The 288,358-nt window shown below is 47.2% G+C and overlaps 2 protein-coding genes across 2 annotated transcripts; one reads left to right on the forward strand and one right to left on the reverse strand.

Annotated features, from left to right (window-relative positions):
- Positions 1-9,342: 9,342 nt before the first annotated feature.
- Positions 9,343-226,978, forward strand: pi4kaa (phosphatidylinositol 4-kinase, catalytic, alpha a). The gene is made up of 54 exons (XM_038811028.1): positions 9,343-9,455; positions 12,016-12,109; positions 23,790-23,878; positions 24,499-24,571; positions 25,519-25,781; positions 26,198-26,264; positions 28,118-28,266; positions 30,122-30,187; positions 31,891-31,987; positions 36,787-36,978; positions 40,147-40,247; positions 44,472-44,601; positions 47,064-47,187; positions 48,966-49,061; positions 55,669-55,852; positions 61,765-61,868; positions 63,245-63,413; positions 77,736-77,786; positions 98,635-98,743; positions 101,616-101,752; positions 103,650-103,783; positions 103,876-103,958; positions 105,300-105,370; positions 105,486-105,610; positions 106,534-106,615; positions 106,704-106,787; positions 118,442-118,531; positions 119,925-120,044; positions 130,094-130,186; positions 131,849-132,005; positions 132,930-133,057; positions 135,565-135,723; positions 136,797-136,948; positions 137,363-137,470; positions 137,564-137,691; positions 148,403-148,561; positions 149,043-149,122; positions 155,261-155,454; positions 159,925-160,015; positions 177,940-178,107; positions 179,813-179,866; positions 187,539-187,659; positions 191,696-191,825; positions 202,443-202,513; positions 202,753-202,825; positions 203,078-203,148; positions 207,714-207,820; positions 210,410-210,514; positions 212,082-212,207; positions 215,866-215,986; positions 218,008-218,167; positions 223,236-223,325; positions 223,638-223,721; positions 226,539-226,978. Exons 1-54 carry the CDS (start codon positions 9,357-9,359, stop codon positions 226,588-226,590), a joined length of 6,165 nt encoding a protein of 2,054 aa, XP_038666956.1. The 5' UTR covers positions 9,343-9,356; the 3' UTR covers positions 226,591-226,978.
- serpind1 (serpin peptidase inhibitor, clade D (heparin cofactor), member 1) lies at positions 79,659-91,539 on the reverse strand. Its single transcript, XM_038811169.1, has 5 exons — positions 91,334-91,539; positions 86,390-87,316; positions 85,056-85,329; positions 82,956-83,103; positions 79,659-79,908 (listed from the first exon to the last, which is right to left on the reverse strand). The coding sequence occupies exons 2-5, from the start codon at positions 87,297-87,299 to the stop codon at positions 79,717-79,719; spliced, it is 1,524 nt and encodes a 507-aa protein (XP_038667097.1). The 5' UTR covers positions 87,300-87,316; positions 91,334-91,539; the 3' UTR covers positions 79,659-79,716.
- Positions 226,979-288,358: the final 61,380 nt, after the last annotated feature.

Consider the following 288,358-nt stretch of genomic DNA (forward strand, 5'->3'; position numbering starts at 1 on the left):
CCAGCACCTCCCTGTGCCCCAGGGGCTCCTCCAACACCTGCCTCTTTGCTTCCTTCACCTGGGGAAATTCCAGCTCGTTCAGAAACCACCCCATGTCCCCCTCCTTGCCTCCTGGGTCTGCCTCATTAAATCCCTGGTAATACTCTACATGCCTCATTTATCTTCCCTGGCTCTGACACCACATCCCCAGACCGGATCTTCAATATTTCCCCGGACGCAGTCTGCCTCCGCAGCTGGTGTACCAGCATGCGGCTCGCCTTCCTCCCCATACGCGTATTGCACCCCTCTTGCCCTACGCAGTTGCCCTACCGCCCTCCCTGTTGTCAGCTTGTCAATTGGCCCCTGCAACTTTTTCCCTCCTCGCCATCCTCTCCACGTTGGGCCCCTCGAATATTCCCTGTCCACCTCCACTATCTCGCTCACTAGACGGTCATGTTCTGCTCTCCCTTCCTTGATTCGCATGAACCGTAAATGAGATAATTTCTCCATGGACCACTGCCTTCAGTGCTTCCCAAAAAATGCCCTCTGACACCTCCCCATTCTGACTGAACTCCACATAATCCCTTATCGCCAACCACACCTTATCACAAAAACCACCATCCACCAACAACCCCGAGTCAAACCTCCACCCCGGCCTCTGCTCTCGTCCCGTGCTAAACAATATCCAGCCCAGTGGGGTGAATGGTCCGAGATAACTCTCCCCACATACTCGGCCCCCTCCACCTCAACCAAATCTCCCGACTGACTACAAAGTAATCAATCCTCGAATACACCTTATAAGACGGTGAAAAGAAGGAATACTCCCTTCCCACTGGGTTTCTGAAACCACCATAAACCCAGCTCTTCTCCATAAACCTCCAGCTCCCTTGCCATTCGTACCCTACCCTATGACCTGGGCTCGATCTATCCACCCTCGCTCTCACGAGCGCGTCAAATCTACTCCTCCCGTGATCAACTGGGTACGTGGCCAAATCCGGGATTGCCTGCCAGCAACCTCCTCATAAACTCACATCATCCCAATTTGGGGCATACACATTTACCAACACACCGTGCCCCCTTCCAATACCCCACTCACAATCAATATCCCCAACCCGATCCCTCACGCCTTTGCACTCACAAATCCCATTTTTTTTTCTCTTTAAATTCGCCATAGCCCACAATTTCAAAACAAACCCCGTGTGAAGAACCTGCCCGACCCACCCCTTCCTTAACCTAACCTGGTCCTTCACACGGAGGTGTGTCTCCTGCAAAAAGACAACCCCGCTTTCAAGCTCCTGAGGTGCACGAACACCCGCGACCTTTTAACCGGCCCATTCAGTCCCCATTCAGTTGCCAACCTTACCGGAGGCTTGCGCCTCCAATCCCCTCGCGCCTCCAATCCCCTCTACCGTCCGTCATTTTCCCCACTTAACTCCTGCCCCATTAATTCCACTTTGTACCTCGCCCATCCCCAGATGGCCCCTTTCTTCGCCCTTGACCATGTATGTCATCTCTCACCCCCTGCTGCGTCGCAGAACTCCCCCCCCCCCCCTTTCCTCTTCTTCGCCCCCCCCCACTTCCCTTTTTCCCCCGGCCACCCCTCTTGGCCTTCTCCGGCACCACCTCACTTCCGTTCACCAGCATAACCTGCTAGCGCGGCTGCCCCTGCCCAAAAGCACATCCTAATGACACCCCCCCCAACTCCTCAGCTCAAAGAAGAAGGCTTCCTGCTGGCCTTACCTTCCCCCACCCTAACAAGGACTTCTGAACTCCAGGTAGCCTTTTCCAAAAGCAAACAAACAGATGTTAAACACAAACAGTCCCATAAAACAGGAGGGGGAATTGGAACATCCATCCCCACATCAACTTTCACCCCTACAAGCTCCTTACAATCTCAACATTGAACAGAAACCCTCCCTGCAAAAAAAAAGGTGTAAATCCCCAATCTCTACACCCACTTCCAGACATGCTCCTGCCCATTAGTAAGTGCCAGCACCCTGGTTCCCAGCATTGTCCAACTCAGTTCATCCCTTGGTTTATGCTCCTATAATGAAGTCTTCGGCCGCTTCTGGGGTCTCGAAATAATACTCCTGGCCTCCGAACCTCACCCATAATTTCACCGGGGAAAGCACCCCATACCTGGGGCGAAATTCTCTGACCCCCAGTAGGGGGCCGCCAAAAATACCGCCCCCGCCGTGGCAGAGATTCTCCGCCACCCGGGAAGGGGCGGGAATCACGACACGCCGATCGGCGAGGCCCCTGCGGCGATTCTCCGGCCCGCGATGGGCCGAAGTCCCGCTGCTGGGAGGCCTCTCCCACCGCCGAGGTTTGAACCACCTCTGGTGGCGGCGGGATCGGCGGTGTGACCGGGCCCCTGAGGTCCTGGGGGGGACGCGGGGCGATCGGACCCCGGGGGGGGTGCCCCCACGGTGGCCAGGCCCGCGATCGGGGTCCTCCGATCAGGGTGCGGGCTAGTGCCCTGGGGGCACTCTTTCTCCTCCGACGCCGCCACGGCCTCCGCCATGGCGGAAGCGGAAGAGAAACCCACAGCGCGCATGTGCCGGTGGTGATGTCAGCGACAGCTGGCCGCTGACGTCACCTCCGGCGCATGCGCGAACTGGCGAAAACCTTTCGGCCAGCCCCACTGCTGGGCAGCAGGCCTGAAAGGCCGCTGGCGCCGGATTTTGCGCCAGTCGTCGTGGTGCCAACCGCTCCGGCGCGGGGCTAGCCCCCAAAGGTGCGGAGAATACCTTGTCCGGAGAAGAATTGTCCCGACCCCGGAGTGGTTGGCGCCACTCCCCTACGCCGGGACCCCCCCGTCCTGCCGGGTAGGGGAGAATCCCGCCCCAGATCTGCCGCCGGTACAGCACCAGCCTTGGCCTTGTTGAAACCTTCACGCCATTTTGCCAACTCGGCTCCAATGTCCTGATAAATCCGGATGTTTACTTCCCTCCCAGTCACAGCTACACTTCTTTTTTTAAAAATGTATTTATTCAAAGTTTTTCAAAAAGTTTTACAGAAGAAATCAGCACCCCGCCCCCAGTTGCTGCTGCTGTTGACCTCCACCTAACGTTCTGCAAAAAGTCAAGGAACGTTTACCACCGCCTGGAGAACCCCTGCAAGGACCCTCGCAAGGCAAACTTTATCTTCTCCAACCTGAGAAACCCAGCCATGTCATTGATCCAAGCCTCCACGCTTGGGGGCTTCGCGTCCCTCCACAATAACAAGAGCCTTCTCCGGGCTACCAAGGAGGCAAAGGCCAGAACTCCGTCCTCTTTCGACTTCTGCGTTCCCGGATCCTCCGATACCCCAAATAACGCTATCCCCCAACTCGGTTTTACCCGAGTGTCCAAGACCTTAGACATAACCTTTGCAAAGCCCTTCCAGAACTCCGCAAGCGCCGGGCACGCCCAGAACATATGGGCGTGGTTTGCTGGGCTCCCCGAACACCTTGCACATCTGTCCTCCACCCCAAAAAATGTACTCATCCTCGCCCCTGTCATATGCGCCCTGTGTACCACTTCAACTGGATTGACCCTGCCCAGGGCGTCAGCCCACAGGCCCTCATCCAGCTCCTCACCCAGCTCCTCCTCCCATTTGCCCTTCAGCTCCTCCATCGAGCCTTCCTCCGCCTCCTGCAGCTCCTGGTATCTCTCCGAGATCTTACCCTCTCCGACCCTCACACCCAAAATCACCCTGTCCTGTATCCTTCAGACAGGCAGCAACGGGAATTCTCCTACCTGCTTCCTAACAAACGCTCCAACCTGCATGTACCTGAAGGCATTTCCCGGGGGTAACCCGAATTTCTCCTCCAGTGCCTTTAAGCTGGCAAAAGTCTCGTCAATGAATAGATCCCCCAGTCTTCTAATTCCCATGATACTCTTGCTCACACGCTTGAAAACCACAAACAAAAACCGAAGGAGGACTGTCATCTTGACAGACTGCACCCTACCCGCTAGGGAGAGCGGAAGCATGTTCCACCTCTTAAAGTCCTCCTCCATCTGGTCCACCAGCCGCGCCAGATTGAGCCTATGCAAGACCCCCCAACTCTTGACCACCTGAATACCCAAATACCGAAAACTCCTCTCCACCATCTTGAGCCTCCTGGCCCCGTGCGTGTGCCACAAAGAGCTCGCTCTTCCCAACATTAAGCTTATACCCCGAGAAGTCTCCAAACTCCCCGAGGGTCTGCATAACTTTCCCCATCCCCTCCACTGGGTCTGTAATATATAAAAGCAAATCGAGGTCATAATGATCACATTCAGAAGCCTCCGCACATTTGCATTCAACTGCCTGCCCTTCACAAATCCCGTCTGATCCTCGTATCACTCCCGGGACATAATCCTCAATCCTAGTGGCCAGGGACCTTCGCCAACAACTTGGCATCCACATTAAGGAGTGAAATCGGCCTATACGAGCCACACTGCAGCGGGTCTTTGTCCCGCTTGAGAATAAGCGAGATCAGAGCTCTCGACATCGTCGGGGGAAGACTTCCTTTTTCCCTCGCCTCGTTAAATGTTCTCAACAGCAACGGAGCCAACAGTTCCGAAAACTTCCTATCAAATTCAAGTTGGAACCCATCCGGTCCTGGGGAGTTGCCCGTCTGCATACTCCGCAACCCCTTAACCAGCTCCTCCATCCCAATCGGGGCCCCCAAGCCCTCTACCTGCTCCTCCTCCACCCTCGGAAACCTCAATTGGTCCAGGAACCGCCGCATATCACCCCCCCCCCCCCCCCCCCCCCCCCCCCGCCTCCTCCAGGGGCTCCGATTTGTACAAGTTCTCACAATAGTCCCTAAAGACCTCATTTATTCTGGCTGGACTCCGCACCGTATTCCCTCCCTTGTCCCTGATTCCCTAGCCGCCTCCTTCTTCCGCAGCTGATGCGTCAGCATCCGACTCGCCTTCTCCCCATATTCATACACTGTTCCTTGTACCTTCCTCCACTGGACCTCAGCTTTCCCCGTCGTCAACAAGTCAAACTCCGTTTGGAGGCTCTGCCGCTCTTTCAACAGCCCCTCCTCGGGGGATTCCGCATACCTCCTATCCACCCTAAGTATCTCTCCTACCAATCTATCCTTCTCCCTCCTCTCCCTCTTCTCTCTCCTCTCCCTCTTCTCTCTGTGAGCCCTGATGGAGATCAGCTCCCCTCTAACCACCGCCTTCAGCGCCTCCCAGACCACACTCACTGAGACCTCCCCATTGTCAGTGGCCTCTATAAACCTCTGTATACACCCCCGGATCCGCCCACAGACCTCCTTATCCACCAATAATCCCACGTCCAAGCACCACAATGGGCGCTGGCCCCTCTCTTCTCCCAACTCCAGCTCCACCCAATGCAGGGCGTGATCCGAAATCGCGACGGCCGAGTACTCCATCCCCTCTACTCTCGGGACCAATGCCCTGCTCACCACGAAAAAGTCTATCCGTGAATAGGCCTTGTGCACGTGGGAAAAGAAGGAGAACTCCTTCGCCCTTGGCTGAGCAAACCTCCACGGATTCACTCCCCCCATCTGATCCATAAACCCCCTCAGGACCTTGGCAGCAGCCGGCCTCTTACCCGACCTAGACCTAGACCGATCCGTTTCCGGGTCCAGTGCCGTGTTGAAATCCCCCCCCCCATAATCAGATCCGGGATCCGGCTTAGCATCCGCTTCATGAACCCTGCATCGTCCCAATTTGGGGCATATACATTCACCAGCACCACCCGGGCCCCCTGCAGCCTACCACTCACCATCACATACCTAGCCATCCTCTTTTTTGGGCCAGCCACGTGCACACGTCTCCCGCTCCTCCCAGCCCCCCAGGCGGAGGCTCCCCGCCCCGACTCATCCTATTATCTCCATTTTGATATTCCCCATTCCCCCTTTGCACTCCCGTAAGTCAGCTGACTCCTGCTGACCCCCGCCGCTCCCACCGATCCCCGCAGAATTCCCTCTTAAAACCCAAGTCCCCCCCCCTCCACACCCCCTGCAAACCAATGTGGACTGTAATCCAATACCGCCTCCCTGCATCCGGCCCCGCCTCCTCTCTTTCCGCGGGAAAGGAAAACCCACGCTCCCAGTCCGGGCTGACCCCGCCCTCTATGGCGCAGCTCCATTCTCCTACAACCTCACCCCCATCCCCAGAGGCCCAGAGTTCCCGGCCCCTTCTCCCCCCACTGATAACGGGGAGCAACCCCTCCCAGATCAGCGCCCGCACAGACAAAAAAGAAACACAAATATCACCCTCTCCCACTCCACAGCATTCCCCAAAACATGCTACAGACCAGTAATATGAGTCCAACTTCTCATTTTTGATAAAGGTCCACGCCTCGTCCGGCGTATCAAAATAGTGGTGACGGTCCTGATATGTGACCCACAGTCGCGCGGGCTGCAACAGCCCAAACTGCACCCCCTTTCCGTGGAGAACCGCCTTGGCCTGATTGAATCCTGCCCTCCTCTTGGCCAGCTCTGCACTCCAGTCCTGGTAAATGTGAATTTCAGCATTCTCCCACCTGCTGCTCCGCTCCTTCTTCGCCCATCTCAAGACGCACTCCCTGTCGGTGTAACCTGACCACCACAGCTCTCGGCGGCTCATTCGCCCTCGGTCTCCTCGCCAGGACTCTGTGCGGCCCATCCAGCTCCAAGGGCCTCAGGAAGGCTCCCGCGCCCATCAGCGTGCTCAGCATTGTGGCCACATAAGCCCCAGCATCCTACCCCTCCGCACCTTCAGGGAGACCCAGAATCCGCAAATTCTTCCTTCTCGACCTGTTCTCCAGATCCTCAAATTTCTCCTGCCACATTTTATGGGGCGCCTCGTGCGCCTCCACCTTCACTGCCAGGCCCAGGATCTCGTCCGCGTTATCAGAGGCCTTCTGCTGCACCTCTTTAATCGCTGTCCCCTGCATCCTCTGGGTCTCTCCCAGCCTTTCTATCGATGCCTTCATAGGGGCCAACATCTCTGCCTTCAATTCTGCAAAGCAGCTTCTCAGAAACTCTTGCTGCTCCCGCGACCACTGAGCCCACGCTGCATGGTCCCCGCCCGCCGCCATCTTGCTTTTTCGCACCCGTTCTCCTCTCTTCTCGAATGCCCGTTTTTTAACCGCGCCGCTCCTGGTCCACTCCATATAGTGCTGGGGGGACCTTACTGCCGTCTTCCCACACCGGGAATCGTCAACCAAGTGCCGCTGGGCTCCTCAAAAAGGCCCAAAAGTCTGTTTTCGGCGGGAGCTGCCGAACGTGCGACCTACCCAGGCATAGCTGCAACCGGAAATCCGCAGCTACGCTTCTCCCTGGCCCACCGTAGAATTTTCTCTTTCTCCACAAATTTATGGAGTCTCACGATCACCGCCCGCGGCGGCTCCCCAGCTCTAGGCTTTTGCCTCAGAGGCCTATGCGCTCAGTCCACTTAAGGTGCCTTATCTAGCACCCCTTCTGCCATCAGTCCCGCCAGCATCCTCGAGGCTTCACACCTTTCACGCCTTCAGGCAGGCCCACTATTTGCAGGTTCTGTCTTCTCGAGGCATTCTCCTGCTCCTCAACCTTTGCTATCAGCGTTTTACAAAGGTCTCCGAGGGTCCCCACCTCCGCCTCCAGAGCCACCACATGATCGCTGTGCAGCCAAACCTCAAACTGTTTTCTGCCGGGTCCGGTAATCAGAAGACATACCATTCCAGGGGTAAACTATTCCTCTAACTGGGCAGCACGGTGGCACAGTGGCTAGCACTGCTGCCTACATCGCTGAGGACCCGGGTTCAAATCCTGGCCCTGGGTCACTGTCCGTGTGGAGTTTGCACGTTCTCCCCGTGTCTCAGCACCCCCACAACCCAAAGATGTGCAGGACAGATGGATTGGCTCCGCTACTTTGCCCCTTAATTGGAAAAGTAATTGGGTACTCTAAATTTAAAAAAAACGAAGTGATTTGTTTGTGTCATAATAAACAAAAAGGCGATAGAATGCAAAAGCTGTATTGATATATAAATAATCCAAAGCTATAGGGTGGCACGGTAGTACAGTGGTTCACAGCGCCAGGGACCCGGGTTCGATTCCTGGCTTGGGTCACTGTGCAGAGTCTGCACGTTCTCCCCGTGTCTGTGTGGGTTTCCTCCGGGTGCTCCGATTTTCCTCCCGTGTGTCCCGAAAGACGTGCTTGACAGGTGAATTGAGTATTCGGAATTCTCCCTCAGTGTACCGGAACAGGTGCCGGACTCTGACGACTAGGGGCTTTTCACGGTAACTTCATTGCAGTGTTTATGTCAGCCTACTTGTGACACTAATAAATTAAACAATTATCGTAGGATTAATATGTTGTTAAAAAGCTTGTGGCAGAATATGGGGTGTGAATTGGAAAAGAAATAAAACCATGAAAATCGTGACTTTGTACTCGAGATTTACACATCACGTTCAGTAATTTCACTTATCTTAGTGCCTCATTAGGTAGTTTCCCAGTTTATTTTCATAGAATTTACAGTGCAGAAGGAGGCCATTCGGCCCATCGAGTCTGCACCGGCTCTTGGAAAGAGCACCCTACACAAGCCCACACCTCCACCCTATCCCCATAAACCCAGTAACCCCACCCAACCCTGGGCAATTTTTGTCACTAAGGGCAATTTATCATGGCCAATGCACCTAACCTGCACATCTTTGGACTGTGGGAGGAAATCGGAGCACCCGGAGGAAACCCACACAGACAGGGGGAGAACGTGCAGACTCCGCACAGACAGTGACTCAGCAGGGAATTGAACCTGGGACCCTGGAGCTGTGATGCTAACCACTGTGCTACCGTGCCATCCCCTTGATGGAATAATTATAACTGATGACGCATCTTATACATGCATCATAAACATATAGAATCTTACAGTACAGAAAGAGACTTTTTATTTCTTTCATTGAGTCTATGCTGGGTCTTTGACAGACCCATCCGGCCCTGAAAAAAAGTTTATTTTTTTCCCCTCCAGTATTTATCCAATCCCTTCAGAAAGATCCTGGGTGGGATTCTTTGGTCCCCCAACTGCCTGTTTCCCGGTGACGCCGCTGATCGTTGGTGACGGGACTCTCTACTCCCGCCGCTTGTCAATGGGATTTCCCATTGCACCCACCCCACGCCGTTGGGAAACCTGCAGGCGGGGTTGTGCTGCCGGTGGGAGCAGCCACAGCTGGGGAATTCCAGCCACTATTGCAGTTGCCTCCACCACTCTTCCTGCCAGTGCATTTCGGCATGCTGCATGAAAAATGTCACCTCACCTCCCAGATTTTTGTTTCAGATTTGAGAAAAATGCAGGGATATCTTGGACATGAGATTGTTCGGTATTTTTTGTTGTTGCTTGATGCTCCTCGTTGAGACAGGTGAACTTGAATTAGTGTTTTTTGTTTCTTGCAGGTAGAGAAGTTATTATGTATGTCTCCCGTGGATTTTCATGGCATTTTTCAGCTGGATGAACGGCGCAGAGATGCAGTAATTGCTCTGGGAGTTTTTCTGACGGAGTCAAATCTGCAGGTAAGAAATTTTTGTACCGTAAGTAAGAGGGCGGCACGGTGGCGCAGTGCTTAGCACTACTGCCTACGGCACCGAGGACCCGGGTTCGATCTCGGCCCTGGGTCACTGCCCGTGTAGCGTTTGCACATTCTCCCCGTGTCTGCGTGGGTGTCACCCCCACAAACCAAAGAAGTGCAGGCTAGGTGGATTGGCCTCACTACATGGCCCCTTAATTGGAAAAAAAATTGGGTACTTTAAATTTATATTTTAAAAAAAGTAAGGATCTTGGTTGGCTGGAATCTCCTCGAGTTTGTATGTTGATATCTGGGATGATGTGTGCTGAAGGAGTTGCAGCAGTTTGTAGGATTGATTTGACCAAAGTCTTGAATATGTCTTTTTCCCAGAATTTGTTTCATTATTGTTGTCTCTTGTCTTGGCTTCGCTACCTGAAAAGCCCTTGAGACATGGCACCTCCTGCCACTGTTGAACTGGCGCTTACTTCTGTCAATCAACAAGGAATTAAAAAATATATATTTTTCTAATGCGTTCTGTAGAAGTGTCTGTGTTATTTTTTAAAAATAAATCTAAGCACCCAATTAATTTTTTCCAATAAAGGGGCAATTTAGCGAGGCCAATCCATCTACCCTGCACGTCTTTTTGGGTTGTGTGGCGAAACCCATGCAAACACGCAAAGAATGTGCAAACTCCACAAGGACAGTGACCCAGAGCCGGGATCGAGACTGGGTCCTCGGCGGCGCGAGGCAGCAGTGCTAACCACTGTGCCGCCGTACTTCCCACGTGCCTCTGTTATGCACAAGCTGGGTTCCTCCCAGAAAAACATTCCAAAAGAAATTTAAAAGTAGTTGAGAAGTGACCCATTGATGAATAGAACAAGTTGATGGAATACACCATAGGGGCAAGAATTGGACAGGCTTTGTGATGGCTGACACAGGAAAACTGAATGCAATACTGAAAACTGCTTCAGAAAGGTTGACGTAGCAGTTTCGTAATGGTAAATACTAACTGGAACAAGTGACCACACCGTCAGTAAGAACAGAAAGTTGTGTGCTGAGCAATGCTCAATCTTGTATTTGAGTGTGTGCCATTTTTTTTGTGAACCTTGCGACTGTCACATTATAATATTTTTGCTTGTACAAGCCATTTTTGTATCTGATCCTTTCAGATTAATTTTGTACAATGGCAGCAGGGTATGCATGATATATGTTGCCAGTCGTACTTTATTGACTTGGCTAACCCCCTGGAACTATAGGCAATTCTCTGATGCACCCTGACCCTCTATTGTTTTTGTCTGAAGCTGAAGTTTTTCATCCCTCATGCATATTGCACGATCTCAAACGACACTCAGCTCATCCCTTGGCTCCCAAGCTAATTGAGTCTAGAATTCCAACTTTGATCCTGCTGGAGAGAGAAAAGAAATGCCAAAATTGTACATCTTTTTCAGGAAGTCTTTGGCACGTGTACACTTTTTGGCTGGACACTTTTCCATGAACTGCCAGCTATTTTGTTGCCTGTAAGTTATATTTCCACATTAGAACCGTACAACGCAGAAAGAAGCCAATTGACCCAACTATATCTTTGTTGGAACAAAGTAAAAGTCATCTGCTCCCACTTTATTGCCATGTGTCTTCCTTTGATATAAATATTGACCCAGTTTTCTCCTTGGAAGGTGCAACACTGACTGCCTCAGCCCCTCTGGGAAACCATTCCACATCCCAGCAACCGTCTGCATAAACAAATGTTCACTGATGTTTTTCCTCACTCTGTTAGTGACCATTTCCATGTTGTAACCTCATGTAACCTGACTCCAAAACTAACAGCCTTTTTCCTTCCATCAAAACCTTTCAAAAAGAAAAAGACTATTCGGTGTTTACTCTTCGCCTTCTCTGACTCAGTGGAAATCGCCTCATTGCTGCAATTCTCCTCATAACTATTGTTTCTCACCCCTGGCATCATTCAGTTGAATCCTTCCGTGGCTTTAATGCCCTTTCAATAACGGGGTGCCAAAAACTGTTGGGCCACACCCGTCAATGTGTTCCTCATGAGTGCTTAGTTGCATTATACTCCCAAAATATGATCTCACCTGTGCCCATATTAAATTGCCTCCCCATTTCACTGAGCCAGTCTTAACGGGTGGCACACGGCGGCACAGTGGTTAGCACTACTACCTCACAGCTCCAAGGTCGCGGGTTCAATTCCGGCCTCGGTTGACTGTCTGTGTGGAGTTTGCACTTTCTCCCCGTGTCTGCGTGAGTTTCCTCCGGGTTCCTTTCACAGTCCAAAGATGTGCAGGTTAGGTGGATTGGCCATGATAAATTATGTGTCCAAAAGGTTGGTGGGGTTACTCAGTTACGGGAATAGGGTGGAGGCGTGGGCTTAAGTAGGATGCTCTTTCCAAGGGCCAGTGCAGACCTGATGGGCTAAATGGCCTCCTTCTGCACTGTAGATTCTATGACTCTTTCACTGTTGCTTTTAGGCCTTGCTAGATATTCAGCTTTGGTACTGTCAACTCATAAACTGATTGGATTTAGACAAATGTAACCAATTTGTTAATTTTTCATAGCATAAAGAAACAGTGGTCCCTTACCTGCTCCGGCTTCTTAAGGGATTACCCAAAGTCCAATGGATTGAAGACAGCTCAGGGAAAAAAAGTCGAGGTAATGTCATCTCATTTGTGTTCTCTGTTCTTCTTGATTTGCTTCCTGCAGATGGAGATGCAGTTGAAGCATATGCTTAAATGTCTGTTTCCGTGGCTAGTTTTGTCTGAAAGGGGTTGCTAGTTATCAGGCGAGGCTGTAGGTTGAATGGCACCACCCACGTCAAGCATTGTTGACCAGGATACACTGCCATCCTTACTGCCAGCCATAGGTGTTGTGGAAGGATTTACAGGCGGATTGATATAAACTTGTTTTGCCATGTTATGAATGCACCTTCAATGGCTATCACGTCCCAGAGTAGGACTTGAAGCTGGAAATTCTGGTTCAGACGCAGGGATGCTACCCACTGTGCCACAAGACCATGTGTTGTCTGTTGCAATTGACAAAATTCAGTGACACCTTCCATGTTTTACTTATTATGTATTGTCAGTCCTGCCCTGAATTTGTATTCACAGCGATCTTGAAGTAGGGCTAACTCACCTTCCTCTTTTCAATTGTTTGCTCAATGGTATTGTTGAAATGTTGTAGGTAATGAGGTGAAGATTTCAGAATGGTTCTAAATATTGGCAATACTTCAAATTAAGTACAAATTAACCTGCATGGAGCTGTACATGACTGTATCAAGCTGCATCAAGACTTTAGTCAAAATAGGGTTAGCGAGGGCAGTACGGTGGCGCAGTGGTTAGCACTATTGCCTCGTGGCACCGAGGTCCCAGGTTCAATCCTGGCCCTGGGTCACTGTCCATGTGGAGTTTGCACATTCTCTCCGCGTTTGCGTGGGTTTCGCCCCCACAACCCAAAGATGTGCAGGGTAGGTGGATTGAACACGCTAAATTGCCATAATTGGAAAAAATGAATTGGGTACTCTAAAATTATTTTGAAAAAAATATAGGGTTAATGATCATGAGAAATTGAGCCATGGTGTGTGCATGTAATTGGATACCCAATCTAAGGTCATAGAGTTTTTGTGTTTGTATTTCCATTCATTATAAATAACTCCTACACAATGGAAAATGCTTCTCTAAATTTGTAATTGTATCTTCTCCACCTACAGTGAAGGTGCTGCAGTGCTTATGGGTTTCCCCTGACTATCTTGGTCACTGGTATCAGCCCACAAATTACAGGGCTTATTGAATTGTCTTTCACAATTTGCCATGCGAGCGCGTGAACGTGTTCTCCGGGCTGATACTCGTAACCATAGGGTTACCAAATCCTTCTGGAATGTATGATGAAAACGGTTGAGAAAATGCGTGTGCAGGTGCCAGATATTTAAAAATGCTGTAATGTTCTTGTCTGCACACTTTCCACGGATGTAGATATTCTCGTTGATGTTAAAAACAGACAGACGGAAAATCTGCCTGGTGGTGCTCCGCTTCAATGGAAGAACAGCACTGGCCCTGGTGTTGCTCTGTGAGGCCTACAGAGTTGCTGGTGGCTATGCTTGAGGTTTCAGTCCTATTCTCGGGGGTGTGGAACCCTGTGGCACTTGCTGTTCCACTGGAAATAGGCGGCCCTGGCTGGTGAAAGCTGTGTGCTGGTGTTGTAATGGAATGGAGGTTGCAGAAGATGTGGCGAGATACAGGGTGGAGTTTCAGCCAGCTCAATAATGGGTATCAAGTGCAAGAGGCGAATCCTTTGCTTTAACAAGCTGGTGTTTGTTGTTACTTGTATAAATCAAGTTGCGGATGGGGAACTCATTGAACGATGACTTGAGCATTAAACAAAACGAAGGAGATTGTCATCGACTTTAGGAGGCATAGAGGAGACGATGCCCCTGTCTACATCAATGGGAACGAAGTAGAAAAGGTCGAGAGCTTCAAGTTTTTAGGTATACACATCACCAGCAGCCTGTCCTGGTCCCCCCAGGCCGACACTATAGTTAAGAAAGCCCACCAACGACTCTACTTTCTCAGAAGACTAAGGAAATTTGGCATGTCAGCTACGACCCTCACCAACTTCTACAGATGCACCATAGAAAGCATTCTTTCTGGTTGTATCACAGCTTGGTATGGAGCCTGCTCTGCCCAAGACCGCAGGAAATTACAAAAGGTCGTGAATGTAGCCCAGTCCATCACGCAAACCAGCTTCCCATCCATTAACTCAGTCTACAATTCCCGCTGCCTCAGAAAGGCAGCCAGCATAATTAAGGACCCCACGCACCCCGGACATACTCTCTTCCACCTTCTTCCGTCAGGAAAAAGATACCAAAGTTTGAGGTCACGTACCAACCGACTCAAGAACAGCTTCTTCCCTGCTGCCATCAGACTATTGAATGGACCCACCTCGTATTAAGTTGATCTTTTCTCTACACCTTGCGATAACTAACATTATATTTTGCAGTCTCTCCTTCCTTCCCTATGTACGGTATGCATTTTTTGTACAGCATGCAAGAAACAATACTTTTCACTGTATACTAATGCATGTGACAATAATAAATCAAATCAAATTAAAGACACTTATTGACACTGGTGGCTTGTCGAATTAAAAGTTAGATATTTGTAGTGTCTCGTTGCGAACAAAATTTTTTTTTTAACCAATTAACGGACAATTTAGCATGGCCAAATCCCCCTACTCTGCACATCTTTGGGTTATGCAAACTCCACACGGGCTGTGACCCGGGGCCGGGATCAAACCCGGCCCCTCTTGTCATGAGGCAGCAATGCTAACCACTGTGCCACCGTGCTGCTGATACTTTGTGAATAAATCTAAAGCTGACTAAAGCTTGACTTCTGGTCTCCACCTTCATACACTGGCAAAAAGAAGCTAAACATTGCTCCTTAACCCTTTAATTCCTGTCGAATGCTTCTGATTTCTGCATTTTGCTGGTGCATTTCATACTAGGTTGTGCGAAATGTTGGATTGTGGACATTTGGCATTTTAAGGGTTGAAAGCCTGGGTTAGTGTGTTTGACTGCAGTGGTCATGTTTTTTAAAATAATCTTGTTTTGTAAGACCAGAAAGCTTTTGGAAACCAGAGATGAAATCGATCAGAGTAAAAAGCTAATGCACTGTTTTATGATTGGGGGGAGTCAATGGGGAGTTGACGTGTTTTCAGCCTGAGGGAGTTCATAGATCATGGAATTTATGGTGCAGAAAGAGGCCATTCGGCCCATCGTGTTTACATTGGCCCTTGAAAGAGTTGATGTGTTTTCAGCATTGGGAGTTAATGTTGTAGTTGCGTGGAGCTAAGGTGTTCAGATATTTTGAGAAAGCTTCTGATTTGTGTTCGGCTCTGGCTACCCTTTTGACCAGTGTTCTTCAAAGCCGGGGGCGCGACCCATGGGTGGGTCGCGGGAGGGTCGTGGAGCCTTTGTCAGCGGCGCTCCCGATCGCGCAAATCCCCGCAGAGCAGCCGGCTGTTAATAACGCTGCTGCAAGGGGCCGTGAACATGTTTTTAAAAAAAAAGTCGGCCGCATTGCGCATGCACGCCGATCATCATGCACGCATGCGCAGTAAGGCTGCTATTTTTTTTAAACGGTTGCAACTTTTTGGTTTGCAAGTTCTGTAGTGGTTTTTATTCATTTATTTTATTCATTTTATTTTTTTTACAAGTTCAGGGTGGGTTTTATTCATTTTTTCCCCATTTATTTTACTCATTTTCTTTTCTTTTTTTTTACAAGTTCGGGGTGGGGGTTTATTTGATAAAATTTGCAGGAAAAATATGCAGAACTTTGGACAGATGAGACTCCATGCTTTGCAACACCGGAACACTTCACCTTCATCCAACAGGTTCCATTAGAGGAGCGTGTACGAGGGCCAAAGGGACCTAAAACCATTTCCTCCATTTTTGTCAGCAGCAAACATGGTGAGAGAAGATGGTGGGTCGCGCAGGTCGGCTGGCGTGGGTCGCGAAGGTCGGCCAGTTGGGTCCCGAAGGTTGGCGGGTTGGCAAAAATGGGTCCCCGGAAAAAAAGTTTGAGAACACTGCTTTAGACCACAAGTCAAGTCTTTTGCTCTCACAATAAGATAGTTAAAAAAGATTAATAGTATTTAAAGCAGTACATACTTGTCTGAGGACCAAAAAAGGAGCTGAAACAAACAAGTTGAAACCGCTTTTTGAAGACATCCAGCCAGAGTCTGCAGGGGTTCTAACAGGAGCCAAATATATTCTATAAAGCAAGTATTACTCTGTGTCATTGGGATTGAGCTGTTTTTTTTTCTTTTCCTTGTTGTTTAATTGGGAATAGAGATAGTAATTAAGGGTATTATTGTGTTTACTGTATTTAGTATTAGTTAAGTTATTTGTGAGATATTTCCGGGCTTGATGTTAAAGAGTTTAATATTGTGTTAATAATCAATGTTTTGTTTCAAAATACCAAATCCTTATTTCTTCGCGTAATCACTCCTGGGGCAAAATATTTCTGTTGGGGGTCTGGTCTGGGATCGAAGTAGTCTAAATACATTTATGAGCATCTGCGGTTACTTGTGCATGGGTAGTTCTGCTTCCATTGCATTGTCAACCTGGCTCAGTGAAGCTTCTGAGGCAGATGGTTAAGGGCCTGAATCCAATTTATGAGCTGTGGATGGGGTCAAATGTCATACATACATACAGATCAGGAGGAGTAGACTACTCGGCCCTTCGAGACTGCAACGCCATTCAGTAAGATCATGGCTGACCTGGTTGTAACCTCAACTCCACATTCCTGCTGACCTCCGACAACCTGCCACGCCCTTGTTGTTCAAGAATCTATCTAGCTCTGCCTTAAAAATATTTGCTTCCACTGGGCCTGATAGGATATCGGAGGTCGGCAGGAATGTGGGGTTGAGGTTACAACTGCTTCCACTGCCTTTTGAGCACAGTAAGAAGTCTTACAACACCAGGTTAAAGTCCAACAGGTTTGATTCAAACCGTGCTCCGAAAGCTCGTGTTTGAATCAAACCTGTTGGACTTTAACCTGGTGTTGTAAGACTTCTTACTGTGCTGACCCCAGTCCAACGCCGGCATCTCCACATCATGACTGCCTTTTGAGGGAGAGAGTTGCAAAATGTCACTACCCTCGCAGAGAAAAGATTTCTCATCATCCTTGACTTTGTGGGCAGCCACTTGTATTTAAACAGTGACCCCTAGTTCTTTTTTTTTTAAACGTATGTTATTCAAACTTGTATCAAAGTAGGTTTCAGCAAACATATACCTTGGGAAACATTCTTCCCAACGATCCACTATGCAGTTTGTACAGATTCTTCCTCCTCCCCCCCTCGCGCGATGAACAGCTCCTCAAACACTATCACAAACATCCCCCACCTTTTCTCAAACTCCTCTGCTGAGCCCCTTAGCTCATATACTTCTCTAACCGCAGGAAGTCATACAGGTGACCCAACCATGCTGCTACACCGGTGGCGATGCCGACAGCCATTCCAGCAAAATTGCATCGCCGTGCAATCGGAGAGGCGAAGGCCACGACATCGGCCTTCCTCCTCTCCATGAGCTCCAGCTTCTCTGAAACCCCAAATATCGCCACCAAAGGGTCCGGGTCCACTCCCTCCTCCACTATCCTGGCTAAGCCGCGAACACTCCCGTCCAGAATCTTCCCAATTTTTCACAACCCCAAAACATGTGTGCATGATTCGCTGGCCCCCGCCCACACCTCTCACATCTGCTACCCCCTGAAAGAACCCACTCATTCTCGCCCGAGTCGTATGCACTCTGTGCACCACCTTAAACTGTATCAGGTTCATCCTTGCACAAGAGGAGGTCCAGTTTACCCTTCGCAGTGCCTAACTCCATACTCCCTAATAGATCTCCATTCCCAAATCTGCTTCCTATTTTTCCTTGATCTTCACCACCCGCTTGCCTCCCTGCTCCCCCAGCCACTTATATATATCCCCAATTCTTCCCTCTCCTACATCTGGAAACAGCAGTTGCTCCAGAAGGGTGTATCCCAGCAATCTAGGGAACACATTCCAGATTGGGTTATGGAAAGTCCCTAACCTGTAGATACTGAACTCACGAGCCCTCGACAACTCTACCCTCTCCCTTAGCTCCTCCAGACTGGCGAACCCTTCCGCCAAATACAAATCCCTCACATTGACCAGCCCCACTTCCCTCCACCTCCTGTATTTACTATCCATCTCCCCCGGCTCAAACCCATGATTCTCACACAGCATGTTTAGCACTGACATCCCTTCCACCCTAAAATGCCTCCTCAGCTGATTCCATATCTTCACCGTGGACTGCACCACTGGGCTCCCTGAATGCCTATTCGGAGCAATCGGCAATGCTGCTGTCACCATAGTCCTCAAACTAGACCCCTTACAAGATTCCTCCTCCATCCTAACCCACTCTACCCCTTCTGCTGCCCACCACCACCGCAGCTTGTCCACATTCGCCGCCCAATAATAATGAAGCAAGTTTGGCAACGCCAACCCCTGCTGCTGCCTCTGCCTCTGGAGCAGGGTCCTCCCCACCCTCGGCACCTTCCCCGCCCATACAAAGTCAGAGATGATTGTGCCCACTTTCCGAAAAAAGGCCTTTGGTATAAAGACCGGGAGAGCCTGAAAGATAAACAAGAACCCCGGTAGAGTATTCATTTTCACCACTTGGATCCTCCCCGCCAATGTTAAGTGCAGTGTATCTCACCTCTTAAGATCTTTCCTGACCTCCTCCACCAGCTTCGTTAAGGTCTACTTATGGAGCCCCGTGCATTCCCTCGCTACCTGAATCCCCAAGTACCTAAACCTATCCCTTGCTGCCGTAAATGGCATCCCCCCTAAATTAGCCCGCTGTGCCAGCTCACTCACCAGGAATACCTCGCTTTTCCCTACATTTAACTAGTATCCCGAGAATCCTTCAAAGCTCCCCAATAGGCCCATAATCCTTCCCATACTCTCCAACGGATCCGAAACATAATCGGCATAGAGTGACACCTGATGCTCCCTCATTATCCCCTGCCACTCTGCTGACCCCCTGAGAGCCATCGCCAATGGCTCTATGGCCAGCGCAATTAGCAGCGGCGACAGCGGGCACCCCTGCCTCGTACCCCTGTGTAAGTCAAAGCTTCGCGAGCTCATATCATTCGTCCTCACCCTCGCACTTGGCGCCACATACAGCAACCGCACCCATGCCACAAATCCCGGCCCAAACCCAAACCTTCCCAAAACTTCGAACAAGTAGCGCCACTACCCGATCAAATGCTTTCTCCGTGTCCATGGACACCACCACCTCCGATATCAGAGCCCCTGACGGATTCATCACCACATTCAACAGTCGCCTTATATTACTCGCGAGCTGCCTGCCCTTCACGAAGCCTGTTTGATCTTCTGCAACCATCCCCGGGACACAATGCTCCATCTTCCCCGCCAACAACTTAGCCAAAACTTTCACATCTGTTTTCAATAGTGATATGGGTCTCTAAGACCCACATTCCACCGGATCCTTCCATTTTTTTGGAATTAGTGTGATTACTGCCTGCTTCATCGTCTCCGGTAACTCCCCCTTCTCCAGTGCTTCATTAAACGCCCCCAACAGATGTGCCAGGTCCGCCGCAAATTCCTTACAAAATCCTGCCAGGTACCCATCCGGCCCAGGGGCCTTCCCTGACTTCATACCCCTGATACTATCCAGCACCTCCCTCAGCCCCAGGGACTCCTCCAACACCTGCTTCTTTGTTTCCTCCACCTGGGGAAATTCCAGCTCGTCCAGAAACCACCCCATGACCCCCTCCTCTCCTCCTGGGTCTGCCTCAAAGTCCCTGGTCCCTCTCTAAATGCCTCATTTATCTTCCCTGGCTCTGACACCACGTCCCCAGCCCCAGTCCGGATCTTCAATATTTCCCTGGACGCAGCCTGCCTCAGCAGCTGGTGCGCCAGCATCCTGCTCGCCTTCTCCCCATAAGTGACCCCTAGTTCTGTATCCAACTGTTTCTTGAAACCATACAATGTATTGGACTCAACTGCTCCCTGTGGTAATGAATTCCACAGGCTCACCACTCTCTGGGTGTCTGCGTGGGTTTCCTCCACGTGCTCCGGTTTCCTCCCTCAGGTCCCGTACAGAACACACACGTAACTTCCCAACTTTTGTATTCAATTCCCCTCGCCATAAATGGTAACATTCCATTAGCTTTCCTAATGACTTGCTGTACCTGCATATTAACCTTTTGCTGTTTTGAAGAGCGCTTCACTTTGCACCACTCCCCGTGCTCCCTGTAACCCTGCAATTTCTTTCCCCATTAGGTATTTTTCCCATTCTCTTTTGAAGGCTATTAGTGAATTTGCATCTACCACCCTATCAGGCAGTGCATTCTAAACCCTAACCATTCGTTCTGTGAAAAGGTTTCCTCGTCACCTCCTGCCCGTCACCTTAAACCTTGCCCTCTGGCTATCGGCACTTCAGCCATTGGAATCAGTTTTTATTTGCTCTTTCGTGATTTTAACCAGTTCTATCAAATCTCTCAACCATTTGTGCTCATAGTAGAACACCCCCAGCTTCTGCTGTCTAACTGGAACCGTTTGAGTAAGTTTTTCTGGACCGTGTCCAAAGCTTTCATGTCCTTATTATAAAGTGCCGTGCCCAGAATTATGAACAATTCTCGCACTGGAGCTGAACTATTTTTATAGTTTTGAGCAGAATTTCCTGACTTTTACATCCACTGAGATGATTTTTTTCCCCCTCAGTCCCGTAGGCAGGCTTGGAGGCTGAGCAGGACAGGAAAACAAGTTCAGGATAGCTCCCTAAGATATTTCCGCTGGGATGGATGGGAGGTGTACCATTCCACAGAGGCGGGCAGCATGTGGCTCGCCTTCTCCCCATACTCGTATTGCACCCCTCTTGCCCTACGCAGTTGCCCTACTGCCCTCCCCGTTGTCAGCCTGCCAAATTGCCCCTTCAACTTTTTCCTCCTCGCCAATCCCGCCACGGTGGGCACCCTCGAATATTCCCTGTCCACCTCCACTATCTCGCTCACTAGACGGTCATGTTCTGCTCTCCCTTCCTTATTCGCATGAACCGTAAATGAGATAATTTCTCCATGGACCACTGCCTTCAGTGCTTCCCAAAAAATGCCCTCTGACACCTCCCCATTCTGACTGAACTCCACATAATCCCTAATCGTCAACTGCATCTTATCACAAAAACCTCCATCCGCAAACAACCCCGAGTGAAACCATTCCACAGAGGCGGGCAGCTTATTCCGTTTTGTTGAGACCCCATTTGGGATTGATTTCTGCAGCCGTTCCATCGTTTTGGTGTTGGAAGGGCACCCCCCCACATTGTTTGCGGAGACTGCCAACTCAATGCTTCCATCCTCCAAGTAGCAGGCTGGTGGACCCTTGGAGGCAAATGCTTTACCTCTCAAAGAGGGGGGGCTGCAACCGTGGCCGGAACTGACTCAGCGGAAGGTGGGGGTTTCCCCCTCCATTCACCCTGATTGACCCACCTTTCTACATCCCAGCTGTTCTGTTACTGATGAGCGGACCAGTACGGGAGCCTGTGTTCCCCGATTTGCACCACCAGCAGCCACCTCTCCCAGTGGGGCTGCTGAGACTCCAGGGCTGCTAGTCACTGATCGGCTGGCAGCATTGAGAGCTGAGCTTGGAGGCAGTCGATTAGGAGGCACCCTTCCTGGCGGTTTGACGTTGGCCTCGCTGCTGACAGGCATGAGCCCCGTCGGGACCCCTATTTGATCCCAACATTGGGGTCCCAAAGTCCACAGGATAATTCTACTTCAAAGCCCATTTATGTATGTTTTTGTAAAAGCTTTACTATAGTCCTGACATAAAGCTCACAGTAATGCTTTATTAGATCTGTCCTCAACTGGATTAGTAATTTGCTACAAATGACAGAGGAATTGTGCATTTCTCTTGTTTTATATTGCTCAATTTTACTCTTCCCCGCTGGAGAAATGGACAGCTTAATTGGTGTTTATTTCTGGACTGTCATACAGTGGAGGGATTCTGCAACTTAGCTACGACTGAATAACTTGATACTTTGTAATTCTCAGGTATTAACTGCATCTATCATCCCTAATTACGAGAGAGAGCTCTTATTCTGAAGTAGTTACTTTGTACATATGAGAGAGGCGATGGACCCCACTAACATTCACTAATTTTCTTTTTGTGCTGTATGATCCATTTTAAAGCATTTATTTTGTTAGTCGGGATGCTTGGATTGAACCCTCTCTGACTAAAATAAACTTTAGTCACTTGTAAACATTTCAGCAGTAGGCCTCGATGTGAGCAAGAGGAGCAGAGATATCAGTGAATTGTAGCTACAGCCTCGGGAGGAAATAAAGAGCAAAAGAAGTTGTATTCCTACAAATTGGAAAATATGATTGAGTGATCCTTCTTGGATCAGCACTTTTGGACTGAATGTCTAACACCATCCAGCTTACAAACATCTGGGAAACGTGAATCATAGAATCCCGACAGTGCAGGGGAAAGTCGTTTGGCCCATCGAGCCTGCACCGCCCCTCTGAAAGTGCACCCGACCCAGGCACACAACCATGCCCTATCCCCGTAACCCCACCCAACCTTTGGGGCACTAAGGGCAATTTAGCATGGCCAATCCACCTAACTTGCACATCTTTGGATTGTGGGAGTAAACTGGAGCACCCAGAGGATATACTTGTAAACCTATTTTGCAGTCCATCAGCAAACTAATGTTAATCATAGAATAAAATAACAGAATCCCGACAGTGCAGAAGGAGGCCTTATGGCCCCTTGGGTCCGCACCGACCCTCCGAACGAGGAGCCTACCAAGGCTCACACCCCTGCCCTAACCTCGTAACCATACTTAACCGGCAACATACTTAAGGGCTGTTTAGCACAGGGCTAAATCGCTGGCTTTGAAAGCAGACCAAGCAGGCCAGCAGCATGGTTCAATTCCCGTAACAGCCTCCCCGAACAGGCGCCGGAATGTGGCGACTAGGGGCTTTTCACAGTAACTTAATTTGAAGCCTACTCGTGACAATAAGTGATTTTCATTTTTCATTTCATCTGTGGACTGTGGAAGGAAACCCACGCAGACATGGGGAGAAAGGTCAAACTCCACACTGACAGTCACCTGAGGCCAGAACTGAACCCGGGTCGCTGGTGCTGTGAAGCAACAGTGCTAACCATCCTGCCACTGTGCCGCCTGTAGTAAATTGTAGCAAAGCAACATTGTAAGTAACAATGGAGTACCATACATGTAATCTTCAGTGCAATGCCATGATCTATGCATTTGGTAGTTATTTTGCACAGGAAACCTTTATGATTTTCATGGTTGAGCTGTATTAGACTTCACAGGAGGGGAAGAATGATATTTTTAACCTGGACACGTGTGGAGCATAAATACCAGCATGGGTTTGTTGGTCCAAGTGGCCTGTTTATGTGCTGTAAATATGTGATTTATATTGGAAGTGAAGGTGTTCTCGTGTTACTATTTCAGATTTCACTTTGTATGTGCTGAATGTCACAGAATTTTTGGGCTCGATTGTGTTACTGTTATGAAGCTAGAAACCAGCATGAACTGTGCTTCTGTAACTTGTAACAGCACGGCACTGATTGAACTAAAGTTCACCGTTGGCCGTTGTAACCCCGGTGAAGGATTTTTCACATTGTTCCCGTCTGGAGTAGCAGTGCCTCAGATTGACGGCTTCGGAATAGAAAGTTGCTGAAGACACAGCTTGGATGTTGCAGTTAGGTTGACTGTGTGGACAGAGGTGTGCAAGAGTACTTGCAATTTGTTAATTTTTCTATCTTGCAGGAAAGCTTCCAGTTGCCGAAAACTTCAGCTTCTGTTTGGTGACTCTACTTTTCGATGTAGCCCAAAGGGAACCTACGTTAAGGGTACAGGTGAGGCTCCTGTAATACTCCTCTGATAACTTGGATGGAAATGTCTAAAACATTGGTAATCGGCAGTCAATTAGATTGTGTGATTGTACGCATTTTGCAAGAGTTCCAATTTGAAACTGATAGTCATTACTGTTTTTTTTTTAATTTAGAGTACCCAATTCATTTTTTTCAATTAAGGGGCAATTTAGCGTGACCAATTCACCTACCGTGCACATCTTTGGGTTGTGGGGGCAAGACCCACGCAAACACGGGGAGAATGTGCAAACTCCACACAGACGGTGACCCAGAGCCGGGATCGAACCTGGGATCTCGGTGCCGTGAGGCAGTAGGGCGAATCCACTACGCCACCGTGATGCCCATGGTCATTACTGTTAAACAGTTCAATTGAAACGCACTCCTTTGACTTGATGCCAGAAAAAGACTAATATATATATATATATATATCGGCTATTACCTTAATAGGTGGGAGCAGCACTTCACATTCCTCGTCGCATTTGTATGTCTGCCTGTCGGGAGTGCCTCAGTGTAGCCTGCTTGCATTTGCAACTCATTTTCAAATGAAAGAATTGAGAGAGTTTGGTGAACATTTAGATTTGTCATTTAAAAAATTTATTTTACAGGTTCTCGAGGCGATACTGGATGTCATGGAAGTGCTGCTGGGAATGTGTCTGGCACCACAGACTCAGGATAAAGGTATTGATAGACTTCTCTGAAACATCGGAATTGTAACACTCTGATTCAGACCCTTATGAAGAAATTACTGAGCGCAATTATCATGAATAGTTACTGACTGTTAATGAAAGCCTGGGCTCAGGAAAGATAGAAGTCTTACAACACCAGGTTAAAGTCCAACAGGTTTGTTTTGAATCACTAGCTTACGGAGCGCAGCTCCTTCCTCAGGTGAAGGACACTCACCTGATGAAGAAGCTGCGCTCTGAAAGCTAGTGATTCAAAACAAACCTGTTGGACTTTAACCTGGTGTTGTAAGACTTCTTACTGTGCCCACCCCAGTCCAACGCCGGCATCTCCACTTCAGGAAAGGTGCCAGATGCAGGATTCAGTGACAAAGTTAAGGCTGTAAGAAACTACATTTGGATATCATTTGTAATAAGTGTGTAATGGAATATCAAACATCGCCATTAGTGCATCAAAAAGCCAGGGCGGACTTTCTTTGTAAAATATCAGATGAATTTCTATTGAAAAGAGGATGCAGGTGTATTTAGTCCCAGAATCTTGGTAAGGGAAGTAAGTGGTTTGAAATGGTAGACTAGAGGAAAGAGTTACTGACCAACTGTAAAATGTTTCAGTCCTGCGATCATTGGTATTGCTTGTGGGTCACGGGTATCTCCATTAAAAGGTCAAAAGCTGCTGTTTGATTCCTGCACCATTTTGCTGCATATTAGCTGTGAGCATATTTACAGAAGGTCAGTATTTCAGAGGCTAAAATCATAAGTTCTAAGTTTGCATCAGGCGTACAAGCTTCATTTTCCACATGCTAAAAGATAATATGGCTGGGTTTTACTAAAATATCAATTTTCTTTTATTGAGCTATTGTTAAAACATTAATTGTAAATATTGAGTTCAACATCGGTATTCTGTTGGTTTGCTCTGGACTAACGGCAGGTTTTGCCTCTTTGCAGAAAACCTGTGCAGATACGCGGTGCCCTGCTTGATTGGAATTGGCAGAGCATTTGGACGTTACAGTAACACGGACGAATCCCTCCTTTCAAAGCTGTTTCCCAAAATAACACCACAATCACTCAAAGCTCCGCATGAGATGGATGGACTGAGGCGGCGCTCCTTCAATGATTTTCGATCGATCCTGCCGAGCTCCCTTCTAACGGCCTGCCAATCATGTGACAGCCTACGACACAAAACCAATAGTGTGACCAACGTCTCCCAGGTTAAAAAAAAACAAAATTCAATTTTTGTGTTTGCTATGAGTGTTAAGTTTGTGAAAGATGTGTCTCTTTCGTCACTCTTAAATTTGAGGATTGGCCGTGTCGCAAACGTCTAAAATTTGGGAAGTGCTTTTTAGTTGCAAAAGCAAAGTTTTCTGCAAAAGGAACTTTTGTACTTTAGAAGAAAATAAAAAACTGATAAGCTAGAGTTTATATTGGGAAATTATAAGAGATAGTTTTTTTGCCGACTCCATTCATTAGTGCACTGTTTAGTCCTAAAGCATTCACTTTTTCTCTAAGTGTAATACCCTGTATGTGCTGAATCAGCTGCTATTACCACGTCTTTTGAAACAGTTGTTTCACTTCAGTTCGCAGTTTTTTGCATGTAATTGTTCTTTTCAAAAAAAAAATTCTGCAGGCAAGCCCTGAGCGCGCTGCTGCTGGTCCGAGTTCACCTGGACGGTCCAATTTGCATTATTTTGAAGGTAAGGTGCTGCATCTTTTAATGTCACAAAGGTTGCATCAGCGTTTTTTAAAAAACTGGAGCTGTTTAAAATGCGCTGACATATGTTGTGAAAGTGCGGTGTCAATGAATGATTAATTCAATTTGATTTATTGTCACATGTACCAAAGTAGAGTGAAAAGTATTTTTCTGCGGCCAAGGGAACATACACAGTACATACATAGTAGACAAAAAAAGAATAATCAAAAGAGTACATTGACAAATGGTATCGATAAACAGTGATTGGTTACAGTGTGGAATAAGGGGCCAAACAAAGCAAATACATGAGCAAGAGCAGCATATTGCGTCGTGAATAGTGTTCTTGCAGGGAACAGATCAGTCCGAGGGGGAGTGGTTGAGGAGTCTTGTAGCTGTGGGGAAGAAGCTGTTCCTATGTTTGGATGTGCGGGTCTTCAGACTTCTTTACCTTCTGCTGGTGGAAGGGTCTGGAAAAGGGCAAAGCCTGGGTGGGAGGGGTCTCTGACAATGTTGTCTGCCTTCCTGAGGCAGCGGGATGTGTAGACAGAATCAATGGGAGGGTGGCAAGCTTGTGTGATGCGTTGGGCTGAGTTCACCACACTCTGCAGTCAGTAAATATCAAAATAGAATATTTCAAAAACACAAATTTGTTAAAGGCAAGTCATGTTCGACAAATAGCTGAGTAAAGTGACCAGTTGAATAGAGAAACAGAGTGCCATATAACACATTCATGTATAGACTGTGAGAAGGCATTAATCATGTCTTACTGCGACTGTAGCCATTAAAGCTGAACATGCCCGATCTCAGATTGCAATCCTTCTCAGCTGATCATAATTTTTTTTTGTACTGTCAAAACATGGAGGGAAAGCTACTGAACACAGAAGCACAGTACTCCAGTAATAGCTATTAAAATGTGAAGAATTAAAATGTTGATTAAAAGAAAAGATAAACTTAAACGCACAAGATAAAAGATACACAGTTAGGGGTGCACAATAAAACTGTCCTTTTGGCAAAAGCGCTTATAGATTCTTAACCATAATGTAGGAAATGTTACCCAAACTGAGGAATTGCTTTCAGTTCAAGCAGAAGTACAATCCACTAGTTCCCAGAACCCATCCATGCCGATGTGGTTTTCCAAAGGGAGGTCCAAGGGTGGAATTTCCCCCAAATCTGGCAGTGGCTTGTTCAGACTGGAAACCGGCGTGAGATAGGCAGCTAAGTGTTCACTTCGGACTTTCTGGCCGATTATTGGGGTAAGACTTCCGCCTGCGAACAAAAACAACAACAACCCCCCAGTCGCCACCACCACCACCCGGTAAAATGCAAATGTTCTCTGCCACCTTTGATGCTCTTTTGAAATGCAATGATTACCAGCCAGTTTCAAAACCTAAATCCTTTCCCCAATGCAAATTTTAGATCTACTTTAGACCCATCATTTTAAAAATAAATTTAGAGTATCCAATTCATTTTTCCAATTGGGGGGAAATTTAGCGTGGCCAATCCGCCTACCCTGCACATCTTTAGGTTGTGGGGGCGAAACCCACGCGGACACGGAGAGAATGTATAAAACTCCACACAGACAGTGACCCAGAGCTGGGATGGAACCTGGGACCTCTGCGCCGTGAGGCAGCAATACTAACCACTGCGCCACCGGCCCTATTAATACCCATCATAAGGCCTCGTTATAAAAGGGTAACTTGGACTTGAAACGTTAGCTCTTTTCTCTCCCTACAGATGCTGCCAGACCTGCTGAGATTTTCCAGCATTTTCCCCCTGTATTTTTAATTGCTCTTGGAAGAAGTTGGGTTAGATTCTAATCTCCTGAGTAATCAAGAATCTTGACTTTCTGTGCTGTAGGTTCGTACCTCCCCGACGGCAGTGCTGTGGATCCTCATTATTACTTCACCACCATTAGCTCGAGTTTCTCTGTCTCTCCGCTGTTTACTGGCTGCAGTACAAAAGAATTTCATATTCCGCTAGAGTACCTCCGCCAGCTACTTCAAATGGTATGTACTGTCTTGAAATCCATCTTTTTGATGACGCTTTCATATATCTCTCACTTAGTGTGCTACCCTGCACCCTTATCACAGAATTGTTACAGTGGAGAATGAGGCCATTTGGCCCATCGTATTTGCACTAGCACTCTGTGCGATGATGTGCATAACGTAAGATTGCACATAATGTTATGCACGATCTCCGACCATTAGGTGCCATTGTAAACTCATCATGTGATCGGGGGTTGGGAGTTGGTCGTGCTGGGAGATAACACGTTTTTGCAGTAGTTCTACGAGAGTTGTTTAGTGTTATTTGATTGTCAGTTAATTTATGCTAGTTATCTTACCGCACAGTTTGTTCTATAATAAATTATTTTAACCTACATGTTCTGTAGTTCAGCGTTCACTTCGGCCAGTCTACATAACATGACACTCCGAATAAGCAATTCACTTAGTGCCACTCTCACACATTCTCCGTGTAACCCGGCGCATAATTCCTTTTCAGATAACAGTCCAATTCCCTTTTGAATGCTGCTTCCACCACACACTCAGGCTGTGCATTCCAGACCTAACTTCTCACTGCGTGAAATTGTTTTTTTCTAATATCACTTTTGTATATGTGCATTCTTGAAGCCCAGCTTTTGATAAAGCTTTCATCCATCCCTCCCACTTACATTGTGCTGACTGCTTCCCTATCTTTTTCAGTTTGTGAAACATAAAAATATTATTTTTGTGAAAGGAATAATAACTAGTGTTTTTGAGCTGCACGACTGCACACGCCCAGCGATGTTTATTAGAATATATTATAAAACCTTACCCTCTGTGTACATCTCCTGTTAACAGTTCCATTCTAAATTCCTGAATCAATGGGGCTGGTTTAGCACACTGGGCTAAATAGCTGACCTTTAAAGCAGACCAAGGCAGGCCAGCAGCACGGTTCAATTCCTGTACCAGCCTCCCCGAACAGGCGCCGGAATGTGGCGACTAGGGGCTTTTCACAGTAACTTCATTTGAAGCCAACTTGTGACAATAAGCGATTTTCATTTTTTTTCAATGTGTGTAATACCGACAGACACTTGTCGTGCACACAGGTAGCTGGAGCGTCAGCGCTCGTAATTGCAACATGACGATTTTCTAGTAGGAATATGAGCGTGAGAATTTATAAATGCAAGTGCAGAATTTATGACTTTAGAATGGGGTTGAATTATGTCGATACAATCGTTTGTTTCTAACACTGCCTCACCTGAATAGTACTTTTTGTCCAATCTCTCCATTTGCGAGAGCTATTCACTTCGAGCACTAGAAAACAAGGGTGTGGATATCTTTAAGCCTATCTTCTCATTTTTGTTTTGTTTTTATTGAAGGGCAAGACTAAAATGAGCTTGTCCTGGACCCTGAATGCTGGATTTCAGTTTTTCTAATGGGGGCAGCACGGTAGCACAGTGGTTAGCACTGTTGTTTCACCGCGCCAGGGTCCCAGGTTCGATTACTCGCTTGGGTCGCTGTCTGTGCAGAGTCCGCATATTTTCGCCGTGTCTGCGTGGGTTTTTGTCTGGGTGCTCTGGTTACCTCCCACAGTCCAAAGATGTGCTGGCTAGCTGGATTCACCACGCTAAATTGCCCTTAGTGTCCAAAAATGGTTGGGTGGGATTACTGGGTTACGGGATGGGGTGGAGTGTGGGCTCAAGTGGGGTGCTTTTTCCAAGGGCCAGGCACACTTGACGGGCCAAATGGCCTCCTTCTGCACTGTAAATTCTATGAAAAATCTTGTGTCCCCCACAGGTAACCCCTGCTTGTTCGAGTTCTGTTCTTTGGGATGGCCGATTCATTCTATGACTTAATTTTCTTTCCATATTTCTTCCCCTAGGTGAAGCGGATCGTAGCTGAGGCCGTTCTGAAAACACTGGATGCAACATTGGCAGAGGTTACCGAGGTGAAAAATCACTCATTGCGTTGGAATTGTACTGTTGTGCTTATGAATCCAGATTTAAATGGTTGAAAGTGAAATGATTGGGACTGGGCCCAGACAACATAGTGTATTGCCCACTGCCATCTCAGTTCTAGGATCTGGGTTCAAATCCTAACCGGAATAAAGGGACAAAATCCAGTTTGATGTTCAAGTCATCACCTAACTTCCTAATTGGCACTAAGGACTAGTTTTCCGGCTGCCCAGGATCTGTGGCTCAATATCCATCTTGAAGTCAGCCACCTCTGAAGGAGCTCACAGGATGGGTGGAATGAAAATAAACAACCGTGCTGGTGCATCTCTTAGAGCTGATCTGAAAAGGGGATTGAGACACAATGCTGGAGCAGAGTTACACACTTAACACCTTGATGTCAATTTCTGTCGTCCGTAAGCTCATGTGAATTCTGCTCCTGGCTGCCAGGGGTGCAGAGGGTGCCTCTGTCTGGATGCCCCCTTTATGCATGTTATCGGTCCAGAGAGTCCCATCAAGTGCTCAATACCTGCACACATTGTGCGCTGGATACTGATCCCCAGTTTTCAGCATCTGCCTCACGATTTGTCACCTGATCAAGATGGTGGCGGTTCAGTTTGTTCAGTGTTTTGTGCAATTAGCGTTGTTGCTGCCATTTTACTCTGTGCTGGCCTCGTGTTCATTACCTTTGCTGCCTGTTCCAATTGCAGTTATAGGTAAATAATAATTATAAACTGTTTATTGTCACAAGTAGGCTTACATTAACACTGCAATGAAGTTACTGTGAAAATCCCCTAGTCGCCACATTCCGCCATCTGTTCGGGTACACAGAGGGAGAATTCAGAATTCTCAGCTGGTACGGGAACTGAATTCGTGCTGCTGGTCTTGTTCTGCATCACAGACCTGCTGACTCGCCCACTGAGCTAAACCAGCCCCAGTGAGCCACCGACAATATCGCACCCGCAGCGTCTGAACTGCCAACAGCAAGGAGTCAAAATATGCAGGAGGAAGAAAACCATTGTGCTTTTTTAAGAATTGCACAGTATTAAGGTTGTGGTTGTATCAGGGCTGGAGTGGGTGCTCAAATTGGAAGTCCTCTGTTTTCCAGCAATGATTGATGTTTCCATGAGGAGTGCAAAGTTCACCCTGAGAGAACTTTCCTCTTTGCGAAGAAGAAAATTCCGTTTGTGCCTATTAACCATTGGGCAGCCACGGAGTACACTCGCACCTGATGTGAAAGTTGAAAGCAAATGCACCAGAAGCTGTTGTGTAGAATTAATGAGATGCGTTGTGTGATCTGGCGTGCATTGTCTGAAAGGGTAGTGGAAGGGGGCCCCACAATGACATTCAAAAGGAAATCCAGCCTGTACTTGAAAAGCAAAGGTTTGCAAGGCTGTAGAGAAACTGCAGAATTGGGATTGATTAGATAGCTTTTTCAAAGAGTCAACATGATGGACATATGACCTCCATCTGTGCTGTAAAGACTCTTAAGCGTAAAAATGTCACACATCCCTTGGCCGGATAACACACAATATCTACAGTCCATCTGAGGATGTGAGCTGTGCATGGTGGTTATTTTGCCAAAAGAATCCGAGCTGGAAACATTGATTTCCAAGGGTTTTTATCTGAACAGCGTCAAAACATGCTTTACGTTCTTAAATGGCATCACAATAATTGTTAGATCTATTTTGACATTTAGGAAAATGCTAATTTGGATCTGTACTATCGAAACTTCAGTGATCCTCTTTACGTGGTGGTGTTTAAAATGTTGAGAGACACTTTGTATCACATGAAAGGTAAGCTTCTTTTAGTAATGGTATTTATTGGATTGATTAAAGTCCTGGAATTGAACGTCTTTGGAATACTGACATGAATTAATGTACGGGCATCTTCCTGGAGTTTCTGGTCACAATTACCCTAGTTGGGCAGCACGGTAGCACAGTGGTTAGCACTGTGGCTTCACAGATCCAGGGTCCCAGGTTTGTTTCCCTGCTGGGTCACTGTATGCGGAGTCTGCACGTTCTCTCCGTGTCTGCATGGGTTCCGCCGGGTCCTCCGGTTTCCTCCCACAGTCCAACGACGTGTAGGTCAGGTGGATTGGCCATGATAAATTGCCCTTCGTGTCCAAAAAGAATAGGAGGGGTTATTGGGTTAGGGGGTGGAGGTGAAGGCTTTTGTGGGTCGGTGCAGACTAGATGGTCCAAATGGCCTCCTTCTGCACTGTATGTTCTTTGTTGTTCTATGCTATGGTATCTTCTGACAACGCAGGGGGGAATTTGTATCTCTCCAATGAATGGGGGGATTTGGTCCCACCTGAGGTTAAGGAGAGGCAAAGGTAAAGGGTGTGGACCAGGAAGCAGGTCACCATTTCCATGCAGCACTAAAGGAATGCCAGCAAAAAATGTTTCTTCCACAGTTACCCAATCCGATAGCAAGTAGAGTTCTCCCTCGTCCACCAGAGAAGGTGTGGCCTGGATTCTGAGACATGCTATACATTACAATTCTCTCTGCCATTTTTTGAATTCCATAGGAGGTGTTAAAATAATGTTGCACGTTTTACTTGAGTGTTACGTGTTTTATTGGAGTGTATTAACACGCCTCCGTTTAAAGGCCGTGTGCTTAACACTACTACAGCTATGTGTATGTAATGCTGCTCAGGAGTCGCCAGGTGCCGTATTTAGACACCTCACAAGTACATCAAGGTCAGGTTCAAAGTAATAAATCTGTACACCGATTAGTAAGTTCAAACGATTGATATTTATTATAACAAATATAATAAATACACATGCATACGCTAAAGAGACTAAGTTACTTCTAAACTAAACGACTAAGATACTTATCTAAACAGGAACAGGCAAGGTCAGGGAGCGAGGCCTTCGTCCCGTTCTTGGTCTGCAACTCTCAGAGTGTTAAAGGTCGTCAGGGTCTAGCAAGTCTGGATCACGTAGCGATCGTCGTGGTGACACTTACAGTTCGATGGCTGGTGGCTCAACGGCTGGTGATGGAACTGGAGTCAGGATGCGATGTATCAGCAAGCGATGAAGACAGCAGAGAGCCGGAGCCAAAACAACAGACCGGACCATGTGCGGGGTTTACTTTTATAGGTCCCCCCCCAAAGTCCGTGCCTCTTCGGGGCGGTCTCTACCTGCTGTATATCGATTGGGCCTTCTCCCAATCGATATTTTCCAAACACCCCAATCTGAGGGTCGCTTCTCGATGGGTGGGGCGGTCTCTATGGTGCTTTGTGATGGATACTTATGGTGCCGTTTCGTCTGGGCGTCTACTCAAAGTACTCACGGTAGCATGGTGGTTAGCATCAATGCTTCACAGCTCCAGGGTCCCAGGTTCGATTCCCAGCTGGGTCACTGTCTGTGTGGAGTCTGCACGTCCTCCCTGTGTGCGTGGGTTTCCTCCGGGTGCTCCGGTTTCCTCCCACAGTCCAAAGATGTGCGGGTTAGGTGGATTGGCCATGCTAAATTGCCCGTAGTGCAAGGTTAATGGGGGGGATTGTTGGGTTACGGGTATACGGGTTACGTGGGTTTAAGTAGGGTGATCATTGCTCGGCACAACATTGAGGGCCGAAGGGCCTGTTCTGTGCTGTACTGTTCTATGTTCTATACCTAAATGTTTCTATTGTGTGGGCCTGGCTCTGGATCACCTCATTACTATGTAAATCGTTGTTGCCATTTACACCTTTAGCTGAGATTCTGCACCTGGCCATAAACTGGTTTCTGTACGTGCAGAATGCTAATTAGCCTTCTGCAAACTGCTTGTCCTTGCTAAGACTGTTTTCTCCCTGCAGCCTTAGCAGTTCTCCATTTTGTAGCCCAGTGTCCATCTTAGGTGGCTACAATAAGATGTACTTTTTATTTTGTATTGGCTGATTTCCATTGAATCCATAGAATCCCTACATTGCAGACGGTGGCCATTTAGCCCATCGAGTCTGCACCGACCCTCTGAAAGAGCACCCTACCTAGACCCACTCCCCCACCCTACACCTGTAACCTCAGCTAACCTGAGCATCTTTGGACACAAAAGGTACAATTTAACATGGCCAATCCACCTCACCTGCAGATCTTTGGGCTGTAGGAGCAAAACGGTGCACCCAGAAGAAACTGCCGCAGACACTGGGAGAACGTGCAAACTCAACGCATGCTAACCAATGTGCCACCATACCGTCCATAACATAGCATTGTTTGTGGTGAATCACAGAATGGCTGTTTCATATTGTGGGTATTCGAACTATGACAGTACTCTTCCCATCTAGCCATTGCAAAGCAATACACCTGTTATTAACTTCAAGGTGTAATGATTTACAGGAATTACACTTCCATCCATCCAAAGTGAAATAGGTTATCTAGTCATTAATACAAAACTTGGGCAGCATGGTGGCACAGTGGTTAGCATTGCTGCCTACGGCGCTGAGGACCCGGGTTTGAATCCCGGCCCTGGGTCACTGTTCGTGTGGAGTTTGCACATTCTCCCCGTGTCTGCGTGGGTTTCGCCCCCACAACCCAAAGATGTGCGGGTTAGGTGAATTGGCCACGCTAAATTGCCCCTTAATTGGAAAAAATAATTGGGTACTCTAAATTTATTTAAAAAAAATTAATACAAAACTTAAATACTGTGGAAAAAGGAAATCTGAATAACTTGGGTCAGACAGCATCTGTGGAAAGATAAACAGAGTTAATGTTCGGGATGATGTCTTTTCATCAGAACTTGAAGAAGGTTGAGGTTTAACAGGTTTTAAGTAAGTACAGAGGTTTTATTAACAGTGCTTTTGAGTACAAGAGAAAGAGATCATGTTAAACTTGTACAAGACATTAGTTCGGCCTCATCTGGAGTCTGCATCCAATTTTGGCACCATACTTGAGAAAGGAGCAGTGCTCCGAAAGCTAGTGTTTGAAACAAACCTGTTGGACTTTAACCTGGTGTTGTAAGACTTCTTACTGTGCTCACCCCAGTCCAACGCCGGCATCTCCACATCATACTTGAGGAAGGATGGTAAGGCGTTGGAAAGAGTACAGAGGAGATTCACAAGAAGGATTCCAGGGATAAAGATATCTATGGCGATAGATAGGAGAAATTGGGACAGTTTTCCTTTGAGAAAAGATGGCCGAGATGAGACTTGATAAAATATTCAAGATCATGAGGGGCAGGGTCAATAATAAGAAGCTGTTCCCGAGAGAGAGAGAGAGTGTCAAGAACGAGAGGGCACAGATTCAAAATGGTGGGCAATAGGAGCAGAAGTGATGTGAGGAAAAAATCTTTTCACCCAGAGGGTGGCTGGAGTCCGGAACAAACTGCCTGAGAGGGTGCAATTGAAAATCCAATTTTCAAATTGGATGTTCTGTGTTCAAATTGGAACCCCGACTATATTTTGATGGTGCTGGATTGGCTGCAGGATGGCCTGAGATTGTGAAACATGCCGTATAAATGCAGGTGCTATCCTCCCTTCCCTCTCCATATTACACGTAACTACCGCAGCAACATAATACTTTTGAGTTACATGAATTATAGAATCAAGTGTAGTGCAGACTTTCTAACCACAAGCCGTGCATGTGAGATCCACTGGCTATAAAGAATAATGAATATTGCAGCATCTTTCAAAGGATTGATGTTTCTTTGGAATCAAGTGACTGCTAAAATCATTCAAACTTTTGTGCACAATTTAGAATAGCTTACAGAAGTTCTGCGTTGTAACGCCAGCGGGCCTACCTCATTTATCGTAAAAGTAATCACTGAATGTTGCAATATTAAACAGGAATTTGCACAGTGATCAGCCAGAATTTCTGATATGAGTGCAATGCCACATCCTCCTTATTTGCCAGAACCAAATTTGAAACTAATATTTTTGAGCTGCAACAAAGGATCGTGTTGGGTTTACTTAATAATGATCTTTATTATTGACACAAGTAGGCTTACATTAACACTGCAAGGAAGTTGCTGTGAAAAGCCGCTAGTCGCCACATTCCGGCGCCTGTTCAGGTACACTGAGGGAGAATTCAGAATGTCCAAATTACCTTACAGCGCGTCTTTTGGGACTTGTGGGAGGAAACTGGAGCACCCGGAGGAAACCCACGCAGATACGGGGAGAGCATGCAGACTCCACACAGACAGTCACCCAAGCCAGGAATTGAACCTGGGACCCTGGTGTTGTGAAGCAACAGTGCTAACCACTGTGCTACCGGGCTGCCCCACTGTGCTACCGGGCTGCCCCACTGTGCTACCGGGCTGCCCCACTGTGCTACCGGGCTGCCCCACTGTGCTACCGGGCTGCCCCACTGTGCTACCGGGCTGCCCCACTGTGCTACTGTACCGCCCTTGTGTTAAGATATAGTTTGTTTATAATGTGCGAATAGGTGAATGGAATTAACAAAAATGTTTATATGGCTGAGTCAAAGAGGGAGAAATGTAGGTCAGTCACTCAGCATATAACCCACATGGGGTATCAGTACCGTTTGTATACTGCTGCCTGACAACAGAGTGATGCTTTCCACCGATGAATCTGTGTTTTTGAGAGCTCAGTTAAATTCGGTTGTCGAAATCCATTTCTTTGCTGTGCTTTCATCATTCCTCACTTTTTCCCTCGCAGATCTCCAGACTGCATTTGTGAAGGAGGTTCATGACTTTGTGCTCGAGCAGTTTAACAGTAGCCAGTCGGAACTGCAGAGGATCCTGCATGATACGGAATATATCCATCATGACTTTAACCCTCTGAAACTCAGGTGTCAAGCAAATGCGGCATGTGTGGATTTAATGGTGTGGGCCGTTAAGGATGAGCAAGGTAAAGATTATTTCAAGTTCAGAAATCCCATAGTTTCTCTTTTGCTGTATGCACGGGTCCTTCTTGTTTATTCCCTTATTGCACCTTTCTTTATTTTACTGTTATTAATTTTTATCGATGATGAAATGGACATGTGTCTTTAAGGCAAGCAACAGAATTCAGAAGTTGCAGGAGAGAACGCAGACTCGATGGCCGAATGGCCGCCTGCACTGTAGAATATTCTACTCTATGATTCAATATTTTGTTTTATTGGGTCAACCATTTTAATTGGACATGTTGAATTCCACTTCCTTATGAATCGACTTACTGAGAGTTATTTTATATGTTAAGATCTTCCTGTGTGTTCCTGTTTATTCCCTTATTTCCCCTTTATTTTTACTGTCACATTTTTGGTCCACAGATGATTAATAGATCTGTGACTTTAAGGCAAAGCAGCCCACATGTGGCCTGTGCCTTTAATTCAAGCAGACCATTGCAGCAGCAGGAGAGCTCAGTGTTACCTTGGTTTGATTGGTGCCCAATGAATTGGTCCAAAAGGCTGTGCTCTGCCCGGTAACGGGTGGTGATTGGATCTGATTCTACTGAAATAGTTCAGAGACGTAAGGAGCTTTCAGGTTCGAGAGAAGACCTACTCTCTTTCCATTCGGTTTTTCTCCGCAAAAACACTTTCTGAACTGGCAAAAGTCTGCATGAATCTGGTTTACAGGAGAACCATTACAGGCTGGGCAGAGAAGGTCCAGAATCTGATCACTCACACTCCAGGAAAGGCAGAGGCCTGGAGGCAAAATTTAATGCGAAGCAAGATGCTTCTCCAGGAGAAGCTGTGAGCAATATTGCTTAACTGCAAGGTAGGTCATTGCAGGCTGTAAACCAGAGACTTTAATCTACAAGAATACTGTGGAGAAAGCTGCAAACCACCATTTGAAGCAAAGATGTTTCTCTTTCATTTATGTTTCTCACCCCCCCCCCCAAACTCCTGTCTGCGTGTGTGTGTGTAAATTATGATACAAGGTAGGTACTTGTTAACACTTAACCAACTATATCTGTTGCGTATTTCATCATTAATCTTGTTAGAAATAAACAGTAATGGTGTTTCAACTTACAAACCTGGTGACTATAATTGTTGGCCAGCCACCGCCAAAGATTTCAGGAATTTTTCTAAGAATTATTGGTTAATTCACTTGTGTTGTGACTCCGGGGCACATGGGGCTGGAATTGACCGCACACTAGCCCAGGGTATCGTAACAATATGTATATCTTAAAATTAGTATATTTTATTTGTATACCTTATATTTTGGATACATTTAGATTTGCTGAACAATTTACTGATATCCATAGTTTTAATAGGAATATATGATTATATAGAATTATTTGTTTACTTGGTGATTTTTAAAGATACAAAGAAAATTACAGCACAGGAACAGTCCCTTCGGCCCTCCCAGCCTGCGCCGATCCAGATCCTTTATCTAAACCTGTCTCCTATTTTCCAAGGTCTACTTCCCTCTGTTCCTGCCCGTTCATATACCTGTCCAGATGCATCTTAAATGATGCTATCGTGCCCGCCTCTACCACCTCCGCAGGTAAAGCGTTCCAGGCACCCTACCACCCTCTGCGTAAAAAAACTTTCCATGCACATCTCCCTTAAACTTTCCCCCTCTCACCTTGAAATCGTTACCCCTTGTAACTGACACCCCCACTCTTGGGAAAAGCTTGTTGCTATCCACCCTGTCCATACCTCTCATAATTTTGTAGACCTCAATCAGGTCCCCCCTCAACCTCCGTCTTTCCAACGAAAACAACCCTAATCTACTCAACCTTTCTTCATAGCTGGCACCCTCCATGCCAGGCAACATCCTGGTGAACCTCCTCTGCACCCTCACTAAAGCATCCACAGCCTTCTGGCAATGTGGCGACCAGAACTGCACGCAGTATTCCAAATGTGGCCTAACCAAAGTCCTATACAACCGTAACATGACCTGCCGACTCTTGTACTCAATACCCCGTCCGATGAAGGCAAGCATGCTGTATGCCACCTTGACCACTCTATCCACCTGCGTTGTCACCTTCAGGGTACAATGGACCTGAACTCCCAGATCTCTCTACATCTATTTTCCCCAAGACCCTTCCATTGACCATATAGTCTGCTCTTGAATTCGATCTTCCAAAATGCATCACCTCGCATTTGCCTGGATTGAACTCCATCTGCCATTTCTCTGCCCAACTCTCCAATCTATCTATATTTTGTTGTATTCTCTGACAGTCCTCCTCGCTATCTGCAACTCCACCAATCTTAGTATCATCTGCAAACTTGCTAATCAGACCACCTATACCTTCCTCCAGGTCATTTATGTAGATCACAAACAACAGTGGTCTGAGCACGGATCCCTGTGGAACACCACTAGTCACCCTTCTCCAGTTTGAGACACTCCCTTCCACCACTTTTAATAGATTGTGGTATGGGGCGCACACGGCCCACTCTACAGGCGTGGTACAGCAGAAATGGAAAAGTATTTTTTAAAAGCAAAACAATGTTTATTCTATGAAGACAGGTTTAGGAGACGGGTTTAGATAAAGGATCTGGATCGGCGCAGGCTGGGAGGGCCGAAGGGCCTGTTCCTGTGCTGTAATTTTCTTTGTTCTTTGTATCTTTAAAATATCAACAAGTAAACAAATAATTCTATATGATCATATATTCTTATTAAAACTATGGATAACAGTAAATTGTCTCCTGTTACCCAGCCAGTTCTTTATCCATCTAGCCAGTACACCCTGAACCCCATACAACTTCACTTTTTCCATCAACCTGCCAGGGGAAACCTTATCAAACGCCTGACTAATGTCCATGTATATGACATCTACAGCCCTTCCCTCATCAATTAACTTTGTCACTTCCTCAAAGAATTCTATTAGGTTTGTAAGGCAAGACCTTCCCTGCACAAAACCATGCTGCCTATCACTGATAAGTCTATTTTCTTCCAGATGTGAATAAATCCTATCCCTCAGTATCTTCTCCAACAGTTTGGAGATTTTTCAGTGTAATGTATGGATGCAGTGGTACTTGAGTAATGAGTACATAAAGTATGACAGTAACATAGCCCAGGTTTATGGTTACAGCAGAATAAATCCTATTTTGTCAGAGGTTTAACTTGTAGAATTCCTTCAATATAGGTGCAGAAAATCTTTGCTCAAAGCTTTCAGAGAAGCTGCAGTCAAAGACTTCGAGTAAAATAATTCTGTCGCACATGCCCTTGCTGATTTGTTGTTTGCAGGTATGTTGTCATTTTAAAAATTAAGATAAAGGAATGATATGTTCTATTAAGTGTCAGACTCATTTGGTGGCGCTCTTGCATTGGCACCAAAAGGTGATGGGTTCAAGACCTCCGCGAAGGATTTGGCTACCTAATCTTGGCTGACACTTCATTCCGTTGGAGAAGTCGTCTTTTGGAGGAAATGTTAAACCACTTCCCTGTTTTCATGGATGTAAAAGATCCTACAGCACTCTCCCAAGAAAAAGGTGTTCTTCTGGTATCCTGACCAACATTCAAACCTCAATGTTAGGAAAACCGATAACTAGTCACTCACCAGTGCTGTTTATGGGAACCAGCTGTGCCAATGGACTGGTACCGTTCCCAACACAAACAGAAATTGCATTTCCAAAGTAAACGCGAGCGTGGCACACTTTGGGAAGTTCTGAAGACCTGCCTTTCTATTGCTAGTCTGTCGTCCTAGTTCCAACCGACGATAGCAGAAAGGGTGTTTTTCTATACAATGCGATGCTCTAAATCGGTCATCACTACTGACTAACAGGAGGTTTGTTGTGCGTATTGCTTTTCTTAAATTTATTCAAGAGATGAAGGTTTTCGCTGTCTAGGCCAGCATTTATTGCCAGTCCCTTAATGCCCTTGGGAAGGAGGTGGTGAGCTGCTTTCTTGAACGAATGCCGTCCATGTGGTGTCGATACATCTGCAATGCTGTTAGGAAGGGAGTGTGAAATTGACAATTACTTTACTATTCCGATCGACAATGGAAACGCTAGCTATTGTTTCTCCTCTTTAGCCCAGAGACCAGTTCTGCCTTCTGCACTGTGTCATGTGAGAGTACCTTTAAGAAATGGGTGTTTATCAGTGATGTCAGAGTGTGGGTGGAGCTGGGCTGTCTGTTAGCTTTTTACTTTCATTTTAGATTGTTTGCTGCAGGGTGTGTTTTAGTTTTGTTTTCAGTGTTGGAGCTGAAACCAGAACAAGCAGGTGTTCTGCTGTTCTCTGCCATCAAAAGACTATCTCTTGATCATTTGGTGAATGTAAACCTAATGTGCTTCTGTTGAAAGGTGTTTTAAGTCTTATGGATGTTAAAAGGACAGCTTAAGGATTACTTAGTGTTGTATTCTTTGGGGTTGTATTTGAATTAATGGTTGCTAAGATGCTCACTATGTTTTAAAAAGGTTAACTTGAGTTCATAGAATAAACATTGTTTTGCTTTAAAAAAATACTTTTCCATTTCTGCTGTACCACACCTGTAGAGTGGGCCGTGTGCTCCCCATACCACAATCTATTGAAAGCTGTGGATAAGGTGAAATCCATGATACGCTTTGGGGTTCTCTAAATCCTGGCCCATTACACCTGACTGAGATCAGTGAATTGACCATCTGAAGGTTTCTTTGGGTTAGTGTTGTATAATGGGAAATATGGATCTGCAAGTAAGTACAGCAACATGACAGTTGGAAGTAAATTTCTGTGGACAGGAAGCTGCAAGACCTTTACTAGAGGAGGTAAGGGTGGCAAGGTGGCACAGTGGTTAGCACTGCTGCCTCACAGGGCCAGGATCCCGGGTTCGATTCCTGCCTTGGGTGACTGTCTGTGTAGAATTTGCACATTCTCCCCGTGTCTGCGTGGGTTTCCTCCGGGTGCTCCGGTTTCCTTCCACAGTCCAAGGCTGTGCAGGTTAGGTGGATTGGCCATGGTCAGTACGCGGGGATGGGATGGAGGAGTGGGTCGAGGTAGAGTGCTCTTTCCGAGGGTTGGTGCAGACTCAGTGGGCCATATGGCCTCCTTCTGCACTGTATGGATTCTATTGATATTAGTTAGTACACCCAGGAATCGGTAAAATGATCGCACAAAAAAACCTTTATACTGTTTTAACATGCTTCATGAATTGGCACAAAAACAGAAAATACTGGGCAATCTCCGCCGACCTGACAGCATCTGTGGGGAGAAAAGGGAGCTAACGTTTCAAGTCTGGGCAACTTTGCCAAAGCTGGAGAGTTATAAAAATGCGATCAGATTTATACTGTTGTGGGGTAGGGTGTGTGAGCACTGGAAGAGGCGAGAGGGTCAGCGATAGGCGGAGATTGACAAAGATGTTGTGGCCAGAAAGACAAGGGGAATGGAAATGGTGGCGATAAAGACTAAGGAGGGTGTTCCAATTAAGGGACAATTTAGCATGGCCAATTCACCTACCAGATCCAAGATAGCCGTTTCCCTGGTTGTCTCCATGACTTGTTGCTCTGGGAAACTGTCCCTAATGCATTCTATGAATTTGTTGCCATTGCTACCCATTCCAACTTGATAAACCCAGTCAGCATGAAGATTAAAGTCATCCATGTTTATTGCTCTTTGTTTTTGTGCAGGCTTCGATTAGTTGTTGATTTATATCCTTTACTGCAATGTTTGTGGGGGTCTGTACACTACTCCTACCAATGTCTTATTTCCCTTGCTGTTTTTTTTACCTCCACCCAAATTTTTCATAGCATTTACAGTGCAGAACGAGGCCATTCGGCCCATCAAGTGTGCACTGTCTCTTGGAAAGAGTACCCTACCCAAGCCCACACCTTCACCTTATCCCCATAACCCAGCAACCCCACCCAACACTAAAGGCAATTTTGGACACTGATGCCGATTTAGCATGCCCAATCCACCTAACCTGCACATCTTTGGACTGTGGGAGGAAACCGGAGCACCCGGAGGGAACCCACGCAGACACAGGGAGAACGTGCAGACTCCATACAGACAGTGACCCAAGCCGGAAATCGAACCTGTGACGCTGGAGCTGTGAAGCAATTGTGCTAACCACTATGCTACCGTTCTGCCCTACCTGGACTGTACATCATACTAGTCTTGATCATCTCTCACAACTGTTCTCATTTATCTCTTATTAACAGTGCTACCCCACCACCTTTTCTTTCCCTTCTGTCCTTCTGAAAGGTAAAATATTCCTGAATATAAAGTTCTCTATTTTGATCTCCTTGTAACCATGATTCCATAATTGCTATGAGATTATATCCATTTACCTTGATTTGTGCCGTCAGTTCATCTATCTTACTCCTAATGCTTTGTGCACGAAGATACAATGCCGTTAGGCTTGTCTTTAATCATCCTAATCATCCTATCTTTGTACTGTGGCTCTATTTGCTTCTTGTCCTTGATTACCCTGTCTACCATTTTAGCATTTGACTGTCCTTGTTTTTACTCTCCTTGTTTCTCTTTCCCTTGTCACCCTGCTTAGGTTCTCGCCCCCCTACCATTCCAGTTTAAACCCTCCCTAACCACATTAGCAAATACCCATGCTAGGACATCAGCCCTGGTCCTTCCCAGGTCTAACCCGTCCAGTTTGTACTGGTGCCGATGGTCCCCGGAATCTGAACCGTCCCTCTTGCACCATCTTTCCGGCCACCTGTTCACATTATATATTGTGCTATTTCTAGCATGTGGCGCTGGCAGTAATCCTGAGATCACTACCTTTTGAGGTCCTACTTTTCAACTTGCTTCCTAACTCCCTATGTTCGGCTTTTAGGACCTCACCCCCTTTTTTGTTTAACCTATATCATTGGCACCGATGTGTACCACGACCACTGGCCGTTCACTCTTATCCCTCCAGAATGTCATGTAGCCGCTCTGAGACATCTTTGCGCATAGCACCAGGGAGGCAACATGCCATCCGGGAGCCTTGTTTGTGGCTACAGAATCGAATACTTATTCCCCTTACAATTGAATCTCCCAACAAATATTTATATCATAGAATCATAGAGAAATACAGCACAGAACAGGCCCTTCGGCCCACGATGTTGTGCCGAACTTTTGTCCTAGGTTAATCATAGATCATAGAATTTTGGACACTAAGGGCAATTTATCATGGCCAATCCACCCAACCTGCACATCTTTGGACATGTATCCATATGATTTACTCTTCCCCTCTGCAGCAGAGCCAACATGGTGTACGAAATTGGCAGTCGCCGCTTTCCCCTGAGAAACCATTCCCTTCAACGGTATCCAAAGCTGCATATCTGTTTTACAAGGGAATAGCTACAGGAGGTTACTGCACTGCCTGTCTGGCCCTCTTGCTTTTCCTAGTGATTCTAAATGCAAAAGCTTTATTATCAAATCAGTTTTTTTTTGTGGGTTTTCATTCTCTTCGCAGTTATTTTGCTTGCTTGTGCCAATCGCCTAGTTTTGGGCGTCATTGCTTGCAATTCAAAATATTTTCTTTTATCCAACCAGGGCCTGGGACATTTGTGCGAGCGATTCCCTGTTGCAGTTCATTCCGTCACAACATCGCTCAGAGATTTTTTGGTGATCCCTTCACCAGTGCTTGTCAAGGTGTACAAATATCACAGTCAGTACAATTCAGGTAACTGGATGCTTAACTCGTGTGCAGCTATAATCAGCTGCAAATTTGTGAAATGTTGTAATGGTCTTCGTTTGGTGAAAGAAACATTGTGAGCAAAAATGGAGAAATTATTTTTATCGGCAGGTGCTTTGGAGGAAGACCTGCCTAGCATGTCCTAAGCAACATATTTTAAACATAAATTTAGAATACCCAATTCCTTTTTTACCCAATTGAGGGGCAATTCAGCGTGGCCAATCCACCTTCGCAGCACATCTTTTTGGGTTTTGGGGGTGAGACCCACGCAAACATGGGAAGAATGTGAAACTCCACACGGACAGTGACCCAGGGCCGGGATTGAACCCGGGTCCTCAGTGCTGTGAGGCAGCAGTGCTAACCACCGCGCCACCCATATGTCCTAATCAACATAATAATAATCTTTGTTGGTGTCACGAGTAGGTTTACTGTAACACTGCAATGATGTTACTGGGAAAATCCCCTTGTCGCCACACTCCAGCACCTGTCTGTGTACACTGAAGGAGAATTTAGAACCTCCAATTCACTAACAAGCACGTCGTTCGGGACTTGTGGGATGGTGCTACAGCGGTTAGCACTGTTGCCTCCCAGCGCCAGGAACCCGGGTTCAATTTCGGCCTCGGAACACTGTCTGTGCGGAGTTTGCACTTTCTCCCCGTGTTTGAGTGGGTTTCTTCCGGGCGCTCCGGTTTCCTCCAACAGTCCAAAGATGTGCAGGTTAGGTGAATTGGCCATGATAAATTGCCCCCTCGTGCTCAAAAGGTTAGGTGGGGTTACGGGGATAGGGTGGAGGAGTGGGCTTTAGAAAGGTGCTCTTTCCAAGTGCTGGTGCAGACACGATGGGCCGAATAGCCTCCTTGTGCTTTGTAAATTCGATGAAACTGGAGGAAATCGTGCAACAGCTTCCTCATTTTGTTATATTCTGTATAATTTAAGCTGTTTTAAGTTGACAGTGTAAGTAAGTTTCAAGTAAATGTCTGTTGCAGGAATACAGAATTACTGCAAATAAAGCAGTCACTCAATTGAGCACACAGGCTATTGTGCAGTGTTAATTCAACAATTATACAGCTCTTCTTTGAGGATTTTCCCTGCCTGGTTGATCTGTAACTCCTCCATTTACCAGGCACTAAGAGGGCATTAGTGACCATGGACTTCCATTGGTCCATTGGGTTGGTACATGATTTAGCTTGGCAAAGTACTGCGTTGGTTTGCCATTGCGCTCTGCGATCTGGCTGACCAGGAAACTCTTGCTGCCTGCCATCCGGTATATTGAGAAGATTTACAGGCTGAAGCAGGACTTGAACCCAGAATTTCTGGCCCAGCGGTAGGGCCCTACCACTGCGCCTCGACCTGTGTGCTGTAACTATGAAGCTGAGAATTTGGTTTTTTTTTTTTAACGAGCTTCCATCTGACTGATTCACATCCCAGAACCTGCTCTGAAAACTCCACTCTTCATTTTTGATAGCTGTGCCAAATTCCACCATTGCAGCTGAGATAGTCCACAACATTGTAAAACTATGAGCAACATTCAAAATCAAACAACCCACAACATGGTTAAAAACTAGTCAAATCGTCCTATTTCTCAATGTTAATGGATCGTTTCAGAAATACAGGATCCAGATCCGCTTTAATTAGGTCACGACTCCTCTAAGATGAATTACAAAGAACGCATCTGCATCTTTGTGGATGTTAGTTGTTTCTTAGGCCATACTCTGGGCTGGGCTGGATTCTATGTCCCCCACGCCAGCCTAAAAACGCGGGGGTTTCACTCTCTACTTTCCTTAAGAAAGTCAAGAGTGATTCTCCTACCTGCAGGAGGCTAGCAGGGCCCCGGAGTGCTTCTTGCAGCTCTGGCTGCAGATATGGGGCCCCGCACTTCTGGTCAGGAGTCCGCGCATGAGCACGGTGGCAGCGGTTTGCAATGGCCGTGCTGTGCGCGATGGCGGATTCGGACCGGGGACCATCATCCAAAATGTAGACACCTCCGAGATCGCGCGCGCCTGCAGATCTGTACCGCCCGATCGCTCCCCTGGCCGTCCATGAGGACCCCCGGTGATCATTCTCTCCGCCCCCCCCCCCCCCCCCCCAACCACGGGGGAGGGAGCTCTGTCAATAGCCCCCTAGCCGCGCTGCGTAGGTTGCGCGTGAGCGATTCTCTGGCGACCATTCTCCATCCCCGCGCCGAACACGATTTTGGCGTAGGGCTGTGGAGAATCCAGCCCACTATCTGTCAACCAAATTTTGTTGATGTCGTCCATTAGTTTTTGAAATAGTCTGCTTGTCTATAAACAATATAGCAAACGGTGAGCAAAAACATTACCTTTGCCCACCTTTTGGTGGCGGAATTAATAGCAGGAACAAAAGCTTTGCTGAACCATGTACATGGCCTCATTTGTAGTTTCCTTGGAGACTTTTGTATTTCCCATAACTGCAATTTTGTTCCTATAAAGGTGGTGCCGACATTAAAATAAGTGTAACAAATGAGCATTTGGAGGCAACTGTGCTATCCCCGAAGAAAAACCAGCCATCTATGTATGAACAGCTGAGGGACATTGCTATAGACAACATTTGTAGGTAAGAAAAATCCAATCCATCTATGCAGGAGCATTGCTGTATCAAGGGGTGACCTGATCGATGTGTACAAGCATATATGGACAGGGAGCAGCTATTCCCCTTGGTTGAAGGGTCAGTCACGAGGGGACACAAGTTCAAGGTGAGGTGCCAAAGGTTTAGCGGGAGGTGATGCAAGGAAAAACTTTCTTACCCAGAGGGTGGTGAAGGTCTGGAATGCACTGCCTGGGAGGGTGGTAGAGGTGGGTTGCCTCACACTCTTTAAAAAGTAAAGTTACCATTGTCCCAGATGACAGTAGGCTGTTTTCCCCTTTGAGGGGGAGAGATGACTGGGAGTGATTTAACCTGGGGATCACCACACCTCCGACGAGGGGCAAGGTTGAGAAGGAGGGGCCTTCATGAATAACCTCCGCCAGTACGGGAACTGAACAGACGCTGTTGGCCTCATTCTACATCTCGAACCAGCTGTCCAGCCAGCTAAACCACCCCCCCAAAAAGTACTTGGATGAGAACCTGGCACGTCATAATATTCAAGGCTATGGGCCAAGTGCTGGTAAATGAGATTAGGGAGGCAGGCGAGGTGTTTTTCACATGTCAGTGCAGACTCAATGGGCCGAAGGGCCTTTTCTGCACTGTGTGATTCTGTGATGAATAAATAACTTGCAGTTATATAATCACATGTTCCATTCATTGGACATCCCAGCGTGCATTAAAATTAGAGATTTACATATGAAACATAGTCACTGTTATATTGGCAAGCACAGCAGCTATTATCCTGGCATTTGTCAGCTACGACTCTCACCAACTTCTACTGATGCACCATAGAAAGCATTCTTTCTGGTTGTATCACAGCTTGGTATGGAGCCTGCTCTGCCCAAGACCGCAGGAAACTACAAAAGGCCGTGAATGTAGCACAATCCATCACGCAAACCAGCCTCCCATCCATCGACTCTATCTATAATTCCCACTGCCTCGGAAAGGCAACCAGCATAATTAAGGACCCCACGCACCCCGGACATACTCTCTTCCACCTTCTTCCGTCAGGAAAAAGATATCAAAGTTTGAGGTCACGTACCAACCGACTCAAGAACAGCTTCTTCCCTACTGCCATCAAACTTTGGAATAGACCCACCTCGAATTAAGTTGATCTTTTCTCTACACCTTGCTATAACTAACATTATATTCTGCAGTCTCTCCTTCCTTCCCTATGTACGGTATGCATTGTTTGTACAGCATGCAAGAAACAACACTTTTCACTGTACACTAATATATGTGACAATAAATCAAATCAAACTTGTATCGTGCATATGTAGCCTCAAAAATAATCCAAAGTGTTTCATAGTCAGCAAGATACCTTTTGATGTGTTAATCAACATTCAAAAGGAAGGTTTCTCAGCCGCTAATTTTCGCACAAGGCCACCTAATTGAGTGAACTGGAAAGGAAACCTTCCTTTTTCTTTTAGTTATGTTGGTTGCTAGCTAAACCTTTTTGGTCGCTAACAAGGCAAGTCCCACTGCTCTGCATCAAATGTGCAGTGGGATGAGAAGGCAAACATATGTTGGCGTCTTACCCGCAAGACAACACCTCCAACAGTGTGGCACTCCCTAAGTGCCCAGTAACAGCACTTGCACTTCTGATGGACGTGGTGATTATCTTGATAATAAATTCACTGTTCTTCGCACCTGTGAGATTAGCTGTGTGGTGGGGTTAAGTTTGGTGGCCAGATTTTTAAAAATGTAGGGATGCTGAAGCGGTATTTTTATTTATTTTTGCTGCATAGGTGCCTTAAGGCGGGATCAGTTGCAGACCCAGTGATTGTGGAAGCGTTCTTGGCCAGTCTATCCAATCGTCTGTACATATCCCAAGAGAATGATAAGTGAGTAACAACAACAATGTTCTAAACTGTTGTTCCAGTTATGGGCTAGTCTATTAGATACGCCTTTTTCCATGTACATCTCGTTCACAATCTGCACAGGGGGTTCAGATTTAATCTGCTTTTTAACAATGCTATGCTTTTTTTGTTTGAATGATAAAAGTCCATTTTATGAATACTATCTGATAATGAATGTACTTGGTGAAAAAATATGTCCAGTGAAGCAAATCTCTAAATGTTTTTCTTTCACTTGGGGAGATTAATCAAGAGTTTGAAGTGTTTGTTATGAAACTGCACCCATGTAGTTTTAAAATAGCTCATGCCAGCTTCGTACGAAATCAAGAATGTTGCGTTCGGGAATGTTCCAGTATTGATGCGTAAAATCCGACATTTTACTCTAAGTTTTCATTCTCGCTGAGAATTTCTGGCGTCAGCGGCAAGACTGACTTTTATTTATTTTTTCGCTTTGTGCCCATGGGTCAACAGGATAACCATGAATATCATGTTATAACGGAGAGAACCTCTCCAGGCCGGTGGATTCATTTAAATTGGCAGATAATCGAGATGCCAGCCATCCTTGTCAATGGGTTTTGTGAATACCCCATAGGGTCAGGAGTAGGCCATTGGACCCCTTGCACCCCATGCAGCAGGGTAGCACAGTAGTTAGCACAGTTGCTTCACAGCTCCAGGGTCCCAGGTTCGATTCCCGGCTTGGGTCACTGTCTGTGCGGAGTCTGTATGTTCTCCTCTGGGTGCTCCGGTTTCCTCCCAAAGACCAAAGATGCGCAGGTTAGGTGGATTGCCCATGGTGAATTGCCTTTAGTGTCCAAAACGATTTGTGGGGTTACTAAGTTACGGGGATAGGTTGTCGGGCATGGGCTTAAGTGGGGGGCTCTTTCCAAGAGCCGGTGCAGACTCGATGGACCGAATGGCCTCCTTCTGCACTGTAAATCCTATGAAAAATCTGCTCCAGCTTTCGATTAAAATAACGGCTGACCTGATCTTGACCTTCCGCTCCTCGTCTTTGCCTCATGACTCTTGACTCCCCTCCTCTCCTCAATCTGTAGCTGTACTGACTAAGAGCGAAACAGTTGAGCCAAAGCCCCCAGCTGACCAGAAGTTGCTGTTTGCGCATGCGTTGAAATGAGCTGTACCTCAAAAAGTGGCAACCAACAGCTAAAGGATCTGATCCCTTCAGAGCTGAATTCCTCCACCCAGCCAACCTGAACAGTCTCTTGCAACCCAACAATTAAAAGATTTGATCTGACCTCAAACTCTGACTTGCTAGTTTGAATTATGAATTCAAAATCATTTGGTGGGGAGGGCAACGAATAATTATTTTCCAATTGCTCACTGATTGTGGAAAGCGCTGACAAGCAGCCAGACCTGCTGAGATTTTCCAGCATTTTCTTTTTGGTTTAAGATTCCAGCATCCGCAGTAATTTGCTTTCATTAAGATTGCTTTTGTTGCCCTTCTCGCTTGACTTTGTGAAGCTGCCTTGAAACAGCAGGGTAGCACAGTGGTTAGCACTGTTGCTTCACAGCTCCAGGGTTTTGGGTTCGATTCCCAGCTTGGGTCACTGACTGTGTGGAGTCTGCACGTTCTCCCCATGTCTGCGTGGGTTTCCTCCGGGTGCTCTGGTTTCCTCCCACAGTCCAAAGATGTGCAGGTTAGGTGGATTGGCCATTCTAAATTGCCCTTAGTGTCCAAAAAATGTTAGCTGGGGTTACTGGGTGTAAGGGTGCAGGTGTGGGCTTAAATAGGGTGTTCTATCCAAGAGCCGATGGATTGGGTGGAGGTGTAGGCTTAAGTAGGGTGCTCTTTCCAAGGGCCGGTGCAGACTTGATGGGCCGAATGAAAAATGAAAAAATGAAAATCGCTTATTGTCACGAGTAGGCTTCAATGAAGTTACTGTGAAAAGCCCCTAGTCGCCACATTCCGGCGCCTGTCCGGGGAGGCTGGTACGGGAATCGAACCGTGCTGCTGGTCTGCTTGGTCTGCTTTAAAAGCCAGCGATTTAGCCTTGTGAGCTAAACCAGCCCCTGAATGGACTCCTGCTGTAAATTCTATGATTCTATGAATTCAAATATTGTACAGTGACCTTTTCATTTCGCTTCCTTTGTACACTGTGGAACTTCACAACAAATAGCAGTTGGTTATTTTATTGGTAGACTTGAAGTGAATGCTGATTTTTAAGCTTGTGATCCAACAGTTAAATTACATTCTGCAATCCTATCTGCTTCCTTAGTTAGTTTGTTTGATCTACAATTGTAAACAGTTGTATGGTTCTGTTTAGAATAGATTTATATCTTGTGACCCCCCCCCCCCCCCCCCCCCCCCCCCCCCCGCCCTTGAGTATACCGTATTTTTTGGTGTGGAAGTTGGTGTGATGTGTAAGTTGAATTGATTAGATTACTGATTTTTCCAAACTCCATTCGTATATTAGTCAAGCGGTGTATAAAACCAGACCAAAAAACCTGGCTAATTCAAGTCTATTTTATTAGTCCATTTATCAATGAAAAAGAAACCCTTGTTAAGAAAATCCACATCTGGTTTGCTGACTCCGTGTTTAAGGTGAGCAGCTGTGTTCCTGCCATTTTCTTCATATTTCACGACTTCCAGCATGACAGCTACTGGACAGGATTGACGTGATTTGACTGCAAGCAGTTTGTATGAGGCACGGGGTTTGTTTGGATTTATTTATAAGGCATCAGCGTCTAAAATCCACTGAAATGGTAGATAAGTCGAAGGGTTGTATCATACCAGCCCTGAGCTTCTGGAGAAAAAAGGTATTATACACAGAAAAATATGGTAATTAAAGTGAATCAGTGCATATACATGTTACCTTGTGGCAATCGTGTTTTTTTATGTTAAAGGCATTTGCTGCCAAAAACAAATCCAACTCTGACTCCCGTCCTTCAGGAAAGGAAATTCACAATCCCTACAGTGCAGGGGGAGGCCATTTGGTCCATCAAGTCTGCACCAACCCTCTGAAAGAGCACCCTACCTAGGCCGATTCCCCCGCCCTATCCCCGTGACCCTGTCTACCCTTCGGACACTAAGGGGCAAATTATCATGACCAATCCACCTAACCACTTTTTTTGTGTGTGTGTACGTGTGTGTGTGTACGTGTGTGTGTGTACGTGTGTGTGTGTACGTGTGTGTACGTGTGTGTGTGTGTACGTGTGTGTGTGTGTACGTGTGTGTGTGTGTACGTGTGTGTGTGTGTACGTGTGTGTGTGTGTACGTGTGTGTGTGTGTACGTGTGTGTGTGTGTACGTGTGTGTGTGTACGTGTGTGTGTGTACGTGTGTGTGTGTACGTGTGTACGTGTGTGTGTGTGTGTGTACGTGTGTGTGTGTGTATGTGTACGTGTGTGTGTACGTGTGTGTGTACGTGTACGTGTGTGTGTACGTGTGCGTGTGTGTACGTGTGTGTGTGTGTGTGTGTACGTGTGTGTGTGTGTACGTGTGTGTGTGTGTGTGTGTGTACGTGTGTGTGTGTGTGTGTGTGTGTGTGTGTGTGTGTGTACGTACGTACGTACGTACGTACGTACGTCTGGAGGAAGCCCAGGCAGACACGGGGATAACATGCAAACTCCACACAGACTCTCACCCAAGGGCGCAATTGATCCCGGTTCCTTGGCTCTGTGGGGCAGCAGGGCTAACCACTGTTCCACCATGCCACCCTGATCTGATGCTTTTAACGAGACTGATCCACACCTATGCGGTTCAGTTTTATCTGCCCTCTGAAATGACCAGGCAAACCACTCCATTATATTTAATAAGACATCTCATCGCCAATGGACAACTCTCAAGGATAATAGGAATGGGCAATTAATGCCGTCTTTGCCAACGCCAAAATATACAAAGAAGTAGGCCCAATGGCCCGTTAAGTGTCGATGCTGTTGCACAGGCTTTGGTGAGAAAGTTTTGATCTCTGTAAGAATGGATATGCTTACCTTAAAGTTGGTGCAATAAAGATTTGTGAAGTTAATTCCTGGGATGCGATGTTTGTGTTATGAATAGAATGGATCTGTACTCTGGTGTTTAGAAGAATGAGAGATAATCTCATCAAAATGGAGAACATTTTCCCTGGCTGGAGAGTCTAGAACTAGTCTGAGTACACAGAGGGTTATAATCTCAGGATACGGAGGGTTACAGTCTCGGGATACGGAGGGTTACAATCTCGGGATACGGAGGGTTACAGTCTCGGGATACGGAGCGTTACAGTCTCGGGATACGGAGGGTTACAGTCTCGGGATACGGAGGGTTACAGTCTCGGGATACGGAGGGTTACAATCTCGGGATACGGAGGGTTACAGTCTCGGGATACGGAGCGTTACAGTCTCGGGATACGGAGGGTTACAGTCTCGGGATACGGAGGGTTACAGTCTCGGGATACGGAGGGTTACAGTCTCGGGATACGGAGGGTTACAGTCTCGGGATACGGAGGGTTGCAGTCTCGGGATACGGAGGGTTACAGTCTCGGGATACGGAGGGTTACAGTCTCGGGATACGGAGGGTTACAGTCTCGGGATACGGAGGGTTACAGTCTCGGGATACGGAGGGTTACAGTCTCGGGATACGGAGGGTTACAGTCTCGGGATACGGAGGGTTACAGTCTCGGGATACGGAGGGTTACAGTCTCGGGAAACGGAGGGTTACAGTCTCGGGACGCGGAGGGTTACAGTCTCGGGATACGGAGGGTTACAGTCTCGGGATACGGAGGGTTACAGTCTCGGGATACGGAGGGTTACAATCTCGGGATACGGAGGGTTACAGTCTCGGGATACGGAGGGTTACAGTCTCGGGACACGGAGGGTTACAGTCTCGGGACGCGGAGGGTTACAGTCTCGGGACGCGGAGGGTTACAGTCTCGGGACACGGAGGGTTACAGTCTCGGGACGCGGAGGGTTACAGTCTCGGGACGCGGAGGGTTACAGTCTCGGGACGCGGAGGGTTACAGTCTCGGGATACGGAGCGTTACAGTCTCGGGATACGGAGGGTTACAATCTCGGGATACGGAAGGTTACAGTCTCGGGATACGGAGCGTTACAGTCTCGGGATACGGAGGGTTACAATCTCGGGATACGGAGGGTTACAGTCTCGGGATACGGAGGGTTACAGTCTCGGGATACGGAGGGTTACAGTCTCGGGATACGGAGGGTTACAGTCTCGGGATACGGAGGGTTACAGTCTCGGGATACGGAGGGGTACAGTCTCGGGACGCGGAGGGTTACAGTCTCGGGATACGGAGCGTTACAGTCTAGGGATACGGAGGGTTACAGTCTCGGGACACGGAGGGTTACAGTCTCGGGACACGGAGGGTTACAGTCTCGGGACACGGAGGGTTACAGTCTCGGGATACGGAGGGTTACAGTCTCGGGATACGGAGGGTTACAGTCTCGGGATACGGAGGGTTACAATCTCGGGATACGGACGGTTACAGTCTCGGGATACGGAGGGTTACAGTCTCGGGATACGGAGGGTTACAGTCTCGGGATACGGAGGGTTACAGCCTCGGGATACGGAGGGTTACAGTCTCGGGATACGGAGGGGTACAGTCTCGGGATACGGAGGGTTACAGTCTCGGGATACGGAGGGTTTCAGTCTCGGGATACGGAGGGTTACAGTCTCGGGATACGGAGGGTTACAGTCTCGGGATACGGAGGGTTACAGTCTCGGGATACGGAGGGTTACAGTCTCGGGATACGGAGGGTTACAGTCTCGGGATACGGAGGGTTACAGTCTCGGGATACGGAGGGTTACAGTCTCGGGATACGGAGGGTTACAGTCTCGGGATACGGAGGGTTACAGTCTCGGGATACGGAGGGTTACAGTCTCGGGATACGGAGGGTTACAGTCTCGGGATACGGAGGGTTACAGTCTCGGGATACGGAGGGTTACAGTCTCGGGATACGGAGGGTTACAGCCTCGGGATACGGAGGGTTGCAGTCTCGGGATACGGAGGGTTACAGTCTCGGGATACGGAGGGTTACAGTCTCGGGATACGGAGGGTTACAGTCTCGGGATACGGAGGGTTACAGTCTCGGGACACGGAGGGTTACAGTCTCGGGACACGGAGGGTTGCAGTCTCGGGATACGGAGGGTTGCAGTCTCGGGATACGGAGGGTTGCAGTCTCGGGATACGGAGGGTTGCAGTCTCGGGATACGGAGGGTTACAGTCTCGGGATACGGAGGGTTACAGTCTCGGGATACGGAGGGTTACAGTCTCGGGATACGGAGGGTTACAGTCTCGGGATACGGAGGGTTACAGTCTCGGGATACGGAGGGTTACAGTCTCGGGATACGGAGGGTTACAGTCTCGGGATACGGAGGGTTACAGTCTCGGGATACGGAGGGTTACAGTCTCGGGACACGGAGGGTTACAGTCTCGGGACACGGAGGGTTACAGTCTCGGGATACGGAGGGTTACAGTCTCGGGATACGGAGGGTTACAGTCTCGGGATACGGAGGGTTACAGTCTCGGGATACGGAGGGTTACAGTCTCTGGATACGGGGGGGGGGGGGGGGTTACAGTCTCGGGATAAGGAGTCAGTCATGCTAAGTTTATTCTTGTTGGATTTATTTTGTTTTTCTCCATCCAGGGATGCCCATCTGATTCCTGATCACACGATCCGCTCACTGGGCCACATCGCTGTGGCATTGAGGGACACGCCAAAGGTGATGGAACCGATTCTGCAAATCCTGCAGCAGAAGTTCTGCCAGCCTCCATCCCAGCTGGATGTTCTCATTATCGATCAGCTGGGCTGCATGGTCATCACGGGGAATGTAAGTGAGATGGAGAGATTGTTCCACTAATTTGTACTGTAGCAAAGTAACCAGGGCAGGTAGTTATTAAAATAGTTATGGCACTAACTGACGCCTCTTGGCATTCTGCGCTGTGGACACCACTGGGTAATTACAACTTCGCCACCATCGCAGTAACCTGGCAGAGTGAATGAATGGAAATGAAGCTTCTGCAACAAGTGGGCAATCCACTCTACTATTGTCCAGGTAGTGAAGTTGGAAATTAAGCCCCTAATGTCACGTTCTCGCTTTTAAAAACAAAATAGATGGCTTTCTCTTACTTTGTTCCAAAAAATCATTCCAGCCTGAGACTGCTGCACATCATTGTCCTCAGTTAGGCTGTAATGATGGGAAGAACTAAAATCTATGAGCAAAAAAAATTATATCCATTCCACTGGCACTTTCCATCCATCTGACTAGAGATTTTTGCGAAAGGCCAACTCTTTTGTGATCGATTTGGCCCGTTATTTGAAAGAAGGATGAAAGCATTTTGACTTCTTCAAAAGCAAGATACTGCGGATATTGGAAAGCTGAAATCGGGACAGTAAATGCTGCAAATGTTCTGCTCGTCAGGCAGCATCTGGGGAGAGAGGAGCAGAGTTCTGAGTTTTTTTTAAATAAATTTAGATTAGCCAATTATTTTTTCCAATTAAGGGGCAATTTAGCGCGGCCAATCCACCTACTCTGCACATTTTTGGGTTGTGGGGGCGAAACCCACGCAGACACGGGGAGAACGTGCAAACTCCACACGGACAGTGACCCAGAGCCGGGATCGAACCTGGGACCTCAGCGCCGTGAGGCGGTTATGCTAACCACTAGGCCACCGTGCTGCCCTGAGGAGCAGAGTTAGCAGATAAAGTTTTAGCTCGGTGACCTTTCATCAGAACGGTTCTGCTCAACCTATTTGAGTATTTCCAGTGTGCTGCGTTTATATTTCGGATTTCTATGGCAGCTTTCACATCCTTCAAGTCCGAACGCAATTCACAAGGTATTAATTACTGCTGGAAATTGTGTCACTTTTTCAAATTCCATCCCAGCAGCTGAAGATCACAACGTTAGCTTGACTTCTGTGTTCTACTTGGTCTGTTGGCATCGTGTGATGGTGCCATTTTTACTCTCCGTAACTAAGGAATGAATTATTAAAGGACTGTTCCAAAAATGTTTTGAATAGCAAATAAATTTTCATTTTCCTGTTGTTTCACCAATATTTAATTTCCTCAGCTCCCACAAAGGTCTTGTAGTGATTTCATCAGGTGAGATGATGGCTATAGAGACTACTGGCTTCTCAGCTGTGCAATCGTAAACCTACTGAGTGATAGTATCTGGTATCCTCTTTGGCGAGCAATATTCCCGTACCAGCCTCCCCGGACAGGCGCCAGAATGTGGCGACTAGGGGCTTTTCACAGTAACTTCATTGAAGCCTACTCGTGACAATAAGCGATTTTCATTTACTGTGGTTAGAAGAGGCAGTTTTCCTCAGCCGTTGGCCATCGCATTAAGAAGTTTGGGGGAAACAGTTCCGAGACAGACTGGAACTGCCTGTGGTGGGGGAAGACAGACGGGGAGAGCTGGAAGCACCAATAGACCTGGGAGAAATCATGGAGAGCATCAGCTCCATGCAGGCGGGGAAGGCAACAGGACCCGAAGGGTTCCCGGCGGACTTCTACAAAAACACCAATCCTGGCCCCACACCTAAGGGACATGTTCGCGGACTCACTGGCAGGGGGCACCCAGCCCCCAACGCTAGTGCAGGCCACAATCTCGCTAATACCCAAAAAGATAAAGACCAGACGGAATGTGGACCATACAGACCCATTTCACTGCTGAATGTGGATGCGAAAATACTCGCAAATGTCCTGGCCAGAAGGCCGGAGGGCTGTGTACCAGAGGTGGTCGCAGAGGATCAAACGGGCTTTGTCAAGGGTAGGCAGCTCACAGCGAACATCAGGCGGCTGCTGAATGTGATAATGACCTCCCCCGCCCCCGGGAGATAACACCAAAGGTGATCGTCTGCCTGGACACAGAAAAGGCCTTTGACAGAGTCGAATGGAGCTACCTCCTCGAGGTACATAAGAACTAGGAGCAGGAGTAGGCCATCTGGCCCCTCTGCCATTCAATGAGATCATGGCTGATCTTTTGTGGACTCAGCTCCACTTTCCGGCCCGAACACCATAACCCTTAATCCCTTTATTCTTCAAAAAACTATCTATCTCTATCTTAAAAACATTTAATGAAGGAGCCTCAACTGGTACTGAAACAGTTTGGGCTAGAAGCGGTATTCACAGCCTGGGTGTGGCTCCTGTACAACGCTCCAAAAGGGAGCGTCCGAACTAACACCGCCAGTTCTGAATACTTCCAGCTCCAGAGAGGAACAAGACAGGCTGCCCCTGTTCCCACTCTTGTTCGCGCTAGTGATCAAACCCCTGGCGATAGCCCTGCAGGTCGCAAAAAGCTGGAAGGGAATCCAGAGCGGAGACAGCACAGAGTCGTACTCTATGCAGGTGACCTGCTCCTCTGTGTCTCGAAGCCACAGGAGGGACTGAAGGCAGTACTGCAAATACTGAAAGTTTGGAACCTTCTCGAGCGACAAACTTAACCTGGGCAAAAACGAGGCATTCCCAGTGAGCCCAAAAGGGGGAGAGACAGAGCTGAAGGGGCTCCCGTTCAAAACGGTCCAGAACAGATTCCGTTACCTGGGGATCCAGATAGCCAGAGACTGGACACAGATCCACAAGTGGAACCTGACCAGCCTGGTGGAGGAAGTAAGAAAAGACCTTCAACTGTGGGGCTCACTCCCACTCTCCCTGGCGGGAAGAGTGCAGACGATCAAGATGAACGTATTGCCATGGTTTCTCTTCCTGTTTAGATACATCCCGATCTTCATCCCCAAGGCCTTTTTCCAAAACATAAACAGGCTAATCATGGCGTTTGTGTGGGGGGCAAGAACCCGAGAATTCCCAAACCGACACTGCAAAGAGGGAAAGTCAGAGGGGGCTTGGCTCTACTGAACCTACAATACCACCACTGGGCAGCAACGGCAGAAAAAGTGAGGGAATGGGAACAAGAACCCGACACAGATTGGGTACAAATGGAGGAGGCATCCTGTAAAGGAACAACCCTCCAGGCCCTGGCTACAGCAGCACTCCCATCCTCCTCAGCAAGGTACACAACGAGCCCAATGGTAGCGGCCACGCTGAAAACGTTGAGTCAGCACTTCGGGATAACCAAAATGTCCCTTATGGCCCCCACCTGCGGCAAACACAGATTCCCCCAGCCACGCCAGATAGCACCTTCAAAAGGTGGAGGCGGGATGGGGGCACACTGACGGCTGGGGCCTTCTATGTAGGGCACAGACTGGCGACACTGGACTAACTGGCGAGGAAGTGGAAACTATCACGAGGACAGGAATTGACACACATCAAAATAAAACACTTCCTCCGCAAAGAGACAGTAGGGTACCCCAGGGCCCCAGAAAGCACACTAGTAGAGGACCTGATAGGCACAAGCAGCGAGAAGGGGGGGGCTATGTGGGAGAATATACAGACAGCTACTGGACAGAGCCCGAACACCACTGGACGGGACCAGACAAAAATGGGAGGATGAACTGGGGACAGAGATAGGATGGGGACTCTGGGATGAACTGGGGACAGAGGTGGGGTGGGGACTCTGGAGCGAAGCACTGAGCAGGGTGAGCTCCACCTCCTCCTGCGCAAGGCTAAGCCTAATGCAGCTCAAAGTGCTGCACAGAGCGCACCTGACCAGAACCCGAATGAGCAGGTTCGTCCCGGGGGTGGAGGAGAAATGTGAGCGGTGCCAGAGGGGCCCAGCCAACCACACCCACATGTTTTGGGCTTGCCCCAAGCTTGCTGGGTTCTGTACAGCCGAGGCAATGTCGAAGGCTGTGGGGGTGAGGGTGAAGCCATGCCCAATAGTGACAATCTTCGGGGTATCGGAGCAGCCAGAGCTACACATGGGGAAGGGGGCCAACGCCCTCGCTTTCGCTTCCCGAATCGCACGCCGGAGAATCTGGCTCAGCTGGCGATCGGCAGCACCGGCCAAAGCTGCAGACTGGCTCGCTGACCTCTCGGAATTCTCCACCTGGAGAAGATTAAGTACGCCATCCGAGGGTCAGAGGAAGGCTTCCTGGATACTTGGGGCAGTTCGTCGGGCTGTTCCAAAACCTGTTCGAGGCCAGCAACGAGGAGTAAGCCAGGGGAAAAAAAACTGAAGAACCAAAGGAGAAAAATGGGGAAACCACAAGAGAGAGTAAGGGTGCTGAAACCAATGTGGGGGGAGGGGGGGGGGGGGGGGGGGGGGGGGGGGGGGGAGAGATATATCATAGACCGATCCAGAAGGCAGAAAAATGTACATACAGTTAGTCAAATGAAGGACAAAACAAACCTCTCTGTAAAATAAAGCAAATTAGCGCGGGCAAGAAAAATGTAATGTATATAAGTAACAACTGTTTATAAATATGAGAAAAGCCAATACAAAGATTTTCACAAAAAAAGAAGTTCGGGGGGTATGGAAAGGAATAGTGCGGGGGGGGGGGGGGGGGGGGGGGGGGGGGGAGATAGAACAGAGGGTGTCCTTGTATGCCGACGACTTGCTGCTGTATGTGTCGGAACCGAGTGTGTCGATTGGGGGAATATTGGAGCTTCTTCGGGTGTTTGGGTCTTTCTCGGGGTACAAACTAAATCTAGACGAGTATTTTGTGGTGTCTCGGCCGGGGGTGGGGGCAGGGGTGGGGGGCTGCCATTCCGCAGGTCAGGGACTCGCTTTAGTTGTGAAGGCAGATGTTGAAACCTTTGCCTCATTGATTGCCCGAAGGCAGATCCTGATAGGTTGGGAAGCAACCTCTCCCCCCTGTGCCCAGGCGTGGTGGGGGGACCTGTTGGAATTCTTGACTCTTTGAGAAGGTTAAGTTTGAACTGAGGGGAAGGAGGGGGTTCAACAATGCATGGGCATTATTCATTATGCACTTTCAAGAACTGGATAACATCGAACATTAGTTGGGGTGGGTGGGTGGGAGGGTTAGGGAAGGCAGGGCTGTGTGTGTTAATGGCAACTATGGGTGATTCCTTTTTGTCATTTGTCTATGTGAACATGCGGGCTAATGTTTGGGGTTTGGTGGGAGGATGGGATCGTTGTTATTGATATGGGGATTGATATATTTGTTACTGATTATTGTTTATTGTTGGTGGGTGTGAATTTGGGAGAAAATGTGAAATAGGAGAATAAAAATATTAAAAAAAAGAAGAGGCAGTTTTCAATGCTGTCTAGTGCGGCAGGGTGACAGTGGTTAGCACTGCTGCCTCACCGCTCCAGGGTCTCCGGTTCGATTCCAGCCTCAGGTGACTGTCTGTGTCGGGTTTGCACATTCTCCCCGTGTCTGTGTGGGCTTCCTCCGGGTGCTCCGGTTTCCTCCCACAGTCCAAAGATGTGCAGGTTAGATGGATTGGCCATGATAAATTGCCCCTCAGTGTCAAAAAGATTAGATGGGCTTGCTGAGTAACGGGTATATAGGGTGGAGGTGTGGGCTTAAATCGGGTGCTCTTTTCACGGGCCAGTGCAGACTCGATGGGCCAAATGGCCTCTTTTTGCACTGTAGGGATTCTGTGATCAATGCTGATTTTGTTTCGTATGTATCAAGGCGTTAAGATCATTTGTTGGTTGTTCATTATTCCTTACCCTAATTTTGCTTGTATGTGTTGACTTTTGATCAGAAAATAAGTTGGGGAGAATCCCCGAGCTGTGTGAGTTGCGGTTAGAAAGGAGAAATTCATGTTTACTTGTCCTGTTCTTAAATTGAGAATCTTCGGTACTGTACCTGAAGTTCCCAAGCTAGACCATATTTTAGTTCAGGGCTGACGGATTCTTGTTTTTTTTAACAGCAATATATTTACCAAGAAGTGTGGAACCTCTTTCAACAAATCAGCGTGAAAGCCAGTTCAGTAGTTTACTCAGCAACTAAAGACCACAAGGATCACGGCTACAGGTAGGGTTTGAAGTATTGCTGCATACAAAGTGTATACTTTCATTTCATTTCATTCATCTTGTCTCATTAAGATTTACAGAAAAAAATGTCGAAATACATTTAAACTTAAGACTCTCCATTTTTAGCCACTTTAGCCTGTTGTTTGGCCATTGATTTCTCCTCTCTTTAAAGTCATAGAATACAGAAGAGGCTATTTGATCCGCCACATATAAGCTGGCTCTGAGAGAGCTATCCAACTCGTCCTCTTCAGCTTCTTCCCCATTGCCCTTCAGCGTTCCCCCATCAAAATATTTATCCAATTCCTTTTTTTCAAATTAATATTGAATCTGCCTCCACTGTCCTTTCAGATGGCGTATTTCAGATCATCAAAGCTGACAGCGTAAAAACAATTCTGCTGTGCATGGTGGGATGGTGGTTAGCACTGCTGCCTCACAGCACCAAGGACCTGGGTTCAGTCCAGCCTTGGATGGAGCTTACACGCTCTCCCCGTGTCCGCGTGGGTTTCCTCCTGGTGATGCGATTTCCTCCCACAGTCCCAAGATGTGCAGGTTAGGTGATTGGCCATGTTAAATTGCCCCTTAGTGTCCTACAATGTGCAGGTGAGGTGGGGTTACGGGGATACGGTGGGGTGCTTTTTTGGAGGGTCTGTGTAGACTCGATGGGCCGAATGGCCCCCTTCTTCCCTGTCGGGCTTCTATCGATCTCGGGATGTGGATGACCCTGGCAAGGCCACATTTATCACCTGCCCTGGTTGCCCGGTGAAGGTGGCGGTGGACCTTTTCCTTGAACTGCTGTAGCCTTTGTGATGCTAATGCTACATTAACGATGTCTTACTAGAGAATTTTAAGATATTAACCCAGCGATGATGAAGGAGCCAAGAGAGCATTGAGCTCCCACAACATTGCTGTTCTTACTGTCTGGATTATAGAATGAGTTTAGAAGACCAAAGCAGCAGTGTGTGAACTGGAACACAGCATAGATATTAACATTTACCTGAAACCTAAAACGGTGATAAAACATATAAAGCAGTAATAAAGAATTTTACTTATCCAAATACCGTATTTCATGTTTCCGACCGTGAAGTACTGTACTAAAATGATCACAGTGATCTCGAGGGAATGTTTGGAATTTGCTCAAAAAAATTCCGGATGAAGGTTTCCGAACGATACATTTCTGTATTGCACCTGACTGTCAAACAGGATTGTAGTGATTTCAGCACGGAGCAGGGTTGTTTAGCCTCCATCTCTCCAGACGTCAATGTATAACTTGCTATGAGAAGCAAATTATTTTTAAAAAGCACTTTAGAAAATGGATTAATTTATTGGGCTAATGGACGTGATGTTTTTATGTAAACCCATCCCGGTTCTCCGTTTCAGGCATTGTTCCTTGGCAGTTATCAATGCCCTTGCTAATATAGCAGCTAACCTGCAGGGGGAGCAGCTGGTGGATGAACTTCTCGTCAATTTGCTGGAGCTTTTTGTACAGCTGGGTTTGGAAGGGAAACGAGCCAGTGAAAGAGCGAGCGAGAAAGGTCCTGCTTTAAAGGTAAGGAAGAGGCTGAATCATTCTCGGGTGAGGCTCCATTTAGGTTAGTCATGGAAAATATCCACACATGAGCTTTTAAGGGTCTGCTGCCTGTTTCTGAACTCGAACCAAGTCTCGTTCGTCCATCACCTCTGTGCTCACTGGCCTGCTTTGGCGGCTGGTCGGGTAACATCTTGATTTTGAAAAATCCTCTTCCTTGTTTCAAATCCCTCCATGGCCTCATCCCTCCCTATCTCTGTAACCTCCTCCAGCCTCACAGCCCTCTGAGATATCTGCGCTCCCCTAATTCTGGCCTCTTGAACATTCCCAGTTTTAATTGTTCCACCATTGGTGGCTATGCATTCAGTTGCAAAGGCCTCTGGCCAATATCACTCAGACCACCCCTGACTCTCTACCTCTCTTTCCTCCTTTAAGACACTCCTTGAACCTAACTCTTGACCAACATGGAAGCACAGACATAGAACATAAGAGTAAGCCATTCAAGCCCGCTTCGCCACTCATTATGATCATGGCTGGTCATCCAACTCAGTAACCTGTTCCCGCTTCCCTCCCCATGTCTTTTGATCCCTTTAGCCCCAAGAGCTACATCTAACTCCTTCAAAACATACAGGGCGGAATTCTCCCAAAAGCTGACAAAGTGACATTTTGGGCGGGAAAAAAAGGTGAGAATCCTGCTGGCAGTTCCGGAGTGATGGCCTTCCCATCGCAATTCTCCCACTCGTAGTCATTTGTTTGGAGCTTGGGGAGATTCCTGCCAGGATAGAGAGGCGCAGGACCTAAAGATGCTGGTGAGGCTAGCTCCTTTGAGATGGGGGTGCCCTTTTTAAAGGGTGCTCTGATCTCCAGACATCCCTGGAGCCCCTCCTCACCAGCAGAGAGCCCCCTCCCCACACAGGCTTCAGGCCCCCCTACTTAAGGATTCTTCCCTCATCCTCCCCTTTTAAGGATTCGCCCCCCCCTCCTTTCAGGCACTTCAGGGACCACCTAGGGGCACCAGTGGCCTCCAAGCCCCCCAGCATGGTCATCACATCTTATCTCCATTAATGGTGATCTGTTATTATGGGCCAGAGTTTAGAGGACCCCAAAGTATATCATGGAGTTCACCTAACCCACAACTTTTAATAGATTTTGGTTATGGGGAGCACTTTACACGTGTGATGCCACAGAGAGCTAAAAGTATTTTAAAACAAAAACAATGTTTATTCTATGAATCCAGTTAACATTTTATAAATACGCAGTAAACAGTTTATCAACTATCAACCCTGATAACTCTCCAAAAGATACAGTACTCTATAGATAACCCTTAATAACTTTCCAAACACCATCCATAAGCCAAATAAACCTTTTTAACAAAAACAGTAGGTTGCATTCCTTACAGAAACAGGTATTACTTTGGAATCGTCAAGTGATCTGGAGACATTCTTTAGACTGCAGAGAGAGAGATCAATACACGTCTGCTTGGTTTGAATGCAGCTCTCCAACCGAAAGCAAAACTAAACACCGAGCCAAAAGCAGCTCCCTGCTCAAAGCGGAAGTAAAAAGCAGAGCAGAGCTCAGCTCCACCCACACAATGACATCACTGCAGCCACTTACGAAGACAAACGTTTCTTAAAGTGACATTGACCTGACACTGTAGTGATTCCCGCCAGCCTCCTGCTGCACCAGCGGGCGTAGATTCCCGTGAGCCAGGACGCTCCAGCTAGAAGCCGGAAATGCATATGTAAATGAGTTTGTGAAAGCCTGAACCAGAGTGCCTCCGGTGCTACGGGCCGGGAGCATCGTGCTCCATTCAGCGTCCGGCGCAAACCCCGTTTAGGGATTGCCCGCTATTCTAGGGAAATAATGGGAGGTGGGCTGGGCACAACGCAGGGAGAGAATCTCCCCCCTACAATCTTTTGGCCTCAACTGCTTTCTGTGGTAGAGAATTCTGCAGGCTCACCGCTCTGGGTGAAGAAAATTCTCCTAATCTCAGCTTACCCTGTATCCTCAGAGTATGACCCCTGGGTCTGGGCTACCTCGCCACCTGGAATATCCGTCTAGCATCAACCTGTCTATTCCTGTTTGAATTTCATAGAATTCCATGAGATCCACCCCCCCCCCCCCTCATTCTTTTAACTCCAGCATATATAATCCTATCAATAACTCAATATATATAACTCAGTCTCTCCTCACAACGTCAGTCCCGCTGTCCGAAGAAGCAGTCTGGTAAACCTTTGCTGCACACCCTCCAGAGCAAGAAACATTCTTCCTCAGATAAGGTCTCACCAAGGTCCTGTATAACTGCAGCAAGACATCCCTGCTCCTGTACTCCAATCCTCTCGCTGTGAAGGCCAACATACCATTCACCAGGCTGCTGTACCTGCACGCTTACTTTCCGTGACTGGTGCACAAGGGCACCCAGGTCCACATTCCCCTCTCTCGATCTATAGACGTTCAGTTAATCTGCCTTCCTGTTTTTGCTGCCAAAGTGGATAACCTCACATTTATCCCCATTAGACTGAATCTGCCATGCTGCCCACTCACTCGAGCATCTTTGCATCCTCCTCACAGCTCACCCTCCCAACCACCGTTGAATCATAAAACTTTGGGTCATGTGATGGAATAACTGCTTTGACTCTCTGTCTCGTTTTGTTTTCTAATGCTCCTGTGAAGCTTCTTGGCACTTGTCATTATAATTAAAGTTGCCATGCACATAAAAGTAGCTGTTTTTGTGGTAAAACAGCTACCTGTGTCAGAACCCATTTTGAAAGTCAGTTGAGAGCTTGACCTTTACTTTTAAAGGCAGGACCAAAATGGTCTCTTGGATTGGCTTTTGGAGTAACCCTAACAATTACTATTATATTGAAAACTTTATGATGCCTCTTGTAGTCATCGATGCCTATATACCCCCAATCCTGTGATGTGACGTAATGATGCTCAGCAGAGTGTGGGCTTTAATAAAAACCTTGTGAAATGCCTCGAGTTCTTTCTTGAAATAGTTGGAATTAATAATCATTGATGGCTGGGAAGACATGGAGACGTAAGCTAACTTTGCCAATACAACACTACAGATTGCGACATCAGTCCCATGAGAACTGTACCCACTCTCCTTTGTACAACTTTATGCTGCAATGGGGGGTGGTGGGTGGGTTGGGGGAGGGGGGGGGAGAACATGGAGAAGGTCTGGACATGTGGGTGGATCGAGACAGGTCAGGGAGGTGGGGGCGGAGGGGTGCAGTGTTGCCTGGTTTGGGGGGAGTGTGGGGGATCCCTTGGTGGGTGGGTCAGAGGTGTTGCGTTGTCTTGTGCCTGTGCGAGGCTTGGTCTGGGTGTTTACGAAGTTAGAGGATAAAACTAGCAGAACCATCTGAAGTACCCCTCCACCCAATCCCACAGCGGTGAACCGAATATTATGAATGTGTCCTGTTATACAGTGGTAATCCTGGCTGCCCATATCACTATATTAACATAAATTGGAATGCCACACAGCCCTTGTTGGTCATATTAAGTCGACGGCAAGTTACGTTGTTTATGTCACAATCAAAGTAAATATTAGCAGGCTTCTCTTTAAACAGTGAATTAAATAACTGCATTTGTTCAAAGTTTAAACATGCAGGTTAATAATTAGCATCAAAGCACAAAGTTCACCTGTAGTGAGTTGTTTTATTTTAGTTTCCACCCATTTCTGCTCAATTTCACCAGAATTCCTTTATTCTTTTTACCCAAAAGAATTTGAAAGCTGAGTTCTCAGAACAATTAGTGTGCAAAATCTGAAATGAAATGAAATGCTGGGGAGTCGTGGTTGGACTGTCCGTATCTAAAATGGTGAAGATTACAGGGTAATATTTTGGGCTTTGACACTTCAGGGTATTTGGAAAACCTTTTACCTCCCTTTTTTGAAGTGTTGCATTTAAACTTTGGAAATTCTAAGGACCAAAGTGGGTAGGCGTCTGCATGTATTTTTTTTTAAATTTAGAGTACCCAATTATTTTTTTTTCCAATTAAGGGGCAGTTTAGCGTGGCCAATCCACCTAACCTGCGCATCTTTGGGTTGTGGGGGTGAAACCCACGCAGACAAGGGGAGAATGTGCAAACTCCACACGGACAGTGACCCAGGGCCGGGATTCGAACCCGGGTCCTCAGCGCCGTAGGCAGCAGTGCTAATCATTGTGCCGCATGCCGCCCCTTGCATGTATTTTTAATGAAGGGTATCATTCACCTTCCACATCTCACTAAAATGAATCCAAACAGGGAATCGATGGGCTTGGCATGATTTCCTTTTACTTGTTTTGCCCCAGGTAGAGCTGCCTTGTTTTTGAAATGCAAGTCCAGAAAATAAAGCTCTTTCTTCTGTCTCAAGTGCCAAGTAAATTAGCTGGTTATGAACATTTGCTTGCAGTTAGCTTGAAGAACTAAAGTTTCGACAACCGCAGCCTAAACTGATTGGTAACTCTTCCAATCAGAGAACCACAGCAATGCATGATGGACTAACTGTTGCTCTCCAAACATCTGGCTTGCGTGACTTTGTCTTTCCTCAGTGCATGCAAATTAATCCTTAAATATTGTTTTTTTTTTCATCATTTGCACCGATTTACTATCCAAAGGAATCCAGGCATTACCCCATTTGTCCATTTTTGGCATTTACCTACGTAAATCTGTCCTGAGAACACCCTAAAACATTTACTGTGTCAACTATTAATGCTCAGTGTTAGCAGTTTGTACCATCTACAAGATGCACTGCTACAATTCACCAACGCTGCTTGAACAGCGTGTTCCAAACCAGTAACCTGGTCCACCGAGAAGGACACTGGTAGGAACCCCACCACATACAAGTTCCCCTTCAGATCACACAGCATCCTGGCTTGGAAATCTATCGTTTTGTCACTGTGGCAAAACCCTGGAATTCTCTCCCTAACAGCACTGTGGGTGTAGCTACACCACGTGGACTGCAGCCGTTCAAGAAGACAGCTCACCATCACCTCCTTTAGGGTAATTAAGAGAGTGAAATAAGCTGGTGGCAGCTATGAAGGTTGCACATTTGGTGGCTCCCGCTCGGGTCGGAACTTTGGACCCTTTCCCCCGATTTATTTATTTTTTATCGGATCTGAAGTGGGAACTTGATGTTGGATACAACTGTGACGAGGAATCCTACATCAGTGCATGGAGGAGCGGACCAGAAGTGTTCACAAAGGAAGAAATAGGCGAACGGAGAAGGCTTGGACTGAGGCTGCAACGGGAGAAAGCATGGCAGAGGACCGGAGTTCTGGCTAGACGGCCCAGCGATCGACGGAGCAGTTGATGCAGTTTAAACAGGAGGGCTTCGCCAAGCAGAAACAGGATTGCTTGGACCCGATTAAGGAGTCAATTGCGTGACTGGAACTGAGACTGGATGCTCAAGATTGGGCGATCCAGAAAGTGGAGAAGGCACTGACTGAGCAGGAGGAGCACCAAGCTGCAGTGGAGTTGGAGACCAACAGAAAAGGCTCCAGGAGAAGGTGGAGGATCTAGAGAACAGGTCCCGCCGGCAGAACCTGAGAATCGAGGGTCTCCCGGAGGGATCCGAAGGAACGGACGCAGGGGCATACATAGCGACTATGTTTGAGACGCTACTGGGGGACGGGTCGGAGGTGGACAGGGTGCACAGAGCGCTAGCGAGGAAGCCGCGTGTAGGTGACCCCTCCCCATCCCCCGAGAGCAATGGTGGTGAGATTCCACAGATACCTTGACAAGTAGTTCATTCTATGGTGGGCCAGGCAGCCGCGGAGCTGCAAATGGGTGAACTGCGTCCTGCGTATATATCCGGATCTGAGCGCGGACATGGCCAGGGGAAGAGCAGGGTTCAACCAGATAAAATGGACCCTTTTTAAGAAGAATGTAAAGTTTGGACTAATGTACCCAGCCCGTCTTTGGGTTATGCACGAAGAGCAACACTTCTACTTCGAGTTGCCCGAGGAAGCGATGGACTTTGCGAGAAGTAAAGGGCTGTTCGCGGACTGAGGTGTTTGGACTGAACTTTGCTGCAGTGCTCATATGTTTTTTTTTCTCTTCTCTTCAGTTATTCGTGCGTTTGAGGTGACTGTAGGCGGACGTTGAAAATGTTGCAGGAGATGCACCTTAGAGCAACTGACCAGATTAGATTAAGGATGGGATGGGTTGGACAGGTTTTCCACTCGGGGCCGGACTCGAGGGGCTTTGATCCTGATTTAATAAGCGAGTGTCATTCGCAGCGGGAAGAATAGATGCGGATGTGGGGGGTCGGTACGTAATGGTCAGTGGAAAGCTGGAGGGGCTGCCGGTGGTACTCGTGAACGTGTATGTGGCGAATTGGGATGATGTGGAGTTCATAAGGTGGATGTTGGGGAAGATCCTAGACCTGGATTCGCATAAGTTGGTTCTGGGGGGGATCTTCAACACCGTCATTAACCCAGGGCTCGACCGATCTAGCTCAAGGACAGGCAGGGGGCCAGCAATGGGAAAGGAGCTAAAGGGGTTTATGGAGCAGAGGGAGTGGGTGGATCCATTGAGATTTGGGCGGCCGAGAGTGAAGGAGTCTTTCTCTCGCACGTGCATAAAGTGTACTCCCGGGTTGACTTTTTTTATCCTGAACAGGGCTTTACTGATGGGGGTAGTGAACACTTGAGTACTCCGCGATCGCGATCTCTGATCATGTCCCGCATGGGTTGACCTACAGGTTAGCAAGGAGAGTAGCCAGCGCCCGCACTGGAGGCTGGACGTGGGACTTTTAGCCATTGAGGTGTGTGGGCGGCTGACAAAATGTATCCAGAACTATCTGGAAGTCAACGACACGGGGGGAGTTTCGGCTGCGGTGGTCTGGGAGGCGCTGAAGGTAGTGGTTAGAGGGGAGCTGATCTCGATAAGGGCCCATAGGGAGAAGCCAGACAGAGCAGAGACGGAACGACTGATAAAGGAAATACTACAGGTCGACAGGAGATATACGGAGACCCCAGAGGCTGGGCTTCTTAGGGAACGACGGAGGCTACAGGTGGAGTTTGGCTTGTTAACTACAGGGAAGGCGGTAGAGCAGCTGAGGAAGGCGAGGGGGGGGGGGGGGGGGTGATCTCTGAATATGGGGAGAAGGCCAGTAGAATGCTTGCGCAGCAGCTTAGAAAGCGGGGGGTGGCCAGGGAGATTGGGAAAGTAAGGGACAGAGATGGGAACCTGGTTGGAGATTCAGCTGGGGTCAATAAGGTGTTCGAGGAATTCTGCAGCAGGCTGTATGAGTCGGAACCCCCAGCTGGGCCGGAGGGGATGAGGCAATTCTTAGGGGGGGCTGAAGTTACCGACGGTTGATGGGCTGAAGGCCATGCAGTCTGGTAAAGCCCCAGGACCGGATGGATACCCCGTGGAGTTTTACAAAAAGGGATGCTGGGATCACCGTTGATGCCATTTAATGAGGCAAGGGAGCGAGGGGGGCTGCCCCCGATGATGCCACAGGCCACTATCTCATTGATTCTGAAGCGCGATAAGGACTCTGAGTTATAGAATGTAGGACATACAGCGCAGAAGGAGGCCATTCGGCCCATCGAGCCTGCACCAACCCACTTAAGCCCTCACTTCCACCCTATCCCTGTAACGCAATAACCCATCCTAACCTTTTTTGGTCACTAAGGGCAATTTATCATGGCCAATCCACCTAACCTGCACGTCATTGGACTGTGGGAGGGAACTGGAGCACCCGGAGGAAACCCATGCAGACACTGGGAGAATGTGCAGACTCCGCACAGACAGTGACTCAGCCGGGAATCAAACCTGGGACCCTGGCTCTGTGAAGCCATAGTGCTAATCACTTGTGCTACCGTGCTGCCCAATGCGGGTCCTACAGACCGATTTCCCTCCTAAATGTAGACGCCAAATTGTTGGCTAAGATCTTGTCCTCAAGGATTGAAGACTGCGTCCCGGACATGATTGGGGAGGACCAGACAGGACTTCTTAAGGGGAGCACAGTAAGAAGTCTTACAACACCAGGTTAAAGTCCAACAGGTTTGTTTCAAACACGAGCTTTCGGAGCACGGCTCCTTCTTCAGGTGAACCTGAAGAAGGAGCCGTGCTCCGAAAGCTCGTGTTTGAAACAAACCTGTTGGACTTTAACCTGGTGTTGTAAGACTTCTTACTGTGCTCACCCCAGTCCAACGCCGGCATCTCCACATCATTCTTAAGGGGAGGCAGTTGGCGGCCAACGTAAGAAGGCTGTTGAATGTTATCATGATGCCCCCAGAGGGTAGGGACGTAGAGGTAGTGGTCGCAATGGACGCAGAGAAGGCATTTCACTGGGTGGAATGGGATTATCTGTGGGAGGTACTGGGGCGGTTTGAATTTGGGGGGGGGGGGGGCTTCATTGACTGGGTCAGGCTGCTATATCAGGTGCCTCTGGCAAGTGTTCGAATGAACAGGCTGACATCGGACTATTTTAGTCTGCACCGGGGACTAGGCAGGGTGCCCCCTCTCCCCATTGTTGTTAGCACTGGCCATAGAACTGCTGGCAATTGCGTTAAGAGCCTCAAAGTGCTGGAAGGGACTGGTCCTGTGGGGGCTGGAACACAGAGTCTCGCTATACGCGGGCGATCTGCTCTTGTATGTTTCAGACACATTTGAAGGGATGGAAGAAATTATGGCGATTCTGCGGGATTTTGGCCGGTTTTCGGGTTATAAATTGAACATGGGGAAAGCGAGATGTTCGCGATCCAGGCAAGGGGGCAGGAGCAGCAATTGGGGGAGCTGCCGTATAGAGTAGTCGAGGGAAGCTTTCGGTACCTAGGCATCCAGGTGGCGTGGGAATGGGAACGGCTGCACAAGCTTCATCTGGCCCGACTAGTAGACCAAATGAAGGAGGATTTTCGGAGGTGGGACGTGCTCCCACTATCGTTGGCTGGGACGGTACAGACAGTGAAAATGGCGGTTCTCCCGAGATTCCTGTTTGTCTTTCAGTGTCTCCCCATCTTTATTCCTCGGTCCGTTTTTAAACGGATCAACAAGGTGATCTCGGGCTTTGGATGGATGGGGAAGACCCTGCGAGTTAAAAAAGGGCATGTTGAGGGGATGTCAGGAGGGTGGGCTGGCACTCCCAAACTTTAGTAATTATTTCTGGGCAGCAAATATAGCCATTATTAGGAAGTGGATGGTGGGGTTGGTGTGGGAGCGAGTAGAGGCGGCATCTTGTAAGGGCACTAGTTTGGGGGCGTTGGTAACGGCGCCTCTGCCATTCCCGCCGGCACGGTACTTCACCAGCCCCATGGTGGTTGCAGCCCTGAGAGTCTGGGGCAATGGAGGAGACATGTGGGAACAGAGGGAGCATCGGTCTGGTCTCCAATTTGCAATAATCACCCGTTAGCCACGGGGAGGTTAGATGGAGGGTTCCAGAGGTGGCAGAGAGCAGGGATCGAGAGGATGGGTGATATGTTTGTAGAGGGGAGCAGGGATCGAGAGGATGGGTGATATGTTTGTAGAGAGGAGCAGGGATCGAGAGGATGGGTGATATATTTGTAGAGGGGAGCAGGGATCGAGAGGATGGGCGATATGTTTGTAGAGAGGAGCAGGGATCGAGAGGATGGGCGATATGTTTGTAGAGGGGAGCAGGGATCGAGAGGATGGGCGATATGTTTGTAGAGGGGAGCAGGGATCGAGAGGATGGGCGATATGTTTGTAGAGGGGAGCAGGGATCGAGAGGATGGGTGATATGTTTATAGAAGGGAGTTTTTCCAGCTTGAGGGAACTGGAGGTGAAATTTGAACTGATGGGAGGGAATTAATTTAGGTACCTCAGGCGCGAGACTTCCTATGCAGGCAGGTCTCAACCTTCCTGTTCCTACCACCAAGGGTGATACAGGATAGGGTAGTTTCCGGAGTGTGGGTGGGAGAAGGGAGGGTTTCGGACATTTATAAGGAGCTTACAAGGGGTCAGAGGAGACGCAGACCGAGGAGCTGAAGCGCAAGTGGGCGGAGGAGCTGGGAGGAGAGATAGAGGATGGTCTCTGGGCGGATGCGTTGAGTAGGGTCGACGCGTCCACAACATGTGCCAGGCTCAGCCTGATACAGTTCAAGGTCGTTCACCGGGCTCACGTGACAGTGGCCCGGAAGAGCAGGTTCTTTGGGGTGGAAGAAAGGTGTGCGGGAGGACCAGCGAACCATGTCCATATGTTCTGGGCATGGCTGAAACATAGGGGATTTTGGCAGGGGTTTGGGGATGTCATGTCCAAAGTATTGAAAACAAGGGTGGCGCCGAGTCCAGAGGTGGCAATTTCCGGAGTGTCGGAAGATCCAAGAATCCAGGAGGAGAAAGAGGCAGACGTTCTGGCCTTTGCTTCCCTGATAGCCCGGAGACGGATACTATTAGCTTGGAGCGACTCAAAGCCCCTGAAGTCGGAGACCTGAAAGCTATAATCTTCTATCATATTAGCCCTAAGGCCATAAGCAAAGTACAGGAATAACATTGTCCTTTCACAATCCCGGGCCATCCCAGAGACCTTCACAACAAAGAGAACAAACAATAATATAGCACAGGAACAGGTCTTTCAGCCCTCCCAAGCCTGCGCCGATCACGTGCCCTATCCAGACCAACCACCTGTATCCTTCTATACCCCGTCTGTTCATATGCCTATCCAGATAAGTCTTAAAGGTCGCTAATGTATCTGCCTCAACCACCTCACTTGGCAGTGCATTCCAGGCCAGTGCACCATCCTCTGTGTAAAAAAAAAACCTTCCCCCGCACATCTCCACTGAACCATTTCCCCCTTCACCTTGATCTTGTGCCCCCTTGTAATTGTCATTTCCGCCCTGGGAAAAAGCCTCCAACTGTTCACCCTATCTGTACCCCTAATAATTTTATAAACTTCTATCAGGTCATCAGCCTCCGTCTCTCTGGGGAGAACAATGACAGTTTGATCAATCTCTCCTCATGGCTAATACCCTCCATATCAGTCAACATCCTGGTAAACCTTTTCTGTACTCTCTCCAAAGTCTCCATGTCCTTCTGGCAGTGCGGTGACCAGAATTGGACACAGTATTCCAAATGTGGCCTAACCAATGTTCGATACAACTAACATCATTTTTGAGCTTTTATACTCGATGCCCCGCCCTATGAAGGCAAGCATGCCATATTCTTTCTTTACCACCATTTCCACCTGTGCTGCCACTTTTAAGGATCTGTGGACCTGCACACCCAGATCTCTGTGTCTCTATGCTCCTGATGGTTCTGCCATTTATTTTCTAGCTCCATCAAGTACTTTTTGGAAATAGCTACTCCTCACAACCTAGGGAAATGCAGCAGCCAACGCTGATTCCCACAAACAGCGGTTTGATACATGAACAAATAATCTGTTTTTACTAATATAGCAATGTTGGTCCGAGCACTGGGAGAACACTCCAACTTGCCTTTGAATGCTGTCACTTGAGTGGGCCAGGATGAAAGGTAGTGCACCCACCTGTACATGCACTGATGTGTCAGCCTGGATTACGTGACCAAGTCTGCAGCATGGAGCCTGAGCTCTCAACCTGCTAACTCCGAGGCAAGGCAGACACCTCAATAACAGGACCTCTCCATGTTACTCCAATCCTCTGCTACAGTTCTTGTACTTCCACAAAAGCCTCCTTGCATGGATGCAGAAGAGATTTACCAGGATGTTGCCTGGTATGGAGGGCATTAGCTATGAGGAGAGGTTGAATAAACTCGGTTTGTTCTCACTGGAATGACGGAGGTTGAGGGGTGACCTGATAGAGGTCTACAAAAGTATGAGGAGCATTGACAGAATGGATAGTCAGAAACTTTTTCCCAGGGTGTAGGGGTCAATTACTAGGAGGCATAGGTTTAAAGTGCGAGGGGCAAGGTTTAGAGGAGATGTACGAGGCAAGTGTTTTTACACAGATGGTAGTGGATGCCTGGAACTCGCTGCCGGAGGAGGTGGTGGAAGCAGGGACGATAGTGACATTTAAGGGGCATCTTGACAAATACATGAATAGGATGGGAATAGAGGGATACGGACCCCGGAAGTGTAGAAGATTTTAGTTTAGTCGGGCAGCATGGTTGCTGCAGGCTTGGAGGGCCGAAGGGCCTGTTCCTGTGCTGTACTTTTCTTTGCTTTTGAGTTACTGAGATTTAGGCCGGGATTTTCCGGCCCTGCCCACCGCTGGGATTGTCCGGTGAAAGTCGATGGATTTTGGGCTGGGCCACCGAATCTCCCGCGACACGTCCGCCGCAACAGGGCGGGAAAACCCCAACCTTGCCTCATGGTGCCGAGGTCCCGGGTTCGATCCTGGCCCTGGGTCACTAACTGTGTGGAGTTTGCACATTCTCCCCATGTTTACGTGGGTTTTGCCTCCACAACCCAAAGATGTGCAGGATAGGTGGATTGGCCACTCTAAATTGCCCCTTATTTGGACAAAAAATGAATTGGGTACTCTAAATTTAAAACGACAAACAAAAAATGGAAATTCCTGGTCTTAGTCATTATGAGAAACCATTCCTACTGGCTGACTAGCTATTCTCATAAATGTTCATTAGAAGAGCACCAGTTTACCAATTTAAGGGCTCTGTTTTCTTTCACACAAATTCATGTTTTCAATCATCTGTCTGCTCCACACTTTCCTCTCGCTCCACAAAATTACCTCGGTTACTTACACTTGCATCCGTTAATCAGCTCACAAAACAAGTGTTTTCCTTACAACAATCAATATTGTCAGTGCAATGCAAAAGTAGTCCAAATACAATTGACATAATGAGCTGCAGTATGAAGCAATTTATTAAGGTGCAGTCATCCACCTTGTATAGCGTAATGATTAAAAATATTGCGATTGAATTGTGATTCCACCTGTAGGCATCCTGAAACCCATGAGATTTGGGGATGTTATGACATTGCTTTATGGAACTGCACAGCTCAGTATCTCGAGCATTCGAACTGACTTTAGAGTGGCCTTTCATGGGATGGAATAATGTGGAGGATTAAGTGGCAGATGTTCTGGCTAGGCTAAGGGCATGCTGTGAAAGCCATCGTTGAGTTGTTTTCAAAGTTTAACGTAATGCTATAACTGCAGATGACCCAACTTTAACCCTTTTCTCTACACCAGGGGTGGGCAAACTACGGCCCGCGGGCCGCATGCGGCCCGCCAAAGGAATTTCTGCGGCCCTCCAAGTCATTAAAAAAAAAAAAAAAAAATTTTTTTTTTAAATTTTTTTTTTTTTTTTTTTAAATTTTTTTTAAGGTTAATGGGGGGGCTGTTGGGTTACTTACTAGTATAGGGTGGATACGTTGACTTGAGTAGGATGATCATTGCTCGGCACAACGTCGAGGGCCGAAGGGCCTGTTCTGTGCTGTACTGTTCTATGTTCTATATGAGGCGCCCAGAATCATAACCGGGTGAAGTAATTATTTTACTTAATATACTATGCGGCCCTTTGTGAATTGTGAATTTCTGAATGTGGCCCTTGCACGGAAAAGTTTGCCCACCCCTGCTCTACACGGTCTGAGTGCCCACGACCTCTAAAACAATGCTACTAGTGCAGTTGTTTACCGCATTTACGTCGCTGCCATATAGTCTTAAATAAAGCTCCATTAGATATCGGGCTCGATCTTCTGGCTGATCACGCCAGCGGGATCTCCCGGTCCCACCAGTGATGCATGCCCACGGTGGGATTCCCGGAGGCGTGGGATGGATTCAATGGGAAATCCCATTGACAGCAGTGGGACCAGAAGATCACGCCAATGGCGGGCCACTTCCTGCCGCTGAAAAACACGCTGTGGGGAGGCCAGAGAATCTTGCCCTATATCTCTGCAAAGCTAATGTTTATTTTTTAAAAAAAACTTAGAGTACCCAATTTCCTTTTCCAATTAAGGGGCAATTTAGCGTGGCCAACCGTACCTACCCTGCACATCTTTGGGTTGTGGGGGCGAGACGCACGCAGACACGGGGAGAATGTGCAAACTCCACACGAACAGTGACCCGGGGCCAGAATCGAACCCGGGTCCTCGGCGCCGTGAGGCAGCAGTGCTAACCACTGGGCCGCCGTGCCACCCTAAGTTAATGTTTATGATCAACCGACGCTATAAATAAATTTGTGGCCAAGTCTGCCACTTGTTAAAGCCGCAAACCACTGTATATTTTCCAGGTTGGCTAAATTAATTACAATTGGAGAGTATTATTTTCTTTGGTACATATGCAAACTTGGTGAGACTTCTGTCCCATATTCAAAATGCATGGAGATTTTCCAAGTTAACTGTTACCAGAGGCTAATTTTTGATGTTTTCCTGAAACTTTAATGGAGCCTCAACAAGCTCGAGGCAGTATATTTATCGGAACATGTACTGACAGTAATACATTTATTCCTTTGTTTCAGGCTTCAAGTAGTGCGGGTAATTTGGGGGTTCTTATTCCTGTCATTGCAGTGGTGAGTACCCTTCCTTTTCATGTCCTCATCGAAAACCGCGCAGTATTGTTTTGTAGGAGGCATAGACTTGATAGAAACAGCGTACCAATGAATAGGGGCAAGGTTTGGACTCTATATACGAAAGGTATATTCATTTTTAATTACTACATAATTTAGAGTACATTAAATAACCATGTCCAGAACAAAAATTCCCCATGGTATTGGACTTGAGTAATTGAAAAACAAAGACCGACGCAAATTTGTACAGGAAAGCAGTATCATAGTTATCACAGAAGTGCTGTTGAAATAGGAAATTGCCTTCAGGCTTTGGGTTTGAGATGTCTTGCTGGAGCACAGTCTCAGCACCACGACTGATTTACGCAGTGTGATCTGATCAAGAAATGCTTGGGAGCGGCAGTAAAGCAGCATCGCTAAGTGTGCACCAGTCAACATGGTTTGCTTTTGTATCAGGATGAACACTGAGCGCAGTGGATGCTGCATGCAGCTGCAGAATGTGTGTTTCACCATTTTTAGAATTGGAGAATGGTTACAGCACAGGAGGCAACCGTTCAGCCGATGTTGACCCCTTGAAGGAGCAGTTCACCTCGTGCCGCTTCCCTGCCTTTACCCTAATGTAGCCCAGCAATTGTTTCCTTTGCAGATGATGATCCAATTTTTAAAAAACAAAATGCGTTCGACGTGAACAGTTGCATTAATGTTTCTCTATCCTGTAAATTCTGCCTGGACTTTTTAGCTATTTGCAGAGTTGATGGGTTAGAGTTAACTTTGAAAGTAAATGTCTAATTTTGCAATACAAGCAAATAGTGTGAGTTACCATTTCTTTGTTGCAATTTTGCCAGCCATTGAGTAGCCCCAGGATAGGATGAAGATCAAAGAGTTTCTAATCATGCTTCTGGTGATATAAGCCTGTTCATTGAGGAAGACTTCCAACATTAAAAAGAATTGAATGAACCAGAATTCGCATCACTTGCAAATGGTTCATTTTTGTTTCAAGTTTAATGTCCGTGCAATGCTGATTGAGCTTTGCACTGATGCTAAAACAAGTGTAGTTTAAATCCGTTGTTAAAGCCTAAACTGATGCCAACATGAAACCGGTGTTGGGTTGGGCCCTGACTTGAGTTTCAGGTTGCATTTATGGATGCCAATGTAGCAGCCATGTTACAGGCAACAATTCTGTGGTTGTCACATTAATCTGTTTCTGATTGTGTCAACTGGGGTAGAAATGTTACATCCTTTAAAAAAAAATGTTTAAATTAAATTTAGAGGACTTAATTATTTTTTCCAATTAAGGGGCAATTTAGAGTGGCCAATCTACCTATCGTGCACATCTTTGGGTTGAGGGGGTGAAACCCACGCAGACATGGGGAGAATGTGCAAACTCCACACGGACAGTGACCCAGGGCCGGGATTCGAACCCGGGTCCTCAGCGCCGTAGGCAGCAATGCTAACCACTGTGTCACCGTGCTGCCCCTAGAAATGTTACATCAGCTACTTGGAGAATCCGTAGTAGGACTCTGGGATCTTTTGCATCCACCCAAACAGCCAGAAGAATTTCCCTATTCAAAGGACAACACATGCAAAAATCCAGATCTCCCTCGCGGGTTTGTCGACCCAGGTGTTTCCACTGAAATCCCAGTACTGGGGTTAAAACCTAAAAAAATGTTAGGGAGAGACGATAGTTCAAGCTGCTGGATTCAAGCCACGTGCATAGTCGTCGAACGGATCAGGTGTAAATTTAACTTTGTGCGGAAAACGTTGACGGACTGGATTTGTTCCCAAAATTTTGTTCACCAGCTTTTTCTGTGACGCCATACTCATTTGCTTACAGTTGCCGTCTCATACATTGCGATACAAAACTTCATTTTGAAATAATTTGTCTGAACAACTTAGGTTATTTATTGGCAGTTGTAGAATTTCTTTCCACCGGCCGTTAATTATTCTGCGGGTTTGTCACCCGCCCCACGTACAGCAGACATTCGGTGCGGTGCTCGTATATGAGAAATAAAAAGGGTCTTTTGACGGAAAATTCATTCTGCGAGGAAAGGGGCATAAAGCCGACCGTTGTCACGGACGCCGCTGTTGTCCCTTCTTCATTCACCATTATCGACCCTTGGTGCTTGAACTGAAAGAATTGAGACATAAGTGATCAGTCACTCTTATAGGTTGGTTAGCCCTGATCAGGACAAACTTGTATTCTCAGACTAAAGGGACGATCCTTCAGAACACAGATGAGGAGGAATTTCTTGAGCCAGAGGGTGGTGAATCTGTGGAACTCTTTGCCGCAGAAGGCTGTGGAGGCCAAATCACTGAGTGTCTTTAAGACCGAGATAGATAGGTTCTTGATGAATAAGGGGGTCAGGGGTTATGGGGAGAAGGCAGGAGAATGGGGATGAGAAAAATATCAGCCATGATTGAATGGCGGAGCAGGCTCAATGGGCGAGTGGCCTAATTTTACATAGAATTTACAGTGCAGAAGGAGGCCATTCAGCCCATCGAGTCTGCACCAGCTCCAGGAAAGAGCACCCTACCCAAGGTCAACATCTCCACCCTATCCCCACAACCCAGCAACCCCACCCAATACTGAGGACAATTTTGGACACTAGGGGAAATTTATCATGGCCAATCCACCTAACCTGCACATCTTTGGACTGTGGGAGGAAACCAGAGCACCCGGAGGAAACCCACGCACACACGGGGAGGATGTGCAGACTCCGCACAGACAGTGACCCAAGCCAGGAATCGAACCTGGGACCCTGGAGCTGTGAAGCCACTGTGCTACCGTGCTGATCCTATGTCTCATGGTCTTATGGTATTCAAACCGCAAGCAGGCTGCATCCTGCTGTCATTGTTAGAACTGGGAAAGGGCATTCTAAACTTTGATTACCTTAAGTGACAAATTTTGCAAATGGTATTGACGGACTGGAAAGGACGTTGCCGTATTGAGTGGGAAAATCTGTAACTAGCAGACAAAAGCTGTGTATGCCGTCAGCAAAGCTGGGCATTGTTGCACACCATTTGGCCACGTCAAATTCATTCATATGTTCTTCATCTCTGAGGGGGGGGGGGAGAGGAATAGAATGGTTTCTCAGATGAAAATATACACACTTTGTTATAGTTCTTGAAAATAATTTAATCTATTATTAGCCCCATTTCTTTCAAGATAATTAAAAACTTACTTTGGAAATTCAGGTACATATATTTCCGGAACAGTGACCTGTCAACTTAAGATCCGACCTATTTCGATTGTTGCCTGTTTTTAATTGCCTTGTTAAATGTACAAATCGTCCGTCACACTTAGAACATAGAACAGTACAGCACAGAACAGGCCCTTCGGCCCTCGATGTTGTGCCGAGCAATGATCACCCTACTCAAACCCACGTATCCACCCTATACCCGTAACCCAACAACCCCCCCCTTAACCTTACTTTTTAGGACACTACGGGCAATTTAGCATGGCCAATCCACCTAACCCGCACATCTTTGGACTGTGGGAGGAAACCGGAGCACCCGGAGGAAACCCACGCACACACGGGGAGGACGTGCAGACTCCGCACAGACAGTGACCCAGCCGGGAATCGAACCTGGGACCCTGGAGCTGTGAAGCATTTATGCTAACCACCATGCTACCGTGGGAAAACATAATTTAAGTGCTTTGTCGTTCTACCAAGTGAACCGTTGCATTGGTAGAGGTAACGTCAATTTTCTGCGCCAGTAATTGCATTCCTAGTTGGCGGGGCAATGCTGTTCTGGAGTGGTGAACATTTTACATCAGTAGATTGGATAGTTGGACAGTAAGGCAGAATGAAAACCAGCAGGGCATTTAAATGGGCGAAAAGCTTGTGTTGTTCAGGTAACCAAGTGGCTCTGAGGTTGAAGCTGATAAAATCTGTTGGCCGCAAGAAAAAGCTCTATCTTATGAATGGTTTGGACAGGTTAGATGTGGAGAGAATGTTTCCACTTGTGGGAGAATCTGAGACTGGGGGTGGGGGGGGCACAATAAATACAAGATGGTCACTAACGAATCCAACAGGGAAATGGGAAATTTATTTACTCAGAATGTGGAATTCTCTTTGTCACAGGAAATGGTTGGGGCAAACAATCTGGCTACTTTCGAAAGGAAGCTGGATGAATACGTGAGGGGAAAAAGCCAATAGAAAGGTCTGCTGAAAGGCTGTGATGATTTGGAAAGGAATGGGGCGGCTGAGGGGAAACTCGTGGAGTGTAAATTCAGCATAGATTAGTTGGCTGAATGACCTGTTTCTGTGCTGCATATTCAATGTAATTAATGTAAACAAACATCCTAAGGTGTTTCATGAGTGTCATCAAACATAATTTGCCATGAACTGCACAGAAAGCTATTGTGACGGATGAGTTAGTTATAGAAGAATCTTGGGGGAGGAGAGAGAAGCAGAGGGGTTTGGGTTAGTTGGTTTCACTAATAGGAAGTAGAAGAAAAAAAAGAGGGCTTTGTTGGAATGGTTTTAGTTTCTAGTGTTTAGCACTTTGAAAACTAGATGCAATTTTCCCATTTCAATAATGATGTGGAGATGTCGGCGTTGGACTGGTGTGAGCACAGTAAGAAGTCTTACAACACCAGGTTAAAGTCCAACATGTTCTGGAACATACCTCTTCATTCACCTGAGGAAGGAGCAGTGCTCCGAAAGCTAGTGTTTGAAACAAACCTGTTGGACTTTAACCTGGTGTTGCAAGACTTCTTACCATTTCAATAATGTCGGTGACTTCAATTAGGCGTCCAAATAATTGATGGCAAAAATGTACTTTAGTCCTTCCAATTGTGGACTTTGGGGTCATGTGAATAGGAGCTGGTGACTTTCAACTCAAGCAATTTAAAATTGTAAATCTCTCTTCACCTATTTAAAACTTAGCTGCCTTTCAGCTAGGTGCATAACCTGTACTGAACTGGAAATGGCACAAAAGCAAACCACTTCCTTCATCCACATGGCTCATTCCTGCCCTCGGGGAGCTGGTGGAGATTTATCGGAGGCCCTCGCAAGATGGCAACCAGCGTCCAAGTGAATTTCCCTTCCCAGAGTGAGATGAGCCAAATTTGATAAACGATTCCTCCGACAGACTTACTGCTGTTCTACGCCCATTTCCTTTTATCTATACATTTGTCTTTGTGGTATACGTGCACAAGGGAACTCCTACCAGGTTAATGCCCAGACTGTCCTGAGTTGATATTCCAGTAAAGTCTGCTTCTGCCTGGAAAGGTAATGCCAGTCCCAAAGTCTTCAAGTATGGCACCAGGTCGTAGTGCTTCACCAGGTTGAATCTGGGCAGCAAGACTTTCCTTGTCCTTTTTTTAAAAAAAAAGCTCAGAGTTAATTTTAAATAAAATTGTAAACACCACACAGCTTGTACAGAGAGTTTCTTTCCTCTGATTTTTATAGTGCTTTAATTGCTAAAATGTTAATTCATGTCACCTTGAAGGCTGCACTTTGATGAATAAAACCGTTGTTTCCAAAGCATATAGAATCATCGACTGGTACAGCATAGGGGAGGCCATTCTGGCCCAGCATGGCTGTGCTAGCTTTTTGGCAGAGCTGTCTAAATATTCCCACTCTCTTGCTTTTCCCCCTCAAAGCTCTGCAATTTCTTTTTTTTGAGCATTTGTCCAATTCCTCAATGAAAGTTATTATTGATCCATTTGTGGAAGCATTTCCCCCCCCAAGTAGTCCTTTTGCCAATTATCACAGAACTGTTACGGCGTGGAAGGTGGCCATCCGGCCCATCGTGCCTGCGTCTGCACTCCACACGAACATCGTGACTCAGTGACATTCCCCGGCCTTTCCCCCGCACCCCTGCACATTGTTTCTATTCAAGTCATCATCTGATTCCCTCTTGAATGACTCGATTGAACCTGCCCCCACCACACTTCCAGGCCGTGCATTCCAGCCCCCAACGACTCGCTGTGTGAAAAAGATTATTCCTGCATCATATTTTCAAAAAGCTGTTTCTCCCATCACGTTTGCTTCTTTTGTTAAATTACTTCAAATTTGTGCCTCCTCGTTCTAGATTCTTTGACGAGCAGAAACAGTTTCTCCTTATCCACTCTTAGTCCCCTCAATATTGAACATCTCTATTAAATCTTCTCTCAATCTTCTTTGAGAACTTTCCCAACCTCTCCAATCTAGCCTCATAACTGAAGTTTCTCATCCCTGGAACCATTCTTGTGAACCTCTTCTACACTCTCTCCAATGCGTTCACATCCTTCCGAAAGTGTGGCGCCCAGAACGGTACACAATACAAGGTCTAACTATAGGCTTGTCTATAAGTTCAGCAGGACCTCCTTGCTCTTGTACTCTGTTCCCCTATAATAAAGCCCAGAATACTGTATGCTTTATTAACTGCTCACTCCCCCTATCCTGTCACCTCCACTGACCTATGCACACAGACACTCAGGTCTTTCAGCCCCTGCACCCCCTTAAGAATTGTACTCCTTATTTTACATTTTCTGTGCTCTTCCTTGTATCTGTCTCCTCAAGTGACTGGTACTCTGGCAAATGGAAACAATTGCTCCCTAGCAACTCTTATCCAACAACTCTTGAGCCTTGCTGTTACTTGCATTGCTCCACAGAAAGCAATCCCAGCTTCTCTAGCCTCTTCCCTCCATTGGTGTCCCACAAAAAAAAAGTTGTCCTTCTGGTAAATCTCCTTTTACATCTCTACAATAAATGTGCACGTTTATTAAAAAGAGCCCTTGATGTTCCAACAGTACAAGCCAGTGAGTAGGAGATACACAGGCAAAATCCCCCAGGATCAATGTTCTCTCTGAGCAAAACAACCTAAAGGTTCCGCTGCACAACTCTGAGGCTTATACAAATGGTCCGTGCACTCCAAATGAAAAAGGAGGGTACATTGCCAGGGTGCTTGGGCTCTGTGGGCAATACTGCCAGGACTTTGGGGGGGGGGGGGGGGGGGGGGGGCACAGGTGGCCTGTAGTTTTGATGCCCCTCTTTGTGTTTCACAGAATTGTGAGCTAGATTTAAATCACTGAAATTGACAGAACTGTCTCCAATTCATTATAGTTTCTGTAAACTTGAGAAGAAATTTTACAAGCTTTTGGACGCTTATAATCACTTCATAAAAGGAGGTCTTTGAAGTGGGCAATGTGATGCAGATCACTGTTAAAACCATACCGATTTTCATCCAGCCTTGTGTGCCAGTGCACAACGTATTTTATTTCTCTGAGGACTCTTGGACTTTGAAACAGTATGCTGTATCACTGTTCGAGCGTGCAGAATGTACCTGTTAGTCATGCTGTTTAACCACTTCACCACCAATTCCGACATCAGCTGCTTTTCAATGACTCTCATGCCAGAGAACTTGTGGGGCACCACGATCAGCATACTGATGTTTCCCACGTACGGCAGCCGGAGCACGTCGCATTCCAGCTCGCGATCTGCTGCTGCCAGGAAGTTTCCCTTTGTCTGCATCATCGGCACTCTCACCGTGCTCTTTTCATTCAACCAGAACGAGCCCATGTACGTCTTTTCAATTGGAAATACAGTTTCCCAAGTTCCTGTTTAACCAGAGGGAAAGAAATGTCACATAGCATATTTTGATTTGAGCTCAGGATTGCAGATTTTAGAATTCCATTGGCACTTTCCATATTGGTCGAGAGAAACGAGATCTCTCAAGTTGAATATTATATATTAGAAGTTTTTCATATATTTTCTCCATAGAGATGCCTGAGAGGGGCCATGATTCACATTTTATGGGCAATTAAATGCTTAAATAATAGAAAAAAGATAATTAGAAGCAGCACACTTAAGTGTTTAAAATGATCCTTTAATACAATTCAATCTGTAGCTTCTCAACCTCAGAACCTTTTTTCCCTCTGAAATCTGGCGGTCATGGGAGTTGAAGGAGGCCATTCAGCCCCTTGAACCCTTTACATTTGAAGTGCCCATTTCACTGTGCATAAATTGTACCATGTGGCCATGATAAATTGCCCTTAATGTCCAAAATTGCCCTTAGTGTTGGGTGGTTACTGGGTTCTGGGGATAGGGTGGAGGTGTTAACCTTGGGTAGGGTGCTCTTTCCAGGAGCTGGTGCAGACTCGATGGGCCGAATGGTCTCCTTCTGCACTGTAAATTCTATGTATGCGATTCCTTTGTCTGATGCATATTACTGCCACCATTGGAGGGCAAAGGGAACTTCCATGACACTAATAATGCTACATACATTTTCTGTCATCTTTTCAGGCGCACTGTAATTTGACACTGCAGATAATAAAGTAGCGATGCCAATGACTCCTCTACTTCCACCCTCTCTCTTGTGCTGGATTCCAAGAAAATTATTTTTGTGAAAGTAAAATTTGGATTTGGATGTATTTTTTATGGATGGAGTGGTATGCATACATAATTATGCCTTAAATGTAATTTGAGTTTAGCATCTTGAATTTCAACCAGTCAAAATTTGATGAGATTATTGTCCTGATCAATGGAAAAGCTGGATTTAGTAGTTACACTCTTATGATAAATTAAATCTATTGTACAACCAAGCATGGTGATGTGATGAAGCAATTATGCTTTGAGCTGAGAAACGTGGTACTCGTTGAATTTGAGGCTAAAACTTACCTTTCAAGTATAAGCAATTCAGAATCATGATTAGAGTTTGTGGATCTACTGTTTTTAAGGGTTCCTTAATCAGTCCTTTGGTGAGCTTCAAAATACGGTCATTTATTTTACTGATCAAAATGGGGTCGGAAAAGTTGGCTGACTGAGGCTCAGCAAAGTAATACGTCTTCATGTTTTGTGTGAAGTTGCTCAGAATCTGTGTGTCCTGTCGTACAAACAGACTATTAACAACGCGGAGAGTGTAACCAAAGTTATGGCGAAAGAGGCGATGGGTAAGCCTGCGGAAGAGGTTGTGAACGGTCATTGTGTCGTATTTTACACTTGCATTTACAAAATCTGCAAAGCCAAGTGCCTGGAATAGCTGCCGATGGGTTTCATGCTTTGCACCTAAAGAAACCATGCCCAGGGTTATTGAAATGCCGACCGGAGCTAGCAGAATGTTATCGGACTGAGCAACAACATTCCTGATGCTTCTGTAAAGATCAAAAGCAAAGTTGGCATTGACGGTGTTGAGGCGTTGAATCCTAGTTTTGCCGTGGAATAGCCGAAGTAATCTGGCTCTTTTGGCCGCTGGATCTGCAGGTTCAAGCTCCATGTCCGTTTCGTCCACCTCATCTATCTCGTCAATTGTATCGATGTAATCGTCATCCTCCTCTGCCAACAGTTTATCAAAATCCAGGTAGTCGTCCTCCTCCTCTCCTTCTGGAAGGAGCTCTTGTGTTAAGGTATTATCTTTGTGGAATTGCATTTGGGCACTTTCAATGGCAAGATCCTCACTGTCCAAACTGGCTTGAGGATATGGTGGCCTGTTGGTTGCCTCCGTGTTGAAATGTTCATATAACGGTTTAACTCCACACAGTGTAGGGACAGGAACCAGGTAGGCACTCAGAATGAAGAGTAGGAACCTCATTTTGAAGAGATTTGCTTCTGTTGGTGGCAAATGGAAGAAATGAGACTTTCAGTAAAATAATGAAAATGACTGCAAACAATAAATTGTCGGTTGGCTGACTAGAATATCGTCTTCAGCGCAAGTGCTTCACCTGTTACTGAAAGCATCAATTCACCTACAATGTGAAGTTTATCAACATTTCTGAAATGAATTTGATGCCGTTGGATATTATACTATCTAATAGTACTCAGATCTTGTCCATCTGGCTATGTTTGAAGTGTGAATGATCATCAGGGTTTTTATTTATTCTCTTGTGCGAACTGAGCACATGACGGGCACCTAGTTTCATTACCAATGTGTGAACCAAACTAACGGGATATTCATTCAAAGCAGGAAGGCTATATTTGTAACAAAGTCCACCATACCTGAGTGGTTGTAAATTGGGAGAGGGGAGTGTGCAGCGGGACCTGGGTGTTCTTGTGCACCAGTCGCTGAAGGTAAGCATGTGGGTGCAGAAGGCGGCAAAGAAGGTTAATGGTATGTTGGCCTTCATTGCGAGAGGTTTCGAGTATAGAAGCAGGGATGTTTTGCAGCAATTATGCAGGGCCTTGGTGAGGCCACACCTGGAGTATTGTGTGCAGTTTTGGTCTCCTTCTCCAAGGAAGGATGTTCTTGCTGTCGAGGGAGTGCAATGAAGGTTTACCAGACTGATTCCAGGGATGGCGGGACTGACGTATGAGGAGAGACTGACCAGGTTGGGATTGTTCTCGCTGGAGCTCAGAAGAATGAGGGGGGAATCTCATAAGAGACTTATAAAATTCTAACAGGACTAGTCAGGGTAGATGCAGGGAAGATGTTACCAATGATGGGTGTGTCCAGAACCAGGGGTCACAGTTTGAGGATTCAGGGTAAACCATTTTTGGACAGATATAAGGAGACATTTCTTCACACGAGTTGTGAGCCTGTGTAATTCATTACCACAGGAAGTAGTTGATACTAAAACTTTGAATATATTCAAGAGGCGGCTGGATATAGCACTTGGGGAGAATGGGATCAAAGGCTATGGGGAGAAAGCAGATTAGGCTGTTGAGTTGGATTATGAGGCATGATCGTGATAAGTAGCGGAGCAGACTCGAAGGTCCAAAAGGCCTCCTCCTGTTCCTATCTATTTATCTATGTATCTATATATACTGCCTTCCTCGATTGAATCAACAGTTCTTCACCTGAATTGAGCCAAGTGCAGGCTGGGGTTCCCATACCTTCAACAGTGAAATAGAACCTAATTTGAGACACCCGTTGCAGTACCACACATGATTGGTTCAGGGCTAGCACCACTGTAACAGAACCCGTCATTGAAGCCAGGCAACCTGCTGCCACTAATTACAAATGGGAGCTGGCAAGAACACTCTGAATGCATGAAGAATGAGGAAGTGACGTCCAACGGACTACTAAACTTTGCCATTGCGGTTAGGTCGCACAGTGGTTAGTACTGTTGCTTCACAGCGCCAGGGACCCGGGGCTTACGATTAACACTGCAATGAAGTTACTGTGAAAATCGCCATACTCCAGCGCCTGTTCGGGTGCACGGAGGGACAATTCAGAATGCCCAATTCACTCCTTTCGGGAATTTGTGGAGGGGAAAAAAAGCTGCAGATTCCTCTGGTATCCCAGTCATCCCTCAGCCAACATTGCAAAGAGCAGCTAAGTAGATGTTTATTTTCTGCTGCTTACGCAACAACGGTCACCACACACTCAAGGTAAATGCTCTTTAGTGCTTTGGCCTGTTCCTGAGGAAGTGAAAGGCACTTTATAAAAGCAAATTTGGTGTCTTTCCCTCTTGGCCTTTTTCATTTTTTTCCCACTTTTCTCTCATTCATTGTCTATCTAATAGTTATACATACAATACAATATTGTCTATCGTATACTTGTACATACAATAGGCGTAAGTATGCAGCTTATACAGTAAAATGGGGTGGCACATGGCGCAGAGATTAGCACTGGGACTACGGTGCTGAGGACCCGGGTCACTGTCCGTGTGGAGTTTACACATTCTCCCGTGTCTGTGTGGGTTTCACCTCCACAGCCCAAATAGTGCCTTTCACAGCTACAGGACATGCTAAAATGCCTTTACAATCAATGAAGTACTTTTGAAGTGTAGTCACTATTGTAATGTAGAAAATGCGATTGTCAATTTGCACACGGCAAGCTCTCACAAACCTCAATGTGTTAATGACCACATAATCTGTTTGAGATGTGGATTGAGGAATGAGCATTGGTCAGGACACGGGGGGGATAACGCCCCTGCTTTGCTTCAACATAGTGCCAGTGAAACTTAAATATCCACCCAGGGGGAACAGGCCGGACCTCGGTCTAACATCTGATCCAAATAATAGTATCTGCCACAATCCCTTGGCTGGGATGTTGGCCTTGATCTTTGTGCTGAAGCTCTGCAGTGGGGGGGGGACAACTTTCTGACTCAGACTTGAGACTGCTACAACTCAGTCGACACCTGATGTGTGTCATGCTTTTTATCCGATTGCCCTTCATATATTTGTAAACCAGTAACTAATTGAAACTGGACAAGTAAGAAGCCATAAATAAATCCGTATTCCCTACAGAATCCTTACAGTGCAGAAAGAGGCCATTTGGCCCATCGCATCTGCACCAACCCCCTGAAGGAGAACCCTACCCTGGTCACTATGGGGAAATTTAGCACGGCCAGTTCACCTAACCTGCACATCTTTGGACTGTGGGAGGAAACCGGAGCACCCGGAGGAAACCCAGGTACACACTGGGAGAAGGTGCAAACGTCACACAGACAGCTACCCAAGGTCGGAATTGAAACCGGGACCCTGGCACTGTGAGGCAGCAGTGCTAACCACTGTCATCTTTTACATATTCCAAACTGTATTAAAGAGAAACAAAAAACTATTAATTTACTTCTGATCTCTTCTGACGTTGCTTCTCTCAAAGGGAAGAGCTGGTGGTTTTCACGTGATTGTTAGTTTAGAGACAAAATTTGTTTTGGAAGCTTTTGTCCTCCAAGCAAGCATATCCTTAAAAACGCAGCCTAGTTGAATATAGTTTGGCAGTGTTGCAAGGTGGCAGTGCATTGGGATGCATTGTTTGGCTGCTACCTAGTGTGTGCTATATGTAGTGAAAAATAAATATTTTCAAAGCAATTTCAAAAATCGTTTTATTCTTGTTCACTTGTGAGTTGAATCACTTTAAAAAGAAAATCCCACAGATGGGTATTGGTGGATGATCAGTCAACAACCCTGAGGACTGTAGTTACATATAACTTGCTGCCTAGAAACAGACCACTTCTGATCCACACCTCCCAAAATAAAATGGATCGCGTTCGGATTCTTTTAAAAGTCTTATCGTCCAGGGGCTGGTTTAGCTCACAGGGCTAATCGCTGGCTTTTAAAGCAGGCCAGCAGCACGGTTTGATTCCCGTACCAGCCTCCCCGGACAGGCGCCGGAATGTGGCGACTAGGTGCTTTTCACAGTAACTTCATTGAAGCCTACTCGTGACAATAAGCAATTTTCATTTCATTTCATTTCATTTCCAGAGCTTCTCTTAATTCTTTACTGATAAAACATGAGAGCTTGAGAATCTAATTCTGCTCACAAATGTTAAACAGTGGGCAGCACGGTCGCACAGTGGGTTAGCACTGCTGCCTACGGCGCTGAGGACCCGGGTTCGAATCCCGGCCCTGGGTCACTGTCCGTGTGGAGTTTGCACATTCTCCCCGTGTCTGCGTGGGTTTCACCCCCACAACCTAAAGATGTGCAGGGTAGGTGGATTGGCCACGCTAAACTGCCCCTTAATTGGAAAAAATAATTGGGTACTCTAAATTTATAAAAAAAAAACAAATGTTAAATGGGTTTGAAATCCCTATCGTGCGCTTTTCAGAATCCGCCCTTGCTGTGAAATGCGGACACTGTCAAATAAAGTGCACAGACCCCTCGATTCAGTATTGCCACTGTTTACATTTTTATTTGTCACTTTAAATAAATTGGTCTTGATTTAAAAGCTTCAATGGGCTTACCTTCAGGCACTATGTAGAAAAACAATCTTGCACTGATGAAATCAACTGGCTGTGTGTTTTTCAAAAACTTTGCTCTTAAAGATCTGACCCAGTGCCCTGTGCCATTGATTCACGCAAAGTAAACAAGCTGAAATCAAACACTTCAGGACATGTAATCCCATCATTGGGTCAGACTATTCCAATCAATCATTTCACGTTGGTGTGGAGGTGTCCTAGTGTACATTTTTTTTACTTGAGCACAATAGTGCAGAGTGACTCGACTGGGTGTTGGCCAGCACGGTTCCTACTCCTGCTCTGGTTCAGCCACTCCTGCCAGATGGTTCTGCATTGGGGTATTGGGTGAGGACAGGATTGAGCTCTGTTGTGCCCTGCAGCCTACCCCCGACCACTGCGCTTGGATAAACAACCAGCGGACAAATGGCATCAGGAAAGATGACAAGGTGGTTGTTCTGATATTAAAAAAAAAAATTAAGACATGTAACCTCACAATGGTGTTTTAATTCAGTGACAGGGCTAATTGCTCAGCACTGGTTTCAAGGCTACCGTTTATCAAATGTTTTTCATTATCATGGAGTGCGCCCAGACAAAAATGTTTATAATGTCTGCTTTAAGCCACGGTATTAAGTTGGCAGAAGTAAACTACGTGAAGTAGCTACATCTATTGTAACATTCCACTTCTGTGATGCATGCACTTCAAACACTGCAACAAAATCTTTCCACATTAGCCTAACACAGTGAAATCCAATTGGAAGAGTAGCATATTGTTCATGTTACAAGACCGGCACTGCCTAGCTTGCGGCGTGGAGACACCGTTAGATTGAAAGCAGAAGTGATTCAGAAATGGCCGCAACAGGAAGATTGAATCCCTACAGGGCAGAAGGAGGCCATTCGGCCCATCAAGTATGCACCCCCTCCAACCATTCCACCTAGGTCCACTCACCCGTGTGTGGGTATTGTCCAGATGCTTCACTTTCCTTCCACAGCCCAAAGATGTGCAGGTTAGGTGGACTGGCCATGCTAAATTGCCCCTTAGTGTCCAGAAAGGTTAGGTGGGGTTACTGGGTTTTGGGGATATGGTGGAAGTGAGGGCTTAATTAGGGTGCTCTTTCCAAGGGCCAGTACAGACTCGATGGGCCGAATGGCCTCCTTCTGCACTGTAAGACAATTGAACTGGTCTTTCGTAACTAGTCTTTTCAGGTGTGTGTGTGTGTGTGTTTCAAATAATGTACAGCAATGGTTTTAAAACTCCAAACTCCTTTCTTCGCGCCTAAAGAGATAATTAATTATAATAAAAACAGGAAATACTCAGCATTTGTGGAACGAGAAACAGTTCTTCCATCCAGACGAGAATAATTGGTGATTTAACAGGTTTTAATCCAGTACGGAGGCAGGGCGAGGAGAGGAGAATAATTTAATGGAAGTCTGCGATAAGTGGAAGACATGAAAGATTAAACGACAAGAGGATTAATAGTGCAAAGTAACTAGAGATGGCAGTGGGGACATGTGAAGAACCAAATGATGTGTCTGGGGGAGGGATAGCAGAAATTGTGCAAGGATTGGTGGATGCAGGATCAAACAGGAGAAGAAAACAGGGAGCAGCAAAGATAAGCAAACAACGTCAGAGAGACGGACGAAAATCCGCTTGAAGAGGAGAGCAGACTTTCTTCAAGATTAATGTTCATCGAGGAGAAATGGCAGTGAATTAAACACAAAGGCAACTCATTCTGCCAGTCACTGCAAGGCGGCTGAACTGGCACATAGATAAGTGGGCTGATTGATAGAGAAGATGGTTGTGTCAAAGGTCACAGAAATAACCCTGTGTTTAGCCAGCTTTGTTCTCAGTACGTCCGAGGGGAAGACATGATAAATCAAACTCTGATCACTGCCCTCTGGACAGTACTACTGGCACAGATTTGTTCCTGTTGCCACAGATCCCACAGGAGAAGCCCTTATAGAATTGTAGAATTTACAGTGCAGAAGGAGGCCATTCGGCCCATTGAGTCTGCACCGGCCCTTGGAACACAGGATATATATATATATATACACACATATATAGAAGAGAAGGGCACACCCAAACATACCAAAGAAAATAGTAAATAGTTTAAAAAAAAAAAAATACAATAAAAAATAAGATCGAATAACTGGTAGGGTATTGTGCACCAGCTCAACAGCAGCAACTCTGTACACCTGGCAAAATTATTTACAACACATAAGTAGGCGACTGTTTGCTGGGGGGGAAGGGGGGGGGGGGGGGGTGGAGACTGGGGAGGTAAATATACATTTGGGTGCAGGAGAAACAATTAGAGTTGGCAATACTCGAATGGGTTTGGTGTTGTTGTCGCTTTCTTCTCCCGGACGGATCTCGCTGCTGTCTTGCGCTCACCTCCGCTTCTGCCATTTCTCCTGTCTTCCATCTTCATTCTCCTCCTTCCCAGCTCCTGGAGGTGCCATGTTCGTTATTGTATCCTGTGCCTTCCTTCCGGCTCTCATTTCCCTGCCTCCACCCACCTCCTTGGTTCTCATCCCTGGTTCTCATCTCTTGTTCCCTCTCTCTCTCTCTCTCTCTCTCTCTCTCTCTCTCTCTCCCTTTCATGCTTTGGCTACTTTCCCCTGATTCTTGTCTACCTGGCTATTCTTCCTCTTGTTCCTTTCTCCACAAACAGGTCCTGGATCAATTGCGTGAATGGCTCCCAGGTTCTGTGGAAGCCGTCGTCTGACCCTCGGATGGAGAATTTGATTTTCTCCATTTGGAGAGATTCCGAGAGGTCGGACAGCCAGTCTGCAGCTTTGGGTGGTGCTGCTGACCGCCAGCCAAACAGGATTCTACGGCGGGCGATCAGGGAGGCAAAGGCAAGGGCGTCCGCCCTCCTCCCCAGGAATAGATCTGGCTGGTCTGAAACCCCAATGACCGCCACTATCGGGCATGGCTCCACCCTCACCCCCACCACTTTGGACATAGCCTCGATGAAGGCTGTCCAGTACCCCGAACGTCTGGGGCAAGACCAGAACAAGTGGGCGTAGTTGGCCGGGTCTACTTGGCACCGTTGACATCTATCCTCCACCTCCGGGAAGAACCTACTCATACGGGTTCTTGTTAAGTAAGGCTCCATGTACCACTTTTAGCTGCGTCAGACAGAGCCTTGCGCACGTGGCGGTGGAGTTGACCCTATGCAGTGCTTCGCTCCAGAGTCCCAATCCTATCTCAATCCCCAGGTCTTCCTCCCATTTCTTTCTTGTTGCGTCCAGTACGGTGTCGGCCCTTCCTATCGGTCGGTCATACATGTCACTACAGTTTCCTTTGTCTAGTATGCTTGCGTCCAGTAGGTCTTCCAGTAGTGTCTGTCGTGGCGGTTGTGGGTACCTCCTTGTCTCCTTGCGTAGGAAGTTTTTGAGTTGTAGATACCTTAGCTCGTTCCCTCGGGCTAGCTGAAATTTCTCGGTCAGTCCGTCCAGTGTTGCGATCCTGTCGTCCGTGTATAGGTCCCTGACTGTCTGTGTCCCTCCGTCCTGCCCCCACCTTTTGAAGGTGGCGTCAGTCAGTGCTGGTGTGAACCTATGGCCCCGGATTTTGTTTTTTGTCGGACCTTCTTTGTGATCCTAGCATTCCCCCCCCCCCCAATCAAACGCCATGATTAGTTTGCCTAGTGCTTTGAGAAAGGCCTTGGGGATGTAGATCGGAATGGATCCAAGTAGGAAGAGGTACCTGGGCAGTACGTTAATTTTGATCGCCTGGACTCTCCCCGCGAGGGAGAGTGAGTGTGTTCCATCTTTGCAGGTCCTTTTTTACTTCCTCCGTCAGACTGGTGAGGTTCCATTTGTGGATCCCTTTCCAGTCATGGGATAGTTGGATCCCCAGGTAGTGGAATTTGTGTCGGGCTTGTTTAAATGGCAGTCCCGTTAGTGTTTCCCCCCTACTTTTGGGTGTACTGGGAAGATCTCGCTTTTGCTCATGTTGAGTTTGTAGCCCAAGAAGGTGCCAAACTCCATGCTGCTTTGTGGGTCCGAAATGTAGAGGAGCAGGTCATCTGTTCTCTCCCCGGAGGGGGTCATTATCACGTTCAGCAGGTGCCTGATGTTCAAGATAAGCTGTCTACCTTTGACAAAGCCCGTCTGGTACTCTGTGACCACCTCGGGTACACAGTCTTCTTGCCTTTTGGCAAGGTTTTGGCCAGTATTTTGGTGTCTGCGTTCAGCAGTGAGATGGGCCTGTATGACCCACATTCTGTTGGGTCTTTGTCTTTCTTCGGTATCAGCGAGATTGAGGCCTGTGCTAACGTGGGTGGCAGTGTACCCCTGGCTAGCGAGTCTGTGAAAATCTCCCGCAGGTGCGGGGCCAGTGCTGTCTCAAATTTTTTGTAGAAGTCCGCCGGGAACCCATCTTGTCCCGGCGCCTTCCCCGTCTGCATGGAGCTAATGCTGTCCATGATCTCTCCCAGTGCTAGTTGTGCTTCCAAGCCCCGATTTCTGCCCTCCCCCACGACTGGTATGTCCAGTCCATCAAGGAACCATTTCATCCCGGACTCCCCCATTGGGAGCTCTGAGGTGTACAGCCCTTGGTAGAAGGCCTTGAAGGTTTTGTTAATCTTTTCTGATTCTGTTTCTAACTTGCCTCTGGTATCCCTGATTTGTGAAATTTGTCTGGTGGCTGCCTGCTTTCTCAGCTGGTGTGCCAACAGGTGGCTGGCTTTGTCTCTGTGTTCGTACAGGGTCCCACGTGCCTGGTGGAGTTGGTGCACAGCTTTCCTGGTGGAGAGCAGGTCCCTTTGTAGCTCTTTCCCCTCCGCCAGGAGCTCTACGGTCGTGGCCTCGGTGTATTTACGGTCTACCAGCAGTATGGAGTCGACCAGTGCTGCCTAGCCGCCCTTTCCTCCCTATCTCTTCGCGCTTTGAAAGCGATGATTTCCCCTCTTAGTATGGCCTTTATTGCTTCCTAGAACGTGGAGGGTGAGACCTCCCTGTTCTGATTGTTCTCTGTGTACTCTGCTATGGCCCGCGATAGGGGCTGTTTAGGGGCTGCCCAAACAGGGGCTGTTTAGCACAGGGCTAAATCGCTGGCTTTGAAAGCAGACCAAGCAGGCCAGCAGCACGGTTTGATTCCTGTAACAGCCTCCCCGAACAGGCGCCGGAATGTGGCGACTAGGGGCTTTTCACAGTAACTTCATTGAAGCCTACTCGTGACAATAAGCAATTTTCATTTTCATTTCATATCCTTTGGTTGAAGGCCTTGTCAGCTAGTAAGGCACCGCCCAACCACCATGTCGGGCGTTGGGCCATGCCCGTCTCTAGCCGCACGTCCATGTAATGTGGAGCGTGGTCTGATATCACAATTGCGGAGTATTCCACTTTGTCTATCCCTGGAAGCACCGTTTTCCCCACCACAAAGAAGTCAATTCTGGTGTACACATTGTGTACTGGGGAGAAGAAAGAGAATTCTTTCTCCCCCGGGTGGGCGAATCTCCAGGGGTCCACAGCTCCCATCTGCTCCATAAAGTGACTGAGTTCCCTTGCCATGTTTGAGGTATTCCCCGTTTTGGGGTCTGATCTGTCTGTCTTTGGATCCTGTACACAGTTGTAGTCCCCCCTCCCCCCCCGGCCATGATTAGTCGGTGCGTCGCTATGTCTGGGATTTCTGCCATGGTCTTCTTGATGAAGCTCATGTGTCGTCTGTCCTGATTGATTTGGGGGATTGGGACCTCGCGGGATATACCCCTGAGCCTGCTCCCTGGCGAGAGGTGGAAGACTATTTCCCGGTTGAGTTCAAGAATAGGCTGCCATGCTTTGGGAGTCTGGATTGAGAGGTTGGCTGAATCAGATCGATGGAGCACAGCGTATCCTGTCTTTGAGCCTGCCGGCTAGGTTCTCCGCCCACTCCCCCACCCTGGGGTCTAGACTGTGGACCTGATGTTCGGTGAGATGTCACAGTGAAAGTGATCGTGCCCTGCGCTTCAATCATTGATCCTGCGTTTTTTACTTTGCCTTCACGTGCAACATGGAAGATGTCTCTATCCTGCAGTTCGCACTGCGATTTTTCTGTTATCCTGGACATTGCTCCATGTTGATCAATTGGGGGGGGGGGGGGGGGGGGGGGGGGGTCTGTGTGTGTCTGTTTTTTCTCCTGATTGCCTGCGTTAGTTGCACCTCCCTCTAGTTTTGTCTAATGATTATATCAAGACAGTTGTGACTCCTGTTCCATTCTGTACTCATGTAGGTTAAGCCAGTTTCTTCTTCTTGCTCATGGTGATTTTTGTAACTTTGTTATTCTGACGCATTATTCTCTAAAATGTAAAACCTCAATAAATATATTTGTAAAAAAGAAGTTCCCAACAAATCCAATAAGGAGTTTGGGAGAAACGTCTGTACCCAGAAAGTGGATAGAATATGGGATATGAAAATAGTACAGATGCATTTAAGGTGGCTTTTTATTTAGCTGGCTTTTAAAGCAGACCAAGGCAGGCTAGCAGCGCGGGTTCAATTCCCGTACCAGCCTCCCTGAACAGGCGCCGGAATGTGGCGACGAGGGGCTTTTCACAGTAACTTCATTTGAAGCCTATTTGTGACAATAAGTGATTTTCATTTGGAAGCTGGATCATTAAACAGGCACAAAGGAAAATAAAACAAATGGTTTGTTCTTATGCCAGACTTAACTTCATTTTGTGATGATGGATGTGACCCCACCCCTCACGAAAACACCTTTTTCTTTTAAATTGGGATTTTACCTTTTTCCGAATTTGAGATGAGGCACGAGGCGGGGGATAATGTTGGAATCACGGCTTGAACTTTGATCTCTACTTGCTTGCCAGTGGATGTTAATTGAAGGCCATCAAAATTGATACCCCTGATCTGCATCCAAGGACTCTGAGCAAAGCAAGTAGGGCAAAATTGACTTGCACTTCCTTTTTTAAACAAAAAATCTGCTTTACCATTTGGCCGTTGGCCCACTCTCCAGACTAGTTTCAGACCTCCTGAATGAAGACTTTCAAAATGACCTACGTGGGGGCGGCATGTGGCACAGTGGGTAGCACTGGGACTGTGGAGCTGAGGACCCGGGTTCGAATCACGGCCCTGGGTCACTGTCCGTGCGGTGTTTGCACATTTTCCCCGTGTCTGCGTGGGTTTCGCCCCCACAACCCAAAGATGTGCAGGGAAGGTGGATTGGCCACACTAAATTGCTCCTTAATTGGGGGGGAAAAAAATAATTGGGTACTCTAAATGTATATTTTTAAAAAATAAAAGAAAACAAAATGACATGCGTGTTGAAATGTTTCATGGAGCTGCTAATTATGTGACCTCTGTTTTTACAGCTGACAAGACGATTGCCTCCAATCAAAGATGCTAAGCCCAGGCTGCAGAAGCTGTTCCGCGACTTCTGGCTCTATTCCGTGGTGATGGGATTTGCCGTGGAAGGTTCAGGTACGTGAGAGAATGCTGGAGTAACTGGGCTGTGCCATGGCTGTTAATGAGGTCTCTGGTTAGGTAATATGTCAAAACCGGTCATCTGGAATTTGGTTGCCACTGAACATTGAACAAATCTCGGCGTAGCGATCCCAGTAGCGCGAATTTCAACTGCCTGGAGGGAGGATTCCTCCCAAAGCTTAAACTCTCCGCGCCACAAATAGCGAGAGTTAAAAGGCTGCTGCAGTAAAAAGCCGTTGGCAAACCTTATTTTAGTGGAAATAGTTAATTTGACAACAGTTAGAATGATTGTGATCAGAAATCCTTTCAAAACATCATATTTGGAAAATCTGCTAGATCATGCTGAGAAATCAGAGATTTTGTGAGATCTATCAAAATTTTAGAAGGTTTTCTGTTAAATGTTAAAATCAGACTGTCTTGACTCCTAAAATGGTGCAGGCCTCCTCCTGGGGTATTCACAAATCATCAGGAGGCTTCCCAAGCCCTAAAGTACTGGCCGTAAAATTTTCCAGCGTCATTATTTGAAATTAGTTGCCAATTAACTCAAATTTTCACATGTTCCTTACCTGGCACTGAAGTGGCAAAGACTTGGGAGTAGTGTTATTTGGCCCACCCCCACTTTTGTATCAGCTTTAAAAGAAAAACACTTGTAGATGCTGGAGATTGAAAATGAAAAACAGGAAGGGCTGGCAGCATCTGTTGGTGGTGGTGGTGGGGGACTGAGTTTATGTCTTGGATCCAATATGATTGTTCTTCAGAACTGAGAATTTCAGGTCGAGGGCGAGGTATAAAGAGGTGTCTGAGAGAAGTGACGTTTTGTCAAAGCTTTCATCTTGCATTCATAGGCCAATTTGCAAGAATACCAGTGATGGGGAAACAACAATTTTATAATGTAGGATTGGTTAGCGAATGGACTGGTGTTGCCATAGCAATTACACCAGTTGATGGTGACTGACAGTTAACTGCGAAGCATTGTTTGCAATTTCAAATAGGCAGCTTGACTCTGGTTAAAACATTGTCATGAGGAGTGAACCAGCGATTGGACGTCACTTATTTTGTTTCGCTGAAATAGGCGCAATGTGTCTACATGTTCTTTTTGTCTGCAAACAACAGGATCCTGTAAATTAATATACGTAGCTTCCTGTACATGCACCGCGTTGTGAGCCCAACCGGCAATCTTGAATTGATTGTCAGTGTAATTCTTCGCACACTGAGGATTGTTTAGCAAATGTTGCCCAATCACCAAAGCACATCTAATGTGTTGAGTTTCGTAAGCACCGGCTGGTCGGGTATGATCTGAACCTTCCCGTTGTGAACAGCGGAAGGGATATGCCGTTGGGACATGCAGCCTACATACTGAGCATCACGCCGGCACTGAAATCACTCAGTCAGAACTCCCTTCTCGTACAGTATAAATGTGTTGTTTTCCCTTACGTTGGTTTTGTTGTGAATTGTTCTGATCAATGCAAGATGAAAAGCTTCGACAAAGTGTCCCTTTTTTTCAGCAATACTCAAGTTCTATACTACCAAATGATTGGAGTGTCTGAGAGTTGATGCTCAGCCTCTGCAAGGTAAAGGTCAGTGTGCCAGACAACAACACCACCCTTGTCAACAGATTAGTGCCATGTACTGCATGTGCTTCAGAATTTGCAGGGGCCCTTCCGATATCCAACAGTGATGAGAAATCACTGCTAGTGGCACTGGAAAACATAGCCCATTCTTCTTCCGAACTAAGAGTTAGGAATTTGACATTTCTGCTATGGGCAATCTAGCTATGAAATTCTAAGGGACTTGAGCAATGATGAATCCCTTGCTTTCGCTGTTATTGTGAGATTGTGAAAATAGTATATCTAAAATTAAATTGTGAAACCTAAAGATGAGAATCTAAATCCCTTATTAATTTAGTGGTTTCATTGTCTTTCCATTCATGCCCTTTTCTCTAATTTTTTTTCCTTTCTTCCTCCTTTCTCCCTCTTTCCCTCCCTTGAACTGGTTAAGTCATGAAATGCACTTCCTTACAGCAATGAATGGAACGCTAAATTATTCAGTCTGCAAGAGGGTCTTGATAAACATCAGAAAGCACATTCTCGTAAATGGTTTGAGAAACATCTTCACACTATTTGGGGACCACAGTCTATTTTTCATGGCAGTTCCCAAAAATAACTTGGGATATATAGGAACATAGGAATTAGGAGCAGAAGTAGACAATTCAGCCCTTCGAGCCTACTCCGCCATTCAATTAGATCATGGCTGATCCCTTCCTGGTCTCAAATCCATCTCCTCACCTGTTCTCCATGTCCCTTTAACCCCCTTTTTAAGAAGAAATATATCTATCTCCTTCTTGAAACCATTTAATGATCCAGACTCCACCGCACTATGGGGCACGTGTTCCACAAGTTCACCACCCTCTGCGAGAAGTAGTTCCTCCTCATCTCAGTTCTAAGCTCCTCATTGCAGTTTTAATTGCTGTACTTATAATACACCTTTTCATTTACCTGGTTTTGTTCTGACGTATCAAAGCTGCACTCTTCCTTTTGCAATTTATTGAAACTTTCTGAAATATGTGTGAACAAACTTCACCCAGTGATCGGTTAATTTTCTGCATACATGCAAAATCCTGCTCACATAGGCTTAGGATCGACAGGAGTGCAGGTGAATTTAATGAGGGAAGAAGTAAGTTATTCTTTTCAAAAGCATAAGCTGTAATTATAAATGATTAATTATTAGAGCTTTTATCTGTTGGCCAGTTTCATTATGCGCAGCATTGACAGTTATCACTTCTTCATGTTGTTGTCTTTTGTTGGAAACTTGCATTTGACATGTGACACTACCATCAGCTATTTTCTAGTAATGTGTCTCATTTCTGCAGGCCTGTGGCCAGAGGAGTGGTATGAGGGAGTGTGCGAAATCGCCACCAAGTCTCCACTGCTAACCTTTCCTGGAGGAGAGCCCTTGCGTTCGGAACTGCAGTACAACTCCGCCCTGAAGAATGACACCGTTTCTGCAGTAAGAACATCCACTTTATTTCAGAGATCAGAACAATCCAGCCAAGTGTACTGGTGCACTTGATGGCAGTGGGGAGGCAGTGAGGTTGTGGTATTGCCACTGGGCTAGTAATCCAGAGACCCATGTAAAATGTACTAGATGCTGTGGTATGAAGAGGCAAGAGTTCAGCTCCTTTTCCACCAACACACCTTTTAATGGTTCAAACTCACTCTGCACAGAACTCTACAGATCATCACAAGCTCCAGAGTCCACCTGAAGCCCCTTTACATATCAGTGTCAATCATTGTCTCATTTATGTTAAGTGGTCAATCATTGAACACTTAACATAAATGAGACAACTAATTGCAATGTCTCTTAACCCATTACTTAACAACCCAGGGTGATGTTCTGGGGCCCTGGGTTCGAATCCCACCAGGAAAGATGGAGAAATTTGAATTCAATAAAAATCTGGAATTAAAAGTCTAATGATGACCATTGTTGATTATCGTAAAAACCCATCTGGTTCACTAATGTCCTTTAGGGAAGGAATTCTGCCGGCATTACCTGGTCTGGCCTACACGTGGCTCCAGACCCACAGAAATGTGGGTTGATTCTGAAATGCCCTCCGGGATGGGCATTGAATGCTGGCCCAACCACCGATGCCCACATCCCATGGTCAAATAATTTCTTAAAAATGTAGGATGAAGATTCACTCTCCCTAACTATTCATTCTTGGCTGGGCTGCAGAACAAAGAGTCAAATTAATCCTACCTGTTATCCCACAAGAGGAGCATTTGGCAGACATGTAGCCGTGCCTGCTCGTGACCGCATATCAGGGCCTTAGTGAAGGGGACCAGCCAATCTGAGACGGCGCGCGATATGTGGTAGGGCAGAAGAAGTTTAAAGGAGAGAACGTTAGGTCTTAGTTTAATGTTCTGCGTGGAAAACTGATGTTTATCTGTGACAAACATCTGAAGAAAATGCGGCAAAAATAGCAGAAACACATTTATAAAAAAATTAAGTCTTGTGTTTTGATGGTGCCTTTTCATGTCCCCAGGGTGTCCCAAAAAGCTCTGTGGTCAAACCACGTACTTTTAAGGTGTGGTCACAGTTTTAAAGCAGGAAGCGCACAGCCAGTTTGTGCACAGCAAGCTCTACCTGGGAGAGCAGGCAAGGTCTCAGTCTGAAGTCTCATCTGAACGGTGACGCTTTTGCCAGTGCAGCACTCCCCTCAATACTGCACTGGCATGTCATCCTAGACTTTTGTAATAATAATAATCTTTATTGTCACAAGTAGGCTTACATTACTACTACAATGAAGTTACTGTGAAAAACTCTGGTCGCCACTTTACGGCGTCTGTTCAGGTACACGGAGGGAGATTTCACAATGTCCGATTCACCGAACAGCACATCTTTCGGGACCTGTGGGAGGAAACCGGAGCACCCGGAGGAAATCCACGCAGACACGGGGAGAATGTGCAGACTCCACAGAGACAGTGACCCAAGCCGGGAATCAAACCTGACACCCTGGCGCAAACCACTGCTACCGTGTTAATCACTGTGCTACTGTGCTGAAGAAACGGAAGGAGATGACTGTAGAATCGAGCAGTGCCCGTCATGAGAGTAGAGTTTTAAAAAAACAGCTAAATGCGTGAATGCTACAATCTTTAAAACTCCTCAAACTTTTCTCTTTGGGCTCCTTATAGTGAGGAATATAAGTCTTGGGAGATGGAATGCTTTAACATTGAGTGTCAGCATTGAGTATATCCAGGTATTGTACAGCAGGGGGATTTAGTAAGTTGGTACTCTGCTGTCTTATTTGACTGCAATCTTCTGGCATCTCTTCAAATTACTTATTTAATTAGTATTAGGAAATGTAAGGTAACTAATTTTTTTTGTTATTATGTATCACCATTAGGCTGAACTGAACGAGTTGAGAAGCACCATCATAAACCTCCTGGATCCCCCTCCAGAAGTCTCTGCCCTTATTAACAAGTTGGATTTTGCGATGTCTACCTATCTACTGTCTGTGTATCGTCTGGAATATATGAGGTCTGAGAAACTTTATAACTTAAAATGCAAGCGTCCCTTTCTGTAGTTAGACTGTACAGTATAGCCGCTAATAAACTACATGCTGTTTACAGAGTATCGCGCTCGACAGACCAGGACCGTTTTCAAGTTATGTTTCGATATTTGGAGGACAAGGCTATTCAGAAAGATAAAGCGGGTAAGCATTTGGAGAGCAGTCGGTAATTCCAAATTCGGGTCTACCGCACACTTCTGCTCAAGTTCACTGTCGCCAGTCAGTCCTTTAGCTTTTGGCCCTTACAGAAGTGAACTCCCACTGTCCCGTGTCGACAGGGATGATACTGGCACCTGAGAGTGCAGCAGTGAAAGTCCCTTGTAACCTGGTTCAGATCAGTGTGTTTTCCTTACTCTGTCAGTCTCTAGGCAGACTGAGTTAACGATGGGATTTGCAGCTTTATTCCACAATCGACAAAACTGTAATTTGCGTGACTAGAATGTGAGGTAAATACATCCATTAAATGTTTGATTGCATACTGTTGCAAAACTAAAGAAAGAATAGACGTACAGAGACCCACTTTAGTGGGCACTTGAAGCATACAGCCTCTTGATCAGAGTTTGCCATTTACAACTGACTTCTGCCTCCCATTTTGATGCCTGATTTCTAAAAGCCTCTCTCCCTGGCCTATAGAGTTCAAGCAGCAAGATGCTAGTTGTCTTACTGTACAATGATGTCAATGAATTCCCTATGATTTGGTCTCTGATAGAAAGCATTCCCCACCTCGTATATTAATGACTGTTTGTCTGATAAGAGAATCCAAGCTCATCACGAGACTGGCAAAGCTAACTTTTTTCAGGCAGCTTTCCCTTTGGCAGGATTCAATTGCTGCCAATCGAGCAGTCTAATAGATCACTGCTAAAGGCCTTTCCTACGTTATAGTAGCGGCTACACTTTTATAATAATAATAGCCTTTATTGTTGTCACAAGTAGGCTTGCATTAACACTGCAATGAAGTTACTGTGAAAATCCCTTAGTCGCCACATTCAGGCCCCTGTTCGGGTACACAGAGGGAGAATTCAGAATGTCCAATTGACCTAATAAGCACGTCTTTCGGGTCATGTGGGACGAAACAGGAGCACCCGGAGGAAACCCACGCAAACACATGGAGAGCCTGCAGACGCCACACAGACAGTGACCACCAGGCTGGGAATCGAACCTGGGACCCTGGCGCTGTGAAGCAACAGTGCTAACCACTGTGCTCCTGTGTCGCCCTGAAAATACGTCAGTGGACAAAAAGTGCTTTGTGATGCCCTGAGGTCATGAAAGTCGCTATATAAATGCAAGGCCATTTGTTTCATGGAATCGTAGACACTTGCAGCGAAGAAGGAGGTCAATTTGACCTTGTGCACTGGCTGTGCTGGTTCTTTGAAAGAGATGTTCAATTTAGTCCCGCACTTCAACATTTTCTTCTCAACCCTGCAAAGTGGTCCTCTTCAAGTCTCTTGTAGAGATTGAAATATGTTTGTACTCTATTTTTTACAGGTATGATGCAGTGTGTGATTGCAGTAGCCGATAAAGTGTTTGATGTTTTCTTGTCCGTCATGGCAGACAAGGTACCACATACTTTAACTTGGCCGCTAGTCTTCAGTTAACTCTTGTCTGAAGCATTTTTCAAGATTTCTATATTTATAAATCTTTGTAAATAAATACCTTGGTTTTACCCACCAGCCCAAAACAAAGGAAAACGAGGAGGAGCTGGAGAAACACGCCCAATTCCTGTTGGTGAATTTCAACCATATTCACAAGAGGATTCGAAGGGTCGCTGACAAGTTCTTGTCAGGCCTGGTAGACAAGTAAGATCTTTGAAATTAATTTTTGTTGCATTTAAATTTTGGAACGGGACGCACTGCAGTTTTGCAAAGGCAGATTTGGTGGGTGAGATCAGAACCAGGGGTCTCAAATAAAGGAAGGACACTGATAAATCCAGTGGCAGAACATCTTTATCCAGAGGGTGGTCAGAAAGTGAAATTCATTACCACCAGGAGTGGTTCAGGCGAATGGATTAGATGCATTTAAGGGTTAACCCGCTAAATACATCAGGGAGAAAGAAGTCGAAGAATTTGCAAATAGGGTAAGGTGAAGAGGGAAGGGCAGAGACTCTTCTGCTGCCATGCACCACGTTGGCCTGAATGGCTTGTACCTGCGCTGTACATTGTGCAATTCCATAAAGTAGGCAAGACTTTAAAAAAAAAAAATGTGTCAAACAATGCACCGTTTTGAAGTAATAATTGTGTTGTTACTCAAGATTTGTGAACAGCTGATGACTACAGCGGTAGATCTCCCCCGGTGTCGTGAAGGACAGGGGTTGAGGAGCAACATTTACCCAGGTTGCCGTGAAAACATGGCAGGTTCGGAAGTGTGAAGCTAGGAACTGAGTGGCGGCTATTCAACCCCTTGAACCTGTTCTTCTACTGCAAATGTATTAGATCCGCCATTCAGGGTCCTGCTGCTATGTCTGCTACTTTCCCCTAGCTTGCGTTGGATGTGAGCCAGATACAGGCAATGGTAGGAATAGATTTGACAAGAGCAGCTTTTAATTTGTAGAGGCTCGTTATCCCAAAAATCGGAGCCAGTGGTACATTCTGTCCAAAAGCAATAATCTTTGCTCCTGGCGGTCGTTAAGTAACTTCAGGGTGCAAAGGGAGAGCCCGAGTTCTGCAGTTACCTCTTTGCACAGTTACAGGTTGCATTTGTTTCTTGTTGTTTGTGATTTCAGATTCCCGCATTTGTTATGGAGCGGAACTGTCCTAAAGACTATGCTGGATATTCTTCAGACTCTTTCTCTTTCTCTCAGTGCGGTAAGACCCACAGCCGAAAAAGCTCACCTTGATGGAAGAATGTTCTCACAAGCAGTGATAATGAGATTAGATATATTTTCCTTTGCAGGATATCCACAAGGATCAGCCTTATTATGACATACTGGATACTCCTTACAGAATTACTGTTCCAGATACCTATGAAGCCAGGGAGGTAATGTTGTGTTTCATTTTCAAAACATAAATGTTCATCTGAGGTCAGAATGAAAGGTCAGAATGAAAATGATGCACCATTTTAAAACTTTTTTTTTTTTGTTGCCCTGCTTAATGATTTGCTTTGCCCTGCTGGGCAGCTCGTCACCTGGTCTAATAATTCCTTTGCCAGACAGTAAATGGCTGCTCAAGGGCAGCAAGTATAGCTGCATAAACCTTTGTTCTTTCCTTTCCCCTCTCCTGTCGACCTTCCCACTATTAGAGAAGCCTTAGAACAAAGAACAAAGAAGAGTACAGCACAGGAACAGGCCCTTCGGCCCTCCAAGCCTGTGCCGACCATGCTGCCCGTCTAAACTAAAATCTTCTACACTTCCTGGGTCCGTATTCCTCTATTCCCATCCTATTCATGTATTTGTCAAGATGCCCCTTAAATATCACTATCGTCCCTGCTTCCACCACCTCCTCCGGCAGCGAGTTCCAGGCACCCACTATATCCTCTGTGTAAAAAATAAACTTGCCTCGTACATCTCCTCTAAACCTTGCCCCTCGCACCTTAAACCTATGCCCCCTAGTAATTGACCCGTCTACCCTGGGAAAAAGCCTCGGACTATCCACTCTGTCTGTGCACCTCATAATTTTGTAGACCTCAATCAGGTAACCCCTCAACCTCTGTCGTTCCAGTGAGAACAAGCCGAGTTTATTCAACCTCTCCTCATAGCTAATGCCCTCCATAGCAGGCAACATTCTGGTAAATCTCTTCTGCATCCTCTCTAAAGCCTCCACATCCTTCTGGTAGTGTGGCGACCAGAATTGAACACTATACTCCAAAGTGTGACCTAACTAAGGTTCTATACAGCTGCAACATGACTTGCCAATTCTTATACTCAATGCCCAGACCAATGAAGGCAAGCATGCCGTATGCCTTCTTGACAACTTTCTTACCTGTGTTGCCCCTTTCAGTGACCTCTGGACCTGTACACCAAGATCTCTCTGACTATCAATACTCTTCAGGGTTCTACCATTCACTGTCTTGACCTTGGTTTAGAGCTAGCCTGAAGCCTTGTCAAAAGTTATGGACTGGCCAACAGCAGGTAGTCTTTACGTAGCTGCTTCAACACTAAAACATAAAAATAATCTTTATTAGTGTCACAAGTAGACTTACATTAACACTGCAATTAAGTTACTGTGAAAAGCCCATAGTCGCCACATTCCGGCGCCTGCTTGGGTACACGGTGGGAGAATTCAGAAGCCCAAATTACCTAACAGCACATCTTTCGGGACTCGTGGGAGGAAACCAGAGCACCCGGAGGAAACGCACGCAGACACGGGGAGAATGTGCAGACTCCACACAATCAGTGACCCAAGCCGGGAATCGAACCTGGGACCTTGGCGCTGTGAAGCCCGAGACACTGCACAAAAGCAGAATCAGACAAAATTTGATACCAAAGTGCATAAAGAGATACTAGGATGTGACCAAAAGCACATGAGACGTTAAAAAAATAAGTAAACTTGAAGGAAAGTCTTGAAGAAGGAGAGAGGTTTGGAGGTTTAGACAGGGAATTCCAGAGATTCAGGCCGAGACAACTGAAGACCGTGATGAAGGGAAGGAAATTAGGAATGCGCAAGACCCCAGAATTGGAGGAAGACTGATTTCTTGGAGGTTTTTCTGGCTGGAGGAGATTACAGAGATGGGGAAGGGCAAGGCCAGGGGAGGGATTTGAACGCACAAGGGTGAAAATTTTTGTGTTCTTACTGGACCAGGAGTCACTGTAGTTTACCAAATGTCAAACTCAAGTCGCTTAGCTTGCAAACTACTGACGGTGAAGTAAACACTGCCCACCAGTGCTGACAGCCTGAGTGACAATGCCCGTGCAGCTTGATTCTATTGGTCGTCGTATTTCATTTTTCCCCGTTTTTCTTTGGTTGGATATTGTGGGCAAATCCTAACTCCCAAAACTGAGCTGCATTGTGTACACAATGTGAAATGTATGCATTGTGCAAGATAATTGAAACAGCGACTTAAATTTTACTGAAGATCCACGAGGTTGCAATTCTGTGCACGCTAACAACCTGCAAGAACGAAACCTTCACTGCTGTTGTCCTAATCCACCAGATGGCTCCTCTCACACAGTGTGCGCTCCAGGCAGCCCACTTTGTCTTCCTCAAATTAATTAATTCGTATGCAACCTGCTGAAGCTACTGTATAATTATCTCAACCAATCGATGATATATTTGCTCCCTATGCCAAACACTCCTTATTTGGGCAGTCACGATTCAGCTATGCCGCTAGGGCAGTATTTTTCAAACTTTTTTTCCCGGGGACCCATTTTTACCAACTGGCGACCTTCGCGGCCCACGCCGGCCGACCTTCGCGGCCCACGCCGGCCGACCTTCGCGGCCCACGCCGGCCGACCTTCGCGGCCCACGCCGGCCGACCTTCGCGGCCCACGCCGGCCGACCTTCGCGGCCCACGCCGGCCGACCTTCGCAGCCCACACCGGCCGACCTTCGCGACCCACCATTTTCTCTTACCTTGTTTGTTGCTGACAGAAATGGAGGAAATGGTTTTGGGTCCTTTTGGCCCCAATGGTCCCTTTGGCTGCCCGAACTTGGAAAAAAAAAGGCTGCGACCATATGAACAAAATGCGGCCGCACTGCACATGTGTGCCCGATCATCAGTGCGCATTCGCATAGTTTTGCGCTTGCCCACCGATGATCGGGTACGCATGTGCAGTGCAGCTGAATTTTTTTTATCTGATCCCGGTCATTTTGAAGGCCGCTCACAGCCGGCATTATTAAAAGCCAGCTGTTGCGCGCGGATTTGCGCGATCGGGAGCGCCGCGACGGACGGCTCCACGACCCCCCCCACGCCACCCGCCCGCGACCCATCCGCGGGTCACGCCCCCGAGTTTGACAGTGCCTGCTCTAGGGGGTTTGTCAATAGGATTTTCTTACTGTAAAGTGGCCTAACACAGTAACACATGCAGCTGTGCACTTTGTCCACTGGGTGGCGAAATCAGAAGGTCCCGAAGCTACAGATCCGCCTGTCTATATGAGAAAACCAAGTAAAACTGGTTTTGCCCATGTTATGGGCCTGGGTTTAGAGAACCCCAAAGTGTATCATGGAGTTCACCTGACCCACAACCTTTACTAGATTCTGGTATGGGGAGCACACGGCCCACTCTACAGGTGTTGTACAGCAGAAATGGAAACGTTTTTTAAAGCAAAACAATGTTTATTCTATGAACTCAAGTTAACCTTTTTAAAACATAGTGAACATCTTAGCAACCATTAATTCAAATACAACCCCCAAAGAATACAACACTAAGTAATCCTTAAGCTGTCCTTTTAACATCCATAAGACTTAAAAAAAAGAACCTTTAGGACTTCAGGTGGCAGCGATGAGTGAGTAAGCTGCGCATTCGGTGGCTCTCACTCCGGCGGGAGTTGTGGACCTGGTTTCCCGGTTTTTTCGGGTCTGCGGAGCGCTGGAAAGACGGCCACGGAGGGGCTGAGTAATGGACAGAGCTGCATGGAACCGCTGGAGAGCAGGAAGCAGCGAAAACGGGAGAGAAAAGGACAAAGGCAACGTGCAGTGGAAGCTGACCCGGGAGCAAAGATGGCGAACCTACGGACCTCGGACCCGGCGATCCAGCTAGCGCTGGAAAACATGCTGCAGGTGATTAAGAGCAGTTTTGAAGAGCTGAAGCTGGATAACTTGGACCCAGTTCAGAAGGCAGTGGATCAATTGAGCCAGAGATTGGATGCCCAGGACAAAAAAGTTAAGGAGCTGGGGGAAGCGGTGGAGGAGCAGGTGGACACGCAGACGGTTGCGGCGCTAGAAGTCGATGGGTTGAAGGAGAGGCAGAGGAGGCTGCTGGACAGAGTAGAGGAGCTGGAAAATATAGCCCCCCCCCCCCCCCCCCCCCCCCCCCCCCCCCCCCCCCCGGATGCTGATCAGGTTCTACAGGTTCACGGATAAGGAGCGGGTGTTGCAGTGGGCAAAGAACGCAAGGAGCAGCACGTGGAATAACAGTGTTCTTCGCATCTATCAGGACCTAAGCCAGCAGGTGGCCAGGCGTTGAGCAGCCTTTAAGCAAGTTAAGGAGGTTTTGTTTAAAAAGAATGTGAAGTTTGGTCTGCTCTTCCCGGCCCGTCTTTGGGTCACACATCAGGGCCAACACCACTACTTCTCCGGTCCCGAAGAAGTGATGGTCTTCGCGAGGGATCAGGGGCTGGTCCTGCAAAAAGGACCCACCGGCTCAAGCTAGAATCCGAAAGTTATTGTCTGGGGGGATGCCTACTGTGCCTGGACTGACGGTCGACTGTTTACTGCTTTAAAGGTGCCTTGTGTTGTATTTTTGGCAGCTTTTCCTTCAGGGTGTGCGGGGGGTGGGGGGCTAGAGTACCCCCTCTCGCTTTTTTTTTTACCTTCTGTCGTGTTCTTTGTTTGTTGGAGCCTTTACTGTAACATAAAGGTGGCCAGTAAGCAATGGGGATTAAAGTTTTTGGTTGTAGGTTTTTATGTTTGTTTTGGGTGGGTGTTATACAGGTACTGTGTAACACCCGTTGTTACTTTATTAACGCTCAGAAAGGGACGTGGATTAACACTTATCTGTTTACGCAGCTGGAACTGTATTACACCTAGAACAGCTTCATTTTGCTGTTTGATGTCCCCATCTCGTTTGATCTTTCCCATTTTAGTGTGACTGCTCCAGTAGGTCTGATCGGGGGGGGGGGGGGGGGGGGGGGGGGGTGTTGATGAGTTGGGGGGGGGGGTGGGTGAGGTCGGGGAAACAATGGGAGTGAGACAAGTGGGTGCCGGAGGGATGAATCATCGGGCTAGCAGATTGGCTAGTCAAGGGAGTCAGGTGGGGGGGGGGGGGGGGTGTATACAGCGAGTAGATGGCAGGGGTGGGGTTATAGGGAGATGTTGCTTGGGGGGCAAGAGGGGAAGTTATTCTGCTGACGTGGGAGGCGTCTGAAGTAGGTAATGGAGAGGAGGTCAGGGGTGGAAACTGGCAAGAGTCGAACCAAGAGAGGTGCGGCACATGGGCCAGGGGCGGGCCCAAGAAGGGTTATGATTGACGGGGACGGGGGGGGTGCCGTGTGCGCCCCCCCCCCAAACCAGGCTGATCACCTGGAATGTCAGAGGACTAAATGTGCCAGTCACTCACGGGCTCTAAAGGCGGACGTTATTATGCTGCAGGAGACGAATTTGAAAGTGTCTGATCAGATTAGACTAAGGAAGAGCTGAATCAGCCAGGTCTTCTACTCGGGCTTGGACTGTAAGTCCAGGGGGGGTAGCAATTATGATCAATAAGCGGGTTCAATTTGAGGCAGAGAGCGTAATCGCAGACGGCGGGGCCAGATTCCTTATGGTAAGGGGCAAGCTGGAGGGAGGAGAGTGGTGCTGGTGCATATATATGCTCCGAATTGGGACGACGCTGATTTTATTAAAAGAGTGCTGGGGAATATCTCGGACGTAGACTCGTGTAGGCTGATAATGGGGGGAGACTTAATTACAGTCCTCGACCCGGGTCTAGACCAATCATGTCCCAGAACGGGTAGGCTCCCAGCAATGGCAAGGGAGCTGAAAAGGTTCATGGAGCAAATGGGGGCAGTGGACCCCTGGAGAGCCAGACAGCCGACGGGAAGGGGCTACTCGTCATTATCACTATTTCGGACCATGCCCTGCACGCGGTGGACCTGCAGGTCTGCGGGGAGAATTATCAACACCCGCAATGGAGGTTAGACGTAGGATTGTTGTCAGAGGAGGGGATATGTGAGAGACTTCGGAAGTGTATGCAAAATTATCTGCAGGTGAATGATACGGGGAGGTTTCAGCAGCGACCCTGTGGGAGGTACTGAAGGCAGTAGTGAGGTGGGGAGCTGATCTCAATTCGGGCTCACAGGGTCAGGGCGGACAGAGCAGAAATGGATAGATTGGTTAAGTAGATCCACCGGATAGACGAGGAGCGTGCGGGGTCCTTGGGGAGGACCTACTCTGGGAGATACGGAGACTGTAGGCGGAACTGGGAGTGCTATCCATGAGTAGAGCTGTGGAACAACTTAGGAAGGCAAGGGAAGTGGTGTATGAGCATGGGGAGAAGGCTAGCAGATTGCTGGCGCAGCAACTCTGGAGGAGGGAGGTGGCCAGGGAAATAAGTAGGGTGGTGAGCGGGAAGGGGAGCAGAGTGGAGGACCCGCCAAGACTGAATAAGGTGTTTCAGGACTTTTATAGTCAGCTCTACACTTCAGAACCCCCGGAGAAGGTGAAACGGTTCCTGGACGGACTAACCTTCCCAAAAGTGGGCAGGGGATGAGTGGACGGGCTGGGGGCCCCGATTAGAGCGGAGAAAGCACTGTGGGGCCTAAATGCCATGCAGGCGGGTAAAGCCCCGGGACCGGATGGATACCCGGTAGAATTGTACAAAAAGTTCTCGGAGATAGTGGGGCCAGTGCTGACCAGGGTTTTTAATGAGGCGAGGGACAGAGGGACCCTACCTCCGACGATGTCGCAGGCCACCATCTCACTGATATTAAAGCGGGACAAGGACCCGGAAGCCTGCAGGTCATCCAGGCCAATCCCCTGATTAATGTGGACACCAAGCTCCTGGCCAAGGTCCTGGCGATTAGAATTGAGGCCTGTGTACCGGAGGTGATTGGGAACGACCAAACAGGGTTTGTCAAAGGCAGACAGCTGGCAGCCAACTTGAGAAGATTGCTTAATGTGATTATGATGTCCCCGACGGGCAAGGAAGTGGAGGTAGCGGTGGCAATGGACGCTGAGAAGGCCTTTGACCGGGTGGAGTAGGACTATCTGTGGGAGGTACTCGGATGGTTTAGGTTCGGGGAGGGACTGGTTAATTGGGTCAGACTATTGTACCAGGCCCCAAAAGCTAGCGTAAGGATGAACAGGACGACGTCAGATTATTTCAGACTACATCGCGGGACCAGACAGGAATGTCCACTCTCCCCGTTACTGTTCGCGCTGGCCATAGAACCGTTGGCGATTGCTCTGAGAGCTGCAAAGGGGTGGAAGTGAATGTCTAGGGGGGGTGGAGCACAAGATCTCTCTCTATGGGGACAACCTGCTCCTGTAGGTATCGGACCCACTGGCCAGGATGGACAATATACTGGAAATAGAGAAAGTTTGGCCAGTTCTCAGGGTACAAATTAAATATGACCAAGAGTGAGATGTTTGTAGTGCAGGTAAAGGGCCAGGAGAATAGGCTAAAGGAGCTGCCATTTAGGCTGGTTGGGGAAAGTTTCCGGTACTTGGGTGGCACGAGACTGGGGCAGGTTACATAAGTTAAATTTGACTAGAGTGGTGGAACAAATGAAGAGGAAGTTTCGGAGCTGGGATGCACTCTCGCTATCACTTGCGGGGAGGGTGCAGACGGTAAAGATGGCAATCCTCCCAAGATTCCTGTTCATTTTTCAGTGCCTCCCGATCTTTATCCCGCAGTCCTCCTTCAAAAGGACCAGCAAAATTATTGAGCTTTGTCTGGTGGGGAAAATCCCCGCGGGTGAGGAAGGCGATGCTGGAAAGGATCCACAGCGAGGGGGGACTGACGTTGCCGAATCTGATCAACTACTACTGGGCGGCTAACATAGCCATGATAAGGAAATGGATGGTGGGTACGGGGTCTATTTGGGAGCAGGTGGAGTCAGCTTTGTGCAGGGGCACCAGCTTGGCAGCCCTGGTCACAGCTCCCCTACCGCTTTTGCTGGCCAGGTACTCCACCAGCCCGGTAGTGGGGGCGGCCCTGTGGATATGGGGCCAGTAGCGGAGGCATGTAGGGGAGGTGGGTCTGTCTGGGCTCCAATATGTGATAACCATCGATTTGCCCCCGGGAACATGGATGGTGGGTTTCGAACATGGCGGCGGGCGGGGGTGAGGAGGGTGGGCGATATGTTCCTGGAGGGGAGCTTTGCAAGCTTGAGGGCGTTGGAAGAGAAATTTGGGCTGGTAAGGGGAAATGACTTTCGGTACTTACAGATACTTCCCACGCCTCCCGCTAATAGGGAACCAGGACAGAATAGTCTCGAGAGGAGAAGGAGGAGAGGGTAGAGTCTCGGATATCTACAACGTGCTCATGATTGGGGCAGAATCCCAGATGGAGAAAGTGAAACTCAAATGGGAGGAGGAACTCAGCGGGGAAATGGGGTATGGACGGAAGGCCTGAGTAGGGTAAACTCAACCGCAACATATGCCAGGCTCAGCCTGATTCAGTTTAAGGTCGTTCACCGGGCCCACATGACAGTGGCTCAGATGAGCAAATTCTTTGGGGTAGAGGACAAGTGCGCTAGATGCACGGGAGGACCAGCGAACCACGTTCACATGTTTTGGGCAATCACTAAGCTTAGGGGGTACTGGGAGGGATTTGCGGGGGTCATGTCCCAGGTACTGAAAACAAGGGTGGTGATGAGTCCAGAGGTGTCAATTTTCGGGGTTTCGGAAGACCCGGAAGTCCAGGAGGAGAATGAGGCCGATGGTCTGGCCTTTGCTTCCCTAATAGCCCGGCGACGAATACTGCTGGCATGGAGGGACTCAAAACCCCCGAAGACCAAACTATGGCTTTCGGACATGTCGAGTTTTCTGGGTATGGAAAAAAAATCAAGTTTGCCTTGAGGGGATCTGTACTGGAGCTCGCCTGAAGGTGGCAACCATTCATCGACTTCTCTGTGGGAGATTGAATGTCATTGGGGTGGGGGGGGGGGGGGGGGGGGGGGGGGGGGGGGGGGAGGACGGGACACACACGTTAGAGTAGAGTAGGAGAGATAAGTAGGCAGGTAGTGTTTATGGGAGAGGAGCGGTTATGTGCACTATGGTTTTGGTTGAAGTGTCAGTTTTCCGTTGTTATTTGCATATTTCTGTAATCTTTAACTGTTTACAATGCCAAAAAGTACCTCAATAAAATTGTTTGTTTAAAAAAAAAGAACTTTTAACAGAAGTACATCAGGTTTAAAGTCACTACTGAGAGCAGTTATTAGTTTTAAATCACCAAAGGATCGATTTACAGTCTTTCGATTACAGAGAGAGACTCTAATACACCTTCTGGCTGTGACTGCAGCTATCCAGCTCGCAAAACGAAACTAAAACACACCCTGCAGCAAACAGCCTAACTCGAAAGTAAAAAGCCGACAGAAGCCCAGCTCCACCCACTCTCTGACATCACTGCAGTAATAAACACACATTTCTTAGAGATGCGCTCACTACAGATATTTATATGCACATACATTTCTTAAAGGTACATTTCTTAAACACCGATTTATAAACGCACATTTCTTAAAGGTACTCACATGACACCCAGGCTTCTCGGGAAATTCACTCGTTATTTTGGTGCTGTTTGTATGTTTTCTGTTGGAACACACTACAAATGACAACCATAGAATTTCTACAGTGCTGAAGGAGGCCATTCGGCCTATCTACTCTGCACTGATCCTCTGAAAGAGCACCCTTCCGACGCCCACTTTCCCGCCCAATCCCCATAATTGCGCCTAACCTGCACATCCTTGGACTGTGGGAGCAACCCGGAGGAAACCCACGCACACACGGGGAGAAAGTGCTCCAAAGCTCCACATACACCCAATGCCGAATTGAACCCGGGTCCCTGGTGCTGCGAGGCAGCAGTGCTAGCCACTGTGCCGCCTGTGAAATGTCTTTGTTCCAGAGCATTTGAAAACTACAAGTCCAAAACCGCAAACAAGAACTTGTGAGAACATACGGAACAGGAGTAGGAGCAAGCAATACGGCCACACGACCCTGTTCTGCCATTCAATATGGTCATGGCTGATCTTAGATGCCAATTTGACTTTCCTACCTTATCTCCATTTCCCTTGACTTAGTGCCCAAAATCTATTGGTGTCAATCTTAGGTATTGTGGTGGCCTGAGCACGGCAACGTGCTTAAATGTGCTCCCTGCGGTTAACATAGAACATAGAACAGTACAGCACAGAACAGGCCCTTCGGCCCTCAATGTTGTGCCGAGCCAGGTTGTATCAGAAACATACAAACTCCTGAACATGATCTCCTGGGGATGGTCTCCCTGCCATGCCTCATCTTTTTCCTGGTTCTTTGACTCCGGTCCGATGGGCTGCGTCCGTATCTCTGTTGTTCTTGTTGGCCCTGTCGTGCATCTCGATTCCATACCACCCCTTACTTGGTTGACTTCCCATTCAGCCGTGCGTTGGAGTTCAGTTGTCTTTTTTTGGCGCCCTCAGTCTATCTCGATTGATTTTTCTAACGTTACAGTGGTTTCACCCAGGAACTTCTGGATATTAAGGTTGTGGGTCGCGCAGCACGGTCCCGAAATCTCAGTGTTCGGCAAGCTGACGAAGCCTGGCAATGAGAACTATTCCTGGTCTCTCAGTGCAAATTTATAACGTTGGAGGATAATCGAGGGCCTTGGGTTGAAATATTGCTTGACCAAACTCGTTATCTAGACAAAGGTTCGGGCCGGGTGCCTCCGAGGATGTCAGGTTTCTAATTAAATTATACATTGGGGGTCCGTAAGCTGTTACAACTATCACCTTCTGCCTCGCCTGTGGTCTTGTTTGCAGTAAACAGAATGGCAGTCCATTTGATGTGATTGGGTCCAATCCTCCGCCCCGTGGCCGAACGGGCCTAATTTACAGGTGTTCAGCATTTCCACTCCGGGTTTAATGATTCCTGACTCTTGCTGGAGCTTCTTTACTTTTCATTGGTTCCTTCCTTCATCTCCCCCCTTCTCCATTCACAATGTCTGTCCGTTGTGATCAAAACTTTTACCTTGTCGCCAATGTGGTGGCTCAAGACATTCACTCGAGACTTTCAGTAGTTAACAAAGGGGTTTATCAATGAAAGGCAAAGGCAGTTAAGTAACCGACACCGAACACAATGTAACAGGTCTGTAACAGGCTCTGGGGCCATCTTGCCCAGGGAACTGCTCCCAGAGCCCCGTGCAAACTCAATGGAAGTTGCCAATTTTGTGTCTTGTATTACTTTGTGGTTTTTGCCACTTTTAATGAGTAATTTTAAGAAATATGAAGAAGAGTGACTTGTATTTATGTTTCATAGGACACTCAACAATTGACTTGCACTCGTGAGGAATAATCTACAAAGAAATATTTTGTTTGCATAGGCTTTTCCAAATGCATGTCTTTTGCAGAAGATATTTGAACCCTATTAAGTGCATTGATTCACTAACTTTCGGAGCACTGCTCCTTCCTCGGGTGAACATTCACTTGAAGAAGTAGCAGCGCTCTGAAAGCTAGTGTTTGAAACAAACCTGTTGGGTTTTAACCTGGTGTTTTAAGATTTCTTACTGTGCTCACCCCAGTCCAACGCCGGCATCTCCACATCATAGTGCATTAATAACAGTTTTTAGAAATTGCGTGAGAGTGTCGTAGAATCAGCACAAGAAGAGGCCATTTGGCCTGTGCTAGCCCATTGAAAGAGAAGTCTTGCTTAGCCGCGCACTCCTACCTTTTTGCTCGTGACTCTGTGCGTTCCTGCCCCATTCCTTTTTAAAATTATTTATAAAATCAGCCTCCACCACCTTTTACAGGTATTACATGTTGCAGATACCAAGTAGTTGCGAAATAATTTCTCTTGGTGAAGCCTAATAAATCATTAACTTTTTCTCCATACCCACCCCCCTTCCCTTAGAGTATTGTCCGAGATTTTGCTGCTCGCTGTGGTGGGATCCTGCAGGAGGCAATGAAATGGGCTCCGTCTGTCACCAAATCCCATCTTCAGGTAAACCACCAGCTCACGACTTTAAAAAAAAAAGATGAAAGCACATGGAATTGGAGGCAACAATTGGATGGAAATTGGCTGGTAGATAGATGACGGCTTGCATCTATATAGTACCTTTAACGTGGTACAATGTGCCAGGGCACTTCACAGACACGTTATCAAACACAATTTGGCATCGAGCCTCGAGAAAGTATTTGGGCAGGTAACCAAAATCCTGGCTCAAAGAGATTCTAATTGGAAGGATGTGACTAATGGTGTCCCCAGGGAATCAGTGGGGCCTTAGCTTTTCACTCTATTTATCAATGACTTGAATGAAGGGATGCAGACCATTTTCTATCCAATTTTGCTGACCACAGGTTAGAAGTGGTGTAGAAGGGAGCAGAAAGTTATAAAAGGACATAGACAGATTTTTAAAATGGGCAGGACTGTAGCAAGTGGAGTTTAGAATTAAGAAACATGAGAGCACCTATCATGGAGCCAAGACAAAGTGAAGTAGTCTCTAAATAGTGAGAAACTCAAAACTGGAGCAGGGGGGGTTTGAGAGCCCATGTACACAATAGAGAAAGCTAATAGAATATAGACTGTTGTCACAAGAAGACTGGAATGTGAAGGAGAGGAAATTATACTTCAGTTGTATGGACATCCTCAGGAGTACTACATTCAGCTGGACATTGCACCACAGAAATGATATATAGCCTTGGTAGGGGTGCTGTGCAGATTTACCACAATGATACTTGTAAAAGGGTTAAATTAGGAGGACAAGTTGCATAGTTTGTCTTTTCCATGAAGTATAAAGAATTGAGAGGTGAACGAGGTGCTGAAAACGACAAAAGAGGAGAATCTATTTCCACTGGTGGGAAAATCTAGAACAAGAGGATTAGAGCGAGACCATTCTGGAATTAAATTGGGAAGCACTTCTTCATCCAATGGGCAATGGCAATCCAAAACTCTCCTCCCCTTAAGCAACTGGGCACCGAGGGTCAAATGAAGCTTTCAAGATTTGAGATTGTCAGATGTTGCTCAGTTGAGAGAGTTGATGAATGTGGATCAAAGGTGAGTAAGTGCAATTCAGGTACAGTTCAACCTCAATCTAATCAAATGGCTGAACAGGTTTGAGGGACTGAATGTGCCCCATCTTGATGGAGGATATGTTGCTGCCTCATGGAATAAAGAGGAACTTTTTCAACTTTTTCGAATTAAGATTCCAAATATTGGAGAATTTGGGGATACTTCTAAAAGTTTACAGACTAGAATTTTAGGCTGTTTATTATCCATGTGATTGTTTCTGGTATGGTGCTACGCGGCTAAAGTTGACCTTCCCATCTTTTAATTTTACAAACAGTTTGAGTGCCGAGTTGCGCGAAGAATGGTCTCTTCTACTTTTGTTTTTCAGGAATACTTGAATAAGCATCAGAACTGGGTATCGGGTCTGTCTCAGCACACTGGCCTCGCTATGGCGACCGAGAGCATCTTGAACTTTGCGAGTTACAACAGACAGAACACGACTCTGGGGGTATGTACAGCGGGGACAGAATTGGTACCGAATAACATTGAATTGCTCCTGATGGGGATGAGCAGTGCTATAATATCGCATTTGTTTCCTGTTCTAAATCACCCCCGCCTCCCATTCCTGATTTGTCACTTGTTTCTCAGTTTTCCGTTAACTATTGGGGTGACCCTCTGGACCAAGAGGCCGACTGCCAAATAATGGAGACGCAGGTTACTTGGGACACCCATCCTGCTTGGAGGTGAATTTAAGCCAAGCAAGACATTGAAGGCCCTCAGAAATTACAATCTAACAAATGTCTCCTTAACCTTCGGTCCCTGTTTTTCTCATCTCTCTCTCTAGTTGAATTCTTTATTTCAGCAATGGTCCATTTGATTTAACTTTCTCAATATCTCTTAAATCTTACTTTCCTCTCCAATATCTGTGCCAAATTGAAGTTTGGATTTACGCTGCAAAGGTGCAGCAATTGTCTATTTTGACTTGCGTTTGGAATTTAATGTCATGAAGGTGAGGTGCAAATCCGAATTCTGCTGTAGCCATTCTGGGCTACAAAACTTAAACTGTTTCTAATCAAAGAGCAACAACTGCCCCAGCAAAAACCAACAATTCAGCCACTGCAAACTTATTGAGTATTTTCTGCTGACAAATATCTGGGCCTAGTTTGTCGTCTTGCGTGGCATTTGAGAACGTGCCCAAAATAAAACCCCAACCGGTTTAAAGTTGAAAGCAGAATACTGCAGGTACTGGAAATTTGATATATAAACAGAAAACACTTGTCCAAGCTAAAATATACATGGGCTTGGAAGATTGTCCTGCATTCTGTTGGACAGTATGGATGAATGGAAACCAATATTGAACAGGGCTGTAATGTGATACCTTGGGATCAATGCCTCCCAACATATTGCTGTCATGAGCTCAAATGAATGATGTCATTTGAGTGAGGGAGAATTGTAACCCAGCAACCATTAAACACCTTTAGAGAGTGGCTGAGAAAATGTAATTAAAGACACATCACTTCACTGTCAGAGTATTCGGCCCCCCTCCAATTGCCATCACAGATTGAGCTCTTCCACTGAAATGTGAAACACCTAAAATAGAATCATAGAATGGTTACCGCACAGAAGGAGGCTAATTCGGCCCATCATGCCAAGACAAACTCGCTCTGATCAAAGGTGTACACAATTGGACCAGCCTGCCACTGTCATCTCCACAGTGAAGTCCTGCTGTTTTATTTCAATATTTCAGTGGAATATGATTTTTTGGTTTAGAAACATAGAAAAAATAGGAGCAGGAGGAGGCCATTTGGCTCTTCAAGCCCACTCCGCCATTCATTATAATCATGGCTGAACGTCCAACTCAATAGCCGAATCCTGCTTTCCCCCCCATATCCTTTGATCCCCTTCGCCCTAAATGCTATATCTAACTGCTTCTTCAAACCATACAATGTTTTGGCCTCAACTACTTCCTGCGATAACGAATTCCACAAGCCCACCACACTCTGGGTGAAGACATTTTTCCTCATCTCTGTCCTCAATGGTCCACTCTGCATCCTCAGACTGTGTTCCCCCTGGACACACCCACCATTGGGGACATCCTTCCTGCATCTACCCTGTCCAGTGCGAGTTTTATAGGTTTCTATGAGATCCCTCCTTCATTCTGCTGAACTCCAGCGAATACAATCCTAATCGAATCAATCTCTCCTTGTACATCAGTCGTGTCATCCCAGGAATCAGTCTGGTAAACCCTTGTTGCACTCCCTCTAGAGCCAGAACATCCTTCCTCAGATAAGGAGACCAAAACTGCCCACAATATTCCAGGTGTGGCCTCACCAAGGCCCTGTATATTATGATTTCTCTTGTATGCTTTATTTCCCCTGTGAATTAGTCTTGTGATATGGTGATTCCTGTTTTTCACATTCACTGATTATCCTGCACTGTGCGTACCCTCCACAGCTGCCATTTTTCCATGTTACTCAGGTTTGTTAAAGCAATAACCAACACCTTAGACTTGTTTTGTGGCAGCTTTAGCTTCTCATTTCTTTCATTAAAGCAAATTACCTACCGGTAAAATCTATGCGAATTGGGCGCAATTGTAAGTAAAAATTCCAAGTGTTCAAATTCTACAAATTAATACTGCCTTAAAGCAGTTATCATGTCTAAAATGAATATCTGCCTCATGCAAAACTAAATTCCTAATTGTAATTGATTCAGAAAGGGGATCATGCCGTATAAAGTTAGCACAGCATGTGTCATTTTTTTAGCTAATGTCATGACTCAAATGGAAGCTAAAGCATGGATTTTGGAAGTTGGAACATTAGTGAGTGCAATCTCGGTAGATCAGCGTGGATTTCCGATTGTTTTGTAGATCTTTACTGTTTAACTGTGATCTCGGGGTGAAATGCAATGCTTGTTCATGACTTAATGGCCGGTACATGCAAATCACCACGAATAACATTTCTTGATTGTGTTTGACAAATTTTGAATGATTTCTGCTCATTCTCCGAGTTAAATTAAGATCCTCACGAAGCCTTTTGTAACACATGTTTAGGGTAATCTATGAAGAATATAGTAGCATTGCTATTCGCAAAATTTAATTTATTTCAAAAATAAAGAACAATGAGACCAAAGTGACGAGAAGAGCAAGTTCATGCACTGGTCAGACCGCTTGCTGTAAAAATTCTCCTTTCTGAATTTAAAATACGCGGAAAGACTTGTATGTTGGGAACAGACAGAAAGGACACACCCGAATGATTGATGATGGTCCTGTGCCTTGGCCACAGTGTGTGGTGAGTTAACTGATCTCGGCTGATGGTGAGGGCACAGCTTTTGGCATTAGTAATCCCCTAAACTAAGGAGAAATAAAATTGCTGCTGAAAAGAGTGTGCAAATAGTCATTACAACTTTTGGATCAAGTACACAATCGGGTGCAGCCTTGATTCATCTCTCCCACCCCACCCCCACCACACACACACACACACACACACACACACACACACACACACTGTTGTATATCATGCTGTCACACCCGGTTTAAACACACTTCAGGGACTGGCCACTTGAATGATAAAAAAACAGAAGACGTATCTTAGCAAGAGTGAATGTAGCCACTAGATGGGGGTGGCGGGTAAGAGAAAAGAATGTATGCTTTCGTTTACCAAAGAAAAAATGCTGGAAAATCTCAGCAGATCTGGCAGCATCTGTAGGGAGAGAAAAGAGCGAACGTTTCGAGTCCAGCTGACCCTTTGTCAAAGCTGTATGCTTTTGTTTGCTTTCCAACATTCTCCTCTACAAACTTGAATCCAAATGGAAAGACGTGCTTAGTGAGGCCTTATTAAACTACCAGCACAAGAAAAATATGGTAGAGAGAATAAATTGGCATGCACTAAATTAGAAAGCAGGGAATTATCCATCACTATAGCTGACTGGTTTTATTCAATAGATATTGGAGCCAGGCTGTTGAATAACCGATACAGTACAGTACCCCTTAAAAGTGATTGCTGTTTCATTTCTTTTCTGTCCTTTGCCGAATGAGGTGTGTTATAAACTGCTTATTGTGTTTTCTCAAAGTGCCTGCCGTTTAAACAGATGGTGGAATGGAATGTGGTTTGAAACATTTTTGTTCTGTTGTCACTGTTACCTTCTGAAGACCAGCATTGCCAAAATGGTAGAGAATTGCCTGTAAAGATGGGACATGCAATAGGAGACAATCTGGTCTTGGATTCCATGTCGCAGCCCAACTGCATTTTACATTGTTCACCGTAAGGAACTAAGCCAGATATCAGTACTGGAGATGATTATGAAGTCTCAATAATATAGGTGTTCGAAACATATCAATTCCACGGCATTTGCAAAATATTTATAAGACGTCAATACGGCAGATTTACAAACAAATACTCTATAGAACATAGAACAGCACAGTACAGGCCCTTCGGCCCATCATGTTGTGCCAACCATTTATCCTAATCTTAGATCAACCTATGCTACACCCGTTCAATTTACAGCTGTCGATGTGCCTGTCCAAGAGTCGCTTAAATGTTCCTAATGACTGACTCCACCACTTCTGCTGGCAGTGCATTACACGCACCGACCAGTCTCTATGTAAAGAACCTACCTCTGACATCTCCCCTGTACCTTCCTCCAATCACCTTAAAATGATCTCCCCTCGTGACAGTCATTTCCACCCTGTCCATGCCGCTCATCACCTTGTACACCTCTATCAAGTCACCTCTCTTTCTTCTTCGCTCCAGTGAGAAAAGCCCCAGCTCCCTCAACCTTTCTTCATAAGGCATGCTCTCCAGTCCAGGCAGCATCCTGGTAAATCTCCTCTGCAACCTTTCCAAAGCATCCACATTCTTCCGATAATGAGGCGACCAGAACTGGACACAATATTCCAAATGTGATCTAACCAGGATTTTATAAAGCTGCAGCAAAACTTCACGGCTCTTAAACTCAATCCCCCGGAATAGTTTCTATCCACTACCACTCACTGTCTTTCGGCCAGCCAATTCTGTATCCAGAGAGCCAAATTTCCCTGTATTCCATGCCCCCTAATTTTCTGAATGAGCCTACCATGGGGGACCTTATCAAATGCTTTATTGAAATCCATATACACCACATCTACTGCCCGACCTTCATCAATGTGTCTCGTCACAACCTCAGAGAATTCAATAAGGCTTATGAGGCATGACCTGCCCCTCACAAAGGCATGCTGACTATCTTTAATCAGACTATGTTTTTCTAAATAATCATAAATCATATCTCTTGGGATCCTTTCCAGTATTTCGCTCACCACAGACGCAAGACTGACTGGTCTGTAATTCCCAAGGATTTCTCTATTCCCTTTCTTGAACAGGGGAACAACATTTGCCTTCCTCCAATCATCCGGTACTACTCCAGTGGAGAGTGGGGACGCAAAGATCATGCCAAAAGCGCAGCAATCTCCTTCCTCGCTTCCCATAGTAACCCTGGGTGTATACCGTCTGGCCCAGGGGACTTGTCTATCCTGATGCTTTTCAGAATTTCAGAATTAACATCAACCTGTTCGAGCCTATTAACCTGGTTCACGCTGTTCTCACAGGCAACAAGGTCCCTCTCTCTCATTAATACTGAAGCAAAATGTTCATTTAGGGCCTCCCCAACCTCCTCAGACTCTAGGCACAAGTTCCCTCCACTATCCTTGATCGGTCCTACTCTCATTCCGATCATCCTCTTATTTCTCACAAAAGTGTAGAACGCCTTGGGGTTTTCCCTAATCCTTCCCGCCAGGGCTTTTTCACGCCCCCTGCTAGCTCTCCTAAGTCCATTTTTGAGTTCCTTCCTGGCTACCGTATAACCCTCTAGAGGTGTGCCAGAACCTTGCTTCCTCAATCTTAAGCTTCCTTCTTCCTCTTGGCTAGAAGCTCCGCTTCTCTTGTCATCCAGGGATCCTTCATCTTACCATTCCTTCTTCGTCTCAGTGGGACAAAACTATCCAGCACTCACAGCAAGTGCTCCTTAAACAACCCCCACATTACTGCTGTGCATTTCCCTGAGAACAACTGTTCCCACTTTATGCTCCTTAGCTCCTGTCTAATAGCAGTATAATTTCCCCTCCCCCAATTAAATACTTGCCTTTACTGTCTGTTCCTGTCCCTCTCCATGACTATGGTAAAGGTCAAGGAGTTGTGGTCACTGTCACTGAAGTACTCTCCCACTGAGACATCTGACTGGTTCGTTGCCAAGCACCAAATCCAATATGGCCTCCCCCCTAGTCTGCCTGTCTACATATTGAGTCAAGAATCCTTCCTGGATACACCTGACAAAATCTGTTCGATCCAAACCATTTGCACTAAGGAAGTTCCAGTCAATATTAGGGAAGTTGAAGTCACCCATGACAAAAACTCTGTTACTTCTGCACCTTTCCAAGATCTGACACCCAACCTGTTCCTCCACCTCGCTGCTGATATTGGGAGGCCTATAGAAAACTCCCAATAAAGTGACTGCTCCTTTCTTGTTTCTCACTTCCACCCATACTGACTCAGTAGACAAATCCTCCACGACTACCTCCTTTTCTGCAGCTGTGGTGCACTCCCGGATTAACAGTGCCACTCCCCCTCCTCTTTTACCTTCCTCCCTATTCTTCTTAAGGCATTTAAACCCCGGACATCCAACAAACATTCCTGCCCCTGTGAAATCCATGTCTCCGTAATGGCCGCAACATCGTAGTTCCAAGTACTGATCCATGCTCTAAGTTCATCTCCCTTATTCCTGACACTCCTTGCATTGAAACAGACACACTTTAACCCATTCCACTGAGTGCAACTTTGCCCTATCAATTGTCTATCCTTCCTTACAGACTCGCTGCCTACTATTTCTGCCTGTTCAACAGCTACCCTATCCTCCGATCCATAGCCCTGGTTCTCATCCACCTGCTAAACTAGTTTAAACTCTCCCGAAGAGCTCTCGCAAACCTCCCGCCCAGGATATTGTTGCCCCTCCAGTTTAGGTGCAATCCGTCCTTCATGTACAGGTCCCACCTTCCCCAGAAGGTATCCCAATGATCTACATATCTGAAGCCTTTCCTCTTACACGCCAGCCCTGCAGCCACGTGTTCAGCTGCACTAGCGCTCTGTTCTGTCTCACTCTGTTCTGTCTCACTCTGTTCCGTGCCTCACTAGCATGTGACACTGGTAGCAATCCTGAGATTACTACTCTGCTTGTCCTGCTCTTGAACTTCCAACCTAACTCCCTAAAATCACTTTTAGATCCTCATTCCCTTTTTTAGCTATGGCGTTGGTGCCTATGTGCACCACGACTTCTGGTTGCTCACCCTCACCTTAAGAATCCTGTCGACTCGATCCGAGACATCCCTAATCCTGGCACCCGGGAGGCAGTATACCTTCCGGGAGTCTCGTTCGTGACCACAGAATCTCCTATCCGTTCCCTTAACCATTGAGTCTCCCATCACTATCGCTTTTCAATTCTTCCCACCTTCCCTTCTGAGTTACAGAGCAAGGCTCAGTGCCAGAGACCTGACCGCTATAGGTCATAGCCCTGGTAGGTCCCCCCCAAACAGTATCCAAAACTGTATACTTGTTTTGAAGGTGAACGGCCACGGGGGATCCCTGCACTGTCTGCCCGTTTCCTTTTCTTCCCCTGACTGTAACCAGCTACTCTTGTCCTGAACCTTGGGTGTGGCTACCTCCCTGTAACTCCTCTCTATCACCCCCTCTGCCTCCCGGATGATCCAAAGTGCATCCAGCTCCAGTTCCCTAACACCCCAGTAGTCAGTGGGGGCACTAGTGGTGTCCCTTATCACCCACATCCTACAGGAGGAGCATGCAACTGCCCCAACTTCCATCCCCATTGATCTGAATTCCTAAAGAGATTTAAAAGGAAAACAAATTAAAGATTAAACAGCCGTTAGGCCCTTAATATGTATACTGCTGCTACTCTCAAGTGAACCCTCTAAAATTGGTGATTGTGCTGAATGATACAAATATAGCTTGCTGCCCCCTTAAAAAAAGACAAAATTTAAAAAAAAAACAACTCTTACGTTACAGAATGTAGCTGAGATTCTGCCCCGTGAATCAGCTGAAAATCCGCCCTCCGACTCAGCTCCCAGTCAGCTGCACTCTTTGTAAACTCCCGGCTCCCCTCACGAAATGTAGGAAATTAAAGGAGCACCTTGCTCCCTCCTCACCAAACTTCCTCAGTCACCGAACTCCCACTTTAGCACTCTAATGCACCCCAAAGTCAGCACTCCAGTGCAAACGATGTAAAAGCTTAGAAAATAACTATACCGTAAACACTTCTAAACTGCCAATATTAGAGTTTTATAAAATGTTGATGCTGCAGATGTTTTATAAATTATCTGGGCCACTGATTCATAAAACAGTGATACTGTATTGAAACTACGTTAATATTGCAGGTTTGTATAATACTGATACCGCAAGCTTTTTATGTAATTGTAGGTTATTTGTAAAATGTAAATGGAGGGAACTTGAACTTGTATAGAGTCCTTCATGCCTGGCTTGGCTCCAAGCCTTATGAGTGACTTGGAGCAGAATTCCATATGAGCCTGTGACTGTACGGGTCCATTGCACATGTCCTGTGCTTCCTGCTGGTGTGAATGGGCTCTTTGGGGGACCCCACCATGTAGCAGGCTTTTACATGAAGAGTGGGCAATTGGGAACAGATATTGAATTGCAAGGGGAATGCTGTCAGTATGAAGTGAACATCGCAGCTCTTTGTAGTACCCACAGCTGGATGGGTTTGCATTAGATGGTTTTAGCTCTTCTCATACCTTGTCACATTGTATAACTATTATTTATTGATGAGCTTGAAGATATTAACTGGGTTTAACGCCACTATTTACTTTTTCAACCAGTTATAAATTCTAACTTTTAATCCTGCGAAATAGTTTCCTTTAATCATTTTTTTGGATAAATGCATTGATTGTTATTTTAAATTAGTTCACCTGTTAATCTGTTTAATTTTGTAACAATGGGCTATATTGCACTTTGGCCCTGCCTAGCTGGGGATTTGATTGAAATTGTTAAACAAACGAGAATCACTGATCGTTTTAAAGCCAATCATAAGTAGAATCTGTCATCTCCTTGGGTTGGATTTGCTCCTGGAGTCCGCTGGTAATGCCACGCTGTAGCACTCGTTCACGAGATTATGATGTTGGGTATCTGTCATGGACCTATTGGGCCAAGAAGCCTGTTTGTGTGCTGTAAATACTGCGAAATATCTGCTCGTTGTTGATCCAGAAAAAATTGGTTATAAATCTGTGGAAGATACACGGCTATAATCACAACATAGTCAAACTTAGCGAGCGTTGATTAAGACCATTTGGTATGAGCTGTTGCCTCCCAACCAGATTCACCTGTTACTTCAATTTGCTCAGCTTAGTTGAATTATTTCAAGCATCTAGTGGCTGTTTTTTCACGCTGGGGACTATAATCGCTGTATTCAAAGGTAGTTAACGTCTGGCTCAGCCCCCTCCCTATTAGCTGTGGTTTCTGTTACCTGGTCACAAAATAACATTAATTTCAGTTATAATCACAGAATAATATTAATTTCAGTTCTGATTAACAGCAGACATGGAAGCTGCAATCCCCGAAACTGTGATTTAAATACCAGAATTCTTGCATAGTTGTCACAGTGACAGGAACAAAAGAAATGGCTATTTTCTTTGAACAAAATTCCTGTTCTGTGAGGGTTGACACATTTTTTACCACAGATTGCCCTGAACTGATTGGATAATGATCTGGTATTATTATCATGAAATGGCTTTGAGTATCGTCTCATTCAAAATACCGATGTTGCAAGAGAGTCAGATATTTTCGTTCTGCGGGAGAGGTATATGCAGATTTTTCAAGTATTCCTTGACTTTTTTTCTGTCCGTTCTGAGTCCTCCGGAATCCAGAGCGAAGGTGCACTCGGTGTTTCCTGCTCTCTGCCGATGTAGCACTGAAACCTGTGTGTGAAGAGCCCAGGGCAGCACAGTAGCATGGTGGTTAGCACAATTGCTTCACAGCTCCAGGGTCCCAGGTTCGATTCCTGCCTTGGTTCACTGTCTGTGCGGAGTCTGCACGTTCTCCCAGTGTGTGCGTGCGTTTCCTCCGGGTGCTCCGGTTTCCTCCCACAGTCCAAAGATGTGCAGGTTAGGTGGATTGGTCATGCAAAATTGCCCTTAGCGTCCAAAATTGCCCTTCGTGTTGGGTGGGGTTACTGGGTTATGGGGATAGGGTGGAGGTGTGGGCTTGGGTAGGGTGCTCTTTCAAAAGAGCCGGTGCAGACTCGATGGGCCGAATGGCCTCCTGCACTGTAAATTCTATGACTATTTTGATTAAACCTATCGCGATTTATAGTTTTAACAGCAGATATGCTATCTACAATTTTATAATTGGATTAAATAATCAGAATTATGTTTGCCTTATAAAATTGTCACAGGAGGATAAAACTTAAATAAAAACTCATATTTTCTGTCTCTAATGGCTTACATTCTCATCTCCTGATTGAAATGTTTTACACGAAAAATGTTTTACATGTACATGCATTATTCTGCAGGCCACTCAGCTAACTGAAAGGCCTGCTTGCGTGAAGAAGGACTATTCCAACTTTATGTCTTCCCTCAATCTACGCAATCGTTCTGCGGGAGAGGTAAATGCAGATTTTTCAAGTATTCCTTGACTTTTTTTCTGTCTGTTCTGAGTCCTCTGGAATCCAGAGCGAAGGTGCACTCGGTGTTTCCTGCTCTCTGCCGATGTAGCACTGAAACCTGTGTGTGAAGAGCCCAGGAAACAAAATAAAATAAAAAGAAGGGTCAGACTTTTTATAGTATTTTACCCTGCTTTCGGGAGGCCTAAAGGGATTGCATCCAATTGAATGCATTTTGAAGTTAGGTCATTGTTGTTATGTGGACAAACAAGGGAACCAGTTGGCCCGGGCGCAGATCACATCGGTATAAAAGGTAGATAAAAGATCAGGGCCGGTTATCTCTGGCTGTTCGATGGTGGCGGGACTCTCTAGTCCCGCCGGCAGTGCCCCCCCGCGGGTTTCCCAGCAGCATGGAATGGCTTCAATGGGAAATCCCACTGACAGAGAATCCCGCCGCCAGCGCACGGCATGCCGCCAACAAACACGCAGCTGGGAACCGGCGAGTCCCGTCCCAGGTAACGTCAACGTGAGCAGTGGGATTTCCTGGGCTAGTTTTATACCGCCAAATGAAAATGAAATGAAATGAAAAATGAAATGAAAATCGCTTATTGTCACAAGTAGGCTTCAAATGAAGTTACTGTGAAAAGCCCCTAGTCGCCACATTCCAGCGCCTGTTCGGGGAGGCTGGTACGGGAATTGAACTGTGTTGCTGGCCTGCCGTGCTCTGCTTTCAGAGTCAGCGTTTTAGCCCAGTGTGCTAAACCAGCCCCTTAAAATGGGATTGGAGAAGAGTTTTCCAGATTTTGCCCCCTCATTGGCATTGAGTTTTAAACCTCTGCTTTTTTGGCCCAGAGTTATGTTGATTCTGGGTGGGATTCTGCATCATGATCATGTGTAGGGCGGCACGGTAGCACAGTGGTTAGCACTGTTGATTCACAGCGCCAGGGATCCGGGTTCAATTCCCGTTTGGGTCACTGTCTGTGCGGAGTCTGCACGTTCTCCCCGTGTCTGCGTGGGTTTCCTCCGGGTGCTCCGGTTTCCTCCCACAAGTCCCGAAAGACGTGCTGTTCGGTGAATTGGACATTCTGAATTCTCCCTCTGTGCACCCGAACAGGTGCCGGAATGTGGTGGTGGTGGTTGGGGGGCAGTGGGGGTACAGGGACGACTTGAATGACCAGATGGTCTTTTCTTGCAAATCTTTCTTTGCATGTTCCTATTCGTGCCCAAGGAGTGAGATAATTGGGAAGTTGCTCGTGCGCTGAATATTGGCTGCGGTAACGGCTGAATTTCCTGCTTTGCTTTTAAAATGCCAGGGAATTGTATGCATCCACCTGAGCAGCCAGATGGGCTCTCCACGTTGAACTTGCCACTGGAAAAACGGCATCTCTGACAGTGTGGGACTGCCATCGGTACTGCACTGTTGGTACTCAGGGTTATGTGTTCAAGACCTGGAGTGTAACTTCAATCCTACAGCATTCTGATTGTGTGTGGCAGAAAATAATTAGTTTTTTTTTAAAAAAAGGAAAGAAAATTGTGATTTAGTATCACAGTGGTACAGGATTATTCTGCAGAACCTGAGCAGTGATTCACATCCATGTCAGAAGGAATGTACATCTGCCACCTGTGCAATATTTTGGGGTATCTCAGTATATTTTCTCTCTGCAGGTTGCAGGGATGATTAACTTCTCTGAAGCAACTGGTCGGCAATCTGATCTGAACAAAGTCATGATTAAAAAGCTTAACGATGCGCTGGAATCTGCTCAGAGTGAGGCTTACACGCAGTCCATGTTCAATCTTACCGCTTTGCTTATCAGCAGCAAAGGTAAGGGGGTACAGATGCTACAATCTCTAATTGAAATACTTTAGAAATTGCACAAGATGAAACCCCGAAGAACTACGGAAGACTAATTTACACTTTTGTATGTGATTATTGGGTGTGACTTATGCATTGATAAGACGCGGGTGCTACATTTTTGAATCGCAAATAAATCAATAGAGTGAACTTTATTGAAGGCTTAGAAACACTCAACCAAAGTGCTGATGTTTTCTACCGCCACAGCTGACATCAACAGATTTACAGATTTGTTTAAATCGAGCTGTTCCTTGGAGTGTCTTGTGGCACCTGAAAATAAAACCCAACAGCATAAAGCTTCATTATAAAGCACTTTATAATCAAATGTGCTCACCTTTCTATCTCAACTGTTGTGCTACAGAGTACAGAAAGTACCTGTTATTGTTCTCAGCCAGTAACTTCTGACACTTGGAAAATACAGGGTTTAACTTGGGGAGTTAAAAACAAGCTTTAAAATCTGATATTTTTATTTGTGCACAAGAGGAAATGAGGGTGGTTATATTTTACCACGCCGAATACGTTCCAATAAACAGGAATGCTTACTTTTCCCATGTGTAAATCAGCAGGACGTTTCGAGCTAGCTACTTTCGCTATTTAATAGTGAATCAGTACAACAGATGAGGTTGCAGTAGTCATATACTGAAGTCTCCGAGGTTCGGTTTGAGCAAATGCTAACACTTAATCGGGCTTGTTATTACCTGTGTAGTTGTTTCATTGAGAAAGTAAGTCTGGACGAAGGTTTTTAATCAGTAGTTGCACCTGAATGTGGCTCATTGACTATAAAACTATTATTTGTCACTAACACTTCCTGATCATTTAACTCTTCAAATTGGAATGAATAATTGGATTGCGCATTTGTGTAAAAGGTTCTTTTTTTTTTCTGTCACACTACAGTTTGTGATCCTCAACTCCTTCACAATTTGTGCTGGGCGCCTTTGCGCATGTTTACAGCACTGGGCATGGAAACTGCTGTAGCTTGTTGGGAATGGCTGCTGGCTGCAAAGAATGGCATAGAGGTTCCAGTAAGTACTAGGCCTTCAATTCTTGCCTTTTATAAAAACATGTTACAAAAATTAACGCCTCATTAGGTTAATGCCACTCCCCAATCTTCTTGGCAGTGAGCATGCATGTCTTATTTAAATAATTTTGTTTTTAAAAATTTGCAGAAGGAAGTAACTCATTATTAGATGAATAACTACGCGTTTATTGGGCAACTGGAAACCCTGAGATGATCCAGAAGTGCATAGAAAATAACCTAATAGATGTTAGCTTGCTGTGCACTGATGGTGTAGCTAATACACAAAGCAGAGAGGAGGATTCAGTCAGCTGCCTTTGGTCATTTAATATTTCTTATATGACCTTTCAAACACCTCCATTTAAATTAACTTTTAACCCATTTATCTTTGTCTATCTTTATACATATAATATAACTATATGTAGAATTTATAAAATGCCAGCAATAAGAATCATAACACCATTTTGTTTGTCACAAAAGTTACACTAATCCTGGTTTTAAAAAAATCTTATTTAATCTATAACCAAAATTTTTTTTTTCTGTTTGGTAGTTGTAATGAAAATTTGCTAAAGGAAGACTTGGGATTAATATAAAGATCAAAGAACAATGCAGCACAGGAACAGGCCCTTCGGCCCTCCAAGCCTGTACCGGTCATGATACCCACCTTCGCCAAAACCCTAGCACTTCTTTGTGCCGTATCCCTCTATACTCACCCTTTCCATGTGTTTGTCGCGATTTCTTTTGAATGCTGTTAATGTGTCTGCTTCCACAACCTCCCCTGGCAATCCGTTCCAGGCACTCACCACCCTCTATAAAAAAAACCTGCCTCGCAACATCTCCTCTAAACCTTTCCCCTCGGGCATTAAACCTATGCCGCCTGGTGACTAACCATCCATTGCATCCATGCCCAACTTAATCTTATTGACCTCTGTCAGGTCACCCCTCAACCTCCGTCTTTCTAATGAAAACAGTCCGAGTCAATTCAGCCTCTCCACATGGCTAACCCCCTCCAGACCAGGCTATATCCTGGTAAACCCCCTCTGCACCTTCACCAAAGCCCCCACATCCTTCTAGTAGTGTGGCGACCAGGATTGTGCGCAATATTCCAAGTGCGGCCTACTTAGCTCACCAGGCTAAATTGCTGGCTTACCAAGCAGGCCAGGGCAGGCCAGAAGCATGGTTTGATTCCCATACCAGCCCCCCCGGACAGGCGTCAGAATGTGGCAACTAGGGGCTTTTCACAGTAACTTCTTTGAAGCCTACTCGTGACAATAAGCGATTTTCATTTTCATTTCATTTCATTTTTTTTCACCAAGGTTCTGTACAACTGTAGCATGACTTGCCAGTTAACATAGAACATAGAACAGTACAGCACAGAACAGGCCCTTCGGCCCTCGATGTTCATAGATCATAGAATTTACAGTGCAGAAGGAGGCCATTCGGCCCATCGAGTCTGCACCGGCTCTTGGAAAGAGCACTGTTGTGCCGAGCAATGATCACCCTGCTCAAACCCACGTATCCACCCTATACCTGTAACCCAACAACCCCCCCCCCCCCCCCCTTAACCTTACTTTTTAGGACACTACGGGCAATTTAGCATGGCCAATCCACCTAACCCGCACATCTTTGGACTGTGGGAGGAAACCGGAGCACCCGGAGAAAACCCACGCACACACGGGGAGGACGTGCAGACTCCGCACAGACAGTGACCCAGCCGGGAATCGAACCTGGGACCCTGGAGCTGTGAAGCATTTATGCTAACCACTATGCCACCGTGCTGCCCCACGGTTAACTTTGATAATTTATTTAAAAATTGTTGTGCTGGTTCTGATGATTTGGCTGATGACTGTGCCTTTTTTACCATTATAAACCAGAACGTTTCAGGTTTGAATGAAGTTGGGAATGTTGCCGTTGAACTTGGTAGCCCGGGTTAGTGAGGGGGAAAGCTAACTTTTTCATGGTGCTGGTTTAGCACAGTGGGCTAAACAGCTGGCTTGTAATGCAGAACAATGCCAGCAGCGCGGGCTCAATTCCCGTACCAGCCTCCCCGAACAGGTGCTGGAATGTGGCGACTAGAGGCTTTTCACAGTAACTTAATTGAAGCCTACTTGTGACAATAAGCGATTATTATTATTAATCATCCAGGGGTTGCTACTGCTGATTCCTCAATCAACTGTGATGCCCTGCCTGCTCACATCAGCATGAATCAACAACTTTGGAGATGGGGGGAAAGGGGGTGCATTCTGTTTCTTTTCATCCTTGCGATCCATCTCTCCTACAGTGCTTTGTAAGTTCCTGTTCCAGAGGTCGGTGTGCAGCAGGTATGGCAACAGGGGCATTCTCTTCAGTGCAGCTGATCCGCAGATTGCAAAAGACGACCGTAATTTCCTTTACAGCAAAGTGAAAAGTTTGATCTTATCTTAAATGCAATGACCTTCTGCTCGATTCTTGCGTGTGATCCATTTACTGACGGCGCGCAGAAGCATTATCTACTCCACTCCTTGCCTTTTGCAGTTTATGCGGGAAATGGTTGGAGCCTGGCAGATGACGGTACAGCAGAAGTTTGGCCTTTTCTCAGAAGAGAAAAAAGAAGCTGATCCTTTGGCAGCTTCAGAGGAGAGCCAGCCCGAGCCTTGCCCACCAGAGGTTACGCCCCACCACATCTGGATAGAGGCAAGTACAAGGCAACCTCTGACCTTCTGCACATGCAAGATTAGACTTGTCAATCATTTTGGCAAATAAGCTGACGTTGGTGCAACAGCCCATTCTAATTCTCCAGTGTTTAGTTACTAGAATGTTTCAAAATGTGCTTAAACTGCTTCCAGAATAATATAAAGGCTTTGCGATTTGCTCCCCCCCCCCCCATGCAGTTAGCCCATTTTCTATGATATCTAAAAATGATAATGTAAAGCTGTATTTATGCAACGACTTATCACGCTGAAACATTTCACTATGGCTTCCCCATGTGACTTACCTTTGAGGTACGTCTTATAAGCAAACTGAGGAGAGCAGTGGCTACCTTGAGCTTCCTTGGTCAGCTATTCAATCTGTTAAGATTGCCCTCGAGGGAAAAATCAAGCCAATAATCAGACTAAAATTAAATAATGGGTACGTTTAACAGATGGTCCACCTCAGTTTAGTTGTCTTACAACACCAGGTTAAAGTCCAACCTGTTTGTTTCAAACATGAGCTTTCGGAGCACTGCTCCTTCCTCAGGTGAATGAGCAGGGAAGGAACAGTGCTCCGAAAGCTAGTGTTTGAAACAAACAGGTTGGACATTAACCTGGTGTTGTCAGACTTCTTACTGTGCTCACCCCAGTCCAACGCCGGCATCTCCACATCAGTTTAGCTGGCAAGACACTACAAAACCGCAGGCACACCCCAGGTTTTGAAAATCTAGCAGTGTTACGGCAGGGCTTGATGAGCTGAATGGGTCTCCATCCAGGCTACAAATTCCCATAGTTCTATGGAAGCAGGAACTTCTAAGCATTTGCTATTTGTCACTGCTGAGCGAGTTCAATATATACATTTTTAATGTCAATCCCGCTGCATCCTTTTGAACAGCACAGATTTTTCCACAGAAGTCCACTTTTTTACCCCCCCCCCCCCCCCCCCCCCCCCCATCTGAAAAGGAAAACCGTGGCAAATAAATGTGTATAATGTACTGTATCCAGTTAATTGATCCTGGCTTTTATTGTCTAATTACTGAAAATGTAGTTGTTAAATGTTTATTTTTCACCTTTTAGTTCCTGGTGCAAAGGTTTGAGATTGCCAAGTACTGCAGTGCAGACCAGGTGGAGATCTTTGGCAATCTTCTGCAACGCTCTCTCTCCCTAAATGTTGGAGCCTCAAAGGGAAGTTTGAACAGACACGTAGCTGCCATTGGACCAAGATTCAAGTACGTGCAACGTGACTACGGCAGAAGTTGCATTAACAGTAACGCATTCATCATAATGCCGTCATGTGTGGTATTTCAGATTTGTTCTGGAGCATGAGGAAAGATCTTTTCATTGAAATTCATAGATATGTTCCCAGGATTCTGCTAATGAGCCTTGCTTCTAGGTGGCAGGTGATTACAGCATTGGGTTGACCGCATTGTTTCATTTCGCTCCTTCCCTTCAGCCGTTGGTGAAGGAGCTACCAGCCTCTCTGCTTGGTACTTTCTATGGCAGCTTTTTCACCCAGGACTGGTCTTTCGATAGACTGAGGGGATAGGAAGTACTGTAAATTCACATTAACGTTAATGCACTTTGGATCATCGTCATGCTGCATGTTCTGGCAGATCTAACTACTTTTGCTTTTGTCTGTCTAGGATATTGACACTTGGCCTTGCGTTGTTGCATGCTGACGTCATTTCCAATGCCACAATTCGGAATGTGTTGAGAGAGAAGGTCTATTCCACAGCCTTTGACTATTTCAGGTAAATATTATATTGCTACCTTTGCAAAAGCACATTTACGTTCTGCGTAGCCACATAAAAGCATCTCAATTTCAACTTTTCTAATTATACCAGCGTTGCACCCAAGTATCCAACGCAAGAGGAGAAGAGACTGCGGGAAGATATCAGCATTATGATCAAGTTTTGGACAGCCATGTTCTCTGATAAGAAATACCTCAATGCCAACCAACTTGTTCCTCCTGGTAAAGTTGTTGCTCCTCCCTTGCTAAAGCTTTGTTTAAGTGAATGAAAAGAGCGTGTGTCAATTTATTTTGGAATATGGAAAAAGGGACAAATCTGGCGTAAATTGTTAAATTTGCCGAGGAGGTTTGGAGTGGGGTTAAGGAATGGAGGGCTGAGCATGCGGCTAACTGGCTTGCTGTATGGGACGTGGGGAAATTAGTAACAGCAGTGAAAGGGTGGAGAAAAGTTCAGAGATTTCAGGGCGCTGACATGTGTATATAAATATGTCTTTATATGCAAAATGTAGGTTACCCTATTTTCTAGTGCTGAGAATAAAGTGTTGCGGAAGATTATGTTGAGGTTAATTGAACTGTATGGATTAAACCCATTGAGCAGTAATAAATAGCCTGCAGCGCTGAGCAAGACCCCACTATTCAACAGCACTTTGCCATTTCTTTTGGCCTTGGTGAAGAACTCCCCGTCGAGGCCACTCTTTAGGTAATTTCTGATCGTGGATCGGGGTGCCAATTTTAAAGGCAACCCCCCGATCTTTTGACCCCCCCCCACCCTGACTTCAGCCCCCACTTTGCCCAACTTGCCTCTTCCGGAGTCCTCAAGCCCTCTCCCCCCTCACCTCGCCTCTTATGCCCGGTGAGAGCAAGATACAGATTGCGACGCACCGAGCATCGCGATGCTCGATGAAGGCCTCTCGTGAGGTTCAGCTGCCTCGTCCCAGCAGCAGGTCGGGTGTGACTAGGCGGCTGACACGCGCCCATAATCTTTCCTTTATGCTTCTCTGAGGCAAAGACTACGTCGGAATTTTAGCCATTTAGGGAAATTCCTGTCAGCGGCAGTGGCTTTTCAAAATTATGCAGTTAACGCTTTACATTTACTGATTGAACGTAGCACTGAAATATTGCAATGCAAGGGCATGGCGAAGGTTTAGCTTAATTTACAGGATCGCCGAAAACAGGAACTTGGAAGGGTTGTTGGACGTGTCGAGCCCATTCCTTCTACAGATCATGTGCAATCCTGCCTATCAAAGGATGTACCCAGAAGAGAGAAGTTTTATAAATTTCTCCATACCCTCAACATTTAAGCTGCAGAATTCCATCTTGCATTATTCACCCGTGACCGTTTCTTTGCATATTTGCATAATGTCTTTTGCCTACAATATTTGATCATCTCCATCCGATTTATAACACTTGATCCTGTTCTAATCCCATAAGACATAGGAGCAGGATTAGGCCACTCGGCCCATCGAGTCTGCTCCGTTATTCAATCATGGCTGATATTTTTCTCATCCCCATTCTCCTGCCTTCTCCCTATAACCCCTGATCCCCTTATTAATCAAGAACCTATCTATCTCTGTCTAAAAGACGCTCAGTGATTTGGCCTCCACAGCCTTCTGTGGCAAAGAGTTCCACAGATTCACCACCCTCTGGCTGAAGAAATTCCTCCTCATCTCTGTTTTAAAGGATCATCCTTTTAGTCTGAGATGGTGTCCTCTGGTTCTAGTTTTTCCTACAAGTGGAAATATCCTCTCCACGTCCACTCTATCCAGGCCTCGCAGTATCTTGTAAGTTTCAATAAGATCTCCCCTCATCCTTCTAAACTCCAACGAGCACAGACCCAGAGTCCTCAACCGTTCCTCATACGACAAGTTCTTAATTCCAGGGATCATTCTTGTGCCCTCCTCTGGACCCTTTCCAAGGCCAGCACATCCTTGGATACGGGGCCCAAAACCGCTCACAATACTCCAAATGGGGTCTGACCAGAGCCTTATACAGCCTCAGAAGTACATTCCTGATCTTGTATTCTAGCCCTCTTGACATGAATGCTAACATTGCATTTCCCTTCTTAACTGCCGACTGAACCTGCACGTTAACCTGAAGAGAATCATGAACAAGGACTCCCAGGTCCCTTTTTGCTTATGATTTCCTAAGCATTTCCCCATTTACAAAATAGTCCTCCTTCGAAAGTGCTTAACCTCACACTTTTTCACATTATATTTCATTTGCCAGTTTATTGCCCCACTCTCCAAATCCTTCTGCAGCCCCCTTGCTTCCTCAATACTACCTGTCCCTCTACAGATCTTTGTATCATCTGCAAACTTGGCAACCATGCCTTCTCTCTCGCCTCACATCCCCCACCCCTCCTGACTTTCTTCCATTCTCCCCATCTATGTCGAATTTAATTTTAATTACATTTCATCATTTATTATTCCTCTTCAATTTCATTAAAGCAGCATAATGTTGAAATGTGCCTATAGGTTTGCTTCCTTTGGTACAGATTCCTGCATTCCACTCTGAGGTAAGACTATTTGTGTGTTGCTTTCTTCTGGCACATGGATCAGAGATGAGGAGCATAGTAATTAGGGGCAGAAGCAGGCAATTCAGCCCTTCGGGCATGCTCCGCCATTCAGTCAGATCATGGCTGATCTCTTCCTGGCCTCAAATCCACTTCCCTGCCTCTCCCCATATCCCTTTAACCTTTGGTTTAAAAATCAGAAATAAACTATCTCCTTCTTGAAATCATTTAATGAGGCTAGACAATGAGTAAACAGAATCTGAAAGCTCAGAAGAAATGAGAAGGCTAATTTAGGAGATGTGCAAAGAAAGCTAAGAGGAGGAAGGAAGGAACAGAAGGCAGAGAAATCGAGGCTGGGTTTCTCCATTGTTGTGCATCACAGTTGGTTTTACCCTCTTCTGTTCAAACTAAACAAGGTGGGCATTTAATCAGCATAACAGCCTTTCGTAAAGAAACTGCTTTTTAATTTCTCCTCTTCCCCAAATAGTATAATACTGTAGGTGGAGGCACTTGGAACAGCCTCCGAAAAGAAAAAAGCCCCCACCCCGGGGTGAAATCTCTATTTTTCATCAAATAGCAAATGGACATCTCCTCTCCATTTTGCTACTACTTTTATACACACTTTTTTTCTCCAAAAAATGGGGCCCGGAATTTTCCGGCCGTTCACTGGTGGCGGGATTCTCTGCTCCCACTGGCAACGCACCCCGGCAAGCGGGTTTCCCGCTTCAATGGGAATTCACATTTACAGGGTGGGAACAGAGAATCCCGGCAGCAGCGAATGCCGCACCCGCCTCCCACCAGCCAGAAACACGTGGCTCGGAGGCCGGAGGATCCCGTCTGGTAACACCGCAGTTTGATTATGTAATTCTCCCCTTGGCAAGGTCTGATCTGCAGAGGTTGAATGGGAGATGTAGCAGAAGAAGCTGAAGAGCCCGTTTCAATCCAAAATAGCTGAGTGCAGGTTGCCATGGCAGTACCGTGGTGCTTACTGATTGCGATTCACCCCAAGCGGTGCTTGAGGAAAGTGCCAACGCCACCAGATGTGAACTTCAAACCCTACCCCCCTCCATCCCCCTGCTCCCACACAACTTCTGGTGGTATAATCTTTGAATTCTACTCAGGATTAGCCCAGTAAATTGAGTTGCATGAAATCTTGGTGAACATGTTATTTGAGGTATCACAATGATCCATGTACTCGAAATCCTGGTGTACATGTGAGATGGTCGAGGAAGATTCCAGTGTCCTCTCATTCCCCTTGGTTAAGTGCGAGCAGAATTTTCGTAGATTGATAATGTTTCGTATCATCGTTTCTTCAGAATGCTTTCTCAACCCAGGTCTGTTCTCGATGCTGTCTCAGTTTGGTTCTGTGGGCATTACTGTCCGCCTGCAATGTCCACATTTGCAATAATTGCTTATCTGTTGCTGTGTATGTTTCCGATATGTAGAGCCCCAGTAATGTGGCGGTTATGGTAGTAGATTGGCAACCTGACGTTGCGTTCAAGACCTGCCAAAAATACTGTGGATGCTGGGAATCTGAAATAAAAACAGGAAATGCTGGGAAAAGGCAGTAGATCTGGCAGCATCTGTGGAGAGAGAAACAAGTTCATGTTTCGAGTCCACATGACTCTTCAGAGTTGAAGAGGAGGAAAAATGTGCTGGATTTTATACTGTTTAAGAGGGGGTTGAGCAGATGGAGCAAAAGTGGAAGGTCAGGGCTGGGTAAGAGCGAGGAGAGATTGGATGAAGATGTTTTGGACACAAGACAAAGAACATGTTAATGGTAATGTTACATTGATAGTGGCATTAAGGTAAGATAGCAAAATGAGTTGACAGCAAAACAGAGGTCAGCACTTTGTGAAAGCAAAACTTTGGAACAGGTGATATTGGCCCTGCATTTGGACAGAAGATTTGGATTTTTAAAAAATTGTTTTTATTAAAGCTTTTTTCAACCGTAGTTTTTACATAACAGAAAAATAAACAAAAAATATTTAACAAAACTAGGTGGCTGTTATCATTATACAAAACTCAAATATACATTAAGTAGACAATTCCCCCCAGCTGGACGACCCCCCCCCCCCCCCTCCCCCCCCAAAGCTGCTGCTGTTGACACTTTACTGCTCCCCTAGAAAGTCAAGGAAAGGCTGCCACCGCCTGCAGAACCCCAGCAAGGACCCTCTCAGGGCGAACTTTATTCGCTCCAGGCTGAGGAACCCAGCCATATCACTAACCTAGGTCTCCACGCTCGGGCGTTTCGAGTCCCTCCGCATTATCAAGATCCGTCTCCGGGCTACCAGGGAGGCAAAGGCCAACACTTTGTCCTCTTTCGCTTCCTGCACTCCCGAATCCTCCAACACCCCAAAGATCGCTATTGTTGGACTCAGCTTCACCCGCGTGTCCAAAATCCTGGACACAGCCCTCGCAAAGCCCTGCCAGAGTTCTTTAAGCGCCGGGCATGCCCAAAACATATGGGCATGGTCCGTCGGACTCCCTGCACATCTCGCGCACCTGTCTTCCACCCCAAACAACTTGCTCATTCACGCCGTCGTCATGTGAGCCCGGTGCACCACCTTAAACTGAATTAAACTGAGCCTGGCACATGATGTGGACGAATTCACCCTGCCCAGGGCGTCAGTCCACAGGCCCTCATCTAGCACCTTGCCTAGCTCCTCCTCCCACTTGCCCTTCAACTCCTCCACTAAGGCTTCCTCTGCCTCCTGCAGCTCCTGGTATATGTCCGACACCTTCCCCTCTCCTACCCAGATGCCAGACACTACTCTGTCCTGTATCCTTCGAGGGGGTAGCCGCGGAAGTGTCTCCATCTGTTTTTTGAGAAAGTCCCGGACCTGGAGGTATCTGAAAGCATTTCCCGGGGGCAGGCCGAACCTCTCCTTCAGCGCCTTCAAACTAGGGAAAGTTCCATCTAAAACGGGTCCCCCATCCTTCTAATGCCTGCCCTATACCAGCCTTGGAACCCCCATCTATCCTGCCTGGAGCAAATCTATGATTGTTCCCTATCGGGGTCGAAACTGAAGCCCCCTCCTCCTTCCTGTGCCTCCTCCACTGACCCCAAACCCTCAGTGCCGCCGTCACCACCAGGCTTGTGGTGTATCGTGCCGGCGAGATCGGCAGCGGTGCTGTTAATAATGCCCCCAGGCTGGTGCCTTTGCATGACGCCGCCTCTAGCCGCTCCCACGCCGACCCCTCCTCCATTACCCATTTCCTAATCATGGCCACATTAGCCGCCCAATAGTAGCTACAGAAGTTCAGCAGTTTGGCCCGCGGGGTCTTGTTTGCCCACACAGATCCCGTGATAATCCTGTTCACCTGCTTGAAGAAGGATTTGGGGATGAAAATGGGAAGGCACTGAAAGACGAACCGGAATCTGGGAAGAACAGAAATCTTCACCGTCTGGACTCTTCCCGCCAGGGAAAGCGGGAGCATGTCCCACCTTTTAAAGTCTCCCTCCATCTGCTCTACAAGCTGAGATAAGTTGAGCCTGTGTAGGGCATCCCAGTTCCTAGCCACCTGTATACCTAAATATCGAAAGCTCCTCTCCACCATCTGGAGCGGGTGCTCCCCCAGTCTCTCCTCCTGACCCCGCGCGTGGATTACAAACAGCTCACTTTTCCCCACGTTCAACTTGTGCCCCGAGAAGCTCCCAAAGTCCCCTAGGATCCGCATGACCTCCCCCATCCCCTCTAGCAGGTCCGAAATATACAATAGCTACGGGGGCCTGATATAGCGACACACTCGCTACGGGGGCCTGATATAGTAGCTTGGCCCACCCTATGAATCCCTCCCCGCATCCAAACCGACTTAACACTTCCCACAGGTACTCCCACTCCACCCTGTCAAAGGCCTTCTCTGCATCCATTGCAGCCACTACTTCTGTGTCCCCCCCCCCCCCCCCCCCCCCCCCCCCCTCCGAGGGCATCATAATAATATTCAGGAGCCTCCTCACATTTGTATTCAGTTGCCTGCCCTTAACGAAACCCGTCTGGTCCTCCTCGAACACTCCCGGGATGCAGTCCTCTATTCTGGTAGCCAAAATGTTTGCCAACAATTTGGCATCTACATACAGGAGCGATATCGGCCTGTAAGACCCACAATGAAGTGGATCCTTCTCTCTCTTCAAGATGAGCAACATCATCAGGGGGCGGGTTCCTCTCTCCTTTGCCTCGTTAAAGGTTCTTGGCAGGAGCGGCTCAATAGCTCCGAGAACTACTTATAAAATTCTACAGGAAAGCCGCCTGGATCCGGGGCCTTGCCCGACTGCATACTTGCCAGTCCCTTAACTATCCCTTTCAACTCAATCGGAGCCCCCAAGTCCCTCCATCCACTCCTCGTTCATCCTTGGGAACCTCAATCGATCCAAAATTTACTTCATTACTTCCCCTCCTCTCGGGGGTTCTGACTCGTATAGCTTCCCATAAAACTCCTTGAAGACTTCATTGATCCTCTCTGGGTCAACACCGTGTTACCTTCCTTGTCCCTTACTCCCTGATCTCCCTGGCCACCTCTCTCCTGCGAAGTTGGTGCACCAGCATCCTACTTGCTTTCTCCCCATACTCATAGACTGCCCCTTTCACTTTCCTCAACTGTGCCTCCGCCTTCCCTGTGGTCAGCAAATCGAACTCTGCCTGTAATCTCCGGCGCTCCTTTAGCAGCACCCCCCCACGGGGGCCGCCGTGTACTTCCTGTCTACCCTAAGCATCTCTCCCACCAGCCTCTCCCTCTTCTCTCTGTGGGACCTAATCGAGATTAATTCCCCCCTGATGACCACCTTCATAGCCTCCCAAACCACTGCCGCTGTTACCTCCCCTGTGTCATTCGTTGTCACATAGTTCTGAATGCTCCTCCTTATCCGCCCACACATCTCTTCATCCGCCAGCAGCCCCACATCCAGTCTCCAGAGAGGGCACTGCCCTAGCTCCGCCCCCAGTTACTTGACTCCAAGTCCGGGATTTTTCCCAACGTGCGCTTCATGAATTCCGCATCACCCCAGTTTGGGGCATATACGTTCACCAACACCACCCAGGCCCCCTGCAGCTTGCCACTCACCATTATGTACCTGCCCCCCTTGTCCGCCACGATGCTCCCTGCCTCAAACGCCACCCCTTTACTAACCAGAATTGCCACCCCTCTGGTCTTTGAGTCTAGCCCCGAGTGGAACACCTGGCCCAGCCATCCCGTCCTTAACCTCGTTTGGTCACCGAGTTTTAAGTGCATCTCCTGTAGCATGGCCACGTCTGCCATTAATCCCTTTAAGTGCGTGAACACGTGGGACCTCTTGACCAGCCTGTGCAGGCCCCTCATCGCCCTTTTTCGGCCAGCCACATGCCCACAACCCCCCCCCCCCCCCCTCGGACCTATGCTGACCCCGGCCACTCCCGCCTCCATCTCTATCCTTACTATTGTCTCCTCCTTTGGGCCCTTAACCCCCCCCCCCCACAGGGTAAGACGGCAAGTGCCATCCGGATCCTTTCCATGCACCGGACAACACAATCCGGCTGAACCCCACCTCCTGAAACAAAAAAAAACAGGAAAAGCAAACAAACTTAAATTCTACTAACAATCTTACACCTGGTTACACATCTCCGCCAGCGTGTTTCACCCACGTGCAGCTGCCGCTTAGTTCAAGTCCAGCTTTTTGTGCTTAATGAATGCTCACGCCTCGTCTGGCGTATCAAAATAATGGTGCCTGTCCTTGTACGTTACCAAAGTCTCGCCGGAGCCCGAACTTCACCCCTTTGCTGTGGAGGACCGCCTTAGCCCGGTTGAAACCCGCACGCCTCCTCGCCAGTTCAGCTCCCAAGTCCTGGTATATATGAATCTCGCCGTTCTCCCCCTTACTGCTCCGCTCCTTCTTTGCCCAACGCAGGACACGATCCCTGTCTTTAAAGCGGTGGAACCTTATCACCATCGCCCTCGAGGTTCATTTGCCCTTGGTTTACTTGCAAGGACTCTATGCTCCCCGTCCAGTTCCAGAGGCCGCGGGAAGGCCCCCGTGCCCATCAGCGTCCCCATCATTGCAGTCACATACGTGCTCGCGTGCGCCCCCTCCACACCTTCAGGGAGGCCCAGGATCTGCGCCTCCACCCTGACCGCCAGGCCCAGGATCTCGTCCTCATTCTCGGATACCTTCCTCTCCATTTCTTCAATCGCCTTCTCCTGTACCTTCTGAACCTCCACCATCTTTTCCATGGAGGCCTTCATAGAGGCCAGCATGCCCGTCTTCAGCTCCGCGAAGCAGCTCCTCAAAACCTCTTGCTACTCTCTCGACCACTGGGCCCACGCTTCGTGGTCCGCGCCGGCCGCCATTTTGTCCTCCCTGACCTGCTCTGCGCTCTCCCCTGCAATCGCTCGTTTCACGGCCCCGCTCCTGGTTCCTTCCATACAGCAGTGGGAGGAACCTCTCCAGCGTCCTTTCCCATGCCGGTATTTGCCTTTGAAGTGCCGATGCCGCCCCGTTTAAAGGTCCGAAATTCCGATCCCGGCGGGAGCTGCCGTGTATGCGACCTAGTCGGACATGGCCTCTACCAGAAGTCCGAAGATTTGGATTTTAAAAAGGGGCTCAAGATGGAGGAGGGAGTTTGCAGTTTGAAGTGGTTGGACTTCATGTTGAGTCCAGAAGGCTGTCAAATGTCCAATCGCAGGCTGTTCCTCCAGTTGGGTTTGTCTTCACTGGAGTATTGTAGCAGGACCAGGATGGTCATGTGAGCAGGAGAACAAAGTGGTGAGTTGAAATGGCAAGTGTCTTGGGGTCAAAGATTAAATGAAATGAAAATCGCTTATTGTCACAAGTAGGCTTCAATGAAGTTACTGTGAAAAGCCCCTAGTCGCCACATTCCGGCGCCTGTCCAGGGAGGCTGGTATGGGAATCGAACCGTGCTGCTGGCCTGCTTGGTCTGCTTTAAAAGCCAGTGATTTAGCCCAGTGAGCTAAGCCAGCCCCTAAAGTCGCCCAGTCTTCATTTAATCTCCCCAATGTAGAGACCGGATTGGGCGCAGTGGATCAAATTGAAGGAGGCGCAAGTGAAATGCTGCTGAACCTGAGAGGAGTGTTTTGGGCATTGGGACGTTGAGGAAGGGGGGGGGGGGGTGTTGCACCTTCTGTGGACTGGTCATGGAGAGAGAAGTCCCTACAGAATGCTGACAGGTGGTTGAAGGGATGTTTGCGTATGGCACCATGCAGAAATGGCAGAAAATTATCCTTTGAATGTGGAGGCTGGTGGGGTGAAAAGTAAAGACAATGTGGAGGCTGGTGGGGTGGAAAGTTAGGACAAGGGGGACCCTATCATGATTCTGGGAGGGAGGGGAAGGTGCGGGGGATGGGTCGGACACGGTTGAGGGCCTCGTCGTCCAGAATGGTGAGGGGGACCCTGCGATTCAGGAAAAAGGAAGACTGGTCACGAGTGCCATTTTGGAAGCTGCCGGAGAAACTGGGAGAATGGGATCAAGTCCTGATGGGAAACAGGGTGTGAGGCGAGGTAGCTGTGGGAGTCGGTGGGCTTATAATGAATATTGGTGGTCAGTCTATCCACAGAGATGGAGAGATCAAAGAAGGGAAGTGTCTGAGGTGGACCATGTGAAGGTGAGAAAGGGGTGGAAATTAGAAGCAAAATCAATCATTCTTTCCAGGCCCAGATGAGCAAGAAGCAGCATTGATACAGTCACCGATGTAATGGGAAAAAGGTTTGGGAGGGACCCAAGTAGGACGGTGCAAGGAATTTTCCACAACCCCACAAAACGTTGGGCATAACTGGGGGCCATGTGGTGCCCATAGTCACACCTTTTATTTTCAGGAAGTGAGACAAGTTAAAGGAGAAATTGTTGAGTGAGAGAAGTGGGCAGAGGAGAGTGATGGGTGATGGGGATTGTTCGGGCCCCTGCTCTGGGAAGAAGCAGAGAGCCCTCAGACCGTTCTGGTGGGGGATGGAGGTGTAGAGAGATTGAGTGTCCACAAAGAAGAGGAGGCCTATACAGTGCAGGAAAGCACACGTATGTGTGGAAGTCGGGCGAGGACGGGTGCTGTCTATGTTGCCTTCATAAACTATATGTTATTGACACTTGCTGTTTGGGGACATGTATAAAGAACAGCAATTTGGGCACAGTAGCGGGATGTGTCCAACAACCGAGAAATTCTTCCCCACTAAATCTGTGTCATCAGAAGAGAAGGAAGCAGAAGTTAGCATTGTCTTTTGCCGCACATCAGGTTACACTTGTGCAACCCCCCCCCCAGAAAACAATTGTACAGTGAAGGCCTCAAGAAAGTTCTGTTTAACAGCTAGTGCCCGACTGCCATAGAAATAATGCTTTTCAACTGCTTGTGATCTCGCGTGCAATTTTGTTTGAACATTTTTATTGTGGTACAAAGAAAACTATTGGGCATAAAGCTTACAAATGGAAAACTATTCTTCAGACAACCAGGATCCCTCTGTGAATAACCTGTCTGTTATAACTGTGGCTGATTCGCGGAACAATCTTGATGTTGCCGTTGGGACAAGGCAGCAGTCCGCACAAGGCTGGATCAATACCTACCCACTGTCCAGTGGAATGTCAACCATCTCCAAAAAATCAGGTGATGTTTGCGATGGAAACCTTATGAACTACATTGGAACTGCATGCCGCCTAGTTATTTTTCAGAGTGTGAAAGGGCTTCCTGTGCTGTTGCTGTGGTGCTTTTTTGTTTCTTGGTGCCTGCTGTTTGATTATTCTATCACTGTTCCTTTTGCATTCTAATCATAAAACGGGTGCAATGGTCTTCTACATCTTCTGTGATGACCCTTGCACGTACACAGGTCACTTCAATTCATTTCATTGTGTGATTGGTAACTTGCTCCGCATCTATGTTTTAAAATTAGGCAAAGGATTAATTTTGTATCAACTTTAGCGCATGGCAAGGCATCCTGTGGTATCTTAAAAGAAGCAAAATACATGCAGTAAATCTCGGTATGCAACAGATAGGCATTCATACACCTTTGGTAGTCTGAAATTGTTGGTATCCAGGGTTGTACATCTTCAACACAATCTAATTTAAATGTTTTATTGTTTCCAAACAGGCATGTCAAAGAAGACTAACCGAGGTACACAGTTGCACAAGTACTACATGAAACGCCGCACGCTTCTATTATCTTTAATGGTGAGTTAGCTATCAGCAGTTGAGAGAAAGCTCTACTTCGCGCATTCTGCTTCATTAAGCCATTTCCTTTAATGACCAGTTGAAGTTTTACAAATAATAATGATGCGGGACAATAAGATATCATTAGCGCAACATCTAAAACATTTCTACCATCCCGTTACCTGTTTACACAGGTAGCTACGGATGAAGAAGGCCAAGTGACCTGCTTATTGAGAGTGGCTGCAAAGGTCCCCTCATTGCAATCTTCAATTGGTTCTTCAAGCATTTGTGGATGATTACCTCCATTATTTCATTCAGGAATCTTCTCCGTCTACTCCCCGTCTTGATCACTCTTTGCTTCTCTGATGTTGGTCCCAAATTTCTTATTTTACTAGTTTCAACCTTTTGGCTCTTGTGAACAATCTAGTGAGTGGACTTCAATAATGTTGCTTCTCTGACACCCGACATTGATTCGACAGATTTTACTTTGCCGTTCTTACTGTGCAAAAACTGAAACCAAGGATAGAATTGGTGAAGAAGCGATATTGGACCTCATTCTTACACACTTACAGAAATGGCAGAAATGAGATGCACTATATTTGTGGACTTGACATAATTATTGGTGTACTCCTCGCTTGGGCCATTGGTTTATTTTTTGCGAGAAGGGTATTGCCTCAAAGCATACCACTGTGTACTGCATCATTAACATTCGATTTCCACTATCATTCCTCTCTTTACAGGACTCAAAGATCAGTTAGTAGGCTTATGGGGGAAATAGCACATGGTTGAGAGTGTGCTGCAAAGCAGTCAACCAGGTGCTGACACACAAAAGCTACAAATTGTATTTGTACAGCACCTTTGATGTAGTAAATGACCCATGGCGTCTCAGAAGAGAAATAGACGGATTGGTCAGATGGGCAGATCAGTGGCAGATGGAATTTAACCCTGAAAAGTGTGTGAGATGACGCACTTTGGCAGGAGTAACACGACAAGGGAGTATTTGATAAATGGATCTTTGGGTGCTTTTCCACAAATCCCTGAAGGTGGCAGGACAGATTAATAGGGTCGTTAAGAAGGCATACGGGACATTTGCTTTCATCGGTTGCATAGATTACAAGAGCAGGGAAGTTATGTTGGAACTACACAGGACTTTGATTAGATCACAGCTGGAGTACTGTGCTCGGTTCTGGTCACTGCACGATAGGAAGGATGTGATTGCACCGGAGAGGCTGCAGAGGAGATTCACCAGAATGTTGCCTGGGATGGAACACTTTAGCTACGAAGAAAGGCGGATAAACTTGGGTTGTTTTCTTTGGAGCAGAGATGGCTGAGAAGGGACCTGCTTTTGAGGTGCATAAGATTGAGGGGTAGGGGCGGTGGATAAAAAGCAGCGGTTCCCCTTAGTTGAAGGGTCAATAATAGGTGGGGGGGGGGGATAATTTTAAGACGAAAGGCAGGAGGTTTAGAGAGGATTTGAGGGGAAAAAACTTTCACCCAGAGGGTGGTGGGAATGTATTGCCTGGGACGGTAGTTGAGGCAGGAAACCTCACAATCTTTAAAAAGCACTTGGGATGGGCACTTGAAATATCATAACATTCAAGGCTATTGGCCAACTGCTGGGATGTGGGGTTAGAATAGAGTAGTTTTTTTTGTTGGTGCAGACGTGAAGGACCATAGGGCCTCTTCTGCCCTGTATAATTCTAAAAGCATCTGCTTGAACTTCACTTGTAAGGCTCATAAATATCAGCAAAAACTTTTATATTTTAATAAGATACAATACATATCATAGAATTCCTTTTGAAAGAGCACCCTACCTCGGCCAAATCCCACGCCCCATCCCTGTAACTCCACCCGAAGGGACAATTTAGCATGGCCAATCCACCTAACCTGCACATCTTTGGACCGTGGGAGGAAACCGGAGCACCCGGAGGAAACCCACACACACACGGGGAGGACGTGCAGACTCCGCACAGTCACCTGAGAGCGGGACTGAACCCGGGTCCCTGGCACTGTGAGGCAGCAGTGCTAGCCCCCGTGCCACCTTATGAGCAGTTCATTGATCATATGAGACAAGCCATTGTCCAGTCAGTTAGATAGTGTGACACCAATATGATTTGAATGACAATATGATGTCAAGTCTATCTGACTTTCCACGTTGAATTATGGAGGAGGAGGATTTTCTTATCAAGTCGATTATATAAAATTGGACTTCACTTACCCATACACATGCAAACACATCAATTTTATGTCATACGGTCTCCTCTCAAATCCCTACTGCTTAATTCCAGCTGTTGGATGGTTCAATTTATTTTGGGATTAAAAATGGCTAAATTATCGGGATGATATATTTTGTGTCGGCTAGGCTTCATAAGTAACTGAGGAAATAAGGAAAAGTCTTCTAGCGGCAGAATGGTTGAAAATTAAAGGATCTGGTTTCAAGGTGATTTAAACAATGGCAACAGGAGGGAACATTTTTTGAATTGTTGCGACGGGTGATGGAAGCAGGTTCCATTGTAGCATTCTAAAGAGAATTGAATAAATACTTGAATGGAAAAAGCTTCAAGGCTGTGGGGAAAGATTCGAGGAATATATGGGATTAATTGAATTGGCCTAACATTGAACTGGTGCAATGGACTGAAAGTGCTCTTACAATCTTTTATTCAGTGCTACAATAGCGTGCCGGCTGAACTTTAAACAAATATTCTTTTATTCAGAAAAAAATTTCAGTTATATTGTACAGAATTGTCAGCATATTTGTCCAATTTTTATAAAACTATCTCCCCGAACACAGCCCCACCTATCCCAGAATAACCCAGAACACCCCTGCTCCCCCAACCCCCTTAATTGATGATGACAACCAGCTCCTCAAAGAAGGTAATGAACGGCATCCACCACAAGTGGAACCCCTCCTTTGATCCCCTAATGGCGTGCATAATTTTTTCAACAAAGCCCTCCTCCAGCCATGCCAACGTCTTCGATGGTGCTGGTGGCCTCCATCTGAGCAAGACTCTCCTCCGGGCTATTAGAGAGGCAAAGGCCAAGGCGTCAGCCGTCCTCCCCTCCTCCAGCCCCGGCAAGTCCAACAGCCCAAAGATCGCCACTGATTGGCACGGCTCCACTCCAACTCCCCAAATCTCTCATGTTGTTTCAAAGAAGGAAACCCAGAACTTAACCAGCTTAGGTTAACCAGCTTAAGACGAGACTAAAACATGTGTGAGTGGTTCGCCGGTTGTCTTAAACAATGCTCATATCTATCCTCTACATTCTGGAAGATCCCGCTCGAGTGGTCGAGTGAGGCCATAACGTATTAAACTTAATCTCACTGCCCGAGGAGGTGTAGTTCACCCTGTGCAGAGCCTCACTCCACATCTCCTCTTTTCCCCCCCCCCCGCACAACCAAAACCAAACCTAACTCTTTCTCCCATTTCCCTGTTACTTCCTCCATCACCGCCAACTGTCCATAAATGTCTGATATCTTCCCTTCCCTTACCTCATTGAGAGGCAATACTTTGTCCATAAGTGAAGGTACCAGTAAACCAGGAATTGAAGAAAGCTCCTCACGCACAAAGTTGCACACTTGCAAATACCTAAAATCATTCCATCCCAGCTGGTACAAAACTATGGTTCCCACAGATAATAATAATCATTTTGTTGTCATAAGTAGGTTTGCATTAACATTGCAATGAAGTTACTGTGAAAAGCCCCTAGTCGCCACATTTCAGCACCTGTTCGGGCACACAGAGGGAGAATTCAGAATGTCCAATTCACCTAACAGCACATCTTTTGGGACTTGTGTGAGGAAACCGGAGCACCCGGAGGAAACCCACTCAGACACCGGGAGAACGTGCAGACCCCGCACAGACAGTGACCCAAGCCGGGAATCGAACCTGGGACCCTGGAGCTGTGAGGCAACAGCGTTACCCGCTGTGCTACCGTGCTGCCCCATTCGCGCCAGTAGCAACATCGACTCTAGTTTAAAGTGCTGTCTGAATTGGCTCCATATTCTCAGAGAAGTTGTTGTCACTGGGTTCGCCAAGTACCTGGCCGGAGAGAATGGAAAGGGAGGAATAACAAGTGCCTCAAGCTTGAACTTACACAAGAAGCCTTCTCCATCCGACTCAGAATCCCTAAAGCACCACTGCACTTTCTCAATGTTTGCCACTCAGTAATAGTGCATCATATTAGGTAGCACCAACTCCCCTACTGTCTATCCTCTGCAAGAAAGCCTTCCTGGGGAGCAGGCTTCACCAGTACAAAGAAATCAGCACTGGAGTAGACCCAATACACATACGAAAAGAAAGAAAACTCCTTCTCCCTCTAGTATCTAAATCTCTTTCTCCCCCCCCCCCCCCCCCCCCCCTCAAAAAACATCTGTTCCATGAACACTTGCAACTCCTTAGCCACCCCCAATGTTGTAAAGGATTTGGGGCGTAACCTACCTCGCCTGGGATCTAACACGCAATTAAAGTCCCCGCCGATGCTTGACTGATGCCAGTCAAGGTATGGCCACCAGCACCCTTTAGATTAAGTCCTTGTCGTCGCAGGTTGGCACGCATACTTTCACCAAGATCACCAGAGCATCCGTCAACATCCCAATCACTGTCGCATATCACCCCTGAGTCCATCAAAGTATTAACCATCGAAAAGGTCACTCTCCTATTCATCAGCACTACCCCCCCCCCCCCCCCCCCCCTCTCATCCTCGCGTCAAAACTCAAGTGGAAAACTTGCCCCACCCACCCTTTCCGCAGCCTTGTCTGATCCTGAATTTTCAGGTGTGTCTCCTGCAAGAAAGCAACATCTGCCTTCAGTCTCTTTGGATGTGGCGGCACGGTGGCACAGTGGTTAGCACTGCTGCCTCACAGCGCCATGGACTCGGGTTCAAGTCTGGTCTTGGGTGTCTGTGCGGAGTCTGCACATTCTCTCCATGTGTGCGTGGGTTTCCTCTGGGTGCTCCGGTTTCCCCCCACAGTCCAAAGCTATGCAGTTAGGTGGATTGGCCATGATAAATTGCTCCCGAGTGTCCAAAGATGGATATGTTAGATGGGGTTATGGCGGGGGAGTAAGCGTAGGTAGGGAGCTCTTTCAGAGGACCAGTGCAGACTCAGTGGGCTGAATGGCCTCCTTCTGCACTGTAGGATTTCTATGGTTTTATGGGCAAACACTCAGGACTTTTTAACTGGCCTATTTAACCCCCGTGCATTCCATGTAACCAGACTGATTGGAAACCTCTGGGGCCCCCCTACCCTCCATATCCCACCCACAAGGCAGTCCGAAAGGGCTCCACTTCGGATCGGCTCCAGGCCCACCCAAGATGGACCAACGCTCTCCCCCCCTCCTTGTACAGAGCCGTTTTGGCCTTATTGAACCCCGCACCCCTTTTTGCCAGTTCTGCCTCAACGTCCTGATAGATTCTGAATGGATGACCATTCCATCTACATTCTTGAGTGCCCTTCATCCACCTCAGGATCTTTTCCATATCCAAAGACCTGTGGAGTAGGACTATGATCGCTCCTTGCCGACTCCCCATACCTGGGCATCTGTCACACTGACCGGTGGGCGCGGTCTACTTGGGGAGAGTTCGCAAAGACTCCCCTCTCCCACCAGCTTCTCAAACATTTGTGCCACATAGTCCATGATACTCGTACCGAAAGTCATTCTGGGTGAACTTTTAAAATGTGAGATATTATAGAAAGAAAGACTCACCTTAATAGGGTGCCTTTCATGACCTCAGGACATCTCTCAAAGCATTTTACAGCCAATGAGATTTATTTTGAAGTGTAGCCATTGTTATAATGAAGGATAGATACACAGCAGTGATATTGAACACAGCAGCTCTCACAAACATCAGGTAGCAACCTGATAATCTGCTTTTCGTGAATTTGATTGTGGGATAAATATTGGCCTTGGACACTGGAAATAACTCCTCTGTTTTGAGATGGCGACATGGGGTCTTTTCCCTCCACCTGAGAGCAGACAGGATTTGGGGTTAACATCTCCTCTGACAGTACAGCACTCCCTTGGCACTAGACTCTCGGGTCAGCCTAGAATCTACAGTGAGACTTGAACCCCCAGTGTTCTGACTCTGCGGCGAGGGTTGTACCGACTGAAACACTGCTGGCATACGGAAGAATGTTTACTTTTGTTTTTGAATATTTAGGCAAGCGAAATTGAACGCCTCACCACATGGTATAACCCTCTCTCGTCCCCTGAGTTGGCAATGGACCAGGCAGGGGAACTCAGTGTAGCGAATTGGCGGTCAAAGTACATCAGCCTGAATGAGAAGCAATGGAAGGACAATGTAAATCTGGCTTGGAGCATCTCACCGTACCTGGCAATAGAGCTACCTACCAGGTAATGGAGTCAGAACGGTTGAAACTTTGCATTAGCGTTTTACATTGTGGGTGTTAATTGGAAGCAGACGTATTGCTGATCCAAAACTGCTGCTTAATAATTCATATCAGGAGTTAACCAGATAATACATAAAATAGTCGTGTTTGTCATGTATATTTTCTGCATTACTACAAAATATGTTTCTTTATTTTGTTCGTCTTCACACTATGGGTATTGATTTAATGCTGGTGGAATCCAAACAGTTCCTTTTAAATGCATGTACATAAGCCCGTTGTGAAGCTTTTTGTTTGCATGGATCTATGTTTGCTTGGTGCAAAAAAATAGAAAAATTAAATTAAAACTCTTTCCACAGTGGACAGGCAATGGGAAGCTGGGCCTTGCAGGGGAGAACAGTCCATTCATTGTTGGTGCAGTGTTCACTGATCTCTCGTCGGTAGGCATGTTGCAATTGTCCTCAATGTCACGTGGTTAACGAGGGGAGAGATTGGCCATTGCTCCCATTCTTTAACACTGTTGAGCAACCCCTTGCTGTAAAGGTATTGGATGGAGCCAAAACTGGATTCAGCTGGTAACATTCCCACCCAGCCCCATTCAAACAGATAGCTGCCAACAGTTGTTGCCGAGGCATGCGTGTGAGGTATAGCAACTTGAGTGAGATACAAGAGAGAAACTGACACCTACAGAATCGTACCTTAGATTGGATTGGATTGGATTTGTTTATTGTCACGTGTACCGAGGTACAGTGAAAAGTATTTTTCTGCATGCAGCTCAACAGATCATTCAGTACATGGGAAGAAAAGGGAATTAAACAGAATTCAAGAAAATACATGAGAATACATAATAGGGCAACACAATATATACAATGTAACTACATAAGCATTGGCATCGGATGAAGCAGACAGGGTGTAGTGTTAATGAGGTCAGTCCATAAGAGGGTCATTTAGGAGTCTGGTGACAGTAGGGAAGAAGCTGTTTTTGAGTCTGTTCGTGCGTGTTCTCAGACTTCTGAATCTCCTGCCCGATGGAAGAAGTTGGAAGAGTGAGTAAGCCGGGTGGGAGGGATCCTTGATTATGCTGCCCGCTTTCCCCCGGCAGCGGGAGGTGTAGATGGAATCAATGGATGGGAGGCAGGTTCATGTGATGGACTGGGCGGTATTCACGACTCTCTGAAGTTCCTTGCGGTCCTGGGCCGAGCAGTTGCCATACCAGGCTGTGATGTAGCCCGATAGGATGCTCTCTATAGTGCATCTGTAAAAGTTGGTGAGGGTTAATGTAGCAAGGAGTGAGTGCCTTTATTAAGAGCAATTGGAAGGAGAAGAAATTAAATATATTACCACACGACTGGCAGTGAATTTAAAACCAATATAATACATTTGATAGGTTTGGGCAGCAATTGTAGCACAAGTGGATAGCACTGTGGTTCATAGTGCCAAGGTCCCAGGTTCAATTCCCTGCTGGGTCACTGTCTGTGCGGAGTCTGCACGTTCTCCCCGTGTCTGCGTGGGTTTCCTCCGGGTGCTCCGGTTTCCTCCCACGGTCCAAAGACGTGCAGGTTAGGTGGATTGGCCATGATAAATTGCCCTTAGTGTCCAAAAAAAAGGTTAGGAGTTGCTACTGTGTTACTGGGATAGGTTTGAAGTGAGGGCTTAAGTGGGTCGGTGCAGACTCAATGATCCGAATGGCCTCCTTCTGCACTATATGTTCTGCGTTTTTCTTCCCAATTCAAAAATAGCCTTTCCTACTCTAATTCCTTGTTGCAATGTTCTTTTCATTCTGGGTTGAACACAACTCGTTGTAGATTATGTAAGGAATAACGATTTGGAGAATCATATACGCTAGGATGGAAATCTGCTCGGCAGATGTTCAATTGTCCTCGAGATGTGGCTGGTATAGTCAAGGCCGTTATTTATTGTTCGCCACAAATTACCCTTGGGAGTTACGTCCTGTATCTTCTCCTCAAAGCACTGCAGCCCCTCTGGTGTTTGTGCTGCCAAACTATACTGGGGAGTCGCAGAGCATTCATCCAATGATGAAGGAAGGCCTGTCAATACAAATTGAAGCCAGAGTGATGAATGACTTGGAGGTGATGGCCTTTCCATAATATCGCTGCCTTTGCCCTTGCCATGGGCGATGTCTCGGGGGAGAGGTATTTTTGTAACCTTGTTGAGATGCTGCAGTGCATTCAGTAAGTGGGACACACTGCAGCCTCTCTCCCTAACCTCAAACCCTCCTGCCGAAGTTAGAAGCAAGAAGGGAACCATAGATGTGGTGCACTTAGATTTCCAAAAGACATTTGACAAGGTGCCAAATCAAAGGTTACTACACAAAAGAAGAGTTCATGGTGTTTGGAGTAGCATAGTAGCATGTAAAAAGGATTGGTTAGTTAACAGGTAACTAAGTTAACAGGTAACGGTGTGTTAGCTTTTAATGGTAGAGGGATTGAGTTTCGGAGCCATGAGGTCATGTTGCAGCTGTACAAAACTCTGGTGCGGCCGCATTTGGAGTATTGCATGCAGTTCTGGTCACCGTATTATAGGAAGAATGTGGAAGCATTGGATGCAGAGGAGAGTTATCAGGATGTTGCCTGGTATGGAGGGAAGATCTTATGAGGAAAGGCTGAGGAGCTTGAGGTTGTTTTCATCAGAGAGAAGAAGGTTAAGAGGTGACTTAATTGAGGCATACAAGATGATCAGAGGATTAGATAGGGTGGACAGTGAGAGCCTTTTTCCTCAGATGGTGATGGCTAGCATAAGGGGACATAGCTTTAAATTGAGGGGAGATAGATATAGGACAGATGTCAGAGGTAGGTTCTTTACTCAGAGAGTAGTAAGGGCGTGGAATGCCCTGCCTGCAACAGTAGTGGACTCGCCAACATTAAGGGCATTTAAATGGTCATTGGATAAACATATGGATGATAAGAGAATAGTGTAGATGGGCTTGAGAGTGGTTTCACAGGTCAGCGCAACATCGAGGGCCGAAGGGCCTGTATTGCGCTGTAATGTTCTTTGCCGAAGACCCTGGACATGCCTGTCCATGGGGATCTAAGGACTTTGAGGTCCTTTCTTCACCAGCAGTCCCAGCCAGTCAGATTGGTGGGTAGCTACAGAGGGCAGGACTCCCACTGAGGGGTGGAAGTCCCACTCTGCCCCCATTCGTCCTCCCTGCAGCGTTTTATGGCTGCTGGGTAGGCCATCGTGGAGTGATTCAACTCCACTCCGACGTGGTTCCTGAGCCGTCTCATCGCCGCCCCTGTAGTATTAAATCCCTAGAATGCATTATCCATTTTTGGCCAATCAAAAGAAAATTCTGAGAGGGCAGTGTTATTTGGATGGGAATTTGTTTTGGTCTGCGGTTCATGGCATTGCCAGAGGGAGATGACCTCTGAAAGTGGCCAGAGCCAAGAGGTCAGTACGCAGCGCCTGGACCAAAGGCAAATGACACAGGTTCTTCTAGTGGAGACTCAACTTCTTTGTGCAGTATTACCCATAAATTCACGAGGAACTGAAAATACATATTTCATAATCATCTTCAGAACTAAAACATTTAGGGAAGGGTGAAATGTGCAAATAAAGAAAATAAATGGGGTGGAGAGCAAAAGGCCAAATATTTTTCATAGAATTTAGAATTTACAGTGCAGAAGGAGGCCATTAGGCCCATCGAACCTGCACCGGCCCTTGGAAAGAGCACCTCACTTAAGCCCATGCCCGACACCCTATCCCCATAACTCAGTAACCCCACGTAACGTTTTGGACACGAAAGGCAATTCATCATGGCCAATCCACCTAACCTGCGCACCTTTGGACTGTGGGAGGAAACCAGAGCACCCGGAGGAGAACATACAGACTCCGCACAGACAGTGACCCAAGCCGGGAATCGAACCTGGGACCCTGGAGCTGTGAAGCAACTGTGCTAACCAATGGGCTACCGTGTTGCCCTGGGTGCAAGGGGTCCAATGGCCTACTCCTGACCCTATGCGGTATTCACGAAACCCATTGACAAGGATGGCAGGCAACTCGATTATCCGCCAATTTAAATGAATCCCACTGGCCTGGAGAGGTTCTCTCCGTTATAACATGATATTCATGATTGTCAATAAAAATGGAAAATAGCTTTTGAGGGGTGGAGGAAAAATACATATACTTGCATCATAAGCATGTTTTGCAAAGAAATATAGAAATAGCATTGTTAATACTATATCCATGCGACGCATGTAATATTGTTAGGTTGAGACATTCACATATTTCTATTGCTTCAGTAGTATTGGTGTTTTGCAAAAACACACACTGCTTTTGAGTTTAGCAAGACCACAAACACATCACCGTGGACATGCTTCAGACCTCTCAATGCCTGTGATCAGTGCCACCAGAGATGTTTAAAGGATGAGGACTATTGCACCGATAACTGAATTGGACAGTACATTTGATATCTTGCTAACTCAAGCCCATTTGTTTAACGTTTTGCATCTGCCAGATTTAAAAACACTGAAGCCATTGGAGCAGAAGTAACTCGTTTGGTGAGGCTGGATCCTGGAGCCGTTAGTGATGTCCCAGAAGCCATCCGGGTGAGTTTATGGACAGTAAATAAATGTCCCATAAATAACCGTACTTGTGTGTTACCAGCCCCTGGGCGAGTGTGCGGTGAATTCCAGCCCCGCTTGACTCGGAGTCGCAACACAATTGGAATTAACAATTAATTCTTCAAAAAATACCCAAATTCTCTGGTGTTTGACTGTCGAATAATTACAGTCACTAGGTTTGTAGATTTAAACCAAAGTATTTGTTATTAATAATAATAACTGAGTAAATAGGCAGCAAATAAACTAGTTAGCTATTATCTAGCTCCTGACCCCCATGCCCCCTTTACCTCGCCCCCCGCCTCCCCCACCCTCATATATAATACACACAAGACAGACAAACACAGAGGGGAAAGAGGGGTGTGAATAAAAATGAAAAGGATAAAAAGTATTTGTCTCCGATACACTTTTTTCTAGTCCACCTTTCTTCTGTCTTAGCCTTCAGTTGGAGATTTTTGCTTCCAGACTGTAATGGTTTTCACTGTGGACTCATCCATGTCTCAGGAACCTTTTAGTAGGTTCAGAAAATAACAGCTAGACAGCATTTCTGGAGAGAGAGAAAGAGCGAGAGAGAGAGAGACAGGCAGCAGCTCACAGCTTCTCCTCTCAGCATCGAGGATCCGACTGACCCTTCCTGGGCTCTCTGAAAACCATCCCACACGGGTAGGACCCAATCACCGCCTGTCGTCGGGCAGAATACGGCCTTTGGCCAATTCATTGGCCACCAGCCAACCAATCGAATCAAATCCCTTCGATCTCTCGAGCGCCGGAAAGTCTGAGTTCTGTCCAAAAGCTAAATCTTCAATAGCAGTGTACTATTTTGCAACTTTTGAGTTCCTCACTTCCTCTGCTCGACTTGGCGGTGTATGTCTATTAAACATCCAAGGATCAAAATGATAACCACAAAGTAAAAGAAATGGGAAATAAGGGAATCCACAGGAAGCGCCCTTTTTGCTTTTGTACACTAACTGTGACATTTAGGAGATTTTAGGAAAATTTAATTCTAAATGGAGTGGGCAGTTTACGGGTTAAAAGCCTGGTGTTAGCGTGTGTTTGACTGCAGTTGTCATTTTTTAAACAAAAGCATTCTGTTTGCAGAGCCTGGGTGTTTATAGCAACCAGAAGATGAAATTGATGAAGGAATGTGTTTTTCAGTCTGGGCTAATGGTTTGACTGGGGAGGTTCGTGGGAGTCTGTGGATGCGCATGCGTATGGCAGCGACCTGCAGCTGTCGCGACATACAACGTGGCACCGGCTGCACGTGGACCCGGCCTGCCAGATAGTGCCCCCTTGTAACTCCTCTCGCCACCCCCTGACCGCCCCTCACCAGTTCCCCGAGCCCCCGCCAAAGCTTCATCGGCCAGCAGAACGCGTGCCCCCCCCCCCCCCCCCCCCCGACTGTGGCGGCGCTGGACACGGTCCATGGACACGGGGGCGGGCCTTCAGATTATGTCCTGAGGCCGTCCCAACGGCGTGCAGCGTACTCACCAATGATGTTGTTTTGCAGGGGATGGAGCATCCAAAAACAGGCGACGCCCCCGATTTTGGCATCAAAAGGGCTTCTTTGCCAAATGTGATTTTGGCGGAGAACCTCGCCCCAATGTGTTTTTCAGTTTGGGGAGATGAGGTAATTGCTGGGTGGTGCTCAGAGAGGCAGGGAGTTTCGAGAAGCTTTGAGAGAGAGCGAAAGGAGCTGAGTTCTGATCTGCCTGATTCCGAGTCCACAATTATCCTTCTAAGTAGGATAGTTAAGAAAAAGAGTAATACTATTTTAAAGCAGAGCAGTCTTGTCTGATGACAAGAGGCCGGAACAACCCGGTTGAAGCAGCTATTTAAAGGCATTCAGACAGAGTCTGAAGGGGTCCAACTGGAGCCAGATCTGTTTTATAAAGCAAGTATTACTCTATGTCCTACTAATTTTAAGCTGAATTAAGAGCTGTATATTCTCGTGTTTAATGGGGAATTGGATAGTTGTGTTAAGGGGTAATTGTAAGCTGTCCTTTTTGGGTGTGAATTTAAAAGTTTAATGTTATATTCATAATAATGTATCATTTTGGAAATAACAAAGCCCCATTTTTTCATGCACTCCCTCCTGGAGCAAGTAATTCTTTCCACACAGTCCAAAACTAAAATATGAAATGAAATGAAAATCGCTTATTGTCACAAGTAGGCTTCAAATGAAGTTACTGTGAAAAGCACATATTGGAGTTTTGGTCCAGTATTCCCGCCACTGTTGGGGTCTGGTCTGGGATCGTAACAACATTTTTAAAAAAGTGAGCAATAGAAAATGGGAAATGTTTAATTTGAAAATGAAATGAATTCTTAGTGATTGTCTCACGGCAAAAGTTGCAACAAAATTTATAAATGCTCATTTCCAGACGTCTTTAAATATCAAATGTGTCATTTTACTTGCCTTTTGACATATTTCTGTAAATACAAAACTTTTTTTGCATTTTTTTGTACTCTTGATTGTAACCCAGTATCTCTTGGTTGTGTCAGCACGGTAGCATTGTGGATAGCACAATCGCTTCACAGCTCCAGGGTCCCAGGTTCGATTCCGGCTTGGGTCACTGTCTGTGCGGAGTCTGCACATCCTCCCCGTGTCTGCGTGGGTTTCCTTCGGGTGCTCCGGTTTCCTCCCACAGTCCAAAGATGTGCAGGTTAGGTGGATTGGCCATGATAAATTCCCCTTAGTGTCCAAAATTGCCCTTAGTGTGGGTGGAGTTGCTGGGTTATGGGGATAGGTTGGAGATGTTAACCTTGGGTAGGGTGTTCTTTCCGGGAGCTGGTGCAGACTCGATGGGCCGAATGGCATCCTTCTGCATTGTAAATTCTATATGTGTCCCGTTACGACACCTGAGATACAATGACCGGTCTAACGGGATATTGTGTGTGAAGCACATTTGCGTGTCCAGCCCGTTTCGGCAGTTCTTGTCGATAAGTCTGACCAATCTTTTCATTCGACCTTGCGGGAACGCCAAGAGGAATTTAGCAGCTGGCTGAATGTATTCACCCACTTATGTTTTATCTGACAAACGGACGTGTTAAGAAAAATGTGGATTTCGGTGATGGAGGTGAGGCGCAAACGCTGCAGGTGCTACCCAAGAGCATAAGCCCTTTGAAGATTATGTTTGGGTTCATTCCTTTCAGTCGATGAAGTAGAGGACGTTGTATTTGATTTTGTTAGTTACCCTCCAAGCCGTTGGGATTCGGTTTCAATCTTGGGAGTGGCTAAGAAACTGTCAGGAAAGGTAGAAAAGAACAGGCGGTAGAATTTCGAGCAAAACAGAAAATGCCAGGCAGCATCTATGGAGAGAGGCGGAGTTAACACCTCGGGTAATCAGAAGGGTGGTCATTGACCTGAACATTAACTGTTTCCCCCTGCACGGGTGCTGCCTGACCGGCTGAGTATTGCCAGCATTTTCTGCTTTTTTTATTTCCAATTTCCACCAGCTGCAGTATTTTGCTTTGTGTTGTTGCAGGGGTAGAATTTCCTGGGGCTCCTACCTTGACTCAGGCTGGAGATTGACAGAAAATCCAGTGGTTAAGCTGTTTTGTCGAGGGTTTTCCAGTGATATCCCACCAACGTTACATAGAACATAGAACAGTACAGCACAGAACAGGCCCTTCGGCCCTCGATGTTGTGCCGAGCAATGATCACCCTACTTAAACCCACGTAACCCGTATACCCGTAACCCAACAATCCCCCCATTAACCTTACACTCGGGCAATTTAGCATGGCCAATCCACCTAACCCGCACATCTTTGGACTGTGGGAGGAAACCGGAGCACCCGGAGGAAACCCACGCACACACTGGGAGGATGTGCAGACTCCACACAGACAGTGACCCAGCCGGGAAACGAACCTGGGACCCTGGAGAGGGAGATTAGGAGGAACCCCCTTGGACCTTGCTGGCAAAGGTTGGGAGGAATTGTGAGTGAGGTACCAATGCCGTGTTGGGCATATTAATGCCTCTAAATTTACATTGGTGACCTAGAATCAGAAAGTCAACACAAGTTACTTAAATTGGCAGAGATACCATACTAGGAGGGGGGGCTGTGCAATGCAAGAAGGCAGCTCAGGAATTGCAAATGTTGTACAATGTGGGCAGATTAATTGCAGTCAAAATGTCCTTGACTTCTATGTTTTACTTGCATTTCCTCATTGGTTTCATCTTCTAAGACTGTCTCAATGTACCTGACAGCCCATTCAGTACTTTTGAAATGCAGTCACTATGGTAATATCAGGAAATCCAGTCATTAAAGCTGCCTCACAGAAAAACTTCAGTCTTTTTATAAATAATGTTGATTAAGGGATAAACATTGACCAGAGCATCAGGAATACTCCATGTCTCTTCAAATTGCGCCAGAAGATACTTGCATCAACTTCAGGGGAGATACCACTTTTAGTTTAATATCTCGAATAAAAGATGGGATCTCCAGTAACACTGAGTCAGCCAGTAATGCAGAGCTGGAGCTTGAACTCTCGAATTTGACTGTGCTTCAGCTGGACCACACTTTGAGGCTTATGTACAGTTCTGGTTGCCAAGAAACAAAAAAGACTTTAATATGCTGAAAGCAGTGTCGAGAAAAGTTAGACAATTGAATTGTGGTGAAAATCTGGAGTAACTTTCAGCCCAGGAAGGAAGGGTCTGAAAGTTGTTCTTATCAAGATGTGCAAGATAGCTAATGGGATAGAAAGGAAAAATCTGGAATATTATTTCCTATATATAGTAAACCGCTTGCAAGTAATAATGATCTTTATTAGTGTCACAAGTAGGCTTACATTAACACTGCAATGACGTTACAGTGAAAAACCCTTAGTCACCGCACTCCGGCACCTGTTCAGGTACACTGAGAATGTCCAATTCACCTAACAAGCACGTCTTTCGGGACTTGTGGGAGGAAACCGGAGCACCCGGAGGAAACCCACGCAGACATGGGGAGAACGTGCAGACTCTGCACAGACAGTGACCCAAGCCGGGAATCAAACCCAGGTCCCTGGCTCTGTGAAACACTGTGCTACCGTGCGCCCCATTTTCTTTCACTCAACTGTAAAATTGGTAACTCATGAAGCTCATGAATTACCGGCGGATGTCTTCCTGGTTCCCCAGCATCGCATTTATGGGATAACTAAAGATGCACTGGGGAATCCCTCTAGGGGTTTCCCACGTATGCGTTAATCCAGCAATTGTCCAGAGCGCTAACTTCCCCTGGACAAGTGTGCTGGGAAACATCCGACAGAAGCGATCTAAATCACTACCTTTGGATGATTTTGCCAGTTTTACCCAGCTAGTTACTCTGAAAAGAGTTAGAAGAAAAAAAGCACCTCTAACTCCAGAATAACTATTTAAAACACCAGAGCAATGGGCTCCGCACATCTTCTCTGCTGAGTATTACTGCACTCTGTATGTTTCACCTGATGTCTGTGTCTATGTATTTACATTTTGTATTGATCATATGTCCTATGTTTCTCATGTATGGAACGACCTGCCTGGATAGTACACAGAACGATACTTTTCACTGTACCACGGGACAATAAATCTAAATCGAATTAAAGGGGACGTTCCTTTCTTCCCTGCGCCCCAGTTAATCCACGTCGAACAGTTCCCAGCTCCTGTCTCTCCCAGCCTGAGTGAGGAAGGTTGGGCAAGACGGGCTTTGAAATTAGTGAGGGTAAATTGGTACAGATGTGATGAAAATGGCAAAAGGGGAGAAAGAATGCATCGCACAGTGCACCATTTACAAACCTTTACTTCTGGATATCTGAGGGTAAGGTCATTAATAAGGTCTGTAATCTTGGCTTGGCATTTCGAAAGTTAAAAGGAAACTTGTTCCTTTTTTTTGCTCACTGGCTTGAAATTCAACGAAATGATCAGTCGACAAACTCTGTTACACATTTAACATTCTGGTAGATATTAATTAAAAGTACATGTTTTATGCTGAGAAAAATGACAGATTTATTACTCAGAATAAACGGCAGTAAATTAGGGGTGACGGTTCTGCAGATATGGGCTTTTGTAAAGTGCCTTGAGCTAAACGACAATTGGCAAAGTTAACCCATTTTTCCGCGCATATATTTTGCTCTGCAGTATATTCACAGTTTTTACATATCTAACAAGTATTCTGGAAAGAAAATCATTAAACAGTTCATCTGTTAGAACTTGTATTCAATTCATTTGGTTCTGGGAACTTTTCACGGTATTGGTATGACGATGAAGGAAAGAGTGATATTTGGTGAAAAACATAGAACATAGAACCTACAGTGCAGAAGGAGGCCATTCGGCCTGTCAAGTCTGCATCTACCCACTTAAGCCCTCACTTCCACCCTATCACCTAACCCAATAACCCCATCTAACCTTTTTGATCACTAAGGGCAATTTTATCATGGCCAATCCACCTAACCTGCATGTCTTTGGAATATGGGAGGACACCGGAGCACCCGGTGGAAACCCACGCAGACACGGGGAGAGCGTGCAGACTCCACACAGATAGTGACCCAGTGGGGAATCGAACCTGGGACCCTGGCGCTGTGAAGCCACAGTGCTATCTACTTGTGCTACGTGCTGCCCAAAGGATTGGTTTGGTTGCTTCCTCTCTGAACAGTTGCTGGTAATCTTTTGGTACCTCACCCAAGTGGCCATTGTTCATATGTTAATCTAAATGAGTTTAGATGGAATTTTAAAAAAAAATTTAGAGTACCGTATTTTTTTTTCCAATTAAGGGGCAATTTAGCGTGGCCAATTGACCTACCAGGCACATAATAATCTTTATTATCACAAGTCGGCTTACATTAACGCTGCAATAAAGTTACTGTGAAAAGCCCCGGGCCGGCACTTTTTCGGGTACACGGAGGGAGAATTCAGAATGTCCAATTCACCTAACAGCACATGTTTTGGGACTTGTGGGAGGAAACCGGAGCACCTGGAGGAAGCCCACGCAGACACTGGGAGAAAGTGCAGATTCCGCACAGTGAGCCAAGCTTTGAATCGAACCTGGGATCCTGGCGCTGTGAAGCAACAGTGCTAACCACTCTGATGCAGTACTGCCCTTTAGGTCGTGGGGATGAGACCCACGCAGACACAGAGAATGTGCAAACTCCACACGGACTGTGACCCGGGGCCGGGTTCGAACCCGGGTCCTTGGTGCCGTGAGGCAGCAGTGCTAACCACTGTACCACCGTGCAGCCCCCGGGGTTTGATGGGCTAACCGATCATGTCCCGCTCGGTGTGAATGCGCACATTTTCTGGAAAAGTCTCTTGTTAAGCTGGCTGATTTTTTTTTTTTTACCTCTCTCCCCAGCCAAAGACAGTCATGAACAACTGGTGCATTTTCAATGACACCTCATAGTAACCTAACTCTATTTTCTCACCTGCCTCATAGGTTGAAATATTCAAAGAATGAAATGAAATGAAAATCGCTTATTGTCACAAGTAGGCTTCAAATGAAGTTACTGTGAAAAGCCCCTAGTCGCCACATTCCGGCGCCTGCTCGGGGAGGCTGGTACGGGAATCGAACCGTGTTGCTGGCCTGCTTCGTCTGCTTTCAATGCCAGCGATTTAGCCCTATGCTAAACAGCCCCAGCCATCCAGGTGAAGGAGCTTAAACAAGACCTCTGTCCAGTAATTCAGCTCATTTCCTAAATCTTACGCAATCCCTATGCTGTGGCCATGCTCACTGGCCATCATTTCGAAACAAATACCTGCCTTTTTGATGGTGCTTTGAGAATCTATTCAGACCCTGTGAATTAGCCAAAAGTGTTGAATGCCATAAGTCGCCTCCCTGATGGTCTTTTGCCAGCTGCTGCTCTTATTGTACTGATCCTTACCTAGTATTTCAGGCTTCAAGTTAATTGCACAGCCCCTTATGTTGTTCGGACCTCAGCACTCTAACCTTCATTGTTTCCATTTCCTTTCCTTCCGACAACCATCAAACTTTTGCAATTCAAGTTAGGTACCGCCTCATTGGTAGTTTCCAGTGTATCTTTCCACTTCTTTTATTATTATTTGCGGTCTTGCTGATGTTCTGCCTTGTGGATTTAACTTTGCTTCTCCATTTATTGGCTGCAATAGGCTTAAAAAGGAAACATTAAAGCTTAAGCTTTGTCATGATGCATATTTTTGATTCAGTGGGACACATCCTTGGGGATGTGAACATAAATCGTAGGCGATATCGGGACGAGTTGCGAAAGCTGTTTAAAAATGCAAATTGAACCCTTGAGTTTATCAGTAAAGCAATTGGATACAAAAGCAAAGAAATTGTGCCAGCTTGTAATTGAAAATAAATGGTTAGCCCGCGCTGGAGTTTTAGTCCAGTTTTGGACATCAGAGTTTGTAGAAGTTGTCAAGGCCTTGGAGAAGGTGCAAAAGAGATTTACGGGAATGGTTCCGGTGATGAGCAACTTCGGTTAATGCAGAGAGAATGGAGAAAGCAGGCTTTTCCCCTTAAGAGCGGAGAAGGTTAAGAGGAGATTTGATAGAGGTACTCAAAATCATAAATGGTTTTGATGTAGCAGTTAAGGAAAAATTTGTTTCCAGTGACAGAGGGTGGAGAAACCATCCTTTACACAGCAAATTACTGTGATCTGGAATGCACTGCCTGAGAGGGTGGTTCCAAAAGACCATTGGCCAAATATTTGAAAAGAAACCAATTTGCAAGGCAAGGGGGAAAGAGCCGGCGAGTGAGATTAATTGGATAACTCCACCATTGAGCTAGCACGGGCATGGTGGGCTGAGTGGCCTCCTTCTGGGCTCTATTATGCAATGAGTTAATGATTCTAGATCAGCCTTGGAAAATATTTTGTGGTTTAGTCACTACTTGTTCGTTAGTACTGTCCTGTCATTCACAATAATGTCAGATCATTGAGCACCATCATTAGAATTTCCCAAGTGATTTACTACTGTTTCTGCTGATAATAATGGTGTTTGTTTGCAAGGGATCCTGTAGATGTATTCAGCCTATGGGACGTAAGCATCCCTGTGGTGCAATAGCTGAACTTCGTTTCCAGTTAGACCACATTAATGTGATTGCACATGTAGGAATTCATAGCAGGAATGAAGTAAATAAGAACGTGACCACCTTCCCTGTTATTAAACCTTCTGTGTATCTTAAAAGTTAAAGTTTTACCTCGTGTCCAGGCCAATATTTATTCTCCAACAACACCACTTAAAACAAGTTATCCGGTCATATTTACATTGCTAATTGTGAGAGCGTGTGTGCAAATTGGTGGCTGCTTTTCCTACAGTGACGACACTTCAAAACAGTATGGACTTCATTAGTTCTAACGCACCTCCCGAGGTCCTCAAAAGTTCCAGATCAATGCAAAGCAGAATACTAACATCTACTGGTATCTGCAATTTTGAGGAGCAATCAATGAATGGAATCTGAGAAACAGACTTTATAAATGGTTCCCCCAAAGCTCAGGGGTGGAAATAGAGCTATTAATGGATGGATGGGCAGGGTCATACAACAGGTGAGGATAGACATTAAATAATGATTTCACAATGAGTCTAGAGGTGGCGATTTTTGGGGTGTCAGAAGACCCGGGAATCCAGGAGGAGAAAGAGGCAGATGCTCTGGCCTTTGCTCTCCTGATAGCCCGGAGACACACACTGCTAGCTTGGAGGGGCTCGAAGCCCCCGAATTCGGAGACTTGGCTAACTGACACAAGCTTTCTCGGTCTAGAGACGATTAAGTTGGTCTAGAGACGATTAAGTTTGCCTTGAGACGGTCACTGTTCGGGTTCGCCCGGAGGTGGCAACCATTCATTGACTTCTTCGCGGATAATTAATCATTAATCGCAGCAGGGGGTGAGGGCGGTTAAGGTAGTGTAGACTGGGGGGGGTGGTCAATGGTCAATTAGGAGGGTCTTGGCGGGATGGAAGTCGGTGATTGCACTGTTTCTTGTTCTTTGTACATTGTTTTTATACTGTTGTTGTTTGTAATGCCAAAAATACCTCATTAAAATTGTTTATTAAAAAAACAAAATAAAATAATGATTTCACTTCAGTATTTACCAAGGAGGTAGACATGATGGTGGATAGTCAGATGAGTCGCAGGATTAGTGCAATTAAAATGAAAAAGGGGCGCATTGAATAAACTATAGATTTTAAAAGAATCGGAGGAAAAAATCGCAGGGCCATATTTAATACTTGATTGGAAAAAGGTACCGTGGGAAATTGTAGATCAGCCTAACATTGGTGATGGGAAAAATAATGGGATCTGTACGAAAGGGAGAGAATAGAATGCAATATGATTTTCAAAAAGTTAAATTTTACTTCAATAACTTTATTGAGAGAATAGATAGCCCCCCCCCCCCCACCCCCATCCATCCCGCCGATATTTACGGTGTTTTGTGTGGCACGCCATTCGCTGTGTGGGGGGGGGGGTCATCTTCAGCGGGTCTGGAACATTCCACCGGCAGGAAGGGCTGGAAAATCCTGCCCAATTTAATACAGTCGATGTGATTTGCCTGGATTTTCAAATGGCCGTGGATAAGGTACCCTGTAACAAACTATGGAATAAGGTCAGAGAATACGGAATTAGGGGGACAATTGACAGAATGGATTGCTTGTCAGCTTCAAGACACAAAGCTGAGAAGTGGGAGTTGAGGGTAATTGATCACAGTCATGGAGGGCGGATAGTAGTGGTCCACAAGGGCCAGTGCTGTGCCCACTGCTATTCACAATTCGGGGGGGGTGGGGGGGGGGGGGGGGGGGCGTGGAGGGTGCTGTGGGGTGAAAATGGAATCGCCAAGTATTGAGGAGAACTGTAACAAATTACAAGAGAGTAATAATAAACTTGAGTCATAAGAGTTTTACACCACATAAAAAGGCCTTTGGCCCATCCTGTTTGTGCCAACTATCAAATGTCAATCTATTCTAATCCCATTTTCCAGCACTTGATCCGTAGGGTTATATGCTGTGGCCTTTCAGGTGCCCATATAAATGTTGAAGTTCCCTCCCCCTCCACCCTTTCAGGCAGTGAGTTCCAGATTCCCGCCACCCTCCGGGTGAAAAGGTTTTTCCTCATCTCCTCTAAGGCTCCTGCCCCTCACCTTAAATCTATTCCCCCTGGTTATTGACCCCTCTGCTCAGGGGAACAGTTCCTCCTTATTGACCCAATCTATGTCCGTCATAATTCTGTACACCTCAGTCAAGTCAAGTTACCCGAACAGGTGCCGGAATGTGGCAACTAGGGGCTTTTCACAGTAACTTCATACTTGTGACAATAAAAGATTAATAATAATAATAAAGTCCCCCCCCGGGCCCGGCCTTCTCTGTTCTAAGGAAAACAACCCCAGCTAAGCAGACTCGCTTCATAGCTTCCAACCCAGGCAGCATCCCGGTGAATCTCCTCTGCACCTTTCCTAATGCAATCACTTCCTCCTTGTCGTGTATGACCAGAACTGCACACAGTACTCTCGCTGTGGCCTAATCAGCGTTTTATACTGCTCCTTCATAACCTTCCCACTCTTGCATTCTATGTCTCGGCTAATGAAAGCAAGTATCCTAATTGCCTTCTTAACCACCTTATGTACCTGTCCTGTTGCCTTCAGGGATCTACAGCCATACACTGCATAGCTCCTCTGGTCCTCCCAGCTTTCTGGCGCCCTTTTGTATAATCCTTTGCCTTGTCAAACCCCCTAGGATGCACTATCTCACACTTGTTTCAGGGTTAATTTCCATTTGCCATTGTTCTGCCCATCTGACCAGCCCGTCTATAATCATTCTGTAAGCCTTTCCTCCTCCACTATTTACCCCAGCGCCAATTTTTGTGTTATCATAGAATTTACAGTGCAGGAGGCCATTCGGCCCATCAAGTCTGCACCGGCTCTTGGAAAGAGCACCCTACCCAAGGTCAACACCTCCACCCTATCCCCATAACCCAGTAACCCCACCCAACACTAAGGGCAATTTTGGACACTATGGGCAATTTAGCATGGCCAATCCACCTAACCTGCACATCTTTGGACTGTGGGAGGAAACCGGAGCACCCGGAGGAAACCCACGCACACACGGGAAGGATGTGCAGACTCCGCACAGACAGTGACCCAAGCTGGAATCGAACCTGGGACCCTGGAGCTGGACCCCAATGCTACCGTGCTGCCCAACTTTCTGATCAAACCTCCTTCTTTCACAAGCACATCATTAATGTGCACTCCAAACAGTAAGAGACGCAGCACCAAACCCTGCGGAACACCACTGAACCCAGGCTTCTAGTCACAAAGCAATCTGTGACCATCACCCTCTTGACCTTAAGCCAATTGAGAATTCATTTATTTCTTGGAAGTTGCAAGTCATGGGGTGACTGACCAAAGAGATCTTGGAGCACGATTACACCAGTCTCTTAAAAGTTGTGTCACAGGTTAGCAAAGCCATACAAATACGACCCAAGCACTCGGCTTTATTTCTAGAGGGGGGTGGGGAATTGAAATGTTGGGAGCTTATGCTAAACCTGTGCTGAACATTGGTTAGACACACTTCGAGCAAAATGTGCAATTTTGTTTCCCACATTTTGGGTGGAACCGTCACACAAATTGGACATTGCCGATTTCGGGTGGGGCAAGCAACGTTTGACTCACCAACGCTAATGGAACGCTTGTTTCTGTACTGTACATCATATGTATTCCTATGGAAAGCTACATACATCACATCAATGCACCAAAGATAACAAAGCTGGGACATGTTTTGCCTTTGGCAAAATGTACAACCTCTCGCATGAGTAATCTCCTTCAGACACCTGCACAATTAAAGGTTGGCGATCAAAATGAGGTAGAGCTGCCACAGGGATGATCAAACCCACCCTTGTAACGGCATGTGTGAAAGTAATGTAATAAAGGAAGGTTATATATTGCTGGGGGTGGGAGGGGTGCGTCTTGTTATTATTCCCCTTCAAAGCTGTCATCCAAATGAACTTTGATACATCAAATGCTGATGCCGGGAAAGCTTTGGAGCAGAGCAAGTAAAAGAGGAGATTTAACAGCATTTTTAAAAGCATATGAAAGTATTTGATTTATCGGGTACGGCTGTTTTGCAAGGTGAGACAGTGATGATAAATGACGGTGACAGGAACATTGTGATCTATCCAGCCGTACTGATATTAGGAAGCCAATGTAAAACTGTGACTGAAGAAATTGAGGAAGGAGAGGTTTGAGGAGATTTTTTTTCAATGCTGCACGGAACATTTTCCCACGGCGAGTGATGATTTAGAGATTGTTCTACTGTTTGGCAAAATTGGACAAACATTTGAAGCTTTGGAAGCATACAGGGTATGGGGAGAGAACCGGTAGTTAAAGCTATCAACCACTGGGTGAAAGAACTTAATGAAATAGCTGTTTGTTGGCATTGGCCTAATTTACTTCACCATGACTTTGATAGAAAACAGTGCTCAACATTTTTCAACTTAAATGGTACAGCAACTTCAGGAAACTGCGACGGCATGATTAAGCTCAAATAGCCACAAGTTTCTGCTAAAAGTTATCAAAATAAAGTAGAGCTGCCACAGGGATGATCAAACCCATCCTTGTAACAGCATGTGTGAAAATAATGTAATAAAGAAAGGTTACATATTGCTGGGGTTGGGAGGGGGGGTTGGAGGGGTAGCACACGTGGCTAGCACTGTGGCTTCACAGTGCCAGGGTCCCAGGTTCGATTCCCCGCTGGATCACTGGTCTGTGCGGAGTCTGCACGTTCTCCCTGTGTCTGCGTGGGTTTCCTCCCGGGTGCTCCGGTTTCCTCCCACAAGTCCCGAAAGACGTGCAGGTGAGGTGGATTGGCCATAATAAATTACTCTTTAGTGTCCAAAAAGGTTAGGAGGGGTTATTGGGTTGTGGAGATACGGTGGAAGTGAGGGCTTAATTGGGTCAGTGCAGACTCGATGGGTCGCATGGCCTCCTGCACCATATGTTTTACGTGAAATTCTAGGGGGCGATTTTCCGGCCACGTTGCCCCCCCGGTGAGCCCCTTAACGGGGTTTCCACCAGACACCGACCTGCTAGGTGTGAACCAGTCTCGCATTAAACTCATTTCAGTATGCTCAGCCCGTACATGACCGGAGTCTCCCGACTCCTGGGATTCATCAGCCCCACCGGCGCCGGCGTGAGTCTGTACTGGTTTCCAAAAACGGAAACCAACCAGATCGGATGACCATGTCTGGGTCCCGGAGGCCATTGGGCCCCAAAGGTGGTCGGGGACAGGGCAGGGCAGGGCACTGCAAGAGGCGGGGCCTGAGGGGGCCATGGCCATGATGGGGGATGGACAGACGACCTAACCTGGTTCTTGGGGGGGGGGGGGGGGGTCAGTGGTGCATAGAAACAGAAAATAGGAAGAACTGCTTATTGGAAACATAGTGTTTTGGCCTTCCTATGATATCGAAATCCACAGGCTCACCACTCTCTGGGTGAAGAAATCCCCCCTCACCTCTGTCCTAAACAGTCTACCCTGTATTCTCAGACTGTGACCCCTGGTTCTGGACACCCCCACAATTGGGAACATCCTTCCTGCATCTCGTCCTGTTAGAATTTTCTAGGTTTCTATGAAATCCTCACTCATTCTTCTGAACTCCAATGAATGCAATCCTAACTGACTCAATCTCTCCTCCTACATTTGTCCATCTATCCCAGGAAACAGCCTGCTAAACCTTCGCTGCACTCCCTCCAGAGCAAAAATATCCTTCCTCAAGTAACAAGACCAAATGTAAAGGTCCAGGTGTGGCCTCATCAAGGCCCTGTAAAATTACAGCAAGGCATCCCTATTCCTGCACTGTAATCCACTCGCAATAAAGGCCAACACACCATTTGCTGCATTTACCGCCTGCTGCATCTGTCTGCTTACCTTCAGTGACTGGTGTACGAGGGCACCTAGGTCTCGTTGCACATACTCCTCTCCTAATTTATGGCCATTCAAATAATAGTCTGCCTTCCCGCTTTGCTACCAAAATGGATAACCTAGCATTTGGGCTGTTTAGCACACTGGGCTAAATCGCTGGCTTTGAAAGCAGACCAAGGCAGGCCAGCAGCATGGTTCGATTCCTGTAACAGCCTCCCCGAACAGGCGCCGGAATGTGGCGACTAGGGGCTTTCCACAGTAACTTCATTGAAGCCCACAATAAGTGATTTTCATTTCATTTAATTTCTCCAAATTATATTGTATCTGCCATTCATTTACCCACTTGCTCAACTTGTCTAAATCACACTGCAGGATCTCGGCATCCTCCTCACAGTTCACCCTCCCACATAACTTTGTGTCATCTGCAAATTTGGAGATATTACATTTTGTTCCCTCATCTAAATCATTAGTATATATTGTGAATAGCTGGGGTCCAAGCGCTGATCCCTGCTGTACCCCAGTAGTCGCAGCCTGCAATTTGGAAAAAGACCCGTTAATTCCTCGTCTTTGTTTCCTGTCTGCCAACCAGTTTTCTTTCCGTCTCAATACTCGACCCCTAATTCCATGCACTTTAATTACACACACTAATCTCTCATGTGGGACTTGGTCAAGAACTCCAAGTAAACCACATCCACTGGTTCCCCCTCATCAACTCTACTAGTTACATCCTTGAAGAATTCCAGTAGATTTGTCAGGCATGATTTCCCCTTTTTAAATCCATGCTGATTCTGCCTGACCCTGCCACTATTTTCTAAGTGCTCTGCTATAAAATCTTTGATAATGGATTCTAGAATTTTCCCCACTACTGACGTCAGCCTTTCTGGTCTTTAATTTCCTGTCTTCCCTTTTTAAATGGTGGGGCTACATTAGCTGTCTTCCAACCTGTAGGAACTGTTCCCGAGTCTGTAGAATCTTGGAAGATGATCACTAATGCAGTCACTATTTCCAGAACCACTTCCTTAAGTACTCTAGGATGTAGATTATCAGGCCCTGGGGATTTATCAGCCTTCAATCCCATCAATTTCCCCAACACCATTTCTCTACTAATATTGATCTCCTCGGTTCCTTCCTCTCGCCCTCCATCTCACTAAACTCAGCATTCCCCAACATTTCTGGTATCGCGTTTGTGCCCTCATCTGTGAAGGCAGAACCGAAGTATGTATTTAGTTGCTCAGCCATTTTTTTTTGTCCCCCATTAAAAATGCCACTGTTTCTGACTCTATGGGACCCACATTTGTCTTCACCAATCTTTATCTCTTCACATACCTATAGAAACTTTTATACAGTCAATTTTTATGTTCCTTGCAAGCTTACACACTTACTCTGTTTTTCACTTCTTGATCAATCCCTTTTATCGTCCTTTGCTGAATTCTAAACTGCTCCCAATCCTCAGGTTCCCGCCGTTTTTTCGCCAAAACTGACAGTCAAGTTTTGGGGGAAATTTTGCCAGCTATGTCTGCGCAGCAGATACAAATTAAACTCACCACAGAAAGTTAAGTGTTTTCTATTTAAGTTTGTATCCTTTTAATGATGTGGTAGTGTTAATTACTGTCCGCCACTTTCCTGGCACTAAAAATTAACTATATTACAAATAAGGGGCCGAATTCTCCGCCACCGGAAGTAGAGTTCCTTATGCGGTGGCAAAAAAACCAATATCGAGCCCCGCACCAGAGGGAGAATGAAAGTGGATCAGATTGACCCTTTTGCATCCTACTAATGGGCTGAGCACCAGACTCTCCAAGCCTGCGTGATTCTCGAGGCTTCTGGGTCGGGATTCATGGGGGCGAGAATTGGTGTAGGTATTTCTGAGCATGGCCCTATCACGGTGGAACTTGCAGTAGGCCAAGGGGGTGGTAACTCTTTATGGGAGTTGTCCGCAAAGTCCATCGGAGGGCCCCCTCCTCTCTCGCAATGCAAATCCTGCCGAGACCAACTCCCACCAGCATCCATTGCAGAGACCGCCGCCAGAGACTCACCCATAAGAGAGCCCCCTCTTCTCCCTGCCAACCTCAGACCTTTCATCTGCAAGGTTTTCATTCACATCAATGGGAATTGGCTTTACCCGGCTGTGGTTGACAGCTAGCACACAGCCAGCTGTCTGGGTTGTTTAATTTCATTTCCCTCCGTGCTTGAATGGATCTCAAGTATCCAGCTGAGAAACTAACTGCAATGTTTATGAGCATCTAGCTATGATTGACAGCTCTTGGACCACACCAAACGCAGTTACGTGCTCACAGAAAGGGGGGTGTGTGGTGGGCTTCTCTCTTAGGGGAGGTTTCTGTTGGGGGTCTCTGCCAGCGGGGGGGGGGGTTTCTGGTGGGGTCTCTTATTGGGGGGGGGGGGGGCTTCATCCTGTGGTTATATAGCAGGATTCGCATGGGAATTCCGCACAATCCCCGCCATGTATAAATTTACATGGAAAGGGACAGGGTATCATCTATGGATTCCCACTCCCAGTGTGAGCACAAATCAGAGGCTATTTCTCCCCAGTGGGAGAACATCGGCTCCCAAAGGGAAAGTTCAGCCCAAGGAATCTTACTACTTTAGGTTTTAATTATTGGAGCATTTTATTTATTTTTTTGTTTTTTTTTAAATTTAAATTTAAATTTTTTTTCTTAAAAATTTAGAATACCCAATTAATGTGTCCTACTTTTAAATTGTCGAGACTAAAGAATTGAGATAAATAATGGAACTGTTAGGCCTGTGACTTATTCCGGTTATTAACCCATCGTAATGCACAATTATTGGTATCCGGTCTTGGGTTGGGATTTCCCCCCCCAAGGAACGTTTTCCCGTGGTGGAGGCAACTTGCCATTAGCTACCAATGGGATCTTCCAGCCCCGACAAAAAGCACGGCGTCTCGCCTGGCTCGCCTGCCCGCTGCCGGGGAACCCTCCGGGGGGGGGGGTGGGTCGTCGCCTTCAATGGGACCAGAAGATCCCATCGATGGAAACGACCGGACAATCCGTCCTCTGATTCCGGTTTGTCGGTTAAACTAATTTTTCTCTGCTTTTTGTTTTGTAGCATCTGGTCACTTGGCACACGATTGACGCTGATGCCCCAGAGCTGAGCCATATTCTGTGTTGGGCACCCATTGATCCGCCAACTGCTCTCTCTTACTTCTCGAGTTTGTACCCGCCACATCCACTGACTGCACAGTATGCTGTAAAAGTGCTGCGTTCCTTTCCTCCGGTAAGGAGCAATATAATGGTGGGGGGAAGGGGGGGGGGTGGAATGCTTCATAAATGAATTGCTCCACAAATGTATTAAAAGTCTTGCATGTCCCACAGACTCCCAGGAAGTACCACTGTTTTGTCCGGTAATACTTTTTCCTGTCAGACTTTCCACGTGGCATTTTACTGGTAACATTCCAATTGTTGTAAAACTGTGTTCTCCTGCTTACTTTACCCCATGGGAGGTAAACCCATCGTATTTTAGGCAATTGGCATTTGCTTTATTGGCAGAAATTTCCTGTTGGTTGATACTTTTTCATGAATGAATGAATGAAAGTGTGACATTTTGAAGTATGATGAACACAAAATGTAAATACCTGGGTTTTTATTTTTTATGTATTGCATCTGAAATGTTGGTTTTAGCTCTATTCTCTTCATATAATAATAAATCTGCCCCTGGCCCACAAGTATCTATTTCTAATTGATAGTTGTCTGTGAGGACACCGAGCCAACTGGGTAGTCTTAAGAATTTTTAAAATAAATTTAAAGAATCCAAATTTTTTTCCCAATTAAGGGACAATTTAGCGTGGTCAATCCACCTACCCTGCACATCTTTGGGTTCTGGGGATGAGACCCACGTAGACACGTGGGGGAATGGGCAAACTCCACACGGACAGTGACCCAGGGCCAGGATCGAACCTGGGACCTCAGTGCCGTGAAGCAGCAGTGCTAACCACTGCACCCACCATGGCTGCCTAGTCTTAAGAGATATACAGTGTTCCTGAACCTCTCTCTTTATGGGTGCTGTCTGATCCTGCTGTGTATTTTAAGCACCCTGCTTTTCTTTTTACGTGGCTGGAATGATGTGATGTGGGCAGGTGTTTGTGCAGTGCTATTGTCACTGGACTAGTAACCCAGGGTAATGCTCTGGGCACCCGGGTTTGAATCCCACCAGGGCAGATGGTAAAATTGGACTTCAGCAAAAATCTGGAATTAAAAGTCTAAAGATAGCCATGAAACCATTGTTGACTGTTGTAAAAACCCATCTGGTTCACTTGATGTCCCTTTAGGAAAGAAAATCTGCCGTTCTTACCTGGTCCAGACCCACAGCAATTTGGCTGACCTTTAAGTACCATCTGAAATGGCGTAGCAAGCCACTCCAAGGGCAATGCGTCGTCCACATCCCATGAATGAGCTATAAGACAAGAGAAACAAAGTAATGGGTGTCATGATATGCAGCCACACACACACAATGATATACAGACAAGCAGCTAATGGGCACAGAGAACAGGTCCAATAAGCAGGCAGGACATTCAGGGCTGAGATCTGACTATAAAAGACTCGAGGAACTCACACTCCACCTCTTTCCACTGATGAACATCTAGAGAGCCAGTCAAGGGTGTTGTTACAATCTCACACCTCCACCACGTGGCTAAGAGCTAGTCTGGTTCAGTCAGACAGAGTAACCACACTTAAGTTAGCAGAGAGTTGAACTCACGGAGAACTGTGCTCTCAGTTCAATGATTGAACTAACTTCAAGGTCTGGAGTACCTTTCTGATCTAAGCTGCATCTAGTTGCAGCCAGTGTTAGACCAGTGTACCTAACATGACAATGGGGTTATTAAATGGTGCAATCTTCTGTTTGGAAAGTTTGACCAAAACTGTATCTTTGAGTATTTTGGCTGACCTGCTGATCACTAGCCCATATTTTTTTCCTCAAACAGGATGCAATTCTGTTCTACATTCCGCAAATTGTTCAAGCTCTCAGATACGACAAGGTAAGGGATACATTGGTTTTTTTTGATATTTTATTGAGGTATAATATTATAACAGTAACATAAACAATGACATCAACATCCACCCCCCCCCCCCCCCCCCCCCCCAGCCCAAACTTCACGCACCTCAACCGTACAACAACAATCTGCCCGCGCCCCCCACCCCGGAATTCTGCATCTGCTGACAATTTAATTTTCCCCGAGGAAAGTCGACGAGCGGCTGCCACCTCCGGCTGAACCCTAACATTGACCCTCTTAAGGCAAACTTTATTTTCTCGAGACTGAGAAACCCAGCCAGTTCACTAACCCAGGTCTCTACACTCGGGGGGGCTTCCAGATCGTCCGACACTCCAAAGATCGCCACCTCCGGATTCGGAACCACCCATGTTTTTAGCACCGGGGACATTGCCTGAGCAAAACCCTCTAAACTTCGGGCATGCCCAAAACATGTGGACATGATTTGCTGGGCTTCCCGCACACCTGTCCTCTACCCCGAAGAACGTACTTATCCTAGCTGCTGTCATGTGTGCCCGATGGACTACCTTAAATTGTATCAGGCTCAGCCTGGCACATGATGAGGATGTATAAACCCTGCTGAGGGTATCCGCCTATAGACTCGCCTCTATCCTTCCACCTAGCTCGTCCTCCCACTTGCCCTTAAACTCCTCCACCAGGGTTTCCTCCGCCTCCGAAAGCTCTTGGTAAACATCCGATACCTTCCCCTCTCCCACCCAGGTACTGGAGACTACTCTATCCTGTATCTCCCGTGGCGGCAGCAACAGAAAGGCCGGCACCTGTTTTCTCAGGAAGCCTCGCATCTGCAAATACCTAAAACCAAATACCTAAGGCCTTTGGGATGAAGATGGGGAGGCACCGAAAGACAAACAGAAATCTGGGGATGACCGTCATTTTCACGGTCTGTACCCTCCCCGCTAGTGATAGCGGGAGCATGTCCCATCTCTTAAAGTCCCCTTTCATTTGTTCTACCAACCGGGATAGGTTTGACTTGTGCAGTATCTCCCGTTCCCGGGCCACCTTGATTCCCAGATACCGAAAGCACTTTCCTACCATTCTAAACGGTAACTCTCCCAGTCTCATCCCCTGGCCTCTTGCCTGGATCGCAAACATCGAACCAGTCCTTTCCAGTTCCACGAGGCTCTTAACACCATGGCTCTATGGCCAGAGCAAACGGTAGTCGGGTGAGGGGGCACCCTTGCCTCATCCCTCGGTGTAGTTTAAAATACTCTGACTTCAGCCGGTTCATACGCACACTCGCTACTGGTGCCTGATAGAGCAACCGTACCAAGTCAATCAATCCCTCACCAAACCCAAACCTTCCCAACACCTCCCACAAGTAATTCCACTCCACCCGATCTCCGCATCCATCGCTATCACCACCTCCGCCTCCTCTCCTTCTGAGGGCATCATAATAACATTGAGCAGCCTTCGAACATTGACCTTGAGTTGCCTGCCCTTAACAAATCCGTCTGGTCTTCCCCTATCACCCCCGGGACACAATCCTCTATCCTTGTTGCCAGTATCTTAGCCAGCAGTTTGGCATCCACATTCAGTAGAGAAATCAGCCTGTATGACCCGCATTGCTCCGGATCCTTCTCCCGTTTCCGGATCAGTGAAATTGAGGCCTGCGATATTGTTGCGGGAGGAATCTCTTCTCTCTTGCTTTGTTAAATGTCCTCACCATCAGTGGGCTCAATATCTCTGAAAACTCCTTATAGAATTCCACCGGGTAGCCGTCAGGCCCTGGGGCCTTGCCCGACTAGATGCCATCCAGCCCCTTGATTAATTCCTCAATCTCAATTGGGGCTCCCAGCCCCTCCACCAGATCCTCATCTACCCTTGGGAACCTCAACTGATCCAGAAACTGCCTCATCCCCTCCACCTCAGCCGTGGGTTCCGACTCATATAATTTACCATAGAAGTCCTTAAACACCTTGTTCACCCCCGCTGGGTCCAGGACAATATTACCATCTCTACTCTTTACCTATCTCCCAGGCCGCCTCTCTTTTCCTGAGCTGGTGCGCCAACATTCTGCTTGCCTTTTCCCCGTACTCGTAGATTCCCCCCCCCCCCCCCCCGCCTTCCTCCACTGCTTTCCCTGTGAACAACCCCCCCCCCCGCCTTCCTCCACTGCTTTCCCTGTGAACAACAGCCCAAACTCCACCTGTAACCTCCGCCGCTCCCTCAGTAGCCCTGCGTCCGGGGCCTCCGTGTATCTCCTGTCCATCTGGAGTATTTCCTAAACTAACCTGTCCCTCTCTGCTCGTTCCACCTTTTCTCTGTGGGCCTGTATCGAGATTAATTCCCCTCTGACTACTTCCTTCAAAGCTTCCCAGACCGTCGCTGCCGACACCTCCCCCCTATCATTTGTTTCCAGGTAGTTCTGGATGGACTTGTTCACCCGCTCACAGACCGCCTCGTCCGCTAGCAACCCCTCATCCAGTCTCCACAGCGGGCGTTGCCCTCTCTCCACACTAACCCGTAGATCCACCCAGTGTGGGGCATGATCCAACACTGCACTTGCCGTGTACTCCGTATCCACCACCTTCGGTATTAGCACCCTGCTCAGAACAGAAAAGTCGATGCGGGAGTATACCTTGTGGACAAGTGATGAAAAGGAAAACTCCTTCGTCCTCAGCTGTGCAAACCTCCATGGGTCTACTCCCCCTATCTGTTCCATAAAACCCTTCAATTCCTTTGCCGCAGCCAACCGCCTCCCTGTCCTGGATTTTGACCGGGGACAGCACGGTAGAATTGTGGTTAGCTCAATTGCTTCACAGCTCCAGGGTCCCAGGTTCGATTCCGGCTTGGGTCACTGTCTGTGCAGAGTCTGTACGTCCTCCCCGTGTGTGCGTGGGTTTCCTCCGGGTGCTCCAGTTTCCTCCCACAGTCCAAAGATGTGCAGGTTAGGTGGATTGGCCATGCTAAATTGCCCTTAGTGTCCAAAATTGCTCTTCGTGTTGGGTGGGATTACTGAGTTATGGGGATAGGGTGGAGGTGTTGACCTCGGGTAGGGTGCTCTTTCCAAGAGCCGGTGCAGACTCGATGGGCCGAGTGGCCTCCTTCTGCACTGTAAATTCTATGATAATCTATGATAATTCCAGATCAGTGACTGTATTGAACTCCCCTCCCATGATCAGGTTATGTGACTCTTAATTCTGTGATCTTACCTAACACCTGCCTCAAATTCCACGTCGTCCCAATTCGGAGCATATATGTTCACAAGTACCACTCGCACCCCCTCCAGCTTCCCACTCACCATTATGTACCAACCCCCCTTGTCTGACATGATTCTCCCTGCCTCGAATGCCACTCGTTTGCTGATCAAGATCGCTACCCCCCTGGTCTTTGAGTCCCTTCCTGAGTGGAACACTTGGCTGACCCACCCCTTCCTCAATCTCGTCTTGTCTGTAACCTTTAGATGTGTCTCTTGTAGCATTGCCACATCCGCCTTCAGCTCCCTCAAATGCGCGAACATGCGAGCCCTCTTGACCGGCCCATTCAGTCCTCTCGCGTTCCATGTGATCAGCCTGGGCGTGGGCTTCCAGCCGCCCCCCTGCCGACTAGCCATCACCCTTTTTAGGCCAGCCTCGAGCTCGCGGACCCTGCTTCCTCGAGTCCCCACTCGGGCTGTCACCGTTACCGACCTCCCATTTGTCCCCTAGTAACAGTTCCTCCCCTGTCAGCAAAGCAGCTTCCCCCCCACCCCCAGCAACCACACTAGATACCCAATCCCCCAAGTCAAGCTCCAGCTTAACACCTGCTCACCCCCCACTGCGCTTCCGAGAGTCAGCTGACCCGTGCTGACTCGATACTTCCCGCCCCTGGCACCAAGCAGTCTGTCTCCCTATTGTTCTCTCCTCTTTCCCCCCCCCACATGAATAAGCATTTTAAAAGCATCACATTCCCCAGTAAACAAACGTCAGAAAAAACAGTGAAGAAACAGTCACTTTAGAAAAATAGTCACCCAAAAAACAGAACCAAATTCAAAGCCCATCTGCCCCTCTAACAAGGCCCCTGCAAGACAGATCAACCTTCAACCATCCACAGAGCCAATTATTTCACATAGAGCTACTTAAACTTATACAATCCAGCACCACAAATCGCCGCCACAGTACTTCTCCAAGGCTTCAGTGTCTTTTAATTCGCCTCCAGCTTAATTTCTTTAATAAAGGTCCATACTTCATCTGGCGTTTCAAAGTAAAAGTCCCGTTCCTGATGTGTGACGCACAGATGGGCTGGGTACAGCATCCCAAACTTCACCCCTTTCTTAAAGAGGGTCGTCTTTTCCCAATTGAACCCAGCTCGCCTCTTGGCCAAATCCGCTCCCAGGTCCTGATAGATGCGCAACTCACAGTTCTCCCACTTGCTGCTCCGTTCTTTCTTGGCCCACCGCAAAACGTGTTCCTTGTCCATGAAGGGTTGCAAACGTCCCACCATGGCCCTCGGCGGCTTGTTCGCTCTGGGCTTCCTCACGAGGGCTCTGTGCGTTCTGTCCAATTCCAGGGGCCGAGGGAACGCCCCAGCCTCCATCAACTTCTCCAACATGTCTCACATAATCTCTCGCATCAGATCCCTCACTGTGTTCAAGGAGGCCCATAGTTCTGTGATTCTGCCTCCTGGACCTATTCTCCAGGTCCTCCAGCTTCTCCTGCATTCTTTTCTGGCGGTTGTTCAGCATCCTCACCTTGGTCTCCAGCACGGTTATATACTCCTCGTGCTCGGACAACTTTTGTTCCACCTCCTGGATCGTTCTCCCGTGGGTTCCTGATTCTGAACCACTTGATCAATCGAAGCCTCAATCGGGTCCAGTGTGTCCTCCTTCAGCTTGGTGAAGCAATCCTCGAAAAACTTCACCAGCTGCTCCGTCGACCACTGTGCCATCTTCCCATGGCCTTGCTGCCCTGCCATGCTTTCCCGCATTAACAGCTCTGCCCGCATCTTCCTTATAGGATTTTGTCGTCTCACACGGCCACTTCTGGTCCAATTCGCCATACGCTGGAGGGGGATTTCTCCTTACTGTCTCACTCTTCAACGAATTCCGTTCAATTTCATCCTTGGGTCACTGTCTGTGTGGCGTCTGCACGTTCTCCCTGTGTCTGCGTGGGTTTCCTCCGGGTGCTTCGGTTACCTCCCACAGTCTAAAGGTGTGCAGGTTAGGTGGATTGGACGTGATAAATTGCCCCCATATTGTCCAGGGATATGTGGGGTTCTGGGGATAGGGTAGGAAGTGGGCCAAGGCGGTGTGCTCTTTCAGACGGTTGGTGCAGACTTATTGGGCCAAATGGCCTCATTCAGCACTGTAAGGTCTCTATGGATTCTGGACAGTGGCGGGAGCAGGGAATCCCGCCACCGAGAAACACCCACTGGAAGACAGGAGAGTCTGACCCAGAGTGTTCATTTTGCCTTCAGCAAGACCCCACCAGTAGCAATTGAATGAAATTTGTGTTTTGGAAACTACAAAATTGATGTCACCTGACATAATTAAGTGTCATCCTGCTGGTTTTGATGCACATTTGGTAGGCTGCCTGTAGCTTAAAAGAGGTTTATAGTGCATAAAGAGGGAAGGCACAGTGGCTCTGTGGTAAGCACTGCTGCCCATGGCGCTGAGGTCCCAGGTTCGATCCCCGCCCTGGTCACTGTCTGTGTGGAGTTTGCACATTCTCCCCTTGTCTGCGTGGGTTTCACCCCCACAACCCAAAGATGTGCATGTTAGGTGGACTGGCCACGCTAAATTGGAAAAAATAATTGGGTGCTCTAAATTTCTAAAGAATAATATAGTGCATAAGGAGGTCATTTGGTTCATCTTGTTGCTGGAGCAGTTGAAAACTAAGCCAATTGTGACCTGTCTCTCCATGGTTTTGCATCTTCACCTTTGAATCTTTGCCTGCTTTGCCTATAAAAGACGCAATTCCTCGAGTTCTATGGTTCTGCTGCTTCAACCACTCCCTGAAGCAAAAGGGTCTGTGCTCCAGCAACTCTCCTCATTCTCTTACTGTTTTAAATGTGTGACTTCTGTCGCCGACCTCCCAATTATTCACTCTATCCAAACCCTTGATAATTTTAAAAACCTCCCTGGACTCTCCTCTTAGACTAGTCTGCTCCAGTTAAAGTAACCCCGGTACCTCATGATTTGTAGTTTGCTATATCTTGCTGTATTGATACGCTATGGTTTCTGTGGCTATACTATGTTTTGTACAATGGGACACTTAGCTGATGCTTAACAAGATGTATAGTTAGGCAAGGTGGCTTCCTCCGAACTGGTTAATGTCGATGGAAACAGCTCTGACACAGTAAACTGCCTGAAACACCTGTATTTTTCTCCTCAAATATTTAATACTTCTATCCAGCACTTAAGAAATGATTAAATCACGCTGTCCCCCAAATACTGAGAGGACCTGAACACAGAAGGTGCATTCTTGTTTGTACAGGCTGCAGAAATTGGCCTGTGGGAGTTGGAGAATTCTTGGGAGCCCTGCCAGAAGAGAGAGGGAATTCCAGCTGTAGCTACTTTTTAAATCACAGACATATTTAAAATATTGCCAGAAACCGCCAGCCCTTCAAACTATTTTTTAAAATGAGCATTGATCTTCAGTTTTTTAAATTTAAATCCCTTATCCTAAAGGCTTGGGGCCGAGTGTGTATCGGATTTTGGAATTTTTCGGATTTTGGAATATACTGCGCATGTGCAGAGTGCTCAAGAAAGGGGTTTTCGGAATTTAGGATAAGGGATGCTGAACCTGTGTGTGTGTGTGTGTGTGTGTGTGTGTGTGTGTGTGTGTGTGTATATAATATAGATCACAGAATTTACAGTGCAGAAGGAGGCTATTCGGCCCATCAAGTCTGCACCGGCTTTTGGAAAGAGCACCCTACCCAAGCCCACATCTCCACCCTATATCCGCATAACCCAGTAACCTCACCCAACACTAAGGGCAATTTTGATCACTATGGGCAATTTATCAAGGCCAGTCCACCTAACCTGCACATCTTTGGACTGTGGGAGAAAACCGGAGCACCCGGAGGAAACCCACGCACACACGGGGAGAACATGCAGACTACGCACAGACAGTGACCCAGCGGGGAATCGAACCTGGGACCCTGGAGCTGTGAAGCAATTGTGCTAACCACTGTGCTGCCCTATATATATGTGATTTATTTATATATATATTTTTTAAATCGCTGACTATCAGCTGGTTGAACCATGTTGAACACTTGTTCTGTGGCCAACAAGTCCTGCCGTTGGACTCTAACCCGGAGCTTCAGGCCAGTGGTAGGGACACTACCCACTTCACCACAAAGGCCTCGTTTGCAGAACTATCATAGATCACAGAATTTACAATGCAGAAGGAGGCCATTCGCCCCACTTAACCTTTTTTGACACTAAGGGCAATTTAGCATGGCCAATCCACCTAACCTGCACATCTTTGGACTGTGGGAGGAAACCGGAGCACCCGGAGAAAACCCACACACACACGGGGAGAATGTGCAGACTCCGCACAGACAGTGACCCAAGCCGGGAATCGGTGCTGTGAGGCAACTGTGCTAACCACTATGCTGCCGGGCTGCCTGTTAACTATGAATAGCAATTACCCCAATGGTATTTCTTTTTTGTTTGTGAGCTCTGTTAACCTGCAGTTTGTTTTTCAATATATTCTAGATGGGATATGTAAGAGAGTACATCTTGTGTGCAGCAGCCAAGTCACAGCTTTTAGGTCACCAATTTATTTGGAACATGAAAACCAATATTTACACAGATGAAGAAGGCAACCATAAAGATCGTAAGTATTAGGCTGTCGTACCGCACAAAGGACAAAGTCATTCACTCATTGCCCTGTTCCTCGTCCGGCTATGACATTCTTCAATTTCTTCTTCTGTACTTGTTTTTTGACAAAAATATTCTGGAGTTGTGCACGCCAGTAACCTGGCCTGTATTTATTGTCCATCCCTAGTTTCCGTTGAGACGGTGTTAATTAGGTTCTTTGATTGAACTGTTGCCAAGACGTGGAATGTTTAAAAGCAAGACTGCTGAAATGTTCGCTTGCTAAATGACGAGTTTTATTTTCCTATCGGAGACTAGCAAAGACCAATAGCTTTGGTCCGTAAAGACCAATAGCTTTGGTTTATTTTTTAAAAACTCAAACTTCCAGTGACTGACTGAAAGGATCACACGCAAGATTCAACTTTTATGACTTTTACTGTAACAAATGAACTAAAAGAAAGTCACAGCTAAGCACTGTTTCAGCCTTTCAGTAGGTAATTCATACTTTAGAAAGATGTCCTATTAACTTCTCAGACAACCAAAAATCACCCTGCACAATTATACTGTACCCTGAAGTGGATACCTTGGGCGGGATTCTCTGACCCCCCCCCCCCCCCCGCCGAATTCTCCAGCGCCGGGGATTTGGCGGGGGCCGATGGCAGCGGCCCCCCCCCCCCCGGTGATTCTTCAGCCCGCGTTGGGCCGAGTGGCCGCCCGTTTTTATTTGCCGGTCCCGCCTGTGTAAATTAGAGTAGGTCCTTACCGGCGGGACCTGGTTGCATGGGCAGCCCTCGGGGTCCTCGGAGGAGCGGGGTGATCTGGCCCCGGGAGGTGCCCCCACGATGGCCAGGCCCGCAATTGGGGCCCATCGATCCGCGGGCGGGTCTGTGTCGTGGGGGCACTCTATTCCTCCGTGTCGGCTGCTATTCCTCCTTCATGGCCAACGCGGAGATGAACCCTCCCCCCGTGCATGCGCTGGGATGACGCCAGCACACACTGGCGCTCCCGAGCATTCGCCAACCCGCGCTGGCCGATGGAGGCCCTTCGGCGCAGGTTGCTGTGGCGCCAAGCCCTTCCGTGCCTGCTGGCGCGGCACAAACCACTCTGGGTCCGGCCTAGCTCCTGAAGGTGCGGAGAATTCCGTACCTTTGGGGCGGCCCGACGCTGGAGTGGTTCACGGCACTCCTCGGTGCCGCCCCCCCCCCCCGCCCCCTCCGGGTGGGGGAGAATCCCGCCCCCAATTCTCCAGGAGCAAGTCCAAAATGATTCTTAGCTCCCAACGGTTTGGTTCCTTTCTTTGTTTTCCCAGCGGTCAACTCCTAATCGTTAAAAACTGACTTACACTAGTGACAAATCAATTGGAGGTTCTTCCTTCTAGCCAACCCTTGGCAAATCTTCCTGATTTAATTCCTCACGAACATGGTCTCTTCAATCTGTGTGAGAACTTGCACCCGCATTTGATTTGATTTATCGTCACATGTACCGAAATACAGTGAAAAGTATTTTTCTGCGGCCGAGAGACGTACACAGTATGTACATGATAGATGCAAGAATAATCGACAGAGTACGTTGACAAATGATACATCGACAAAACAGTGATTGGTTACAGTATGGAACAAGGGGCCAAACAAAGCAAATACATGAGCAGTGGTGATCAACATTTTCTCTGTTTCAGATCCTTAGGGTACAGAGCTAGCTGCCTCTATCTTTTTTACTCTCTTTATCTTTTGCCGCTATTTTGGACCTGCATTCACTGCAAGCACAAACAGCAACGTGGGCGCAAAATATCGCCAGACTCCGAAAATGAGTATCTCGCCGGCGAAATCACATTGATTCTCCCGCTCCTGCCAATTACACAAATTAATTTCCCACCCAGGCAGGTCAGGAACCTCATTTCAATACATTTACATATAATTAACGGGCTTCCCTGTCATATCGTTCCCCCCACATTAGGAAGAGGTTTACAACAGATGGGAACCAGACGAAGGGAACTGGCCGGGGGGCACAAAGGTAAGTACAGCACCTGGGGGCAAGGAGGGACATTCCCGTGCAGTAGCCTGGCACCCTTGCACAGTCTACTTGCACCCTGACACTGCAAAGCAGGCCCCTAGAGTAAAGGCCTGAGGAGAAACAGAAAGTTACTTACTTGATCCCCTGTAATGTGTTGCTTCAAATACCCAAACATTGATACGGCGCTGCATCAATCAAAAGCTAAGGTGCTGCCCTTAATGGTACAGACCCTCATCTTTTATCATTAATATTTGTTATGTTATGCCACTTTAGTAAGAGTTTGCTAATCCAGAATGGAGTGAAAATGTTGAAGCTGTTTAGCCTTTAAGATATATATGTCGTTGCACTCATTTAATATCTCAAATACGAAACAGACTGAAAAGGGCAGGTCTCTGACATCTATAAAGAACTCATGGGGTCAGAGGGCACGCAGACTGAGGAGCTGAAGCGCAAGTGGGAAGAGGAGTTAGGAGGAGAGATAGAGGATGGTCTCTGGGCGGATGCGTTGAGTTGAGTCAACGTGTCCACAACATGTGCCAGGCTCAGCCTGATACAGTTTAAGGTCGTCCACCGGGCTCACATGACAGTGGCCTGGATGAGCAGGTTCTTTGGGGTAGAAGAAAGGTGTGCAGGGGGGCCAGCGAACCATGTCCACATGTTTTCGACATGCCCAAAGCTCGGGATTCTGGCAGGGGTTTGCAGATGTCATGTCCACGGTGTTAAAAACAAGGGTGGCGCCGAGTCCAGAGGTGGCGATTTTCGGGGAGTCGGAAGATCTGGGAATCCAGGAGGAGAAAGAGGCAGACGTTCTGGCCTTTGCTTCGCTGGTAGCCCGGAGACGGATACTATTAGCTTGGAGGGACTCAAAGCCCCCGAAGTCAGAGACCTGGCTATCGGACATGGCTAGCTTTCTCTGTTTGGAGAAAATCAAGTTTGCCTTGAGAGGGTCACTGTTAGGGTTCACCCAGAGGTGGCAGCCGCTCGCCGACTTCTTCGCAGAAAATTAATCGTCAACAGAAGGGGGCGGTGGGGGTTAGTTTAGCTTAGAGTAGGGGGTTAATAAAGGTGGGACCTGTAAGGGAGGGAGAAGGCTTTTTACACCATGTTTATGGACTCATACACATTGTTTATTTTGTCGTTGTAAAATCAAAAATACCTCCATAAAATTATTATGCAAACGCACTAAGAAAGTTGGTAAATATATAGAGCTGTTAAACTTCAAGGACATAATCCCAGTTGATTAGACCATTGACTTGACACCTATATTGGACACAAAGAAGCCAAATAATGAGATTTATTTGATTACCTTCATGCTAACTTTATACAGTCTCTTATAGAATCATCGAATTTACAGTGCAGAAGGAGGCCATTCGTCTGCACCGGCTCTTAGAAAGAGCACCCTACTTAAGACCACACCTCCACTTAAGCCCCAGTAACCCCACCTCACCTTTCTGGACACGAAGCGCAATTTATCATGGCCAATCCACCTAACCCGCATATCTTTGGACTGAGAGAGGAAACCGGAGCACCTGGAGGAAACCCACGCAGACACGGGGAGAACGTACAGACTCCACACAGATAGTGACCCAAGCCGGGAATTGAATCTGGGACCCTGGAGCTGTGAAGCCACTGTGCTAACCACTGTGCTAGTGTGCTGCCCTTATACTGGCTGGGTGGGGTTGTAAAATTAAGCCAAAAACACTTTGCCCCGTATAGCATTTGACAATGAGAAGGTGTGTTCTGCACATGCCACTCTCTCAGCCTTCGGGCCGGTTGAAGAATGGTGTTTGACAGGGGTTTGGCAAAGCTGCATGGCTGTTTTATTTTATAGCTGTGAATGGGGTTACAATGCCAGCAGATTGAAGGGAGTGGCGAGATCAAAAAACAAAGAACAGTGGGAAAGGTTTTCTGTTTGTGCATTATGCTTTACCTGCCTGCTACCCGATTAACCCTTGTAAATCTGATCTAGCTTCATCGGGGTGGACGGAATAAGCCCCATTAGAAAGTTGAATTGACTGGATAGTCCTTGTTTGATTTGTTGGCAGCTGATATTGGCGAATTGCTGGAGCAACTGATCGAAGAGATCACCGGTTCACTGTCAGGCCCGGCCAAGGACTTCTACCAGAGAGAGTATGACTTCTTCGACAAAATCACCAATGTTTCTGCTATCATCAAGTAAGACTGCATCCTTTCAAAAACACTCCTATTAAGAGTTTGAAATTTGTCATGAATGATGTGCTGTCAGTAAAAATAGAGCACTTTAGTTTCAAAAATTTTTGTGGAACTATTCATGTCCACATTTCATGTTGTGTCCGTCAGCCAGGAGAGGTCAAGGATCTTGCTTTAGGGTCTATCTAAAACTGCAAATACAATGGAAAAGGAAGCACATGCAAAATCCCTCTACGGTATTGTTTCCTCAAGTTCTACACTGGTTTAGGAGTGGTTACAAATCAGTCCTCCCCACCATGCCCCCCCCCCCCCCCCCCCCCCCCCCCGAAACTATTTCTTTAAAACTTCACCTCATTTGTCTATGCTTGATGCGCCCAGGAAGGACCAAGCTATTCAATTAGAATACATGTTCTATTGTTTCAAATTCTTGATTTAATAAAAATCACAGGCAATTATTGGAATCTATTCGGTGCCAGTCACTTTAGCAATCACCCAGCAGCCCTGTACTTCGCTGATCTACTCCGTATACCGGTGTTAAAATTCTCATCCTTGTTTACCAATTCCACCATGGCCTCGCCTCTCCCTACCTCTCTAATTCCCTCCAGCTTCACAACCCTCAAAAGATGCCTGCACTCGCTCTTCCAGTTCTTTGCCCCATGAGTGTCACTGACTTTAACTGCTTCACCATCGGTGGATGGGCTTTCGGTTAACAAGGCCTCAAAAGCTTCGAATTCCCTCCCTAAAACTCCACGCCCCTCTCTCCCTCTCTCTCTTTCTCTCTCTTTCCTCCTTCAAGGGACTCCTTCAAATTTACCTGACCAAGCTATTGGTCATCTGCTGTAATATCTCTTGATAAGGGTCCATGTCAAAATTTGTTTGATATGTAGCAGGATCCCCCTTTCTAACTCCACTTAACGGGCTTATATTGGGCTTGACACCCCTTTGTCCAAGCCCCACCACTGCCCGGGTGATCCTCTCTCTCTTACCGGTGGACTCACAACCACCTTGCGCCTACTCCACTTGAGCAGCGCCCCCGGGAGAGAGAAGAAAGGAAAGTCTCTGCCCACCTTTACCTGGCAGTCTTTCCTGAGTGGGCGGTTTCGAGGCGCCCAGGGTACCCCTCGGTCCTAGACAGCGGAATTATGGTAAGGGATATTTACTATTGTGACTTGGTCAGAGGTCGTTGGTGAGGAATTGAAAACTCAAAACGGACTCCAATTGAAAGCCAATTATAGGTATTTATTAAACGTTCAAGGTCAATATCACCAAATGCTAGAAAACACCACCAAATGCCTTATGCTTTACAAAACTATGACTATGGAAGGAATACTAAACGGGCACCACGTAAGAGCTTACTTTACACAATTTTAGCAGTGTCTTAAAACTATGATAGATGCGTGCAACCCCCTTTCCCCAAAAGCCTCATCCACTATAGTAATCTTGGGAACTTCGCGAACTTCCAGAGGATACTCACAATCCAAGTTCAAACTTAAACTGCTCAGTGGGTCTCAGGCTGCGTGCTGGAACAAATGAAAGGCAGGCACCAGGAGCACGATGATGATGAGCAGCAGCAAGAAGAGAAGAAGTGACAAAAAGGAAGAGCCATCCTTTTTATACACCAAGTAAAGGCTACGGCCTTATCTGCTACTGTGATCTTCAGCCCCATTATCTCTGTCTTAAAGACACTCTGTGATCTGGCCTCCACAGCCTTCTGCGGCAAAGAGTTCCACAGATTCACCACCCTCTGGCTGAAGAAATTACTCCTCATCTCTGTTTTAAAGGATCGTCCCTTTCATCTGAGATGGTGTCCTCTGGTTCTAGTTTCTCCTACAAGTGAAAACATCCTCTCCACAGCCACTCTATCCAGGCCTCGCAGTATCCTGTAAGTTTCAATAAGATCCGCCCTCATCCTTCTAAACTCCCAACGAGTACAGACCCAGAGTCCTCAACCATTCCTCATACGACAAGTTCTTCATTCCAGGAATCATTCTTGTGAACCTCCTATGGACCCTTTCCAAAGCCAGCACATCCTTCCTTAGATACGGGGCCCACAACTGCTCACGATACTCCAAATGGGGTCTGACCTTATACAGCCTCAGAAGTACATCCCTGGTCTTGTATTCTCACCCTCTTGACATGACTGCTAACATTGCATTTGCCTTCTTAACTGCCGACTGAACCTGCACATTAACCCTAAGAGAATCGTGAACAAGGACTCCAAAGTCCCACTGTGCTTCTGATTTCCTGAGCATTTCTCTATTTTGAAAATAGTCTATGTCTAAGTTCCACCTTCCAAAGTGCATATCCTCTCACTTTTCCACATTGTATATCATTTGCCACTTCATTGCCCACTCTCCTAGCTTGTCCAAATCCTTCTGCAGCCCCCTTGCTTCCTCAATACTACCTGCTTCTCTACCGTGAAGACTAATGCAAAGTAATGAAAACATGAGGTGCTGCTGCTGAATGGAGTGTCAGGTATCTGCTCTCAGTTTAAACAGGTCGCAAGCTTCCCTGGATCTACACCCATGATTCTTTCCAGCAGGTTTCGCTACATTTTCCTCTGCTGGTTATAATTTCTCTGTATTTTTGTGGCCTGAATGTTTGTCATGGGCCTAATAGTCAGCTCTTTAAAGCTTGCACTCGAGACACCAAATAATGTAAAACAGTAGCGAAGTCGCACGCTAAACACGAGCACCCCGATAACTCAGCAGGTTTATTCAGTGAGCAGGTGAGCTGTGCAGGCCAGAACCACCACCCCAAGTTCACCTCCCTGTCGTCCACTGTTCTATTGGCATAAATACATAAGCTCTAACTCTCAAACCTTGTTCACCTATTACCCCTGTGCTTGCTGACTGAAGTTGGCCCCTGGCCCCCAACCTCGTTTTCAAATCCCTCCATGGTCTTGCCCCTCCCTATCTCTGTAACTTCCTGCTACCCGCTGAGATCTCCGCACTCTCCTCCATTCCGTTTTTTAATCCACCATTGGTGTCTTTAATTGCTTAATAATAATAATAATAATAATAATAATCTTTACTCCCACAAGTAGGCTTGAGACCTGTCCTCTGAAATTTCCTCCCTCAATCTGTCCCCTCCGTTACCTCTCTCTCTCCTCCTTTAAGATGCTTTTTAAAACCCATCCCTTTGACCAAGCGTTTAGTCACCTGTCCTAATATCGCCTTAAAACATCTGAGAAAACGCACAAACAGATTCAAAAACAGCTTCTTCCCCATTTACCAGACTCCTAAACGACCCACTTATGGACTGATCTGATTAATGCTACACCTGTACGCTTCACCTGATGCTTGTGTCTATGTATTTGCATTGTGTACCTTGTTTTGCCCTATTACGAATTTTCTTTTCATGGTACTAAATGATCTGTTTGAGGTGCTCGCAGAAAAATACTTTTCACTGTACCTCGGTACACGTGACATTAAACAAATCCAATCCGATCCGATCCGATCCAGTGTGATCCAGTGAGCAGTTTTATTTGATGATGTTCCTGTGAAGCGCCTGGGGGCATTTTACTACATTAAAGGTGTTATTATATAACCACAAGTTGGTAGTGTTGGCAACGGTTTCTAGGAGCAGCTGTCAGTTCAATTCCTCCTCTAAGCACAAAATAAATACAGTCTAGTTCAACGTGACAGCATATTAAATAATGCTAGGTTTGATTAAGTATGATAAGTGGCTAGTGGTGTGCCTCAGGGATCAGTGTTGGGACCACAATTGTTTCCAATTTACATAGATGATCTGGAGTTGGGGACCAAGTGTAATGTGTTAAGTTCGCAGAAGACACGAAGATGAGTATGCAGAGGACACAAAGGCTGCACAGGAGTATAGATAGTTTAAGTGAATGGGCATGGTTTGGCAGATGGAGTGCAATGTTGACAAATGTGAGGCCATCCATTTTGGTAGGAATAACAGGCACGATTCTCCCAGTCCCGCACCGGGCCGGAGAATCGCCGCAACTGCGCCATACTGCCCCTATGCCGCCGCGCGATTCTCCGAGGTGCGGAGAATCGGCGGCATTTGCGCCGGCGCATTTGGCGCGGTGCTGGTCGCGGGCCGCTGTACCAGGCCGAGCGCCGATTCTCTGCCGCAGATGGGCCGAGCGGCCACGCGGAAAAGCAGAGTCCCGCCGGCGCTGTCCACACCTGGTCGGTGCCGGCGGGAACTATGCGCGAAGGGTTGGTGGGGTGGCATGTGGGGGGCCTCCAATGGGGACTGGCCCGCAATCGGGGCCCAGCGATTGGTGGGCGGGCCTCTCTTTCCCCCACTCCCCGGGCCTACTTTGTTGCGCGTCCGGCCCCAGAACCCCCACGCCATGTTGGGTCGGGTCCGGCCCGTTCCGTAAAGCCACCGTGCATGCGCGGGTTGGCGCCGCCCCCAGTGCACACCAGGAAGTGAGGCTGGAGCGGCATGAACCGCTCCAGCGCCGTGCTGGCCCCCTGTGGGGACCAGAATCGCTAGTGCCCGCGCCAGTTACGCGCTGTCGGGAAACGCGACGTCGTTCACAACGGCACGGACACTCTGTATGACGATCGGAGAATTGCACCCAACAGCTAAGTGGACTATTATTTAAATGGTATAAAATTGCATCATGCTGCTGTGCAGAGGGACCTGGGTGTCCTTGTGCATGAATCACAAAAAGTTGGTTTGCCGGTGCAGAAAATAATTAGGAAGGCAAATGGAATTTTGTCCTTCATTTCTTGAGGGATGGAGTTTAAAAGCAGGAAGGTTATGTAGCAGCTGTATACTGTGCTGGGAATGCCACACCTGGAGTAGTGTGTACAGTTTTGGTCGCCTTACTTGAGAAAGGATGTACTGACACTGGAAGGTGTGAAAAGGAGGTTCACTGGTTGATTCCGGAGTTGAGAGGATTGACAATGAGGAGAGACTGAGTAGACTGGGACTATACTCATTGAAATTTAGAAGAATGAGGGAGGATCTTTTGGGAATATATAAAATTAGAATGGCAAAAGATAAGAGAGAAGCAGGGAGGTTGTTCCCACTGGTGGGTGAAACTAGAACTATGGGGCATAGCCTCAAAATAAGGAGGAGCAGATTTAGGACCGAGTTGAGGAGGAACTTCTTCACCCAAAGGGCTGTAAATCTGTGGAATTCCCTGCCCAATGAAGCAGTTGTGGCTGCCTCATTAAATGGTTTGAAGGCAAAGGTAGATAGTTTTTGAACAGTAAAGGAATAAAAGGTTACGGTGAGCGGGTGGGTAAGTGGAGCTGAGTCCACAAAAAGATCAACCATGATCTTATTGAATGGCGGAGCAGGCTTGAGGGGCAAGATGGCCTACTCCTGCTCCAACTCCTATTCCTCTAAGGGCAGCATGGCAGCACAGTGGTTAGCACTGTTGCTTCACAGCTCCAGAATCTCAGGTTCGATTCCCAGCTTGGGTCACTGTCTGTGTGGAGTCTGCACGTTCTCCCCGTGCCTGCGTGGGTTTCCTCCGGGTGCTGCAGTTTCCTCCACAAGTCCCAAAAGATGGGCTGTTAGGTAATTTGACCATTCTGAATTCTCCCTCTGTGTACCCGAACAGGCGCTGGAATATGGTGACTAGGGGCTTTTCACACTAACTTCACTGCAGTGTTAATGTAAGCCTACTTGTGATGATAAAGATTATTATTGTACTGTATTGTTATTATCCTCATTCTTGTGTTCTCATATTCTAAAATATAAATATTTGTGGCCTTGGAAGTGATTAGGTTGTAGTTTTTTTAATTGTACGACCTCCATTGTAGTTATTAGCTGCTGGAACAATTTGATTCCGATTAGAAACTGACCTCTGTGCAATAAAGTGCTGACCATTTTTATTTTAAAAGATGCCATTTAAAAAAAAAATAGCAGTCTATTCCACGACCCAAAAAATAAATGACAAACTTGCATTTACTAAATGGGTTTTAAAAAATGTTTTTAAACTTTCTGAAATCAAATAAATTGGGACGGTGATAGTAAACTGATATTTGAGTCCATGGGGGTAGGTTTTATTGAAGCAAAATTAATCCATTCGCCTTGTTTACTTACACAATAATTCCCAGTTTCCCCATTATGATTAATTAGCATGGCCTCATTACAGGAGCCAATTTAGCTTTTTCCTAAACATCCTTGTCTAAATCTATTATTGGAAGATGATGCATTAAAACTCTCTTTATTTCAGTCATTCAGCAGATTACAACAGCCCCTCTCGGTCAATTCATTGGCGTTGAGGAACTGGGAACATTTGCCTCAAGTTCCACTGGTCAAGGGAGGCACAGTGGCCTCGCGAGGCAGAGGATCCGGGTTTGATCCTGACCCCAGGTCACTGACCCTTTGGAGTTTGCACATTCTCCCCGTGTTTGCGTGGGTTTCGCTCCCACAACCCAGAGATGTGCAGGGCAGTTGGATTGGACATGCTAAATTGCCCCTTAATTGGGAAAAATTGGGTATGGTACGCTAAACCATCAAAATAATTGCCCCACCGTGGGCTGCATGGCAGCACAGTGGTAGCAAAGAACAAAGAAAAGTACAGCACAGGAACAGGCCCTTCGGCCCTCCAAGCCTGCGCCGACCATGCTGCCCGTCTAAACTAAAATCTTCGACACTTCCGGGGTCCATATCCCTCTGTTTTCATCCTATTCATGTATTTGTCAAGATGCCCCTTAAACGTCACTATCGTCCCTGCTTCCACCACCTCCTCCGGCAGTGAGTTCCAGGCACCCACTACTACTCTCTGTGTAAACAAAAAGCCTCGTACATCCACTCTAAACCTTGCCCCTCGCACCTTAAACCTATGCCCCCTAGTAATTGACCCCTCTATCCTGGGAAAAAGACTCTGACTATCCACTCTTGTCTATGCCACTCATAATTTTGTAGACCTCTATCAGGTCACCCCTCAACCTCTGTCATTCCAGTGAGAACAAACCGAGTTTATTCGACCTCTCCTCATAGCTAATGCCCTCCATACCAGCCAACATCTTGGTAAATCTCTTCTGCACCCTCTCTAAAGCCTCTACATCCTTCTGATAGTGTGGAATCCAGAATTGAACACTATACTCCCAAGTGTGGCCTAACTAAGGTTCTTTACAGTTGCAACATGACTTGCCAATTTTTATATTCAATGCCCCGGCCAATGAAGGCAAGCATGCCATATGCCTTCTTGACTACCTTCTCCACCTGTGTTGCCCCTTTCAGTGACCCGTGGACGGGTACACCAAGAGCTCTCTGACTGTCTAAACTCTTGGTATGCTGCCATTCACTGTGTATTCCCTACCTGCATTAGACCTTCCAAAATGCATTACCTCACATTTGTCCGCATTAAACTCCATCTGCCATCTCGCCGCCCAAGTCTCCAAACGATCTAAATCCTGCTGTATCCTCTGACAGTCCTCATCGCTATCCGCAATTCCGCCAACGTTTGTGTCGTCCGCAAACTTACTAATCAGACCAGTTACATTTTCCTCCAAATCATTTACTACAAACAGCAACGATCCCAGCACTGATCCCTGTGGAACACCACTAGTCACTGCCCTCCAATCAGAAAATCACCCTTCCATTGCTACTCTGCCTTGTATGACCTAGCCAGTTCTGTATCCATCTTGCCAGGTCATCCCTGATCCCGTGTGACTTCACCTTTTGTACCAGTCTGCCATGAGGGACCTTGTCAAAGGCCTTACTGAAGTCCATATACACAACATCCACTGCCCTACCTGTGTCAATCACCTTTGTGACCTCCTCGAAAACCTCTATCAAGTTTGTGAGACACGACCTCCCCTTCACAAAACCGTGCTGCCTCTCGCAAATACGACCACTTGCTTCCAAATGGGAGTAGATCCTGTCTCGAAGAATTCTCTCCAGTATTTTCCCTACCACTGACCTACCACGGCCTGTAGATCCCTGGATTATCCTTGCTACCCTTCTGAAACAAAGGAACAACATGGCTCTTCTCAAGTCCTCCGGTACATCACCTGAAACAGTGAGGATCCAAAGATTTCTGTCAAGGCCTCAGCAATTTCCTCTCTAGCCTCCTTCAGTATTCTGGGGTAGATCTCATCAGGCCCTTGGGGACTTATCCACCTTAATATTTTTCAAGATGCCCAACACCTCTTCTTTTTGGACCTCAGTGTTACCCAGGCTATCTACACACCCTTCTCCAGACTCAACATCCACCAATTCCTTCTCTTTGATGAATACTGATGCAAAGTATTCATTTAGTACCTCCCCCATTTCCTCTGGCTCCACACAGATTTCCTCCCCTGTCCTTCAATGGGCCAACCCTTTCCCTGGCTAATCTCTTGCTTTTTATGTACGTGTAAAAAGCCTTGGGACTTTCCTTAACCCCATTTGCCAATGACTTTTCGTGACCCCTTCTAGCCCTCCTTACTCCTTGCTGAAGTTCCTTCCTACTTTCCTTATATTCCACACAGGCTTCGTCTTTTCCCAGCCTTCTAGCCCTGACAAATGCCTCCTTTTTCTTTTTGACGAGGCCTACAATATCTCTCGTTATCCAAATTTCCCGAAATTTGCCATATTTATCCTTCTTCCTCACAGGAACATGCCGGTCCTGAATTCCTTTCAACTGACATTTGAAAGCCTCCCACATATCAGATGTTAATTTACCCTCAAACATCCGCCCGCAATCTATTGACAAAGAGTCATCGGACTCGAAACGTTAACTCTTTTCTCTCCCTACAGATGCTTCCAGACATGCTGAGATTTTCCAGCATTTTCTCTTTCGTTTCAGATTCCAGCATCCGCAGTAATTTGCTTTCTAGCCCGCATCCTATGTTCTTCAGTTCCCGCCTAATATTGTTATAATTAGCCTTCCCCCAATTTAGCACATTAACCCGAGGAACACTTCTATCCTTGTCCACCAGCACTTTAAAACTTATTGAATTGTGGTCACTGTTCCCAAAATGCTCCCCTACTGAAACTTCAACCACCTGGCCGGGCACTGTTGCTTCATAGCGCCAGGGTCCCAGGTTTGATTCCTGGCTTGGGTCACTGTTTGTGCAGAGACTGCACGTTCTCCCCGTGTCTGCGCGGGTTTCCTCTGGGTGCTCCGGTTTCCTCCCATGAGCCCTGAAAGACGTGCTTGTCAGGTGAATTTGACATTCTGAATTCTCCCTCGGTGTACCCGAACAGGCACCAGAATGTGGCGACTGGGGGCTTTTCACAGTAACTTCATTGCAGTGTTAACATAAGCCTACTTGTGAGAAGAATAGATTTTTTTTTTTTAATGTTTTTTAAAGGTTCCACTGGTCCATTCTGCTTCGTACTGACGTCGTAGATCAAGGGCTGACATTGTGGCAGAGTTTTACTGACTGCAGAAGAGAATACTTGAAAGAGATGGTCTCACTTCACTTTACAATCTGTTTTATCCTCAGCACCTGATTTGTGCTGTAGTTGTGCATTAATGCGAAGCTAAGGGCGTTATGTTGAAGCTAAACTGCAATGTGAATGCACCATGAGATAGTCTATTGCTGCAACTTGAGCAGCAGCAGCTCCAAGGAGAGTTTTCCCAGAGAATGTTCACAAGTGAAGATAGACCTCTTTAAAATGACATGTGTTTTTCTAGTTCCTAACATGTTATACTCCAGACTGTGTATCACAGGAAGCATGGATCAGTACAAATCTGCCTACAGATAAATGATGTTCACTAGCTCAAATCAGTAAAAACAGTTCACCGAATGAACAACAGAAATTCTTCCCCGCTGTTACCAGACTCCTAAATAACCCTCTTATGGAGCGAACTAATCCCTCCACGCATCTTCTCTGCTGAGTAGCACTACACTCCATGGGCGTGATTCTCCGAGCCCTGCGCCGGGCGGGAGAATCAGAGCGACCGCACCACGCTGCCCCGACGCCAGCGTCCGATTCTCCGAGGTGTGGAGAATCGGCGCCATTTGCGCTGGCATGTTTGGCGCGGCACCGGCCACGGGTCACTGGAATTGGCGGGGCCGCCGATTCTCCGGCCCGAATGGGCCGTGCGGCCGCACGGATACGACAGAGTCCCGCCGGCGCTGTTCACCCCTGGTCACTGCCGGTGGGAACTGTGCACGAACGGTCGGGGAGGCAGCCTGTGGGGCAGGGAAAAGCGCTCCTTCACCGGTGGGGGGCCTCCGATGGGGTCTGGCCCGTGATCAGGGCCCACTGATTGGCAGGGTGGCCTCCCCCCCCCCCCCCCCCCCCCCCCCCCCCCGGGCTGCTTTGTTCTGCGGCCACCCCCTGAACCCTGACGCCATGCTGAGTCGGGGCCGGCGCGCTGAAGAAATCCCCCGCGCATGCGCAGGTTGGCGCGGTGCCCATTTGGCGCCGGGAAGGGAGGCTGGAGCAGCGTGAACCACTCCAGTGCTGTGCTGGCCCCCTGTGTGGACCAGAATCGGTTGTCCCTGTGCCTGTTTCGCGCCGTCCTGAAACACGACGACGTTCACGCCGGCGCGAACACTTGGTCTCCATTTAGGAGAATCATCCACCATATGCTTCACCCGATGCCTATGTATTTACTTTGTGTTTTTAGCGTTTATCCTATGTTTTCCATGTATGGAACAATCTGTCTGGACTATACGTAGACTGTACCTCGGTAGACATGACAATAAATCCAGATACTGAGAACGCTGTCTCTTACTTCTTTAGGCCATATCCCAAAGGTGATGAGAGGAAGAAAGCTTGTCTGAAGGCCTTATCTGAGGTTAAGGTGCAGCCTGGTAAGAGAAACTGACCTTTCCCATGTTAATTCGAGCATCTAAAATAGCAGTGTGGTATCAGTGCTCATTTTGTAACTGTTTCCCTATCTCGAAAGATTGGCTGTTGGCAGTTTGGGAGACTTTTACTTGAGAAGACTCCGTTATGTTCCTCGTTTATTTCTCATATTAAAATAATTATTAAAGCTATAATAATTTTTAAAAGACCACCAAAGCACTGGCCTGTTTTATTTTGGTTTCAGGTTGTTACCTTCCCAGTAATCCAGAAGCCATTGTCTTGGACATTGACTACAAGTCAGGAACTCCTATGCAAAGGTACATTTGATTTGACACTCGGAACGTCAGTCAGCCACCCTTTAACACTTGGTGCCTGAGCTAATTTTTATTTGTGTTGAATAACTGATACTTGGTGAAATGTCTTAATTGCACTTTACTTTGCCATTTCTCCCAAAATGTGTGACTGGAAAGGTCTGCACTATAACCTTTACTTTTAAAATATCCTATTCCTTGATGTTTAAACCCTATGTATAAACACATATGTGTATATGTTTACTTCTTGTCACACAGTGCTGCAAAGGCTCCCTACTTGGCAAAGTTTAAAGTAAAAAGGTGCGGGGTGTCTGAGCTGGAAAGGGAAGGTCAGTAAAACCATTTGTCCTCTGGCATTGCACTTTCATTCATTGTAAAATCTGCTTGCTGAGGTGTTGGCTAGTGTAGACTTGAGAGATGAACGGCCACTTCCAACACTGATGAAGGTTCAACTCAATTTTATTAACTACTTTTAACTAATTAACACAGGATGACTGTGGGTCTAAATGATGCTAACTTAAACTAGAGACCTAAGCCTTGTCCGAACCAGTTGATTCTCTCAGCACGTGGTGAGTCTGTGGTGGGCTGGATGAGTTCCTGTTACACTCGGAGGCAGCACCCAGAATGAGCGGGAACCGTGGTGCCCTCTGCCTTTATAGTGTGTGTATTCTAACTGGTGATTGGCTGCGTGTTTGTACATGTTGATTGGTCCCTGTGTGTGTCCATCAGTGTGTGTCTGCACCATGATATACTAGTGTATATTATGACACTAGCAATAAAAATTTACTCATCAACCCTACTTACTAAGTCCAGATGATCACGCGATATAACAGAAGGGTCCAGGAGCAGCACGATAGCTCTGGTTAGCCCTGCTGCCTCATGGCGCTGAGGTCCCAGGTTCGATCCCGGCTCTGGGTCACTGTCCGTGTGGAGTTTGCACATTCTCCCCGTGATTGCGTGGGTTTCGCCCCCACAACCCAAAGATGTGCCTGGCTAGGTGGATTGAACACGCTAAATTGCCTCTTAATTGGAAAAAATTAATTGGGTACTCTAAATTTATTTTTTAAAAATAAATAAATAATGGAAGGGCCCACAGAGAAACACGCTAGTATTTTTATTGCCCTTGATAGCTTCGAAATGGTTTTCCCCTTTCAATGACGTGGCGCAAAAGGAGATTGTTCAGCCCATCATGCCATTGCTGGCTTTTTAAAGAGGTATCCAGTTTTTGTTTATATCGGTGAAAATCATTCACCTTCAGCAACCTTTGAAGCCAATCAGTTGCAAGGAACTATTTGAGACCTAGGCACAGCTGATACGATGCAACCTTTAAAAAAAAATAACGATCGACACGTTGAAAATGGGCATCAGCTCCACCCAAACCCGTAAACTCAATGACACGCCTGTCATATCACCGATCTGTCCTGGCTTGCAGGAGTGAAGGCTGAAGGGTGTTTGCGAATTGTTCACAGAGCTCCATTCAAAATTTAAAGGCTCTCCACCTTTCGTTTGGTCTATAAAAGCATCTCTCAATCTACCTGGCACCATGCATTTCCCCAGAGGATAGACTATTAGCACGCAGTTCATTCAGGTCACACTTCTCTCTCTCTCTCTCTCTCTCTCTCTCTCTCTCTCTCTCTCTCTCTCTCTCTCTCTCTCTCTCTCTCTTTCTCCCCCCCCCCCCCCCCCCCCCCTCCATTATATCTAATGTGGAGGAATCTGAGAGTGGGATAGCAACCAGCTATTTCCCCAATTCTGTATTTTAAAAAGAAATCAACATGTTGTGGTTCAATTTTTTTTTTAACGGGCAATTTAGCGTGACCAATCCACCTACCCTGTACATCTTTGGGTTGTGGGGGCGAAACCCACGCAGACACGGGGAGAACGTGCAAACTCCACACGGACAGTGACCTGGGGCCGGGATCGAACCCGGGTCCTCGGCGTCGGGAGGCAGCAGTGCTAACCTTTGTCAAAGCTTTGACAAAGAGTCAGTTAGACTCTAAACATTGACTCCCTTTTGTCCACAGACGCTGCCAGACCTGCTGAGATTGTCCAGTATTTTCTGTTTTCGTTTCGGATTCCAGCCTCCGCAGTAATTTGCTTTCAACTGTGTAAAAAGCAAGTTGCTTGCATTTCCATGACTAGCGCTATATAATTACAGTAAACCCATTGTGCCCCAAATATAACCTCACTGCCCTTGAGATCAGAAGAAATAGGAGCAAGAGTGGACCACTTGGCCCATCTAACCTGCTCCACCATTCGGTCAGATCATGTCTGATCTGGTTGTGGCCTCAACTTCACTTTCACGCCTGCTGCCCTATAATCCTTTACTCTTTTGTAGATTAAAAAATCTGTCTAATTTAACCGTGAATCTATTCGAGGATCCAGCCTCCACTGCTCTTTGTGGATGGGAATTCCAAAGACTAATTACCCTGTGCGAGAAGAAATTCCACCTCATCTTCATGTTTAATGGGAGTCTCCTTATTTTGAAATTGGTTCCCACCTCTCTCTACCCCCCGCCCCCCAAACCATCCTAGATTCCCCCACGACGGGAAACGTCCTCTCAGCATCCATCCACTTCAGTCCTCTCAGAATGTTATATCTTTCAATAAGATCACCTCTCATTCTTCGAAACTCCAATGAGTACAGGTCCAAACTGTTCGCGGTAGCACTGTGGTTAGCACTGTTGCTTCACAGCTCCAGGGTCCCAGGTTCGATTCCCGGTTTGGGTCACTGTCTGTGCAGAGTCTGCACCTTCTCCCCGTGTCCACATCGATTTCCTCCGGGTGCTCCGGTTTCCTCCACAAGTCCCGAAAGACGTGCTGTTCGGTGAATTGGACATTCTGAATTCTCCCTCTGTGTACCCGAACAGGTGCCAGAATGTGGCAACTAGGGGCTTCTCACTAATTTCACTGCAGTGTTCATGTAAGCCTACTTACATTCAAGATTATTATTATTATCAATCTTCCCTCAGATGACGATTATCTCATTCCATGAATGAGCCTTTGAACTGTTTCCAATGCAATTACTGACTTGCCTGCAGATCTCAATTCAAAAAGAACACCAACCTGTAATTAATGCAGCAAACTATCCCAAGCCACTGCGTAGCAGCACAACCAGACACGTTTGACACCGTGCCATACAAGTGGGGGAGGAGGAGAGAGGGAGGCAGGAGAGTTGAGGGCTGCGGGAGGATACAGAGACATAGATGGAGACGCCCATGGAGGGATTTGACCACACAATTTTAAATTTGAGGTGTGGCAGGACGGGGAACCAATGTAGGCCAGTGATTGCAGGGACACTGGGTAAATGAGACTTGGTGCAGAAGAGTTCGAGTTTACAGAGGGTAAAAGGCTGGCCACAAGAGCTTTGGAATAGTTGAGTCTGGAGGTTGGAGTTTCAACAGCAATTTGGCTAAGACTGTGCAGAGATGTGCAATGTTACACTGGTGGAAGTGGATATTAGAAACACAGAAAATAGGTGTCGGAGCCCTTTGAGCCTGCACCACCATTCAAAATGATCATGGCTGATCATGCAAATTCAGTATCCTACTTCCACTTCCTCTCCATACCCCTTTAGCCACAAGGGCCACATCCAGCTCCCTCTTGAATATATCCAATGAACTGGCCCCAACAGCTTTCTATGGTAGAGAATTCCACAAGTTCACAATTCTCTGAGAGAAGACATCCTTCCTCATCTCAGTGCTGAAAGGCTTACCCCTTATTCTTACACTGTGATCCCCTAGTTCTGGACGTCCCCAACATCGGGAACATTGTTGGCGATGTGTGGTTGGAGGCTCAGCTGAAGAACAAATAGGATGCTACAGTTGTGAACTGTGCCGTTCAGCCTCAGACAGTGGCCTGGGGCGTTGTCATATGATAATCTTTATTAGTGTCACAAGTAGGCTCACTATACACTGCAGTGAAGTTGCTGTGAAAATCCCCTAGTCGCCACACTCCAGTTCCGGGTTCGAGTACACTGAGGGAGAATTCAGAATGTCCAAATTACCTAACAGCCCGTCTTTCGAGACTTGTGGGAGGAAACCGGAGCACCCGGAGGAAACCCACAGTACGTGCAGTACATTAATGCGAGACCCACATGATATAATTTAGCACGTTCACAGATGTCTCAATGGACGAGTTGGTGGGGGGGGGGGGGGGGGGGCTTGTTTGGCCCGACAGCTAAAACTCATTATCTCTGGACTAGAAAGGGGAAATAAGTAGTTGTGTTCCTCCTCATCTTTGTGCTATCCAGGGCAGCACGGTGGCGCAGTGGGTTAGCCCTGCTGCCTCACGGCGCCGAGGTCCCAGGTTCGATCCTGGCTCTGGGTCACTGTCCATGTGGAATTTGCACATTCCCCCAATGTTTACGTGTGTTTCGGCCCCACAACCCAAAGATGTGCAGGGTAGGTGGATTGGCCATGCTAAATTGCCCCTAAATTGGAAAAAATGAATTGGGTACTCTAAATTTATTTTAAAAAAATCTTTGTGCTGTCCAAACACATTTTTGGGCGAGGTTTTGTGTGTAAATATTGGATGAGTGCCGCATTAGCTGGTCTCTGTTGCGCTCCATAATCAATTGCCCAGTGTACACTGAGTCTAGAGGCTAGCTCACCCTGTGAGGTAGCAAGGTGCCTGAGCTGTCAGTGACTGTGCGAACATCCCAGCTGTCAAATAAAGCACTTTCGAAAGAAAATAGTCAATGGTTTGTGCATGTGCTGCAAAATTCCCAAATGTGAATGCTAAAATAAATTGTTAAATATGGATCATTATCCCACATTTTATCAATGTTGCATATCGTTTCTATGTTTTAATCATGTGACCCAAAACCCATTAGGCAGGCTTAAACATTGAAGCAACATGCTAATACAATGAGGAATAATGAATATAATTTCCAGGTCTTCGTTCCTGTTCTGGCTGCCCTGACGACAGTACAGAGAAAGATGATTCTGAAACCATTTGCTGGCAAGCTGCCATCTTTAAGGTTGGCGATGACTGCAGACAGGTAAACCCATTCACCCTTCTTTTAATTTATTATAGTCATACTGCGGCATACAAATTATAATAGCGTGAAGAAGCCTGAAGTAACTAAAACGAGAACTAGTCAACATCGGGTGAGAATCTGCTGACTTTAGAGTAAAAACAATACTCAACGAGAACTATAGACATTCCAAAGTGCCTCATCGGTTACCAGACACAATTTTAAATTTAAAAGCGAGCCCAATGAGGAGACGTTGGAGCAAATGGCCAAAAGACCTGATCAAAGCGCAGGTCTTAAGCAGTGTCTTAAAGGAGAGGTCAAGAGGCAGAAAGGTTTAGAGAGAGAATTCCAGAGCATAAGGCCCAGGCAGCTAAAGACATAGCCGCCAACGGTGCAGCAATTAAAATTGTGTTGCCGGCTGAGCATGAAATTTTAGAGATGCAGAGATCTCAGAGGGTTGTGTGGATAGCGGAGGTTATGGCGACAGAGGGGTGTGGCCATGGGCGGATTTGAAAGCGAGGCTGAGTATTTTGAAATAGAGATGATCCAGAATGTGAGGCGGCAAGGGATTGGGGGTAGAGTGCTAGATTGGATTGAGGATTGGCTGACTGACAGAAGGCAGAGGGTTTGGATAAATGGGTCCTTCTCTGGCTGGCGAACAGTAACTAGCGGGGTGCTGCAGGGGTCAGTCCTCGGACCTCAACTGTTCACAGTCTATAGAAATGATCTTTAGGCAAAATGTGCGGATGATAGTAAAATAGGTGGGAAAGCAGACAGTGAAGAGGAGATGAAGATTTTACAGACTGATATAGATAGGCTAGGAGATTGGGCGCCAAAATCTGGCAGATGAAGTTGAAGGTAGATAAGTGCAAGGTCAGCCATGTTGGCCGAAAAAATAGAAAGGCAAATTATTATCTAAATGGAAAGTAGATTCAAGATGGTCTGGGCTGAGGGATGTGGGTGTCTTTGTTCATGAATCGCAGAAGGTCAGCATGGAGATACAACCTGTAATTAAGAAAGCAAATGAAATGTTAGCGATTATTGCAAAAAGACTGGAGTATAAAAGTAGAGCAGTATTGTTGCAATTGCACAGGGTGTTGGTGCGACCACATCTGGAATATTGTGTCCAGTTTTGGTCTCTTTATTTGAGGAAGGATGTGGTGGCATTGGAGGCTGTTCAGAGGAGGTTCACCAGATTGGTTCCGGGGGTGAAAGGGTTGATGCATGAGGAGAGATTAAACCGTTTGGGCTTATACTCACTAGAGTTCAGAAGGATGAAAGGGGATCTGATTGAGGTGTATAAAGTGCTAAAAGGGATTGATAAAGTAAGCACAGGCCAACCTTTCCCCCTTGTGGGGCAATCTAGAACGAGAGGTCACGGATATAGGTTTGGAGGCGGTAGATTTAAAACTGAGATGAGGAGGAACTACTTCTCGCAGAGGGTGGTGAATTTTTGGAACTTGTTGAGTCATTAAATGGTTTCAAGAAGGAGTTAGAAATATTTCTGATGAAAAAAAAACGGGTAAAGGGAAATGGGCAACAAGTGGGGAGGTGGATTTGAGACCAGGAAGCGATCAGCCATAATCTGATTGAATGGCGGAGCAGGCTGGAAGGGCTGAACTGCTTACTTCTCCTAATTCCCATGTTCCTATGTCATTCAAAGTAATTAAATGAAGGACCTTTTGCACATCCTGAGTATGCAATAAGGCACAAGAGAAATCCAGGTTTTGGTCACTTGTTATTCTTTAGAAAATGGCCCTTAAACTCGCCAATTTGTAGTCAAGAGTTTCCCCTCCTGCCTCAAACAGATTTTGGATCTGATCAGCCATTGGAGCAGTGGTGAGCAACCTACATCCCAGGTCTGGGTCGTGAGCGCTGCCCACGAGATATTTTGTTGATCGTTGTCCGCGCGCAGAGTTACCACATTATGCTATTTTCCGTAGTTTTTTTCACCAACCAGTATGACTGAAGTGATTCGCACACAGAACAAGGGCAAGTGAAGTGAGGTGTGTGCTGATTGCTCACAGTATTGACTGTGAGAGCCGTGCGCTCCCTCTGCGTCCCAATATATCTCTTGTATCCATGACTTGAAGTTGTTGATCGTTCTATTAATATATTTTCTATTAGCATGTTCTACAACTCATTGTGAAATATTCAGGTGGATTAAATGGTGGTGAGTGAACAAGCCCGATTTCAATCTTGCGACCCAAGGTGAAGGAGGCCCAAAAGGTTAGGCTGGGGCCGTGGGCTTAGGCCAGGTGCTGTTTTGGTGGGTCGGTGCAGACCTGATGGGCCGAATGGCTGCCTCCTGCACTGTAGTTATTCTATGATTCTAAACCCGCAACACACAATCCGTTTCAACAGGTAAGGATACAGAGTCACAAACTAAGTCTAGTGTCAGAATTTTTTTCGAAACTGTAGATTTTTAAAAAAAAATTTATGTTCCAATATTAACTTTCTCTAGAAAAAAGGTAGATTGAACTTTCATTATGCACAATCGTAGCAATTTGATGTTTTACCTGAAATGCTTTTGTTGGGTTAGTTTCTAACACTTTCATTTTTGGTGGTGACTGGCTTTCAAAATGTGCTCACTGTGTGTGTGTGTGTCCACAGGACATGTTGGCGTTGCAGATTATTGGTCTTTTCAAGAACATTATTCAGCTTGTTGGATTGGATCTTTTTGTCTTTCCATACAGAGTGGTGGCTACATCCCCAGGGGTATGTCCTACATGATAGAGTGAGATTGAAAATGTTACTGTTACTTGTGCTTATTCAGTAAACTTACTCCGTAACCACCTTCACTGCGGTTATTCAATAACCCAGTTACATGAATCAAAGTTCAAAACGGCAGGGCAGCTCTGCTGTTGCTGTTTGAAGGGCTAACCTTGAAACATTGGCATGTCTCGGAAGTGCGTAATCGTAGATTTGATGGGGCATAAAATCAAGAGGCAATTGTACCTCGTGGGGATACGGTGATTTCTTAAATTTAGGCTAAATTTCAGCAAATTGAGAATTCTCCTCTGTTAGGACCTTCGCTAAAAGTCACTTTAGTTTTTTTTTCCTGCGGGCATACTTCCTTTTCAACAATTTACTTGCATCAATGTACCGCGTGTTCCACAGTAAAAGTGGTCCTCGGGGCTGATGTTTGCCAGTGTGCCATAATAATGGGCAGTCGTGAAATCGGTGAGTGTAAAATCATGCCTGGCACATGTCTGTTGCTTGCTCCCCGATCTATCAGGGAGGTGTACGAGACCGGCATTTGCAAAACCTAACCCTACGGTATTTATTATAATAGCAGAAAATGCTGGATAAACCCAGCAGGTCGGCCAGCATCTGTGGAGAGAGAAACAGAGTTAACGTTTCGAGTCCACCTCAGTAGTGACGAGGGATAGAAATGTAATGGGTTATGTAATTGGTGTTTTTTGGGGGGGGGGGGGGGGGGGGGGAAGATAGAAAGTCAGGGATAGGGCAAAGTTCAGGAGAGATTGGTAAAGGTGACATGGACACAAGACAATGGTGTCATTAAGAGCTAAAGAAGTGCCGATAGTGGCGTAAAGGTAAGATAGCAGAATGTGTTAAGAGAACAAAGGGGCAGTGTTCAGTGAAAGCAATACTGAAGAGCAAGTGACGGATTTGGGGGTGGGAGGGGGTGGTATTTGCATTAGAACAAACACGGTGGGGGGGGGGGGAGAGAAGAAACAAAAAGGGATCAGTATGGAGGGGAACGTTCACAGTCTAAAGTTGTTGAACGCGTTGTTGAGTCCAGAAGGCTCTGACATGCCTAATTGGAAGATGAGGTGTTGACCGACGGGTTACCATCAGCTGACTTGGTGTAATTTACATATAGAATTTACAGTGCAGAAGGAGGCCATTCAGCCCATCGAGTCTGCACCGGCTCTTGGAAAGAGCACCCTACCCAAGGTCAACACCTCCACCCTATCCCCATAACCCAGTAACCCCACCCAACACTAAGGGCAATTTTGGACACCAAGGGCAATTTATCATGGCCAATCCACCTAACCTGCACATCTTTGGACTGTGGGAGGAAACCGGAGCACCCGGAGGAAACCCACGCACACACGGGGAGGATGTGCAGACTCCACACAGACAGTGACCCAAGCCGGAATCGAACCTGGGACCCTGGAGCTGTGAAGCGATTGTGCTATCCACAATGCTACCGTGCTGCCCACAATGTAATGTTAATGATCGTACAGGAATGGAGTTCTCAGATGGATGTTAATTGTCAGCAGATTTGAAGTGTGACAGCAGTTTAAATCTTTTTCAGTGTGGAGTTATCGAATGCATTCCCGACTGCAAGTCACGTGATCAGCTGGGCCGGCAGACGGACTTTGGAATGTACGATTACTTCAGGAACCAGTATGGAGATGAATCAACTCTAGCATTCCAGAAGGTAACACCCTGGCATCGCTATAACTGGCTGGAAACGGGGAAGAGGAAACTGTCACGGTTGATTGCTGCAAAGTAACAAATGTTCTTTCCTCTTGTAACAAAAAAAAAAGACGGCTGAGGAGGTGACGTAACTGAGTTCTGTAAACCTCTGAGCGGGTTCAACAGGATGGATGTACAGAGTCCAACCTAGATACAAGATATTGATTAATAAATCCAATAGGGAATTCGGGAAAAAAAACTTCTTTCCCCAGAGAATGGTGAGACGGTGAAACTTGCAACCGCAATGCTGATGTTAGATGAACTAGGGTGGGGGGGGGGGGGGGGCTCGTGTGGAGCACAAACACAGGCATGGTCCTATTGAACCAAATGGCCGATGTCTGTAAGTTTTGTGTTAATGTGACCACGGCTATTTGACCCAGGGCTATTAGAATGGCAGGAATTGGCAACATTGGTGATTATCTTCATTGTCAGTGTGTAAAGGATATCATATAACTTGGGATTGCCCTACCATCTTCAGTTGTTTCGTCAATTACCTTCCCACGGTCATAAGGCCAGAAGTGAGGATATTCACTTATAATGCACAGACACTGAACAGACACTGAACAGATACTCCTCAGACACTGAACAGATACTCCTCAGACACTGAACAGACACTCCTCAGACACTGAACAGACACTGAAGCAGTCCACTGCCCCACAGAGCACGTCCTGGACAGCATTCTGGCTTGGATTGATAAATGGCAAATAGTATTCCCACCACAGAAATGCCAGGAAATGGCCTTCGCCAACAAGAGAATTTAATCATTTGCCCATGACATTCAGCACCCTGACCATCGCTGAACAGTGGTAGATCATGCTGCCTGTCGAGCCTGAACTGCCATTCAGCACAGTTATGGCTGATTTTGGGAGACAGCTAAACTCTGCCTATCCCACCCGTGAATACATTCAACAAGGAGCATCCACAACCTTCCATTCCAAATATTCATAACCATTTAAGTGAAGTAATTTATCGCCGCCTTATCCTGAGAAGGGAATAATGTCTCGGCATCTGTCCAACCAGCAACATCAAAACCTTGTACATTTCAATAAAATCGACTTAATTTTCCTGAATTCCAGAGAAAATAGACCCAATCTGCCTTTTATCATAGGGCAACCCCCCCCCCCCACATCCCAGAGAACAATTTGGTGGCGTTTGCTGTGCCACTTAAAACGCAAGTATATTTCTCTCTCTCTCTCTCTCTCTCTCCCCAAACCTAATGGTGCACAAAGGCAGATTTGTCTCTCTCCCTAAATAGTGAGTTTTGCCTGGAAAAGATTGCTAGCCTGTCACCAGAGGGCTCATAGGTTGAGGGGTACCACTCCGCATCAAGCAAGGATGACCAGGAGTCCTTCTTGCTTTTCCCACCTGCCATTGCATGCAGGTAGGATTTTGCAGCTTGATACACACCTTCCTTGGCCATCAAGTCCTGGGATATGACCCGCACCTGGAGCTTGTAGGTAGGAGCACTATCCACTGTGCCACAAGACCTCCCCAAACTCAAGTAGATCTTTTCTTAAATGTGGCGATCAAACTGCACACAGTACTCCAAATGAGGTCTCACCAAAACCCTACACAATTATTGCAAGACTTATTCTAATCCCCTTGCAATAAAGGCCGAAGCATTCCTCACTATCAACATCCTGGGCATTACCATAGACCAGAAACAGAACTGGACCAGCCATACAAATACAGCTGCCACAAGAACAGATCAGAGACTGGGCATTTTGTGGCTCATCAGTTACCTCCTGACTCCCCCATATGCCTGTCCACTATCTATGATGCACAAGTCGGGAGTGTGATGGAATCCTCTCCACTTGCCTGGATGAATGCAGCTCCAACAACACTGAAGAAACTTGACATCATCCAGGACATCCACTTGATTGGCACCCCATACACCATCTTAAATATTCAATCCATCCACCATTGACACTGTGGCAGCAGGGTGTACCATCTGATGCCCATCAATTCAGTCGAGACAGTTTGTACCAAAGAGCAGTGGCTTTAATCAACTAGATGTGTGCCAACCTGTAGCTTCTCCCGCACTGAGAGCCTATCTCAGATCGGCCGGTTATATACTTCCTCAGAGGGGCGGAGCCAACAGCAGCATCAACACAACAATTCAACAGCAACAGTAACAGCAACAACAGTAAGCATATACATTAGTAGCTGTCGATGACAATAGTAATAATAGAACAACAGTGAGTATATACAATAGCCATACGTGGCTCACCACACCATCTACAAGATACACCACTGCAACTTGTCAAAGCTCCTTGGGCAGCACCTTCCAAACCCTCTGATCTCTACCACTTGGAAGGACAAAGGCAGCAGATACATGGGAACCCCCCTGCATGTTTCCCCCAAGTCGCACACCATCCTGACTTGGAAATATATCGCCGTTACTTCACTATTGCTGGGCCAAAATCAGGAAATGCCTTTAATAATAATCTTTATCAGTAATTATAATCTTTATTAGTGCCACGCATAGGGTTACATTAACACTGCAGTGAAGTTACTGTGAAAATCCCCCAGTCGCCACATTCCAGCGCCTGTTCGGGTACACAGAGGGAGAATTCAGAATGTCCAAATCATCTTAACAAGCACGTCTTTTGGGACTTGTGGGAGGAAACCGGAGCAGCCGGAGGAAACCCCCACAGACACTGGGAGAACGTGCAGACTCCGCACAGACAGTGACCCAAGCCGGGAATTCGTAACAGCACTGCGGATGTACCTACACCACATGTACTGCAGTGATCCAAGAAGGCAGCTCACCACCACCTTCACGAGGGCCCATCAGGGATAGCCAATAAATGCTGACCTATCCAGTGACACCCACATCGCATGAACAAACAGTTAACAGTGTCACCTGCATTGAAAAATTAAGAGATTCCAAAATGAATTGGAGGGAAGGAAGAGAGAGAGATTTAATTGATAGGGGCTTTTCACAGTAACTTCATTGAAGCCTACTCGTGACAATAAGCGATTTTCATTTCAGATATATCTAATTTAATGCATATTTTGATAACTAAACACATAGAAGAAAATCCTGGTTTAGCAAGGATGTTCATAGTATTTGAAGTCAGCAGAATTAATTTATCTGCCAGGTGTGGAAAATGGATGTAGCTATACTTGGAAAGCCCCAGGGTACACTCAATATAAGTTTACCTCTGGTGTAATTAGTTGGTCCCATTCTGCTCTTTCAAAACTCTGTGGAGCAACGCAAGTCGATGAAAATTGACACTCGATTATAATGCTGGAGGGGGACTAACTTTGTACTGTAATTATGAGGCTTTGGAACTGCTGACATTCACCCCCTGTGCAAAAGCCGAAAGTGCACATCTCTGTTCTCATAAGAATTTCGATCTTGACACGCCAAGCTTAATAATGATAATAATCTTTATTGTCACAAGTACTCTTACATTAACACTACAATGAAGTTACTATGAAAATCCCTGCTCCGTGACTGTGATAAGTTAAGGAGAAATTATTTTATCAGACCCACGACCAACGTAAATTTTTATAGGAAAGCTAGGCTAGCTTTGCTAATAAACCAATGCTGTCTTTGGCATCTGTTGATTGATCACCTATTTTACAGTGAACATTTTCTGTCTTTCTTGAAGGCCCGGTATAATTTTATCCGCAGCATGGCAGCATACAGTCTCCTTCTCTTCTTGCTGCAAATCAAAGACCGGCACAACGGGAACATCATGCTGGACAGGAAAGGTCATCTCATCCACATAGGTCAGTGCTCATCCTTCGAGAACTGCTCAAAACCTCTTCAGCATCAAAAGATGAGGCGCTTGATTTTTTTTCCCCGTGCGCTCCTGCCAAATCACTAAAGCCGGCTTTGTTTCCCATTTGCTTCCCTTGGTGCTGTGGAGCGTATTTCCACATCCACCACATTCCATTTCCAGTCTGCAGTCTCCTTGCATGCTCTCCCCTTTTAAGCCAATTTCCGCCCATTTTGTCGCTGATAAAAAATCTAAAATTAAACATAAAAGCAGATGCTAATTCCCTGGAGAGAAAGAAACCATTGATACTCGTGGACGCAAGCCATAACCAATGCCCTCTAGCGACTGGGGGTGAAAAAGAAGCAAATAGTAGAAGATCCCTGTGACTAGTCTGTGCAAAAGCACAACTCGGTTCTCTTAAGAATGGGCATCGTGTGACAAGAAGACCACATCGATGATTTTGAGTTTGTCACTGGTTCACCTCAGTTTATTGTTTGTTTTTGGGTTGAGATGGGGTTGCATTTTAAGAACACAAGTGCAGAACGTAAGAATGGAGCATTTTCCCTTATTCCTGCCCACAACCAGAATTGAGTTGCAGAGAAGCAGGCAGTTACTGCTGAAGATCTACTCCTGCAGCTGGTGCAACCACTGTTTATATTGGTGGGGAACATGCTGAAAGTCCAGTGGCTGCACCCTGCCAGGCGATGGTTGACAATTGCCGAATGGCTGTTTTCTAATGGGAGGGTAGAGAAGGCGTAGTGATGCATGATGATGTGGGTCCTTTCGGGTAGCAAAGCGACATGGTGAAACCGAGTCTGTCCCACAGTCAGTAATCTGGCCACCGAGCCGAGAAAGTTCACTATCCCAGGGCACTTGGCTCATTAGTGACATCTAAAGAGCAAATCTATCACTGGGATTTTCACCAGAGAGTAAAAATAAACCTTCAGTTAGAACCATAAAATTCCAACTGTGCAGAAGGAGGCCATTCAGCCCATCGAGAATGCACCGACCCTCTGAAAGAGCACCTTTACCTAGACTCACTCCCTGCCCTATTCCCGTAATCCCACCTAACCTGCACATCTTTGGACGGTGGCAGGAAACCGGAGCACCTGGAGGAAACCCACGCAGACGTGGCAAGGGAGCGCAAACTCCACACTCAAGATCGGACTTTAACCCGGGTCCCTGGCGCTGTGAGGCTAGCTGTGATGTTAGTGATGGCTAACATCACTCTGCCATCATGCCACCCATATAGAGCGCCCATAGTGCCCATTTATGTAGCATCTTTTGCTCCCCAAGATGTCCGTAGGCACTTTAAAGCCTGTTAAGTACTTTTTGAAGTGTCATTGCCATTGTAATGTAGAAAATGCACAGCGAGCTCCCACAAACAACCATGAGTTAATAAAGTGCTGGTGATGTTAGTTGAAGGCTAAATATTGGCCAGGATACTGTGGAGAGTTACTCTGATCTTCATTGAAATAATGGCATGCAAGGTTTTACACCCATTTGAGAGGACAGACAGCCACCTCCATTTAATACGTCACCTGACAATGTAGCAGTCCTTCAGTGCTGCACAGGTATGCAGGTCCTGGCCTACGTGCTCAAGTCTACTGATTGAGGATTACAGTGTGTTACTGCTGAGCTAAGGCTGATAGCAGACTGTAATGTCACTCAGTATTTATCCTGCAGTACCCATGTAAAGGATGTACATATAACCTGTGGCAAACGTTATAATCTGGTCCGACACAAGGGAAGAACTAGCTGGACAACCTCAGTAAAATGCATTGTTTTAGCTGCACGCAATGCGCTGTAGGGAGGAGGCCACTATAGGCTAAGAGTGTACAGCTTACAGCAGATAAACAGCAACTGAGCATTTGTGGATTTAACATGATTTGGAGCGTCCTTAACAATAACCGATTTCAACATTCCTCAGACACTTCGGTAGCCAAAAATAAATTGGCACTTATTAACTGATGTTTACCGTGGCGAGAAACCTGATGACTTGCTTTAATTATTCCGTGCTCGTTTTTGCAGATTTCGGTTTCATGTTTGAAAGCTCTCCCGGTGGCAATCTTGGCTGGGAGCCTGATATTAAGCTAACTGATGAGATGGTGATGATAATGGGAGGGAAGATGGAGGCCACGCCCTTCAAATGGTTCATGGAGATGTGCGTTAAGGGATACTTAGCAGTCAGGTAAGAAGCCTACACAACAACTTAATGTTGCCTGGTTTACCCCAGACACATGGGAACACCATCGCCAGGAAGTTCCCCTCCAAGGCATGCACCATCCTGACTTGGGAACACAGTGGCTGTTCCTTCGCTGTCACTGTTGTCTAAATCCTGGAACTCCCTCCCTCACAGCATTATGGGGGTCTCTGCGCCGCATGGGCTGCAGCGGTTCAAGAAGGCAGCTCACCACCACCTTCTCGAGGGCAATCAGGGATGGGCAATAAATGTTGGCCTAACCAACGACACCCACATTCCTTCAATTAATTTTTTAAAATTCTGTAAGTAGACTTTGATTTTCGATAATCATGGTTCAATTTAAATGGTTGGCAATGTTTACAAAAGAAAAATCCCCTGCATTCTGAATGCATTAGCTGTTCTTGTGCACTGCACTGCAGATAGGCAAGATCAGCTTGTGTTTAATAGGATTGGAAGGAGGGTTGACCTTTGTTGCTGATGCAGATATCCAGACAGAAGCTGCTTTGAATGTCTCTTTATGACGATCCCAGACCACATCCCAACAGTGGCAAGGATACTGGACCGAAACCCCCAATATTTTAGTTTATTTTGTACGGCTGTAATAATTGTTTTCCAGATCAGATTTGACTCCTGTTAGAACCCCTGCAGACTCTGACTGGATATCTTCCAAAAATCTGTTCAACTGTTTTTTTTAAGCTTTCTTCCCCTTGTCCTCTGCTTTAAATACTATTCCCCCTTTTTTGAACTAGCCTACTGTGAGAGCAAAAGACTTGTGGTCAAAACGTCTGAATGCCTTATCTCCACCCAGCAATGAAATCATCCCCTCAGGCTAAAAACACATTAACTCCCCAGGGACTCCCCCCTCGTCAAACAACATTACATTAGCCCAGGCGGTTTTTACTCTGATCAATTTCACCTCTGGCTTCTAAAAGCTTTCTGCTCTTGCACAACTAGATTCTTTTAAAAACGTGGCCACTGCAGTCAAACCCACTAACCCCAGGCTTTTAACCTTTAAATTGCCAAATGTTTGTAATCCAATTTATCTAAAAATCCTGCCTTCGTCACACTCCGCAAGCTGCCAATTCAGTTAGTGAGTTGATAACTAGAGAACATAAAGTTGAGAATCGGCAGAACAGTTAGGAGAATTATTTTTCCTGTCCCACCAGAAGCATTGGTAGAAGTTGAATTCAGAGTAGCATTTGGAAAAGAAAGTGGGTAAATATTTGAAAGATAAATAAATGTAACGGGCACAGGCAAAGGGCAGCAGAATGGATTGAACGCTGCTTTCAATGAGAGGGTACAGGCGCAAGGGGTTGAGGAGCTTTCCTCTCTACGGTAAGGTTCTGATTCTACTGACACAGACTCTGCCCCGTGGTGTTGCGTGATTCGCACATTTAATGGGTGTGAATTAAACATCTCTTTTCTACATTAGGAAATGTTCCTGTTCGAACATGTGAATGCCTTGGTATATATATCTTTGCGGTTTCAAACTGAAATGTATCATCCTCCTCAGATTTCTAGGTGTTTCCCTGATAGCACAGCATGTTTGGGCACGGCACAGCTGAGCTGTACCGGTTAGAAGCAGTACACTGCACTCCGATACGGCGGTCTCTGCTGAGGAGTTGGTGAAGGTGATATCATTCACCTTTGTTGCCCCGGGCTCCTGATGGGCCAAACTGGCCCCTTGGGGTGACCACCTCACTGAATGAGGAGCCTATCCAGACCCCCATGGACCTGTGCCCAACAGGGGTTTTCACAATAGGGTCGAAGTAGCAATATTTCCACTTGGGGGAAGAGTCCACAAGTAGGGGCCATAATTAAGAGATGGTCACCGATCAGTCCAAGTAGGAAATGGGAAGAAGTATCTTTATCCGGAGTGTGTTAGGAATGTGGAATTCTCGCTGCCACAGTGTAATAGTTGAGGTAAATAGTATCGGTGCCTCTAATGTGAAATACATGAGGGAGAATGGAATAGGATATGCAGATAAGTGTTACGCTCTCCCAGTTAGTGTTATAAATGGATGGGGAAGATCCCAGAATGGAATCCTGGCTCAAAAGACCGTACCTTTTGCTTTTTTAAATAAAATGTGTAGGAACAGAGTCACAGGACCGCTAATTAGTTCTAACAGCAAGAAAATAAATTATTAAACATTAGAAAACTAGATTATGATACAATACTCATTTACCCCCCCCCCCTTCGTTTCACAATTACACACACCTTCTAAGATTAACAACGATTACGAAGCACATCATCAATTACAATGGTTCATTGATACGCAAAGCCCCTTTTTAGCACACAGATGACTGTAATTAGACGCACTCCTCTCCTCTCTGACCCCATGTGAACGTCTGTGGATTTCTCCTTAACAGACCCTCAGTTGATTCTTATACTGTGATCCAACATGCCTCTTTGAATCCCGCTTCAGAATTCCTACTTCCACACAAGTGATTTCAAATTCCGCTTTCAAAAGCCACACTTTCAAATCTTCTTTTAAATTATACTTTCCCACTGCTGCTTCCATCAAGATTTCTGGTTTTACACCCCTCCCTTCAGATTTCCTTTGTTTTAAAGACCTTTACACAAACTCTGAGATCCAGCCACCAATTCAGCACAAATAACATATCCCAATCTGTAGTATTTTTTCACAAATCTAAGCACTATTGAAGATATCTTTCTGGCCTCACGATCTAATGCCTTTTCAACTCTGCCTTTACTGAAGAGTAATCTGTTCTGGTTCCCAGTTTCCACTGTTCCATTAATTTCAAATTTCTTGGAAACTTCTCTTCATTCCTCTAGTTTCCTTAACTAGCTGGATTTTAGATTTCCGGCATCTGTTTTCTTAACCATTGCCCCACAGTATGGCTTTTCTTCTAGCAAGGCTGAGAGAGCATGCCTTCTAAAACCAACTGCTTCTCGCAGGGCTGTGAGAACTGCCTTCTCTCTTACTGCCTATCTCCAGCTGCAATCAAATTAGCTAAGCCGAAACATAAAAGTCTCTCTACCTTACAGGGCACCAGTTGCCACGCAAGCACTGATTGTTTATTTACTCTTCACGCCATAGCCCCCTCTCAGCACAATAGAATCGCAGTTAGAATTGAAACCAAGCCCCACACATACAAACACCGTTGCACATCTTTGGACCGGAGCACCCGGAGGAAACTCACGCAGACACTGGGAGAATGAGCAGACTCTGCACAGTGACCCAGCCGGGAATCAAACCTGGGCCCCTGGCGCTGTGAAGCAACTGTGCTAACCACTGTGCTACCATGCCGCCCTGAATATATTGGATGTTCCAGCCTCCTCGGATCTCTGTGGAAGAAAATTCCAAACACAGTGACCCTCTGAGAGATGAAATTCCTCCTCGCCTCCATCCTAAATGGGAAACCCCTTATTTTGAAGCTGTGCTCCCCTTGAGTTCTAGATGTCCCCACAAGCGAAACATCATCTCAACGGCTACCCTGTCAAGTCCCCTCAAAATCTTATGTTGCAATAAGATTGCCTCTCATTCTTCTCCACTCCAATGAGTATGGTTGTGTACACCAACCATATGGGCAGCACGGTAGCATTATGGGCAGCATGGTCGCACAAGTGGATAGCACTGTGGCTTCACAGCATCAGGGTTCCAGGTTCGATTCCCCGCTGGGTCACTCTGTGCGGAGTCTGCACGTTCTCCCCGTGCTGCATGGGTTTCCTCCCACAGTCCAAAGACATGCGGTTAGGTGGATTGGCCATGATAAATTGCCCTTAGTGAACAAAAAAAGGTTAGATGGGGTTATTGGGTTACGGGGATAGGGTGGAAGTGAGGGCTTAAGTGGGTCGGTGCGGACTTGATGGGCCGAATGGCCTCCTTCTGCACTGTATGTTCTATGTATATACCAGGGATCAGTTGGGGTGAATGGTCTGTGCTGAGAGTTCTGTTACATATTTAAGAAGACACTTCAGCAAAGGAGGATCTGTTTTGGGGCCACTGCTGTATGTTATCTTTATAAATGACCTGGAGGAGGGCGTAGAAGGATGGGTGAGTAAATTTGCAGATGACACTAAAGTCAGTGGAGTTGTGGACAGGGCGGAAGGATGTTGCAGGTTACAGCGGGACATAGATAAGCTGCAGAGCTGGGCTGAGAAGTGGCAAATGGAGTTTAATGCAGAAAAGTGCGAGGTGATTCATTTTGGAAGGCGTAACAGGAATACAGAGTACTGGACTAATGGTAAGATTCTTGGTAGTGTGGATGAGCAGAGAGATCTCGGTGTCCATGTACATAGATCCCTGAAAGTTGCCACCCAGGTTGAGTGGGTTGTTAAGAAGGCATACGGTGTGTTAGCTTTTATTGGTAGAGGGATTGATTTTCGGAGCCATGAAGTCATGTTGCAGCTGTACAAAACTCTGGTGTGGCCACATTTGCAGTTTTGGTCGCCGCATTTTAGGAAGGATGTGGAAGCATTGGAAAGGGTGCAGAGGAGATTTACCAGGACGTTGCCTGGTATGGAGGGAAGATCTTATGAGGAAAGGCTGAGGGGCTTGAGGTTGTTTTCATCAGAGAGAAGAAGGTTAAGAGGTGACTTAATTGAGGCATACAAGATGATCAGAGGATTAGACAGGGTGGACAGTGAGAGCCTTTTTCCTCGGATGGTGATGGCTAGCATGAGGGGACATAGATTTAAATTGAGGGGAGATAGATATAGGACAGATGTCAGAGGTAGGTTCTTTACTCAGAGTAGTAAGCGCGTGGAATGCCCTGCCTGCAACAGTAGTGAACTCGCCAACATTAAGGGCATTTAAATGGTCATTGGATAAACATATGGGTGATAATGGAATAATGTAGATGGGCTTTAGAATGATTTCACAGGTCAGCGCAACATCGAGGGCCAATGGGCCTGTACTGCGCTGTAATATTCTAATTCAGTTAATGCTGAAATCTATTTAGTTTAGGAAACTAATTTAATTAGGAAGAAGGCCTGTGAAGCACGACTGTGTTCCCACTTGGTTTATTTTGTTGATGCTCTATGTGTGAACCACTTGTACCTCTGGTGACTGTCAATGTTCTCACTCTCAAGGCCTTACATGGATGCAGTGGTATCACTTGTCACACTCATGCTGGACACTGGACTTCCTTGTTTCCGAGGACAGACTATCAAGCTTCTGAAGTAAGAACAATAGCTCTTGGTTGTGTATGTTTGATATGGTTAAACCTTTTAAAAGTTATCAGCTTTTGGAACTTGAGTGTCTTATTCTCTTACATTTGTTTAAAAAAAACATTAATCCTATTTTATGACGGTTACTGAGAGAACACAGTCCATTTCAATTTATGTATCCGTCTATTGCACGGTCGATGTGCGTGCACTATTTTTTAAATTGCGCATTTAACACCTGGTCAGAGTTTGAGATGGCAGCAGCTCAGATGCCCAGAATGAAAGTCTTGAGATTTTAATTTGCGCTTTTTCCTCCTCTGGTTTCAGGCAAAGATTCAACCCAAATGTTAGCGAGAGAGAGGCAGCAAACTTCATCATGAAAGTCATTCAGAACTGCTTCCTGAGCAACAGGTAAAAAGATGATTTCCATGTTTCCGTTCTCTAGATTCTCCTTTCTCTTGTGCAGATTGAGTGTGGGCCAAGTTCGCTTGTCCTCCCCGACCTTCCACAATCTTTGTGAGGGAAGCACGAGGCCTCACACCTTCACAATTAGTCATGGATTATACCATATCCTTCTGCCAGGATAAGAGAGGGTGAAATAAATCACCCCTAGCTGCACTGGGAGCTCCGGTTTCCTCCCACAATCCAAAGATGTGCAGGTTAGGTGGATTGGCCATACTTAGTTGCCCCTTAGTGCCGAAAATGGTTAGGTGGGATTACTGGGTTACGGAGATACAGTGAAGTTGTGGGCTTAAGTAGGGTACTTTTCCAAGGGCCGGTGAAGACTCGATGGGCCGAATAAAAAGCAAGAAGGTGGTCAGGGAAAGGATGGGCCCACTGAAGGACAAGCGAGGGAATCCATGTGTGGAGCCAGAGGAAATGGGGGAGGTACTAAATGAATACATTGAATCAGTATTCACCGAAGGGAAGGAATTGGTGGATGTGGAGTCTGGAGAAGGGTGTGTAGATAGCCTGGATCACATTGAGATCCAAAAAGATGAGGTGTTGGGTGTCTTGTAAAAAATTACGGTGGATAAGTCCCCAGGGCCTGATGAGATCTACCCCAGAATACTGAAGGAGGCAAGAGAGAAAATTGCTGAGGCCGTGACAGAAATCTTTGGATCCACACTGATTTCAGGTGATGTCCCGGAGGATTGGAGAATAGCCAATGTTGTTCCTTTGTTTAAGAAGGGTAATAAGGATAAACCAGGAAGTACAGGCCGGTGAGCCTTACATCAGTGGAAGGGAAATTACTGGAGAGAATTATTCGAGACAGGATCTAATCCCATTTGGAAGCAAGTGGATGCAATAGCGAGAGGCAGCACGGTTTTGTGAAAGGCAGGTTGTGTCTCACTAACTTGATAGAGTTTTTTGAGGAGGTCACAAAGATGTTTGATGCAGGTAGGGCAATGGATGTTGTCGATATGGACTTCAGTAAGGCCTTTGACAAGGTCCCTCATGGCAGACTGGTACAAAAGGTGAAGTCACATGGGATCAGAGGTGAGCTGGCAAGATGGATACAGAACTGGCTAGGTCACAGAAGGCAGAGAGTAGCAACGGAAGGGTGCTTTTCTGATTGGAGGGCTGTGACTAGTGGTGTTCCGAAGGGATCAGTGCTGGGGCCTTTGCTGTTCGTAGTATATATAAATGATTTGGAGGAAAATGTAACTGGCCTGATTAGTAAGTTTACGGACGACGCAAAGGTTTGTGTAATTGCAGATAGCGATGAGGACTGTCGGAGGATACAGCAGGATTTAGATCATTTGGAGACTTGGGCGGAGAGATGGCAGATGGAGTTTAATCCCGACAAATGAAAATGAAATGAAATGAAAATGAAATGAATGAAATTAAAATCGCTTATTGGCACGAGTAGGCTTCAATGAAGTTACTGTGAAAAGCCCCTAGTCGCCACATTCCAGCGCCTGTCCGGGGAGGCTGGTACGGGAATGCATTTTGGAAGGTCTAATGCAGGTTGGGAATATACAGTGAATGGTAGAACCCTCAAGGGTATTGACAGTCAGAAAGATCTAGGTGTACAGGTCCACGGGTCACTGAAAGGGGCAACACAGGTAGAGAAGGTAGTCAAGAAGGCATACGCCATGCTTGCCTTCATTGGCCGGAGCATTGAGTATAAAAATTGGCAAGTCCTGTTGCAGCTGTATAGAACCTTACTCCGCATAGAACCTTAGTTAAGCCACACTTGGAGTATAGTGTTTAATTCTGGTCGCCACACTACCAGAAGGATGTGGAGGCTTTATAGAGGGTGCAGAAGAGATTAACCAAGATGTTGCCTGGTATAGAGGACATTAGCCCTGAGCAGAGGTTGAATAAACTCGGTTTGTTCTCACTGGAATGATGGAGGTTGAGGGGTGACCTGATAGATGTCTACAAAATTATGAGGAGCATAGACAGAGTGGATAGTCAGAGACTTTTCCCCAGGGTAGAGGAGTCAATTACTAGGGGGCATAGGTTTAAGGTGCGAGGGGCAAGGTTTAGAGTAGATGTACGAGGCAAGTTTTTTTACAGAGGGTAGTGGGTGCCTAGAACTCGCTGCCGGAGGAGGTGGTGGAAGCAGGGACGCTAGTGATGTTTATGGGGCATCTTGACAAATACTTGAATAGGATGGGAATAGAGGGATATGGACCCAGGAAGTGTAGAAGATTTTAGTTTAGACGGGCAGCATTGTCGGCACGGGCTTGGAAGGCCGAAGGGCCTGTTGCTGTGCTGTACTTTTCTTTGTTCTTTGAATGGCCTCATTCAGGGCAGCACAGTAGCATTGTGGATAGCACAATCGCTTCACAGCTCCAGGGTACCAGGTTCGATTCCGGCTTGGGTCACTGTCTGTGCTGAGCACATCCTACCCGTGTGTGCGTGGGTTTCCTCCGGGTGCTCCGATTTCCTCCCACAGTCCAAAGATGTGCAGGTTAGGTGGATTGGCCATGATAAATTGCCCTTAGTGTCCAAAATTGCCCTTAGTGTTGGGTGGGGTTACTGGGTTATGGGGATAGGGTGGAGGTGTTGACCTTGGGTAGGGTGCTCTTTCCAAGAGCCGGTGCAGACTCGATGGGCCGAATGGCCGCCTCCTGCACTGTAAATTCTATGAGATTGGAATTTTTAGGGTCTTGGGAGGAGGCATCAGGATAAAGGAAAATGATGCAAGTGATCTCTAGCGAAGGTAAAATGTGCATTGACTGAAATGTTATCAAACCCGTCTCGTTTACCTTTCAGGAGTAAGACGTACGACATGATTCAGTACTACCAGAACCAGATCCCGTACTGATGATGAGCTTGAACCACCCCCGTCGCTTCCAGGAGACCAGACAGTGTGTCCATGCTGGTATCACTACTGTATAATTCTTGCACTTTTTATCCTCAGTTTGTGTTACCCGTCTTTAACGGCTGTACCTTAAACTGTACTTTTGGGACCTCGCAACAATCACTTGTTACAAAAAAGGATATTCAATCACTCTTTGCGATTATAGAACATAGAATACGTGTCAAATCATAGTTGAAGCATTAATTGCACTATTTGTGTTTTGTCTGTGATATTGGGATGACGAAATTGAAATATTAAAGTTGTATGTGGAGATATTATTTTTCTGTAGTGTATGTAAATGTGCTATACAGATATGTTTAATCTATAATGTGAATAAAGTAGTTGAATTGGTTTGGTGGTTGCATGCTGTCTTCAGTGTATGGCTCTTTTCTGAAGCGAACAGTAAACAAATGGTGTTACAAACAGTTTAACATTCCAGCAGTTGATCAAAAGCCAGAGAGGAGATGAGAAGCATTTTAGTTACTCAGCGAGTTATAGAACATAGAACAGTACAGCACAGAACAGGCCCTTCGGCCCTCGATGTTGTGCCGAGCAATGATCACCCTACTCAAACCCACATATCCACCCTATACCCGTAACCCAACAACCCCCCCCTTAACCTTACTTTTTAGGACACTACGGGCAATTTAGCATGGCCAATCCACCTAACCTGCACATCTTTGGACTGTGGGAGGAAACCGGAGCACCCGGAGGAAACCCACGCACACACGGGGGGGGAAGTGCAGACTCCGCACAGACAGTGACCCAGCCGGGAATCGAACCTGGGACCCTGGAGCTGTGAAGCATTTATGCTAACCACCATGCTACCATGCTCTGGAATACGCTGCCTAAAACAAATCGATTGTAATCTTCAAAGGGGGTTGGATCGCGGAGCAGGAAAATCCCGCAGGGCTACGGGGAACGAGTAGGGGAGTGGGGCGAACCGGAAGGCGCTTGCAAAGAGAAAATGGCCACTCTGCGAATTTTCTAGCAATGTTGTATACCCAGTGCAGGGGCAGCACGGTGGCGCAGTGGTTATCACTGCTGCCTCACCCCGCCCAGGACCCAGGTTCAATCCCGGCTCTGGGTCACTGTCTGTGTGGAGTTTGTACATTCTCCACGTGTCTGCGTGGGTTTCACCCTCCCTCAAACCCAAAGATGTGTAGGTTAGGTGGATTGAACACACTAAATTGGCCCATAATTGGAAAACAAAATTGGGTACACTAATGTTTTTTTTTAAGTATACCCAGTGCAAAGATGGGAAACTGCCAGTATTTTGTTTTGCCAAGCATGCCTATGTTGGTCAGCTGAAAATAACCTTTTTAGTGTCAGGGGTGGGGGGGGCAGGTCACCCAATGAACAGGATGTGTGTAACCTGCGGGTGCTGCTCCTGCGGAGCTTGGAGGTTCCATATTTAAAACTGACCAGGTATCTGTCAAACAGCTATGCATCTGATAGTTCAGGCAACCTATTCACAGTGAAAGGCAAAACCTTGTAGAAGCTGGCAATCTGAAACATAAAAGGAAAATGCTGGAAAAGTGGCAGCACGGTGGCGCAGTGGGTCAGCCCTGCTGCCTCAGGCCGCCGAGGTTCCTGGTTCGATCCCGGCTCTGGGTCACTGTCCGTGTGGAGTTGGCACATTCTCTCCGTGTTTGCGTGGGTTTCGCCCCATGGCCCAAAGATGTGCAGGGTAGGTGGATTGGCCACGCTACATTGCCCCTTAATTGGAAAAAATGAATTGGGTACTCTAAATTTATTTTTTTTTAAAAAGAAAATGCTGGAAATGCTCAGATCAGTCCCCGCCTGTAGAACATTTCCAATCAGCAACTTTTCATCAGAAGTGAAATTTTATTTTACTTTGCCAGGAGATCTCAGGGGCACACTTTCGATAGTGTCGGGGTCTTTGTGTTGCTAATTTTAGTATGGTTGGCGTAGTGTTCACAAAGACCACAAATGGCTTTAAATTGAACAAAGCTATAGATTTATTAAGACTAATTTGGATTCCCCCTATACTTCTAAATAATACACAATTGATAATAAACATATAATCTACATCATCTACTAATCTCTACACTATTACATTAACTATGATCTGCTCTCACTCACACTATCTTTCCTTCAGTCTGTTCTCTAGCTATCTCCTCAATCTCCCACCCATAAAGCTTAGCATCAATGTCTTACCCACTTGTACATCTAGCTCCCTCTAGTGATTGATTTTGACATTTCATTAACCCTTGCAGTTCTTAACATTTATGATAATGTCACCGACAGGACTACCATGATGTGTTGTGAATAACTGCTCCCATCCATTGCTTAAGTACCTGCAGCGCAGTGAAGCACTACAAATCAATTGAAACTGCAGCTCTCTCTGCTTAATTTATTTGTGCTCAAACCTAAAGAGTTAAACCCGGATTTTAAAAGCCCTCATTCCCGTTCTGCTGCTGGTTTCAGGATAGCAGCTCCCTTGTTAAAACTGTTTTTAGTCTTGATTCTGGGTGGCAAGCGACATCAAAAAGAGATGGCGATCTTGAAATGGATCCATTGCTTTCCTCCCTTGATCAAGTACGATGACACATTGTGGTTTCAAGCCTGATTTAATTGTGTAAGCGCCTATATAAAAGAAATGGGATTGGGGCAGGGCTGAGCAGAGGGCTTGAGGTGAACTGCCTGTGTTTGTTAAGACTGTTCACTTGCAGTCGATTGATAATGTAGCTGCAGGGTAAAGAAATGCGTTGATTCTCCCCAAAGAAGTGATGGTTTCATATAATTGTTCAGACAGGACCAGGAGACATAATTACTCTCTGGTCTAGTTCTAATGAGAGGCATTCCCCTTGCGATCTGCTTCAATGCCTATTGTCCCAATAATGATCTTTGCTCTAATAATGTAATCCACCTCAGTTCTCTGAAAAAACGTCAACATGGGTTCCATCAGCCAAATGAAGCTTGAAGCACATAAAGGCTTTATGTTCACTTAATATATGCCAGAACAGGTTTTTCCTGATGCTATTGAGAGCTTTGCATGTGCTAATATTTACCAAAAGTAGCTGATTTGATTAATTATTGTCACATATATTAGTATACAATGAAAAGTATTGTTTCTTGCATGCTGTACAAACAATGCATACCGTACACAGGGAAGAAAGGAGAGACTGCAGAATGTAATGTTACAGTTATAGCAAGGTGTAGAGAAAAGATCAACTTAATACGGGGTAGGTCCATTCAAAAGTCTGATGGCAGTAGGGAAGAAGCTGTTCTTGAGTCGGTTGGTACGAGACCTCAGACGTTTGTATCTTTTTCCTGACGGAAGGAGGTGGAAGAGAGTATGTCCGGGGTGCGTGGGGTCCTTAATTATGCTGGCTGCCTTTCTGAGGCAGCGGGAATTGTAGACAGTAAATAGATGGGAGGGTGGTTTGCGTGATGGACTGGGCTACATTCACGACCGTTTGTAGTTTCCTGCGGTCTTGGGCAGAGCAGGCTCCATACCAAGCTGTGATATAACCAGAAAGAATGCTTTCTATGGTACATCTGTAGAAGTTGGTGAGGGTTGTAGCTGACATGCCAAATTTCCTTAGTCTTCTGAGAAAGTGGAGTAGTTGGTGGGCTTTCTTAACTATAGTGTCGGCATGGGGGGACCAGGACAGGTTGTTGGTGATCTGAACACCTAAAAACTTGAAGCTCTCGACCCTTTGTACTTCATTCCCATTGATATAGACAGGGGCATGTTCTCCACTGCGCTTCCTGAAGTTGATGATAATCTCCTTCGTTTTGTTGACATTGAGGGAGAGATAATTATCGTCGCACAAGTTCACCAGGTGCTCTATCTCATTCCTGTACTCTTGTCTCGTCATTGTTTGAGATCCGACCCACTACGGTGGTGTCATCGACAAATTTGAAAATCAAGTTGGAATGGAATTTGGCCAGTCATAGGTGTATAAGGAGTATAGTAGGGGCCTAAGGACACAGTCTTGTGGGGCACCGGTGTTGAGGATGATCATGGGGGAGGCGTCGTTGCCTATCTTTACTGATTGTGGCCTGTGGGTTAGGAAGTTCAGGATCCAGTCGCAGAGGGAGGAGCCCAGGCCCAAGCCACGGAGTTTGGAGATGAGTGTCGTAGGAATGATGGTGTTGAAGGCTGAGCTGTAGTCAATAAATAGGAGTCATAGGTGTCTTTGTTATCTAGGTGTTCCAGAGTTGCGTGCAGGGCCAGGGAGATGGCGTCTGCTGTGGACCTGTCGCAGTGGTAGGCGAACTGTGGTGGATCAAGTCAATCCAGGAGGCTGGAGTTGATTCGTGCCATGACTAACCTTTCGAAACACTTCGTAATGATGGATGCCAGAGCCACTGGACGATAGTCTTTAAGGCACGCTGCTTGGCTTTTCTTTGGTACAGGGATGATGGTCGCCGTCTTAAAGCAAATAGGGACCTCAGATTGTTGTAAAGAGAGGTTGAAGATGTCTGCGAATACCCCTGCCAGCTGATCCGTGCAAGACCTGAGTGCTCGTCTGGGTGCCCCATCCGGGCCAGTGGCTTTCCATGGGTTGACCTTCGAGAAGGCTGCTCTGACATCTGCAATGGTGATCTCAGAAACAAGTCATCCGAGGCTTCTGGGGTGGAGGGCTCGCTCTCGCTGACCTCTTGCTCAAAGTATGCGTTGAGCTCATCAGGGAGGGGTGCGTTGGAGCCGGCTATGTCTTCATCTTGTAGCCCGTTATGTCTTGCAGACCTTGCCATAGACGGCAGGGATTGTGTAGATAGCCGTGGGACTCGAGCTTGGTCCGCTGTCTTTTTGCATCTCTGATGGATCTCCTTAGATCATATGTGGCTTTCATGTATAGGTCAGGGTCGCCTGACTTGAACGCCTCAGACCGAGACTTCAGCAAGCAGTGGATATCCCTGTTCATCCAGGGTTTCCGGTTGGGAAACACGCGGATTGATTGCTGAGTGATTGCTCCGAGTCAGAGGGTAGGAAAGAATTAATTATGCGCTGCTTCATACGGACTTTGAATAGAAATAGTAGGAGAATTTTGGAACTCTTCTCCTCAAAAATCTATTGGGGGTGGGAGGTCCTCAATTTTTACCCTTATTTTTATCCCAGCTAACGTTACAACTGGGTGAGTCCAATCCCAGAGTGGAATCTGGCTCTCTCGATCCTGACTTTCAATTTTTGTTTAGAGACGTGGGTAAACAGTCACAGGATTGCCGATGAACTTGTAACTAAAGAATAAAACATTTATTAACTGCTCCTTCCTGTAAAGGCTATACCTTTAACAGATTTATACAGACTTGTAGCGATGACGCAAGTTACAAAATCTACCTTGTGCTCCAACGTTCACAGCAAGTACACAGTCCATGTAAACCAACAGATGACCTGCGGTCAGACACACCACACTCTGAAACCAAGTGACAGATGCCACCCAAAACAACTTGACATTTCCCATCAATTCCCCCCAATTCCACCCCCCCCGCCCTAGTTGGGTCTCACTGGAACTCTGATTTTAACACCTGGGTTTTCAAATTACGCTCTCAAAGAACATGCCTTGGAATCTAACCCCCCCCCCAAACAGCACTTTCTCTCAGATGCCTCTGAATTACCTGGTTCCAAAGTGACAGTGGTGTATCACTGTGACCCCTGGTTGCTAAGCAACAGTAGGGTTTTTTTTAATATCTGTGTTTGCTTTAGGAGTAGTAAAACCTTATTACAATACAGGCATCTAAATATACCACAGACTTTCAGCCTACTTTTAAAAATGAAACCAAAACCCAAGAATTTAACCCTCCTTTACATCCAAACACAAATTAAACTTAAACTTAAAAGCTACATCTTATTTCTAATGCCCACAAAAACAAATATAAATTATTTGAACCATCTCTATTTCCTAACATCCTGTCCAGACCTCCTCAGTATCTTGAACACCTCTATCAAATCTCCTCTCGGTCTTTTCTCCAAGAAAACAGTCCCAATCTCTTTGGTCTTCGTAGCTACAGTTCTTCATCCATCGAGTCAAGGGCTTCATCAAGGGCTGGTTTAGCACAGTGGGCTAAACAGCTGGCTTGTAATGCAGAACAATGCCAGCAGAGCGGGTTCAATCCCCGTACCAGCCTCCCGAAAAGGTGCCAGAATGTGGCGACTAGGGGCTTTTCACAGTAACTTCATTGAAGCCTACTTGTGACAATAAGCAATTATCATTATTATGAATCTCTTCTGTACTCGTTCTGTTGCCTTCAACATTCTTCCTCCAGTGTGGCGCCCAGAACTGGACGTAGTGCTCCAGAGGAGATGTACAGGTTCAACATGACCTCCTTACTCTCGTGCACAATACCCCAAGTAAGTAATAATAATGATGATCGCTTATTGTCACAAGTAGGCTTCAATTAAGTTACTGTGAAAAGCCCCTAGTCGCCACATTCCGGCGCCTGTTCGGGGAGGCTGGTACGGGAATTGAATCCACGCTGCTGGCCTTATTCTGCATTAACCTTCCAGGAGCAAAAGTGGACTTGCGAGCGACACCGCTATCGGGTAAGTCTGTTGTTTGTTTCGAAATTGGTAAAGTAACATCACGGGAGACTGTGACCTGATTGGCTGAAAGACAGACTGGGCTAAATTTGAATATCAATGGAGTTATTGATTTAAATACTAGTTTTTATTTGATTTTAATTACTATTTTAAATTGATTTGAATTACTATTTTTTAATTTGACTTAAATAACTAATTTAGATTGATTTAAATTGCTATTTTTAAGTTGATTTAAATAACTTTTATTTTCAATTAATAACTATTTTAAATTTGTTGTCAGATCAAGAGGGATAGATACTCAGTTTTTTTTAAAGAAAAAGCTAATTAAATAGTGTACAGGAGATTGGCTATAATCTGACACAAAAACATCTTTCTAAAGTCCAATTTCAAAAGTTTAATTGAAAGGAATAAATCATGTCAGGACAGCTCCAAGGTGTGGTCTGCTCCTCTTGCTCCATGTGGCAGGCTGGGGACAGTTCCAGTCCCGGGGTCAGTATGTGTGCAGGGCGTGCCTCCTGTTGCAGCTCCTGGAAGCTCGTGTCTCAGAGCTGGAGCGGCAGCTGGGGACACTGTGGAGCATCCGCGAGTTGGAGAGCATCCTGGATAGCACGTGTGGAGAAGTGGTCACACCCCATGTTCAGACTCCACAGGCAGGAAGGGAATGGGAGACCACCAGACAGAGCAAGACAGCGAGGCAGGTAGTGCAGGAATCTCCTGTGGCCATTCCTCTGCAGGACAGATATACCGTTTTGGATACTGTTGAGGGGAATGGCCTCTTAGGGGAAAACAGCAACAACCAAACTCGTCACACCACGGTTGGTTCTGCTGCGGAGGAGAGAGGTGATAAGTGTGACAGTGCAATAGTTATAGGGGATTCAATTGGAAGGGGAATAGACAGGTGTTTCTCTAGCCGCAAACGAGACTCCAGGATGGTATGTTGCCTCCCTGGTGCCAGGGTCAAGGATGTCTCGGAGTGGGTACAGGACATTCTGGAGGGGGAGGGTGAACAGCCAGTGGTCTTGGTACACATCGGTACAAAGGATGTAGGTGGAAAAAAAGGGATTAGGTCCTAAAAGAGAGCTAGGAAGGAAGTTAAGAAATCGGACCTCGAAGGTAGTGATCTCAGGATTACTACCGGTGCCACGTGCTAGTCAGAGTAGAAATGACAGGATGTATAGGATGAATACGTGGCTGAAGAGATGGTGTTGGGGGAGGGATTCAGATTCCTGGGGCATTGAGACCTGTACAAACTGGATGGGTTACACCTGGGCAGGACTGGAACTGATTTCCAAGGGAGGCTATTTGCTAGAGCGGTTGGGGAAGGTTTAAACTAATATGCCAGGGGGATGGGAACTTATGCAAGGAATCAGAAAGAGGGAACAAGGACAAAAGCAAAAGGTAGAAAAGTGAATAAGAAAAGTGATAGGTGGAGAAACCAAGGGTAAAACTATAACAGGGCAGTAGAGAAAAATATTGGGAACAAGACAAACATTGTGAAAAAGACAACATTAAAGGCTCTGTGCTTTAATGCACGGAGCAGTTGCAATAAAGTGGATGAACTAATCGTGCAGATAGATATAAATGGGTAATGATATAATTGGGATTACGGAGACATGGCTGCAGGGTGAACAGGGATGGGAACTAAATGTCCCAGGGTTTTCAGTATTTAGGAAGGTCAGGCATAAAAGAAAAGGCGGTGGTGTGGCACTGCTGGTTAAAGAGGAAATTAACACAATTGTGAGAAAGGATATTAGCTCTGACAATGTGGAATCTGTATGGGTAGAATTGAGAAATACCAAGGGACAAAAAATATTAGTCATATATAGACCCCCAAACTGGACTGGTGAGGTTGGGAAATGGCATTAAACAAGAAATTAGAGATGCATGTAACAAGGGAATATCGGTGATCATGGGTGATTTTAATCTTCACATAGATTGGGCAAATCAAATTAGCCACAATGCCGTAGAGGAGGAATTCCTGGAGTGTATACAGGATGGTTTTCTTGATCAATATGTGGAGGAACCAACTAGAGAGCAGGCCACCTTAGACTCGGTACTGTGTAATTAGAAGGGAAGCATTGCCAATCTGGCTGTACGAGACCCCTTGGGGATGAGTGACCATAACATGATCATGGCACAAAAGCAAAGGGGGTAAGAGGGCCAATCCATGGCTGACAAAGGAAATTAGAAATAGTATCCGATGCAAGGAAGAAGCATACAGATTTACCAAGAAAAATAATAAGCCTGAGGATTGGGAGCAGTTTAGAATTCAGCAAAGAAGGACAAAGGGATTGATTAAGAAGGGGAAAGTACAGTACGAAAGGAAGCTTGAAGGGAGCATAATGACTGACACTAAGAGTTTCTACAGATATTTGAAGAGAAAGAGATTGGAAAAGATAAATGTAGGCCCCCTTTAGATAGAAACAGGGGAATGCATAATAAGGGGCAAAGAAATGGCTGAGCAATTGAATACATACTTTGGTTCTGTCGTCTCACGTCACTCCTATATTCAAGAAGGGAGGTTGAGAGAAAGCAGGGAATTATAGACCAGTGAGCCTAACATTGGTAGTGGGGAAAATGCTTGAATCCATTATCAAGGACTTTAAAGCGAACATTTAGAAAGCAGTGGCAGGATCAGTCAGAGTCAGCATGGATTTATGAAGGGAAAATTATGCTTGACAAATCTGTTGGAATTCTTTGAAGAGGTAACCAGTACAGTTGACAAGGGGGAGCCAGTCGATATGATATATTTGGACTTTCAGAAGGCGTTTGACGAAGTCCAGCATTAGCGATTACTGAGCAAAATTAAAGCGCATGGGATTGGGGGAAGTGTATTGAGGTGGATAGAAAACTGGTTGGCAGAGAGGAAACAAACAGTAGGGATTAATGGGCCCTTTTCAAATTGACAGGCAGTAACTAGTGGGTTACCACAGGGATCGTTGCTGGGACCCCAGCTATTCACAATATATATTAATGATTTGAATGAGGGAACAAAATGTAACATCTCACAATTTGCAGATGATACCAAATTAGGTGGGAGGGTGAATTGTGACGAGGATGCAGGGATCCGACAGCATGATCTGGACAGGTTGGCAAACAAATGGCAGATGCAGTATAATTTGGATAAGTGTGAGGTTATTCACTTTGGAAGCAAAAACAGGAAGGCAGATTACTACCTGAATGGTTGTAAATTGTGAGAGGGGAGTGTGCAGCGGGACCTGGGTGTCCTTGTGCACCAGTCGCTGAAGGTAAGCATGCAGGTGCAGCAGGCGGTAAAGAAGGCTAATGGTATGTTGGCCTTCATTGCGAGAGGTTTCGAGTATAGAAGCAGGGATGTGTTGCTGCAATTATACAGGGCCTTGGTGAGGCCACATTTGGAGTATTGTGTGCAGATTTGGTCTCCTCTGAGGAAGGATGTTCTTGCTCTCGAGGGAGTGCAGCGAAGGTTTACCAGACTGATTCCAGGGATGGTGGGACAGTCAGATGAGAGATTGACTAGGTTGGGATTGTTCTCGCTGGAGTTCAAAAGAATGAGGGGGGATCTCATAGAGACTCATAAAATTCTAACAGGACTAGACAGGGTAGATGCAGGGAAAATGTTCCCAACGATGGGTGTGTCCAGAACCAGGGGTCACAGTCTGAGAAATTCAGGGTAAACCATTTCGGACCGAGATAAGGAGACATTTCTTCACACAAAGAGTGGTGAGCCTGTGGAATCCATTACCACAGGAAGTAGTTGATACTAAAACATTGAATATATTCAAGAGGCGGCTAGATATAGCACTTGGGGAGAATGGGATCAAAGGCTGTGGGGAGAAAGCAGGATTAGGCTATTGAGTTGGATGATCACCCACGATCGTGACGAATGGTGGAGCAGGCTCGAAGGGCCAAAAGGCTTCATCCTGCTCCTAGCTTCTATGTATCTCTGTAACAGGCCAGCTGTTTAGCCCGCTGTGCTAAACCAGCCCCTTCAATCAGATTCAGTTTGTAAGTTTCCATCGAGAACTGGATCAATACTGGGCGAGAAAACAAACAGAGATGGTGTGATTAATTGCATAGCTCCACCAAGGAGCTGACACAGGCTCGATGGGCTGAATGTCCACCTGTGCGGTATTAATATATGATTGCCACGTTCAAAAGGTCACTCATCGAACCTTAACCCAACGAGAATCAGTTCTTTTAAGGAAATAAAAGGTCTAACAATTGTGCCATTATGTAAGCATTGTTCTTTCACTGCCAAATAAGGGGAGAGGGGAAACAGAACACTCGGCAAGTGCTATTAGTTGGTGTCTTGTTACCAGAGAAACCTTTCGATGTTGGTATATGTTTAATTATGCAAATTGGTCCTTTATTAAACTCAGAAGTGGAGAACTGTCCCAGGGAACTCTGAAACTTGTAATTATAGAAATTAAAAGAGCTCGGGGCTTCTCCCTCTGTAATTATACAATTCACTGGGACTGATACCTTAAAGCTAATCCCAAACTCAAGCTAGCACGGCCGCATTTCTGCAACTTCAAGTCACCGGTGAAAATAAAGGGCAATTCTCAATGTTCTGTGGGTGAGGAACACTTGCAGCTGGAACCAGGGATTCAAAATTCAGCCGCCAGTAGTCACAGACGGTGACTTGGATTTCCAATATAGGCTACCGACAGGCAAGACCCACTTGGCTGCATGGCGTGCTCAGATAGTTACCCTTGTAATCGCCAGTATACTGCTGAACAGAGAGACCCGTTGCTGAAACTTTTCCTCTCTCCCTCGTCAGGACAAATGCAAGAATTTTGATTTGATTTATTATTGTCACATGTATTAGTATACAGTGAAAAGTATTGTTTTTTGCATGCTGTACAAACAGTGCAGACCATAGGGAAGGAAGGAGAGACTGCAGAATATGCTACAGTCTGGGCTAGGACGTAGAGAAAATATCAACTTAATACGAGGTAGGTCTATTCAAAAGTCTGGTGGCAGCAGTCGGTTGGTATGTGACCTCAAACTTTTTTATCTTTTTCCTGACGGAAGAAGGTGGAAGAGAGTATGTCCGGAGTGCGTGATAGGATAGGAAGGATGTGGAAGCTTTGGAAAGGGTTCAGAGGAGATTTACTAGGATGTTGCCTGGTATGGAGGGAAGGTCTTACGAGGAAAGGCTCAGGGACTTGAGGTTGTTTTCGTTAGAGAGGAGAAGGCTGAGAGGTGACTTAATAGAGACATATAAGATAGTCAGAGGGTTGGATAGGGTGGACAGTGAGAGTCTTTTTCCTCGGATGGTGATGACCAACATGAGGGGACATAGCTTTAAATTGAGGGGTGATAGATATAGGACAGATGTCAGAGGCAGTTTCTTTACTCAGAGAGTAGTAGGGGTGTGGAACGCCCTGCCTGCAACAGTAGTAGACTCGCCAACTTTAAGGGCATTTAAGTGGTCACTGGATAGACATATGGATGAAAATGGAATAGTGTAGGTCAGATAGGCTTCAGATGGTTTCATAGGTCAGCGCAACATCGAGGGCCGAAGGGCCCGTACTGCGCTGTAGTGTTCTGTGTTCTATGCGTGGGGTCGTTAATTATGCTGGCTGCCTTTCTGAGGCAGCGGGAATTGTAGACTGAGTTAATGGATGGGAGGCTGGTTTGCGTGATGGACTGGTCTACATTCACGACCGTTTGTAGTTTCCTGCGGTCTTGGGCAGGGCAGGCTCCACACCGAGCTGTGATACAACCAGAAAGAATGCTTTCTATGGTGCATCTGTAGAAGTTGGTGAGGGTCGTAGCTGACATGCCAAATTTCCTTCTGAGAAAGTAGAGTCATTGGTGGGCTTTCTTAACTATAGTGTTGCCATGGGGGGACCACGACAGGCTGTTGGTGATCTGTACACCTAAAAACTTGAAGCTCTCGACCCTTTCTACTTCGTTCCCATTGATGGAGACAGGGGCATGTTCTCTTCTACGTTTCCTGAAGTCGATGACAATCTTCTTCGTTTTGTTGACATTGAGGGAGAGAGAATTGTCGTCGCACCAGTTCACCAGATTCTCTATCTCATTCCTGTACTCTGTCTCGTCATTCTTTGAGATCCGACCCACTACGGTGGTGTCATCAGCAAATTTGAAAATCGAGTTGGAGGGGAATTTGGCCACACTGCCATAGGTGTATAAGGAGTATAGTAGGGGGCTGAGGACACAGTCTTGTTGGGCACCAGTGTTGAGGATGATCGTGGAGGAGGTGTTGCCTATCTTTACTGATTGTGGCCTGTGGGTTAGGAAGTTCAGGATGCAGTCCCAGAGGAAGGAGCCGAGGCCCAGGCCATGGAGTTTGGAGATGCATTTTGTGGGAATAATGGTGTTGAAGGCTGAGCTGTAGTCAATAAATAGGAGTGTGACATAGGTGTCTTTGTTATCTAGGTGTTCCAGGGTAGAGTGCAGGGCCATGGAGATGGCGTCTGCTGTGGACCTGTTGCAGCGGTTGGCGAACTGTAGTGGATCAAGGCAATCTGGGAGGCTGGAGTTGATTTGTGCCATGACTAACCTTTCAAAACACTTCATGATGATGGATGTGAGAGCCACTGGACAATAGTCATTAAGGCACTCTGCTTGGCTTTTCTTTGGTACAGGGATGATGGTCATCTTCTTGAATCAGATAGGGACCTCAGATTGTTGGAAAGAGAGTGTAAGAGAATGCCAAATTTCAGATCATTTATATTGCAGGATAAAAGGGTAATGATAGTTGGTCAGTCAAGAGAGAAACAGAGTTAACATTCAAGTTGAATATGACTCTTTTGAAATCGAAAAAAGGTAGAAATGTTTTTTAAAATTCATTCATGGGATGTCGGCTTCACTGACTGAGCCAATATTTATTGCCCAACCCTAATTGCCCTTGATAAGGTGGTGGTAAGCTGCCTTCTTGAACCACTGAGGTGCAGTTAGGCAGGGAGTTCCAGGATTTTAACCCAGCGACAGTGAAGGAACGGCGATATATTTCCAAGTCAGGGTGGTGAGTGATTTGGAGGAGAACCTCCAGGTGGTGGGGTTCCCAGGTATCTGCTGCCCTTGTCCTTCTAGATGGTAACAGCCATGGGTTTGGAAGGTGCCACCACAGGAGCCTTGGTGAGTTCCTGCAGTGCATCTTGTAGATGGTACAGACGGCTGCCATTGTTTGTCGGTGGTGGAGGGTTTGAATGTTTGTGGAAGGGGGAGCAGTCAAGTGCTCAAGCTTTGTCCTAGATGGTGTTGAGCTTCTTGAGTGTTGTTGGAGCTGCGCTCATCCAGGCAAATGGAGAGTGATCTATTACACTCCTGATTTGTGCTTCATAGCTTGTGGACAGGCTTTGGGGAGTCAGGAGGTGAGTTACTCACCACGAGATTCCTAGCCTTTGACTTGCCCTGGTTGCCACAGTATTAAATGGCTGGTCCAGTTCAGTTTCTGATCAATGGTAACTCCCAGGATGTTGATTGTGGAGAATTCGGCGATTGTACTGTCATTGAAAGCCAAGGGGTGATGGTTAGATTCTCTCTCGTTGGAGATGGTTATTATCTGAAACTTGCAGTGTGTTTTATACCTTTTGAAGAGGGGGAAGGGGGAACAATAATAAAAGAAAAGATGTGGGAAAGGGTAGAAGGTAGGAGAGATTAAATGACAAAGATGTCATACAAAAGTATATTTGGGAAATCCAGACAGTTTTATTTGTGTTTTATAATGCATGAGCCTAAATTGCATGTTTGATTCTTTGGGTGGGGCTCGAAGCCATAGCTTTGAGTCAGTCGACTGTACTGCCCGTTGAGCAATGTGCAGCTGGTTACATTGAATTTATGATTCAAAAGGTATTTTATTTGAATTGTTTAAATTCAGGAGAATGGCTCCAGGCATGAGGAACTTCAGTTACATCGAGAGAGTGGAGAAGTTGAGATTGTTCTTCAAGAAGATCGAGAGGAGATTTGATAGAAGTATTCAAAGTCATGAGTCTGTACAGGGTCGATGGAGAGAAACTGTTACCACTCGTAAAAGGTCAGGCCCGCTGATGCGACCATCAATTCACGCGACACGTGGTTAGAAGTGAACAGTGGTTTTAATCGTCTTACAACAGAGCCTGCCTGTGACTAGATGAACTCTAGATAAACTGGCAGGCAGGCTCACAACAGCAACCTTTATACTTCCGGTTAAGGGGAGGAGCCATGGGCAGAGCCAAGGGTGGAGCCCAGCACAAGCTGCTCATCTCCCCCTATGGGTAGAGCCGCGCAACGACACATGATCACACACATGTTCAACACGTGTTGTACAATACAGTGTGGATTATTAGTGTTTAGAATTCACCACACCCGCCCTAACTGCCTGGGGCCTGTCTTAACCACCTGGGCCTGCCCTAACTGCCTGGAGCCTGCCCTAACCACCTGAGGCCTGTCTTAACTCCCTGGGGCCTGTCTTAACCACCTGGGCCTGCCCTAACCGCCTGGGCCTGCCCTAACTCCCTGGGATCTGCCCTAACCACCTGGGGCCTGTCTTAACCACCTGGGGCCTGTCTTAACCACCTGGAACCTGCCCTAACCGCCTAGGGCCTGCCCTAACCGCCTGGGGCCTGCCCTAACCTCCTAGGGCCTGCCCTAACCACCTGGGGCCTGCCCTAACCGCCTGGGGCCTGCCCTAACCGCCTGGGGCCTGCCCTAACCGCCTAGGGCCTGCCCTAACCGCCTAGGGCCTGCCCTAACCGCCTGGGGCCTGCCCTAACCGCCTGGGATCTGCCCTACCCGCCTGGGCCTGCCCTAACCGCCTGGGGCCTGCCCTAACCGCCTGGGGCCTGCCCTAACCACCTGGGGCCTGCCCGAAGTGCCTGGGGCCTGCCCTAACCGCCTAGAGCCAGCCCTAACCGCCTGGGATCTGCCCTAACCGCCTGGGGCCTGCCCTAACCGCCTGGGATCTGCCCTAACTGCCTGGGGCCTGCCCTAACCACCTGGGGCCTGCCCTAACCACCTGGGGCTTTCCCTAACCGCCTGGGACCTGCCCTAACCGCCTGGGGCCTGCCCTAACCGCCTGGGGCCTGCCCTAACCGCCTGGGGCCTGCCCTAACTCCCTGGGGCTTTCCCTAACCGCCTGGGACCTGCCCTAACCGCCTGGGGCCTGCCCTAACCGCCTGGGGCCTGCCCTAACCGCCTGGGGCCTGCCCTAACTGCCTGGGGCCTGCCCTAACCGCCTAGGGCCTGTCCTAACCGCCTGGGGCCTGCCCTAACCGCCTAGGGCCTGCCCTAAACGCCTGGGGCCTGCCCTAACTGCCTGGGGCCTGCCCTAACTGCCTAGGGCCTGTCCTAACCGCCTGGGGCCTGCCCTAACCGCCTAGGGCCTGCCCTAACCGCCTGGGGCCTGCCCTAACCGCCTAGGGCCTGTCCTAACCACCTGGGGCCTGCCCTAACCGCCTGGGGCCTGCCCTAACCGCCTGGGGCCAGCCCTAACCGTCTGGGGCCTGTCCTAACTCCCTGGGGCCTGCTCTAGCCACCTGGGATCTGCCCTAACCGCCTGGCGCCTGTCCTAACCGCCTGGGGCCTGTCCTAACCGCCTGGGGCCAGCCCTAACCGTCTGGGGCCTGTCCTAACCGCCTGGGGCCTGTCCTAACCACCTGGGGCCTGCCCTAACCGCCTGGGGCCTGCTCTAGCCACCTGGGATCTGCCCTAGCCACCTGGGACTTATCTAACTGCTCGGGGCCTGCCCACAGCAACACCTTTTGCACGAAGCCCCTTCCCCTGTTGGAAAATTCCTGGATAAAACCAGAGAAGCTGCTGTAGCTCCACCCATCTCCATGACAACATAACCTTTCAGGATTCACTGAATTTCTTTTAAAATAATTTAGATCTGACTCCCAAAACAAAACAGGCTGGATTCTCCGTTCCTGAGAAGCGGAGAATCCGTGGACTTTTACGACCGAACAATCGACACCTCACCTGCACCGATTCCGTTACTGGCGAGGGGCTAGCACCGGTGCCGCGTGGAACACCATCGATTCCCATGAAAGATGGTGTGGGATTTGCCGGGTCCGTGATGGACCCTGGCAGGGCTGACAAGCTGCAGCCGCGCTTAAACTATTCACCCCGACACACACACACACTGATCAGGGCCGAAAAGATGGGACAGGTTGTGCTGGAGCGCCCATGCGGCTGATGGGTCAGCTGGGCCAAAGGATACCCAGGGGAATGCGCCGGGGGGGAGGGGGTCACCTATACGACCCAGGGCACCAGGTTTAAAGCGGGCTGTCAGCGGCATGCGCAGCTGCATGGCTGCCTTGCCAGCTGCGGCAATAATGTTGCACGCCAATCAGCCCCGACCCAACAGCGCACCTCCTTTCCACCCACCACTACTCCTCCCGGCCCTGGTAGAAGCCCCCCGGCCAGTGGCATGACTGTCAGCGAAGTATGGCGGTGCTGGGCACTATCCGTACGCCCTCTCTCTCAGTAGCCACCACGCCAGGTTCACGATTTGAGACAGCACACGTGGACCCCGCCGTCGGGAACTCAGCCCATCGGAGGCCGAGAATAGCAGGTGGCCCCCCACCCCCCCCCCCCAATGATTTGAGAAGGGTGTTTAAAGTACAGGCGGAGTGTGAAACGCATTGACGCCGTTTTCCAGGTGACGGAGAATCGCAATTTGGCGGTCAAACCGGTGCCTGCCACGATTTTGGCGTCGGAAGCTATTCTCCGTCCGATGGCACTTCCCGATTTTGCTGTCGGCTAACGGAGAATCCCGCCCTACATCTCCACGGGTTGCATTTTTCTTCAAGCAAATGTAGGAATCAAGGATGGGATTTTCCAGCCCCTTCCCAGCGTGGCAGCAGAGCCAGCCCGCCTTTGGCAGGCAGGATTTTCTGCTGATGTCGATGGGGTTTTCCATTCACCACACCCTCCGCCGCCGGGAGAATGTGTGACCCAGCGGGTCACCATCGGCGGGACTGGAAGATCGTGCCTGCGAGAAGGGGCGGAAAACCTCAGGCCATGTCTCCTGTCCTCCAGCTAAATAAGCTCTTGCTGTCTAGCTGTTAATCCCTTAATGGCCCCAACCCTTTTTTAAGTGTAATAGGCTCCAAGCTACTTGAGTTGCACCTGTCCCGCTTTCTATAGTTAAACTTTAATTTAAGTTAAACGCACCACCTTCTCAAAGGGGATAAATATTGTCCTTGCCAGGATTATTCCACCCAGGAACACATTTTCGAAATTCAACCCCTCAAAACTGACTTAATATATATTTATACATAGATATAAAATGACACGGGGTGATTCTACCTGACAAGTGAGTTAAGCGGGATCATTAAATTAAATTTCTCATTAACGGGCTTCCTAATTAGATCCCTTAACGTGTCAGGACCCATTTGAGCCAGTGGTGGGCAGCTTCACTTGGGCAGCTTTCTTAAACCCAACTCGACACGGTAGCACAGTTGTTAGCACTGTTGCGTCACGGCTCCGGGATCCCAGGTTCGATTCCCGGTTTGGGTCACTGTCTGTCCGGAGTCTGCACGTTCTCCCCGTGTGTGCGTGGGTTTCCTCCGGGTGCTCCGGTTTCCTCCCACAGTCCAAAGACGTGCAGGTTAGGTGGATTGGCCATGATATATTGCCCTTAGTGTCCAAAAGAGGTTAGGTGGGGTTACGGGGATGGGGTGGAGGTGTGGGCTTAAGTAGGGAGGTCTTTCCAAGGACCGTGCAGACTCGATGGGCCGAATGGCCTCCTTCTGCACTGTAAAGTCTGTGACATTTTGTTTACACTAACCCCACAGCCTGGAACAACGTGCTAATTCCCCCGGGATATGTTGGGAGAGAGCGACAAGGTGGGGGAGATTCTGTGCCCTTTCGCCTTGGAGTGGACTGTCATCACTTGTCCCCATCTCAAAGTACACGGGAACCAGCAAACTGATCAGTGACTCGACCTTTGATAGTGGTGGGGGGGCTTTGATAGCGAATCACCACACTGTCAATGTATTCCTCTTCTCTTCACAGTCTCTTCCCACAACAGACTCTTCGAGGTCACTGGTGCGTTGTGTATGTTGTGAGTGTTTGTGTACATACTTCGACCACCCACCTCCCCCATCCATTTTATATATTATCAGTTTTGAATTACACCATTTGCAATGACCATTTTGAAATGTCTGTAATGTTTCTTTGACCGTATGGAAGCACCTCGGAGAGCGACATGACGCATGTAGAGAACCTGAATATTATTGCACTTTGTGTGGTGGCTACTTTGAGGTGTGCGTAACATTCTTTAAGATGCTTTACGATGAAAGTATATTTTTGCAAAGAGAAAAGTTGAGAAGAACGACATGCGGTCTCGTTGAAATGTGTAAGATTCTGAGATGTTTGGGCAGAGTTGATGATGAGAGGTTGTTGCCCCGAGCTGGACAGCGTAGAACACAGGAACATAGTCCGTTTGACACTTGTCGAGGGGTTTGTGAATGTTTGGAACTCCCTGTCCCAGAAGGCTGTGGGTGCTCAATGGTCGGGCATGCTCAAGACTGGGATTGAGAGTATTTTAGACTCTAAGGGAATGAACTTAGTGAAATAGGGCGGGATGGAGAAGATTGAAAGGCTAAGCAGACTCATGGGACTATATAACTCACTCCTGCTCCTATTTGTCACTTTCAAATGTATAATAATAATCTTTATTGTCACAAGTAGGCTCACATTAACACTGCAATGACATTACTGTGAAAAGCCCCTAGTCACCACATTCCGGCGCCTGTTCGGGAACACTGAGGGAGAATTCAGAATGTCCAAATTACCCAACAGCACGTCTTTCGGGACTTGTGGGAGGAAACCGGAGCACCCGGAGGAAACCCACAGAGACACGGGGAGAACGTGCAGACCCTGCCCAGACAGTGACCCCAGCCAGGAATCGAACCTGGGACCCTGGCGCTGGCCATATTCCATATCTTCACCAACCCTTTTACTCGAGAGTCAGGGGTTCTCGTTTTCCGTTTGTACACTTATACAAAAAGGATAATTGTGCAGGGGCTCAATGGGCCAAATGGCCTCATCTGCTGCTGTAACATTGGCTGGTGCGATATAGGACGACAGCACAGTGCAAAACAGGCATAAATGTAAACATTAAAATAAGTAAAATATTGCGGGTGCTAGAATTTCAAACAAGAAACAGAAAATGTTGGAAAAACTCATCGTGCTTGGCAGCATCTGTACAGGTTCTGCCAGACTGACTGAGCTCTGCTGCATTCTCTTTAAAGATAAACATGCTTGAAGCACGCACATCAAACAGATTAACCTGATCCAGCAATTTACGTTGTTCATTACATGTAATCCAAGATCCTGTACTTTAAATATGTTGCCATTCATTTAAAAAAAAATTTAAAGTACCCAATTCTTTTTTTCCCAATTAAGGAGCAATTAATTTAGCCTGGCCAATCCACCTACCCTGCACATCTTTGGGTTGTGGGGGTGAGACCCACGCAAACACGGGGCTGGTTTAGCACAGGGCTGAATCGCTGGCTTTGAAAGCAGACCAAGGCAGGCCAGCAGCATGGTTCAATTCCCGTACCAGCCTCCCCGAACAGGCGCCGGAATGTGGCGACTAGGGGCTTTTCACAGTAACTTCATTTGAAGCCGACTTGTGACAATCAGCGATTTTCATTTAATTTCATTTCAATGTGCAAACTCCACACGGACAGTGACCCGGGGCCAGGGTCGAACCCGGGACCTGGGCGCCGCGAGGATATGTTGCCATTCATTGACGTTGCATATCTGCCCACCCTCCACTTTCTGCAGTTTGGACTGAATCGTCCTGAAGGTGGCGATGTTTGACAGTTTACTGAGGGAAAATTCCAAACATTTGGAAGGTTCCGGTGAACCGCCTGACAAATCTCAATGAGTTGCATCAGACTCCGCAGGATGCTTCCACTCCCAGCATGAACTGAGGAATTTTATGATTTCCTTTTTAAATGTACATAATTAATAACATTAGTACCAGCTGTGTGGGGGGGGGGGGGGGGACAGTGTTGGTTAACTCAGTCGGCTGTGGAATATTGCAGAATGACGGCAACGGCACAGGTCCCAATCCCCTTACGGGCTGCGGTTATTCATGGGAGGCCCACTTGCCCTGAGCTTACAGAGTGGCGCCCACCTCAAGTTGCAAAAGTTGTCTCCCTCGAACAAAGGGAGGAGCCTACGCTCCTTTGGGACGATAGCTAGTTGATCATGAGCCCGAGTTAAATAACCAAGACAAATTGTGGACTATTTCGAAAGATGTATTTATGTTTACGTGGCTCCTTTTGCAATCTCAGGGTGCCCTGAGGTGCTTTAGAACCTGGCACAGCAAGATCCCAGGTCTGACAATGACCGTGTGATCTCTATTTTGAGTGACGGCTGAGGGTCACACATTGGCCCGGAGACTATGAAGTGGACAGCGAGCAAACAAATAGATTAAATCTGAAACTGTAATTAAACTGATGGATTTTATTTCCGTATTGACTAAACTGATCAATGGTTAAATAGTTTTTGACATGAGGACCATTGTAACACCGTGATGTTTGTCTATTGTGCCTCAATCCTTAAATCTCTAATTCCATCATTGTAGGATTTGTTTAACTCTTTAACTAAATACGTAACCAGAACTTTTGTAATATTGCCCCCCCCCCCATGCTGATTTTCTAAAGGTGTGTGTTACTAATACCAAAAAGAACAAAAACATTTTCATTCATGGCTGTGCCGTGTGAGGGGAATTGCTACGTTCTCACGTTTTTATTAAATTTTGTTCAATTAAATGGAACTTCAAACAATTGCGACTCATCTTAATTTGCAGGCATGTGGTAAGAGAAGGGACCATACCACCTTGATAAATCGCAACGTAGTCCCAACTATTATAAAGAGAGCCAGACAATAAGTTTGTTAGAGTTGCACATGCTCCTGTGATATGCAGCCGAAACATCAATCAGAACTAAGGCAGACATTTTGTGTCCTCATAGTCCACCTTTCCCATTTAGTGATGTTACACCTGTGGATGTTCCGCACAAAATGGCTGCCTTGTCTGCCTCAAGCGGAAGGGTAATGCAGGGAATGAATGACAACAAGGGTGTTTTTAGTTAGATTGGCTGATGGCCAAGGTCCCCAGGCTCAGGCTCATAGAGCAACCCCCCATACTATCATTTGGGTTTTTGAAATGTGATCAGTCGGATGTCACATCCAGCTTTCCGTGGGACCATCTCTCTGTAAACAGACATCTTCGGATCAGTTCATCTCACTGAGATGACACTGGTGAAGTTCTGTTGTCCTTAAACGTGAATCATGGTGATCAGAAGTGTGGGGAAGATTCCTGGCTTGGGTCACTGTCTGTGCGGAGTCTGCACGTTCTCCCCGTGGGTCTACGTGGGTTTCCTCCGGGTGCTCCAGTTTCCCCCCACGGTCCAAAGATATGCAGGTTAGGTGGACTGGCCATGCTAAATTGCCCTTAGTGTCCAAAGTTGCCCTTAGTGTCGAGTGGGGTGACTGGGTTATGGGGATTGGGTGGAGGTGTGGGCTTGGGTAGGGTGCTCTTTCCAAGAGCCGGTGCAGACTCGATGGGCCAAATGGCCTCCTTCTGCACTGTAGATTCTATGAAAAATACTGAATGAGTACAATGGCTGCTGTAAATGTTCCAATTGCAGTTCCAGCAGACATGAAATGCAATACGTGCCAGTTTTTTTCACTTACAATGGCAAAACTATATTGCAACAGGCTTACTGATTAGCAAGCCTTAACTGCTAAGAGTAGCCATGCTTCTAACACTGCTGGGGAGGGACTGCGACAAAATGTATACCATCCTAAATCTAACCGGGGGAAAAGGTGGCAGAAATGTTGAATGTCATGATCACACGTTTTGAATTTTAAAAAAAGAACCCCGATTGAATGTTACTTTTGAATGCTATGTAATCAATACTAGAGATCAAGGAGAGACTGAGGCTATAGTTCAGTGTGTGACTGCAGCAACGCAGCTGGCATAACTATGTGCATTTGGATGATCTGATTAGAAATAGATTAGTCAGCCAGAAGCTGAGTGGGTGCGTGCGGAGGAGGCCTCCTGCATGGGAACCTCCCTCCGGGCCCTCGCCACGGCAGCACTCCCATCCCCACCCAAAAAACACTCCAGCAGCCCAGTGGTGACAGCCACCCTCCAATCCTGGAACCAACTGCGGCAGCAACTTGGCCTGACCAAAATGTCGAACAGGGCTCCCATCTGCAACAACCATAGGTTCAAACCAGCACTGACCGACGCCACCTTCAAAAGGTGGAGGCAGGACGGGGGGACACTGACAGTCAGGGACCTATACACGGACGACAGGATCGCAACACTGGACGAACTGACAGAGAAATTTCAGCTAGCTGGGGGGAACGAGCTACGGTACCTGCAGCTCAAAAACTTCCTACGAAAGGAGACAAGGACGTACCCACAACCGCCACGACAGACACTACTGGAAGACCTACTGGACGCAAGTATCCTAGAGAAAGGGAACTGTAGTGACATGTATGACCGACTGGTAGATAGGGACGACACCGTACTGGACGCAACAAGGAGGAAATGGGAGGACGACCTGGGGATGGAGATCGGGTGGGGACTCTGGAGCGAAGCACTGCATAGGGTCAACTCCACCTCCACGTGCGCAAGGCTCAGCCTGACGCAACTAAAAGTGGTACATAGAGCCCACTTAACAAGAACCCGTATGAGTAGGTTCTTCCCGGAGGTGGAAGACAGATGTGAACGGTGCCAAAGAGGCCCGGCCAACCACGCCCACATGTTCTGGTCCTGCCCCAGACTCGTGGAGTACTGGACAGCCTTCTTCGAGGTAATGTCCAAAGTGGTGGGAGTGAGGGTGGAGCCATGCCCGATAGTGGCGGTCTTCGGGGTTTCAGAACAGCCAGATCTATTCCTGGGGAGGAGGGCGGATGCCCTTGCCTTTGCCTCCCTGATCGCCCGCCGTAGAATCCTGTTTGGCTGGCGGTCAGCAGCACCGCCCAGAGCTGCGGACTGGCTGTCCGACCTCTCGGAATCTCTCCAAATGGAGAAAATCAAATTTGCCATCCGAGGGTCGGACGACGGCTTCCACAGAACGTGGGAGCCATTCATGCAACTGTTCCGGGACCTATTTGTGGCCAATGTACAAGAGGAAGAATAGTCGGGGGAAGGTAGCGGGAGGGGGGGGGGGGGGGCTACAGGTTCGTTACGGGGGTTCGATGGCTAGCTAAGGCCCAAAACCAAGCTAAATAAACATGTTGAGGGGGGGGGGGGGGGGGGGGGGGGGGGGGGCGCAGTTACTACTACGAAGATGCTTACCTGTAAATATGTATGTTAATTTTTGCGTGTTTGTTTTTGTTTGTTTTTTTTTTTCTCTCTCCTAACAATTTGTAATTTGTTCAATATAAAATACGAAAACTGAATAAAAACATTTATAAAAAAAAAGAAATAGATTAGTCCTGGGTGTGAGTGACTCCTCGGTGAGAGCAAGAAAGACGAGAAACTATCACTAAAGAAAGCGACAGATATGCATCGATATGTGGAAGTTGTGAAAGGTCAGTTAGAGCATTTGTATGGCAGAGCAGACCAGGAGCCACGTCATGCTAAGAGAGACAGGCCAAGCCAAAATAACGGAGCAATCGCAGGCAAAGGGGAAGTACAAATATTGCGGAGGGCAGCACACGCAGGGAAATAAGGAGTATCCAGCCTGGGGAAAGAAGTGTTTTAACTTATGAACCACTACAGGTGTCCACTGGAAAGATATCCACAGAAGGGTCTGATGGAGAACCAGACATGATACAACAGCTTGGTTCAGCCAAGCCGGTAGGAAACAAATGGAATGTTACTGTGATGGCCGCAGAGGGAGAGTATTGAAGCAATATCAATTACGACGAGACGAGAGTAGAGAGTAATCGAGGCTTTATTACGCAGAGATGTGTAGCCTCCTACAGCTGCTGCCGAAATGGCTGCAGCTCGGAGAGCCCACACATTTATACTCCGCCTACTGGGCGGAGCCAGCAGGCAGGGATCTACCCCCGTACCTGTGGTACAGGGGCCTTACCGTAATACCCTCATATGCAGTATACGCAATACAACAGTGGTGACTACCACATTCACCCCCTGTTAAAAAAGAATCCAGCGGGGGTGCTGGAAACTATTTAAATACAGATTGTTTAAAAAATACAGGTTGGTTAAAATTTAAGAAAGAGGTTACAAATTTAGACGATCAGGCGCCTTGATCCGGCGTTACAAGTGCCGCAGTCCCGGTGGCGATTCAGGCGTCGGTGACTCCGGGAGCGTGTCGGCTTCATCTTCATCCACGGGTGGGACCAAGGGGAGGGCGGATCATCCTGGAGCGGGGGCTGTGGTGGGGTGCGCTGGGAGGGAGGGAGGGTGGCACCGGGGCAGAGGGGAGGGGTGTGTGGGGACCCAGCTGGTGCCAGACCCTAGAGGGAGACTGTGTCTTGGCGGCCGTCGGGGTACGCCACGTAGGCGTACTGCGGGTTCGCGTGAAGAAGCTGTACCCTCTCAACCAACGGGTCCGCCTTGTGGAGCCGCACGTGCTTGCGGAGGAGAACGGGTCCTGGAGCTGCCAGCCATGTTGGGAGCGAAATCCCAGAGGTGGACTCCCTGGGGAAGGCAAAGAGACGTTCATGGGGGGTTTCGTTAGTCGCAGTGCACAGGAGCGACCGAATGGAGAGAAGGGCGTCGGGGAGGACCTCCTGCCAGCAGGAGGCTGGGAGATTTCTGGACCATAGGGCCAGCTGGACGGCCCTCCAGACCGTCCCATTCTCCCCCTCCACCTGCCCGTTTCCCCTGGGGTTGTAGTTGGTCGTCCTGCTCGAGGCAATGCCCCTGTTGAGCAGGTACTGGCGCAGCTCATCGCTCATAAATGAGGATCCCCGGTCGCTGTGGATGTAGGCGGGGAAACCGAACAGAGCAAAGATGGAGTTGAGAGAGATCGTCGTGCAGGGTGCGGAGTCGGTCCACCTGTGCACTGGCACATGTACCTCGGAATAGGACATCGGGGGGCTTGTTGAGCTTACCGGGGTGATACAAAATCTCAGAATTGTAGGTGGAGAGCTTGATCCTCCACCTCAAGATTTTATCATTTTTTATCTTGCCCGGTGTGTGTTATTAAACATGAAGGCAACCGACCGTTGGTCAGTGAGGAGAGTGAATCTCCTACTGGCCAGGTAATGCCTCCAATGCCGCACAGCTTCAACGATAGCTTGGGTCTCCTTTTCAACAGAGGAGTGCCGAATTTCGGAGGTATGGAGGGTGCGTGCAAAGAATGCCACAGGCCTGCCTGTCTGGTTGAGGGTGGTGGCCAAAGCGACGTCTGATGCATCGCTCTCGACTTGGAAGGGCAGCGTCTCGTCTACTGCGTGCACCGCGGCCTTGGCGATGTCAGCCTTGATACGGTTGAAGGCCTGGTCAGCCTCGGCCGTCAGTGGGAAAACGGTGGATTGAATGAGTGGGTGGGCCTTGTCCGCATAGTTAGGGACACACTGGGCGTAGTACAAGAAGAACCCAAGGCATCGTTTGAGGGCCTTGGGGCAGTGGGGGAGGGGGAGTTCCATGAGGGGGCGCATGCGATTGGCCTCGGGCCCTAGGGCTCCGTTCTGGACCACATAGCCAAGGATGGCTAATCGGTCCGCGCTGAACACGCACTTCCCCTTGTAGGCGGAGCCAGCAGGCAGGGATCTACCCCCGTACCTGTAGTACAGGGGCCTTACCGTAATACCCTCATATGCAGTATACACAATACAACAGTAGTGACTACCACAAGTATGAAGTGAACAGGGAATGTCAGATAGACACTGGTGCGCCATGCAACATAAAGACCTTCACAGAGCTGACCAGAGTGGCACAATGTGGCAATCAAAAAAGGAAACCCCGGAAAATGAGGTTGAGGCTACATGGCGGTGCAGTCCTCACATCGAGTGGTCAAATCCGTCTGAGAGCCCAACGCAAGGGCAAGATGGAAGACCAGACGACAGGTCAATCATCTCTGCTGAAACAAGTCTAAAGCTTGAGCTGGTAACCCTGAATGTGCCAACAAAGAAAGGGTAGCAAACGACTCCAGAGAGAGCGAGGGAGACCGAAGACTCCAGAGAGAGAGAGAGGGAGACCGAAGAGAGGGACACCGAAGACTCCAGAGAGAGAGAGAGAGGGAGACCGAAGAGAGGGAGACCGAAGACTCCAGAGAGAGAGGGGAAGAAAGGGAGACCGAAGACTCCAGAGAGAGAGTGAGACCGAAGACTCCAGAGAGAGAGGGGGAGACCGAAGAGAGGGAGACCGAAGACTCCAGAGAGAGAGAGTGAGACCGAAGACTCCAGAGAGAGAGAGTGAGACCGAAGACTCCAGAGAGAGAGAGGGAGACCAAAGACTCCAGAGAGAGAGAGGGAGACTGAAGAGAGGGAGACCGAAGACTCCAGAGAGAGAGAGGGAGACCGAAAAGAGGGAGACCGAAGACTCCAGAGAGAGAGAGGGAGACCGAAGACTCCAGAGAGAGAGGGGGAGACCGAAGAGAGGGAGACCGAAGACTCCAGAGAGAGAGAGGGAGACCGAAGACTCCAGAGAGAGAGAGGGGGACCGAAGACTCCAGAGAGAGAGAGGGTGACCGAAGACTCCAGAGAGAGAGAGGGAGACCGAAGACTCCAGAGAGAGAGGGGGAGACCGAAGAGAGGGAGACCGAAGACTCCAGAGAGAGAGAGGGAGACCGAAGACTCCAGAGAGAGAGAGGGAGACCGAAGACTCCAGAGAGAGAGAGGGGGACCGAAGACTCCAGAGAGAGAGAGGGAGACCGAAGACTCCAGAAAGAGGGGACATTATTCAAATAAACCACAAGGTGGCTGCTGACCACATCAGTGCGATGAGCCAAAGGAAAATGAAGCAACCCTGCAGGAAACATTCACACCCGGAGCGAACTGGAAGATCTGAAGCAAGATTCGAGCTGAGTATGTCCCAGTGAGCACACACGATAAACTAAAGTCTTCAATGAACCAAGCTGTGCGAGACTTGAACAAACAAACTTCAGGGATAACGGAAAGTGACCAGGAGGGAATAATGACCCTCAGTTCCACAGTTGGCAGCAACTCAAAGGATGAATTGGAATAACTCACCCAGCTGTCCAGCCAGGCAACGCAGCAAGCACAAACGACACGGGAAGAAATTTCAAGTCTCCTTGAAGGATAAACTTGTCACCCTGAGGAGCCAGCCAGGATAGAAACCTTCAACACTCTCAGCAGGAGTCACCTTGGTTGAATGCCATGGAAGTGAACGAGCAAATAGATCGGCACAGCCGCAGGAATCCAAACATGTAGCGAAGCTGCTCCTTCACAGCAGTCCGGGGATCGGGGAGAAGCGATCGCACCTACTGTGCTGAGTACTGAATGACCATCAATCCCTGAGGGCCATGTGTTCCCACCAACCAGAAAGGACAACAGTCAACAAGGCCACGAGGGTCATGGGACCGACACTCTCTGGGCAAGGAACCTGGGGGATTAACTCAAGTGGCCGACCGCACGCTTGGCATGCGAGTGGTAGTGAGATCGATGCCGACATTCTCCACTTTGATTTGTCACTGGGTGTCTTTAAGACAGTGGTTAGGTTCTTGATCAATAAGGGGATCAGAGGTTAAGGGAGAAGGCAGGAGAATGGGGAAGAGAAACATAGCAGCCATGATCAAATGGCGGAGAAGACGCAATGGGCTGAATGGTCTAATTCTGCTATATCTTGTGGTCTTATGGAACATCACCCAGACAAACAGCCGATGTCAACCCGTACACATTCAATTAAGAGACTTACACGGTTTAAAGACTATATTTGCAATGCAAGTGCAGCGACTGACTAGTAGAATGAACAAGTTTTAATGCATGAGAACAGCGGGTAACTTGGGTAACACAGTCACACTGGATCGCGCGTGCAAATGTCATTTGTTCGCTGGGAAAAGGGGAAAGTTTGGTCAATTTGAAAAGGGTTTTGAAATGTAATCAGTCGGATGTCACGTCTAACTTTCCATAGTCATGTGTCACTGCCGTTTGGCAGTCTCTCCATAAGCAGGCATCTTCAGGTCCGTTCAATAAAACCTCTCACTGATGAATCTCTTCCTCCTTAAACATGAAACAGCCATGAAGTGGTGTTGCAATAGTCATGTAATGAGGTGAATTAAGCGGTGAGGTCACACCAAGGATGGTTTCTGAGTGTCAATATTGGCTTAATTCATAAAGAGACGAGTTGGTGTGGCAGTAAGCCACGTATATCAGACGGTTCTATCTTTGTTCCTCGGTAATAATTGTATGGGTGAAATTTGACTCCAATGCCCTTGAGGCTGGGATGGTCCATTGAAGTTTACGCAATGCAGCCCAGTCAACCTTATGGATCTTGACAGCACATGGGAAAATGTGGGTGAACATTCTGCGGGAGACTCGCTTAATCATAAACTCTTACCGCACAAGAGGCCATTCAGCCCATTGATTCTATGCCAGCCTTTTAAAAGGGCTGTCCAATTTGTCCCCTCCAACGCTCCTTCCCCTTCAAATCTTCCCTTCTCAAGTATTTATTCAATTTCCGCCACTTTAGGCAGTGCATTTCAGATTACGACAACTCACTGAATAACATTAATCCTCATCGTCCTACCTCCCAACTCTGACTTTTACCAATTATGGTAACTATGTGTCCCTCTGGTGAACAACCCACCAGCCAGTGGAAACAATTCCTCCGTATTTACTCCGTCAAAAAAACCTTTATCATTCATTTCCTTATAGGGTTGATAGGAATTTGTTCGACAAGTGTTTCTTTTATTGGGCACATTTTTCTTTCACCTCTCCCAGGCAGATTAACGAGGGACGAGGAGGTTAGTTGTATGGGCTGCAGCAGCTACAGAAGGTGCAAAGCAAATCTTTGCTCATATGTTTTTCACGTGTCCATGGAAACCGAAAAAGCGGATCGCTTGAAGAAAACCTGACGCTTTGATATCCGGTTTATGATTTAGAAACTGAAAAGAGTGTGAGTACCTGATTGGCAGATTCAAAAGCTGGATGGCATAAACTTTTCGCTTTACTCATCCAGCGATCTGCGGAGACTGCCAGAGTTTAGCAGAATCAGTGTGCAAACACTGGTTCCTTTTATTATAGATCATAGAATCAGAGAATTTACAGTGCAGAATGAGGCCATTCAGCCCATCGAGTCTGCACCGGCTCTTGGAAAGAGCACCTTACTTAAGCCCACACCTCCACCCCATCCCTGTAACCCAGTAACCCCACCTAACCTATGGGCAACTTAGCATGGCCAATCCACCTCTCAGCTCAGCTTTGGGCTGTGGGAGGAAACCGGAGGAAACCCACGCAGACACGGGGAGAACGTGCAGATTCCGCACAGACAGTGACCCAAACCGGGAATCGAACCTGGGATCCTGGAGCTGTGAAGCGACAGTGCTAACCACTGTGCTACCGTGCTGCCCCCAATAGCCTTCAGCTAAGAACTGCTAAAAGGGATTATGAAAGGAAACTTGCAAGAAACATAAAATCAATAAAAATAAATGTTATAGGGAAAGCAGGTGTTCAAGAGCAATGTCGGCCCACTAAAAGCTGAAAATGGAGATATTGTCAGTGACAATGGGGAAATGGCTGACATGTCGAACAATTACTTTGCCTCAGTACTTACAGTTGAAAAGGAGGATAACTTGCCGCAAGTCGACAGAGGACCGGGGCTTAGTACAATTAAGGTAAGTACAGCATCAATAATGAGGAAAGTAATGGAACTAAAGAGTGGCAAATCCCCAGGACCTGACAGCTTCCAAAGATGTTCAGGCTAGGTGGGGTTACGGGGATAGGGTGGGGGAGAGGGCCTAGGTAGGGTACTCTTTCAGAGGGTCAGTGCTGACTTGATAGGCCTCCTTCTGCACTGTAGGAGTTCTATGATTCAATGTTTCCATCCAAGGGTGCGAAAGGAAATTGGGGAGCAAATTGTAGATTCCCTAACGATAAACTTCCAGAGCTCCCTAGCTTCCGGGCTCGTCCCTCTGGATTGGAAAATTGCACATGTCTCTCCACTGTTTAAGAAAGGTGAAAGGGAGAAACCATGGATTTACAGACCAGTTCACCTGACGTCTGTCGTGGGGAAATTTCTGGAGTCTATAATCAGGGATGGGGTAACTGAACACCTCGAAAAATTTTCAGTTGATCAGTGAGAGCCAGCATGGATTCGGGAAGGGAAGGTCATGCCTGACTAATCTTACTGAATCTTTTAAAGAGGTGACTAAGGTGGTGGACAGGGGGATGGCTATGGATGTTATTTATATGGAGTTTCAGAAGGCATTTGATAAAGTCGCACATAGGAGACTGGTGACTAAGGTGGGAAGCTCACAGAGTTGAGGGCAAATTATTGGCATGGTTTGGAAATTGGTTGAGTGGCAGGTGACAGAGTGGGGATAATGGATGATTACTCTAATTGGCAGGAGGTGTACCACAGAGATCTGTATTGGGGATTCACATTATTCATTAATGACTTGGATGATGGCACAGAAAGTCATGTAGCCAAACTTGAGGATGATACTAGGCGGCATTGTAGACAGCCTAGATGAGAGCAAAAATTGCAAGGAGACATTGACAGACTAGGTGAATGGTCAATGTTGCGGTGGATGGAATTCAATGTAGGCAAGTGTGAGGTTATCCACTTTGGACCACAAAAGGATAGAGCAGAGCACTTTCGAAATGGAAAGGTGTTAGGAAACAAGTGAATGTCCAAAGAGACTTGAGGGTTCAGGTGCATCGTTCCTTAAAGTGCCAGGAACAAGTGCAAAACATCATCAAAAAGGCTAATGGAATGCTAACCTTCATATCTAGAGGACTGGAATATAAAGACACCGAAGTTATGCTGCAGCTTTACAAACCCCTGGTTAGACCCCACTTGGAGTACATCACCTTCGGAAGGATATTTTGGCCTTGGAGGGAGTGTAAGGTAAGTTTACAAAAAAACGATACCTGGGGTTACAGGAGTTGAGTTACGAGGCGAGATTACACAAATTAGAACCGTTTTCTATCCAATTTAGAGGGCTGAGGGGTGATCTAATTGATACATTCAAGATATTAACAGGGAAAGACAGGGTAGATAAAGATAAACTATTTCCACTAGTTGGAAATTCTAAAGCTACGGGACATAGTCTGAACAAGACCGTTCAGGAGAGAAGCACTTCCTCACTCAAAGGGGTGGTAGAGGTTTGGCAATCTCTCCCACAAACAGCCGTTGGAGTTCGATCAGTTGGTAAATTTAAATCTGGGGTAGATAGATTTTTGTTAAGCAAAGAAGCTAAGGGATATGGCCTGAAGGCAGGTATATGGAGTTAGTTGAATCATCTGAAGTTGTTGAATTCGATGATTATCTCTACCCCACCTCGACCCATTTGTTTTCATCATTTTAACCGTCCTTTACCATTTCTTTCTCTCTTGTCTTTCTTTATATATATATATTTATTTTTTTAAATTTTAGAGTATCCAATTATTTTTTCCAATTAAGGGGCAATTTAGCGTGGCCAATCTACCTACCCTGCACATCTTTAGGTTGTGGGGGTGAAACCCACGCAGACACGGGGAGAATGTGCAAACTCCACACGGGTAGTGACCCAGAGCCGGGATTCGAACCTGGGACCTCAGCGCCGTAGGCAGCAATGCTAACCACTGTGCCATCGTGCTGCCCGTCTTTATATATATTTAACCCCCCCCCATCTAATCCACCTTTCCTTACCCTGGATAGTCAGAGACTTTTTCCCAGGGTAGAGGGGTCAATTACTAGGGGACATAGGTTTAAGGTGCGAGGGGCAAGGTTTAGAGGAGATGTACGAGGCAAGTTTTTTACACAGAGGGTAGTGGAACTCGCTGCCGGAGGAGGTGGTGGAAGCAGGGACAATAGTGACGTTTAAGGGGCATCTTGACAAATACATGAATAGGAAGTCCGTATCCCTCTATTCCCATCCTAGTCATGTATTTGTCAAGATACCCCTTAAACGTCACTATTGTCCCTGCTTCCACCACCTCCTCCGGCAGCGAGTTCTGGGGTAGCAGGGTAGCATGGTGGTTAGCATCAATGCTTCACAGCTCCAGGGTCCCAGGTTCGATTCCCGGCTGGGTCACTGTCTGTGTGGAGTCTGCACGTCCTCCCCCTGTGTGCGTGGGTTTCCTCCGGGTGCTCCGGTTTCCTCCCACAGTCCAAAGATGTGCGGGTTAGGTGGATTGGCCATGCTAAATTGCCCGTAGTGTCCTAATAAAAATGTAAGGTTAAGGGGGGGGGGGGGGTTGTTGGGTTACGGGTATAGGGTGGATATGTGGGTTTGAGTAGGGTGATCATGGCTCGGCACAACATTGAGGGCCGAAGGGCCTGTTCTGTGCTGTACTGTTCTATGTTCTATGTTCTAAGTGTAGAAGATTTTAGTTTAGTCAGGCAGCATGGTCGGCACAGGCTTGGAGGGCCGAAGGGCCTGTTCCTGTGCTGTACTTTTCTTTGTTCTTTGTTCTTTCTCCCCTTTTCTTCCCCCTTCCCCTCCCCCCACGTCTACACCTGTCACAGTTTACCCTCTGATGTTAGTTTCTCTGCTGTTTTGCCTTTCACACCTTTTGTTCTCTCTGGGGACAGCCATTGGCACTCTTTCCTCGTGGTTTCTGTGGCCATTAGCATCCCATTTCACTGGGTTGCAGTGGCAATGACTCATCTTTCATTCTCTCACTCCACAGTATAAATATTTCCCACTTTCTCTGTTTTATAGGTTTGACAAAGGGTAATCTGGACTCGAAACGTTAGCTCTTTGCTCTCCCTACAGATGCTGCCAGACCTGCTGAGATTTTCCAGCATTTTCTCTTTGACCTCAGAAGGGCAGCACGGTAGCACAAGTGGATAGCACTGTGGCTTCACAGCGCCAGGGTCCCAGGTTCGATTCCCGGCTTGGGTCACCGTCTGTGCGGAGTCTGCACGTTCTCCCCGTGCGTGCGTGGGTTTCCTCCGTGTGCTCCGGTTTCCTTCCACAGTCCAAAGACGTGCAGGTCAGGTGGATTGGCCATGATAAATTGCCCTGAGTGTCCAAAAAGGTTAGGAGGGGTTATTGGGTTACGGGGATAGGGTGGAAGTGAGGGCTTAAGTGGGTGGGTGCAGACTCGATGGACCGAATGGCCTCCTTCTGCACTGTGTGTTCTATGTACATCCCTGCACTTGTATTCTAGCCCTGGCAACATGAATTCAGTTGACCTTAAATAGCCTTGACTGACAAAAATAGGCAGCCAATTCTGAACAGGAATTAGGAAACAGAATCAGGATGACCTGGCTGACCACTACAAAAGAGCAAACCAGTTGTGGTATTTATGCACCATATCTGGTGCAGATGTGCAGAGTGAGATGTGCATTTCACAACCGTCCTTTAATTACTGGCAATAATGAAGTTACCTGCAATCCATAAGATCCGTAACGCAGTTCCCCAATGGGCTGACATAGGAAGAGCAAATCATATTCCAGCAGGAATGGTTTCCTACATTTATTTGTAGGACGTGTACCATGTCATCAATCAAGAGATAGTGCATGGACGTAAAGTTGGAAATGCACAATGTGAATGAGTTATTCATTCCTGTGATCGCAGTCTGCCATCGGCTATGTGGCCCACTAAACTTGCAGCATTCAAACACGCTCAGATTTATAATCCCGAGCATCACCTCGGACTGCAACGGCTCCTGACTCTCAGGAAAAGGGAATATATTGGATTGGATTGGATTTGTTTATTGTCACATTGCCCGAGGTACAGTGAAAAGTATTTTTCAGCGAGCAGCTCAACAGATCATTCAGTACATGGGAAGAAAAGGATATTAAACAAAATTCAAGAAAATACAAGAAAATACATAATAGGGCAACACAAGATGTACAATGTAACTACATAAGCATTGGCATCGGATGAAGCATACAGGGTGTAGTGTTAATGAGGTCAGTCAATAAGAGGGTCATCTAGGAGTCTGGTGACAGTGGGGAAGAAGCTGTTTTTGAGTCTGTTTGTGCGTGTTCTCAGACTGCTGAATCTCCTGCCCGATGGAAGAAGTTGGGAGAGTGAGTAAGCCGGGTGGGAGGGATCCTTGATTATGCTGCCCGCTTTCCCCTGGCAGCGGGAGGTGTAGATGGAGTCCATGGATGGGAGGCAGGTTTGTGTGATGGACTGGGCGGTACTCACGAGTCTCTGAAGTTCCTTGCGGTCCTGGGCCGAGCAGTTGCCATACCAGGCTGTGATGCAGCCCGATAGGATGCTCTCTATAGTGCATCTGTAAAAGTTGGTAAGGGTTAATGTGGACATGCCGAATTTCCTTAGTTTCCTGAGGAAGTATAGGCGCTGTTGTGCTTTCTTGGTGATAGCATCGACGTGAGTGGACCAGGACAGATTTTTGGTGATGTGCACCCCTAGGAATTTCAAACTGCTAACCATCTCCACTTCAGCCCCATTGATGCTGACAGGGGTGTGTGCAGTACTTTGCTTCCTGAAGTCAATGACTAGCTCTTTAGTTTTGCTGCCATTGAGGGATAGATTGTTGTCGTTACACCACTCCACTAGGTTCTCTATCTCCTTCCTGTATTCTGACTCATCATTATTCGAGATCCGGCCAACAATGGTCGTATCATCTTGTAGATGGAGTTGGAATCAAGTTTTGCCACGCAGTCGTGTGTGTACAGGGAGTAGAGTAGGGGGCTAGGTACGCAGCCTTGTGGGGACCCGGTATTGAGGACTATTGTGGAGGAGGTGTTGGTGTTCATTCTTACTGATTGTGGTCTGTTGGTCAGAAAGTCGAGGATCCAGTTGCAGAGTGGGGAGCCAAGTCCTAGGTTTTGGAGCTTTGATATGAGCTTGGCTGGGATTATGGTGTTGAAGGCGGAGCTGTAGTCAATAAATAGGAGTCTGATGTAGGAGTCCTTGTTTTCGAGATGCTCTAGGGATGAGTGTAGGGCCAGGGAAATGGCGTCTGATGCGGACCGGTTGCGACGGTATGTGAATTGAAGTGGGTCAAGGCGTTCTGGGAATATGGAGGTGATGCGCTTCATGATCAGCCTCTCGAAGAACTTCATTACAACTGATGTCAGGGCCACTGGACGGTAGTCATTGAGGCACGTTGCCTGTTTCTTCTTTGGTGCCGGTATGATGGTGGGCTTCTTGAAGCAGGTGGGGACCTCGGAGTGGAGTAGGGATAGGTTAAAGATGTCTGCGAATACCTCTGCCAGCTGGTCTGCACAGGCTCTGAGTGCACGACCAGGGATCCCGTCCGGGCCCATCGCCTTTCGCGGGTTCACTTTCAGGAAGGCTGATCTGACTTCGGAAACTGTGATGGTGGGTATGGGTGAGTTATGGGCTGCTGGGGCACTCGACAGCGGATTGTTGGTTTCCTGCTCGAACCAAGCATAGAATGTAATGTGTTAATCGGGGAGGGGTGCGCTGCTGCCAGAGATACTGCTCGGCTTCGCTTTGTAGCCCATTATGTTGTTTAGCCCTTGCCACAACTGCCGAGAGTCTGTCTGTGACTCTAGCTTACTTTGATATCTGCGTTCCTTCAAATCCGGCCTCGCCAGCATTCTTACTTTTCAGCGCTCGACCATTGGCGACCATACCTACAGCCGCCGGGGCCCTCAGCTCTGGGATTCCTTCCCTCGACCTCTCCATCTCTCTCTCTCCTTTCTTCAAGATATTGCATAAGATCTAGATTTGTGGTCACCCGTCCAGCCTCCCTCAAGCGACACGGCGTCATGTATCATTTGGGAACACTCCTGTAAGCACCTCGGTACATTTTATTGTCATAATATACACCAGTATATCATGGTGCAGACACACGCTGATGGACATGCACTAGGACCAATCAACATGCACAAACACTGCAGCCAATCACCAGTTAGAACACACTCACTATAAAGGCAGAGGGCATCACTTTTCCCGCTCATTCGGGATGCAGCCTCTCAGAAGCACAAGAGCTTCTCAGCTACAGTACAGACTCTCACCACGTGCTGAGTGATTCGACTGGTTAGGACAGGCACAGGTCTCTAGTTAAACTAGCATTGTGTAAACCCACAGTTATAGTATGTCTAGTATTTTCTAAGAGTTAATAAAATAGTGTTGAACCTTCTTCAGTGTTAGTGGCATATGTCTGCTTCACAAATCCACAATGCCCAACACTTCATTTGTGACATTAATGACACGGTCTAAGAGCATGTTGTCGCTGTTGTTGCATTGCTCGACTCCCAGGAGTGGGACCAGCCAATGATGGAGTGAGAAGGATTGACCTGGAGTCACCAGGAATTGAAGTTCAATCTCCAGGACACTGCGGCGTTCCAAGCTGGGGAAAAAATAATCGGGCATTAAGAAAGATCTTTTTTTTTTTCAATACCTGTGAATATTTCTCCTTACCGGGTATAAAGACTTGAACACGGGGCATAAAGGGCGGTTTGGCAGACAGTCAAACATTATCCAATTGGGTAATTTTGCTTCCCAATTGATGTAGGGAGGCTGCGGATTGCAAGGATGGATGTGTTGGCCGACTAATGGCTGGAGCGTGGGATCTGGTCATGTGGTGAAACCATCAGGAATACCTTTAATCATATTCGGCAACCATAGGATTAAGGGAAATACCATGGAGGTACCATCGGACCCGAGAAAGGGACAGTGCTTAAGTGTTGAACATCAGGGATGCATAAGAGGACCGAGCTGGTAGGTCACAGGGATCTCAGAGGATTATAGAACTGGAGGTGGTGACAGAGATCGAGAGGGGCAATGTTACAAGTTGGAAATGTTCAAATTGAGCCAATGCTGCACTGGGTGGCAATGTAGGTCAATGGATTCATACAAGAGAATGCATTTTTCATCTCATCTTAGCTCTGTTTAGTTCCATAATGACAGACAAGAATTCCAGTCACTGCTTAGGGAGTTTTCTATCATGGGGTTTTAAGAGCAAGGATTAAAATAATTATCTTCCCAAACGTGTATCTGAATTTTTGAAAATAGAATTGCTTGATTTTTTTTTTCTTATTGTAAGACAAGAAATAGTAAAGTGAGGGAATCGGAACCCGTGGCAGGAATACCCGCGGAACGCGCAGCACGGAGGCACAGCGGTTAGCACTGCTGCCTCACAGAGCCAGGGATCCAGATTCAACTCCGGCCTCGGGCCGCTGTCTGAGCGGAGTCTGCACGTTCTCCCCGTGTCTGCGTGGGTTTCCTCCGGCTGCTCCGGTTTCCTCCCGCAGTCCAAAGATGTGCAGGTTAGTGGATTGGCCGTGCTAAATTGTCCCTTAGTGTTCAAAGGTTAGGTGGGGTTACGGGGATAGGGTGGGGGAGTGACCCTGGGTCGGGTGCTCTTTCTGAGGGTCGGTGCAGACGCGATGGGCCGAATGGCCTCCTCCTGCGCTGTAGGGATTCCATGATTCTCTCTCAATCCTGTGGACGAGGGGAAAATAAGATTCTAAAGAAATTTGTTCTGATTTGAAGGCCACTACCTGTTATGTGTTCAGAGGTTTTAGTAAAAAAATTAATAAAAATTCATTCCATTTCTAAAAGTATTGCAGAGAATTAAATATTAGTTTTGAAGTTGGTTCCTCAGGTGGTAACGTGGAGTTGCTGGGCAGGGGGTTATTTTATTTTTATTTGTGTATTTTTAATCTTTAAAACAAATCTGGGAGCTAAATTTGAAAGAGGGCCAATAAACAATTCCGGGCCCCCCCATATCCGATTTGGGAGCTTTCCAATCGGTGTCGGCAATTTGGATGGCTAGTTAGGATAGTCCAGCTGTTGATGACTGTGATCCAGGCTTCACTCACCAGAACCCCCCCCTCCCTAAAACTCTCCGCCCCTCCCCCTCCTTCTAAAACAGTCCTTGAAACCGACCTCCTCGATCAAGTGTTTGGCCACCCTTTGAAATATCTTCTTTGGGCCTGCAACAATCAATCAAGATAAGACAATGAGGGTTGTTGCGATACTGTCCAAATGTGCGTCCATCTCATGGCGTTGCCTGGCAACCCCTCATGGGGCTTCGAGTTCACCATGTCAAATACCCCCCCCCCCCCCCCCCCCCCCCCGCAGAGAGTGATCTCGGGCAGTTTCCTTTGCAACGGACAGAACGGAATTCCAGCCCAGCCTGCAAGTTCAGCCGTGTCCCACAGAGAGCAACACGGCACTGGAGACTGACATGTACATTCAGTGAAGAGTGAATGCAAAACACAACATTGTTTCTTCCACAACAAAGGGAGGGTCCCTCAGTCCCCTGTTACCCCTGATGCGTGCCCCTTGCGAAGAAAATTTTATTACTTTTAATATTTTTGCAGTTGAATGTGTTATTCCATGAAGTCGGCTTGTGTGATGCGTGTGTCTGTGAACATAATTTAATTAAGCTGGGTGTGGAAAGAGTTGAGGACATTAAAGGGCCCACAGTGTGGGAGGCAGACAGTTGAAGTGCATATGGCCAAGTTGAAAGGTTTATGAGCAAAGAAGACATGGGTAGAAATTTGCATGAGGTGATAAAGTTGTGTTCTGTTCTTAAATTTCAAAGGCAAGTAAACAGGCGTTCCAACTTGGAAAGGTTCACGAGTAAATTAGGCAAAGTTATTACATTTCATTCTACCCGAAAGTGGTGGCAATAGGGAAAAAATAAAAGATCTTTAATATCCGGGAAAGTTAAATTTGAAAGAAAGCAGGGTGGGTGGATTGGACGCGCTAAATTGCCCCTTAATAAATAAAAAAATGAAGAAAGATAAGGACAAAGGTAAAAGCTGAAAGAGAAAAATATATATAGAGGTTTAGAACTGTGTTTTATAACAACCGTTATTAGTGTCACAAGTAGGTTTACATTAACACTGCAATGAAGTTACTGTGAAAATCCCCTAGTCACCACATTACGGCGTCTGTTCGGGGAGGCCGGTACGGGAATTGAACCTTCACTGCTGGCCTTGTTCTGCATTACAAGCCAGCTGTTTAGCCCACTGTGCTAAACCAGCTCCTATCCATTCCGGCGCCTGTTCGGGTACACAGAGGGAGAATTCAGAATGCCCAAATTACCTAACAAGCACGTCTTTCGGGAATTGTGGGAGGAAACCGGAGCACTCAGAGAAAACCCACGCAGACACGGGGAGAGCGTGCAGACTCTGCACTGACAGTGACCCAAGCCGGGGATCTAACCTGGGACCCTGACGCTGTGAAGCAACAGTGCTAACCACTGTGCTACTGCGCCGCCCTTTGGGAGTGACCTTATGGAGTGTGCTCCTTGTCTTATATTAATGCCAATGGAGCTGGGCGGGAAAGTTGTGGCCATTACAGTGTAAATGTAAGCCTACTTGTGACACTAATAAAGATTATTATTATTGTTTGACCACGAGACTCTGGGATAGGCTGCCTGTAGATGTAGCATTGTCAGCTAGTGGCGGGTTTCAATAATGAAAATCTTTCCCGGCCATGAAAATAAAGATGTTTTACCTGCATCTCGCTGGGCACTTGATATTTTAGTTATAATCATGTGGGAAAAGGCCAGAAGTGAGATAGTAGAGGTGACCCACATGATTAGAATTAAAATACCATGTGCCCAGCGAGGTGCAGGTAAATCATCTCCATTTTAATGGCCGGGGAAGATTTTCATTAGTGAAACCCACCACTAGCTGACAATGCTGTATCTACAGACATTGTACCTTCCAGTTACAACACTGGGAATGGCCTGCTATCGACAACATCCCAGCCGTTAAGCTCTGCTTCTCTCTCCTCGGGTGCTGCCGTTCCTGCTGAGTATTCCAGCATTTCCTGTTTCTATGTCAGGCATCTGCAGTATTTTACTTTTGTAGTCTGTTTTAAATGTTGATCCCGAGGGAAGAATATTGTCCAGGACACCAGAGATTTTCCCCGTGGAAGGGAATCTGCCGTCCTTGTCCGGTTGGGCACGTTTGTGACTCCGATCCCTCATCAACGGGATCTCTGAAATGGGCTGGCAAGCCACTCATCCTAGCAAGGCCCATTGCCGCCCCCGAAGGACAATCAGGAATGGCCAAATGGTTAAAAACATCCAATTCAACCGAGTCTAAATATTTCTTTGCATTAAAAAGATCGCCTAAATTAAAGCTGATCTGAATGTTTAAAATAAAGTTCCACACTTGCTGCGAAGTCTCTCTGAACCACCCTAGGCACTTGTATATTGGTGCCCACTGGGGAGAATAATTTGGAAGGAGTATGTAAAGTTTTAAGTGCATTATCTGTAGCCTGTATGGACTGGGGCCGCAGCTAATTTGAGATTCAAATATGTGCAAAATGAAAATTGCCCGCAGACGTTGAGTGGTGGTTAGTAGATCTAACCTGCCCCTGGCAGACCTGAAATGTTGTTCGTTGGTGAATGTGTTCATCTGGGGTGTTTGGTTTCGGTCCTGCTGGATTTGAAGGTGACTGTTTAAGCCCGATCTGCATCGGAAGGTTCTACTGCCAGCGGTACAGGGTGCGGTAGACGATTGAGTTTTGGATGAGTTGCTGGGTCGTCATTTCCTCCCCTTGACTTTTCTCGCTACCTCTCGTATGCTCTTGCTTTCAGAGGAGGCCGCACTGTTTCTTATTTGGTTGGGTCAGGTGCGGCAATCCAGAGCGGAAAATTAACATCAAAACTCCTAAATGAAGCCTTCAGAGTGTCCTTGTAGCACCTCCTTTGACAGCCATGACCCCCCCCCCCCCCCAGACTCAAGACCCCCATGGAAGACTTGCTTTGGGAGGCGAGCGTCAGGCATTCTAGCTCCATGATCAGACTCTCAGTTGTGACTGCCTCACTATTGTGTGGATATTTGGCGATGCCAGCTCGCAAAGTACTTGGAAGTGCATGGTAAAATAGGACTGAGTCAGCACGGCTTCGTCAAGGGGAGGTCATGTCTGAGAAATCTGTTAGAGTTCTTTGAGGAGGTAACAAGGACGTTAGACAAAGGAGAACCAGTGGACGTGATTTATTTAGATTTCCAGAAGGCCTTTGACAAGGTGCCATATGGCAGTCTGTTAAATAAGTTAAGAGCCCATGGTGTTAAGGGTAAAAGCCTGGCATGGATAGAGGATTGGCTGACTGGCAGAAGGCAGAGCGGGGATAAAGGGGTCTTTTTCAGGATGGCAGCCGGTGACTAGTGGTCTGCCTCAGGGGTCAGTGATGGGACCACAACTTTTCACAATATACATTAATGATCTGGAAGAAGGAACTGAAGGCACTGTTGCTACGTTTGCAGATGGTGCAAAGATCTGTAGAAGGGCAGGTAGTATTGAGGAAGCAAGGGGGCTGCAGAAGGATTTGGACAGGCTAGGAGAGTGGGCAATGAAGTTGGAAATTAAATACAATGTGTAAAAGTGTGAGGTTATGCACTTTGGAAAGAGGAATTTAGCCATAGACTATTTTCTAAATGGGGAAATACTTCGGAAAGCAGAAGCACAAAGGGACTTGGGAGTCCTTGTTCATGATTCTCTTTTAATTTTAATTATAATAAGGTTAATGTGCAGGTTCAGTCGGCAGTTAAGAAGGCAAATGCAATGTTAGCATTCATGTCAAGAGGGCTAGAATACAAGACCAGGGATGTACTTCTGAGGCCGTATAAGGCTCTGGTCAGACCCCATTTGGAGTATTGTGAGCAGTTTTGGGCATCGTATCTAAGGAAGGAAGGATCTAAGAAAGAACCTCCAGAGGAGGTTCACAAGAATGATCCCTGGAATGAAGAGCTTGTCGTATGAGGAACAGTTGAGGACTCTGGGTCTGTACTCGTTGGAGTTTAGAAGGATGGGGGGGGAATCTTATTGAAACTTACACGATACTGCGAGGCCTGGATAGAGTGGACGTGGAGAGAATGTTTCCACTTGTAGGAAAAACTAGAAGCAGAGGATACCATCTCAGATTAAAGGGACGGTCGATTAAAACAGAGATGAGGAGCAATTTCTTCAACCAGAGGGTGGTGAATCTCTGGAACTCTTTGCCACAGAAGGCTGCGGAGGCCAAATCATTGAGTGTCTTTAAGGCAGAGATAGATAGGTTCTTGATCAATAAGGTGATCAGGGGTTATGGGGAGAAGGCAGGGGAATGGGGATGAGAAAATATCAGCCATGATTGAATGGCGGAGCAGACTCGATGGGCCTAATTCTGCTCCTATGTCTTATGGTCTTATGAGTGAGCACCCGTCAGTGTCTGGTATTTTATTCTGCCATCTGATCTTAAGAAGTTTCAGAAGTAATGAGTGAATGTTAATGAGCTTCCTGGAATGGTGCTGGTACACGATCCAAGTTTTGCATGTGTATAGCAGAGTGGGCAGGAAGATTCCTCCACAGGCTTTCACTCTGGTTCACTCCTCTTTGCTCCCATACGGTTTGACGTCTGCTGAAGGCTTTGACTGTCTTGTCAATGTGCACCGCTTGAGAGAGTATGCAGCTGAGTAGATTGAGTCATGGACTGGAACCTTGGGCTCAAGGTGGGGTCCTCCTGGAGCAGGCTGGTATATTAATGTTCCATTTTCTTCCTGCCGGAAGTTATCACATGGTGTGGAGATGCCGGCGTTGGACTGGGGTGAGCACAGTAAGAAGTCTTACAGCACCAGGTTAAAGTCCAACAGGTTTGTTTCAAACACGAGCTTTCGGAGCACTGCTCCTTCCTCAGGTGAATGGAGAGGTATGATCCAGAAACATTTATATAGACAAAGTCAGAGATGCTGGACAATGCTTGGAATGCGAGCATTTGCGGGTAATCAAATCATTACAGATCCAGAGATAGGGGGTGATCCCAGGTGAAAGAGGTGTGAATTGTCTCAGTTGGTAGGATTTTGCAAGTCCAGGCCAGATGGTGGGGGGTGAATGTAATGCGACATGAATCCAAGATCCCGGTTGAGGCCGCACTCATGCGTGCGGAACTTAGTTATAAGTTTTTGCTTGGCATCACAGGCATAAGCGGTTCTAGACCGACAGCTTGTCCAAAGCCATTGGGAACTGGAACTTGTGAAGTCTGTCTTGGTCTTTGCCAGAAGCTGTCTCAGATTGAATAGCTTCCTGCCCACGAGACCCGTAGGGGCGAACCGATTAATCTTTGCAATATCGGATTTTGATTCTTACCATCATGGAAGACATCAGAGGCCTTGGCGGAGAAAGACCTGCTGTAGAGGGGCTGGCATTTATTATTATCAACTAGGAACGGTCCAGAACACTCATCGTCACCCAGGACAGATGAGAGAAGGAAACTGTTGAAACATTGTGATGTACTTTTCACGGCAGTCAAATATCTCCATCAGCTTTTAAAGGCCCTCACAGCTGATCGTGTCAAAGGCCTTGTTCAGGTCAACAACATGTGTTGCAGAGGTCCATGTTCTGTTCCTGGCATTTGTGCTGGAGCTGTCTAACCTTGAGCACCATCTCAATGGTTCCTCAACCCCTTCTGAAACCTGACTGCGTGTCCAGTAGTAGAGCCTGGTCACGATGTTGCCCCAGGCGGTGAAGGTTTTGCTGGTGATGGAGAGGAGTGAGATTCCTCTGTTATTGCCACAAGATTGACGAGTTTCTTTCCGCTTGTGCATGTGGACGATGGAGGCATCTTCGGATTTTGAATGCAGAAGTGGGAAGGAATTACATTTATATCCACCCCCTGTCACGGCCTCAGAATGGCCTAAAGCTTTTGAAGTGTCATCACTGTTGCAATGTCGGTAACTTGGCAACCAATTGGACACAGCAAGATCCTAAAAGCGACGAGGCCATGATGACTAGTTATTCTGTTGTTATTTGAATAACTTTGTTTGAGGAATAAATATGGGCCCCTGACCCCGGAAGGATTTCCCTAGCTCTGCTTCGCACGAGTATCATGGGATCTTTGACAACCGCCTGAGAGGGAGGATGGGGCCTCCCAACCCGGAGATGGCAGCTCTGACTGGGCAGCGTTCTCCTGGATTTTGTGACCCAGCCCCCGAGCGAGGCCTCCTAGCCACCAGCCCGCTGATAGAGTGCGTGTGCTGCCCACTGACCTGCACTTAACGACATCCCGTCAAAGTCAGGAAATCATTCCTAATTTTTGAAGGGCGTGTGCTCTCGGCCAAACATCAGCGCCGTGCTCTCAGGTGTTACATGAGCTCCCCAGGGAATGTCCCCTCCCCTTCCATTCTCCCTCTCTGCTACTTCACATTTCATTACAGTGCTACGTACAAACCTGAGCAGCAGAGAACCAGTCGGTCTGCATCACTTCAGCATCAGCGATTTAAAAGGCACTTGAAACGGAGACGGTTTGTGCAGTGGTGGTGGGGGTGGGGTGAGGTGGGTGGAAGCGGGAGAGAAGCCCTGTGAAGCATAACCCTGTACGCTGCACAAATAGTTCAAAGAGTCACTCAAATATTTACACGTACTTGAAGCTTGTATTCAAAGAGAGATCTTTTTACAATCAGTCGCTTGGCAGCACCCAACTTGACTGTTGCTGAAAAAAGAGACGCGCTGCTGAAGTTTTTCATCTTGCACTCATCAGGACAAATGGGAGAATACCAAATTTCAAATGATCACAACAATTTATGTCACTTTTCAGAAATATTCAAGAGGCCTCTACCACAGGCTGGGCGGGGTCTGGAGGGGTAAAGGAGATTTCTTCTTTATCGACCGCAATGCATCCAAATTCATCCGGTGTTGCACTGTTGAGATTCATGATTGCTTTTCAATGAGGTTGAGGATGTTTAACTTGAGACTCATCCCCATCCCACCACTGACTAAGTTTTTTTCTTTTTATTTTTATTGAAATGTTTTTATTGGGTTTTGTTACACATGGTATAAATACAAATACTCACAGAATGAGAAAAGGGTTTTTTTTACAACGGAGGGGCACCTGGGTGCTGCCCCTAATGCTATTTATCTTTTGATCAGCTTCTTATTATTTATTTACACGAGCTTCGACTTGGGACTGTTCCTTCTTCTCGTTCTACTGTCCTCCTTCCGACTTGCTGTATTCGTTGCGGCTGTTATCTTCTCCTGTGTTTTCTACCCCGCTTGTGCTCTCGTCTCTTTTCTCCTTCCTCGTTCTCCTCCATTGTTTTTCCCTCCCTCCCTGCTACCCCCCCCCCCCCTCCCCTTTGTCTCTCACAGGGTTTGGCTCCACTTTCTTGTTTTCCCAGGTCTTCCCTCTTCCCCCCCCTCTCTCCTATTGTGTCTTGGCCACCTCGTCCTAGCTCCTGGCTACTTATTTGTTGGCCATAAACAGGTCCCAGAACAGTCGGGTGAATGGCTCCCACGTTCTGTGGAAGCCGTCGTCTGACCCTCGGATGGAGAATTTGATTTTCTCCATTTGGAGAGATTCCGAGAGGTCGGACAGCCAGTCTGCAGCTCTGGGCGGTGCTGCTGACCGCCAGCCAAACAGGATTCTCCGGTGGGCGATCAGGGAGGCAAAGGCAAGGGCGTCCGCCCTCCTCCCCATGAAGAGATCTGGCTGATCCTATAACCCAAAGACTGCTACTTTTGGGCATGGCTCCACCCTCATCCCCACCACTAAGAACATTGCCTCGAAGAAAGCTGTCCAGTACGTAGCAGGTCTGGGGCAAGACCAGAACATGTGGGCGTGGTTGGCCGGGCCTCCTTGGCACCGTTTACAACTGTCCTCCACCTCCGGGAAGGACCTACTCACTCGGTTATGGTCAAGTGGGGTCTATGTATCACTTTTAGTTGCTGTAGGTTGAGTCTTGCGCATGTGGAGGTGGAGTTGAACCTGTGTAGTGCTTCATTCCAGAGTTCCCACCCTATTTCGAACTCCAAGTCTTCCTCCCATTTCCTCCTTGTCGTGTCCAGTTCAGTGTCGGCCCTCTCTATCAGCCGTCCGTACATGTCATTGCAGTTCCCTCTGCCGAGAATGTCTGACTTCAGTAGCTCTTCTAATAGTGTCTGTCATGGTGGTCGCAGGTATGTCCTTGGCTCCTTTCGCAGGAAGTTTTTAAGCTTCAGGTATCTGAGTTTGTTGCCCTTAGCTAGTTGGAATCTCTGCGTCAGTTCTTCCAGTGTTGTGACCCTGCTGTCATTGCATAGGTCCCGGACTGTCAATGTCTCCCCGTCATGTCTCCACCTTTTGAAGGTGGCGTCGGTGAGTGCTGGTGTGAACCTGTGGTTATTGCAGATGGGGGCCCTATTGGACATTTCGGTTAGGTCTAATTGTGGTCGGAGCTGATCCAGGACTGGAGTGTTGCCACCGCCACTGGGCTGCTGGAGTGTTTTTTGGGTGGGGATGGGAGTGCCGCCGTGGCAAGAGCCTGGAGCGAGGCCCTCTGTAGGAGGCCTCCCTCGCGCGCACACACTCGAATTATGCCTCCATCACATCGCTCTTCCTGCTGTCGCTGCCCAGTGGTAGTGTTGCAGGTTTGGGAGGGCTACCCCCCCCCTCCCCCCCCCCACCCCCCTGTTTTCTGACGGAACTTCTTTGGGATCCTAGCATTCTCTGCCTCCCCCCCCCCCCACCACCCCCCCTCCATACGAACGCCATCATTAGTTTGTCCAATGAGTTGAAAAAGGCCAAGGGGAGAGAGATCGGGATGGATCTTATTAGGAAGATGTACCTGGGCAGCACATTCATCTTGATCGATGTGAGGTTCTCCATTTTGGTAGGAATAACAGCAAACGGGATTATTATTTAAACGATAAAATATTAAAGCATGCCACTGTGCAGAGAGACCTGGGTGTGCTAGTACATGAGTCACAGAAAGTTGGTTTACAGGTGCAACAGGTGATTAAGAAGGCAAATGGAATGTTGTCCTTCATTGCTAGAGGGATGGTGTTTAAGACTAGGGAGGCTATGTTGCAATTGTATAAGGTGTTAGTGAGGCCACACCTGGGGTATTGTGTTCAGTTTTGGTCTCCTTACTTGAGAACGGACGTACTGGCACTGAAGGGTGTGCAGAGGAGATTCACGAGGTTAATTCCAGAGCTGAAGGGGTTGGATTATGAGGAGAGGTTGAGTAGACTGGGACTGTACTCGTTGGAATTTAGAAGGATGAGGGGGGATCTTATAGAAACATTTAAAATTATGAAGGGAATAGATAGGATTGATGCGGGCAGGTTGTTTCCACTGGCGGGTGAAAGCAGAACTAGGGGACATAGCCTCAAAATAAGGGGAAGTAGATTTAGGACTGAGTTTAGGAGGAACTTCTTCACCCAAAGGGTTGTGAATCTATGGAATTCCTTGCCCAGTGAAGCAGTTGAGGCTCCTTCATTACATGTTTTTAAGATAAAGATAGATAGTTTTTTGAAGAATAAAGGGATTAAGGGTTATGGTGTTCGGGCCGGAAAGTGGAGCTGAGTCCACAAATGATCAGCCATGATCTCATTGAATGGCGGAGCAGGCTCGAGGGGCCAGATGGCCTACTCCTGCTCCTAGTTCTTATGTTCTTATGTCTGCACTCTCCCCGTGAGGGAGAGTGGGAGTGTGTTCCATCACCGCAGGCCTCTTATTTACATCCTCCGTCAGGCTGGTCAGGTTCCATTTGTGAATCAGTCATGAGCGATTTGAATCCCCCGGTAGCGGAATTTGTGCCCCGGCCTGTTTAAACGGCAGTCTCTCTCCCCCCCCCCCCCCCGGTGCTGCCCCTCACCCTTGCGGGTGTACCGGGAAGATCTCGCTTTTGCTCATGTTGAGTTTGTAGCCCGAGAAGGTTCCAAACTCTTTCAGGAGCGCGATGATTCCATCCATGCTGCTCTGTTCCCCTTACTACGTTTTTTGGTCCCATGATGGAGGAAAGAATATATTTAAATATTCAAACCCGCAATAAAATCAAAGGAACTATTTGAGTTAAAGCAGAGATTGAGGATAGGGCAATATGAAAGGGAAAAAACTAATGTATAAATTGTTTTATGTGCAAGTGGTGATATCTGAAGAGATTTATTTTCACCATGCAGAACCCTGCGAATCTTAACCAACCTTTGACAATTTAATTGAAGGTTGATCTTCATCAGTAATTTACTTTATCTGGTCTGGGGAGTGGCACGGGAGAAGTGTTCTCGTTTATGCCGTTAGATTCAGTGGAAACCATTAAATTCCTTATCTCTTGTAGCTTGGTTTTCTTCCGAACAGATTTCCAGTTTGCCCAACATTTGCGCTGCAGAAGCATGCAGCCAGTACTGCACCTATTGCACGCAGCTGCAGTACTGCGCCTCTCACACACAGCTGCAGTACTGCGCCTCTCACACACAGCTGCAGTACTGTGCCTCTCACACAGCTGCAGTACTCTGCCTCTCACACACAGCTGCAGTACTGTGCCTCTCACACACAGCTGCAGTACTGTGCCTCTCACACACAGCTGCAGTACTGTGCCTCACACACACAGCTGCAGTACTGCGCCTCTCACACACAGCTGCAGTACTGTGCCTCTCACACACAGCTGCAGTACTGCGCCTCTCACACACAGCTGCAGTACTGCGCCTCTCACACACAGCTGCAGTACTGCGCCTCTCACACACAGCTGCAGTACTGTGCCTCTCACACACAGCTGCAGTACTGTGCCTCTCACACACAGCTGCAGTACTGTGCCTCTCACACACAGCTGCAGTACTGCACCTCACACACAGCTGCAGTACTGTGCCTCTCACACACAGCTGCAGTACTGTGCCTCATACACACAGCTGCAGTACTGTGCCTCATACACACAGCTGCAGTACTGCGCCTCTCACACACAGCAGCCAGTACTGCACCTCTCACACACAACTGCAGTACTGCGCCTCTCACACACAGCTGCAGTACTGCACCTCTCACACACAGCTGCAGTACTGTGCCTCTCACACACAGCTGCAGTGCTGTGCCTCTCACACGCAGCTGCAGTACTGCGCCTCTCACACACAGCTGCAGTACTGTGCCTCTCGCACACAGCTGCAGTACTGCACCTCTCACACACAGCTGCAGTACTGCACCTCACACACAGCTGCGGTACTGCACCTCTCACACACAGCTGCAGTACTGCACCTCTCACACACAGCTGCAGTACTGCACCTCACACACAGCTGCAGTACTGTGCCTCTCACACACAGCTGCAGTACTGCACCTCACACACAGCTGCAGTACTGCACCTCACACACAGCTGCAGTACTGTTCCTCACACACACAGCTGCAGTACTGCACCTCACACACAGCTGCAGTACTGCACCTCTCACACACAGCTGCAGTACTGTGCCTCTCACACACAGCTGCAGTACTGCACCTCACACACAGCTGCAGTACTGCACCTCTCACACACAGCTGCAGTACTGTGCCTCTCACACACAGCTGCAGTACTGCACCTCACACACAGCTGCAGTACTGCACCTCACACACAGCTGCAGTACTGCACCTCACACACAGCTGCAGTACTGTTCCTCACACACACAGCTGCAGTACTGCACCTCACACACAGCTGCAGTACTGCACCTCTCACACACAGCTGCATTTTACGCAGAATGCACATCTCATGAATATATCATAAGGTAACATCAATGTGGTCACGCACATGCTCAGAAACACAGAGAAACACACACACAGAAACACATACAGCCCCACACACAGAAACACACACACAGAAACACACCCACAGCCCCACATACAGAAACACACAGGCACAAACACAGAAACACACAGATTCACAGAAACACACGCAGAAACACACACACGCACACACACACAGAAACACCTACACACTGTATCATGGACAGATACAATCGCACACAAACACAGTAACACACGCAGAAACACACAGATGCAAACACATTTGCGCAGGCATACAGAAACACACACAGAAATAAGACAAACACACAGAAACAAACACCGGCACAGGCTTACATAAGCACGCACACATAAACACACAGACACACATAGAAACACAAAGAGACACTCAGAAGCACACACACACAAACAAACACACTCACACAAACACACACTGCAAAATACACAGATACAATCACACACAAACACACGCACAAACACAAAACACATACACACAAACACAAACCAACAGACATACATATAAAAACACACAAAAACACTCAAACGCACACATACACAAACACACACATACTCAGTAACTTCATTGCAGTGTTACTGTAAGCCTACTTGTGACAATAAAGATTATTATTATTACACACATACACACACTCCACAAATCAGTCAGTGATATTGAGATGTCAATGATGACACAACGCAAAGATGGCTGTGAGTTAGATTCCATATCAGTTGCGAACAGCACTGTGGATGTACCTGCACCAGGGGCTGGTTTAGCACACTGGGCTAAATAGCTGGCTTTGAAAGCAGACCAAGGCAGGCCAGCAGCACGGGTTCAATTCCCGTACCAGCCTCCCCGCCGGAATGTGGCGACTAGGGGCTTTTCACAGTTACTTCATTGAAGCCTACTGGTGACAATAAGCGATTTTCATTTTTTTCATTTCATTTCATTCACAGGGACTGCAGCGGTTCAATAAGGCAGCTCACCACCACCCTCTCAAGGGCAATTCGGGCAGGGCAATAAATGCTGGCTTAGTCAGCAATGCCCACATCCCGTGGAAGAACAAGAAAAATCTACGTTCAGGATTAAAGATGAACAAATTTGTATTTTTCAAACACACCTGTTCAGAGTTTGTAAGTCCACTTCTTCGTTTCAAAACCGCCCTCGTGCTTATCAGGGAAATTAAACAGCGACCTTGATTCGATGCGGCGATGTGACAATATCTAGGGCGTCAGCTAAGAATTTACTTGGTAGGGTCGGTGGGTTGTCTGGAGGTTTGTGCATTCCATCTGGCACCTCGACCTCACCTATCCAAGTTGCTGTCAAAGTCTCACCATGTATGAGGTGTCTTCCCGATTGAACCTTCTCCATTTTGGCTCACCATCCAGCATCTCCCATGAGTCGGCAAGAATGTTTGATCAGCTGACGCATGCTTTGATCGCCTCCCGAATGCGTTTCTGCTGTTCTCCCGGACTCGAGTCACAAGTTCCCTCCACCTTCCCTGATCGGCCCTACTCTCACTCTGATCATCCTCTTATTTCTCACATAAATGTAGAACGCCTTGGGGTTTTCCCGAATCCTTCCCACCAGGGCTTTTTCCTGCCACCTTCCAGCTCTCCAAAGTCCATTTTTGAGTTCTTCCTGCCTACCTTGTAACCCTCTGGAGCCGTGCCAGATCCTTGCTTCCTCAACCTGATGTAAGCTTCCTTCTTCCTCTTGACCAGAAGCTCCACTTCTCTTGTCATCCAAGGCTCCTTCACCTTACCATTCCTTCCTCGTCTCAGTGGGATAAAACTATCCAGCACTCGCAGCAAGTGCTCCTTAAACAACCCCCACATTACTGTTGTGCATTTCCCTGAGAGCATCTGTTCCAAATTTATGCTCCTCAGCTCCTGTCTAATAGCTGTATAATTTCCCCTCCCCCAATTAAATACCTTCCCATACTGTATGTTCCTATCCCTCTCCATGACTATGGTAAAGGTCAAGGAGTTGTGGTCACTGTCACCGAAATGCGCTCCCACCGAGACATCTGACACCTGGCCTGGTTCGTTGCCCAGCACCAAATCCAAATATGGCCTCCCCCCCCCCTAGTCAGCCTATCGACATATTGAGTCAGGAATCCTTCCTGTACACACCTGACAACATCTGCTCCATCCAAACCATTCACACTTGATGTACCATCAATTGGACTCGAGTCATGAAGAAGTTCCATATATCAGGCTTTAATCAACTAGTTGTGTGCCCGGCAGTCGACTTACAGAGAAAGGCCGACTGCCGGGTCCTACGGGTTCTTATACCCCGCCTCGTGGGTGGGACTACTTGCCTCTCGGCCAATCGGTGGGTAGTCACATGACTAGCCTCACCCAATCAGCAGAGAGGCACATGACCGACCTGAGCCAATGGGCAGCGAGTGCTCTGCACCAATGGCAGATAGGTACCGCAAACCACCTAGTCGTACCACCACAACACTAATGAGGTTCCAGTCAATATTAGGGAAGTTGAAGTCACCCATGACAACAACTGTTACTTCTGCACCTTGTGTAACAGCAATGTAAAGAGCCATGAGGTTACCAGGGCGAGACAGATCTAAGTTAACGAAGGCAGAGGTTTTTTTGTTTTACAGGTGGAGTCTGTTCTAAAGGAGTTTTCGCTGCTTCCCCCCCCCCCCCCCCCCCCCCACTTCTTGCCGCTCTCTTCCCAACCTCCACCAATGACGCTGACTCCTGCTGGCACCGTTGGCCCACTCCACGTGGTTGCTCTTCACCGGCACGTTAAAGAGAGAAAGCTGGAAAGTTACGGGACAAACGTTTTTTGCTTATTGATAATTGGGAATAAGGGAGAGATAGAAAGCACGAGCTTGTGGGAAGATTGCTGCAAGAATATGTCATACCTGACTTGGCAACACAAGAATAACAAACAAACTTCATACCTAAATGATGAGAGACTATGGAGCCGGTCCGAGGTGCAGAGGCGATCCGGGTGTCCTAGTGCATGAATCACAAAAGGCTGGTATACAGGTAGAGCACGTAATTAGGAAAGCAAATAGAGTGTTATTGTTTATTCTGAGGGGAATTAAATATAAAAGTAGGGAGGTTACACTTCAGCTGTGCAGGGTGTGGTGAGACCACATCTGAAGTACTGTGCACAGAATTGGACTCCTTGGGCAGAATTCTCCGACCCCCCGCCGGGTCGGAGAATCGCCCGGGGTCGGCGTCAATCCTGCCCCCGCTGTGTCCTGAATTCTCCGCCCCCCCCCGAGATTCGGCGGGGGCGGGAATCGTGCCGGATGGCGCCCCCCCCCCCCGCGGCGATTCTCCGGCCCGCGATGGGCCCAAGTCCCGCCGCTGACGGGCCTTTCCCGCCGGCGTGGATTAAACCACCTCTGGTGCCGGCGGGAATGGCGACGCGGTTGGGCGCCGGGCTCCTGGGGGGGGGGGGGGGATCTGGCCCCGGGGGGGTGCCCCCACGGGGGCCTGGCCCGCGATCGGGGCCCACCGATCGGCGGGCGGGCCTGTGCCGTGGGGGCACTCTTTTTCTTCCACCTTCGCCATGGTCTCCACCATGGCGGAGGCGGAAGAGACCCCCCTCCCCTGCCACTCCGTCCCGCCGGGCCCCCCCGCCGGGTAGGGGAGAATCCCGGCCCTTATCTAAGGAAAGATGTAAATGCATTGGGAGCAGTTCAGAGAAGGTTTACTAGACTAATACCTGGAATGGGTGGGTTGTCTGATGAGGATAGGGAGGTTAGGATTATATTCACTAGTGTAGAAGAGTAAGAGGTGGCTTACGTGAAACCTTTATGGCCCTAAAAGGTATTGACTGGATGGATGTGGAGAGGATGTTTCCTCTTGTTGGAGAATCTAGAACGAGAGGTCACTGTTTAAAAATGAGGAGTTGCTCATGTAAAACAGAAATGGGAACTTTTGTTCTCTCGGGGCTGGGAGGGGGGGGGGGTCTTGTGAGTTTCTGAAACTTCCTTCCTCAAAAGGCAATGGAAGCAGAGTCGTTGAAACTTTTTAAGGCAGAGCTAGATAGATTCCCGATTGACAAGAGGGTGAAAGGTTATTGTGGGTAGGCGGGATGTGGGATCAGCCACGATCTTATTGAATGGCGGAGCAGGCTCGAGGGGCCGAGTGGCCTACCCCTGCTCTTAATTCGTATGCTCATGTGTAAGGATGATATCATAGCTGAACCCATACCTGCCCTCACCCCAAACTCCACACCCCACACCAGCTCACCTGCCATCAGGGATTGCAGGGCAATGGGCAGCGGAAGGCACTTTGGTTCACTCAGGGTCATGGAGACCAATGTCGGCACCCGGGATGCAGAAGTCAGGGGCTGAACCTAGCTTGGGCCTCCTTGGACTGTAGGATTACTACCACAGTAACCTGCATCCGTGTGTCAAGTGTGGGAGCTAACATCAACATAAACCCCCTACACCCCATGAAGGCAACTTTGCTTCAGAATTAATGTCAATGCAATACACAAGAAAGCCCCCCCCCCCCCACGCCCCCCACAACCCAGAAACGCACCCCATCACCAAACTGGCTGCCTTTAACCTGCAATTGTTAGCAATTCAGTCTCTTAATGACATTTTCACAATTTTTATTTATTCATTCTTGAGCCGGTTTAGCACGCTGGGCTAAATCGCTGGCTTTTAAAGCAGACCAAGGCAGGCCAGCAGCACGGTTCGATTCCCGTACCAGCCTCCCCGAACAGGCGCCGGAATGTGGCGACTAGTGGCTTTTCACAGTAGCTTCATTTGAAGCCTACTTGTGACAATAAGCGATTTTCATTCATTTCATTTCATTTATATGGGCATTGGTCGCAAGAACAATATTTAATCTTAAAGACATGCTGGCTTCTGCCTCAATCGCTAACTCTGGTCCCGCACTCCACAGCCTCTCAACCCTCATGTGTAAAAATATTGCGTCAGGCTCGTCATCCTCAGTTTCCTACATTTAGTGTCAGATTCATGTCCCCTTGTTCTAGACCCTCCATTTAATGGAGGCGAGGTTACTGTCTCGTCAGCCCATCTAACCAAAATGTTAAACTCCTCTATTGAGTTACCCCAGAATCCTGGCCGTTCTAGAGGAAATGGTCCAATATTACTATGTAGGCATCTACAAATAAAATGGTCAAAATTACATTTACTGTTCTTTGTCTATCTGCAAACATTTATGCCCGGTATTGTGATGCCAATTTGTCATAGACGTCTTTCTCTGAAATGTACCCGAACAGATTTTGCATATCGACACCTGTCTTTACTCTCAGTTCAGCTCAATGACCTGTGTACAGAAACAGGCGACCTTTGGACCAAGAATTCGCCATCCCTCCAATATCTGGGAGTCTCGGGTCATCTGTTCCTAACAGCTTTGTATTATTGGTCTTTGAATGGGTTCCAGGCCGATTTTCTTTTTTTGTATATAAATTTAAACTGCCCAATTCTTTTTTTTCCCCCAATTAAGGGGCAATTTAGCGTGGCCAATCTACCTACCCTGCACATCTTTTTTGGGCCGTGGGGGTGAGACTCAAGGGGCGAATGTGCAAACTCCACGGGGACAGTGACCTGGGGCCGGGATCGAACCCGGGTCCTCGGCGCCGTGAGGCAGCAGTGCTAACCACTGCGCCACCACGTCGCCCTTCCAGGTTGATTTTCTGTTTCCAAATCCTTACGTCGGATGTCGAAAGTTGAACCAAGGATCAATCTGTCCAAAAATATTCTCATTTTACCTTTCTACTGCAATACCGCAAATTCATGGTGCTAACGATCTGAGTAAGGTGTTAGTTCAACATGGAGACTAGTGATTGTAGTTCAATTACAAAACAAACCCTCTTAAATAACTCTCCGTCCCATGACTTAAAAATTAACTCTCAGGAAATGGCTGTGCTGATAGGTGCAGCATTTCAGACACAATGCTGGGTTACCTAGAGAAGATGGTGGTGAGCTGCCATCTTGAATCCCTGAAGTCCATGTGGTGATGCTGCTCCTGCTCAGTGCTGTAAGTTAGGTAGGAGAGTTCCAGGCTTCTGGCCCAGCGGCGATGATGGAATGGTTGTGTCCAGGTTGGGGTGGCGTGTGTCTTGAAGGGGACCTTGGAGGAATCATAGAATTTACAGTGCAGAAGGAGGCCATTCAGCCCATCGGGTCTGCACCGGCCCTTGGAGAGATCACCCCACTGAAGCCCACAGCTCCACCCTATCCCCGTAACCCAGTAACCCCACCCAACCTTTTTTTCGACACTAAAGGCAATTTATCACGGCCAGTCCACCTAACCTGCACATCTTTGGACTGTGGGAGGAAACCGGAGCACCCGGAGGAAACCCACGGGGAGAACGTGCAGACTCCGCACAGTCACCCAAGCCGGGAATCGAACCTGGGACCCTGGCGCTGTGAAGAAACTGTGCTAACCACTGTGCTACCTTGCCCCCCACTGGAGAGGGTGTTCCCCTCTTCCCTGCCGCGTTCATGGCCCTTCTTCTTGGTGAAGGTTGCCGTTTTGGGAGCGACTGTCGATAAAGCCTTGACAGTGCATCTTGTGGATAGGAGCGGAGGGGGGAGAGAGTCCACAGGCAGTATTAGAGGCAGGTACAATTTTGACTTTTATAAAGAACAAAGAACAATACAGCACAGGAACAGGCCCTTCGGCCCTCCAAGCCTGCGCTGACCATGGTACCTGCCTAACCTAAAACCATATGCACTCACGGCGTCCATATCCTTCCATTCCCACCCTATTCATATATTTGTCTAGATGCCCGTTAAATGCCCCTGTCGTACCTGCTCCCACCCCCTCCCCAGGCAGCGCGTTCCATATATTTACCACCCTCTGTGTAAAAAGCTTGCCCCGCGCATCTGTTCCAAACTTTTCCCCACACACTTTAAACCTATGTTGCCTAGTACTTGACTCTCCGACCCCAGGAAAGAGCATCTGACAGTCCATTAAAAAGCATTTAGACAGTTATATGGGTAAGATGGGAGGGATATGGGCCAAATGCAGGCAATTGGGACGAGCTGAGTGGTAAAAACGAGGCGGCATGGACAAGTTGGGCAGAAGGGCCTGTTCTCATGCTGTAAACCTCGATGACTCTGTGACTCTAGATTCATTTTAGTAGGAAGAACGTGGAGAGATGATTATAAAATAAGGGGTACAACTCTAACAGGGGTGCAGGAACAGCCAGCCCTCGAAGTACATGTGCCGAAGTCATTAAAGGTGCCAGAGCAGGTGGAGAGAGCAGTGACTAAAGCCTGTAGTACTCCGGGCTTTATTAATAGGGGCGTAGAACGCAAGAGCAAGGTGGTTATGCTGAATTTGTCACGAGTTCGGCCTGAGCTGGAGTATTGTGTTCAGTTGTGGGCCACACTTCAGGAAGGATGTGAAGGCTTTGGAGAGAGTGCAGGGAAGATTCACGGGAATGGCTCCAGGGATGAGGAACGTCAGTTATGAGGATAGATCGGAAAAGTCACGGCTGCTCTCCTGGAAGAAGGGTCAGGCCGAAAGGAGATTTGAGAGGTATTCAGAATGATGCGGGGGCCTGGACAGAGCAGGTGAGGAGAAACTGTCTCTCCCCCCCCGCCTCCCCTTCGTGAAAGGATGGAGAATGAAGAGGTAAGTGCCTCGTGTCTTTTATAGTCAAATCCCACCCCTGAGTGTCCTGCCTGCTTATTGGTCATATCCTGTTCTCTGTGTCCATTAGCTGCTTGTCTGTATATTATTATGTGTGTGTGTGTCATGACAGTACCCATTTAAAGTAAGTGGCAAAAGAAGCAAAAGCTACCTGAGAACAAGACTTATTCACACAGCAAATGGTTAAGATCTGGAATGCGCTGCCTGCGAGTGTGGTGGAGGCAGGTTAACACAAGGCATTCGAAAGAGGATTAGACTGTTATCTGGAACGGAGCAATGTGCAGGCTTACGAGGCAGCACGGTAGCATTGTGGATAGCACAATCGCTTCACAGCTCCAGGGTCCCAGGTTCGATTCCCGGCTTGGGTCACTGTCTGTGCGGAGTCTGCACATCCTCCCCGTGTGTGCGTGGGTTTCCTCCGGGTGCTCCGGTTTCCTCCCACAGTCCCACAGTCCAAAGATGTGCAGGTTAGGTGGATTGGTCATGATAAATTGCCCTTGGTGTCCAAAATTGCCCTTAGTGTTGGGTGGGGTTACTGGGTTATGGGGATAGGGTGGAGGTGTTAACCTTGGGTAGGGGGCTCTTTCCAGGAGCCGGTGCAGACTCGATGGGCCGAATGGCCTCCTTCTGCACTGTAAATTCTATGAAAAAAAAATTCTATGAAAAGGCAGAAGAATGGCAACTGGGGACCTGCTCATTCGGAGGGCTGGTGCAGACTTGATGGGCTGAATGGCCTCCTTTCGCACTGTATCAATTCTGTGATTCTCCCTCATGATGCTCCCTCTATGCAGAGCTCTGCTGTTTTCCCGCTTACTCGCGTTGTCCAGCTCAAACTAGAATTTCCCAGCTGTTTTTCTCTGATTACACTTTCCCTCCAAGTTTTGTATCACCTGTAAACTTCATAGAACAGTACAGCACAGAACAGGCCCTTCGGCCCTCGATGTTGTGCCGAACAATGATCACCCTACTTAAACCCACATACCCATAACCCAACAATCCCCCCCATTAACCTTACACTACGGGCAATTTAGCATGGCCAATCCACCTAACCCGCACATCTTTGGACTGTGGGAGGAAACCGGAGCACCCGGAGGAAACCCACGCACACACGGGGAGGACGTGCAGACTCCACGCAGACAGTGACCCAGCCGGGAATCGAACCTGGGACCCTGGAGCTGTGAAGCATTGATGCTAACCACCATGCTACCGTGAGGCCCCAAACTTAAACCACAACAGGGCACCTTTGGGTGCATGTTGTCTTTTCAGGCCAGGAGCAGTGGTGGTCCCAGCACTCATCCCCAACACACCTAATTGAGCGCTTCTCCTCACTGAAGTCACCCCCTCCAACATGTGCTGATTGTTTCCTAGCCCACAACCAGTTTCCTATCAGTTCTGGGGGGATTACCCTGCCCACAGCCTTTTCAATTAACAGCCTTTCATGTGGAATTTCTTCTCGAGCCTTTTGAAAGTTGAGGTACACCACATCATACGGCCTTTCACCGTCTGCTCGGCTTGTCACAATCTCAAAGAAATTGAGGAGATTTATTAGACAGGGTCCATGTTGACGGGCGATTGCCGGATTGTTAATGCGTTTACTCCTGCCGATTAGTTCCACCATTTTACAGGGAATGACGAAGTAGGATTTCTGAAACAGTGGGCTATAGCGAATCCACCGCTTTCCCCACCTTCTCTCCCTTTGGGAAAACAATAAACTTCTTCCCATTTCCCAACTCCTGTTGTTGTTCCGCCTGTACGGGCTGATATTAAATCTCAATAGTGGTGACCATGACAACTGTCGTTGATTCTCGTAAAAACCCATCCGGTTCACTAATGCCCTTTAGGGGAGGAAATCTGCCGTCCTTACCCGGTCTGGCCTACATGTGACTCCAGACCCACAGCGATGTGGTTGGCTCTTATCCGTCCTCTGAAATGGTTCAGCAAGCCACTCGGTGCGTGGGCACTGAGGGTTGGGCAACATATGTTGGCTTTGCCAGCTCACACCCCATGAAAGAATGAAAACAAGTCTCATTCTTTGGAACTCTCTCCCGAAAATTCTCTGTTTCTCTGAAAGCTTCCTTGGGACTGATCACCCTGAACGGCAGCACAGTGGTTAGCGCTGCTGCCTCACAGCGCCAGGGATCCGGGGGTCACTGTCTGTGCGGAGTCTGCACGTCCTTCCTGTGTCTGCGTGGGTTTCCTCCGGGAGCTCCGGTTTCCTCCCACAGTCCAAAGACGTGCAGGTTAGGTGGATTGGCCGTGCTAAATTGCCCCTTAGTGTCCAAGGGTTAGGTGGGGTTAGAGTGATAGGCCCAGTCCGGGACTGGGCCTGAGTAGGGATGCTCTTTGAGTGGGTCAGTGTGCAGACTAGATGGGCCAAATGGCCTCCTCCTGCACTGTATGCATCCTATGGCCCTATGACCAAGTCTCCCTAACATTCATCCTTTCCAGCCCTATGTACGCACACGTAATCCTGCTTCTCTTCATGGCCAATAGGGGCTGGTTTAGCACACTGGGCTAAATCGCTGGCTTTGAAAGCAGGCCAGCAGCACGGTTCGATTCCCGTAACAGCCTCCCCCAACAGGCGCCGGAACATGGCGACTAGGGGCTTTTCACGGTAACTTAATTGAAGCCTACTCGTGACAATAAGCGATTTTCATTTCATTTCATTTGAAATGCCAGTTCTGGATTTGCAGCGAGCTCCATGGCGTTTGGTGGAGTAGTTGCCTTGGCAATGTCTCCTTGTGTGTGCACATGCGGCAGACAATGCAAAGACAAAGTGGAGACGGAGCCAGAACATCCTGCCTGGGGGTTAGCATCACAAACTCCTCCACAGCTCCCAGCTGACAGCTGCTCTGCATTTACAATCATTTCCTGCTCACCACCTTCCTGCACCAACATCAGGGCCACTTCAAACCCACACGTTGTCCACGATCAACTGTTTAAAGTCACATCGTCAAACATTTGCAGGCTGATCGTGTTATCTTTTTCTTTAGCTTTGAAGCTCCGCGAGTCTCTCTTTCCTTTGACTGGAAATTTTTCCCCTGTGCGCATAAGTACTATTTTCCTGCAGACGTATGAAATCCTGTCTCTCTGGCTCCTCAGTCCTTCGTGGGAAATAAAAATATACCCGATTGTGACTTAAGAACATACAGTGCAGAAGGAGGCCATTCAGCCCATCGAGTCTGCACCGACCCACTTAAGCCCTCACTTCCACCCTATCCCTGTAACCCAATAACCCTCCTGACCTTTTTGGTCACTAAGGGCAATTTATCGTGGCCAATCCACCTAACCTGCACGTCTTTGGATTGTGGGAGGAAACCGGAGCAGCCGGAGGAAACCCACGCAGACACGGGGAGAACGTGCAGACTCCGCACAGACAGTGACCCAGCAGGGAATCGAACCTGGGATCCTGGGGCTGTTACCGTGCTGCCCCAAGAGCAGCTGAGGGTCCGACAAGGTCTTGGCTGTGAAGCCACAGGGGGAGAGGGAGAGGAGGCTCTGCTTTCTGAGGCCAGCTGTTTGATCAGATTGGGCCACCCCACAGGCATTCTGGCTGTTCGTGAGCCCCACAGTGCTAAGGCTGCAGAATCACAGAGCCTGTCACGGAGTGATCCCTGAGGATGTCACAGGTTAACTAAAATAAAATAAATGACCTTTATTGTCACAAGTCAGCTTACATTAACACTGCAATGAAGCCATTGGGAAAAACTCCCAGTTGCCACATTCTGGCACCTGTTCAGGTACACAGAGGGAGAATTCAGAATTCTCAGCTGGTACAGGAATTGCACCCGCGCTGCTGGCCTTGTTCTGCGTCACAAACCAGCTGTCTAGCCCACTGAGCTAAACCAGCCCTCTATCGATCAGGGAAAAATATGTGGTGTTGTCCCCTTGTTAGTTGGCGCACTCAATGTTACCCGATGCAAATTGCCACAGAGTTGGGCAAGAGGCTTCAGAACCTGCCGGCAAAGTACCACCCAGTGCCCAGAGCCTGCGACCAACCTGTGACAGTTGACATAGCAATTTGCAATGGTAAATGCTGTCAGGTGTGTGCAACAAAAATTGTGACAACAGGGAATAAGATTGTGTTCACAGGGTGTGAGCCTCCCACATATTCATTTAAATTAAATATCTTCATATTTAATTGGCTAAATCTAATCCTATTTAGGTAATTATCCTTGCGCGATGGCCATTAGTGCCCTAATA

The sequence above is a fragment of the Scyliorhinus canicula genome, chromosome 1, assembly GCF_902713615.1.
Source record: "Scyliorhinus canicula chromosome 1, sScyCan1.1, whole genome shotgun sequence".
NCBI lineage: Eukaryota > Metazoa > Chordata > Chondrichthyes > Carcharhiniformes > Scyliorhinidae > Scyliorhinus > Scyliorhinus canicula.

Bases quoted from the DNA above. Each gene is read 5' to 3' on its own strand.
- serpind1 (XM_038811169.1), bottom strand. From the start codon at position 87,299: ATGAGGTTCCTACTCTTCATTCTGAGTGCCTACCTGGTTCCTGTCCCT. The intron at 85,330-86,389 runs GTAAGTTTTAGC...CTGGTTAAACAG, and splicing joins GAATTGCTTATACTTGAAAG to GAACTTGGGAAACTGTATTT. The intron at 83,104-85,055 runs GTACATTCTGCA...TTTTAAAAAAAG, and splicing joins TTAAACAGCATGACTAACAG to GACAAGGAAAGTCTTGCTGC.
- pi4kaa (XM_038811028.1), top strand. From the start codon at position 9,357: ATGTCTCCCGTGGATTTTCATGGCATTTTTCAGCTGGATGAACGGCGC. The intron at 25,782-26,197 runs GTTAAAAAAAAA...AAAATTCTGCAG, and splicing joins GTGTGACCAACGTCTCCCAG to GCAAGCCCTGAGCGCGCTGC. The intron at 130,187-131,848 runs GTAAATGCAGAT...TTCTCTCTGCAG, and splicing joins GCAATCGTTCTGCGGGAGAG to GTTGCAGGGATGATTAACTT.